Source organism: Ranitomeya variabilis, chromosome 5, assembly GCF_051348905.1.
Source record: "Ranitomeya variabilis isolate aRanVar5 chromosome 5, aRanVar5.hap1, whole genome shotgun sequence".
Classification (NCBI taxonomy): domain Eukaryota; kingdom Metazoa; phylum Chordata; class Amphibia; order Anura; family Dendrobatidae; genus Ranitomeya; species Ranitomeya variabilis.
In genome coordinates, this window is record NC_135236.1 from 551,463,045 (window position 1) to 551,716,234 (window position 253,190).

The following is a 253,190-nucleotide window of genomic DNA, read 5'->3' on the forward strand; positions in this document are numbered from 1 at the left end:
CCCCCTCGGAATCCGGTCAGCAGACTGCCAGGCACCATCCCATTGGTCCCTGCTATTCAGGCTGCAGCTGGAAGGTCAGCGGGTCCTGTGATGAATCCGGCGTTCAGGATCCGATGGGCGCCGCCATCTTGGATCGACTGCGCATGCGCAGCCACCCCGCGACCCGGAATCGCCCGCCGACTCCGCCCCCGACGTCACCACTGCCCGGAAACGCTCCAGCACACGCTGAGAGCGGTGCAGGACGCCAGGAACGGACAGCAGCGCTCCGGACGGCCTACAACTCCTGACGCCGGCACACCGCAAACTCGCTGTACCGCCGCCCAGACCTGAAGGGACGGGCATACATACCTGCGCTGGCACTGATGGAGGCAAGAAGATCCTCCGGACTCTGCTCCCTGCTGCCATACGCCACCGACGTGCAGTCCAGCCAGGACCACCGTGGCGTCTCCAGGGACTCCCGCGCCGGCCGAGGTAGGAGACCCCCTCGCTACCTGATTCGGCCGGCCGGCCTGGGTCCTATAGGATCTTTATCTGTAGGAATCTGTCCCTCCAGGAACAGGAAACCAACTGATGCATGGGGAGAGGTGCCGCCCTTTTGTATCTGTATGTTTCCTGTTCCTGAAGGGCGGATCCCCTCTCTCGTAGTGCTGTCATGAGAGTCCGAATAAAAGCTATTTAACTCCAAAACATCCTAACAGGCCAAGTTACATGTTTAACATAGGAATCCTTCTTTGATATCACCTTCACAATTCTTGCATCCATTGAACTTGTGAGTTTTTGGAGAGTTTCTGCTTGTATTTCTTTGCATGAAGTCAGAATAGCCTCCCAGAGTTGCTGTTTTGATGTGAACTGCCTCCCACCCTCATAGATCTTTCGCTTGATGATACTCCAAAGGTTCTCTATAGGGTTGAGGTGAGGGGAAGATGGTGGCCACACCATGAGTTTATCTCCTTTTATGCCCATAGCAGCCAATTACTCAGAGGTATTCATTGTCATGCATGAAGATGATTTTGTTCCTGAAGGCACGTTTCTGCTTTTTAGACCATGGAAGAAAGTTGTCAGTCAGAAACTCTATTTACTTTGCTGAGGTCATTTTCACACCTTCAGGAACCTTAAAGGGCCCTACCAGCTGTTTCCCTGTGATTCCGGCCCAAACATGGTTCCTCCACCTCGCTGACGTCGCAGCCTTGTTGGGACATGGTGGCCATCCACCAACCATCCACTACTCCATCTGGACCATCCAGAGTTGCTCGACACTCATCAGTAAACAAGACTGTTTGAAAATTAGTCTTCATGCATGTCTGGGCCCACTGCAAACGTTTCTGCTTGTGAACACTGTTTAGGAGTGGCCGAATAGTAGTTTTATGCACCACAGCAAGCCTTTGAAGGATCCTACACCTTGAGGTTCGAGGGACTCCACACACACCAACAGCTTCAAATAACTGTTTGCTGCTTTGTAATGGTATTTTGGCAGCTGCTCTCTTAATCCAATGAATTTGTCTGCCAGAAAACGTCCTCATTATGCCTTTATTTGCATGAACTCTGTGCTCTGTTTCAGTCACAAATCTCATCAAAGTATGATGATCACTCTTAAAGGGAACCTGTCACCACGTTTTTGGAAGATGGGATAAAAATAGCGTTAAATAGGGGCAGAGGTGGGCGTTACATTAGTGTGTTTGTTATGCGTTTATTACCCACCTAAGTTGCCGAAATAACTTTGCAAAGTCTCCGTTTTCGCCTGTCAATCAGGCTGGTCAGGTCACATGGGCGTGGTGTCTTCACCCAGATTTGGCGTAGTTTTCCGTTGGTGGCGTAGTGGTGTGCGCATGCCCAAAGTCCGGAATCCTCTTCCAGGGGATTTAAAATAGCGCGGTGTTCGTTATTGCATTGGTGATCGGTGGGCGCGGCCATCTTCCTTTGGCCGCGCGTGCGCAGAAGCGGCGCTCTGCTGGCCGCGGCTTCAGGAAAATGGCCGCGGGATGCCGCGCGTGCGCAGATGGATATCGCGGCGGCCATTTTCCTGAAGCCGCGGCCAGCAGAGCGCCGCTTCTGCGCACGCGCGGCCAAAGGAAGATGGCCGCGCCCACCGATCACCAATGCAATAACGAACACCGCGCTATTTTAAATCCCCTGGAAGAGGATTCCGGACTTTGGGCATGCGCACACCACTACGCCACCAACGGAAAACTACGCCAAATCTGGGGGAAGACAACGCCCATGCGACCTGACCAGCCTGATTGACAGGCGAAAACGGAGACTTTGCAAAGTTATTTCGGCAACTTAGGTGGGTAATAAACGCATAACACACACACTAATGTAACGCCCACCTCTGCCCCTATTTAACGCTATTTTTATCCCATCTTCCAAAAACGTGGTGACAGGTTCCCTTTAAGTTTTCGTGAAATATCTAATTTTTTCATACCTTGTCCAAGGCATTGCACTATTTAACGCTTTTCAGCAGCAGAGAGATCCTTTTTATTTCCCATATTGCTTGAAACCTGTGACCTGCATAATAATGTGGAACATCATTTGAGTAGTTTTCCTTTAATTAGAATCACCTGGAAAACTAATTATCCCTTGTGTTTAAGATTGATTTCAGTGATTCATTGAACCCCGAGACACAATACCATCCACGAGTTTATTTGAAAAACAAAACAATTAAATCTTTAAGACACTTAAATCCAATTTGCATAATAATTTGGAACACAGTATAGTATCCATCACACAAACACCCTTTGAGTAAAGCGTTAAACAATTTCACACTGAAAACAAAAATACGGTAATTTCCAAAATTCTGCCATGAGTTTTTATAAGAGCACCAAGTCATCTAGGCGTGGAATGAAATTTGCCGACATACTGCAACATTCAAGATCGACCTCTTCTAGAATCTGGATGCTCAACTTCTCTCTCCAGAGCTCCCCATGGGAAAAGTACCTGAATCACTTTCACCACGTTCTTCAATGGAACACATGTGCGTTTCAGCTCAGTCATGTTGGAAAACCGCACATCTACCAAGGCCACTGAGTGACAGCAGCATCTTAGTATAGAGCAGTACGTCTGAACTCATAGCCTTATTAGTAACTCCGATAAGTATGCAAGGTATGGTATGCCACAAGACCGCTCAGAGAAAAAAAAAAAAAAATTATATATATATATAGAAATCACACAAGCAACCAAATAGAAGCCTTATGACAATTTAATCAAAAAGTGGGCACAGGATACATAAGCGCAAGTTTTCTGCGTACTCACTCTAAATGCATACAAGATAAGTTAAATCCAACAGACTTTCGGTGTGTAATCCCTTTAAAATGGAATGCAAAACGGATTAAGTCTGTATGTGCCAACAATATAGAAAGACAAGAAACAAAAACACCCCAAGGTGCCAGCCGCATCCATTGCCGTTGGTTAAATAACTAACAGCAAGGCTTTTAACTGCAGTATTGTAGCATATAAATGCTAGATAACGCCAAGAATCCCAGACTTACTAGACGAGCTCATGCTCTTTTTACTGCAGCTGGTCAACCGAGAGAGATTTACAATTACACAAGAAAACAATATAGCCTTGCTATAAGGCAACCATTTAAAGACAGGTGGGAGCCCTCAGACACGTAGAGAAATAGAACAGCAGCTTTGTGAGGATACATAAAGGGAGACCTTGTGCCAATTTTCTCATGTTGAACTGATCACAAGATGGAAATTGTGGCTGCAGAGATTTTTTTGGTTATTTTCTTTGGTCGAGTTTTCAAAGTATTTGGCACCTAATGTGTTAACATCCATTGTATGGGGGGGGGGGGGGGCTCCAAGAGTGTACAGGGGCTGGAGGAGTGCAAGTCTTATGAGTGCAAGTCTTATGATGCTGACCAATTGTATAGCAGTCAGACCAGGGGAGAAATCTGATCGCCTGTTTTGGCCTCCTGCACGAGTCAATATGGGATAGTGCAATGGAGTACAGCTGTGTCACATTACAAACCCTTTTATCAGCCTTCTTCCTCTCACCTCTGTTGTACTGCCCTCAATATCCCGTCATTGTCAGAAGCTGAAAGCTCAAAAGTGTCAGTACTCATACTTATGTCTGTTGTGCTCAACTTTTTCTAGCTCTGTAGCGAGATCATAGCAGGGTGTAATTTATTACATCTCACAGGATTAGCCCAGAACAAGCAGATTACGCCTGTGTGAGACATAATGACAGCCCCAATGTCACTGCACAACGATTACATGTCGTCTGAGCACACACATAAAAGTGTGAGTACTGACATCTCTGGACAGGCAATGTGAGAGGAGGGCAAGTACAGCAAAGGTGAATGTTAGGCTACGTTCACATTTGCGTTGTGCGCCGCAGCATCGGCGACGCAACGCACAACGCTGCGTTTTGCGACGCATGCGTCCTTTTTTTGCTTGATTTTGGACGCACAAAAAAATGCAACTTGCTGCGTCCTCTGCGCCATGACGCGTGGGCCGCAGTGACGCATGCGTCGCAAAACGCAAGTGCAACGCATGTCCATGCGCCCCCATGTTAAATATAGGGGCGCATGAGGCGACGCTGCGGCGCAGAACGCTAATGTGAACGTAGCCTTAGTAGAAAAGAGGTGCTGTTTTTAATGTGACACAGCTAGACTAAAGGTACAGTCACACTAAGCGACGCTGCAGCGATAGCGACAACGATGCCGATCGCTGCAGCGTCGCTGTTTGATCGCTGGGGAGCTGTCACACAGACCGCTCTCCAGCGACCAACGATGCCGAGGTCCCCGGGTAACCAGGGTAAACATCGGGTTGCTAAGCGCAGGGCCGCGCTTAGTAACCCGATGTTTACCCTGGTTACCAGCGTAAAATGTAAAAAAAACAAACAGTACATACTTACATGCGTCCCCCGGCGTTCACTTCCCGCAATGACTGAGCGCCGGCAGTAGCAGGGCACAGCGGTGACGTCACCGCTGTGCTGTGCTTTCAATTTCACTTTGTGGCGCTCAGTCAGTGTGGGAAGCGGACGCCGGGGGACGCATGTGAGTATGTACGGTTTGTTTTTTTTACTTTTACGCTGGTAACCAGGGTAAACATCGGGTTACTAAGCGCGGCCCTGCGCTTAGTAACCCGATGTTTACCCTGGTTACCAGTGTAAAATATCGCTGGTATCGTTGCTTTTGCTGTCAAACACAACGATACACGGCGATCGGACGACCAAATAAAGTTCTGAACTTTATTCAGCGACATCACAGCAGGATCCTGATCGCTGCTGCGTGTCAAACTAAACGATATCGCTAGCGAGGACGCTGCAACGTCACGGATCGCTAGCGATGTCGTTTAGTGTGACGGTACCTTTAGTTGTGCTGCCCCTCCCCCACAACGATTAATGCAAGAAATTGAGACCAGATCTTACACAGAATTCTGTTTGTTTTGGAGTGTTTCTTTTTCTTCAGAGTATGCATGCTCATGATTGGTGAGCACCATTCAGGGGAATAAGTACATGACCCCAGTGAAAATGAACTAGAAACACCCAAATAGGACTGAATTGGAAAAAAAAAAAAAAAAAATCATTAGGTGATAAACAAAAATACATTTTATTCCATGTAGCAGCCACTATTACATCCTGTATCCAGTTCAACGTGAAATTTGGTGAAAAATCATCTTTAATAGGACTAAACGAGGTGCAACTATACACTTCTAACTCAGTTGCAAGTTAGGTCAGGCATATGAATGCATAGTGGTAAAGGTTTCTCTATAGATCAACCCTTTCTGTGAGGGATACATCAAAATGGATTAGTCTTAAACTGCAATAAGCTTAATGGAAAAAAATGACAACGTGAGTTAACAGTGATTTATAGAAACACCTTCCTCATAAGGAATCTGTCATGCATGAAATGAGAAGCCAACAGAATAACTGGAATTCTCCAAGTTCATGTTGGAATTGGAGACATCTACACTTAAAAGCCAGTGGGTGTGAGGATGTTCATATCTCGTGGCTTCAGGTTGTGGCCTCGATTGACCTTCCTATTTTCCGATGCCAATGGTGGCATTTCCATCTTAGGTGGTCTGAATGTAACAGGGTCGTCTCCTATTCTGTTAACCTGAGCTCGCATCAGTTCCATAGGGGTTGGCTTTTGAGCACCTTTGTATGGCTGGACAGTAAAACCACCTGTAAAGAAGGCATAAACATAATGGGTATCGATACCATCACGGCATTGCTAGTTTGGCCAGAATTTGACCTACCTGGATCTGTGGTTGATTTCTGCACAACACGAGGGCCAAACATGGTCCATCTCTCTGCATCAGAGTTCTGGACGTCACCAGGGAGAGATGTAGTGGAGCCTTGGCTGAACCATGACCTGTGCAGAACAAAAAAAAAGTCTGATACAAGTCGAGCACTGTCTGAACGCCCTCTCGAAAAATCCCAGTTTTCCCAATAAATGAAAAAATGATTTATTATGGGAAAAAGTTGCATACTGGCTGACACCAACTAAACCACCATAATTATATACATTCTGCATGTTAAATTGGAGGAAGGGGGAAAAAAAAACAAAAAAAAAAAAACAGGCCAACCAGTATTTGTTATTGTATCTCACTAATCCTATTTACCCCCAACTACAAACTACATGTTTTTCTTTCTTAACACACAGAAAAGTTAATGTCAGACAAATCTGAAAAAAGGTGCAAAGTTTATTAAGAGGTGCGTCCCACTGAATTCTGTGCCTCGCTGGAGCGGTGTGCGACATGCCCGAAATGCTACTTTAGTCAGCGACTGGGAACCTATGTAAAAGGGACACTTCCAAATGAACATAAATACCCAAATGAAGGGAACTGATTAAAACCCAAAATAGTAAGATTATAACAATCTTTATTGGAAAATGTATTCAAAACAGTAAAAAGGGGAGAGAAGAAGCAAGAAAAATCCCCAGAGCATATAAGACCAAGGAATAAATATGTACCGTAACAGTTTAAAGTATATTATCTGCAACTTCATAACAGAGCAACTACTAGATGAGAATAACACTCGAGTAAAATGCAGTTGCAATTCATAAGTGTGGTGTGGAAGAGAAAACGGGGATTCAGCTAAAAAAAAATAAAAAAAAAATCTATCTCTATCTAGAGATATCACATGGAACAATATTGACCTTTGGTGGTCAAAGTGTGACATAACAGTTGTACGATGAAACCTCAAAACTCCTAGTGGTTATGCAAGTAGTTACAATTCATCCTGTGATGAGGTGGATAGACTGCAGCCCAAAACACTAGATAATTGCTGAAGCACGGACAAGAATGAGAATATGCAAAGTGCATGTGAAGGTATAATAAGAGGGCTGTTCAGAGCACCCGTGAGCCAAGTATGTGATGCTACTGCATGGTGGAGATACAAGGTGATGGGAAAGATTAATGCATGTTACTTGTCTAAGGATGCTGAGGAGAGGAAACCCAGAAGTGTGACCAAGATTTCTGAAATCTCAGCTTTTGCTGGTACTGTAAAAAGCAGCTCTTCATTTGCAACAAAACTTCAGCAAAAAAGCAACATGTGAACAAAACCTTTACCACTTCCACCTGGACCGATTTTATGTACGCCCGAAATTGTGGACAACTTTTAGTTTATTGTGCAAAACATATAAATAAAACAACAGGAGCTATTTTAGTCAATTTGGCAAAAGAAAGTCATCATCCCGAAATAATGACTATAGCGCTCTAAGAGCCCAGCGGGTGCCCTCTCTATGGGGAGACAGCCTGCAGCAGGTTACCTTCGCGTCTGCTTGGGGGAGGAACTCGGGGTGCTGGACGGAGTGGACTGGGCAGAAGCGCTGCGCTTCTCTTCACTGGAGTCTCCGCTCTGCATCTTCAGCTTCTGGAAGAAAAACAAAGCAGACATAGAAATGGTCAGATTCCCTATAGTGTGGGTCTGATGGCAGAGAGGCAGCCAGGGTCATAGTGCAGGAAAGACGTGTCAGCCATGACCAGGCTAGCTGGCAAGCACAGCACTCTACCAGTGTACTGCTATGCACACAACAAATACATTGAATCACTATTACAATCAAGGAGAAGCAGGGCGACTAGTAATGGATTCTGTGTTCCATGATAAATAACTGGGTCTTGCTAGAGAACCACAAAGTATAGGGAGTGCGGGAAGTGCACGTTGATACACAACGCATTACACTATAAGCGTTAGGGTTGCTGTAATCTGACTATAAGGAAAAAAGAAAAAAAGTTGGCTCATCTGAAATCATGAAACCGTATCTGGAAGGAGCACTGTTTAGACAAAACATTAAAAAAGGGGTTTTTCCCCACAAAGTTAAGTTTAATCAATACATCTGGGAATAATTTCCACAATGGGAGGCGTAAAAGAAAAATAAATAAATAATATAAAAATTCCTGTGCTGAGAATCTTATAATGTGCCCTTCTGGCATACAGACATTACCGCACAGGATCACAGCAGATTCGGTCTGTGAGGTAAAACAGGTCACTGCCTGTTTAACAATGTTTTACCTCACAGAAAGAATCAGCTGTGATCCTGTGCTGTCTGTATACTATTTTCCTTCCTCCCCTTCCCAGGAGCTGTGATATGATCAGACCATGTTCCAGCACGGTCAGACACGGCCATTACACAGCAGGGGCACATTTAGAAATCTCTGCACAGGAACATTTTATTTTTAGTGAATTTATATTTTTTTAAACTCATCCAAATTGTAGAAGTTATTATTCCAAGATTGATTAAAATTAACTTTGCAATTAAAGGGGTTTTCCTACTAACAAACATTATTAAAAGGTTATGTGTCAGCGGAGAGAAGCAGTGCACCCTTGTGTGGCTCAGTGCACCTTCCCATCTACTGATCTCCCATTTCTCTGGAGGACAGAGATAAAAATGAAACAAGGAGGTGGGAAGGTGAATTGACCAGTTTGGCCACACTAAGGCTGCACAAAGCGCCTATGCTTGGTTTCTACAGTTATTTTGTGCAGACTACCTTAAAACCTATAGCAATGCTACAAATGAAAGGACAAGCTAGCAGAAACAGACCATGAAGGATGGGAACAGGTTGGGAGAGCGAGTGTGAAGCCATGTACTAATGTAGGTGTAGCAGCAACCTCCCAGAACAGTATTGCCTGGGACGGACATATATTTGGTGCAACCTGTGCAGCCTGCACCTACAGGGGCCCTACTTCCACCTTCAAAGCAGGTAGAATATATAATAAATATATATGTTCTTGCACAGGGGCCCTCTTCTGTCTGTGTCCGCCAATGGTTTGTACATACAGCAATAAGTAAACTATATTGACCAGTGCACCTGCAATAATATTGATAAAGGTTTTTTGTTTTTTCTAAATTAAAAAGGTAATTGTTAGTGATGAGCGAATATACTTGTTGCTCGAGTTTTCCCAAGCATGCTCAGGTGATCTCCGAGTATTTGTTAGTGTTCGGGGATTAAGTTTTCATCCCGGCAGCTGAATGGTTTACAGCTATTAGCCAGGCTGAGTACATGTGGGGGTTGCCTGCTTGCTAGGGAATCCCCACATGTACTCAGGTTGGCTAGTACAGTAGCTGTAAATCATTCAGCTGCGGCGATGAAAACTAAATCTCCGAACACTAACAAATACTCGGAGGACACCCGAGCAACGAGTACACTCGCTCATCACCATAGGATTACCCTCTTAATACATCCATATGGGCATGTAGGTCATAGGAAGCTGAACATCATGATACCTTGATAGCTGCATTGTGGTTTTCTCTGGAATAAGATGTGTTTCTTATGAGCTTTTCTTGGTTCTAGGGAGGATGCTGCCTGGAATATAAGCTCTGGAGGCAGAGTTGTCTTAGGCTACTTTCACATTAGCGTTTCCCTGATGTGCGGCAGGCTGCGGACTTCCTCCGTGAAGCCCCGCCCCCGGCTGCACCTCCGCCGCTAGCTCCGCCTACTTCTGCATGCGGCCCGCATGCGACCTCCGTACCTATCTTTAACATTAGGTACGCAGGTCGTGCTGCTGTATGCAGGTGCTGCCGCATGCGTCGTTTTGACGATGCGGCGACCAGCATAGGACGCAGCCTGTAGCATTTTATTTTTTTTCCCGCATCGTCAAAAAGATGCATGCGGCAGCATCTGCATACAGCCGCACGACCTGCGTACCTAATGTTAAAGATAGGTACGGAGGTCGCATGCGGGCCGCATGCAGAAGTAGGCGGAGCTAGCAGCGGAGGTGCGGCCAGGGGCGGGGCTTCACAGAGGAAGTCCGCAGCCTGCCGCACATCAGGGAAACGCTAATGTGAAAGTAGCCTTACATGAAGGGGAATTACCAGTGTGATGTCTAATGGCCGCTCTCCTGTGCGACCAGACACCTGCAGGTTCCTCTGCTTCCATCTCACAGGGAGACAGGGTTGCAATATAGCAGAACTGAGAGAGAAGCAAAAAGTGTGCTTGCAAGAAGCCAAATCTCAGTTTCCCTGTTTGGTGTAAAATGCCTCACGCTGGTAACTCCCCTTCATGTAAAATAATCTCTGGAGGCAGATACTCATGCAAATCAGTGTCCAGCCCATAGCCTGGGAGAGGTCATTGACAGAAGAAAAACATGGATGTCTCTAGAATAAGACATCAGATCACAGCTATCAGGGTGTCATGTTATTCTTATGACCTGCCTATATAGACGGTTTAGGAGGGTGATCCTACTTACAGATTCCCTTTAAAACAGCCCAATTACTACTTTCAATACATAAGCATTAGTGTTTGTCCAAGGATTCTCGGTGAGGTTTTGCTGGAAAGAACAGGGAAGACAATTTTTTTTGAATGTATAAGCAGCTTTCTATTAATGATATAATGGGTAGCAGCCAGTGTGAGTCACCCATTTGCCGTAAGGCAACGCTCTGCTTAACTGGCCCTTCTGACAGGCTGGCTGCTTGGTTTTAGGGATAGACAAACTGCATAACTGAAGCAAAGATCATGTGTTCAAATGGAAGCAGGGGAATAACTCTGGGGTCCATCTGAGTTCAGTTATTCAGAGCTTAAAAAGTTTTTCCATGCAGGACTTTTTAAATGAAGAAGAATAAAAAAAAAAAAACCAAAAAAAAAACCAAAACACTATATTAGTGGGCTCAGATGCAATAGATCACTTTCAGTTTGTCTATTCCTGAAGCAGAATGTGAATGAACAGAGCACTGAGGAAATTAGAGCACCACTCTGGCGCTGTAGAAAAAAAAAAGCTACTGGAGTGGTGCTTTAAGCGCAAGCCCCGGTCATCCTTACCCTCTGGAGACTTTACCGTTTTTTGGTGCCATCTTGTGAGTGCAGCATCTGACTGCAGTGCAAGTCTGAGAGCCAGAACGAGGCTTGTATTACCTGGATTGAAACCAGGGCTGTGGAGTCAGTTTCTTATTCCCGACCCCACAGCCCTGATTGAAATGTTACCTCCGGGCAGCTCCATGAAACACTGGAGCAGCCAGCAGGTCACTTTTTGCCAGAGACAGATGGGAGTGAAAAGACAAAAAAAAGCTTGAGTGGTGCTTAATCCACCCCCAAAAAGGAACACTGAATGCTAATGTGGAATCTTGCATGGCAAATGTACTCTGTAGTGCTTCTAGACACAAATACTAGAGGCACATTTATTGTTTTTATGCTCGTACAATGTATTGAGACTGAGTAACTTAACATAACCCCATCTGAGCAAGGTCACACTATGCAGATAAACACATGCAAGTACAGCACAACAACCATCACGGAGCAGAAATGGGAAAGAATCAGCTATGCAGAAGCACAGTACAGTAATTTCCCCATCATCAAGGATAGAACAGGCAAAAGGAGGGAGGACACAGAACAAGGTCCAAGTCTTACATGCAGGGCCTCCGCCACGCGATGGTATTTGGTCTCTTCAGCAGTAAGGCCCTTGTGCGGAGTATAGCCGGCATCCCTGAGACCGGCCTGCTGCTCGAACCGCTGAATGCTCTCCTGTGTATGCTCTGAAATGGGAGACATTTGCACACACAGCATTCAAGCAAGTGCCAAAGCCAGATCCTGACCGGAGCCTTAACCCTCCAGTGTAGCAATACAGTGCACAGGCATACTGGACAATGAAAACCAACAGGCACAAGCGTTAAATGGCATCAGGCTGGAGACTCTGCCTCTTGGACATTTCTTATGCATGTGATACAGGAAAAGTACTTTGTCATGGAGGAAACAGTATGTGACTAGAGCTGGTGGGAAAGGATTCGCAGAACCAGGTCCATCAGCCAGGTCTACTTCCTAGCATCCGCAGCCAAAGATTAGCGACATAGGCGGTAGCCAGTCTCCTGCAAATTGATTCCCACCAAGTTTACATGTAATTGTAAGGTTTCATCCTGTAGGGTGAAATGTGAGTAGTTGCTCATTTTCCAAAAACAAAATCCATAGAAATATTTGCTAGTGTGGCATTTCACATGGGAACGTACTCAACCTTGCCAACAGTTCCATGAGCAGCTTTATCGCCGCTGTCCTACACAGGGTCTCCGCTCCCATAATGTAGTCAGTAAGAAGTGCACGGACCGCCTAGAGGACCTGTCTGCTCTCCTAATACCGGACCATCTATTCTCAGAACTATGTACTGCTCCCATCAATCCTGCAGAAATGAGTGACTGACACTGGGGTGTTGTCAACAGGCTAAGTCTGTACACAACACGGATTGTTCAATATCACCAGTTAAGGCATTCCCTGCTGAAATAGTTACTCAAAATGTTAGGAGGAATAAGAGGAACAGCACAATGATAGGAAATATTTGCATTTTTCATCTACAGCATCTTTTCCTAAGACATGTCAGAAGAGCAGACGGTCCTCTAAGTGTTAGAGAAAATAACCACTAATATCAGGAGTGCAGAGTTTGTCAATTTGGTAGTTTGAGACATTATTTATGACCAATCCAACTGCTGCAAGTGGGGAAAAAAAGCAATGTAGCAGTGGAAAGTAAAACCTACAAGACTATTTCTCAGCTGGGTGTAATGAATGGTACAGGTAAAGCAGCGACAGATTGTATACTAGGTATTAAAACCAGTGTTCTTCCAAAAAGGAATAAAGTGACAAGTGCAGAGTCTTAAGGTACCTTCACATTAAGCAACGCTGCAGCGATATCGACAACGATGACGATCGCTGCAGCGTCGCTGTTTGGTCGCTGGAGAGCTGTCACACAGACCGCTCTCCAGCGACCAACGATGCCGAAGTCCCCGGGTAACCAGGGTAAACATCGGGTTGCTAAGCGCAGGGCCGCGCTTAGTAACCCGATGTTTACCCTGGTTACCAGTGTAAATGTGAAAAAACAAACAGTACATACTTACATTCGCGTCCCCCGGCGTCCGCTTCCCTGCACTGTGTGAGCGCCGGCAGTACAGAGCACAGCGGTGACGTCACCGCTGTGTTCTGCTTTTACTTTACGGCCGGCACTCACAGTCAGTGCGGGAAGCAGACGGCGAGGGACGTGTGACAGACAGCAGAAGGTGAGTATGTACTGTTTGTTTTTTTTTACTTTTACCATGGTAACCAGGGTAAATATCGGGTTACTAAGCGCGGCCCTGCGCTTAGTAACCCGATATTTACCCTGGTTACCATTGTAAAACATTGCTGGCATCGTTGCTTTTGGTGTCAAACACAACGATACACGGCGATCTGATGACCAAATAAAGTTCTGAACTTTAATCAACGACCAGCGATATCACAGCAGGATCCTGATCGCTGCTGCGTGTCAAACACAACGATATCGCTATCCAGGACGCTGCAACGTCACGGATCGCTATCGTTATCGCTGCAAAATCGTTTAATGTGAAGGTACCTTTACAGGAGTAGAGGCGGCACCGATGGATCTGCTGACATGAGCTTATCTGCTCACTCCAGCTTCAGCCCCTATCACTTTTTTTGCAGTGTAGGGTTGTTGTTTTTTTTTTGTAGAGTAAGCTTTTTCCTTTTAAACTAGGTTTCGGGTTATCAGTTTTATTATTAGAAATCACATACAGAAAACTAAATGATTCTCTACAATTAGCGATTTTTTTTTATTTTTTTAATTTATTTTTTTTTAAACACAATAAAAGCCAGAATTAAGACAGGCCAAAATTTCCAAAGTATTTGTATATTTAACATGATCAACTGGATCCTGTGTACAAAGAGCTGTACACCCCCTGACCTAAGTGCATAATCCATAATGACACTTCACAATGCATTAATGCTTCACATACCCAGAGGAGAGACCACCTTACTTGTTATGAGAGAGTTCATGATGACTGAGGTTGCTTTGGCTTTCACCACAGGGGCCTTCTCAACAGAAGTGGGCAAAGCAGGTGGGGGCATGCCATTGTCACCATCCTCAACCTGCTCAGAGAGGGTGGCAAATGTACGGGGTCACAGAAGGGGGATGGAATTATGATGGGAGGGAAAAAAGGGAAAAAACAGAATAAATAATTGATGGATCATCAGGGTCTCCTATATTGCAAGACTTACTCTACAAAGCCAGATTCCCATGTGCAAAAAAGCTGCTTCTCCCCAACCCTGTATTTTTTGCTGTATTGTAGATTTGATCCACAGATTCTGCACTGGAAATGCAGTTGCCTTATTACAATGTTTTGGAAAGGCTATGGGGAGTCACCCAAAAAAGTGTGACTCATTCGGAGGTCTGTAAGATCACAAGGCATGGATGTGGCTTTCCTGAGAGACGGCTTTGTATATGAAGCCATCATGCTCCAGTTGGTAGTCTGTGCTCAGACGTCTGAATGAGCCAAGTCTCAGACCATTTATGCTTATTTCTACAAAGTTTCAAACAATTTCTCATGCAAGAAAAATAATGTTAAGGGTTAATTCTAATCTGGATCATCTATTCCATGAACACAGAACATGCCACAATGTTCTGATAGATGTGGTCCAACTCTTGGGCTCACATTTCTCCCAAGAATGGATGCCGTGGGTGATCTGGCCACACATGCCATCCCAGAGAGTTTGGAAAAGTAGCAAGCAAGTCTGCTGTACCAGCCCCATCAGATATTTATGATATGTCCAATGATGGGGCTTTCTAAGCTGAGGCATTTACACCACATTAATAAAGAGATGCATAATCTTTGAAAATTTAAAAATAGGGGTAGTGGCACAAACCACCAGTGCATTATGTGGACTTTTACAACTACTTTTACTAATGCACTGTGTCTTGTGGCAGGATAGTGTGATAATTCACAGAACAAGAAGGCTGACCTCGGCATCACTGCAGTGACGTCTCCCTGCCATAATCACGGCTCCACATAGTAGCCAGAATAAAAAGCATTGCAGACACCTCACCGAATGCGTCCCCAACATACTGATATGCCAGAGAGGTCTGATCGGTGGGATGGACAAAGATGCCCACACACCTCTGTAGCAGGGGAAAAAACAGGAGCCCCCCCATCTTGTGTGCAGTCTGATTCCTGCTGACGCCAGCAGCAGAGATGGAGAAATTACTTTCTCCGTTTCCTCTGCAGCTGTGCTGCCATTCTCTGATGCAAGGGGATCGGAGTACAGAGCACTGACACTGAGATCCCGCTCACAGCAGAGGAGCCGCCGAGGGTCATTAGCATATCGCAACCGATGCTCTCACATTGGATTCCATTTCGCTAGTGGAACCCTGGCCTACCAACGCAATCGACAGTCCAAAATCAGACATGCCTGGTTGACTTGGGCCGCCATACGCATTAGTATCGGACAAACCCATCAGCAGGTGCGGCTAACATTAGGCCCGCGCACTCTGGTTCTTGTTGCACAAGGCCAATTTATACTCTACAAGAACACAACCTTCAAATTTGCATGTCAGAACACTGAGCTTGTGGATGGATTTAAGTAAAGGACGATGGAAGAGGGCGCTCTCCTCCCAGCATACCTTAGACAGCTTTTGGTATTTGCGTTCTGGGATTACAGGATCCCTCCACAGGGTGTTACTGCACATATCCGACGGAGGCGGCGACATCGGTGCTGTATCCTCCAGGACATCATCATAGCTGAAAGTACGACGGTGCATCCCAATCGGCAGGGACATTTTACCTAGAAGCCCACTTGAGCCGTGCTCAATGGCTGAAGACAAACAGCTACTTACTACACAAACCTCTTCATAGGCATATATAGAACAAGCACAATTATTCACTGACGGGAAACTCAAACAAGTCCACAATATTGTGACACCACTAAAGTAGAAATGAGATGGGGAAAACATACATACATACACCTCAGACCAAGACGTCAACAAAGACATGACAGCGGCATAAAAACTTCAGGGTTATTCAAGAGGTTGTGGACAGGAATCCACTGGACCGATGTAAAATATCCTGTTTCTCATCTTCCTATTGTGGTAAAAATAACAATAAAATGCCCTTGAGATGAAAGGACTAACAATGGCAGCCAGACATGTAGCCGCCGATGCCCAAGGCTTTGGGACACAGATTGATCACTTCCAGCAATACTGGTTGAACACAGCAGATCAATGGATACATGCGGCTTATCTGTTACATAAAGGGACAATAGGCCGAACACAAAAATGGCTATTTGTAAATAAAACAAGTAAAACTCACTGAGGAGTAGGTGAAGTCTCTAAAAGTAAGAGAAAGCTGTTGACAAAAAATAAACACAGGATTTATACAGTGGCAATTCTGCTTCAACAGTTTCTCAATGCACCAAACTCTGCTGATACACAACAATGGGATGTATTATATGGAGCGTGAATAACTCCAAAATGTGAGAAGTGCTGCTGCAGAACCTCAAGGCTGATGTCCTGTGTGCGCTACAGACAAGCTGGGAGAGGTGGGCTCCAGGAGGCACATAATGTGATAGGTACTAAGGCCAAGATCAATTGTGGCAGACGGCTCACCACTCAAGTGCCCGATATTCTGAACAGAGCCTGATCATGGCTTTCACAGAAACGATCCATACTCATGCACAGGAAGGGATGGTATGTTACCAGGCACATCAGGTTGTCTTGATGCCATTACTGAATACAGACGCTGCCTTTTCTATGCAATCCCAGAATATACTCGTTACCTGGGAAGAATAAAGGATCTGTTTATTACTCAAGATAACACTATATATGAAAACACATTATCTAGATCTACCCACAATGCCTAGTAAGCCATGTACTATGTTATTGAGGTGTCAGCAAAGTGAAGTGATCCATGTACATGATGCTTATCTGTAACGATGGTACACAAGAAGAGCCATTCTGTGTCTTACCAGGCCACGGGGAAATGAGGATTAAGGGGAATGAAAGGAGAAGTCACCCTGGAGCATCGGACAAGTAATGCCCTGAGAAGCCTTTGGAGGGGGTTCATACAGGGACCTGAAGGCCAGAAAGATGAACATGGAGAACAGTGAAAGTGTGTACTAAGAAAATCCAGCCAGATGCCAAGTCAATTGTTTAAGAAGCCAAGCCCACAACTTTCACAGACCCCATGGTCCAGAATTACTGGCCAGTAAATAACTGTGTGCTCCATAGAGGCGAGTGCTCCTCTACAAACATTAACCACTTAGTTTCACTACAGAAAGATGCCCATCACAACAGCTGTTCACAGGGTGAGGCTACACATGACGGCTGGCCGTACGGTTGGGAAACGATCATGTGACTGGTAATCGCAGTGGGAGGAGTTTTAAGTGTTCAAAATTCATGGCCTTGCTTCAGAATGGCGCCGTGCACACCAGTCTTAATGAGAGCGCCTGCTCACATAAGATGCACCCATTTAGTTACGGTGTGCACACATATTAGGCACATCTTACAAGTGCAGTGCATCGCTACTAAAGATATACCCCAGTCACTTCCAAAATGGCATTACTTTGTGGCTTAGATGTGCGGGCATAGCATAGCCACTCCTCTGCACTGCCCATATCGGCATAGCTGGCCAGGACTGGTGTAATCACATGCTTATCCAAGTAAAAACTGCTTCAAGAAAAGATTTTTTTTTTTCCCTCTCCTTTGGGAGAACGGAGGGTGGGTGTTCCCTGTAGAGGTTTCGGAAGAGGTTGTGCAGCCTGGCGGCTCAGTGGTTAGCACTCTAGCCTTGCAGCATAGCTTCAAATCCCATTAAGGACAACATTTGCAGGGAGTCTGTACATTCTCCTCACACCAGACATACTGGGAAGAAATTTAGATTGTGAGCCCCTAAGGGGAGAGTGATTATGTCTGCACAGAGCTGCTTTCAAAGATTGTTTTTCTGCAGCTTTTGGGTTTCCTTTAGGAAGCAACCTTCAGAACTAACATATCCTTTATTATATCAACAAAGATGAACAGTTGTTGGACAAAGGTTGAACTTTACGGACCAAAGTCTTTTTTCCAATATGTAACTTTGGCATTTCTCAAAACCTCTTAAGAGAAAAACCCTCAGCAGAGCGGATGTCCCATGCAAAGGGACAGGAAGCGTTTAGGAGGATTTTGGCTCGGAGCTACTTGAAAAACAAAAGAAAAACATACTCCCTCCAAACTGCGAGTACAGCCTAAAAAAGTCAAAAATGTTTTTCTTTCTAGTAAATTCCAGAGTTTGAGTCAGATATGCAGACTCAGTAGTATGAAATAGTTTTTGTTTATGCATGACCTGCATAATATTTACTTTAGTAGGAAGTTTAGAAACTTTAAATCAAAGATACATATATTATATAATTAGCATACAATATACCCACCACTATGGCGATTTTATTCAGGCCGTGTTCACATTGCACGTTTGTCAAAGAAGAAAAGCAAAAGCCAGAGAAGAGACAGGTATGGAGTAAGTAATGTAAATCTGGATTGAACTCTGCCCACGTCCTTCCCTAGTGCTGTAGGTGCCACGCTTCACTTACACAGAGAAATAAGGCAACATGACTAAGTATTTGTACCCGCGTCTGGTACCAGGCAGACTCACTGCCATTAACGGCTCTGTATAAGTGAGTAAAGACACAGTTACAGCCCTGTGGACACGCCGATAAATCCAGTAACAATCCAATGGCTCACAACTACCGGCCTCTGACAATCCCCGTCACATGAGCAAAACGCTTGTTAGGTGGGATAGGTTTTTAAAGGGATTGTCAGCACAGAATGACTAGGCAAACCAAGTGGCGAGCATCACTGCTGATTGTCAGAGCAAACCTGCATGTAGTAAAGTGTATATAACGGACTGGCGGAGCCATGGAGCGCCTGGATTTGGTTTTAACAGTCATTCTTGTGCTGACAGTCCCTTACGCAGACAACGCATGATACACTATTCTATGGGCATCAAACACTGGTCTCAGCGATCGTTCCACGCACATAGGATACTCGCCGGCCATTGTGACTGCGGATCCGCTCATGGAAACGGTCTGTTACACCGATCACGGATTGCTCCATAGTGTGGTATTTAATGAGAGCACAGGTGTGACCACCCCCATAGATAAACCATGGTGAGGACCCCTGGAAGACTGTCACACGCTAGCCAAGTCAGCCGAGATCACTCAGTCCAGCCAGGTTAACGGACCCTTAGAGAACATGGATTTTAAAAAAACATATTAGTAAAAACCTATATAAGTGTATTAACAAAAAAAAGGTGACATCCAGGAAATGTCGCCATAGGCCACGTGCCCATGATGCGATTTTTTGGTCAGCCGCTGTACTGTGGCTCCATACGCCCCATAGACCTGAGCGAGTGGACGGGGGATTTTTACATCTTCGCAAAACCTTTTTCCCCTCTCATTAGAAAAGCAGCAAAAGCCAAGACATTAAACACCACACACATTAATAATAGTGACCAAACCCCACAGAAAAAGCCTCAGTGTGAACATAACCTAATGGGTGGAACTAAAGAGGGCCACGAGGATGATGAGGGCCATGCATGTACGCTGCTGGGCCCAGATAGCCCCCCACACAGGCTGCCCAGCACTAGCACAAGGCCTCACCTGCAGCGCCGCACGACTACAGCCACTCGACTAGATGCCGTCTCTAGTCCTTCTCTCCGGTATTACACACCGAACGGAAACGAAGCTGAGGAACCGGACACCAGAACAAGCCATTATCTACCTCAGAATGGCGACCACAAATAAAAGGTACTGCGCATGCGTGTGCAAAATTTCAGGAGTGCGCATGCGTAGTAGTTGTAGTTGGCCTCGCCTACTGTTGTTCTCTGCCGAAGCACCGTCAGCCATGATTACTCAGGGAATAGAGCATTGCGCATGAGCGAAAGCTAATTAGCTTGTTTCCGTAGCCAATAGGACGCACTGTTTGGGTTTCTTAGCAACTGGTGTAAACTACCTTTTGACGCTAGTGTTGTGGGATCTTTAGGGAGCGCTGGGACGACCATGGAGCCCCCCAGCTTGTCTCTACAAGTCAGGTAATGAATGCAGCAGGAATGTCTGATGTTAGGCTTTATATTAGCTCAGTTGGTATTTTTATCAATTATCCCACAAAGGTAAAAAAAAAAAAACCTATAGAAGAACTGATTGGAGATTTGTTGCATCCCCCTAGAGTATTAAAAAGATATTATTAAGTATTAGATATTATTAGTATTATTATTTATTTATATAGCACCATTAATTCTATGGTGCTGTACATGTGAAAAAGGGGTTACATACAGGTTTATAGAAAAGGTTATTAGATGGTGGCCCGATTCTAACGCATCGGGTATTCTACAATGCACAGCCACATAGTATATAGCACAGCCCACATAGTATATAGCACAGCCCACATAGTATATAGCACAGCCACGTAGTATATAGCACAGCTCACATAGTATATAGCACAGCCACGTAGTATATAGCACAGCTCACATAGTATATAGCACAGCCACGTAGTATATAGCATAGCCCACATAGTTTATAGCACAGCCACGTAGTATATAGCACAGCTCACATAGTATATAGCACAGCCACGTAGTATATAGCATAGCCCACATAGCATACAGCCCAGCCCACGTAGTATATAACACAGCCACGTAGTATATAGCACAGCCCACGTAGTATATAGCACAGCCCACGTAGTATATAACACAGCCCACGTAGTATATAGCAGAGCCCACGTAGTCATACCTCCCAACCGTCCCGATTTCAGCGGGACAGTCCCGCTTTGGCACCGGGGTCCCGCTGTCCCGCTTCGGGCATTTAAAATCCCGAATTTGCGGCCGCCGGTGAAGCCCCGCCCACTTCCGGGACGTAGAGAGAGCCTGTTTTTTTTTTTTTTTATATAAAAGCTGCCTCCTGACCGCCCGCGCAACACCCCCCCCCCCTCCCGCCCCCTGTGCGGCGCTGCCACGCTGAAGGAGAGAGCCTGCAGCAATCAAGAAGAAAGGTCAGCGATTCACTACCTCTGGCTGTGTGTGCACGGAGCTCCGGCTTCTGCTCTTAGCTGCTATCCCGGCAGAGAAGGAGAGACGGGGGAGGTGCCGGGATAGTGCAGAGCTGTGAGCAGGAGACTGAAGACTTCAGCAGAGAGCTGCACATGGACATCAGCCGCCCCTGCATCACAGAGGAGATTGTGTGTGTGTGAATTGATGTGTGTGATGGCTGCGTGTGTGTGTGTGTGATGGCTGGGTGTGTGTGTGTGATGGCTGTGTGTGTGTGATGGCTGCGTGTGTGTGTGTGTGATGGCTGCGTGTGTGTGATGGCTGCGTGTGTGTGTGTGATGGCTGTGTGTGTGTGATGGCTGCGTGTGTGTGTGTGTGATGGCTGCGTGTGTGTGTGTGTGATGGCTGCGTGTGTGTGTGTGATGGCTGCGTGTGTGTGTGATGGCTGCGTGTGTGTGTGTGATGGCTGCGTGTGTGTGTGTGATGGCTGCGTGTGTGTGTGATGGCTGCATGTGTGATGGCTGCGCGTGTGTGTGTGTGTGTGTGATGGCTGCGTGTGTGTGTGTGATGGCTGTGTGTGTGATGGCTGCGTGTGTGTGTGATGGCTGCGTGTGTGTGTGTGATGGCTGCGTGTGTGTGATGGCTGCGTGTGTGTGATGGCTGCGTGTGTGTGATGGCTGCGTGTGTGTGATGGCTGCGTGTGTGTGTGATGGCTGTGTGTGTGTGATGGCTGCGTGTGTGTGATGGCTGTGTGTGTGTGATGGCTGTGTGTGTGTGATGGCTGTGTGTGTGTGATGGCTGTGTGTGTGTGATGGCTGTGTGTGTGTGATGGCTGCGTGTGTGTGATGGCTGCGTGTGTGTGTGATGGCTGCGTGTGTGTGTGTGTGTGTGATGGCTGCGTGTGTGATGTCTGCGTGTGTGTGTGATGGCTGCATGTGTGTGTGATGGCTGCGTGTGTGTGTGTGTGTGATGGCTGCGTGTGTGATGTCTGCGTGTGTGTGTGATGGCTGCATGTGTGTGTGATGTCTGCGTGTGTGTGTGATGGCTGCATGTGTGTGTGATGGCTGCGTGTGTGTGTGTGTGTGATGGCTGCGTGTGTGTGTGTGATGGCTGCGTGTGTGTGTGTGTGATGGCTGCGTGTGTGTGTGTGTGATGGCTGCGTGTGTGTGTGATGGCTGCGTGTGTGATGCATTTGTGTCAAAGCTGCATGTGTTTGTGAGCTGCGTGCGTGTGAGCTGCGTGCCTGTGTGTGAGCTGCGTGCCTGTATGTCATTATACAGTATGGAGCATCATGTGTGGTCATTATACAATATGGAGCATCATGTGCGGTCATTATACAGTATGGAGCATCATGTGCGGTCATTATACAGTATGGAGCATTATGTGTGGCCATTATACAGTATGGAGCATCATGTGCGGTCATTATACAGTATGGAGCATCATGTGCGGTCATTATACAATATGGAGCATCATGTGCGGTCATTGTACAGTATGGAGCATCATGTGCGGTCATTATACAGTATGGAGCATCATGTGCGGTCATTATACAGTATGGAGCATCATGTGTGGCCATTATACAGTATGGAGCATCATGTGCGGCCATTATACAGTATGGAGCATCATGTGTGGCCATTATACAGTATGGAGCATCATGTGCGGCCATTATACAGTATGGAGCATCATGTGCGGTCATTATACAGTCTGGAGCATCATGTGCGGCCATTATACAGTCTGGAGCATCATGTGCGGTCATTATACAGTCTGGAGCATCATGTGCGGTCATTATACAGTCTGGAGCATCATGTGCGGTCATTATACAGTCTGGAGCATCATGTGCGGTCATTATACAGTATGGAGCATCATTTGCGGTCATACAGTATGGAGCATCATGTGCGGTCATTATACAGTATGGAGCATCATGTGCGGTCATTATACAGTATGGAGCATCATGTGGGGTCATTATACAGTATGGAGCATCATGTGCGGTCATTATACAGTCTGGAGCATCATGTGCGGTCATTATACAGTATGGAGCATCATTTGCGGTCATACAGTATGGAGCATCATGTGCGGTCATTATACAGTATGGAGCATCATGTGCGGTCATTATACAGTATGGAGCATCATGTGGGGTCATTATACAGTATGGAGCATCATGTGCGGTCATTATACAGTCTGGAGCATCATGTGCGGTCATTATACAGTATGGAGCATCATTTGCGGTCATACAGTATGGAGCATCATGTGTGTTCATTATACAGTATGGAGCATCATGTGCGGCCATTATACAGTATGGAGCATCATGTGGGGTCATTATACAGTATGGAGCATCATGTGCGGTCATTATACAGTATGGAGCATCATGTGCGGTCATACAGTATGGAGCATCATGTGTGTTCATTATACAGTATGGAGCATCATGTGTGGCCATTATACAGTATGGAGCGTCATGTGTGTTCATTATACAGTATGGAGCATCATGTGTGGCCATTATACAGTATGGGGCACTGTGTGGCCATATTTTTTTGTTTATAATTATTGTATATGAAACAGTGTGATCGGCAGTGCTAAATGGGTGTGGTTGGGATGTGGATATGGGTGTGACTAATTATGAATGGGTGTGGTCAGAGGCGTGGCCTAAAATTTGCCGCGGCGCGCAAAGCGCGCCGCAAACTTTGTCCCTCTTTCCCATCTTCAAAAGTTGGGAGGTATGCGTAGTATATAACAGCCCACATAGTATATAGCACAGCCCACATAGTATATAGCACAGCCCACATAGTATATAGCACAGCCACGTAGTATATAGCACAGCCCACATAGTTTATAGCACAGCCCACGTAGTATATAACACAGCCCACGTAGTATATAGCAGAGCCCACGTAGTATATAACACAGCCCACATAGTATATAGCACAGCCCACATAGTATATAGCACAGCCCACATAGTATATAGCACAGCCACGTAGTATATAGCACAGCCCACATAGTTTATAGCACAGCCACGTAGTATATAGCACAGCTCACATAGTATATAGCACAGCCACGTAGTATATAGCATAGCCCACATAGCATACAGCCCAGCCCACGTAGTATATAACACAGCCACGTAGTATATAGCACAGCCCACGTAGTATATAGCACAGCCCACGTAGTATATAACACAGCCCACGTAGTATATAGCAGAGCCCACGTAGTATATAACACAGCCACATAGTATATAGCACAGCCCATGTAGTATATAGCACAGCCACATAGTATATAGCACAGCCCATATAGTATATAGCACAGCCACGTAGTATATAGCACAGCCCATGTTATATATAGCACAGCCACATAGTATATAGCCCAGCCAAGAAGTATATAGCACAGCCCACGTAGTATATAGCACAGCCACGTAGTACATAACACACCCCACGTAGTATATAGCACAGCCACGTAGTATATTGCACAGCCATGTAGTATATAACACAGCCCACGTAGTATATAGCACAGCCACACAGTATATAACACAGCCCACGTAGTCGTAGTATATAGCATAGCCACATAGTATATTGCACAGCCACGTAGTATATTGCACAGCCACGTAGTATATAACAGCCCACGTATATAGCACAGCCACGCAGTATATAACAGCCGACGTAGTATATAGCATAGCCACGTAGTATATAGCACAGCCACGCAGTATATAACACAGCCCACGTAGTATACAACAGCCACGTAGTATATTACACAGCCACGTAGTATATTGCACAGCCACATAGTATATAGCATAGCCACGTAGCATATTGCACAGCCACATAATATATAACACAGCCCACATAGTATATAGCACAGCCACGCAGTATATAACACAGCCCACGTAGTATATAGCACAGCCACGTAGTATATAACACAGCCCATGTAGTATATAGCACAGCCACATAGTATATAACACACCCCACATAGTTTATAGCATAACCACATAGTATATTGCACAGCTACGTAGTATATAACACAGCCACATAGTATATTGCCCAGCTACGTAGTATATAGCACAGCCCACGTAGTATATAGCACAGCCCACTTAGTATATAGCACAGGGCACGTAGTATATAACACAGCCACGTAGAATATAACACAGGCCACACAGTACATAACACAGCCACGTAGTATATAACTCAGGCACGTAGTATATAGCACAGCCCACGCAGTATATAACACAGCCACGTAGTATATTGCACAGGCACATAGTATATAGCACAGCCCACATAGTATATAACACAGGCCATGTAGTATATAGCACAGCCCACGAAGTATATAACACAGCCCACACAGTATATAACACAGCCCATGCAGTATATAACACAGGCCACGTAGTATATAGCACAGCGACGTATATAGCACAGTCCACGTAATATATAACACAGTCCACACAGTATATAACACAGCCCACACAGTATATAACACAGGCCACGTAGTACATAACACAGCCCACGTAGTATATAGCAATGTGGGCACCATATCCCTGTTAAAAAAAACAATTAAAATAAAAAATAGTTATATACTCACCTTCCGTCAGCCACCGGATCAAGCCCAGGCTTTTACCGATGCTCCTCGCCTTCCGGTCCCAAGAATGCATTGCAGCAATGAGTCGAGATCATGTAGCGGTGTCGCGAAACCGCTACATGATCTCGAGTCAGTGCAGTGCGGCAATGCATTCTTGGGACCGGAGCGCGAGGAGCGGCAAAAGCTGCGGCGGACTTCGGAAGGTGAGAATATAATGTTTTTTTTTTTTTTTTTTTTTAACATTCTATGTTTTTACTATTGATGCTGCATAGGCAGCATCAATAGTAGAAAGTAAAGCAGTGTTCAAATCCCGCCCCAATCTCGCTGATTGGTCGCGGCCGGCCGCGGCCAATCAGCGACTCAGGATTTCCGTTACGGAAGTTACAGACAGACAGACGGAAGTACCCCTTTGGCAATTATATATATAGATGTTCCCTATCATAGTGCGAGGCCGTGATTGTTTTTCATGGCTTTTATGTCCTCACCCCAGAAAAGCGCTGTGGTGCTCTATATATCTGAAGAATGTCCAGATCAGCCGTGTGATTGGCTGCAGCAGTCAGGTGACTAGAAGTGTGCAATGTTTCTCTGATGCCACCTGACCTCTGAAGCCAATCACAGGCCTTTGCTGCCCTGTGACGGAGCAAGAATGACATCCTTGCTTCCGTGGTTGGCACTGATCCACGTGTCGGTGACAGCAGCGGAATATGCCAGATTTTCTCATCCATGCCCTCAGTAACATTTTCGTTTAGGTCAGACAATCCCTTTAAATAATAACTGCTTTAAAGGGAGTTTATATTAATAAACTAGCTGAAGAGCCCGGCGTTGCCTGGGCATAGTAAATATCTGTGGTTAGTTATAGCACCTCACTTCTCTTATTTTCCCATCACGCCTGTCATTTTCCCCATCACATCTTTCATTTTCCCCCTCACATCTCTCATTTTCTCCCTCACACCTCTCATTTTCCCCCTCACTTCTCTTATTTCCCCCCCTCACTCCTCTCATTCCCCCCTAACACTTGTCATTTCGACCTCACATCTGTCATTTTCCGATCACTCCACTATTTTCCCTCACTCCTCTCATTTTGCACTCACACCTTTTCATTTTCACCTCACACCTCTCATTTTCACCTCAGTATATACATGTTTGTCATCTCCCTTATATATAGTATACACCTGTATGTCATCTCCTGTATATAGTATATACCTGTATGTCATCTCCCCTGTATATAGTATATACCTGCTGTGTGTCATCTCCCCTGTATATAGTATATACCTGTATGTCATCTCCTCCTATATATAGTATATACCTGTATGTAATCTCCTCCTGTATATAGTATATACCTGTGTGTCATCTCACCTATATATAGTATATATCTGTGTGTCATCTCCTCCTGTATATAGTATATACCTGTATGTCATCTCCTCCTATACATAGCATATACCTGTATGTCATCTCCTCCTGTATATACTATATACCTGTAGGTAATATGCTCCTGTATATAGTATATACCTGTATGTCATCTCCTCCTGTATGTAGTATGTACCTGTATGTCATCTCCTCCTCTATATAGTATATACCTGTGTGTCATCTCTCCTGTATATAGTATATATCTGTGTGTCATCTCCTCCTGTATATAGTATATACCTGTGTGTCATCTCCCCTGTAAATAGTATATACCTGTGTGTCATCTCCTCCTGTATATAGTATATATGTATGTCATCTCCTCCTGTATTAGACCTCATTCACATGTTATTTGGTCAGTATTTTTACCTCAGTATTTGTAAGCTAAATTGGCAGCCTGATAAATCAGCAGTATATATTATATATTAGCTCACACATACACATAATAGACTGGTCATGTGACTGACAGCTGCCGGATTCCTATATGGTACATTTGTTGCTCTTGTAGTTTGTCTGCTTATTAATCAGATTTTTATTTTTGAAGGATAATACCAGACTTGTGTGTGTTTTAGGGCGAGTTTCGTGTGTCAAGTTGTGTGTGTTGAGTTGCATGTGGCGACATGCATGTAGCGACTTTTGTGAGATGAGTTTTGTGTGGCGACATGCGTGTAGCAACTTTTTGTGTGTCGAGTTGCATGTGACAGGTTAGTGTAGCAAGTTGTGTGCAGCAAGTTTTGCGCATGGCGAGTTTTGCGCGTGGCGAGTTTTATGTGTGGTGCCTTTTGAGTATGTGCAAGTTTTGTGTGAGGCAACTTTTGCATGTGTTGCAACTTTTGTGCATGTGGCAATTTTTCCACGTGTGCAAGTTTTGCGTGTGGCGAGTTTTCCATGAGGTGAGTTTTGCACGTGAGCCTAGTTTTGCATGTGGAGAGTTTTGCGCGTGGCGAGTTTTGAGCGGCGACTTTTGTGTTTCGACTTTTATGTGGCGAGGTTGGTGTATGTGTGGTGAAATGTGCGCTGAGGGTGGTATATGTGTTCGAGCACGTGGTAGTGTGTGGCGCATTTTGTGTGTGTGTTCATATCCCCGTGGTGGTGTGGTGATTATCCCATTAACCCACCTTAGCAACTGTACAGTATATACTCTTTGGCGCCATCGCTGTCATTCTTTAAGTCCCCCTTGTTCACATCTGGCAGCTGTTAATTTGCCTCCAACACTTTTCCTTTCATTTTTTCCCCATTATGTAGATAGGGGCAAAATTGTTTGGTGAATTGGAAAGCGCGGGGTTAAAATTTCACCTCACAACATAGCTTTGACGCTCTCGGGGTCCAGACGTGTGACTGTGCAAAATTTTGTGCCTGTAGCTGCGACGGTTCAGATGCCAATCCCGGACATACACACACACATACATACATACACACATTCAGCTTTATATATTAGATATATGATAAGAGGGGCATACTCTTAAAGTGACGACGTCTCATACTTCAGTATTGTAACTGCTGGGGCTGTCAGTCGAATGGAATAGTACGTCAAAGGCACATACTATGACCAATCACAGATGATAAATAGCAATTGGATAAAACTTAACCTTTAATAGGTATATGGTAAAAAGTTATAACATGAAAAATATAATGATAACAAATGAAAAAAGAAAAAAAGGAAACCCTTTAGTGCAAGTGAACCCTACCAAACACATGCCTCAGCAGTCAGATGGCTCCAGTACCAGCGGAGACCACCGGAGTGGCCTGTGCTGGAGTGATGGGGTGCTATCTTGGTGAGGCTGCCTCATTTATCATTGTTATACCAATAGCTGAACTTTAGAGCAATTTGTAGTTAGGTCAGACAACCCCCTTAAGGGGTTAAATTATAGAAAGAAAACTGACAGTAGTCACCTGTAGAGGGAGCTCAGGAGCTTGCTATTATTGGGTCCTGTATTCAGGTCACCATGTATAAGAGGAAGATAAATGTGATGATTGTTGTGAATTTGGATTCTGGGCTCCCCCGGTGGCCGCTTGTGGAATTGGACTTGTCATCCTCTTTCCTGTTTCACCTGATTCCATCAGTAGTGGGTGTCGCTATTTAAGCTCATTTCTCTGGTGGTTTCTTGCCGGTCAACAATGTTATCTGATGCCTCTCAGTGCTTGTTCCTGCTTCTAGACAACTACTAGATAAGTTGGACTTTTGTCCATGTTTTGTTTTGCCTATTTGTTCCAGTTCACAGCTGAAGTTTTGTTACTGTGTCTGGAAAGCTCTCGTTGATCAGGGATTGCTACTCTGGCGTTATGAGTTAATGCCAGAGTTTAAGGTAATCTCTGGATGGTGTTTTGTTAGTGTTTTTCTGCTGACCATGAAAGTATACTATCTGTCTTCTGCTATCTAGTAAGCGGACCTCAAATTTGCTAAGACTATTTTCCTGCTGCGTTTGTTGTTTCATCTGAACTCACCGTCATTATATGTGGGGGGCTACTGTCTTCTTTGGAATATTTCTCTAGAGGTGAGCCAGGTCTTATATTTCCCTCTGCTAGCTATTTAGGTCTTAGGCCAGAGCTGGGCATCTAGCGATAAATAGGAAATGCTACCTGGCTATTTCTAGTTGCGCGGCAGGCTTAGTTCATGGTCAGTATAGTTCCATCTTCCGAGAGCTTGTCCCTCTATAGGCTTGCTATGATCTCTGCCTGCAGAGATCATGACAGTTTGACCGGCCAATAAAGTGTTAAAGACCCAGGTTGAGAAAGGAGAGTTATAAGAAGTCTGCTGGAATTTTTTTTTTTTTTTCCTCCAGTCTGCCTTGCTGCAGTCTTTTTTTCTCTCTCTCCTCCTAATCTCTGTATGCTCTGTGTGCACCTGACAATAATGGATCTCCAGAGTGTAACTGCGGGTTTGAATAATCTCATCACGAAAGTACAAAATTTACAAGATTTTGTGGTACATGCTCCGGTATCTGAGCCGAGAATTCCTTTGCCGGAGTTCTTCACAGGGAATAGAGCTAGCTTCCAGAATTTCCGAAATAATTGTAAGCTTTATTTGTCCCTGAAGTCTCGTTCAGCTGGAGACCCTGCTCAGCAGGTTAGGATTGTGATTTCCTTGCTCAGGGGTGACCCTCAAGATTGGGCCTTCTCATTGCCAGCAGGGGATCCTGCGTTACGCGATGTGGATGCGTTTTTTCTGGCCTTGGGCTTGCTTTATGAGGAACCTCATTTGGAACTTCAGGCAGAAAAAACTTTGATGGCACTATCTCAGGGGCAAGACGAAGCTGAAGTTTTCTGCCAAAAATTCCGTAAATGGTCTGTGCTTACTCAGTGGAATGAGTGCGCCTTGGCGGCAACTTTCAGAGAAGGTCTCTCTGATGCCGTTAAGGATGTTATGGTGGGGTTCCCTTTGCCTGCAGGTCTGAATGAGTCCATGACAATGGCTATTCAGATTGATAGGCGTCTGCGGGAGCGCAAACCGGTGCACCATCTGGCGGTGTCTATGGAAAAGACGCCAGAAAGTATGCAGTGTGATAGAATTCTGTCCAGGAGCGAGCGACAGAATTTTAGACGGAAGAATGGATTGTGTTTCTATTGTGGGGATTCTACTCATGTTATATCGGCATGCTCTAGGCGTACAAAGAAGCTTGATAAGTCTGTTTCCATTGGCACCATTCAGTCTAAGTTTATTTTGTCTGTAACCCTGATTTGCTCTTTGTCATCCATTGCCACGGACGCCTATGTTGACTCTGGCGCCGCTCTGAGTCTTATGGATTGGTCCTTTGCCAATCGTTGTGGTTTTGATTTAGAGCCTTTGGAGACTCTTATTCCTCTGAAGGGGATTGACTCCACCCCATTGGCTAATAATAAACCACAATACTGGACACAAGTAACCATGCGTATCAATCCGGATCACCAGGAGATTATTCGTTTCCTGGTGCTGTATAATTTACATGACGATTTGGTACTGGGATTGCCATGGTTGCAGTCTCACAACCCAGTCTTGGACTGGAGAGCAATGTCTGTGTTGAGCTGGGGATGTAAGGGTATTCATGGGGACGTACCTTTGGTTTCTATTTCGTCGTCCATTCCCTCTGAAGTCCCTGAGTTCCTCTCTGATTATCAAGACGTCTTTGACGAACCCAAGCTTGGGTCGTTACCTCCGCACCGTGAGTGCGATTGTGCCATAGATTTGATACCGGGTTGTAAATATCCAAGGGGTCGTTTGTTTAATTTGTCTGTGCCGGAACATGCTGCTATGCGGGAATATATAAAGGAGTCTTTGGAAAAGGGACATATTCGTCCATCTTCTTCTCCCTTGGGAGCTGGGTTTTTCTTTGTCTCAAAAAAAGACGGCTCTTTGAGACCATGTATTGATTATCGGCTTCTGAATAAGATCACTGTTAAGTATCAATACCCATTGCCATTGCTTACTGATTTGTTTGCTCGTATAGAGGGTGCTAAGTGGTTCTCTAAAATTGATCTTCGTGGGGCGTATAATTTGGTGCGGATCAGGCAGGGGGATGAGTGGAAGACCGCATTTAATACGCCCGAGGGCCACTTTGAGTATTTGGTCATGCCTTTTGGTCTTTCTAATGCCCCTTCAGTTTTCCAGTCTTTTATGCATGATATTTTCCGCGATTTTCTGGATAAATTTATGATAATATATCTGGATGATATTCTGATTTTTTCTGATGACTGGGACTCTCATGTCCAGCAGGTCAGGAGAGTTTTTCAGGTTCTGCGGTCTAATTCTTTATGTGTGAAGGGGTCTAAGTGCGTTTTTGGGGTCCAGAAAATTTCCTTTTTGGGGTATATTTTTTCTCCCTCTTCCATTGAGATGGATCCCGTCAAGGTGCAAGCTATTTGTGACTGGACTCAGCCCTCCTCTCTTAAGGGTCTTCAGAGATTTTTGGGCTTTGCCAACTTTTACCGCCGATTTATTGCTGGTTTTTCGGATGTCGTTAAACCACTGACTGATTTGACCAGACAAGGCGCTGATGTTGCTAATTGGTCCCCTCATGCTGTAGAGGCCTTTCAGGAGCTTAAGCGCCGTTTTGCCTCTGCCCCTGTGTTGCGTCAGCCTGATGTGAATCTGCCTTTTCAGGTTGAGGTTGACGCTTCGGAGATCGGAGCTGGGGCGGTGTTGTCGCAGAAAGGTTCCGACTGCTCCGTCATTAGGCCTTGTGCCTTCTTTTCTCGCAAATTTTCGCCCGCAGAGCGGAATTATGATGTTGGGAATCGGGAGCTTTTGGCCATGAAGTGGGCGTTTGAGGAGTGGCGCCATTGGCTCGAGGGGGCTAGGCATCAGGTGGTGGTATTGACTGACCACAAAAATTTGATTTATCTTGAGACTGCCAGACGCCTGAATCCTAGACAGGCGCGCTGGTCTTTATTTTTTTCTCGCTTTAATTTTGTGGTGTCATACCTACCGGGTTCTAAGAATGTTAAGGCAGATGCCCTTTCTAGGAGTTTTGACCCGGACTCTCCTGGTAATTCTGAACCCACAGGTATCCTTAGGGAGGGAGTAATTTTGTCGGCCGTTTCTCCTGATCTGCGGCGGTCCTTGCAAGAGTTTCAGGCGGATAGACCGGATCGTTGTCCGCCTGATAGACTGTTTGTTCCGGATGATTGGACCAGCAGAGTCATCTCTGAGGTACATTCTTCTGCATTGGCAGGTCATCCCGGAATTTTTGGTACCAGGGATTTGGTGGCAAGATCCTTCTGGTGGCCTTCTCTGTCACGAGATGTGCGAGTCTTTGTGCAGTCATGTGACGTTTGTGCTCGGGCCAAGTCTTGTAGTTCTCGGGCTAGCGGACTGCTGTTGCCCTTGCCTATTCCTAAGAGGCCTTGGACACACATCTCGATGGATTTTATTTCAGATCTGCCTGTTTCCCAGAAGATGTCTGTCATCTGGGTGGTCTGTGACCGTTTCTCTAAAATGGTCCATTTGGTTCCTCTGCCCAAGTTGCCTTCTTCTTCTGAGTTGGTTCCTCTGTTTTTTCAGAATGTTGTCCGATTGCACGGTATTCCTGAGAATATTGTTTCTGACAGAGGTACCCAATTTGTGTCTAGATTTTGGCGGGCATTCTGTGCTAGGATGGGCATAGATTTGTCTTTTTCATCTGCTTTTCACCCTCAGACTAATGGCCAGACCGAGCGGACTAATCAGACCCTTGAGACATATCTGAGGTGTTTTGTCTCTGCTGACCAGGATGATTGGGTTGCTTTTTTGCCATTGGCAGAGTTCGCCCTCAATAATCGGGCCAGTTCTTCCACCTTGGTGTCCCCGTTTTTCTGTAATTCGGGGTTTCACCCTCGATTTTCCTCCGGTCAGGTGGAATCCTCGGATTGTCCTGGAGTGGATGCGGTGGTGGAGAGATTGCATCACATCTGGGGGCAGGTTATGGACAATTTGAAGTTGTCCCAGGAGAAGACTCAGCGTTTTGCCAACCGTCATCGTCGTGTTGGTTCTCGGCTTTGTGTTGGAGATTTAGTGTGGTTGTCTTCTCGTTTTGTCCCTATGAGGGTCTCTTCTCCTAAGTTTAAACCTCGGTTCATCGGCCCTTATAGAATATTGGAGATTCTTAATCCTGTTTCTTTCCGTTTGGACCTCCCTGCGTCCTTTTCCATTCATAACGTTTTTCATCGGTCGTTATTGCGCAGGTATGAGGTACCTGTTGTACCTTCAGTTGAGCCTCCTGCTCCGGTGTTGGTTGAGGGTGAGTTGGAGTACGTTGTGGAGAAAATTTTGGACTCTCGTGTTTCCAGACGGAAACTCCAGTATCTGGTCAACTGGAAGGGTTACGGCCAGGAGGATAATTCTTGGGTCAATGCATCTGATGTTCATGCTTCTGATCTTGTTCGTGCCTTCCATAGGGCTCATCCTGGTCGCCCTGGTGGATCTGGTGAGGGTTCGGTGCCCCCTCCTTGAGGGGGGGGTACTGTTGTGAATTTGGATTCTGGGCTCCCCCGGTGGCCGCTTGTGGAATTGGACTTGTCATCCTCTTTCCTGTTTCACCTGATTCCATCAGTAGTGGGTGTCGCTATTTAAGCTCATTTCTCTGGTGGTTTCTTGCCGGTCAACAATGTTATCTGATGCCTCTCAGTGCTTGTTCCTGCTTCTAGACAACTACTAGATAAGTTGGACTTTTGTCCATGTTTTGTTTTGCCTATTTGTTCCAGTTCACAGCTGAAGTTTTGTTACTGTGTCTGGAAAGCTCTCGTTGATCAGGGATTGCTACTCTGGCGTTATGAGTTAATGCCAGAGTTTAAGGTAATCTCTGGATGGTGTTTTGTTAGTGTTTTTCTGCTGACCATGAAAGTATACTATCTGTCTTCTGCTATCTAGTAAGCGGACCTCAAATTTGCTAAGACTATTTTCCTGCTGCGTTTGTTGTTTCATCTGAACTCACCGTCATTATATGTGGGGGGCTACTGTCTTCTTTGGAATATTTCTCTAGAGGTGAGCCAGGTCTTATATTTCCCTCTGCTAGCTATTTAGGTCTTAGGCCAGAGCTGGGCATCTAGCGATAAATAGGAAATGCTACCTGGCTATTTCTAGTTGCGCGGCAGGCTTAGTTCATGGTCAGTATAGTTCCATCTTCCGAGAGCTTGTCCCTCTATAGGCTTGCTATGATCTCTGCCTGCAGAGATCATGACAGATGATTGTATGGAAATTTTACGTGGTTTTCAATACTGACTATAACACGATCATTTATTTTTTTTGCAGATGGGTGCAAGGAAGTAATCAGAAACATGTGACATTTATCAACCGTAGCACAGTGTGTCACCCGTGTGGGAACTTTATCGTTTTTACTGACATTGAATCAAAGCGTCAGTCTCTGCTCCAGTGTCCGTCTGGGAGGATCGGGGCGTTCGCCGCCAATCAGAGCAGTGACGTTGTGGCATTTAGTGACGAGAAACTGCCTCCAAATCTCCATGTGTTTACCTTCCCAGGACTGGTGAGGAGAGCAGAGCTGAACGGTACTGTATGACACGGACAGGGAGAAATCTCTACATCACTGCCAGAACACTCCTGGATCGGGAGGAACATTCCTTACTGTATTGCAAGTCTGAGATAGATATCATCTCTCAAATATCCAGCGATCTGTCTACGTATCTATTATCCTCAGATATCTGTTTTACCTCTAAGTTCGGAATATATCGAAGATCTACATATGTTTACCTATCTACCCAGGGGCATAGCTAGGGAAAAGGCATTTGTCACCCCTCGGAGGGATTTGGCCATTCTCAGTACCAGCTCTGAAACTGACAGCCGGGTCTGAGAAGTTGGAACATGCCGGCTCCCAGCTTTCAATTGTACTTGCGTCTTTCAGCCGCGAGTACAATTAAAGAACTGACTTCCAGATCAGGGTGACGTCGGCAGTTTGATCAAGTCATCTGATCATGCTGATGACGTAATTCCACTGCGCCGTTTAGGCGTGTTGAATGCCGGTCTGATATGCACTCCCATGGAGCTGAAGACACCAAAGATTTATTGTAATTGCGGGTGGATTTGAGAAGACAGTGTAGGGAGCGTGCAACGTGTGAGGAAGCAGTAGGGGGGAGGTTTGTGAGGAAACGGGGACCTGTGAGGAGACAGTATGGCAGTATGTGGTGTGAGAGCGACCTGTGAGCAGACAGTGTAGCAGTATGGAGAGCGAAGGAGACCTGTGAGGCAGCAGTATGGCAGTATGGAGAGCGAAGAAGACCTGTGAGGAGACAGTATGGCAGTATAGTGAGCGGGGGGAGATATGTGAGGAGACAGCACGGCAGTATGTGGTGTGAGGGCGACCTGTGAGCAGACAGTGTAGCAGTATGGAGAGTGAAGGAGACCTGTGAGGCGGCAGTATGGCAGTATGGAGAGCGAAGAAGACCTGTGAGGAGACAGTATGGCAGTATGGAGAGCGAAGAAGACCTGTGAGGAGACAGTATGGCAGTATAGTGAGCGGGGGGAGACCTGTGAGGAGACAGTATGGCAGTATGTGGTGTGAGGGCGACCTGTGAGCAGACAGTGTAGCAGCATGGAGAGCGAAGGAGACCCGTCAGGCGACAGTATGGCAGTATAGTGAGCGGGGGGAGACCTGTGAGGAGATAGTATGGCAGTATGGGGTGCTAGAGGGAGCTGTGAGGGGGCAGTCTGGCAGTATGGGGACACATGAGGAGGCAGTATGGGAAGCGAGGGGGACCTGTGAGGAAACAGTATCACAGTTTGGGCATTGAGGGAAACCTGTGAAGGGACTTTGTGGCAGTATGAGAAGTGACAGGGACCGGTGAGGAGGCAGATATTTACTAATGTATGAACTCTAAGATCTATATATATCCAAGATCTATATCCATCTAGTATTTCTCAGACATTTATCTTTATTTCTCAGATATATCTGTTTTTTTCCTCAGATATCTATCATCTCGTTTTGTCTATCCATCATCTTTAAAATATCTATCTTTTATCTATCTCTTAGCTCTCTCATATTTATTTATTGCAGCAAAGCCAGGTATGACTGTCTTAAATCCTAACACTGCAGGTCTTAATTAGATGTACCTGGCTAGCTTTGACTAATAACCAGGAAATAGGTTCACCTTGTGTCAGTCTGCTGGATGTTGAGCAGAGTGGAGTTTGTTGAAGCTGGTGAGTGACCAGCCAAAATGTGAGCTTTTAGCTGGGAGAGAGACAAGCCAGAGTCTGTCTCTGAATGGACAGCTGAGCAGTCTATATGTCTATATGTTGGAGCTGCCGAGTAATGTGTGGAACTTGCAGCCTGTTCAGTGTGAACTGCGCATGGAGATGAACACTTGTGTTTGGTTCTGGAATCAGGCTGAAGTTGATACTGAGACTGGTAGGATCGTACGTCTGCTCTGCATAAAGTTGCTTCAGGAGAAAGGCCTGTAATCTGTCCGGGTGAGCCCGCCCTGGCACATATGGGCCTGCTGAATGAATGGTTTATTGCTATGGTGAAGAGGCTGTTTTTGGTTTTGAATTCCGTGGAGTTTTATGGAAGCAATAAAACTGCACATGTGTGGACCAAGCTGCATTGTCTGTGTGAATGCTACCTAACGCCTCCCTGGGAGCGTGATCCCTACACTATTATACATCATCATTATACATCATCTAAGGCTGATCATACACATTAGATGGCTTTGCTGATGCTTTACTGTCCCATACACAGGAGATATTATTTATCATCTATCACACCTTTATCCATGAATTCTATCCAAGATCAGCCTGCGTACCGCTCTATCGCATCCTTTGTCTCACACTTTACTTTCTGTCTTAGGGCAGGTAGGTAACCTAGAGTTATGTTTTGTGACTCCTTATATTCCCCCTTCAGGTGGCGCACAACTGGAATATTCCCTACTGGCATTCAGTCTCTCAGGACACCACTTAGGTAGCTACTCCTCGGTCCCAGACCACCTACTTACTATCTGGTAAGGAAGCCCATGTTTATGTGGCCAGTTTTGTCGTCTGTGAACTCATGTTTTAATGCCATTATTGTAGATACATGTTGGTCAGTCATCCTGGATTTGGCAAAATACTGTAGTCTTTCATCGCCTTCATGATCCCTATATCCGGGGATGCAACTCTTCTGTCCCTTTTTTTATTGTCTTGGAGGCGTCTTTGCTACTGGTGTCCTCCAGATTTTTTTTTTATTCTATTCAACAATGTAGAAACCGCTAGTGTTTTTTTGAAGCAAGATGATGGAAAAACTCTCGAAAAGGACGCTTGGGCATCTTTTGAGCCTTCCCGTTGACTTTCATTATAAAATATACAGCGTCTTCAGGGATGAAAATGCCTGAAGAATGGTCAGATCACTTCTTTTAACCATTTGTTGTATTTGGAAACCTGAAGCAGTTAAAAGACGCTCAAAAGACTGAACATTTTCAGTATTTTTCACATGAAAATCAATATCTTAACGTTTAGTGCCTTTTCCGGTAGCTTTTGGAGTGGAACCCGAGTATACGCAAAGTAGGATGCTGCAGATCTTCTCATGCTTTGCACTGACGAGGGCCAACAGCCCGAAACACCGTGTCTCCGAATTGAGATATTGATTTGTCTTTTATCCTAAGTCATATTACATGACTCGTTAAAGGGTTGAGTGTGACTTGTAGGATCGCTACTTCCAACAGGTGGCGCTATAGAGTTGAAGTCCTCTTTTTCTCTGAAGAGGCAATTTGCATATTGATTTTCTGTGGTGGCATACAGCAGGTGCAGAGTGGATGGCATTTGGTATCTCAGCCACGTGCTGCATACATTTTCGCAGATTGACCGGTGGTGCAGAGGTTGGATGATCAAACATCTTGTTGTTTGCTGAGTGATCAGCTGACAGGTTGATAATTGTGAAACAAGCGTTCTTAGGAAAATGTAAAGTGTAAATTAGTGAAGAGGTGGACTCTCAGAAGCCTATGATACAATGTACCTGAGTAAACAGTAAAGTATCACTGTTGTTTTTCCATTAACTATATTAGTTGTATTGAAAAAATAGTCACAATTTCCTGTCGTTACATAAATGATCCATGTCATATATGTAATGATAAATTGGGCCTAAAAACTATGAAGCAATCTCTTGAGAAGGGACGTTTTACCCTCTTGTTGGAGATTGAAACACAGCTTATTTATCACTTTGGAAAAAACAAGAGCTAGCACTTCATCTGATCCCAATTGCTTTATGACCTCCTGCTGTGAACAGGTAATTGAAGTAGGTTATCTGCTGGAGAACAGCCATGAAGTCTTGGCTCAGTGTACACAAGAGGCTGAGATGCAAGAAATCTATCACCTCCGGAGAATACTTGTTTGGTCTTCAAAAGAATTATAGCAGACTTTTTTTTTCTTCCTTGGGACAGAGCAGTCACAGACCATTCTTGCCGCAGATTCAGTTGCCTCTGCTGATGTCAAGTTGACAGAGCGGCGGCTTCCTTTCCACCATTCTCTGTTGACGGGGTGTGACTTTCGACGTCATTCTGATTGACAGTCAGCTCCCTGAGTTAGACGGTAGGAATCATCTGTCAATCAAAATGACATCGGAAGTTCGGTCCTGTCAACAGGGCGGAGCAGAAAAGACTGAAGTCAGCAGAGGCGGCTGAATCGCTGGCATGAGCGTTCTGTGAATGATCTGTGCCGGCGAAGAATGGCGCCGGGTACAACAGGTGGATATGTAGCATCTAACTGCCTGTTACTGCTTAGGCACATTTTTGTTTTTCGCAAAGTCTCGTATATACCCTTTAATATCCCCGCCTGGGATATCCAGGTGGGCAGATACCCTGAAAATTAGGGATCTCATTATTTTTTAGGACCTAGCCACATCCCATTGACCAGCCTCTATCTGAGGTCACCCATTGGAGGCATGTGGGCATGACTTTTATCTGATAAATACAAATTTTGAATTATAATTGTCAGTCCTGGAAGACACAGTTCGCTGTAGTTCTGTACTGTTTTCAAAGGAGAGCGTCCCTCCGCTAAGATCTGCGCCATTTCCATAACACAGTTAGTACTTTTGTTTTCTCTTTGTATTTTATGTAGTTGTATATACTATATTGTTTTGTCCCTTTTGTAACATCTTTTGTATATTTTTATAAACACTGCTTACTTTGGGATTAAATATATAAAATGTAATAGCTTTGTTCCTCTTGCTCTATAAACCGCATCCTTGAAGCCATACGCTAACCGTAACGAGCGTCCAATCGGCCTGTATAAACAATTGGTGGTGGCAGCTAGTTTTCCATGTAACTGGATTCGAGTATATATATATACTGTGAGTTCCCCAAAACCAGCCTAGTTGCGAAATCAACCGTGGCCTTGTCCATCACTGGTAAGTCAGTTGCGTAACTGTCCTGATGACTGGAGGCAGCGGAGGGCTGGTTTGTGACAACTTGGTAACAGAGATGAGATATCTGTGGGATGCCCCGGCTGGGTTCCTGAACAATCCTGTAAAGAGTTATGCCGTTTACATAAATAGTATGACATCACCTTGTCTTTTATGTCTAAAGCACCTTATGAATCAAAACACTTAACTCAGTCACCTGATGAATCGACTCGATATCTGCTCTATAGAAACCTATTGGACCCTCTTTACTACAGAGCAGCCAATAAAATAGCTTTTCACCCTGTTTTCCTGGAAGGTCTTGAGCCTCCACAGCAACATGGCAGTATAGCTTGGAAGACTCCTGCACGTGGAGTAAGAATAAACTACAGTATATTGTCAGCTGCCAGAAGGGGAAGGAGACTGATTCTGTTTAGAGCAGTCCCAGCAGCACAGATACCTTGTATATTAAAATAGTTAAGACAGTATTGCTGGTCTTTTGGCATGAAAATTATTCCTGCAATAACCTCTTTAGTGATTCTACTATTTTATACATAACAGTGGGGTTTTTTTACGTTGTAGGAACTGGCAGGAAGGTATTGCCCTATGCAGTGTGTCAGATTCCCAATCCAACTTTACCAGTTTGACGTTCAACCCCATGGATTGGCGTCAGTTGTGTTTGTCTAGTGCGGATTGTCTTAGTCTCTGGAATGTTGAAGTATGTGACACAGTGTACAACCTGAAATCAATGTAAGTATTCACTTACTAACAACTTACTGACACTTCAATTTTGTCTTTTAACAGTAACCAGCTATAATACGCCATACTTGCTCCTATGTGTTTTAAGTCCAATGCTACATGTATATGCTTAAACGTTAGGACAGAGGAGGTCTCCTTGGAGCATGTTTTAGAGTAGGAAATGTTATCATTCTTGATTCTTTAAGTTTGAAGCAAAGAATAGCTCTACATGCTGATATAAAGTTCTTGTAAAGTATAGTAATGGGGACTCCTGACGAAGGCTCTGACGCAGGTATGAACAGAGCCTTAAGCTACATCTGTTACTGTGTTGGCCATTTTTTCACAATATAATGCCACATCATCGTTTAATCCACATCAGTACTGTAATGTTAAGTTTACATTCTTGTTAAAGTGAGTCTGAGAGCAGGTTTTTGCTAAATAATCTGAGAGCAGCATAATATAGGGGCTGAGACCCTGATTCCAGAGATGTATCACTTATTAGGATGTGTGTTATAGTTTCACTAGATGGTGGCCCGATTCTAACGCATCGGATATTCTAGAATATGCATGTCCACGTAGTATCTTGCCCAGTGACGTAGTATAGTGCCCAGTGACGTAGTATATTGCCCAGCCACGTAGTATATTGCCCAGTTAAGTAGTATATTGCCCAGTGACGTTGTATATTGCCCAGTCACGTAGTATATTGCCCAGTTACGTAGTATACAGCACAGAACCACGTAGTATATTGCCCAGTGACGTTGTATATTGCCCAGTCACGTAGTATATTGCCCAGTGACGTTGTATATTGCCCAGTTATGTAGTATATTGCCCAGCCACGTAGTATATTGCCCAGTTACATAGTATATTGCCCAGTGACGTAGTATATTGCCCAGTGACGTTGTATATTGCCCAGTTATGTAGTATATTGCCCAGCCACGTAGTATATTGCCCAGTTATAGTATATTGCCCAGTCACGTAGTATATTGCCCAGTGACGTTGTATATTGCCCAGTTATGTAGTATATTGCCCAGCCACGTAGTATATTGCCCAGTTACATAGTATATTGCCCAGTGACGTAGTATATTGCCCAGTTACGTAATATATTGCCCAATTACGTAGTATATTGCCCAGTTACGTAGTATATTGCCCAGTTACGTAGTATATTGCCCAGTTACGTAGTATATTGCCCAGTGATGTAGTATATTCCCCAGTGACGTAGTATATTGCCCAGTTACATAGTATATTGCCCAGTGACGTAGTATATTGCCCAGTTACGTAGTATATTGCCCAGTTACGTAGTATATTGCTCAGTGACGTAGTATATTGCCCAGTGACGTAGTATATTGCCCAGTTACGTAGTATATTGCCCAGCCACGTAGTATATTGCCCAGTTACGTATATTGCCCAGTTACGTAGTATATTGCCCAGGTACGTAGTATATTGCCCAGTGACGTAGTATATTGCCCAGTTAGGTAGTATATTGCCCAGTCACGTAGTATATTGCCCAGTCACGTAGTATATTGCCCAGCCACGTAGTATATTGCCCAGTTACGTAGTATATTGCCCAGTGACGTTGTATATTGCCCAGTCACGTAGTATATTGCCCAGTTACGTAGTATACAGCACAGAACCACGTAGTATATTGCCCAGTGACGTTGTATATTGCCCAGTCACGTAGTATATTGCCCAGTGACGTTGTATATTGCCCAGTTATGTAGTATATTGCCCAGCCACGTAGTATATTGCCCAGTTACATAGTATATTGCCCAGTGACGTAGTATATTGCCCAGTGACGTTGTATATTGCCCAGTTATGTAGTATATTGCCCAGCCACGTAGTATATTGCCCAGTTACATAGTATATTGCCCAGTCACGTAGTATATTGCCCAGTGACGTTGTATATTGCCCAGTTATGTAGTATATTGCCCAGCCACGTAGTATATTGCCCAGTTACATAGTATATTGCCCAGTGACGTAGTATATTGCCCAGTTACGTAATATATTGCCCAATTACGTAGTATATTGCCCAGTTACGTAGTATATTGCCCAGTTACGTAGTATATTGCCCAGTGATGTAGTATATTCCCCAGTGACGTAGTATATTGCCCAGTTACATAGTATATTGCCCAGTGACGTAGTATATTGCCCAGTGACGCAGTATATTGCCCAGTTACGTAGTATATTGCCCAGTTACGTATATTGCCCAGTTACGTAGTATATTGCCCAGTTACGTAGTATATTGCTCAGTGACGTAGTATATTGCCCAGTGACGTAGTATATTGCCCAGTTACGTAGTATATTGCCCAGCCACGTAGTATATTGCCCAGTTACGTATATTGCCCAGTTACGTAGTATATTGCCCAGTTACGTAGTATATTGCCCAGTGACGTAGTATATTGCCCAGTTAGGTAGTATATTGCCCAGTCACGTAGTATATTGCCCAGTCACGTAGTATATTGCCCAGCCACGTAGTATATTGCCCAGTGACGTAGTATATTGCCCAGTGACGTAGTATACAGCACAGAGCCACGTAGTATGTAGTATATTGCCCAGTTATGTAGTATATTGCCCAGTTACGTAGTATATTGCCCAGTTACGTAGTATATTGCCCAGTTATGTAGTATATTGCCCAGTGACGTAGTATATTGCCCAGCCACATAGTATATTGCCCAGCCACGTAGTATATTGCCCAGCGAAGTAGTATATTGCCCAGTGACGTAGTATACAGCACAGAGCCACGTAGTATTTTGCCCAGTGACGTAGTATACAGCACAGAGCCACGTAGTATATAGCACAGAGCCACGTAGTATATTGCCCAGCCACGTAGTATATTGCCCAGCCACGTATGTCACAGGTTAAAAAATAAAAAATAAACATATACTCACCTTCCGAGGGGCCCTGTGTTTGTTTCAGGCGGCAGCTTCCGGTCCGAGGGTGTGATGACGTCACGGCAGGTCCTTCTCGCGCAGGGCCTGTGGTGACGTCGCGGTCACATGACCGTGACGTCATGGCAGGTCCTTGTCGCACACCAACCTAGCACCGGAACCTGCCGCTTGCATGGACCGGTCACAGGAGCGTCGGAAAGGCGGCGGAAGGTGAGTATATAATGATTTGTTATTTTTTTTTATTATTTTTAACATTAGATGTTTTTACTATTGAGGCTGCATAGGCAGCATCAATAGTAAAAACTTGGTCACACAGGGTTAATAGCGGTGGTAACGGAGTTACCCGCAGCATAACGCGGTCCGTTACCACTGGCATTAACCCTGTGTGAGCCGTGACTGCGGGGAGTATGGAGCGGGCGCCGGGCAGTGACTGCAGGGGAGTAGGGAGGGACTAATCGGACTGTGCCCATCGCTGATTGGTCGCGGCAGCCATGACAGGCAGCTGGCGAGACCAATCAGCGAATGAATATCCGTGACGGAAGTTGCCGACAGAAAGACGGAAGTACCCCTTAGACAATTATATATATAGATTACAATCAGCGTTTTATCATAAGGTGATTATCACTGCAGGACTACATCTCAAGTGCAGAGCAGTCAGGCAAGTCTGTGTAAACCCATCCCCACTGTTGATTGGCTGATAATGAACAGTATCCACAGGAAGCTGCCAATCAGGGGTGGGAGCTGGTAATACACAGCCCATAATTCTTCACTCTGCTACATCTACATCAGACAAACAAGCAGCCAAGTAAGCCAGTAAATGATACATCCCTGGAATAAGGATCTCTGTCCCTACATCAAGCTGCTATCAGATTCCATAGCAAGTTTCAATCGCTAATAACATAAATGCATTTAATACATAATGATGGTGTTATTCATTCATAGACCAATCAAACTTCTCAACGAAGATGGTTTAATGGCTGAGGAGGACGGCCATCTCAGTCTCCTTTCCAACGTCGGACCTCAAGTACCCTTACATGCCATTGCTGGCTTAGTGGGTGATGAAGTGGAAGGGTTCATCGTAAGTTATCTAAATCAGAAAGGCTATTGAACATAATATATTATTATTCCTTTATGCCAGCTTCAAATAGTAATTTCAAGTTTTAGAAAGGGATTTCACAAGTTTTTGATTTCTTTTGTGTGTGGCGTCTGTACTGTCTATGGCCATTGGGTAGATATTATAGCAGAAAAAAAATATTTTGTTATCACAAACTCTACTCTTCTTTTTCTAAATTTGTTTTTTTATGCATTTAAGCCAAAAGAAGAAAGAAAACCAGTTGTGAAACCCAGTAGCCATTGCTGGAGCTCAACATCCCTATTGTTTGTTGGATGTAAAGGAGGACAATTACTGTCTGTTAACCCCGAGACACAGAAAATGACTGCTCTGAGCCTAACAGAGCCGCCTACAGCTGGTAATAAGTCCATTAGAACGGTATTATTCATGCTTTAATAGAGGGCTCAGGGTGGTTATGACCATGCTTCTGGTGATGTCAGGTCAACAGAGCAGCTCTTTCCCTTCCGGTCTTCTCCGTCAAAAGTGCGTCACTGTGGATGTAATTTTGATTAAGAGCCGGCTCCCCGCAGTTAGGCATCGGGGAGCTGCCTGCTATTCAGCATAAAATCGGCAGTGATGCACTGATGTCTCATCAACAGAACAAAATGGAAGAGAAGATGCTGCTCTGTCGATGTGATGTCACCGGAAGCAGGAGAATTGCCATGACCGCTCTCAGCCGGCAGAGATCATCGCCAGACAGGTAGTTAGCAACCGGCCAGTAAGTTCTTAGCCCTATACGACAAAATAGTAGATAAGAAAGGGCTGTCTCGTAGAGGACAACCCCATCTGGTAAAGGACAACCCCATCTGGTAGAGGACAGCCCCATCTGGTAGAGGGCAACCCTCATCTGGTAGAGGACAAAACCATCTAGTAGAGGACAGCCCCATCTGGTATAGGACAGCCCCATCTGGTAGAGGACCACCCCATCTGGTAGAGGGTAACCCTCATCTGGTAGAGGACATCCCTTCTGGTAGAGGGCAAACCCATCTAGTAAAGGACAGCCCCATCTGGTATAGGACAGCCCCATATGGTAGAGGACAATCTCATCTGGTAGAAGACAACCCCATATGATAGAGAACAATCCTATATGATAGAGGACAATCCCATCTGGTAGAGGACAGCCCCATATGGTAGACAGCTGTTGTGAATTTGGATTCTGGGCTCCCCCGGTGGCCGCTTGTGGAATTGGACTTGTCATCCTCTTTCCTGTTTCACCTGGTTCCATCAGTAGTGGGTGTCGCTATTTAAGCTCATTTCTCTGGTGGTTTCTTGCCGGTCAACAATGTTATCTGATGCCTCTCAGTGCTTGTTCCTGCTTCTAGACAACTTCTAGATAAGTTGGACTTTTGTCCATGTTTTGTTTTGCCTATTTGTTCCAGTTCACAGCTGAAGTTTTGTTACTGTGTCTGGAAAGCTCTCGTTGATCAGGGATTGCTACTCTGGCGTTATGAGTTAATGCCAGAGTTTAAGGTAATCTCTGGATGGTGTTTTGTTAGTGTTTTTCTGCTGACCATGAAAGTATACTATCTGTCTTCTGCTATCTAGTAAGCGGACCTCAAATTTGCTATGACTATTTTCCTGCTGCGTTTGTTGTTTCATCTGAACTCACCGTCATTATATGTGGGGGGCTACTGTCTTCTTTGGAATATTTCTCTAGAGGTGAGCCAGGTCTTATATTTCCCTCTGCTAGCTATTTAGGTCTTAGGCCAGAGCTGGGCATCTAGCTATAAATAGGAAATGCTACCTGGCTATTTCTAGTTGCGCGGCAGGCTTAGTTCATGGTCAGTATAGTTCCATCTTCCGAGAGCTTGTCCCTCTATAGGCTTGCTATGATCTCTGCCTGCAGAGATCATGACAGTTTGACCGGCCAATAAAGTGTTAAAGACCCAGGTTGAGAAAGGAGAGTTATAAGAAGTCTGCTGGAATTTTTTTTTTTTTTTTTCCTCCAGTCTGCCTTGCTGCAGTCTTTTTTCTCTCTCTCCTCCTAATCTCTGTATGCTCTGTGTGCACCTGACAATAATGGATCTCCAGAGTGTAACTGCGGGTTTGAATAATCTCATCACGAAAGTACAAAATTTACAAGATTTTGTGGTACATGCTCCGGTATCTGAGCCGAGAATTCCTTTGCCGGAGTTCTTCACAGGGAATAGAGCTAGCTTCCAGAATTTCCGAAATAATTGTAAGCTTTATTTGTCCCTGAAGTCTCGTTCAGCTGGAGACCCTGCTCAGCAGGTTAGGATTGTGATTTCCTTGCTCAGGGGTGACCCTCAAGATTGGGCCTTCTCATTGCCAGCAGGGGATCCTGCGTTACGCGATGTGGATGCGTTTTTTCTGGCCTTGGGCTTGCTTTATGAGGAACCTCATTTGGAACTTCAGGCAGAAAAAACTTTGATGGCACTATCTCAGGGGCAAGACGAAGCTGAAGTTTTCTGCCAAAAATTCCGTAAATGGTCTGTGCTTACTCAGTGGAATGAGTGCGCCTTGGCGGCAACTTTCAGAGAAGGTCTCTCTGATGCCGTTAAGGATGTTATGGTGGGGTTCCCTTTGCCTGCAGGTCTGAATGAGTCCATGACAATGGCTATTCAGATTGATAGGCGTCTGCAAGAGCGCAAACCGGTGCACCATCTGGCGGTGTCTATGGAAAAGACGCCAGAAAGTATGCAGTGTGATAGAATTCTGTCCAGGAGCGAGCGACAGAATTTTAGACGGAAGAATGGATTGTGTTTCTATTGTGGGGATTCTACTCATGTTATATCAGCATGCTCTAGGCGTACAAAGAAGCTTGATAAGTCTGTTTCCATTGGCACCATTCAGTCTAAGTTTATTTTGTCTGTAACCCTGATTTGTTCTTTGTCATCCATTGCCACGGACGCCTATGTTGACTCTGGCGCCGCTCTGAGTCTTATGGATTGGTCCTTTGCCAATCGTTGTGGTTTTGATTTAGAGCCTTTGGAGACTCTTATTCCTCTGAAGGGGATTGACTCCACCCCATTGGCTAATAATAAACCACAATACTGGACACAAGTAACCATGCGTATCGATCCGGATCACCAGGAGATTATTCGTTTCCTGGTGCTGTATAATTTACATGACGATTTGGTACTGGGATTGCCATGGTTGCAGTCTCACAACCCAGTCTTGGACTGGAGAGCAATGTCTGTGTTGAGCTGGGGATGTAAGGGTATTCATGGGGACGTACCTTTGGTTTCTATTTCGTCGTCCATTCCCTCTGAAGTCCCTGAGTTCCTCTCTGATTATCAAGACGTCTTTGACGAACCCAAGCTTGGGTCGTTACCTCCGCACCGTGAGTGCGATTGTGCCATAGATTTGATACCGGGTTGTAAATATCCAAAGGGTCGTTTGTTTAATTTGTCTGTGCCGGAACATGCTGCTATGCGGGAATATATAAAGGAGTCTTTGGAAAAGGGACATATTCGTCCATCTTCTTCTCCCTTGGGAGCTGGGTTTTTCTTTGTCTCAAAAAAAGACGGCTCTTTGAGACCATGTATTGATTATCGGCTTCTGAATAAGATCACTGTTAAGTATCAATACCCATTGCCATTGCTTACTGATTTGTTTGCTCGTATAGAGGGTGCTAAGTGGTTCTCTAAAATTGATCTTCGTGGGGCGTATAATTTGGTGCGGATCAGGCAGGGGGATGAGTGGAAGACCGCATTTAATACGCCCGAGGGCCACTTTGAGTATTTGGTCATGCCTTTTGGTCTTTCTAATGCCCCTTCAGTTTTCCAGTCTTTTATGCATGATATTTTCCGCGATTTTCTGGATAAATTTATGATAATATATCTGGATGATATTCTGATTTTTTCTGATGACTGGGACTCTCATGTCCAGCAGGTCAGGAGAGTTTTTCAGGTTCTGCGGTCTAATTCTTTATGTGTGAAGGGGTCTAAGTGCGTTTTTGGGGTCCAGAAAATTTCCTTTTTGGGGTATATTTTTTCTCCCTCTTCCATTGAGATGGATCCCGTCAAGGTGCAAGCTATTTGTGACTGGACTCAGCCCTCCTCTCTTAAGGGTCTTCAGAGATTTTTGGGCTTTGCCAACTTTTACCGCCGATTTATTGCTGGTTTTTCGGATGTCGTTAAACCACTGACTGATTTGACCAGACAAGGCGCTGATGTTGCTAATTGGTCCCCTCATGCTGTAGAGGCCTTTCAGGAGCTTAAGCGCCGTTTTGCCTCTGCCCCTGTGTTGCGTCAGCCTGATGTGAATCTGCCTTTTCAGGTTGAGGTTGACGCTTCGGAGATCGGAGCTGGGGCAGTGTTGTCGCAGAAAGGTTCCGACTGCTCCGTCATTAGGCCTTGTGCCTTCTTTTCTCGCAAATTTTCGCCCGCAGAGCGGAATTATGATGTTGGGAATCGGGAGCTTTTGGCCATGAAGTGGGCTTTTGAGGAGTGGCGCCATTGGCTCGAGGGGGCTAGGCATCAGGTGGTGGTATTGACTGACCACAAAAATTTGATTTATCTTGAGACTGCCAGACGCCTGAATCCTAGACAGGCGCGCTGGTCTTTATTTTTTTTCTCGCTTTAATTTTGTGGTGTCATACCTACCGGGTTCTAAGAATGTTAAGGCAGATGCCCTTTCTAGGAGTTTTGACCCGGACTCTCCTGGTAATTCTGAACCCACAGGTATCCTTAGGGAGGGAGTAATTTTGTCGGCCGTTTCTCCTGATCTGCGGCGGTCCTTGCAAGAGTTTCAGGCGGATAGACCGGATCGTTGTCCGCCTGATAGACTGTTTGTTCCGGATGATTGGACCAGCAGAGTCATCTCTGAGGTACATTCTTCTGCATTGGCAGGTCATCCCGGAATTTTTGGTACCAGGGATTTGGTGGCAAGATCCTTCTGGTGGCCTTCCCTGTCACGAGATGTGCGAGTCTTTGTGCAGTCATGTGACGTTTGTGCTCGGGCCAAGTCTTGTAGTTCTCGGGCTAGCGGACTGCTGTTGCCCTTGCCTATTCCTAAGAGGCCTTGGACACACATCTCGATGGATTTTATTTCAGATCTGCCTGTTTCCCAGAAGATGTCTGTCATCTGGGTGGTCTGTGACCGTTTCTCTAAAATGGTCCATTTGGTTCCTCTGCCCAAGTTGCCTTCTTCTTCTGAGTTGGTTCCTCTGTTTTTTCAGAATGTTGTCCGATTGCACGGTATTCCTGAGAATATTGTTTCTGACAGAGGTACCCAATTTGTGTCTAGATTTTGGCGGGCATTCTGTGCTAGGATGGGCATAGATTTGTCTTTTTCATCTGCTTTTCACCCTCAGACTAATGGCCAGACCGAGCGGACTAATCAGACCCTTGAGACATATCTGAGGTGTTTTGTCTCTGCTGACCAGGATGATTGGGTTGCTTTTTTGCCATTGGCAGAGTTCGCCCTCAATAATCGGGCCAGTTCTTCCACCTTGGTGTCCCCGTTTTTCTGTAATTCGGGGTTTCACCCTCGATTTTCCTCCGGTCAGGTGGAATCCTCGGATTGTCCTGGAGTGGATGCGGTGGTGGAGAGATTGCATCACATCTGGGGGCAGGTTATGGACAATTTGAAGTTGTCCCAGGAGAAGACTCAGCGTTTTGCCAACCGTCATCGTCGTGTTGGTTCTCGGCTTTGTGTTGGAGATTTGGTGTGGTTGTCTTCTCGTTTTGTCCCTATGAGGGTCTCTTCTCCTAAGTTTAAACCTCGGTTCATCGGCCCTTATAGAATATTGGAGATTCTTAATCCTGTTTCTTTCCGTTTGGACCTCCCTGCGTCCTTTTCCATTCATAACGTTTTTCATCGGTCGTTATTGCGCAGGTATGAGGTACCTGTTGTACCTTCAGTTGAGCCTCCTGCTCTGGTGTTGGTTGAGGGTGAGTTGGAGTACGTTGTGGAGAAAATTTTGGACTCTCGTGTTTCCAGACGGAAACTCCAGTATCTGGTCAACTGGAAGGGTTACGGCCAGGAGGATAATTCTTGGGTCAATGCATCTGATGTTCATGCTTCTGATCTTGTTCGTGCCTTCCATAGGGCTCATCCTGGTCGCCCTGGTGGATCTGGTGAGGGTTCGGTGCCCCCTCCTTGAGGGGGGGGTACTGTTGTGAATTTGGATTCTGGGCTCCCCCGGTGGCCGCTTGTGGAATTGGACTTGTCATCCTCTTTCCTGTTTCACCTGGTTCCATCAGTAGTGGGTGTCGCTATTTAAGCTCATTTCTCTGGTGGTTTCTTGCCGGTCAACAATGTTATCTGATGCCTCTCAGTGCTTGTTCCTGCTTCTAGACAACTTCTAGATAAGTTGGACTTTTGTCCATGTTTTGTTTTGCCTATTTGTTCCAGTTCACAGCTGAAGTTTTGTTACTGTGTCTGGAAAGCTCTCGTTGATCAGGGATTGCTACTCTGGCGTTATGAGTTAATGCCAGAGTTTAAGGTAATCTCTGGATGGTGTTTTGTTAGTGTTTTTCTGCTGACCATGAAAGTATACTATCTGTCTTCTGCTATCTAGTAAGCGGACCTCAAATTTGCTATGACTATTTTCCTGCTGCGTTTGTTGTTTCATCTGAACTCACCGTCATTATATGTGGGGGGCTACTGTCTTCTTTGGAATATTTCTCTAGAGGTGAGCCAGGTCTTATATTTCCCTCTGCTAGCTATTTAGGTCTTAGGCCAGAGCTGGGCATCTAGCTATAAATAGGAAATGCTACCTGGCTATTTCTAGTTGCGCGGCAGGCTTAGTTCATGGTCAGTATAGTTCCATCTTCCGAGAGCTTGTCCCTCTATAGGCTTGCTATGATCTCTGCCTGCAGAGATCATGACAGACAGCCCCATCTGGGAGAGGACAACCCCATATAATAGAGGACAATCCCATCCTGTAAAGTACAATCCCATCTAGTAGAGGACAGCCCCATATGGTAGAGGACAACCCCATCTGGTAGAGGACAACCCCATCTTGTAGAGGACAACCCCATCTTGTAGAGGACAACTCCACATGATAGAGGACAACCCCATATAATAGAGGACAATCCCATTCGGTAAAGTACAATCCCATCTAGTATAGGACAGCCCCATCTGGTAGAGGACAACCCCATCTGGTAGAGGACAACCCCATCTGGTAGAGGACAACCCTATCTGGTAGAGGACAGCCCCATATGGTAGAGGACAACCCCATATGATAGAGGACAACTCCATTTGGTAGAAGACAGCCCCAACTGGTAGAGGACAGCCCCATTTGGTAGAGCACAGCCCCATCTGGTAGAGGACAGCCCCATATGATAGAGGACAACCCCATCTGGTAGAGGACAACCCCATCTGGTAGAGGACAGCCCCATATGATAGAGGACAACCCCATATGATAGAGGACAACCCCATCTGGTAGAGGACAACCCCATATGATAGAGGACAACCCCATCTGGTAGACGACAGCCCCAAGATGTAATCGAAATACACTGCTTTCGCAGTAGACCATGCTTTGAATTCACTGTGGATTTCACGCCGCTCGCTGACTGGTAAAATCTGCAATAAAATTCGTTGACATATATATCGGATTTGAACAGTTCAGATTTTTTACGCAACATGTGGAGATTTACTAAATGCCATGCACTTTGCTACCTTTCATACACTGTAGAATATTCCCTAATAGAAAAGTTTTCTTTTTCCAGGAACATCACCAAGAGTGGCTTTATACAAGGGAACCATAGAAACGATGGCACTTCACAAGGAAGGACTATACATAGGAGGAAGTGTAAGATCTTTTTAATTTGTGTCTAATGAAATATTTAGTTACCACATCATTATTACTGTTGCCGAGCAGAAGTAAAGGCTTTGTACATGTGCAGCTCTAAAAATATTTCAGATTTTTAACCTAAATCAAGCTTTCTTTAGTATGAACTCTCATCTGTGATAGTATGAATGAGGAGGATAGCCGATCATTACTTATTGCGCTACATGGCACATTCCTGCTCTGTGTCTATTGTGACCAGCTAAGCGTCCTTCTCCGGAATTAACCATGATCTGTTATGGTTAATTTAGTGATAATGTACAATTGGTGAAGAAAGGTTGAACTTGATGGACCTAGGACTTTTTTCAACCTATGGAACAGGTTTCTCTCTTTGGTGTTGAATCCAGCATGAGAACTAACTCCATCTGTGGCCCCTGGACAGGAGCTTTAACAGCCACCTATCTGACACCATCTCTGGCTCTTTTGCTTACCTGACCTGGTGTCACATCACATGTATGTCACTCTACAACAATGACATTGCTCCAGGCCTACTAATCAAAACAAGAGCCAGGGAAGTCATCAGATAATGGCTCTCATCCAGCGGCCACAGATTACTAACATGGCCACTGGACCAGGTCCTGTGAATCAATTCACACCATCTCTAGAGCTAACTGAACATTGAGATCTACTGGTTCCTGCTGAGATCTACCAGTAGGTTGTGATCTCCTTTTTTTACTACCACTAATACACACCATGCTCCATTTGCAATGAATTCACCAATACAACATATTTCATTATACATCTTGTAGATTTACTATTTTTCTATTCTCTTTTTGCATATTTTCATATTTTAGTAGGTACACTAGGTGACTAGGTAAATATGATGGTTCTACATTTATTCTTATTTCTATGTAGGATGGCATCTTATGGTTATGCTCCATAAAAGGTTCCGAGTTTAACATGAAAGAATGTTGGAACGCGCAAGAACCTATTGAAAGCATCAGTTCTTCACCAGACTACAAGAGGCTTTCCATTGCTACGCTGACGGTATGATCACACATCTGAGACTTGGGTTTGGGCTACAGGCTCAGACAAGTAGTGCGACCAAAAACATCTGAGCAACTGTCTGTGACTTGCTGTCGTTCAACTATTTTAGAGCTGTGATTTTGCTGTAAAAGATGGCAAAATTGCAGATAAGTTACAGTCATATGTGACTTGCATTAAAGCCTATGGCAAGTAAGTCACATGCACTTGTGACCAGCAACAGGAAATCCATTTGGACCATCACAGTCGTATCAGGTTGCAGGTACATAGTGCGACCCCATATGAGGTCATTAGATCTGATGTTGAGGTCATTAGGTTTGATGTTTGAGTGTCACATATACAGTACAGACCAAAAGTTTGGACACACCTTCTCATTTAAAGATGTTTCTGTATTTTCATGACTATGAAAATAGTACATTCACACTGAAGGCATCAAAACTATGAATTAACACATGTGGAATTATATACTTAGCAAAAAAGTGTGAAACAGCTGAAAATATCTCTTATATTCTAGGTTCTTCAAAGTAGCCACCATTTGCTTTGATGACTACTTTGCACACTCTTGGCATTCTCTTGATGACCTTCAAGAGGTAGTCACCGGGAATGGTTTTCACTTCACAGGTGTGCCCTGTCAGGTTTAATAAGTGGGATTCTTGCCTTATAAATGGGGTTGGGACCATCAGTTGTGTTGAGCAGAAGTCTGGTGGATACACAGCTGATAGTCCTACTGAATAGACTATTAGAATTTGTATTATGGCAAGAAAAAAGCAGCTAAGTAAAGAAAAACAAGTGGTCATCATTACTTTAAAGGGACACTGTCACCTTAATTTGGAGGGAACAATCTTTAGACCTAGGGGCGGGGTTTTCGGGTGTTTGATGCACCCTTTCCTTACCCGCCGGCTGCATGCTGGCTGCAATATGGGATTGAAGTTCATTCTCTGCCCTCCGTAGTACATGCCTGCACAAGGCAATCTTGCCTTGTGCAGGCATGTACAACGGAGGACAGAGAATGAACTTCAATCCAATATTGCAGCCAGCATGCAGCCGGCGGGTAAGGAAAGGGTGCATCAAACACCCGAAAACCCCGCCCATAGGTCTAAAGATTGTTCCCTCCAAATTCAGGTGACAGTGTCCCTTTAACCCCTTAAGCCCGTATGACGTACTATCCCGTCGAGGTGGGGTGGGCCTTAATTCCCGGTGACGGGATAGTACGTCATACGCGATCGGCCGCGCTCACGGGGGGAGCGCGGCCGATCGCGGCCGGGTGTCGGCTGCATATCGCAGCTGACATCCAGCACTATGTGCCAGGAGCGGTCACGGACCGCCCCCGGCACATTAACCCCCGGCACACCGCGATCAAACATGATCGCGGTGTACCGGCGGTACAGGGAAGCATCGCGCAGGGAGGGGGCTCCCTGCGGGCTTCCCTGAGACGATCGGTACAAGGTGATGTACTCACCTCGTACCGAACGTCTTCTCCCTGCAGGCCCCGGATCCAAAATGGCCGAGGGGCTGTATCCGGGTCCTGCAGGGAGCACTTCCGGGTCGGAGCAGGCTGCAGATGAAAGCTGCAGCCTGCTCCGATGAAAGTATGATCGCGGATCTGATAGAGTGCTGTGCACACTATCAGATCTGCGATCTGTGATGTCCCCCCCTGGGACAAAGTAAAAAAGTAAAAAAAAAAATTTCCACATGTGTAAAAAAAAAAAAAAAAAAAAAAAAAAATTCCTAAATAAATAATAATAAAAAAAAAATATTATTCCCATAAATACATTTCTTTATCTAAAAAAAACAAACAAAAACAATAAAAGTACACATATTTAGTATCGCCGCGTCCGTAACGGCCCAACCTATAAAACTGGCCCACTAGTTAACCCCTTCAGTAAACAACGTAAGAAAAAAAAAAAAAAAACGAGGCAAAAAACAACGCTTTATTACCATACCGCCGAACAAAAAGTGGAATAACACGCGATCAAAAAGACGGATATAAATAACCATGGTACCACTGAAAACGTCATCTTGTCCCGCAAAAAACGAGCCGCCATACAGCATCATCAGCAAAAAAATTAAAAAGTTATAGTCCTCAGAATAAAGCGATGCCAAAATAATTATTTTTTCTATAAAATAGTTTTTATCGTATAAAAGCGTCAAAACATAAAAAAATGATATAAATGAGGTATCGCTGTAATCGTACTGACCCGAAGAATAAAACTGCTTTATCAATTTTACCAAACGCGGAACGGTATAAACGCCTCCCCCAAAAGAAATTCATGAATAGCTGGTTTTTGGTCTTTCTGCCTCACAAAAATCGGAATAAAAAGCGATCAAAAACTGTCACGTGTCCGAAAATGTTACCAATAAAAACGTCAACTCGTCCCGCAAAAAACAAGACCTCACATGACTCTGTGGACCAAAATGTGGAAAAATTATAGGTCTCAAAATGTGGAGACGCAAAAACTTTTTTGCTATAAAAAGCGTCTTTTAGTCTGGTTTCACACTTGCGTTTTTATCTGCATGCGTTTTTTAAAAAAACGCATGTGTGAAAAAATGCATGTAAACGCGGTAAAACGCATGCGTTTTTATAGAAAAACACAAGAAAACAAGAAAAAAACAAAAAACCCTAACCCTACCCCTAACCCTACCCCTAACCTGAAATACGTGGCACTGAAATACGTGGCACTGAAATATACGTTTATATACGTATATACGTATATAAGTGCCACGATATTTCAGTGGCCACGTATATAAGTGCCACGTATTTAAGTGCCACGTATTTAAGTGCCACGTATTTAAGTGCCACGTATTTCAGTGCCACGTATTTCAGTGCCACGTATTTCAGTGCCACGTATTTCAGTGCCACTTATTTCAGTGCCACGTATTTCAGTGCCACGTATTTCAGTGCCACGTATTTCAGTGCCACGTATTTCAGTGCCACGTATTTACGTGCCACGTATTTACGTGCCACGTATTTACGTGCCACGTATTTACGTGCCACGTATTTTTCAGTGCCTGAAATACGTGGCACTGAAATTCGTGGCACTGAAATTCGTGGCACTGAAATATCGTGGCACTGAAATATCGTGGCACTGAAGTATTTACGTGCCACGTATTTTTCAGTGCCTGAAATACGTGGCACTGAAATACGTGGCACTGAAATACGTGGCACTGAAATATCGTGGCACTGAAATACGTGGCACTGAAATACGTGGCACTGAAATACGTGGCACTTAAATACGTGGCTCTTAAATACGTGGCACTTATATACGTGGCACTTATGACTGTCAGAAAATGTTCAGTAAACGGTTAGGGGTGAGGTTAGGGGTAGGGTTTCAGGTAGAATTGGGGAGCTTCCACTGTTCAGGCACATCAGGGGCTCTCCAAACGCGACATGGCGTCCAATCTCAATTCCAGCCAATTCTGCGTTGAAAAAGTAAAACAGTGCTCCTTCCCTTCCGAGCTCTCCCGTGCGTCCAAAAAGGGGTTTACCCCAACATATGGGGTATCAGCGTACTAGGGACAAATTGAACAACCACTTCTGGGGTCCAAGTTCTCTTGTTATCCTTGGGAAAATAAAAATTTGGGGGGCTAAAAATCATTTTTGTGGGAAAAAAAATATGTTTTATTTTCACGGCTCTGCGTTGTAAACTGTAGTGAAACACTTGGGGGTTCAAAGTTCTCACAACACATCTAGATAAGTTCCTTGGGAGGTCTACTTTCCAATATGGGGTCACTTGTGGGGGGTTTGTACTGTTTGGGTACATCAGGGGCTCTGCAAATGCAACGTGACGCCTGCAGACCAATCCATTTAAGTCTGCATTCCAAATGGTGCTCCTTCCCTTCCGAGCTCTGTCATGCGCCCAAACAGTGGTTCCCCCCCACATAGGGGGTATCAGCGTACTCAGGACAAATTGGACAACAACTTTTAGGGTCCAATTTATCCTGATACCCTTGTGAAAATACAAAACTGGGGGCTAAATTTCATTTTTGTGAAAAAAAAAAAAAATAATATTTTCACGGCTCTGCGTTATAAACTGTAGTGAAACACTTGGGGGTTCAAAGTTCTCACAACACATCTAGATAAGTTCCTTGGGGGGTCTAGTTTCCAGTATGGGGTCACTTGTGGGGGGTTTGTACTGTTTGGGTACATCAGGGGCTCTGCAAATGCAACGTGATGCCTGCAGACCAATCCATTTAAGTCTGCATTCCAAATGGCGCTCCTTCCCTTCCGAGATCTGTCATGCGCCCAAACAGTGGTTCCCCCCCACATAGGGGGTATCAGCGTACTCAGGACAAATTGGACAACAACTTTTAGGGTCCAATTTATCCTGATACCCTTGTGAAAATACAAAACTGGGGGCTAAATTTCATTTTTGTGAAAAAAAAAAAATATTATTTTCACGGCTCTGCGTTATAAACTGTAGTGAAACACTTGGGGGTTCAAAGTTCTCACAACACATCTAGATAAGTTCCTTGGGGGGTCTAGTTTCCAATATGGGGTCACTTGTGGGGGGTTTGTACTGTTTGGGTACATCAGGGGCTCTGCAAATGCAACGTGACGCCTGCAGACCAATCCATTTAAGTCTGCATTCCAAATGGCGCTCCTTCACTTCCGAGCTCTGTCATGCGCCCAAACAGTGGTCCCCCCCCACAAATGGGGTATCAGCGTACTCCAGACAAATTGGACAACAACTTTTGGGGTCCAATTTATCCTGATACCCTTGTGAAAATACAAAACTTGGGGGCTAAAAAATCATTTTTGTGAAAAAAAAAAATATTTTTATTTTCACGGCTCTGCGTTATAAACTGTAGTGAAACACTTGGGGGTTCAAAGCTCTCAAAACACATCTAGATAAGTTCCTTAGGGGGTCTACTTTCCAAAATGGTGTCACTTGTGGGGGGGTTTAATGTTTAGGCACATCAGGGGCTCTCCAAACGCAACATGGCATCCCATCTTAATTCCAGTCAATTTTGCATTGAAAAGTAAAATAGCGCTTCTTCCCTTCTGAGCTCTGCTATGCACCCAAACAATGGTTTACACCCACATATTGGGTATCAGCGTACTCAGGACAAATTGTACAACAACTTTTGTGGTCTAATTTCTTCTCTTACCCTTGGGGAAATAAAAAAATGGGGGTGAAAAGATCATTTTTGTGAAAAAATATGATTTTTTATTTTTACGGCTCTGCATTATAAACTTCTGTGAAGCACTTGTTGGGTCAAAGTGCTCAACACACATCTAGATAAGTTCCTTAAGGGGTCTACTTTCCAAAATGGTGTCACTCGTGGGGGGTTTCAATGTTTAGGCACATTAGGGGCTCTCCAAACGCAACATGGCGTCCCATCTCAATTCCAGTCAATTTTGCATTGAAAAGTCAAATGGCGCTCCTTCCCTTCTGAGCTCTGCCCTGCGCCCAAACAATGGTTTACACCCACATATGGGGTATCAGTGTACTCAGGACAAATTGCACAACAATTTTTGGGGTCCAATTTCTTCTCTTACCCTTGGGAAAATAAAAAATTGGGGGTGAAAAGATCATTTTTGTGAAAAAATATGATTTTTTATTTTTACGGCTCTGCATTATAAACTTCTGTAAAGCACTTGTTGGGTCAAAGTGCTCACCACACATCTAGATAAGTTCCTTAGGGGGTCTACTTTCCAAAATGGTGTCACTTGTTAGGGGTTTCAATGTTTAGGCACATCAAGGGCTCTCTAAATGCAACATGGCGTCCCATCTCAATTCCAGTCAATTTTGCATTGAAAAGTCAAATGGCGCTCCTTCCCTTCCGAGCTCTGCCCTGCGCCCAAACAATGGTTTACACCCACATATGGGGTATCAGCGTACTCAGGACAAATTGCACAACAATTTTTGGGGTCCAATTTCTTCTCTCACCCTTGGGAAAATAAAAAATTGGGGGTGAAAAGATCATTTTTGTGAAAAAATATGATTTTTTATTTTTACGGCTTTGCATTATAAACTTCTGTAAAGCACTTGTTGGGTCAAAGTGCTCACCACACATCTAGATAAGTTCCTTAGGGGGTCTACTTTCCAAAATGGTGTCACTTGTTAGGGGTTTCAATGTTTAGGCACATCAGGGGCTCTCCAAATGCAACATGGCGTCCCATCTCAATTCCAGTCAATTTTGCATTGAAAAGTCAAATGGCGCTCCTTTGCTTCCAAGCTCTGCCATGCGCCCAAACTGTGGTTTACCCCCACATATGGGGTATCAGCGTACTCAGGACAAATTGTACAACAACTTTTGGGGTCTATTTTCTCCTGTTACCCTTGGTAAAATAAAACAAATTGGAGCTGAAATAAATTTTGTGTGAAAAAAAGTTAAATGTTCATTTTTATTTAAACATTCCAAAAATTCCTGTGAAACACCTGAAGGGTTAATAAACTTCTTGAAAGTGGTTTTGAGTACCTTGAGGGGTGCAGTTTTTAGAATGGTGTCACACTTGGGTATTTTCTATCATATAGACCCGTCAAAATGACTTCAAATGAGATGTGGTCCCTAAAAAAAAATGGTGTTGTAAAAATGAGAAATTGCTGGTCAACTTTTAACCCTTATAACTCCGTCACAAAAAAAAATTTTGGTTCCAAAATTGTGCTGATGTAAAGTAGACATGTGGAAAATGTTATTTATTAAGTATTTTGTGTGACATATGTCTGTGATTTAAGGGCATAAAAATTCAAAGTTGGAAAATTGCGAAATTTTCCAAATTTTCGCCAAATATTCGTTTTTTTCACAAATAAACGCAAGTTATATCGAACAAATTTTACCACTAACATGAAGTACAATATGTCACGAGAAAACAATGTCAGAATCGCCAAGATCCGTTGAAGCGTTCCAGAGTTATAACCTCATAAAGGGACAGTGGTCAGAATTGTAAAAATTGGCCTGGTCATTAACGTGCAAACCACCCTCGGGGCTTAAGGGGTTAAGAAATGAAGGTCAGTCAGTCTGAAAAATTGGGAACACTTTGAAAGTGTCCCCAAGTGCAGTGGCAAAAACCATAAAGCGCTACAAAGAAACTGGCTCACATGAGGACCGCCCCAGGAAAGGAAGACCAAGAATCACCTCTGCTTCTGAGGATAAGTTTATCTGAGTCACCAGCCTCAGAAATCGCAGGTTAACAGCAGCTCAGATTAGAGACCAGGTCAATGCCACACAGAGTTCTAGCAGCAGAGACATCTCTACAGCAACTGTTAAGAGGAGACTGTGTGCAGCAGGCCTTCATGGTAAAATAGCTGCTAGTAAACCACTGCTAAGGACAGGCAACAAGCAGAAGAGACTTGTTTGGGCTAAAGAACACAAGGAATGGACATTAAGGTACCGTCACATTAAGCGACGCTGCAGCGATAGCGACAACGATGGCGATCGCTGCAGCGTCGCTGTTTGATCGCTGGAGAGCTGTCACACAGACCGCTCTCCAGCGACCAACGATGCCGAGGCCCCCGGGTAACCAGGGTAAACATCGGGTTGCTAAGCGCAGGGCCGCGCTTAGTAACCCGATGTTTACCCTGGTTACCAGCGTAAAAGTAAAAAAAACAAACAGTACATGCTTACATGCGTCCCCCGGCGTCTGCTTCCTGACACTGACTGAGCTCCGGCCCTAACAGCAGAGCGGTGACGTCACCGCTCTGCTTTCACTTTCACTTTAGGGCCGGCGATCAGTCAGAGCAGGAAGCGGACGGCAGGGGACGCGCAGGTGAGCATGTACTGTTTGTTTTTTTTACTTTTACGCTGGTAACCAGGGTAAACATCGGGTTACTAAGCGCGGCCCTGCGCTTAGTAACCCGATGTTTACCCTGGTTACCAGTGTAAAACATCGCTGGTATCGTTGCTTTTGGTGTCAAACACAACGATACACGGCGATCGGACGACCAAATAAAGTTCTGGACTTTATTCAGCGACCAGCGACATCACAGCAGGATCCTGATCGCTGCTGCGTGTCAAACTAAACGATATCGCTAGCGAGGACGCTGCAACGTCACGGATCGCTAGCGATATCGTTTAGTGTGACGGTACCTTTAGACCAGTGGAAATCTGTGCTTTGGTCTGATGAGTCCAAATTTGAGATCTTTGGTTCCAACCACCGTGTCTTTGTGCGACGCAGAAAAGGTGAACGGATGGACTCTACATGCCTGGTTCCCACTTTGAAGCATGGAGGAGGAGGTATGATGGTGTGGGGGTGCTTTGCTGGTGACAGTGTTGGAAATGTATTGAAAACTGAAGGCATACTGAACCAGCATGGCTACCACAACATCTTGCAGCGGCATGCTATTCCATCCGGTTTGCGTTTAGTTGGACCATCATTTATTTTTCAACAGGACAATGACCCCAAACACACCTCCAGGCTGTGTAAGGGCTATTTGACCAAGAAGGAGAGTGATGGGGTGCTACGCCAGATGACCTGGCCTCCACAGTCATCAAACCTGAACCCAATCGAGATGGTTTGGGGTGAGCTGGACCGCAGAGTGAAGGGCAAAAGGGCCAACAAGTGCTAAGCACCTCTGGGAACCCTTCAAGATTGTTGGAAGACCATTCCCGGTGACTACCTCTTGAAGCTCATCAAGAGAATGCCAAGAGTGTGAAAAGCAGTCATCAAAGCAAAGGGTGGCTCCTTTGAAGAACCTAGAATATAGGACATAATATCAGTTGTTTCACACTTTTTTGTTAAGTATATAATTCCACGTGTGTTAATTCATAGTTTTGATGCCAGTGTGAATGTACAATTTTCATAGTCATGAAAATACAGAAAAATCTTTAAATGAGAAGGTGTGTCCAAACTTTTGGTCTGTACTGTACATGTCGCCATGTAGCCCTGGTCTTACGTGCCGTTCAATGCTCAAAGTTCTCTGTTCCACTGTCACCTACATGATAGGAAGCTTTTGTTTATCCTCAAATTTTCCCTAAGCTATGACTATTCTGAGGCTTATTTTCATGTTCTGCCACTAACGTGGTAGGCACCATATTGGTTTCTCAATGGCACAGCTATTGCGAAATGTGTAGATCTGTGCCCGGTAACGGGAGAGAATGTGGAGCTCCAGCGTACAGCAAATCGGTGGGAGTATTAGAAGTTGGACCCTTACCAGTCTGATACTGATGGGTATCCTAAGGACAGGACATCAATATTAAAGTCAAGGTTCTGCCATTCTACCTCCACATAAATGGGACTGAGCTGCAGTCACCGCTACCTTGTCTGTGTAAGCAAGAAATGAAATGCAGTCCCTTGATTCCAGGGATCAGGTATGAATTAGGGGGAATTAGGCCCTCTGATTGGATATGACCTAGTCTGTATCTACAGTACTTATATTGGTGGCTCTTCCCTCTTCTTATTTGTGCGATTGCTTTGTAATATCAGGTCAAATGCGCTGAAATATGAAGGCGATGAATAAATGAAGATTTGTGTGTGTTCATACAATACTACAATTTAATGATGGTAATAAGATGTCTTTTTGTATATTTTAGGGTTCTGTGTACATATACAATAAATCTGGAGACCCAGTTAAGATAATGAATACATGTAGTGATGAATTAACTGCGGCTGACTTTTTAACTAACGGGAACAAGTACGGCTTGGTGAGTTAGTATTCTCTGCTGTGGAAAACACTTTAAACGCATTAGTAAGAAGAATTCTAGTAATAATATGTTATAAGACTTCGGTGCACACACCATGTTAAAATGAATGCTCTGCTTTGGTACAGCACTATAAGCAGCATGTCTAGCAAATTTACTGGCATTTACCTGAATCCCTCCCGAGTGCCATCAGCAAAAGACCTAATTCAGACGTCCGTGTGGCACATACGTGTTGAATCCGTATTTTTCACGGATAGAACACGTACCTATTATAATCTACGATGCTATTCATTGGTGCCATTTTTTCTGGTATCACATGTGAAACGTGATAATACAAGTCTATTGGTCCATGAAAAACACACACAGCACATAGATAGCCTCTGTATGCCATCACACACAAAAAGGGCTAGGCAAAATGCAAGGTGAAAGGCAAATCCAAGGTCGAGCAACAAAGATCAGAATATAAGACTAGGAGCACAAAGCACACATACCTCTTGAGCAAAGCTACAATGGGCAGTAATCTAAGGCAGAAACATGGCACAATAGCCAGGTAATAACTGAGAACAGGAGACATGTGGATGAAGCTTTGGCACACTCAAGATACTGAGCTGTTGGACGGCTGAGCTGTCCATCACCTTACTGACAGCTCAGCACACCCCTGTCCTAGATTGGACTGCAGAACTGTCATTCACTGCGTCAAGACACACTGATAGGCGGATTCATGACAACTAATGTATCTTTCTTCAGTCATATCCAGTTATGGCCGAAGATGTTGACACACTTGAAATTGTTCCAAAAAATGAAGTGTTTCTACCAGAAAATGATTGCAAATATTTGTTTTGTTATACAGATGTTTATTTCCTTTATGTGTATTGGAACAACACAAAAACAAAACAGAAAAAAGGCAAATTGGACATGATTTCACACAAAACTCCAAAAATGGGCAGGGCAACATTGTTGGCACCTTTCCAAAATTGTGGGTAAACAACTTTGTTTCAAGAATGCTCGTTCAATCTCACTTGTGGCAAGTAACAATTGTGGGCAATATGAAAATCACACCTGAAACCACATAAAAACTGGAGAAGTTGATTTAATCTTTGTATTGTGTGTCTGTGGGTGCCACTCTAAGCATGGAGAACAGAAAGAGGAGAAGAGAACTGTCTGCGGACTTGAGAATCAAAATTGTTGAACATTCTCAAAGTTACAAGTCCATCTCCAGAGATTAGGATGTCATTTGTCCACGGTGCGCAACATAATCAAAAAGTTTACAACCCAAGGCACTGTAGCTAATCTCCCTGGTCATGGACGGCAGAGAAAAATTGATGAAAGTTTGTAACACAGGATAGTCCAGATGGTGGATAAGCAGCCCCAATCATGTTCCAAAGAAATTCAAGCTGTCCTGCATCAGTGCATCAGCATCATCGCAAACTATCCGCTGACATTTGAATGAAATTAAACACTGTTGCAGGAGACTTAGGAGGACCCCACTGCTGACTCACAGACTTAAAAAGCTAAACTGCAGTTTGCCAATTGTACGTGAGTAAGCCAAACTCCTTCTGGGAAAGCATCTTGTGGAAAGATGAGCCCAAGATAGAGCTTTTTGGTAAAACACATTATTCTACTGTTTACCGAAAACGGAATGAGGCCTACAAAGAAAAGAACACTGTACCTACAATCAAATATGGTAGAGGTTCAAAGATGTTTTGGGTTTGTTATGTGGCTTCAGGAACTGGGTGCTTCGACTGTGTGCAAGGCATAGTGAAACCTGAAGAATACCAAAGCATTTTAGTGCCTAGTGTCAGAAAGCTGGGTTTGCATCCTAAGTCATGGGTATTCCAGCTAGACAATGACCCCATACATATTTCAAGAAGCACTCTGAAATAGATGGAAACAAAGAACTGGAGAGTTATGAAATGGCCAGTAATGAGTCCGGATGTAAATCTCATTGAACAAATGTGGAGAGGTCTTAAAAGTGCTGTTGGGAGAAAGCACCCTTCAAATATGAGAGACCGGGAGCAGTCTGCAGAAGAAGAGTGGTCCAAAATTCCAGTTGAGAGCAATTGATTGTAGTTATTTATTCCAAAGTGTATTCCAAAATATATTAAGTTGAGGGTGTCAACAATTTTGTCCTGCCTCTTATGGGGGTTTTGTGTGAAATGAATTCCAATTTGCCTTTTCTCCTGTGTTTTTTTGTGTTGTTCCAATACACACAAAGGAAATAAACATGTATAACAAAACATGTGTAATTACAGTAATAGTCTGGGAGAAACGCTTCATTTCTGGTTCAATTTCAAGGGTATCAACACTTTCAGCCATGTCTGTATATTCATTCTTTTATTTAATAGATAAGGTGCTTAACAAATAAAAGTTGACCAAACTCACCAATTCTGGCCAGATAGGTGGACTATCCACTGTGTATGGGGGATGTGCTGTCTTTCCCTGCAGGCAGAAGTCAAGGGAAAGTAGCATTTAGTAATGTTAAAATCCATTCAATCCTTTGTTCTTTTTGGTGATAGGACCCCACCTGCTTATCCCAAGTGCCCTTTGAGGACACCTGTACACTCAGCTGAGCTAGCCCCCAGGATGGGTGGTCTGGAGGAATAGTTGCTGGTGAAATGTAAAATGTATAGCCACCGGGGCCTCATAGTCATGTTAAACAGCGTATACTTGTGACATTGGATGGGCCGGGGCATGGGAGATTAAGTACATAAGTTGCATGTTCTTTGATACAAATAATGCCATTTCATGTCATCTACTCAGAGTGTTGGACGGTCAGGACAAGTCGATTTCTGGTCCGTAGAGGACGGAGCCATCATCAGCTCACTGAGTATTGATACACAGGTATTTGTTCCTTCCTATTAAAATGCATTATAATTATCATATGCCTCTGGTGTAATGTCCCATCCCCAGATATTTATACAATACTTTACAACAACTTTTCTTTTTTTCAGGCAACTTGCTTGGCATGCTGTCCATCGTCCCACTATGCAGTGATTGGTAGCAGCACTGGACATATCTTTTTTGTTGATGCCGTGAAAGTAAAAGCTCCTCAAATAATTGCTCGGAAAAGACTGTATCATGTCCCTGTGCTACACCTGCAGTGAGTTACTATGACCATATAAATGGTCCTTCATTTTATTCCAATGTTTCAGGCCTAAGGCAGCTCCAGGCTTTGTCTCACTGATTTTCTTAACATCTGTCATGTAGACCACACAAAGCTCAGATCTTCCCTTAGACACCTGGAGTAAACCGGTCCAGGCCGTCATTAATTACTATAGTGGGGGTGGGTGTAAACTTCTTCATTCAATTCTTTGGAACATGATACTTAGTTGTAATAGCTGATAATAATGGTACATTGTACTGCACTCATGACTTCAATGGAAGGAGTTTGGATACCCATGCAGTGCTCCTCCTAGCCCTTACGGTTACCCTACCTGATCTGTGCCTATAGGTCCTGACAATACAGGTTAAGGCTCCCCATATACATTAGGCTAACATTGACCAAACCTACTGATATTAGCAGACTTGGCTAATGTGTATGGGGGCCCTTGACTCGCCACCAACAGATGATGTCAAATTTTGAACTTCCAATAACTTAGTTCTTGGTGAGATAAGCCACCGTCAGGAGTCTGCCAGTGGGTGTCATAGAGCTCAGAAGATCTGAGACTGTTTATTTCTGTGCATGGAGGTGTCGGCAGAGACAGATGAACCATCATTCAGCCTGACAGCTTATTAATCGTGTATTGGGGGCTTTAGGGTCTAGGTCCCAATCTGCATACTTTGTAACTCGCCATCCAATCTTTTTGAGTGGGCAGTTCCTTCTCATCAGCATTACACTGCCAATGTTCGTTGGCTTGCCTGTCCTGAGCCGCCTGCCTCCCCCACTTTCTGTAATCTGCACTAAATAGAAAGATGGAGTTCACAGTTTGGAGTGATTTGGGGGGATAAACTACGTAGCTTTTAAAAATTATAAAAACTTGATTCCAGCTCACCCAGTTGCTCTATGCTCATCTGCCTGGGACTCGGACCCGGCCTTGCCCTGGCCTCACATCAGGGATAACAGAAAAAAATGGAGTCTGGCTCAACAAGACTGGATTTTCCTTTTCTTTTTAAAAGAAAATATGATGCATACAAAAGAAAAATTTACATGGTCGACGCGTTTCGACTGCACTAAGCAAGTCTTACTCATGTCGACCATGTAAATTTTTCTTTTGTATGCACCATATTTTCTTTTGAAAAAGAAAAAGAAAAGGAAAATCCAGTCCTGTTGAGCGGGACTCCATTTTTTTCTGTTACGTAGCTTTTAAGTTGTGATTTGCAGATTGTATATTTAGTGATCATTTAAAGGGGTTATCCAGTTGAAAACAAGTTATCACCCACCAGATAGGTGACAATTTCTTGATCTTGGGGGTCCAAGCCATGGAACACGCACCGATCATCATCATAAGAATGGAGAGGCAATGTGCATTGCTGCCTGTGCTCCATTCATTCCCTAGGTTGCTGCCGAGCACTGCACTAGTCTTTTTCTGGCAGCCCCATAGGGAATGAATGAAGTGGTGGATGGCTATTGACCTGCTATGGCACTTCATGATACCGGGGCTGAGGTGGTAAATGCACTGACCAGCAACGAAAGGATAGGTAATTTTTATTATTATTATTATTATTATTATTATTATTATTTATTATTATAGCGCCATTTATTCCATGGCGCTTTACATAATAACTTGTTTTAACTGGACTACCTCTTTAGGAATTTTGTGTCCCCAATAAAAATATAATTGTTTTAACCATTTTGAATAAAAATAAGAGTTGTTTGTACTTTTTTATTTTCCTAGATTTGATCAAAAAGGCAACTTTCTTATGACCGGCGCTGCAGATGGACACATATTCATTCTGGATGCGAGGCCATCAAGTTCATTCCAGTTTCTAGGATACATAGGTAATGGCCTAAAATAGGAATTCCTGTAAAATGTGTGACATAATGCCTAGTGATGTATGCCCACACATTGTAAAATGAATTATTCATACCAGAATCAAGTCTGGTGTATGCTGATTGTTAGAGCAGAAGACCGTCAAATAGCGGACAGATCAGTCATGCAGCCGACCTGGGCATTATTTCACTCCACGTTACTCATATTCCATTGGATTACCGAGTGTGTAAAAAATGAAAACGGCTGAGCCAACTTCATGTACTGAGGGTCCTGATTGTGGGTGATCGGAAGTAATAATTATTGACCGTCCTTAGATTTTCTATGGATGAAAACATCTCTCGCTTTTGTTTTCCTTCAGTGGTTGGTGGAGATATTCTGTCATTGTCATTACTAAGCTCACTGGATTCACAGCAGATTAAAGCCCTGGCACTTGTCTGCCCCATGGCAGAGAAGGAAGAGGATGGAGGTGGCACTCAGCTGGAACTGTTTTCTCTGAATCCTAAAATCTTACAAAGTAAGAACTCATGGAAACTAACTATAACTGTTATCTCTCAGGTCATAATTTGGACCTTCACACCATTGTATTCATGGTTCAGGTTTGTGTAAAAGCAGTGGCTGAAGGGTAACATCTCCTCTTAGGAAATGTGACATGCCAGTGTAAGGAGACTTATAGGCCATGAAATGCTCCTCTGGGAAATTAAATATACAAATTGCCTCACAGTCTGTCAGTTAGAGTAACCATGTGCTCTCTTAGGGGTATATGGTTCCTCTAATAACTGTGTAACATACATCCAGTATAGCACAGTATTGACCTTAATACCCTGTGATGCCATATTTGTTTGCTTACATATAAACTAAATAACTGACATGATGTATTGCAAGTAGTGATGAGCGAATAGCATTGTTGCTCGGGTTTTCCCAACCAAGCTCGGGTGATCTCCGAGTATTTGTTATTGCTCTGAGATTTAGTTTTCATCGCCTCAGCTGCATGATTTATGGCTGCTGGACAGCCTGAATACATGTGGGAATTCCCTAACAAACAGGCAACCCCATATGTATTCAGCCTGTCTAGCAGCTGTAAATCATGCAGCTGAGGCGATGAAAACTAAATCTCAGAGCAATAACAAATACTCAGAGATCACCCGAGCTTGGGGAGACCTGAGCAACAATGCTATTCGCTCATCACTAATTACAAGATAACCTTGAGTGACATAATTTCTTCTCATGCTTTCTTTGTGTGAACCTCCAAACCATCCAGACACCAATAAATCAGAAGGACTGTTGAACGGCTTGTCATTATCTGACAGCTTCATTTTTTATTCTCTGTAGTAATCAGAGATATCAGAGCAAAGTCCATGTAGAAACCCCTGGTGGCTCCACACCCGTATATTCCATGTACACGAGAAGAGGAGCGTCCTGTAGCAGTGTAGGAACAGGGATAAAGCTCTAATGTTGGATACTGTGGATGGTATTGTTATGGGGGCACTGTGTGGCTCTACAGATATGGGTTTGACACTTCTACTTGGCTACTGTAAGGCTGGCATTGTCATGAATTTACTTTGGAGCTGCCATTAAACTAAGGCCGGGGTCACACTTGCGAGTGTAATTCGAGAAACTCGCGTGAGTTTCTTGCATCAATACCCAGCACTGCCGCCGGCATTCGGGACCGGAGCGTGCGGCTGCATGTATTTCTATGTAGCCGCAAGTTCCGGTCCCGAGTGCCGGAGGCAGTGCTTGGTATTGATGCGTGAGTTTCTCACAAGTGTGACCCCAGCCTTATATAGGGAGTATTATATGGCTGGTATCCCTTGGGGGACGGTGTGAGTGACATCCTTGTGGGTGGCATTGTCTTGGGGCTATTGTCTACTGATATTATGCTTCTTTTTATTAGGCCCTAATGAGTACATTGATCAGCGGGGGATGTTTAAGGACTCCATAATCCAAAAGCAGCAGTACAAGGTGGAGCAGCCTTTATCTTCAGCTGTTCTGGGAAGCAATGGCAAGTCAGTCTATGGTCACTGCACTGACTCTCCATTCATTCACAAGTTTGCGTTGCCTAAGGTACGTTTCATCTTGTACTAATTGCTATTGAAGACGAGCATTATATTACTTTATAATTAAGCATAACCTGTATGTTTCTCATTAGGAAACCTCTGGTGAAATGGTTAAAGTTCTACCTGCAGAAAAAAAAGTTAGTGGAAGTCAGCTGGGGCCTGGCTGTCTCCACTCATCTCCTCATCAGAAGTGGCTGTCAGTAGCAGCAGGAGATGGCACATTGTATCTGAAGGATTCTCTGAATTTGGTAAGTCTGGGTTCAGTACAATCTGTGCACTCCTACTGTCTTACAAAAATAAAGATAATAGGAACGCACATTTCTGACTATGAATTCCAGTAAATAATCCAACATCGTTATCAGTGAAGGCTAAGCAGTACAGGCTATTAAACTAGGCCATGTTGGTTACATTATTTAGCCATAATACCAAATCGAACACATATACATCCTGCAAACCTGGCGGTAGATATGACTGAAATGCCTGCTGACTCCTAAATAACTACTACTGCATCAGAAAAAGTAATTTGGGCTTAACCTCATGATGAGAAAATATATTTTCATGGTAAAGTTAGTCAATATTATTCCACAAGCAAAAAAAAAAGAACTTTATTTGAAAAAATAAAATGTTTTACCCCTGTAAAAATGCACTTGATGTTTCCCTCCTCTGTAAACTCTCTGTCCAATCTCTGTTGGTAGGTTAGATCAAAGAAACTGATCAAATGGAGAGAGGGCAGGACATTGCATCTGCTAGTTGTACACAGAGCAGTATTATTATTATTATTTATTATTATTTATTTATATAGCACCATTGATTCCATGGTGAAGTACATGAGAAGGGGTTACATACAAATTTCAGATATCACTTACAGTAAGCAACTAACAATTACAAACTGATACAGAGGGGTGAGGACCCTGCCTTTGCAGACTTAAGGTACCTTCACACGAAACGACTTTGTAACGATATCGCTAGCGATCCGTGACGTTGCAGCGTCCTCGCTAACGATATCGTTTAGTTTGACACGCAGCAGCGATCAGGATCCTGCTGTGATGTCGCTGGTCGCTGAATAAAGTTCAGAACTTTATTTGGTCGTCCGATCGCCGTGTATCGTTGTGTTTGACAGCAAAAGCAACGATACCAGCGATATTTTACACTGGTAACCAGGGTAAACATCGGGTTACTAAGCGCAGGGCCGCGCTTAGTAACCCGATGTTTACCCTGGTTACCAGTGTAAAATGTAAAAAAAAAAAACAGTACATACTTACATTCGCATCCCCCGCCGTCTGCTTCCCACACTGACTGAGCGCCGCAAAGTGAAAGTGAAAGCACAGCACAGCGGTGACGTCACCGCTGTGCCCTGCTACTGCCGGCGCTCAGTCAGTCAGTCAGTGCAGGAAGCGGACGCCGGGGGACGCGCAGGTGAGCATGTACTGTTTGTTTTTTTTACATTTTACGCTGGTAACCAGGGTAAACATTGGGTTACTAAGCGCGGCCCTGCGCTTAGCAACCCGATGTTTACCCTGGTTACCCGGGGACCTCGGCATCGTTGGTCGCTGGAGAGCGGTCTGTGTGACAGCTCTCCAGCGATCAAACAGCGACGCTGCAGCGATCGGCATCGTTGTTGCTATCGCTGCAGCGTCGTTTCGTGTGAAGGTACCTTTACATTCTGCAGGATTATGGGGAAGAAGACAATAGGTTGAGAGTTGTAGGAGCCCCGGTGTTGGTGAGGCGGTAGCTCCGGTAGTGGTGAGGAGGCAGCGGGGTCAGTGCAGGCTGTAAGCTTTCCTGAAGAGGTGGGTTTTCAGGTTCTGTCTGAAGGATCCGAATGTGGTTGATAGTCGGACGTGTTGGGGCAAAGAATTCCAGAGGATGGGGGATATTTGGGAGAAGTCTTGGAGGCGATTGGGTGAGGAGCTGATGAGTGTGGAGGAGAGAAGGAGGTCTTGGGAGGAGCGGAGATTACGTGAGGGAAGATATCGGGAGATTAGTTCAGAGATATATGGAGGAGACAGGTTATGGATGGCTTTGCAGGTCAGTATTAGTAACTTGAACTGGATACGCTGAGGGAATGGGAGCCAGTGAAGAGATTTGCAGAGGGGGGAAGCAGAGGAGTAGCGAGGAGAGAGATGAATTAGTTGGGCAGCAGAGTTAAGGATGGACTGGAGAGGTGCAAGAGTGTTAACAGGGAGGCCACAGAAAAGGATGTTGCAGTAGTCAAGGCGGGAGATGATGAGGGCATGCACAAGCATTTTAGTAGATTGACAGTTGAGGAAAAGACGGATTCTGGAGATATTTTTGAGCTGGAGGCGACAGGAGGTGGAAAGAGCTTGGATGTGCGGTTTGAAGGACAGGGCAGAGTCAAGGGTTAGATCACATATACCAGCCTCTGGGTCAAATACCATACAGAAGGACATTCATACACAAAGGGGAGTGTAACTGAGCAGGATTAAATAAGGGACAGTATCCTTAACCCCTTCATGACCCAGCCTATTTTGACCTTAATGACCTGGCCATTTTTTGCAATTCTGACCAGAATCCTTTTATGAGGTAATAACTCAGGAACGCTTCAATGGATCCTAGCGATTCTGAGATTGTTTTTTTTACGACATATTGTGCTTCATGTTAGTGGTAAATTTAGGTCGATAATTTTTGCGTTTATTTGTGAAAAAAAACAAAACTTTGGCAAAAATTTAGAAAATTTCGCAATTTTTAAAATGTGAATTTTTATTCTGTTAAACCAGAGTTATGTGACACAAAACAGTTAATAAATAACATTTCCCACATATCTACTTTACATCAGCACAATTTTGGGGACAATTTTGTTAGAAAGTTATAAGGGTTCAAAGTTTATCAGCAATTTTCTCATTTTTCCAGCAAAATTTACAAAACCATATTTTTAGTGACTACATCACATTTGAAGTCCCTTTGAGAGGCCTATATGACAAAAAAACACTCAAAAGTGACACCATTACAAAAACTGCACCCCTCAAGGTGCTCAAAACTACATTCAAGAAGATTATTAACCCTTCAGGTGCTTCACAGGAACTAAAGCAACGTGAAAGGAAAAAATGGACATTGTAAATTTTCCAACAAAAATGTTCTTTAAACCTCAATTTTTTCATTTTCACATGGGCAACAGGATAAAATGGATCCTAAAAATTTTTGGGCAATTTCTCCTGAGTATACAGATGCCTCATATGTGGTGTGGTCATAAACCACTATTTGGGAGCACGGCAAGGCTCGGAAGGGAAGGAGCGCCATTTGACTTTTTGAATGGAAAATCACCTCCAATCGTTAGTGGACACCATGTCGCGTTTGGAGAGCCCCTGTGTGCCTAAACATTGGAGCTCCCCCACAAGTGACCCCATTTTGGAAACTGGACCCCCCAAAGAACTTATGTAGATGCATAGTGAGCACTTTGAACCCCAGGTGCTTCACAAATTGATCCATAAAAATGAAAAGCACTTTTTTTTTACAAAAATTTTCTTTTAGCCTCAATTTTTTAATTTTCACATGGGCAACAGGATAAAATGGATCCTAAAATTTGTTGGGCAATTTCACCGATACCGCATATGTGGTCATAAACCACTGTTTGGGCACACGGGGCAGCGGGGCCATCGCCAGGGCAGGGTGTGATCAGGGGAGGCAGGGGGTGATCAGGGGGGCCAGCCATCAGCGGGGCAGGGAGCGATCGCTGGGGCAGGGGAGGGGTGGTCACCAGGGCAGGAGGGGGCTGTCAGGCGCGGGGGAACAGGAGCGGGCTGAGGAGATGCAGGAGATAGAGGCGGAGCCAGCAGCAGCATGGGGGCAGGGCGTGATCACCAGGGAGGGAGCTGAGGTCGAGGGGGTGGAATCGGATGACAGGGGAGCAGAGGTCAGCAGAGGGGAGCACCTGATAGTGGCGGCGGCGGCGGCAGCGGTGGTGATAGCAGTCAGTTGGTGGCAGGGCTCAAGTACAAGTCCCCCTGTTCCTGTGGGTCTGGTGAAATTTCAGTTAACCTGACCCTCAAGAACGCGATCCCACCATGATGCATACACTGCGTCACAGGTCGTATTGGCACCGACTTTCATGACGAATACGCTGTATCATAGGTCGGGAAAGGGTTAAATATTCAGGTTGCACAGCTAAGTCTCCCCTCATTCACTGTGCTGCTGTCTCCTTAACCCCTTCAAGACCTTGCCCTTTTCCGTTTTTTGTGTTCTCGTTTTTCGCTCCCCTCCTTCCCAGAGCCATAACTTTTTTAAAACGTCAATATGGCCGTGTGAGGGCTTGTTTTTTGCGGGACAAGTTGCACTTTTGAACGACATCATTGGTTTTAGTGTGTCGTGTACTAGAAAACAGGAAAAAAAATTCCAAGTGCGGGGAAATTGCAATCCCACACTTGTTTTTTGTTTGGCTCTTTTGCTAGGTTCACTAAATGTTACCTCAGTTTCCTTTCTGGCTCTCTCTGTACTTTTGTCATTTGTCAATCTTCTCCATAACTGTCAATGTGCTGATGTCACCTCAATCCCCTCCCTGGCTCTCACTGTGCTGCTCTAACCTCAATCCTTTTTCTGGCTTTCACTCTGATGCGGTCTCCTCCATCTCCTTTCTAGGGCTCTCTGTGCTGCTGTTACCTCGATCTCCCCCCTAGCATTCACTGTGCTGCTGTCACCTTAGTCTCTTCTCGGGCTCTCATTAGGTTGCTACCATCTCGAGCTCATCTCTGTCTATCACCTTTCTGCTGCCATCTCGATCTCCTCTGTATAGAGATGGGAGAATCAATTTGCAGGACTATGGTCCATCAGCCAGGCTAGCAATCTGTAACCGATGGGAGCCCTCCAAATCTCCTTGCCTCCCGGCATTATCGGGTCTTTTTTTTTAATTAGCCCGACTGGTGCAACATCCTCATTGCAGCGTGACATTGTAGCTAATCAAAAGAAGAACCTGGAATGCTGAGTGGTAAGTAGATGTGCAGGTCTACCATCGAGCGATCACAGATTACTGATCTGGCAGGACTAGAGGCCTTCTAATGGATTCTCCCATCTGTACCGCTCTAATTCTCACAGTGCTGCTACATATTAAGTCCAGCTCTCCCATATCACAGCCCATACAAGTGTATAGAAAGGAGGGCCTTCTATTTAGGCTGGCTTCTCATTAGTCACAGCAGTAATGGTGGATGTTGCAGCTTATAAATTTTTGGAATATTGTTCAGGCTAAGTAACTTCCTTCTGAAAAACAATGGACTACTGAGATCTGTGCAGAAACCTAGGGTCTCTGTATGAATGTAACACTGGTATGGGCTCGAAAACCAGACAGGACATAATCAGAAGCACCAGGATATCAAGTCTATGCATTCTTTCCATATTTTGTTGAAATGACTGGTGCACTTTACCATTTAAGTCTTAAGGCCAGATTGTAGGGACTGTAGGATACTGGATGGTAATGGAGATGCCACTTTACCCGAATTGTATTTTTTATGGTTTCAGAAATTCAAGTGTACAATGACTGTCTACAAGGAGAGGTGTACGTCCAGTCGCCATAATTTAGATGCAATCAATGCAAAAGGCATATAAAGTTCCCTAAACATAATATTTCCTGATTGCATTTCCTTATTGTGATTTCCACTTCTCCACAATATTTATTCTGTTTTCCAGGAAACCTTTGCTCGGGTTTGTTGTCATTCGTACCTCACAGGAGGCATTGGCTCAATGGGATTTTCTTTAGATGGACATACACTCATTACAACAGGGGTGGGCGATGGTACTGTTGTTTGTCTGACATGGAGGTGAGTCGAAAACAGTAAATGACTCCTTTGAATGCTGTTGAATTTAACTGATGAAAAGTGATTGTCCACTACCCTTAGGTGGAATAGGTCATCAATACCAGATCCACTGCTGTGCAACATCCGGCACCCCACCGATCAGCTGTCCCAATATCAGCTGGATATTACTATTTGTGGAACAGAACACCACAGCTATCAACTGTTTGTTGGCCTCGGCAGTATCCTGTAGACAATCGGATAAGGGCAGATGTGCATTAACCAGCTACGCACACTATGTATGTGACAATGCTTTGTAGCTCTACAACTGTTTGTTGGCCTGGACAGTGTCCTGTAGACAATCGGCTAGGGGCAGATGTGCATTACCCAGCTGCGCACACTATGTATGTGACAATGCTGTGTAGCTCTACAACTGATTGTTGGCCTGGACAGTGTCCTGTAGACAATCGGATAGTGGTGGATGTGCATTACCCAGCTGTGCACACTATATATGTGACAATGCTGAACTGTTTGTTGGCCTGGACATTGTCCTGTAGACAATTGGATAGTGGGGGATGTGCATTACCTAGCTGTGCACACTATGTATGTGACAATGCTGTGTAGCTCTACAACTGTTTGTTGGCCTGGACATTGTCCTGTAGACAATTGGATAGTGGGGGATGTGCATTACCTAGCTGTGCACACAATGTATGTGACAATGCTGTGTAGCTCTACAACTGTTTGTTGGCCTGGACATTGTCCTGTAGACAATTGGATAGTGGGGGATGTGCATTACCTAGCTGTGCACACTATGTATGTGACAATGCTGTGTAGCTCTACAACTGTTTGTTGGCCTGGACATTGTCCTGTAGACAATTGGATAGTGGGGGATGTGCATTACCTAGCTGTGCACACAATGTATGTGACAATGCTGTGTAGCTCTACAACTGTTTGTTGGCCTGGACATTGTCCTGTAGACAATTGGATAGTGGGGGATGTGCATTACCTAGCTGTGCACACTATGTATGTGACAATGCTGTGTAGCTCTACAACTGTTTGTTGGCCTGGACATTGTCCTGTAGACAATTGGATAGTGGGGGATGTGCATTACCTAGCTGTGCACACTATGTATGTGACAATGCTGTGTAGCTCTACAACTGTTTGTTGGCCTGGACATTGTCCTGTAGACAATTGGATAGTGGGGGATGTGCATTACCTAGCTGTGCACACAATGTATGTGACAATGCTGTGTAGCTCTACAACTGTTTGTTGGCCTGGACATTGTCCTGTAGACAATTGGATAGTGGGGGATGTGCATTACCTAGCTGTGCACACTATGTATGTGACAATGCTGTGTAGCTCTACAACTGTTTGTTGGCCTGGACATTGTCCTGTAGACAATTGGATAGTGGGGGATGTGCATTACCTAGCTGTGCACACTATGTATGTGACAATGCTGTGTAGCTCTACAACTGTTTGTTGGCCTGGACATTGTCCTGTAGACAATTGGATAGTGGGGGATGTGCATTACCTAGCTGTGCACACAATGTATGTGACAATGCTGTGTAGCTCTACAACTGTTTGTTGGCCTGGACATTGTCCTGTAGACAATTGGATAGTGGGGGATGTGCATTACCTAGCTGCACACACTATGTATGTGACAATGCTGTGTAGCTCTACAACTGTTTGTTGGCCTGGACATTGTCCTGTAGACAATCGGATAGTGGGGGATGTGCATTACCCAGCTGCACACACTATGTATGTGACAATGCTGTGTAGCTTGTGGCATAGCGACTGGTCATGTGATTGATGGATGGTATGTATCGCAGAGGTGGGGGGCCCTGTGATGGAAGCCTTGGTATGTTTTGCTCAAGCAGATCTACTGCTGAGGGATTTGTTTACGTTGGGAAGTCTTCCAGGTGATTGGACAGATGGGTGGGTTCAGTCACCTACAAACCCTCACAAAGAGGCGTGTCTGAACACGTAAGATGGTTTTGTGTGTAAGGACCTGTGGTGATGTCACGCTCATCTGACTAGCCATGTGACAGGTACCTGGGTGTGGTTACACCTATATAAGGAGGTGTGTGTAGCACATGGTGTGTGTGTGGGTGTGTGTCTGGGTGGACACACTTCCATGTGTCCTGGCTGGACACTGCAGAGTGGCCTGTGTGTTGGACGGTTCCACGTGGGGACAGACGTCCTGAACAACACATAGAGACCATTTTAGGCTGGAGAGCCTGCGTGCTGGACATAGCACGACCTGTGTGCCTACAGGTCTGAGAGAGAGCGGAGCTCTACTATGGACATTGAGGATTAACCTGTCTGACGTAACATTGTTTACCTGTTGTTCCCGTTGCAATGTGGTTTATGGAGCAATAAACCTGTGAACTTTTAAGGAAACATGTCTCCTGAGTGTCATCCACCGCACCTAAGCGATTGTCCCCTAGACCTGTAGCGGGTGAAATGCTACAAGCTCTACAACTGTTTGTTGGCCTGGACAGTGTCCTGTAGACAATCGGATAGTGGTGGATGTGCATTACCCAGCTGTGCACACAATGTATGTGACAATGCTGTGTACTGTAGCTTTACAACTGTTTGTTGGCCTGGTCATTGTCCTGTAGACAATCGGATAGTGGGGGATGTGCATTACCCAGGTGCACACACTATGTATGTGACAATGCTGGGTAGCTCTACAACTGTTTGTTGGCCTGGACAGTGTCCTGTAGACAATCGGATAGTGGTGGATGTGCATTACCCAGCTGTGCACACTATGTATGTGACAATGCTGTGTAGCTTTACAACTGATTGTTGGCCTGGACATTGTCCTGTAGATAATCGGATAGTGGTGGATGTGCATTACCCAGCTGCACACACTATGTATGTGACAATGCTGTGTAGCTCTACAACTGTTTGTTGGCCTGGACATTGTCCTGTAGACAATCGGATAGTGGTGGATGTGCATTACCCAGCTGCACACACTATGTGTATGTGACAATGCTGTGTAGCTCTACAACTGTTTGTTGGCCTGGACATTGTCCTGTAGACAATCGGATAGGGGCGGATGTGCATTACCCAGCTGCACACACTATGCAGGTGACAATGCTATGTAGCTCTACAACTGATTGCATCCAGCCACTTCTGACACTGGGAACAGCATATTGGTGGGAGTTTTGTGTGTCGCACCCACCACTGATCTGATATTGATGGCCTAACAACCCCTTCAAACTCTTTGTAGAAATGTAATTTTACAATTACACCTTGTAACTATCGAGTGTGTGTTACCGTACCATGTGATTGTGCACACTGTTCTGCTGTGTTTGCAGAAATACTGGAAACAATGTTGTGAAAGAAGCCATTGAATATGGTCGGACTCTGAGCATCTCGCTTCGAGATATTATTTGTATGGAAGATGAAGCTTTACGGAAAATGCCACTGTGGAGTCCTGATTCAGATATGTCACGTGTGAAAGACAAAGAGGTACATTTGTTAACCAGCTAAATATGTGTTCTTGAAAAGAATGAAGTACCCCAGTCCTTTAAGATAGAGCAATTACCTGTTCCCTAAGGAGACACACAGAGGCTTCTGCATCAATCAAGATCAAGTAGAGCTTAAGTTGGTCACATGCTTGAGACCGCTGCTGGTCAGCGGCTATTTCTCTCAAGTCCCCCTTAAACATTATGTTAGTAGATTATATTGCATAGGAACTAATGATTAGACATGTTGAAACTAAATATGCTTGGTCCCCATCTGCCCTACCTGCTACTTGGGTACAGGTGGAGAACTCACAATACACGTTAGTTAGCTTTTCACCTCAATCTTGCCAGCCCCCCGAAGAAGCCTACGCAAAACACGCGTAGGGGCTGGCAGTCCATTTCCACGCTACGACCACAATGGGTGAGGATCAATCTTGTATCTATTTATGTGATTAGGTGTCTTTTGGGACATACACTGATTGTTACTATATGGCTTATATAGCTTAAGAACTTGATACCTCGGGTCGGATTTATCTTATTAGTGTGGATTTTTGGATTTTGTTGCCCGTGTCCTTCATTTATGTAGTTACTTTGAGATGATTATACGTACTTAATGTACTGTTGTAAATGGTGACCATAATGTGTGATTTTGTTATTTAATAAATATTATCTTTTTATTCTAAAGACAGTAGTTTTGACTCCCACTGTCCGAATGTTGTATGTATTTGGGAGTTTCTGTCATGGCTTGCAGACTTTTCTAAATGATTGTGTTGCTCTGATCTATATAATTATAAATTCCCTGACATGTAGTCCTCCATATTTATGAGGGCTATATTACCTTGCCTCCACCACTGATTGGCAGCTTTCTGCCTATACACAGTGCACACAGAAATCTGCCAATCAGTGATGTGGGCGGAGTTATACAGAGCTCAGCATTCAGAGAACTGCTAGATTTGCAGTAGGAGTTTTATCAAACCTGCAGGAAACAGCCCAGTAAGTGACACATAGCTAGAATAAGGGCCTTTACTCCCAAATCATTATGCTCTCAGCTTTACTATGATTGTGACTCCATTGCTGCATGTTATACTGTTGGAAAAACTCTTTTTTCAGGTTCCTTTCTGGCACAGATCGTTAATGATGTAATGATTCTCATCTTCAGGCAGGGTTCACATGTTGTAACCACAGTTCATCTTTTGCCTAGACCTTCAGAAACTAAAAAAAGCAGCTTTTTCCACAATTTGGGTTTTGCAGCCTGTGAACTGACACCATCCTTCACAATATATAATAGTATATTAATGATAGTATAGTATTGATCCATTCTGTCATGGTTGTCATTGGGTTTAATACTGTCACCTTTCTTTAGGGAAGCCATCCTAGTGTTGAAGTGACTGAGCTGGATAGCAGTTACACCAGCCCCCCATTAGTGCAATCTCAGGATCCCACTTGGCTTGATCACAAATTCATTGAAGTAAGTGTAAAATTGGTCATTTTCTAGCGATTTTTAGATTTTATTTGTCAATTTTTTTGACGGCTTTTTGTTACATGAATGATTATGACACAGACAAAAACAGATATCTGTGAAAGCATCTGATCTGTGAAATTTCTTTAGCTTTTGTTGGGTTGGAAAAATCTGTAAAGCCTTATGCAATTATTCTTACGAGCCCCCCAAAGTGCTGCACTGATTCACCGGTGCTTTGCCAGATGTTCCGGCCAGTCAGAGGCAGCGGCTTGTGGCTTTTGCCATTTTACATTGAAAATATTGTAACTTATGACCATTATAAGTTAGAGGAGCGCTATACGATCATCTGGGTAATGTGTTATATGACTGTGAAGATGATTCCGGAACACATGTTATTAATGAATAATCTTTTCTATCATGCAAATTTAAAGGCTATTAAAGAGGAAGTGAAGAAATATGCAGACCAGAAGAAAAGTCTCAAGAATGGGATAAAAGAACTAAGAGAGAAAGTAAGGATATTTGATATTCATTTAGGTTTCACACATTGTTGGTATGTGTTGGTGTTATTAATACAGTACATACGGTATAACAGTTTATGTTTTGTGCTTACATTGGGTTATTCTAAAGAGCTTCTGAGTAGTGACGAGCGAACGTGCTGGGATAAGGTGTTATCCGTCATGCTCGAGTGTTAATAGAGCACCTCCGGCGTGCTCGAATAGTATGTTCAAGTTCTCGCGGTTGCATGTCCCATGGCTGTTAGACAGCCACAACACATGGGAGGATTGCCTAACACATTGCATGTGTTGTGGCTGTCGAGACATGCAACCGCGAGGACTTGAACATACTATTCGAGCACGCCGGAGGAGCTCTATTAACACTCGAGCATGCCTGGATAGCACCTTATCCCAGCACGTTCGCTCATCACTACTTTAGGCGCAGAGAGGCGGGAAGTGCTGGCCTCCCTACACTGGAGGAATAAACCATGTATCCTGGGTTTTCTTTCATTTTGTGGGTACATCAGTATTAGTGATAGGGTTAAAAACTTCCTCATTTCATGCATGTATTCCTAGTTATGATTGCTAACTATTGGATATAGGAAAAGCCATTGACAATGAGCATCTGTAAGAAAACTATGAGATGACTCTACGCGTACATTTGTGCTGTTACCAGCTAAGATGCTTATTGAATATGGCTTCCATTGTCTACTTAGCTTCTCACACTGTATGTTTTCAGATACAAGCTATGATGCGGGAGAATGAGTCTTTACCCGACATTGAAAAGTTGGACCAGCAAGAATTTAACTTGGACACGGAGGAGCAGGAAAGACTTCAGGTTGAAAGTGATCAGGAGGTGGAACGGGTAAGCGGCTCGGGCAGCATGTAGTTGTGGTAGAAGTAGCACATCTGCTATGGGGCAGGTTTCTATCTTGAGTGGTAATTCCTCAAATCTAATTAGATTTGAGACGTCAGAAAACACCAGTAGGTACATTTTATTAATTAACACCCTATCAAAAAGTGTGGAGATATTCAACTAAAGGCTCCCATAACTACTAGATTGACAACGGGTGAAGCAATGTGCATGGAGGCCTCCTTATTCTCCTCTGACAGATGATGTTAAGGGAGATAAGTCAGATTTTAGACTACTGGTCCTTTTGTTTTCGTCGAGCTAAGCTAGTACCATGAATCTAAAGCCTCCGTCACACTAAGCGAGGTCGCTAGCGAGATCGCTGCTGAGTCACAAGTTTTGTGACGCAACAGCAACCTCAGTAGCGATCTCGCTATGTTTGACACGTAGCAGCGACCAGGCCCCTGCTGTGACATCGCTGGTCGTGTCGGAATGGCCTGGACCTTTTTTTGATCGTTGAGATCCCGCTGCGTAGCACACATCGCTGTGTTTGACACCTTACCAACGACCTCCTTGACTACAACGTCACACAGGATGTCCCTCATCGAGGTCTGAATCGTCATAATAGCTGCCATGTGACAGGGTCACAACAACCAACGACATCGTTGTACAGGTCGCTACATCGCTGCTGCGTCGTTGGGAAGATCTCACTGTTTGACATCTCACCAGCGACCACATAGCGACGCAGCAACGATCCCTGACAGGTCGTATCGTTGTCGGGATCGCTTTTGCGTCGCTAAGTGTGACGGGGCCTTGACAGTGGATATCTCCTAGAGAACAAAGGAAGCTTGGCCAAGAGAGCCCTCCTATGTATAGAAGAGTCAGAGGAGATAGCTGCTGGCCAAATAATTAGCTGAACCATTGTTAAGCTGACAGTGTGTATGAGGGGCTCTACTGTATTTTGTGTTGCTCCCTGGGGTTTAGTCATCCTCAGCAGCAGAGCTGGTTCCTTGCTCATCACCAGGCTGGGCAATAATCAGTGGCTTCTACTCTTCGTGCCTTGGGAGACCAGCACGAACAGTTGCACCCTTAGCGTCTTTGACAAGAAGCAGCACCTGCACAATAGTATCATCTTGTCATAAAAGTGTTTTATCACCAGTAGGTGGGAGGGAGACAGGATAGAACAGCTTCAGCAAAGGTGCTCATCCACACGTTTCTGACCAAAGCCTCAGAAGTGAGGGTGCTGGAGGGAAGAGATGCTTGAATATGAAATGTAAATTATCAAGCAGCCAAGGACATAGGAGATGACATTGGGGAAGAGCAAAGACCAAACTAATTACTGTCTTATAATTTCCTGCAGATGGTGGTCATGGAGAATTTAGTCCCCAAACTTTCCCTATAGGGCCCCATAGTTACTTGTCATGCCCTTGGCTACTGATATCCAATCATCAAGTAACACGATTTTTGTTTTTAAAGGTTCAAAAAGAAATCGAGCAGGAAAATTTGTCCAAACAATATTTACGTGAAATCATTAAGAAGGAATGCTGGGATTCTATGTCAATTAAAGGATGTTCTGTCGTGGTGGGTATAGCTCATCGTCGTTATATTTCGGATAACACATTAGCGTAAGGTGACAATCAATATGGTTTATCATATAGCAAAAATGAATCTCAGAGGAAAAAACACACATTAAGTAATGAGATGTTAACCACCAATTAGAATATTAGGGATGAGAGTGGAGAAAATCACCACCACACGTGTGTATACAGGATAGATAAAGACCCATAGGTGAAGCTATAAATATATAAGGAGGACACAAACCAAATACAAGAGTCTATAGTATAAAAAGGTATAGCTTTATTAGTAACTTAGAAATTAAAATTTGGAAGGGTTGGGAATTAATAAGGTGGAAAGCGGACGTAATGACAAGGGACAATTACATATTACGATGTAAATAATTATGCATAGAATTAATAAACAATACAAAAATCAAAAGATAAAGTCAAAACCATATAATACAAAGTATGAACATAAAGTGCATAGGTGTATAATACTAACAAGTTGGTTTAAATGCCTGGATTGAAAGTAAAAAGGCAAGTGATGTTGCAAGGTTTGCAAGTTATGATACATGTAAGTAAAGAGAGAATAAAGTATAGTGCATGTTCATATAATAGATAATAAGACCTTAGTGTATGTCTATGCGGTGAATGAGTCTAATTATCACCAAGTGGTGTGGAGAAACCACATGTAGAACAATATATCAATCAATATGCTTGGATTAGCGTTCACATTACCTGGGTGTCAATGTGAGTATAGTGTCCCTGGAAATGACCCCTGACGAAGGCAGACGCTGAAACGCGCGTCGGGGTGGACATATTCTCGACACTATACTCACATTGACAACCACGTAAGGTGAACGCTAATGCAAGCATATTGATTGATATAATGTTCTACATGTGGTTGCTCCACACCACTTGGTGATAATTAGACTCATTCACCGCATAGACATACATGCGGTGCATGTGCACACAGTACCGACCGCCCTTTCATTATTGCCTCCTGTCACCTCTTACGCCACACCGAAGTGTACTGAGTGGCTTCATAGAGGAGGAGAGATCAGTTTTGTGCTCCTCCTGTGTTCAGTGCATGCAGTGGAGGAGCACAAGACTGATCTCTCCTACTTTCTGAAGCCCCTCAATACACGTCTGTGTGTGGCAAGTGGGATGCACTGAAAGAGGGTCCTGCCCCCACACTGTGCTCGCCGCTGACACCGTCATAGTCAGTGTGCACGTGCAGCACTGCGGATAGTGTTTGGCCAGTGGTAACTCTATCCAAGTGAGCGCTCTTAGAAAATCCAATGATACCTTATGAGGCCATGGCTAGTGGGGAAGTTACCGATTAGGGTCCTTCATGTGGCTGCAGACTTGTTTAGGTTCTGTTCACATTACTGATTTATGTGCTATTGTTTAAAGTCTTTTCACACAGAACATGAAGTGACAAACTATCCTTTAAAAGAGCGAACAGCTAAGGAATTGGAAGATATTGCCAGAGTGTTAAATGTCAAGAAGACGGAATCACTTGACCTCAAAGTAAAGTATAAAATAAGAATATTTGTCCTTTGGCAATGCAAAGTTCATTGTAAAAATCTGTAGATTAGGAAACATTCGCAGGTAATATTATCAGAAATATGTGAATCTGCTCCTTTCTGCAGCTCCGGTGGTCTCTGCTGGGACACAGGTAATGATGACCCAACCACCAATCTCCTCATCCTGCAGTGATCATGGGGCTGGTGACGACGTCCCTTGCAGTCAGGCAGAGACCGTCGGAGCAGCAGTTCTGGAGTAGGGAGCAGATGAGGTTATGGAGTCCTGTACTCCCGTGCTTTATCCCATACAGTCCACTGTAATATCAATTTGTCTTCTAACCCTGCACTAAAGCTTCATGCACAAATCTGTTCCATGTGCCACTTCTCAACAAGTCCATAATACAGACCATTGGCTAGTATATGTCTGTGATGCCAGTATATGTCTATGTGATGTCAGTGTATGCCTGTGTGATGCCAGCGTATGCCTGTGTGATGCCAGTGTATGCCTGTGTGATGACAGTGTATGCCTGTGTGATGCCAGTGTGATGCCAGTGTGATGCCTGTGTGATGCCAGTGTGATGCCTGTGTGATGCCAGTGTAAGCCTGTGTGATGCCAGTGTAAGCCTGTGTGATGCCAGTGTATGCCTACGTGATGCCAGTGTATGCCTATGTGATGCCTGTGTGTTGTGAAATTGGATTTTGGGCTCCCCCGGTGGCCACTGGTGGAATTGAACTGGTGTGCATCATCCTCTCTGTTCACCTGTTTCCATCAGGATGTGGGAGTCGCTATTTAACCTTGCTCCTCTGTCACTTCCATGCCGGTCAACATTGTAATCAGAAGCCTTTCTGTGCATGTTCCTGCTGCTAGACAACTCCCAGCTAAGTTGGACTTAGTCCTTGTTTGTTTTTGCATTTTGTTCCATTTCACAGCTGTAGTTTCGTTTCTGTGTCTGGAAAGCTCTTGTGATCTGAAATTGCCACTCTGATGTTATGAGTTAATACTAGAGTCTTAAAGTAATTTCAGGATGGTATTTCGATAGGGTTTTCAGCTGACCATGAAAGTGCCCTTTCTGTCTTCCTGCTATCTAGTAAGCGGACCTCAATTTTGCTAAACCTATTTTCATACTACGTTTGTCATTTCATCTAAAATCACCGCCAATATTTGTGGGGGCCTCTGTCTGCCTTTCGGGGAAATTTCTCTAGAGGTGAGCCAGGACTATATTTTCCTCTGCCAGGATTAGTTAGTCCTCCGGCCGGCGCTGGGCGTCTAGGGATAAAACGCAGGCTACGCTACCCGGCTACTGTTAGTTGTGCGGCAGGTTTAGTTCATGGTCAGTTTAGTTTCCATCCTTCCAAGAGCTAGTTCTTATGTTTGCTGGGCTATGTTCTCTTGCCATTGAGAACCATAACACCTGTGTGATGACAGTGTATGCCTGTGTGATGCCTGTGTGATGACAGTATATACCTGTGTGATGCCAGTGTAAGCCTGTGTGTTGCCAGTGTATGCCTATGTGATGCCAGTGTATGCCTGTGATGCCAGTCTGATGCCTGTGTGATGCCAGTGTATGTCTGTGTGATGCAAGTGTATGCCTACGTGATGCCAGTGTGATGCCTGTGTGATGCCAGTGTGATGCCTGTGTGATGCCAGTGTATGCCTATGTGATGCCAGTGTATGCCTGTGATGCCAGTGTGATGCCTGTGTGATGCCAGTGTATGTCTGTGTGATGGCAGTGTATGCCTACGTGATGCCAGTGTGATGCCTGTGTGATGCCAGTGTATGCCTATGTGATGCCAGTGTGATGCCTGTGTGATGAGTGTATACCTGTGTGATGCCAGTGTGATGCCAGTGTATGCCTATGTGATGCCTGTGTGATGACAGTATATACCTGTGTGATGCCAGTGTAAGCCTGTGTGATGCCAGTGTATGCCTATGTGATGCCAGTGTATGCCTATGTGATGCCTGTGTGATGCCAGTGTATGTCTGTGTGATGCCAGCGTATGCCTGTGTGGTGCCTGTGTGATGACAGTATATACCTGTGTGATGCCAGTGTATGCCTATGTGATGCCAGTGTATACCTGTGTGATGCCAGTGTATGTCTGTGTGATGACAGTGTATGCCTACGTGATGCCAGTGTGATGCCTGTGTGATGCCAGTGTGATGCCTGTGTGATGCCAGTGTATGCCTATGTGATGCCAGTGTATGCCTGTGATGCCAGTGTGATGCCTGTGTGATGCCAGTGTATGTCTGTGTGATGGCAGTGTATGCCTACGTGATGCCAGTGTGATGCCTGTGTGATGCCAGTGTATGCCTATGTGATGCCAGTGTGATGCTTGTGTGATGAGTGTATACCTGTGTGATGCCAGTGTGATGCCAGTGTATGCCTATGTGATGCCTGTGTGATGACAGTGTATGTCTGTGTGATGCCAGTGTAAGCCTGTGTGATGCCAGTGTATGCCTATGTGATGCCTGTGTGATGCCAGTGTATGTCTGTGTGATGCCAGCGTATGCCTACGTGATGCCAGTGTGATGCCTGTGTGATGCCAGTGTATGCCTATATGATGCCAGTGTGATGCCTGTGTGATGAGTGTATACCTGTGTGATGCCAGTGTGATGCAGGTGTATGCCTATGTGATGCCAGTGTGATGCCAGTGTATGTCTGTGTGATGCCAGCGTATGCCTACGTGATGCCAGTGTGATGCCTGTGTGATGCCAGTGTATGCCTATATGATGCCAGTGTGATGCCTGTGTGATGAGTGTATACCTGTGTGATGCCAGTGTATGCCTGTGTGATGCCAGTGTATGCCTATGTGATGCCAGTGTGGTGCCTGTGTGATGCCAGTGTATGCCTGTGTGGTGCCTGTGTGATGACAGTATATACCTGTGTGATGCCAGTGTATGCCTATGTGATGCCAGTGTATGCCTGTGTGATGACAGTGTATGCCTATGTGATGCCTGTGTGATGCCAGTGTATGCCTGTGTGATGCCTGTGTGGTGCCTGTGTGATGACAGTATATACCTGTGTGATGCCAGTGTGATTCCTATGTGAGGCATTGCATTATTCAAGCCACAGAGATACAGTATAGAGCCACTGATATATTTACATGGATCCCACCCATGGCCACGTGTATGCGATCTCACAAAACAGTTTGCCTACATTCTTTTGTTGATGGTTAAATAAACTTTCCATTTTAGATCAGAAAGGAAATTGTTGAGGTTCAGGCTCAAATTGGAGCGGAAGAAGAAGAAGAAGTGGAGGAAGAGACTGAGCAAAGCCAGGATACCACATCTCTGATCGGGAGTCTGAGTGACCAATATGGTGGAGATACTTCCAACCTGTACAGCCAACTGGAGATGCACAGCCGAGAGGAGAAAATTAACCAGATTATATTGCTGCAGGTCAGTGCATGTAATGGTGCTGTTTAAAGGGAACTGGACATCGCCAAAAATGCTATTAACCTGCAGATATTGGAATAACCTTCAGGTAAATAGCGTTCTAACCCTGTGTACACCATAAAAATGAAGTTTTAATCACAGTGTAATCTCCACTTAAAGGCCCTTTCTGGGTCAGCCCATAGGATTGTCCCACTATTTACCTGCAGATTAACTATTTATGCGGGTAAATAGAGTTTTTGATTATATCAGATTCTCTGTTATGCTATGTTCCCATGATGAGTTTTTGGCAAGGTTTTTTACGTTACATATTTTAAAAAAAATACAACTATGGTACCGAAAATCTGCAACATCAAAAGCTCATCGTGGGAATGTAGCCTAAGTGTTTCACTACTCCCATCAATCCCTTAAAGACCGCCGATACGTGACCGCCGATATGTCTTTTAACAGCGGCAGTTAAGGGTACTTATGCCTCAGCGCCGCTTTTTAGTCAGAATTTCTCCGGGGTCTTGGCTACCAAGTCAGATTTTCCACTTAATTTCTCTCTCCTCTGATGTGATCTCACATCAGAGGAGAGAGAAATAAGGTCCCTCGATCCCTCACTGATAACCTCTGGAGTCCCTGCATCCCCCCGTGAAGTCCCCCGGGCCGCCGGCATCTTCTTCCAGGAGAAAATGGCAGGCGCATGCGCAGTTCATTTTGATCACTGTGATAGACCCTATCACAGTGATCAAAATAAAAAATAGTAAATCAAATCCCCCTTAATCACCCCCTTAGTTAGGTAAAAATGATAAAAAAAAATGTATTTATTTCAATTTTTGCATTTGGGCTACAGTTGGGCTAAAGTGAGTTGGGATAAAGTTAGGGTTAGGGTTGGGCTAAAGTTAGGGTTATGGTTGGGCTAAAGTTAGGGTTAGGGTTGGGATGAAGTTAGAATTAGGGTTGGACTAATGTTAGGGTTGGGCTAGGGTTAAGATAGGGCTAGGGTTAGGGTTGGGCTGAAGTTGGGGATGGTCTAAAGTTAGGGTTGGGCTAAAGTTAGGGCTGTGGTTATGGTTGGAATTACGGTTATGGTTGGAATTAGGGTTAGGGGTGTGTTAGGTTTAGATTTGTGGTTAGGGTTATGGTTAGGGTTGGTATTAGGGTTAGGGGTGTGTTGGGGTTAGGGTTATGGTTAGGGTTGGGATTAGGGTTAGGGGTGTGTTGGGGTTAGGGTTGGAGTTAGAATTGGGGGGTTCCACTGTTTAGGTACATCAGGGGGTCTCCAAATGCGACATGGAGCCACCATTGATTCTAGCCAATTTTGCATTCAAAAAGTCAAATGGTGCTTCCTTCCTTCTGAGCTCTGCCATGCACCCAAACAGTGGCTTTCCCCCAGATACGTGGCATCGGCATACTCAGGAGAAATTGCACAACAAATTTTGTGGTCCATTTTCTCCTGATACCCCTGTGAAAATAACAAAATTGGTTCCAAAATAAATTTTTTGTGAAAAAAGTAAAATGTTCATTTTTTGCTTACATATTGCTTTAGTTCTCGTGAAGCACCTGAAGGGTTAATAAACTTCTTGAATGTGGTTTTGCGCACCTTGAGAGGTGCAGTTTTTAGAATGGTGTCACTTTTAGGTATTTTCTGTTATACCGACCCCTCAAACTCACTTCAAATGTGAGGTGGCCCCTAAAAAAAAGGTTTTGTAAATTTTGTTGGAAAAATTAGAAATTGCTGCTCAACTTTTAACGTCCTAACAAAAAAATTATGTTTCCAAAATTGTGCTGATGTAAAGCAGGCATGTGGAAAATGTTAATTATTAACTATTTAGTGTAACACGACTCTAATTTAAGGATACAAAAATTAAAATTTGAAAATTGCAAAATTTACAAAATTTTTGCCAAATTTCCATTTTTTTCATAAATAAATGCAAGTTATATCGAAGAAATTTTACCATTAACATGAAGTACAATATGTCACGAGAAAGCAATCTCAATGGGATCCAGAGTTATAACCTCATAAAGTGACAGTGGTCAGAATTGTAAATATTGGCTCATTGAGTATAAAATTGGCTCTGTCACTAAGGGGTTAAACTAAAGTGAAGAAAGCTCATGTATACCTGCCTCACTGAGACAGACTCCATTTCTTCTCAGAGATGGCCATACAGTGCACAATTAGAAGATACAAAATGCCCCCAGCTCTTCACACTATTTGATGTCTTCCTGCTATTTTGAGTTAAAGTTGAAAAGATGTTGCCACTTATACTTATTGTGTGCACAATTGTTAGGAAAGTGAGCATTTTGGCCCCATCATCATGTTTATGCAAGTTATCAGTGATCTGATTAATAGGTAAAAAAAACGGATTCAGCTGAGATCAGTTATTTAAAAACGGACTTGCGTCTGCGCAACTTATTTGCTGCTGGATCCGTTCTAACGGATCACTACTGGACATGTGAACAAAGCCCTACATGCCGAATGTCTATACTCGGACAGTAAAACATACACTGAACTTGACGCCAACTGTGTCATCCTTTATTTTGCAGGACATCATCTATAAGGTAAAAATAGGCTTTAACAAAGAGTTTGAATTAGTCCACAAACAGAAGGAGCAAGAGGTTTCTCGTGTGAAGGAAAGGAATCAGAGAATCCTGGCGATAATGTCTGAGCTAAATATACAGGAAAAACTAATGGAACCAAAATTTACTGATAATGAAAAGCCAGAAAGAGCCCTCACCGTGGACGACTCCGAGGTAATAGTTTGATTGAACATCATCACGCACTGCCATCATCTGCTTCAGTTTAATCTAGCCCAATATTGTTTAGACCAATGTGGAGATGAGCAAAACGATTTGTTGGACCCGATCCAGCTGCCAGACAGTAACTGGGCCTAAAGTAACAATATACTCTGTCCACTTTGATTGGTTTTAACACTTGCTGTCATTAGTATTTTGTGTTATTACACCTGCACTATGGCATGATAAAGTCATATTGACCACTGCAAGTTACATTGAAAAATGTTTTACATGAAAAGTGCCCTCCAAGGTTGTGACCGTATTACTAGAACAATTATGATACAGCAAGTGAAATAAGTATTGAACATGTTATCAATTTTCTAAGCAAATGTATTTCTAAAGATGCTATTGACATGAAGTTTTCACTAGATGTCGGTAACAACCCATCCAAACACAGGCAAATTAAACCATATATGTCCATAAGTTAAGTTATATGTAATAATGAGAGATGACACAGGAAAAAAGTATTGAACATCCTTACTGAAATTTAATTAATACTTCATACAAAGGAGAGCACGTGGCTGTGGTTGGTTTATGGTGAAATTATGTTCTTTCCGCTTCCAGATTGAAGCCCCAACATTACTTACTGGAAACTTCAGTAGTTTAGAAATTGTTCTATAAACAATGCCATCAGTATGTTTTGCAACAATAAGGTTGTGAAAGTCTTGACACAACTCACTGGTTTTACCCATCATGAGAAGTTTCTTGTGTGTCACCTTGGTAATGAGACACTTTTAATGCACTATCACTTGAACCAGATAATATTTTTCAATAAGTGCAGGATTGCTTTCTGATTACTGATAGATTTCAGCTGGTGTCATGACTTTCCATGGATTTTTGCACCTCTGTTTCTTCATTTGTTGAATACTTTTTTCCTGTGTCATTTCATATAATTACGCACTTCAAAATTCTGCAATTCCTCTTATGACCACTAGTGGTGATAAACAACCCCAGCATACTAATGCACACCAGTAAGACAACAATTATATGAAGACACACCATGATTGCCAGAGAAGAAACTTGGATGTATAAACATTTCAGCACAATATATCTATAAAATGTGATCTCTATAGGCAGAAAGCTATGCTGACATGCATTTTATGGTGTGATGCTATTGCTGGCTGTTCCATTAACTATGGTTCTTGTTTGTGACTAAAGATAAAAGTTGAAAAATATTTAACGCCTGAACAAAAAATAAAGGCAGAGCGGCAAGCGAAGCAGGAGGAGGAGAAGCGTTTGGCAGCGCAGGTAATGGAGATGGTAATATGATTGATGGGGAGAACTTTACTGTGAGGTGTAAGTAGATTTCAGGAGGAGCTACTGAGCCCCACATTTGTTAAGGTTTTTCTTGCTTTTATGTGGAGCATTTTAATCTAGGACATCTAACGAAAATGAACGGAAAAGGGCTTGCACCTTTCTGCTTGGCCTAAGATGTTGTAAAAATGCCACACAGGGCCTGACGTAAAAAAAATAATAGTAAATAAAGTACTTCCATCAATTTTTATCCTCTTAATTGCAATCATATAGCACTGTGTACTTACTGTACAATTGCTCATTTTGCCTTTCTACCCAGTTAATGCTTCTCTTTTCCATTAGGTCTATGACATCATGTGATTAATAACTGACCATCTGAAACCATCTAAGCTTTATGTAGAAACAGGAGGTCAGTTTTCTCTGCACAAGTCATCATTGCAAAAGTCCCTGGTGGGGGAAGAGGTAGCAGCTGGGTCAGGAGTTGAAAAGGGGAATGATAAATGCAGGGACAAGAGACTTCCTGTTTCTACATAGAGCAGAGAAAAGACAAGAACTAGCAGGGTAGAAAGGAAAAATGAGCAACTGTAAGTACACAGTGCTATATAATATGATTGCAATATATTAAGTGGATAAAAACTTTGGTGGAAGTGCTTCGCTAATAGGAATGACGTATGGTGTGATAGATTTACCATACAAGGTGACATTAGTCATACATTTGTTACAACAGAGATCTAAAAATTAGACTGGCTGGAATTACACCATGGTTTGTACATTTTTACAACCTCCCAACATTTGTTTCCCACTTTTCTGGACATTTTTTTAAGCTCAGTCCCAATCACCTAGGAAATGCAGAGTAAGGCTTACTTTTAGGCAAATTAGCAGAAGCCATAACTACTTTCTGACTGATTTTGTAGAAGAGTATTGCTAAAAACTTGACGGTGCATGGAGTCAATGCATTTTGTGTAATTTTTAGTTAATAATTTAGGTTTCAGGATGTAGAAGTGAAATGTTTAGTCTTTTTTTCAGCAGTTTGTGTATATAGGGAGAATAACAGTGTGTGAACACTTTACGGCAGCTGCAGTCACTTGACAGAGAAATCTATAGAGATTATGATTTAGACAGGCAACCATGGCCGTTAAGCAACCACCGATTGGCTGTTTGTAAACTGATCGGCAGGCATGTAGTAGCCAGTTTAGAGCTGCACTCAGGCACACAACCATGTTCTTTCCATGTGAGAAGATTGATCCATTTATGCTAACCAGACTCTCATCAAAGTTTGATCAGAGTGGGATCCCATTTTCTTGGAGGTGTAGTGAAAAAAAAAGTTTCCCCACCTTCTTCATGCAGTCAGTCCATGAAAATCAGACCCACCGGTCTTAATTACTCTCTAGTGACATATATGCTGATTTCAGGAGAGATAGTTAATCCTATAATACTATCTATTTCAGGAAGACAACGCCAAACAGCGAGCTCTCAATGATATGATGGGGGGCGTCTTGGAGGTGAAGAAGGAGGATATCTTGAGAATGGTGAGATTTCAATGAACAGAACAAATGACCAAGTATATTTTACAATTCCATCATACATTATATTTATGGGGAGTCTGCATCCTGTACAATGGGTCATATGCCCTAAACATTTGTCAACATTTCTGTCATTTATCTATACCATGATGGGGAAGAGGTGACTTTCTATGAAGCATGTGGTGCATGGCTGAGGGACCTTATTGGCAAAGGCAAAGCGACTGTCCCTCTCCACTCAGTAGTTGTACCTCATATTCTTATTAAGTCCATAATACCTCTAAAAGTCTTGGAAAATATGAAAAAGTTCATTACCTTATGTGGTGGAAGACAACTCCCTTGTACAGAGACGCCTGATGATCAAGTGGAGCTCAACTATTCCCAAAAATAACAAAGTTTGACTGTAGATGTCTTCAAAAGATCTCTCCAACCAGATGGTTATGTGAAACACACTGGTCCCACAAATAAGAACAGATGTGCCTCCAAAGATGTGTGTAGTATGTTCTTAAAGTCCTTTGGATGACCGGCCTATGGGCGGGTAGGGGTGTGCATAATAAACCAAGACAGAGAAAGGTAATGGTTGGAGAACCTCCTGCCCATACCCCACTGCCAATAGTCCTGTCTCTGGCCAGTCTAACAGGCTGTATATTCAATGAAGCCCCCTGCAGGGAACAACAATGGGACACAACCCCCTCACTAGGTGCATTAAAGGCAAATGTTAATGCAGTACCTGAATATGTTCATGAAGAAGACTGACAGGGAGGATAATGTGATACACTGTAAGGCTATGTTCACACGCAGCATTTTTGCAACATGATTTTTCTGCAGCCAAAAAAACCCGCAGGTTTTGCTATGTTTTTACTGGGGTTTTATGTTGTGTTACTGGTTAATTTTTTATGGGAATTACATTTAAATAAAGTTCATTTTATTCACCAAAAACACAGCAAAACCCTGTATTTTACATTTACTCATTGCTTTCTACGAGTGAAATAATGCTGCAAAAAACACTGAAAGAAGTGACCTGCTGCAGTTCTCAAAATCAGTCAGGAAAAAGGAGTGCATGAGATTTCTGAGATCTCATAGCCTTTGCTGGCACAAAAATGCTGCAAAAGGCTACGTGTGAACATATCCTAAAGAGAAAAATCTGGTAAAAAAATCCACATAAAACGCGTTAAATCCTTTTTATGTGGATTTTGCAGCAGTTCCACTTTCTAAGGGTATATACACACATTGCAGATTTCCTGCGGATCCGCAGCGTTTTTTTCCACGCAGAAACGCTGCAAATCCGCAAGTGATTTACAGTACAATGTAAATTAATGGCAAAAAAAATGCTGTGCTAATGGTGCAGAAAAATCTGTACGGAAAACGCAGCAGATTCAAAAAAGGACCATGTCAATTCTTTTTGCGGATCTGCTGCGTTTCTACACCCATTCCATTTCCATAATAAACATCCACAAGGGTAAAAAAAAGGAAGAAATCCGCACAATATCCGCAAAAAAAACCGCACAGAAACCTCAAAAAAACACACAGATTCTGACCTGCGTTTTCTGTCATGAAATGCAGAATCTGCACAGAAAATTCCAGTCAAATCCGCAACGTGTGCACATAGCCTAATTGTATTTAAAAAGGTCCCTTTATGTAGGGTCACAGAGTTTTTTTACTTTGATTTTTGTATGTTTTTTCAGCATGATTTTTTATGATTTTTTAATTATAACATGGGATATAGCTATATGTTGTGAGTTTTTTTGCGCTTTTCTAACACATGTTAGAAATGTGCACAAAAGAACCCCGCGGTATCTGCCCTACAGACGGGTTTTCACATCCACATGGATAAGAGGCTTGTCAAGCAGATTTTAAGCTTTTTGTGGATTGTGGGTTTTAATCGGAGAGCAAAAACTCAGTCATATACATAGAGGATAGAGGTGGGTGGTCTTGGATATTTTGGCCTACGATGCCGTGCTTATCACTTGCCCAACAAATGGAACATGCCTGATAGTTTGACAGATAACTAATGCTCATCAGATGAAAGAAACAATTGTTTATTCCTCCAAAATAACCGAAGGTTGATCGCAGTGGTTGAAAGCAGACATTTTTTTTTACCCAATACTTTATGTCTTTCAGGAAGTGACACAACCAGGTTTTTTGGCCAAAGCTGAGACCGAATGGTCTGAAGATGAAAAAAAGCAGTTCAAGGACTATGATAAAAAATGTAAGGAGCTCAACGAGGAGAAGGAGAAGTACAGGAAGGTGAGAGTTTACTTGTTAAATCTGTTCATGGCTACTAACAGTAAAAGGGTAAATGCCATACATTACAGATGCATAAAGCAATGGCGGTCTCCATGTATCAGGCCCTGTGTCTCATGCACAATAGATAAGCGCTGGTTGGACAATAGGCCGGCCATTGCCTTTACCCGACTCCTTTGTACATAAGAGGGATCATTCGGCTGAGTGGTCCTGTGTTCTCTGTGATGCTACCAGACCCCTCTGGCCTCATCTAGGGGAATTGGGGAAACTCCCATACATACTAGACTGTCAGCTGAGCCCACCAATATCAGCAGGTTCGGCTGATGGTTAAGCTTACCCATCTGTATGAGTGTCACCATCTGTGAGATATGTCAGGTGTCAGCTTAGTTGTGTCGGTGTTGCTTCAGTTTTTTCCATGAGTTTTTTTTTTTTCTCACTGAAGCAGGTAGACAGTCCGAAATTATTTTATCCATTGACTTGGTGCGTGTACATCGGACTGCACTCGGGTGTCGTCTGTGTGCAGTCCAATGTTTAACACACACCCATAGACGTGTATGGGTGCGAGTGACCCAAATATACAGAGACACTCACAGCATGCTGTGACTGTGTTCTCATGCCAGATCGACATGAGAAAATAATCTCTGATCTGCACTGCCTCATAGAATAACGCTGTGCCGAGTCCTGTCCGATAAAGCATCACATAACACTGGGCCATATTATCCGTCAGTGTGAGTGTACCCTAAAACTGATGTGTGTATGGATCAATGAAATTCTATAGGTCAGTGTGTTGTCCCAGAGAAAAAAAGTCTGCACAAGTACGTGTCACATGGCTGAGTGTATGTAACCTAATTTGTATGGGGGCCTAAGGCAGCTGTATAACATTTCCTAGAAATAGGCTGAGGCTTGTAGTGCCCCTTAGCTGACCTGGCTAAGAGCCTGATTTTTTTAGATTGTGCTCAGATGAGGCGTTATTAGTGACTTCGAAGTGCTCGAAAAATAGCCGCAACACATTCATGGATTGTCTGTTTGTTAGTCAACCCCTCCTTGCGTTGCGAACAGCAGTGAGACATGTGGCCGCAGGGACTCAAACATATTTTTCAAGCACGCCGAAGACACTCGGCTAGCACACGAGCATGCTGAGATAACACCTTATCCGAGCACATATAAGATAATGGTATTCCAAAGAAAATGGCTTTTTAAGTGGCATGAAACAAAAATTATCGCAGCACATAGGACACTACCTCGCATCTTGAACCCCAACTAACTAATATGCCAAATCTTTAATGAAGTCCTCCCTCAGTACTCTGGCTCTTACCTTCAAGTCCCGTCTGGGGGTCAGTTGACCTGTCTGTCTCCAGCAGATCTCTTCTCGGCTGGGAGCGCTCCTTCTAGAATGGGCCCTAGATGGGTGTGGGCCCAACAGATCTCTTCTCGGCTGGGAGCACTCCTTCTAGAATGGGCCCTAGATGGGTGTGGGCTCAACAGATCTCTTCTTGGCTGTGAGCGCTCCCTCTAGAATGGGCCCTAGATGGGTGTGGGCCCAACAGATCTCTTCTTGGCTGTGAGCACTCCCTCTAGAATGGGCCCTAGATGGGTGTGGGCCCAACAGATCTCTTCTTGGCTGTGAGCGCTCCCTCTAGAATGGGCCCTAGATGGGTGTGGGCCCAACAGATCTCTTCTCGGCTGGGAGTGCTCCTTCTAGAATAGGCTCTAGATGGGTGTGGGCCAAACAAATCTCTTCTTGGCTGTGAGCGATCCCTCTAGAATGGGCCCTAGATGGGTGTGGGCCCAACAGATCTCTTCTCGGCTGTGAGTGCTCCCTCTAGAATGGGCACTAGATGGGTGCGGGCACAACAAATCTCTTCTCGGCTGGGAGCACTCTCTCTAGAATGGGCCCTAGATGGGTGTAGGCACAACAGATCACTTCTCGGCTGGGAGCGCTCCTTCTAGAATAGGCCCTAGATGGGTGTGGGCCCAACAAATCTCTTCTTGGCTGTGAGCGCTCCCTCTAGAATGGGCCCTAGATGGGTGTGGGCCCAACAGATCTCTTCTCGGCTGGGAGCGCTCTCTCTAGAATGGGCCCTAGATGGGTGTAGGCACAACAGATCACTTCTCGGGTGGGAGTGCTCCCTCTAGAATGGGCCCTAGATGGGTGTGGGCCCAACAGATCTCTTCTCGGCTGGGAGTGCCCCTTCTAGAATAGGCTCTAGATGGGTGTGGGCCCAACAAATCTCTTCTTGGCTGTGAGCGATCCCTCTAGAATGGGCCCTAGATGGGTGTGGGCCCAACAGATCTCTTCTCGGCTGTGAGCGCTCCCTCTAGAATAGGCTCTAGATGGGTGTGGGCCCAACAAATCTCTTCTTGGCTGTGAGCGATCCCTGTAGAATGGGCCCTTGATGGGTGTGGGCCCAACAGATCTCTTCTCGGCTGTGAGCGCTCCCTCTAGAATGGGCCCTAGATGGGTGCGGGCACAACAAACCTCTTCTCGGCTGGGAGCACTCTCTCTAGAATGGGCCCTAGATGGGTGTAGGCACAACAGATCACTTCTCGGCTGGGAGCGCTCCTTCTAGAATAGGCCCTAGATGGGTGTGGGCCCAACAAATCTCTTCTTGGCTGTGAGCGCTCCCTCTAGAATGGGCCCTAGATGGGTGTGGGCCCAACAGATCTCTTCTCGGCTGGGAGCGCTCTCTCTAGAATGGGCCCTAGATGGGTGTAGGCACAACAGATCACTTCTCGGGTGGGAGTGCTCCCTCTAGAATGGGCCCTAGATGGGTGTGGGCCCAACAGATCTCTTCTCGGCTGGGAGTGCCCCTTCTAGAATAGGCTCTAGATGGGTGTGGGCCCAACAAATCTCTTCTTGGCTGTGAGCGATCCCTCTAGAATGGGCCCTAGATGGGTGTGGGCCCAACAGATCTCTTCTCGGCTGTGAGCGCTCCCTCTAGAATAGGCTCTAGATGGGTGTGGGCCCAACAAATCTCTTCTTGGCTGTGAGCGATCCCTCTAGAATGGGCCCTTGATGGGTGTGGGCCCAACAGATCTCTTCTCGGCTGTGAGCGCTCCCTCTAGAATGGGCCCTAGATGGGTGCGGGCACAACAAATCTCTTCTCGGCTGGGAGCGCTCTCTCTAGAATGGGCCCTAGATGGGTGTAGGCACAACAGATCACTTCTCGGCTGGGAGCGCTCCTTCTAGAATAGGCCCTAGATGGGTGTGGGCCCAACAAATCTCTTCTTGGCTGTGAGCGCTCCCTCTAGAATGGGCCCTAGATGGGTGTGGGCCCAACAGATCTCTTCTCGGCTGGGAGCGCTCTCTCTAGAATGGGCCCTAGATGGGTGTAGGCACAACAGATCACTTCTCGGGTGGGAGTGCTCCCTCTAGAATGGGCCCTAGATGGATGTGGGCCCAGGTCATTTTCAACCCTGTGTTTGGGTTGCTCTCTAGTCTTACCTTTCACCCTAAGGCCCCTTCACATGTCTGTGTTTCAGGTACAAGTGGCATCCGTTTTCACATGAACCAGAGACCCATAACCACATGTACCTATTAAAACCTATGCTGATCTTCACATATCCGTGTATTCACACAAACTATGTCTCTGTGTGGCCCACCTGTCTGTTTTTTACCAGCAGCACGGATGACCAGGGCCAATACAAGTCTATGGGTTCCTGTAAAACACGTACAGCACATGGATGGCATTCGTGTGCTGTACGTGTTTAACATTGCAACGTATAGGAGAAGCTTTGGAATTGATTTTTCTTAAGCCATACCAGAAAAAAACAGATGACACACTGATCCAAAACACTGAAGACACTGGTACTGTTTTTTCCAGTACTGGTATCATATGGACGTGTGAAGGGGCCTAAGGCTGGGTACAAAGGATCAAATTTCATACTTACATAGACCACAATAACTGGTCTAATGGTGGGTCTCCAGACCCAAACTTGCAATCTCATATGAGACTTGAAGTTCCGGTTGGGAGACTCATAGTTAGTTCAGGCATTGCAGTCTCTATATGGACCATGAAATACACCTGTGTGAACACGGCCTTAAGGCCCATTTAGACCGGCAATTACGGTATCTGATAAGTGAACAAAATGCTCTTTTTTCAAAATGCTTGACAAATGAACAATAAATGCGCTGCCAATAACATGGATACTCTATGCGCACAGAACGATCATATTAAAACTTGTTCTGTGCACATGGGAAGTGCAATTAATTAGTCTAAACACTCTATTAAAGATGTTTTCCACTACTAGGACAACCTGGTCTCAATCCGAGTGTTTGTCCCGATAAAATAAAAACAGTTATATTCACATCTGGTGCCAGCGCTATTCCAGCGGTGTCGGCACTCGCTCTCCCGTGGCTCGTGAGGTTATGAGCCCTAAGCCTGTTACCCCTCACATTACTGTCTTCGCCTTCAGACGTATAAGTAAATAACAGGAAGTGAGAGCTCTGGCTGGCCGATCACTTCCTGCTAATTACTTATACAGAAACAGTGATGCCAGCACTGACTGGGCTCAGGGCTCACATGACATAGCAATGTCACATGAGCCCCGGGAATGCTAGGGCCAACACCACTGGAATGGTGCCAGCACCGGAGTTGAGTATAAGATGTTTTATTTTAACGGGTCCAAACATCGGGAATGAGAAGAGGTTGTCCAAGTAATGGATAGCTCCTTTAAACGACGGCCAACTGTCTTGTATGTAACCGATCCGCTCACCTCTTATGGAGTGAATAACACTGGGACTAGGCATCTTATGGTGACATCTCTCTTCAATCCTATTAATAACTATCTTGGACAATGTCTATGCTTTTTCAGTTTCCTTGTTATCATTTATCAAGTTGTTTTCCAAGTTCCAATCACGTTACTTGATTCTTGACAACTTTCTTTGTAGAGACTGTCTAAGGTAACATTGCTGATGAAACCCAACTGTTTCACTGTTGTATGCATGTAATGGCTGCTCAATTTCAATGTCAGCTTTTTGCCACTGTTTTCTTTAGCTTTTGTTTTGGACACAGTATGGTATTTAAGCCCTTTCTTTCTGATAACCAAATCACCTTGTGAAGCAATTTCTGTCTTGTCTCCTCTTTTGTGTTGGTTATCTTTTTCTCTGACTGCACACATGGCAGACAAGTAGGGAGACATCTACAATTTGCATATCACACTTATGGCCAAAGCCAGGTATTTACCTAATAATTGGATTAGCATATCCAGTAGTTATCTCTGTTGTTAATTTTGTTTTGAGATAACAAAAACAGGAATAAAATGACTGAATGCAGATCCTAAAATGATTTAAAGGTCCTAAAAAGTCTTCTGTTTAACTTCAAATCAGCTGCGATCAGATTTTTCACTGGATTGAAAAAAAAGTCTGCATAACCTCTTTAGCAACTGGATCTGTGTTTTTTTCTAAAGGCCATGGTTAGTATTTGACATCAGTATTTGTAGGCCAAAACCAGGAATGGAACAATCAGAAGAAAAGTATACCAGAAACACGTCACCACTTCTGTGTTTATCACCCACTCCTGGTTTTGGCTTACAAATACTGATGGAAAATACTGACCAAATAGTGATCTTGTGAACGTGGCCTAATATTGAAGTCTGTGGGAAACTGATGATAATGGATGGTCATCTATTATGTCATCCATCAGCAGGCCTGTTATTTGGCACTCCGCATGGCATACTCACTTCACCAGATACCACTTCATCAAGTCATACTACCCCACGGATACCACGTCACCATGTCATACTCGCATCACCACGTCACCATGTCATACTCACTTCACCACGTTACCATGTCATACACACGTTACCACGTATGCGGGCGCACTCATATATACATCCCCACGTACATGGATGCACTCATACACACATATTCACCCACAGGGACACCATGTCCTACACACGTCACCACGTACAAGTCATCACATCATGGGACACACTCACACACGGCACCATGTACTCGGACACCACATCACCATGTTATACTTCACCATGGATACCACTTCACCATGTCATACTCACTTCACCATGGATACCACGTCACCATGGCATACTCACTTCACCACGTCACCATGTCATACTCACTTCACCATGGATACCACGTCACCATGTCATACTTCCCCACAGATATCACGTCGCCATGTCATACTCAGTTCACCACGGATACCATGTCACCATGTCATACTCACTTTACCATGGATACCATGTCACCATGTCATACTTCCCCAAGGATGTCACGTCACCATGTCATACTCACTTCACCACAGATACCACATCACCTTGTCATACTCACTTCACCATGGATACCACGTCATCATGTCATACTCACTTCACCACGGATACCACGTCACCATGTCATACTCACTTCACCACGGATACCACATCACCATGTCATACTCACTTCCCCACGGATACCACTTCACCATGTCATACTTCCCCACGGATACCACTTCACCATGTCATACTCACTTCACCACGGATACCACGTCACCATGTCATGCTTACTTCACCATGGATACCACATCACCATGTCATACTCACTTCACCACGTCACCATGTCATACTGTCTTCACCACGTCACCATGTCATACACGTTACCACATATGCGGACGCACTCATATATACATCACTACATTCACAAGTCATCACATTATGGGACACTCTCACACACGGCACCATGGGCACGGACACCACGTCACCATGTCATACTTCACCACGGATACCATGTCATACTCACTTCACCAAGGATACCATGTCACCATGTCGTACTCACCTTCCCCACGGATACCACTTCATCAAGTCATACTTCCCCACGGATACCACTTCACCATGTCATACTCACTTCACCACAGATACCACATCACCTTGTCATACTCACTTCACCATGGATACCACGTCACCATGTCATACTTCACCACGGTTAACACATCACCATGTCATACTCACTTCACCACGGATACAACGTCACCATGTCATACTCACTTCACCACGGATACCACGTCACCATGTCATGCTTACTTCACCATGGATACCACATCACCATGTCATACTCACTTCACCACGTCACCATGTCATACACGATACCACATATGCGGACGCACTCATATATACATCACCACATTCACAAGTCATCACATTATGGGACACACACACGGCACCATGGGCACGGACACCACGTCACCATGTCATACTTCACCAAGGATACCATGTCACCATGTCATACTCATCTTCCCCACGGATACCACTTCATCAAGTCATACTTCCCCACGGATACCACTTCACCATGTCATACTCACATCACCACAGATACCACGTCACCATGTCATACTCACTTTCCCATGGATACCACATCACCATGTCATACTTACGTCACCACGGATACCACACCACCAAGTCATACTCACTTCACCATGTCACCATGTCATACACACGTTACCACTTATGCGGACGCAATCATATATACATCACCACATTCACAAGTCATCACATTATGGGACACCCTCACACACGGCACCATGTGCATGGACACCACGTCACCATGTCATACTTCACCACGGATTACAAGCCATACTTCACCAAGGATACCATGTCATACGTCACCATGTCATACTCACTTCCCCACGGATACCATATAACCATGTCATACTCCACCACATCACCATGTCATACTCACTTCACCACGTCACCATGTCATACTCACTTCACCAGACATACCAAATCACCATGTCATACTCACTTCACCATATAAACATAAGGATGAATGACCTCGGGGAGGTCAAAACATCCAACACCGCGGAGACACCATCACGTGTTTCTCAACACAGTGATCCAGAACACTGCCCCCATCCCTAAAGAGAAATATGCAAATGCATGTAGAAAAGCCACGGAGACACCATCACGTGTTTCTCAACGCAAGCAATAAATAGCCAGGTCTTTCACCGGGAAGGAACAACCACGGGAAGGGCAGCATCCAATAAAGGAAAACCACCTATGCCAAAACATGGTATCCATCCACAGACAGCTGTTTCAGGGTATTTGCCCCTCATCAGTGTGGAGTAGGAAACTGGCTATTAGAAGCAGTGCCTAGTGAAAAGGCTATGAACATAAGGATGAATGACCTCGGGGAGATCAAAACATCCAACACCGCGGAGACACCATCATATGATTCTCAACACAGTGATCCAGAACACTGCCCCCATCCCTAAAGAGAAATATGCAAATGCATGTAGAAAAACCTTCCCGTGGTTGTTCCTTCCCGGTGAAAGACCTGGCTATTTATTGCTTACTCACTTGACCATGTCATACACATGTTACCATGTATGCGGACGCACTCATCTTATTAAATAATTACCTTGTAATGTCTTCACATCCTGTTCTGTCCATATGTGTCCGGATCCCAGAATTCCAAGTGGCAGAAATTCACTGACTGCCATATTGGGACACCCAAGTGATGGGTGTCTCAATGTGGAAACTGCTGGTGGTACCTTCCTCTTGCACGGTACCACCAGTGGAACACCGTTGCATCACACACACACGCTGTATATGCAGCGCCCCAGAGTCCTGGTCGTTGCAGTGATGTCATTCTTCCACCAGGGGGAGTGATATTACATCTGATGGCAATAAAGGAGATCTTCCTACCAGGTATCACAAACCATACACTACACTTCACACTCCAGACCACCAGGGGGAGCCTTGCTCCTATCTACTAGGGCACTCCTCACAGAAGGGTAAAACTGGTGGGATGGATAGAAAGTTAGAGAGAAGCTGGCTGGGCTTTGCCAAGGCAACATTTGTCAGGCAGACAGGGGGAAAGGAGGAACATCTGAGCTGCAGACAGAGGGTCCCTGTCAGGGGTGGGATCCTGACAGAGGCCTAGCAAGATAGAAAGCTACGGAGCTGCGCCTGCCCCACATGCGGCAGCATCCTAAGAAAGGACACAAAGAGAATTGTATTGTAGAGGGTGAGAAACGAAATCACAGCACAAGGAGAAATCATCAGGAGGAGTTTTGCCCTGAAATAGGCTGCCTCCTTCTGAGGCGCGTAGCCGGTGGCCGGAACACTGAGGGAGTAATTGTCTCTATGCTTTACTTCAGAGACCAGCAGGACAGTCAATTCCAAGTTGGCTGCCTGACCTTAATACCTAAGAAGACACAGTGACAACTTGTGGGGGTCGGGGCATCTCTAGGGTCCCTATAAACAAGCCTCAGGCCATCAGTCATACGGGTTTGTCCTATCCATACCATCTAGGGGACAGAGAGGAAGAAATAACATCTAGAACATCTACAAGAGTTGTGAGGACCTTACCGGGAAGCTCAGCAGGGAGGTACTACAACACACAGGCGCTAGTAGGAAGGCTACTGATTTCCACCTGGATAAGGGGACTCTGGATTTGCCTTCGGACCAGCCGGGCTCTACCTACCCTGTGGTCTGTACGCTGGACTGTGGATGCTGAAGCCCCCAGTAAAAGGTAAAGAGACTGCAACCTTGTGTCCTCGTTATTCACTGCGCCTTACAACATCCACCATCACCCCCTACACTTCTGTGAAGCCCTGGGGATACACTTTACCTGTGGGAAGGTATACCATCTAGCTGCCATAACATCACCCCAGCGGACCCTTAAGCAGCGTCGGTCACCCTGACCGAATACCACAGGTGGCGTCACAAACTTTATACAAATTCTCCCTTTCATTGGACGCCCCTCTAAGGGTCACGGTACCGGGTCAGGCCACCGTGACATCCACGCAGAACACTGAAGGACCCGGTGCCGAGTACCCCATTGCCCTTAACGTGGGGGCGATCCATAGATGCTGTACGCACCAGGACACACAGGGGGGAGCTCAAATGAGAGAACACATGAGGGAAGAAGACACAGTGGTAGAGAGAGAGCAGACAAGGGGGAGAGCACATGGGGTACACAGGTCAAAGAAGAGATGACATGAGAGGAGAAGACAGCAGATGGGGGAGAGAGAAAGCGCACAGGGGTGAGAGAGACAGAGCACAGGGGGGAGACAGCTCAAGCGGGACAGCACATGAGGGGGGAACACAGCACAGGAAGGTGAGAGACAGCAGACAAGGGGGATGGATAGCACATGGGGTAGACAGGTCAAAGAAGAGAGCACAGACTGGAGAAGTCAGCAAATGGGGAAAGAGAGAGTGGATAGGTGGGTGAGCACATGGGGGAGAGATTCTCAACGCTGAAAAGCCTGCCCCATCGTGACATTACCGCCCTCCCGATGAGATAGCATTGGGCCTCCATCTAGTATATACATCACCACATTCACGGATGCACTCATACACACGTATTCACCCACAAGGGCACCATGACATACATGTGACCACACAGAAGGACACACTCACTCCTATGTCACCATATACAGCGACGCACTCATATACTTTCCACACTGACACATGTATAACACACTCACTATGGCACTGATTCATGAAAGCGATTTCCCCAGAATTCTGGTGTGAATTGTTTTGAAAAGGCATAACATTTACAACATTTGTGGCATTTTCAATAGTCAGTTTCTCACAGCTCCGCCAAAATGGGCAGAGCTTTGGCGAGAAGGGAGCACAATCCCACAGCTTGTTCAATTCATGTTGAGTGGTGTTCCTGACATGATACGTATGCAAATCTGCCGTAATTTATGACAGAAATGTACTCCAGTCCTCAAAAATTAAAACAACAGTTACTGTTTAAGTGTTTTTGCCCTTCTCATCCAGGTATGTTTTTATGGTGTAAGCAAAATGAAATGATATTGTGGTCACTGATACCAAGGTTAGGCTGGGTTCATACTGTGTTCTGGCAGTCCGTTAGACGGACTGCGTTACACCGCGGCATAACGCGGTGTAATGCAGTCTGTTAACGCTGCCATTAATCTCTATTTCAGGCGCATCGCTAGCGCACGCCCAAAATTTATCGTCATTGAGTGACGGACCCTGGGACGTGGGCTGCAGCGTTTCCGGATCCGTCATCGCTAGCATCACTGATAGAGCATCTGCTAGCTCTGTCTGCGCTAGCGCGATGGCATGTCAGCACTTGCGTTAACGCAGCCTGTTTAACGCATGTGTTGAACGGGCTGCTGTTAACGCAGTGTGAACCTAGGCCCATTGTGAACAGCTACATTTACAACAAGGTCTGTATAGTTAGAAATGATGAGATGTGAAGAGCTGGCCTTGTTCTAAAGACTATTGGACCAATGAACGTAGAGCAGAATCCACAGCTCTAAGGGATGTAGATTTTTTCCAGCATTGAGCGCCAGTAATGTTGATATTGTTGTTTCATTAGAGATTTGCTTGATCGTCAGTTCAGCCTCAGGAATCAGTTTCCATTCAGTGACAGTAAGCAGAAGAAGATGTGCTGGTTGGATCTTATGTATACATAAGGCCAGACAGGAAATTGCTAAAGCAATAATTCTATTAATCTCATCAGCATCTCAGGGGCCTCAAGCCATTGGACTCCCAGCCAATAGGCTCATTTGATCAGAAAAATCACAACGTTTCAGCCATGCAGGGTCTTTGTCAAGACATAAAAAGTAAGATATGCATATCTCTCTTTTTTATGGCTTGATAAAGGCCCTGCGTGGCCCCAACATTGTGAGTTTTCTGTACCAAAAGGATTTTATCTGGTGCTCTGGTTCCTTAATTTCTCTGTATTGCTACAACCTTGTGGAGGGTGGCATGAAGTGTATATAGTAGAACTTTTTGCATGTATGTAGCAGAGCTATATATATGTATGTAGCAGAGCTTTGTGTGGTGTTTATGAAGCAGGACTGTGTGTGTGTGCATACAGAAGAGCTGTGTATGTAGCAATGCTGAGTGTGCATGTACAGCAGAGCTGAGTGTACATGTGTGCTGTAGAGAGTTTACCTTTGTAAAGCTGTATCTATAATGATGTACTTCAACATTATGTATCTATATCTGTATCTGTATGCTGCGGCTCTGCTCTTTGCTCTGCAACCTGCAGCTCTGCGCGCCGCAACCTGCGGTTCTGCTCTGCTGCACACCTTACGGTTCTGCTTTGCTGCGCACCTTGCGGTTCTGCTCTGCTGCGCACCTTGCGTTTCTGCTCTGCTTCGCATCCTGCGATTCTGCTTTGCACCACTTCCCGCGGTTCAGCTCTGCTCTGCATCCAGCGGTTCTGCCCTGCTCCGCATCTGCGGTTCTGCGCTGCACCACACCCTGCAGTTCTGCTTTGCTCCGCATCCTGCAGTTCTGCTTTACTCCCACTCTGCTCCCTGCGGTTCCTGTCCCTTTAGTCTGTACTAGCTCCTACCGGTTCCTGTCCCTCCAGTCTGAACTGGTTCCTACTTGCTCCCTTTTCCCACTCGTACCTGCCTATGTTCTTGTCCTACCCGAACCAGTTCTAGTCCTGCTAGCCGTGTCCGCCTGCCTGCCAATAGTGCCAGCCGTGTCCGCCTGCCTGCCAATAGTGCCAGCTGTGCCCGCCTGCCAATAGTGCCAGCAGTGCCTGCCAAGAGTGCCAGCCGTGCCTGCCTGCCAAGAGTGCCAGCCATGCCAACTTGCCTGCCAAGAGTGCCAGCCGTGTCTGCCTACTGGCCAAGAGTGTCATTCGTGCCCGCCTGTCTGCCAAGAGAGTCAGCCGTGCCCGCCAGAGTACCAGTCGTGCCCGTCTGTACTTGCCTGCACTTGTTATTAGTGTTCAGTCCCTCAGTGGGATCAGCTGCCACAGCTAGACACCGCCCTGGAGTGGTATCTGGCAGCTACCTGCCACACAAGCCTGACCTCACCATCAGAGGTTCCAGTGAACACCAAGGTAGCTGCTTAGTCACGCCCCTTCCTGTGTAGTCTGGTTTGTGGCACAGTGGGGCCACAATTCCTCGCTCGTGCCACCCAGTCAGGGCACGAGCATCACAGTTTGCTCAGGCCATGGTCCCCGCTGAGTCCCATGGTCCTTTGCTCTCACAGCAAGATGAATTTTTTTCCTGCCAGCATGAGTAACTGAATAATTTTTTTACCTGATCAGAAGTTCAGACTTTTGTTGCACCGCCACGTATCACAGTCCCTGCACATCTGATTTGCGCTCCAAGAGTTGAGTCCATCCCAGCGGATACACCTAGGTACGATGGGGGATCCAAAGCAGTGCCATATGTTCTTGGAGCAGTGCTTGCGATACTTCAAATGGCATACTCCCTATTTTTTCTCTGATCTGGTCAAGGTAGGATTTTTAATGTCCTATTTAACAGGAGATGCCTTGGAGTGGCTCAGCCCCCTCTGGAAAGCAGGGGATTCCATCACCTTGAACTTTCCATCCTTCCTGATGGTCTTCTGTAAGGTCTTCAATGAGCCTAGTTCAGCGTCTTCTGCAAAGTCTTCCACCCCAAGCTTCCAGATTCAGATCAGACGAAAGAAACCTGTGGGTAAACCGTCACGTCCGTCCACGATCGTCCAAAATCCACCAGTTCCTCAACCTGCAAAAGCAACCACCCGAACAAAATCCAAGAAGGCTGATAAAAATGGGCTGGCAGAGCAGCAGCCTGAATCCAGACTTGAAAATCAGAAGGGAATGCGGTATCGCTGCGGTTGTGTGGAACATCCGGAATGTCTCTGCTCTGAGAAGCCAATACTCCAGAACCTTAAGGTACCTTCACACTAAACGATATCGCTAGCGATCCGTGACGTTGCAGCGTCCTGGCTAGCGATATCGTTTAGTTTGACACGCAGCAGCGATCAGGATCCTGCTGTGATATCGCTGGTCGTTGAACAAAGTTCAGAACTTTATTTGGTCGTCAGACCGTCGTGTATCGTCGTGTTTGACACCAAAAGCAACGATACCAGCGATGTTTTACACTGGTAACCAGGGTAAACATCGGGTTACTAAGCGCAGGGCCGCGCTTAGTAACCCGATGTTTACCCTGGTTACCAGTGTAAAATGTAAAAAACCAAACAGTACATACTCACCTTCGCGTCCCCCGGCGTCCGCTTCCCACACTGACTGAGCGCCGTAAAGTGAAAGTGAAAGTACAGCACAGCGGTGACGTCACCGCTCTGCTGTTAGGGCCGGCGCTCAGTCAGTGCAGGAAGCGGACGCCGGGGGACGCGAATGTAAGTATGTACTGTTTGTTTTTTTTACATTTTACGCTGGTAACCAGGGTAAACATCAGGTTACTAAGCATGGCCCTGCGCTTAGCAACCCGATGTTTACCCTGGTTACCCGGGGGCCTCGGCATCGTTGGTCGCTGGAGAGCGGTCTGTGTGACAGCTCTCCAGCGATCAAACAGCGACGCTGCAGCGATCGGCATCGTTGTCGCTATCGCTGCAGCGTCGCTTAATGTGAAGGTACCTTTAGGCCAGTAGGAGAGGCTGCCCGTGGCGAGAGTACTTCCTCTCCACTAAAGTCAATGACTGACTCTTTGCCTTCTAGAAGTTTTGGTGTATTTAAGCCTCCAGCCATACAGAGTCGGTGTGTGATCTCTGATCTACAGCTCCAGAACCCAGTAAGGGTGTTGTCTGATGATGGCCGAGCCCTACTTAAGAGTAGTGTAGTCCTGCTGGGACAACTCCAGCACCAAGTCAGAGCATTATACTCAAAGAAGTTTGTCTTCCACATGCTGTCTGGTATGCCCATGGGCCATTCAGAGCCAAAGACTCAACAACTTGTTCTGGTCTGGAGACTCAGCAAGGTGCTTCATTTGGAACAACCAAGTCACGAGAGGTGTCTGGTTCCCATATGTCAAAGTCAGTCAGCAGTGTCGTCTTCTGCTTCATCTGGTCTGTTAGTGGTTTAGTCAAAGTGTGCTGACATCTCCAAAGAAGGGGAAGCGGTGGCGTTCTCTCCACACATCTCCAACGACTATACCTGTCACCAGTTCTCAGGACCATCCCTGCCTCTAGAATTTTTTCCTCTGAGCAACGGACAGACGATGGATCCTGTGAAGGTGCCTCCTATTTCTATGTGGCCGGCTGATAAAGTTGACAAAATGGAGGCTTTCGTGTCCCTGCTTTCCCCCAACCAGGAGGAGGTGGCGTTCTCTCCACTCATCTCCAATGACTTTCCCAGAAAACAGTACCCAGGAACATCCCTGCCACTTGGAATTTTTTCTCTGGATAACGGGCAGAAGATGGATCCTGTGAGAGTACCTTCAGCTTCCATGTGGCCAGTTGGTGAAGATACCAAAACGGAAGTTTTCCCATCTCTGTTTTCCACTGACCAGGAGGAGGAGGTTCAGATTGTTACATCTTCCATGGTGGGAGCTGACTTTGTCAGGCAGAGAGAGACTTGGTCTTCCGGGACTCCTGATATCACGCCTGCCTCATTCTACCCTAAGGATGTTGTGATGGGCTGGACTGTATGTGGTCCTATACTCCTTCTGCAGATCATCTTGGCAGGCTTGAAGAGGAGGGGACGTAAAGGGGAGGTACTGTAACATCCCTGCCGGCATTAATGCATGGCTTCCCATCTCCTATCTTACTCACCACTCCGGGCCATGCTGTGAGTTCTTGCTGTAGTTCTCGTTTCTGCCTCCCAGGGGGCTGCATACCCTGGTTCATACCTGTATCCTGTGTCTCTCATTTCTGCCTCCCAGGGGGCTGTATACCCTCATCCGAATCCTTGTTCCTGTACCTTATACAGTACCTGACCCTGTCTGAACTATGTCCTATACTTGTGTCCGTTTGTATCCCTGTTTGTAGCCTTCCCTATCCCGCTGTGTGTTTCCTTGTGTTCACTCCTTCTGCTCTTTGCTCCGCAAACTGCAGCTCCACTCTTTGCTCTGCAACCTGCGGCTCCGCAACCTGTGGCTCCGCTCTTTGCCTGCAACCTGCGGCTCCGCTCTTTGCTCCACAACATGTGGCTCTGCTATTTGCTCCGCAACCTGCGGCTCTGCTATTTTCTCCGCAACTTGCGGCTCTGCTCTTTGCTCCGCAACCTGCGGCTCTGCTCTTTGCTCCGCACCTTGCGGTTCTGCTCTGCTGCACACCTTGCGGTTCTGTGCCGTGCGCACCTTGCAGTTCTGCTCTGCTGCGCACCTTGCGGTTCTCCTCTGCTTCGCATCCTGCGGTTCTGCTCTGCTCCAAATCCCGCGGTTCCTCCCTGCTCCGCATCCCCTGGTTCTGCTCTGCACCGCAGCCTGTGGTTCTTCTTTGCTCTGCATCCTGCGGTTCTGCTCTACTCCCAATCCACTCCCTGCGGTTCCTGTCCCTTTAGTCGATGCTGGCTCCTACCGGTTCCTGTCCCTCCAGTCTGAACTGGTTCCTACTGGCTCCCTTTTCCCATTCGTACCTGCCTATGTTTCTGTCGTATTCAAACCAGTTCCAGTCCCGCTAGCCATGCCCGCCTGCCTGACAATAGTGCCAGCCGTGCCTGCCCGCCTGCCAATAGTGCCAGCCGTGCCTGCCCATAGTGCGAGCCGTGCCCGCCAATGGTGCCAGTCATGCCCGCCTGCTTGCCAATAGTGCCAGCCATGCCCGTCTGCCTGCCAATAGTGCCACCTGTGTCCGCCTGCCTGCCAAGAGTGCCAGCCATGCCCGCCTGCCTGCCAAGAGTGCCAGCCGTGCCCATCTGCCAAGAGTGCTAGCCGTGCCCGCCTGCCTGCCAAGAGTGTCAGCCATGCCGGCCTGTCTGCAAGAGTGTCAGCTGTGCACGCCAGAGTACCAGTCATGCCCGTCTGTACTTGTTATTAGTGTTCAGTCCCTCAGTGGGATCAGATGCTACAGCCAGACTCCACCCTGGAGTTGTACCTGGCAGCTACCTGCCGCACAACCCTGACCTCACCATCAGAGGCTCCAGTGAACACCAAGGTAGCTGCTTAGTCACGCCCCTCCAGGGTAGTCTGGTTTGTGGCACAGTGGGGCCACAATCCCTCGCTCACGCCACCCAGTCAGGGCGCGAGCGTTACAACTGTATTGTGTTCTTTGACAAGTACAGTAAATAAAATGATTGATGAAATTGCATTTCTATGTATGCTGCTGATAAAAATAGCTTACTTACCCAATTTTTCACATAAGGTAGAATAGTACAATCTATGTCAGGTATGGAGCAGGCTCAGGAGCTCATATAGAGCAGGCTCAGGAGTTGAGCCTGCACCATACTCCGCAGTTGGCAGCTGTGTTATACAGATGTCATTTGCCTGTTACAGCAGCGATTGGAGCGATTTCCAATCACTGCAGTTTAACCATTTAACCCCTTTCTGACATTGGACGTACTATCCCGTCGAGGTGGGGTGGGCCCGTATGACCACCGACGGGATAGTACATCCAGCGCGATCGGCGGCGCTCACGGGGGGAGTGCGGCCGATCGCAGCCGGGTGTCAGCTGATTATCACAGCTGACATCTGGCACTATGTCAAACATGATCGCGGTGTGCCGGCGGTACAGGGAAGCATCGCGCAGGGAGGGGGCTCCCTGCGTGCTTCCCTGAGACCCCCGGAGCAACGCGATGTGATCGCGTTGCTGCGAGGGTCTCTTACCTCCTCCTCGCTGCAGGTGCCCGGATCCAAGATGGCCGCGGCATCCGGGTCCTGCAGGGAGGGAGGTGGCTTACCGAGTGCCTGCTCAGAGCAGGCGCTTGGTAAGCCTGCAGTGCTGTACAAACTGTGTGCAAAGAGTGCTGTGCAAACTGTCAGATCACCGATCTGTGATGTCCCCCCCTGGGACAAAGTAAAAAAGTTAAAAAAAAAATTTCCACATAAGTAAAAAAAAAATAAAAAAAATAAAAAATTCCTAAATAAAGAAAAAATATATATATATTATTCCCATAAATACATTTCTTTATCTAAATTTAAAAAAAAAACAATAAAAGTACACATATTTAGTATCGCCGCGTCCGTAACGACCCCACCTATAAAACTATATCACTAGTTAACCCCTTCAGTGAACACCGTAGGGGGGGAAAAAAAAAAACGAGGCAAAAAACAACGCTTTATTATCATACCGCCGAACAAAAAGTGGAATAACACGCGATCAAAAAGACGGATATAAATAACCATGGTACCGCTGAAAACGTCATCTTGTTCCGCAAAAAAAGAGCCGCAATACAGCGTCATCAAAGAAAAAATAAAAAAGTTATAGTCCTCAGAATAAAGCGATGCCAAAATAATTATTTATTCTATAACATAGTTTTTATCGTATAAAAGCGCCAAAACATAAAAAAATGATATAAATGAGGTATCACTGTAATCGTACTGACCCGAAGAATAAAACTGCTTTATCAATTTTACCAAACATGGAACGGTATAAACGCCTCCCCCAAAAGAAATTCATGAATAGCTGGTTTTTGGTCATTCTGCCTCACAAAAATCAGAATAAAAAGCGATCAAAAACTGTCACATGTCCGAAAATGTTACCAATAAAAACGTCAACTCGTCCCGCAAAAAACAAGACCTCACATGACTCTGTGGACCAAAATATGGAAAAATTATAGGTCTCAAAATGTGGAGACGCAAAACCTTTTTTGCTATAAAAAGCGTCTTTTAGTGTGTGATGGCTGCCAATCATAAAAATCTGCTATAAAAAACGCTGTAAAAGTAAATCAAACCCCCCTTCATCACCCCGTTAGTTAGGGAAATTTAATAAAATTAAAAAAATGTATTTATTTCCATTTTCCCATTAGGGTTAGGGCTAGGGTTAGGGTTAGGGCTAGGGTTAGGGTTAGGGCTAGGGTTAGGGTTGGGGCTAGGGTTGGAGCTAAAGTTAGGGTTAGGGTTGGGGCTAAAGTTAGGGTTAGGGTTTGGATTACATTTACGGTTGGGATTAGGGTTGGGATTAGAGTTAGGGGTGTGTCAGGGTGAGGGGTGTGGTTAGGGTTACCGTTGGGATTAGGGTTAGGGGTGTGTTTGGATTAGGGTTTCAGTTAGAATTGGGGAGTTTCCACTGTTTAGGCACATCCGGGGCTCTCCAAACGCGACATGGCGTCCGATCTCAATTCCAGCCAATTCTGCATTGAAAAAGTAAAACAGTGCTCCTTCCCTTCCGTACTTTACCGTGCGCCCAAACAGGGGTTTACCCCAACATATGGGGCATCAGCGTACTCAGGACAAATTGGACAACAGCGTTTGGGGTCTAATTTCTTCTCTTACCCTTGGGAAAACAAAAAATTGGGGGCGAAAAGATAATTTTTGTGAAAAAATATGATTTTTTATTTTTACGGCTCTGCATTATAAACTTCTGTGAAGCACTTGGTGGGTCAAAGTGCTCACCACACATCTAGATAAGTTCCTTAGGGGGTCTACTTTCCAAAATGGTGTCACTTGTGGGGGGTTTAATGTTTAGGCACATCAGGGGCTCTCCAAACGCGACATGGCGTCCCATCTTAATTCCAGTCAATTTTGCATTGAAAAGTCAAATGGCGCTCCTTCCCTTCCAAGCTCTGCGGTGCGCCCAAACAGTGGTTTACCCCCACTGTTGTGAAATTGGATTCTGGGCTCCCCCGGTGGCCACTTGTGGAATTTAACTTGTGTGCATCATCCCCTCTGTTCACCTGCTCCTATCAGGATGTGGGAGTCGCTATATAACCTTGCTCCTCTGTCAGTTTCATGCCGGTCAACAATGTAATCAGTAGCCTTTCTGTGCATGTTCCTGCTACTAGACAACTCCCAGCTAAGTTGGACTTTTGTCCTTGTGTGTTTTTGCATTTTGTTCCTGTTCACAGCTGCTGTTTCGTTACTGTGTCTGGAAAGCTCTTGTGAGCGGAAATTGCCACTCTGGTGTTATGAGTTAATGCTAGAGTCTTAAAGTAATTTCTGGATGGTGTTTTGATAGGGTTTTCTGCTGACCATGAAAGTGCCCTTTCTGTCTTCATGCTATCTAGTAAGCGGACCTCGATTTTGCTAAACCTATTTTCATACTACGTTTGTCATTTCATCTTAAATCACCGCCAATATATGTGGGGGCCTCTGTCTGCCTTTTGGGAAAATTTCTCTAGAGGTGAGCCAGGACTGTCTTTTCCTCTGCTAGGATTAGGTAGTTCTCCGGCTGGCGCTGGGCATCTAGGGATAAAAAAACGTAGGCATGCTACCCGGCCACTTCTAGTTGTGCGGCAGGTTTAGTTCATGGTCAGTATAGTTTCCATCTTCCAAGAGCTAGTTCTCATATATGCTGGGCTATGTTCTCTCGCCATTGAGAATCATGACAGTTTGACCGGCCCAAAAAAGGGTTAAATTACTGGCTGAGAAAGGAGAGAAAAAAGAAGTCTGCTACAATTTTTTTTATTTTTTTTTTCCCTCTAGTTCTGAGTGTGCTCTTAATTGAATCACTTGCTAGTCTGCCTATACTGCAGCCTTCCTCTCTTCCTCTCCTTCTAATCCTTGAATGGCTCTGTGTTCACCTGTTTCAAATGGATCTTCAGAGTGTAGCTACAGGTTTGAATAATCTTGCCACAAAGGTACAAAATTTGCAAGATTTTGTTGTTCATGCACCTATGTCTGAGCCTAGAATTCCTTTGCCTGAATTCTTCTCGGGGAATAGATCTCACTTTCAAAATTTTAAAAATAATTGCAAATTGTTTTTGTCCCTGAAGTCTCGCTCTGCCGGAGACCCTGCACAGCAGGTCAGGATTGTAATTTCCTTGCTCCGGGGCGACCCTCAAGACTGGGCTTTTGCATTGGCACCAGGGGATCCTGCGTTGCTCAATGTGGATGCGTTTTTTCTGGCCTTGGGGTTGCTTTATGAGGAACCTCATTTAGAGCTTCAGGCGGAAAAGGCCTTGATGTCCTTGTCTCAGGGGCAAGATGAAGCTGAAATATACTGCCAAAAATTCCGCAAATGGTCTGTGCTTACTCAGTGGAATGAGTGCGCCCTGGCGGCGATTTTCAGAGAAGGTCTCTCTGATGCCATTAAGGATGTTATGGTGGGGTTCCCTGTGCCTGCGAGTCTGAATGAGTCCATGACGATGGCTATTCAGATCGATAGGCGTCTGCGGGAGCGCAAACCTGTGCACCATTTGGCGGTGTCTACTGAGAAAACGCCAGAAAATATGCAATGTGATAGAATTCTGTCCAGAAGCGAGCGGCAGAATTTTAGACGAAAAAATGGGTTGTGCTTCTATTGTGGTGATTCAACTCATGTTATATCAGCATGCTTTAAGCGTACTAAGAAGCCTGACAAGTCTGTTTCAATTAGCACTTTACAGTCTAAGTTTATTCTATCTGTGACCCTGATTTGTTCTTTGTCATCTATTACCGCGGACGCCTATGTCGACTCTGGCGCTGCTTTGAGTCTTATGGATTGGTCCTTTGCCAAACGCTGTGGGTATGATTTGGAGCCATTGGAGGCTCCGATACCTCTGAAAGGGATTGACTCCACCCCATTGGCTAGTAATAAACCACAATACTGGACACAAGTGACTATGCGTGTTAATCCGGATCACCAGGAGGTTATTCGCTTTCTGGTGCTGTATAATCTACATGATGTTTTGGTGCTGGGATTGCCATGGCTGCAATCTCATAACCCAGTCCTCGACTGGAGAGCTATGTCTGTGTTAAGCTGGGGATGTAAAGGAACTCATGGGGACGTACCTTTGGTTTCCATTTCATCATCTATTCCCTCTGAGATTCCTGAATTCTTGTCTGACTTTCGTGACGTTTTTGAAGAACCCAAGGTTGGTTCACTACCTCCGCACCGGGAGTGCGATTGTGCCATAGACTTGATCCCGGGTAGTAAATACCCTAAGGGTCGTTTATTTAATCTGTCTGTGCCTGAACACGCTGCTATGCGAGAATATATAAAGGAGTCCTTGGAAAAGGGACATATTCGTCCTTCGTCATCTCCCTTAGGAGCCGGTTTTTTCTTTGTGTCTAAGAAAGACGGCTCTTTGAGGCCGTGTATTGATTATCGACTTTTGAATAAAATCACGGTTAAATATCAATATCCGTTACCACTGCTTACTGATTTGTTTGCTCGTATAAAGGGGGCCAAGTGGTTCTCTAAGATTGATCTCCGTGGGGCGTATAATTTGGTGTGAATCAAGCAGGGGGATGAGTGGAAAACCGCATTTAATACGCCCGAGGGCCATTTTGAGTATTTGGTGATGCCTTTTGGTCTTTCAAATGCCCCTTCAGTCTTCCAGTCCTTTATGCATGACATTTTCCGCGATTATTTGGATAAATTTATGATTGTGTATCTGGATGATATTCTGATTTTTTCGGATGACTGGGACTCTCATGTCCAGCAGGTCAGGAGGGTTTTTCAGGTTTTGCGGTCTAATTCCTTGTGTGTGAAGGGTTCTAAGTGTGTTTTTGGGGTTCAGAAGATTTCCTTCTTGGGATACATTTTTTCCCCCTCTTCCATCGAGATGGATCCTGTCAAGGTTCAGGCTATTGGTGATTGGACGCAACCCTCTTCTCTTAAGAGTCTTCAGAAATTTTTGGGCTTTGCTAACTTTTATCGTCGATTTATTGCTGGTTTTTCTGATGTTGTAAAACCATTGACTGATTTGACTAAGAAGGGTGCTGATGTTGCTGATTGGTCCCCTGATGCTGTGGAGGCCTTTCGGGAGCTCAAGCGCCGCTTTTCTTCCGCCCCAGTGTTGCGTCAGCCTGATGTTGCTCTTCCTTTTCAGGTTGAGGTCGACGCTTCTGAAATCGGAGCTGGGGCGGTGTTGTCGCAGAGAAGTTCCGACTGCTCCGTGATGAGACCTTGTGCTTTTTTTCCCCGTAAATTTTCGCCCGCCGAGCGGAATTATGATATTGGGAATCGGGAGCTTTTGGCCATGAAGTGGGCTTTTGAGGAGTGGCGTCACTGGCTTGAGGGGGCCAGACATCAGGTGGTGGTATTGACTGACCACAAAAATTTAATTTACCTTGAGTCTGCCAGGCGCCTGAATCCTAGACAAGCGCGCTGGTCGTTGTTTTTCTCTCGGTTTAATTTTGTGGTGTCTTACCTACCGGGTTCTAAGAATGTTAAGGCGGATGCCCTTTCTAGGAGTTTTGAGCCTGACTCCCCTGGTAATTCTGAGCCCACAGGTATCCTTAAAGATGGAGTGATATTGTCTGCCGTTTCTCCAGACCTGCGGCGGGCCTTGCAGGAGTTTCAGGCGGATAGACCTGATCGTTGCCCACCTGGTAGACTGTTTGTTCCTGATGATTGGACCAGTAGAGTCATCTCTGAGGTTCATTCTTCTGCGTTGGCAGGTCATCCTGGAATCTTTGGTACCAGGGATTTGGTGGCAAGGTCCTTCTGGTGGCCTTCCCTGTCACGAGATGTGCGAGGCTTTGTGCAGTCTTGTGACGTTTGTGCTCGGGCCAAGCCTTGTTGTTCTCGGGCTAGTGGATTGTTGTTACCCTTGCCTATCCCGAAGAGGCCTTGGACGCACATCTCGATGGATTTTATTTCGGATCTGCCTGTTTCTCAGAAGATGTCTGTCATCTGGGTGGTGTGTGACCGTTTCTCTAAGATGGTCCATCTGGTTCCCTTGCCTAAGTTGCCTTCTTCTTCCGAGTTGGTTCCTCTGTTTTTTCAAAATGTTGTTCGTTTGCATGGTATTCCGGAGAATATCGTTTCTGACAGAGGGACCCAATTCGTGTCTAGATTTTGGCGGGCATTCTGTGCTAGGATGGGCATAGATTTGTCTTTTTCGTCTGCTTTCCATCCTCAGACTAATGGCCAGACCGAGCGGACTAATCAGACCTTGGAGACATATTTGAGGTGTTTTGTGTCTGCGGATCAGGATGATTGGGTTGCTTTTTTGCCTTTGGCGGAGTTCGCCCTCAATAATCGGGCCAGCTCTGCCACCTTGGTGTCCCCGTTTTTCTGTAATTCGGGGTTTCATCCTCGATTTTCCTCCGGTCAAGTGGAATCTTCGGATTGTCCTGGAGTGGATGCTGTGGTGGAGAGGTTGCATCAGATTTGGGGGCAGGTGGTGGACAATTTGAAGTTGTCCCAGGAGAAGACTCAGCTTTTTGCCAACCGCCGTCGTCGTGTTGGTCCTCGGCTTTGTGTTGGGGACTTGGTGTGGTTGTCTTCTCGTTTTGTCCCTATGAGGGTTTCTTCTCCTAAGTTTAAGCCTCGGTTCATCGGCCCGTACAAGATATTGGAGATTCTTAACCCTGTGTCCTTCCGTTTGGACCTCCCTGCATCCTTTTCGATTCATAATGTTTTTCATCGGTCATTGTTGCGCAGGTATGAGGTACCAGCTGTGCCTTCCGTTGAGCCTCCTGCTCCGGTGTTGGTTGAGGGTGAGTTGGAGTACGTTGTGGAAAAGATCTTGGACTCTCGTGTTTCCAGACGGAAACTCCAGTATCTGGTCAAATGGAAGGGATACGGTCAGGAGGATAATTCTTGGGTCACTGCCTCTGATGTTCATGCCTCCGATCTTGTCCGTGCCTTTCATAGGGCTCATCCTGATCGCCCTGGTGGTTCTGGTGAGGGTTCGGTGCCCCCTCCTTGAGGGGGGGGTACTGTTGTGAAATTGGATTCTGGGTTCCCCCGGTGGCCACTTGTGGAATTTAACTTGTGTGCATCATCCCCTCTGTTCACCTGCTCCTATCAGGATGTGGGAGTCGCTATATAACCTTGCTCCTCTGTCAGTTTCATGCCGGTCAACAATGTAATCAGTAGCCTTTCTGTGCATGTTCCTGCTACTAGACAACTCCCAGCTAAGTTGGACTTTTGTCCTTGTGTGTTTTTGCATTTTGTTCCTGTTCACAGCTGCTGTTTCGTTACTGTGTCTGGAAAGCTCTTGTGAGCGGAAATTGCCACTCTGGTGTTATGAGTTAATGCTAGAGTCTTAAAGTAATTTCTGGATGGTGTTTTGATAGGGTTTTCTGCTGACCATGAAAGTGCCCTTTCTGTCTTCATGCTATCTAGTAAGCGGACCTCGATTTTGCTAAACCTATTTTCATACTACGTTTGTCATTTCATCTTAAATCACCGCCAATATATGTGGGGGCCTCTGTCTGCCTTTTGGGAAAATTTCTCTAGAGGTGAGCCAGGACTGTCTTTTCCTCTGCTAGGATTAGGTAGTTCTCCGGCTGGCGCTGGGCATCTAGGGATAAAAAAACGTAGGCATGCTACCCGGCCACTTCTAGTTGTGCGGCAGGTTTAGTTCATGGTCAGTATAGTTTCCATCTTCCAAGAGCTAGTTCTCATATATGCTGGGCTATGTTCTCTCGCCATTGAGAATCATGACACCCCACATATGGGGTATCGGCGTACTCAGGACAAATTGTACAACTTTTGGGGTCCATTTTCTCCTGTTACCCTTGGTAAAATAAAACAAATTGGAGCTGAAATAAATTTTGTGTAAAAAAAAATTAAATGTTAATTTTTATTTAAACATTCCAAAAATTCCTGTGAAACACCTGAAGGGTTAATAAATTTCTTGAATGTGGTTTTGAGCACCTTGAGGGGTGCAGTTTTTAGAATGGTGTCACACTTGGGTATTTTCTATCATATAGACCCCTCAAAATGTCTTCAAATGAGATGTGGTCCCTAAAAAAAAAATGGTGTTGTAAAAATGAGAAATTGCTGGTCACCTTTTAACCCTTATAACTCCCTAACAAAAAAAAATTTTGCTTCCTAAATTGTGCTGATGTAAAGTAGACATGTGGGAAATGTTACCTATTAAGTATTTTGTGTGACATATCTCTGTGATTTAAGGGCATAAAAATTCAAAGTTGGAAAATTGCGAAATTTTCTAAATTTTCGCCAAATTTCCATTTTTTTCACAAATAAACGCAAGTTATATCGAAGAAATTTTAGCACTATCATGAAGTACAATATGTCACAAGAAAACAGTGTCAGAATCGCCAAGATCCGTTGAAGCGTTCCAGAGTTATAAACTCATAAAGGGACAGTGGTCAGATTTGTAAAAATTGGCCCGGTCATTAACGTGCAAACCACCCTTGGGGGTAAAGGGGTTAAATGCTGCTGCCAATCACGGCCTGTCACATTCAAATGCTGCAAGTGCTGGTGCTTGTGTGTGCCGTGTCCCATTCCCCATCTGCGATGCGAACATGGAGCCAAAGTGTTATCATGGCTTCTAGAGGCCAGCTGTAGAAAATTCAAGTCGCCCTCCTTTTCCCAGTTTAAAAGTAAAGAGAAAAGTACTTGTTTAGTATCATCACATTAGTGAAAGTTCGGTTTATCAAAATATGAAATTCCGGTAAGCCACCAGTACGATAAAATTCATAAAGAGAAGGAAAATCAAAACGTCAGAATTGTGTGTTTTTGGTCACCATTACCTAAAAAATGCTATACAAAAGAATAAAAACATTGCATGTGCCTGCAAATGGTTTCAATAAAAACATCAGCTCGCCACTCAAAGAACAAGCACTAACAGATCTATCCACAAAAAAATGAATAAAAAAGTTATGGCTCTTGGAAAACAAGGATCAAAAGAACAAACTACAAAAATGAAAATTGCAAAGGGTTAACTGAAAGGGAAACTATTAACAGAAAATTACCTGTTGATTAAATCAGGTTTTTAATTAAATGTATTTTCTAAAAAATAATTACAATTTATTTGCTATATTTAATAGCAAAATCTGTATTAAAACATTAAATGTAGAAATGTTGCAATTTTCACAGTGGCACTGGAGAAATTTTAAACTTGACCTTCATTTGTATCAGGAAATAACACATGTACACAACCATAATAGCTGGATCCCAACCGTATCAATTGGATGGAAGTGTCTAATAAGCCTTGTGCCAAGGTTATTGTGAAGGGAAGGGGAGCAGAATCAGCTGTGACAACATGTGTTGTGAATGGTGGATAGTGTTATCTGCTATGTACAGAGGTGTTACCTCTCATAGTAATCCTTCTTCCTCTGATGATAATGAGCCTGTTGAAAAATCTTCCTGAAAGGACAAGAAATAAGAATCTAAAAATATATTTTTAATAAAGATTGTAATATGAAGAAAAAACATCGCCAACATGTATTTAAAAATACATGTAACACAAAAACCCAATTTAAACAATAGGTAATTTTCTGATGGTAGCTTCCTTTATCATCACAAAATGGCTAGTCAAACCAAGCACAGCGCCTTGCAGGTGACATAGCCCTGAAAAAACAAAACTATCTTTAGTAGCCAAACATGTTGTTTCAATAGGCAATAGTGGCACAAAAAATCATCCTACGCTAGTGACGTAGACATAGAATAGAAGGTTTTAGGCTTTCAGAATGTGGTGAGACATAAAGAAAAAAAATGTAAAGTAAAATTGAAATAGGGCTGAGCACTTTGTATATCTGTGCAGGTATTTACTGATCAGATGGTGGAAGTTTCGGATGTGATCTGTTTGTAACATTTGCTCTTTTATTTCTAGATACTGGAAGCAGAAATGAAAAAGATTCAGGGATCTATAATGGAGACTACACTGACATTTTATGAGATTTTGACTAAATTGTTTGAAAAGAAGGTGAAATGTGAAATGGTGATCTATCAGGTAATGCGCTTTCTGTAACGAATCATATACTGTAGATTCTTTTTAAATGTGACATATCTATGTGGAGCATGTCATTTATGCTCTTGATGCCTCATATAGCCTAACTAAATCATAATTCGGTTGGGATCACACGAGTGGGTTTCGTTGTCCGTATACAGTCGCAGTTCCCGGACTGACCGTGGGGCTCCGGACCCAAACTTACACCCTCATAGACACATGAGGCCTTACGCTCTCAACTTTCCAAGCATCACAGGATATTCCATAATATGCATGAACCAATAATAACAGTGTACAGGACCGGGTTAGAAGTAAGGACTCATTTAGTGGCCAATCCAGCTGCTGCATTCAAGAGGTTGTGGAATACTAGCGTTGGTCATTATCATGTTTATTTCTAGTAGCAGGTATCTGCACATTTATATGTTGGGCTGTGTTCATACCCTGCAGGTTCTGCATGGGATTTGCGTTATATAAATGAACAGGAGGGGAATGTACATGGAGAATTGCAACTGAAGCTTTTTACTTTTCATTTTTTGGATACAATCCCAGTTTTGACCACTGTGGAATCAGTAAATCGTTTACACACATACTGTATGAAAGTCTACAAATGCTGGGTCTTCTCTATATTGAATTTCTAACCTTTCTATTGGACAGGAAGAACTTAAAATAAGCAATCTTCTGTTCTCAATTCTCATCGAAGAAGAGATCAATGTCAGAGCTGCACAACTTAACCAGATCATGGACAAGAAACGGAAACAGAAGGTGGGGTTTGTTATCTTGAAGGTATAGGAAAGATAAATATCTTGGTACCGTGTTAGCCAGTAGATAGAAAAATATTTAGGACTGAGAGTCCTCAGTGGTTGATACCTTTTAATGGCTAACTGAAAAGATGGTAACAAATTGCAAGCTTTCGAGACTACTCAGGTCTCTTCATCAGGCACAGACTAAAGCAAATTCTGAAGAATCACATATTATCTTGAAGGGGAACTCTAGAAATGGTGCGCTGGTGTCCTAATAATTTCCAGAACTCAACCTAGAATGAAATAAGAAATATAACTGCCCACACTGTTGGTTAGTCTGCACCGTCTTCTGCTTGATCCTGAAGTGCTCACTCTAGCAATTCCTCAGAGAATAAAGGGTTAATACATCTTTGTCTAATTCTATTTGCAGCTGATGAGTGAAGCCTTCACCCTGGTTAATCCAGTGGTGTCACTTAGGAACTTGTATCTAATTGGGAGGCCTCTGCTATAGCTAGTTGTCATCCAGCCAGACACAACAGTGGGAAGTAGGAGAGGGCTTGGCTGAGCTCCTGAGGACACGCAGAGGATGCGTGCTGTGCATTTATGTGTGTATATATTACATTTTAATATGCAACAAAATAGGATCATAGAAAATAAACAGTTTATGGGAATAAGTGCTAAAAATAGGACACCCTGTGATCATCTTAGGGGTAATTCTAACCTAAACATTTATTCTACTATCTTACCTAAAGGCCTTCAAGAGCCTCAGGCTAAAGTCAGCTGAACCCGGCAGGATCAGGTGACCGTCTAATGTGTATGGGAGCCTCACAACTTTCCCCTGACCGATGATGTTGGGGGAGAGAAGATTCCACCCTTCTGAATTTCAGTGGCTGATCTGTTTTTCCCACAGAGATAAGCTGCTCCTGGCAGAGTTTTGCAGCTGCTTTCTCATATAGAATACAGGAACACTTGAGCCGAGCAATCCTGTTTGTGGGGGCTTCGGGGAATAAAGCTGTCGGCCATACCATCATAATGTGTATAGGGGCAATAAGCCTCCAGCAGTACATTAGAGCCAGGGCCGGACTGGCCATCTGGCAATTCTGGCAAAAGCCAGAAGGGCCTGTCTGGTCGTGGACTGCCTTGTCTGCTATGTTGTTAACAGAATCAGTGTTCTCAAGACACCCATACTGTTAAGAGTTGTGATGGAACACAAAGTCACTGGCTCTGTCACTTATCCCAACAGGCCATGGGTATCATTAGAAATATTGGTCTTGTACTAAATCTTCCTTTCCTCCATCCAGGGTAATATTAATAATATATCCCATCTGGTTCTTGGGGACGGAGACAACATGGGCCTGTGTAATTTCAAATGCCAGGGCTGAATTTCATCCCCATTCCGTACCTGATTTGAGCAGTCTATAAATCCCTTGCCCACTGATGAGGACTCAACTCATGCTACTCCAGTCTACACAGCAAAGCTGACAAGTTAGCTACAGAACACAGGAAGCATCATCCTATTCCAAATGCTCTACTACAAAAACTAAAATATCTAACGGTAGTTGTTTTGGAAAGTAACAAAAATAAAGCACAAACAAGTTTATATTAAAAACTGATTTTAGTAAAAATATATTTTACGACACTACATTGCCTTTAAGTGGGTGTTGACTACTCTGACAAGCGCTAACTAAATACTGTTTTCACCATTGTGTAAAACAAAAAAACGAGACACAAGAAACGAGGCACTGGAGCCATGCCAGTGGTCGGCTCTTGGTCTTCTGGGGCTTGACTGACATTGTCATGCCATGTGAGTGCGACAGTACACGAATGGGATGCAGTTGTCACGCTTCCCTCGAACTCCCAAGTTTTGTCCAAAAGAAGTGTGAGAACTGCAGCTTATTACCAACTGCCGATTGTTATGCCACATAAGCATGGCAATCAATGTCACGAGAGCCTCTGGTGACCCAGCGCCATCATCACTGGAACTGCACCAGTGCACAGCGTATCTCTTATTTTTTTTTTTTACACAGTGTTTAAGAAGGGATTTTCTGAATAGTGGCCCAACTCCTTCAAATTTGCACGTGCAGTGCACAAATGGTAGGATGAAATAACTGTAAGAAAGTCTGTTTCTGTTACAGAATCAGACATCACATCTGGTTAAGACTTTCAAGACGGCAGTGGAGTCTTTCCGGGAGTCTTATGATGACCTGGTGGCAGAAGATAAGGTAAAGAAAAGTGGAGTAAGCATTAAAATTCAAGTGCGTAGTTCTTTTGAGATTATGGCATCTGTTCTGGTTTTAGTTGTTAGACCGTGGATTCAAGAAGGAATTTTCTGATGTTCCAGCTCACCACGTGGATCAGCTTTATAAACTGTACAGAAAAAGGCCACGGTATGGGTATTGATAGAAATGTTTCTCTTGGTTGATCTGTTACAAGGAATTTCTGGTACAATTCTGCTTTGTTTCCTGTAGAGTTCAGAGACTTAGGACTCAGACAGAGAGTGAGGCACCATTTGGTGATCGGCCAGGATCAGCCAAATCTTATAAGGATTCAGTTGTCCTGCTAATGAAAGCTATGGATGAATTTGATGATCCGGAGCATATGCCGGAAGGGCTTGATCTTCCAGTATGGGAACGTTTCTGTCTGGCAAGAAGGTCAAAAATGGAATATGAACAGCAAGTACGAAACAGAAAACAATAATCCGTTATGGGCAATTTAATGCATTTATAATAATTGCCTGTCTGTATTTTCCATTACATTCTCTTTGCTGTTGGATTACTATACACTCGAAGCATTGTACATTATGTTCATTATATGAGGCACTTTTTAATTCAGATTATGGGCCTGAAAAAGACACTCTAAGGACATACTCTAAATCTGTAATCACACTGACCCAGAAAATAAAGTTGTTACATCACTTTTCAATCAGGATATGACTGGGTTCACATTTATCCTGTGCTCTGCACTGAACACCAGATGTTGGGGTTTCAATCTAAATCAGCGAAAAACATGATTCAGGCAAAACCCCTGCTTGAACCATTTACTACAATTAGGCAGATTTAGTCATGTTCGACTATTAACTGGTCTCGTCTGGTGGCATCCATCATTTTAGGGATGCACAAAAGCCTGGTGGGCACTGAACATAGGACACTGTTAAAGCAAAGGCTATATGGAGTCCAAAGTGACTCCAAATGCCTCATTATAGTGAATGGTTCTGTCAGAGGTTCCTTTTAGATTCCATTTTGCAGGGATTTAGGTAGAAACACCAACCTAAGCCTTAGCATAGAGCACAGGATAAATGTGAACCTAGCCATAAAACTGATCAAAATATGTTATGTCCCCTAAAATGGTACCAATACAAATGTCAATTAAATCTGGCAAAAAATAAACCCCCACTTAGGTCTGTCACATATCAACAAAAAATGGGGGTTTCCATGCTACTGGTTGCATAAAGGCTCTGAAAAAGCTACATTGACCCCCCCCCCCAAAAGAAAAAAACAAACAAAAAAAAACAATCCAGCAATATCTGCGCTCTCAAACCTAAATGCACCCTATATTCTAAACCCAGTAGTATGCCCATACCACAGCTACAGTCCACATTCATGGCATTACTGTAGTGAAGAGAGTCACATTAATAATTTATGGGATGCGTCTCCAGATGCACAAGCTGGGCACAATATATTGGGCACTAAAATGGTGTATTTACTAAAAACAGTGGGATCAAAATAGTAATTACTTGTTTAATTCATTTAGGGGTGCTGTTTAAAAATTGGGTCACTTTGAAGCGTTTCTGCTTCTCTGGCACCTCAGGGACTCTGCCCCTAAGATTTGCTTTCCAAAAGCCAAAAGAATGGTTCTTCCCATCTGAGCACTGCTGTGTGCCCAAACAGCATTGTGGGATCTATTCATTGTGGGATCTATTTTCTCCTATTTCCTCCTGTGAAAATAAACATTTAGGGATGAAGCATCATTTTAGTGGAAAAACATAATTTTTCTATTTCATCGCACGTTGCAAAATGCAGTGAAGCACCTGTAGGTTTACAATTTTCGCTACGCCTGATACCCGAGTTCCATGAGGGTTGTAGTATCATAAATGGTCATTTTTGGGGGGCTTGCTGCTGTTTTGGATCCACAGGTGCTTTGCAAATGCAACATGGTTTTCCCAATTTATCTCAGCCAAATTTATGCTCCTTGCCTTTTGAACCCTGACCCTGAGGTATTGCATAACAAACTGTGGGGTTCATTTTCTTCTATTACCCCTTATCAAAATGAAAAAAATGTGGCTAAAGCAACATTTTAGTCAGGAAAATTATAGGTCATGATAAAACAATTTCTGAATCCCTCGGATCAAAAGAAGTTATTACCCTATGTGATGCAGCGGTATGACCATACACAGTGAAACAGCAGTGACCCAAACAAGTTCAAACAAAAAGTTCTTTTATTGTGTTACTTCACACAGTCAATATAGTATACGGCTTCTTCATACAGTCCATTAATAATGCATGGCTATATGACGCAGTCAATACACAGGCCGAACTGTCCTTTGTCCAGTTTCCCTGGGTGACCGCACGCCGGTAACAAGTCTCTGTACTCACTCAGCGCACTGCACTCTTTATCCTCCGGAGTGCAGCCGGGTACACATAAGACAGCCCAAGACGCAGGGTGTCAGTCTCACTGGTTCCATTAGCCTCTGTGCTGCTCCACACAGAGAGAGCTCTGCAGACAACTGCCCTGTCTGCTTCCAAGAACACACTGACACACCTCCCCCACTACTACACTGCTTTTAAATCAGTCACTGCTTCACTATGCTAATTACAGCCACACCTGTGTCTGTAGTACGTCCTCATGGCCTCACTACGCTTCCATGCACATTCTGCAGAGCACATACAGCGCCCCCTAGCTGTACCGGGGGTCACTGCCTCACATATCCTCCCCCCTGTTCATACCTGTGGGGTTGAACATTTGTTACCCCGTAAGGGCGAAAGACAGGGCATCGGTATGCCCCCCTGACATCCCCGCTCACTACATTAAGAAACCAAAGTAGGGACCGGAACCATCGATCAACGCACGCATCCCTCCCCTTTGCGTTTCTCCTTCATATTTCATTACGGGACCACCCACCCCGATCACCATTGCAGAAGCCAAACCCTCTTTTCTGATTAACCGCAGATTTGGGCCAGTTTTGGGTGGTCTTTACTTTGTTTACTTTAAGTTCACTAACCCCACGGGTCATTCTGTCACCTAAGTATCTGCACTCGGGCCCCTGTACCATTTCCTCTGTACCCTTACCCGTGCCTCAGAGACTATATCACGCTGAAACGCCGCGGACTGCGCTGGCAACTCTGAGCATATATCTGTACTACGCCGCACCCGAACCTGAGCCTCCCGATACCGCTGTCTAGCGAGCGCTCTATCTAATTTACCCTGACCCCCGGCCCCATCCTTGACCGATGCCAGAGGGTTCCTCGTGCGCACGTCCCCAGTCGCCTCTGCGATCATACACTCTCGGCTCTTCTCATACCTGCGTCTTTTATATCTGCGTCTCCGAAAGGGACCCTGGATCTGAGCTGTCCCAACCTTACCAGGGAACACCTCTAGCTCAGTGTTCAATGGGGTCCCCACAACTTCTACTGCCACAACCTCTAGAGGGAGCCTATCGGGATTACACACTAATCCTAAATTGGCGACCCCTGTGGCATACATCTTAGGATCTTTGGGTTCTATGCCCGAAACAACATCTTTAGCTTCTCCTGACACTACCTCTAGGGGGAGCCTATCGGGATTACACTCTGTCCCTAGGTTGGTGACCCCTATGGCAGGTATTTCAGTATCTTTGGGTTCTGCACCCGGTATAACTTTTTCCATGAGGGTTTACCCTGGTCTCCCACAGGGACCAAAACAGGGGAAAATCTCTTCTCTTCCCAACACAGTCCCATAGGGAAGTGTCTTTGCCACTCCCACCACATGTCTAGTGTCTCCGCATGGTGTAGAAACATTGACCTCCGCGGTCGGGTACTCCCGGATTTCCCCATGGATACCCATCTCCTCCACTTTCTGTCCGTTGGTGTTGTCCCCAGCAACAAGGGAACGATGGACCAGAGTTACTTTACTCCCCGTGTCCAGGAGAGCCTCTGTTCGGCACCCATTCACAAGTACCTGGCACAATTCTGGTTCGCCGCCAGCTGTGCCCGTAGTGGTGATACAGACAGGCTGGGCACACATAGACTCCTGACCAGTGTTCCCACAGTCCATGGGCTTAGATGTTACCGAACAGTTACTAGCCCCATGCCCGGGCTCTGGTGCAATGTCCTGAGTGGACTTATACCGCTCAATCAATTCTATCAGCAGTTCCAGGTGGCCTAGGTCCTCAGCCCGACCAAAAGCTGCATGGCGGCCGGCAGAGCCCTCACCATCCGATCAGCCATGATTCTCTCCATCATCTCATACGGAGAACAGAACTCAGGCTGGAGCCACTCCTTCACCAATTGCAACAAGTCACTTGCTTGAGACCTGGGAGACCGAGTCTCTACATAGGACCACTGGTACACCCAATGATTGCCCCTTACCTTTGGGGTCTCTTCAGGACTCTGCTGTTCACGCCTCACATTAGAGGTCTCCACTTTATATCGTTGAAGCTCTGCTAGCTCCCTCTGCAGCGTCTCCTGCTGCCACTGCTGCTGCTGCAAAATCTCTTGCTGGGAATGTTGAAACTGCAGCGTCTCTTGTTGAAGCCTTTGTTGACTGAGCACAACCTGCTCCAAAAGTTCCTCCATTTTTCCAGCAGACTCGCACAACAATCTGCAGCACTCTCTGGGGGTATGCCTTAGTTCACTCCCTGCATTCTCCACCATATGTGATGCAGCGGTATGACCATACACAGTGAAACGGCAGTGACCCAAACAAGTTCAAACAAAATGTTCTTTTATTGTGTTACTTCACACAGTCAATATAGTATACGGCTTCTTCATACAGTCCATTAATAATGCATGGCTATATGACGCAGTCAATACACAGGCCGAACTTCCCTTTGTCCAGTTTCCCTGGTTGACCGCACGCCGGTAACATGTCTCTGTACTCACTCAGCACATTGCACTCTTTATCCTCTGGAGTGCAGCCGGGTACACATAAGACAGCCCAAGACCTTGCACCCAACCAGTATCTATAAAGACATTGCATACATTTTGCATCTAAAGTCTAACTTTAGCTGGACCTTTTCCATGCAAAACAGATAAGATCCTAAATGGAGTCATATGCATGCACCCTTCTATCCATTGTGCAGTAAAATAATGATAAAAGTAGTTTTTGACGTCATACAGTATATTGCACCTATACACTCATTGATGGTTTATTTAGAAATGAATGTGTCCCTTTACATCTCTCCTGATGCAGGTAAAACGCAAGGCCCTGGTCCTAGCAGAGATGCAGGAATTCCTCCATAAAAGAACTGACGAAGATGAAAGGACACGGCAGGACATTGAGGACATCATTCAAGAACTCAATATGTAGCTAGCAGGTTTATTTAGTGTAATAAGTGGTGGATACTGGATTATCGGCATCCATTGTCCTTACAACCTGACACTTGTATAGAGGTACATTACTTCTCCACACTTAGGCTTTAGAGGTATACATCAGGAGGATCAGTGATTGTATATCTCCAACAAACTGTTATGACAAAGCCAGCTTTATAGATGACATCCAGTGGGACACATCGCTAATAGGCTCACATTGCAAAAAAACACATACATACTTTATACTGGATAACTACAGAGGATTACTGGGGCCTTTGGATAAGTTGGCTGTATAAGCCCATAGGTTCATATTGTAGGGCCAAATCCAAGGGCCTGATTCATGAAAGCAAAATTTTGGCATCAAAAGTCGCCAAATTTGTGACTTTTGTCATCTTCACAACAGTTTCTCCCAGCTCTACCAAAATGGACAGAGCTTGGGTGGTAGCAGGTGTAACACTACAGCTTGTCTAACTCATCTGAACTCCAGATGTAGCACACAGAGGTTCATGCTACTTGTCAGATGCTCCAGATTCATGAAAAAGCGTGCACCTCTTCATAAGTCAGGAGCATCTGACTCCAGCACACCCCCTCTTCAAGAACGGTGTGAACGCCAGTCTTGATGATTTGGGCTCCATCTGTTTAGTGTGGCAATTCGCACTGTACTTTCACCTTGTAATTATGCAGTCCTTAAGGCATGTCTCTTTCTCACTTCTCTTGGTTTCAGAATGCGAAATGAGAAAATGAAGTTTCAGCTGGATCTTACTGTCCAGTTCATACTAAAACAAGGTCAGGTGGAAGTGGAGACCTCTGACCTAATTCCCAGTTATACAGACGCCATACTTCTTCATAGGAGTGTGATAGAAGACCTAAACAGCAATATACGGGTATATAACACAACGGATACAAATTATATGTTATTCATTGAAATTTTGATAAAAATCTAGAAATATTAAGCCCAGATAATACAATGAAAATATTCATCCTAACTTTGGTGGAAGAGCTACCACTCATATATAGAACTCATTGAATAGAAACTGTTTTCTTGCACTAGTGGCCATTTCTGTCAATGTAAATGCTGGTACACTGTCCTATTAGAGAAGAATTCTTCTCTCAATTGATGGTTGGTACCAACTAGTTCTGAAGCCTTAAGACCCCTATAAATGTTACATGAAAATCGGGCAACTTGAATTTCGATCCTTTTGTTTTCTCTAGTTTTGAAAACTCATGAACGCTCTGCCTAGTCTAGTGTTTATATCTGATTGACATGAGAACCATTTTTGGACAACTCTATATTTGCCAGGTCTCCTATAAGTTCCTACAGCTCTAATTATGAATGTATGCAGGACTGATATGATCTAAGCCGACAGCATCCCATTTTCTGCAGCAATAATCAATTACTATATCTATTCTAAAGAAGATACATTACATGAGCCTATTTGGACTTTGATCTTTATTTCTCCACTTTCCTTGTATCCAGGGTTTAGGAGAGCAGAAAATAGCAAGCATGGTGGAAAGCAAAGATTTCCGGAAAGGAATCTTCCAGCTTGATTGGGAACATAAAAAGATACGAATGGAGATGGAAGACCTGAAGAAGAAGTCCAGAGATATTACAATGCTTCGTGTGACAAAAGATATTCAGACAGTATGATGGTTTCCTAGAATCCATAGATTTATAACTCACTAATAGAATTATGGCTGCAGGACTATATACACTGGCTAATATAAGACTAACAATATGGAAACCACATCTGGGGTATTCCTATATTTAGCAAGGGTCCTGAAAACCAGCTCACATACTAAGCTAATAACACTGTACAGCTACAATGGAACACAACAGACTGGGCACAATGTTACAAACCATGGTATGCTTTTTGTGGTTGTTCAGTGTGTAGGAAAGAAGTCTACAGAGTGGCTTCCTGTAAAGTTAAAAAAATGTATTAGCCCAACAGAGCCTACATAGATATTATTATTGCCTTTTCTAAGTGAATCAGGGCCTATAGATATGTTTGGTGTATGCACAAGACATATCACTTTCAGAAACATTTATAGTAGACCCTAAAGACCCCATACACAGAGTAAAATCGTCCGAGACTGTCAATACCGGTGGCTCAGCCGACCATGTAATCTGGTTCTCAAGATAGAAGAATCACGCATTTTGAATTCTAGCACTCAATCCTTTGATAAGCTGCTGCCAAAATTGTCTGGCAGTGGTTTTCTACTCTTGGAATATACATGAACTTCTGAGCTAAGCATCCAGGTGTTTTGGAAAGTTTGCTGACAGCTATCTAAGGCTACTTTCACACTAGCGTCGTACTCGCAGTGCGTCGGGCCGACGTACCGACGCTAGCAGTGAATGCGCCGCACAACGGGGGCAGCGGATGCTGTTTTTCCACGCATCCGCTGTCCCATTGTGAGGTGTGGGGAGGTGGGGGCGCGGTCGGAAATGGCGGTCCGTCGGCAGCAAAAAACGTTACATGTAACGTTTTTTGCAGCCAACGGTCTGCCACAACACGGCGCAACCGTCGATGTGTGGCAAAGTGTCGCAATGCGACGCTAATGCAAATCAATGGTGAAAAAACGCATCCTGCAAGCACTTTTGCAGGATGCGTTTTTGCAACCAAATGACGCATAGCGACGTGCAGTGCATGACGCTAGTGTGAAAGAGGCCTAAGGTGTGTGGTCATACTCTTTGTAGTGTACATTTGACATACAGTATATTGGTGCAAAACGACCACGTAGTGGCGTACAGAACACTCTGCCGCTATGGGACCGTGAGGTAGGGGGGCGGTGTCAGACCCCACCAGGCATCACATTTTCAACTATCTGCATCCTACTCCATCATTATTCTCAGACCAGAGAAGTAGGGGAACAGTGTGAGGTAAGTTATTTTCTTTTTTTGTAATCAATGAGTACATTGTACTCATTGGAGTGATCATACTGTGTGTGTGTGTGGGGGGGGGCATTATACTGTCTGGAGGACTGTGTGGATGTCATTATACTATTTGAAGAGCTATGTGGGGGCCATTATACTGTTTGGAGGACTATGTCGGGGTCCATTATACTTTGTGGGGACTATTATACAGTGTGGGTGGCCGTTATACAGAGTGGACAGCTCTTCGTGGTGCCATTATACTTTGTGGGGTGGGGGAAATTTTACTATGTAGAGTGTGGTGAGGGCCATTATACAGTTTGGAAGGCAGTGTGGAGGCCATTATACAGTGCAGAAGATTGTGCTGGGGCCATTATAATGTGTGAATGGATCTGTGGGGGCCAGAATACTGTATAGAGGGCTGTGTGGAGGAAATGATACTGTATGTAGAGCAATCATTGTATGGAGGACTGTGGAGGCTGCATACCGTGTGGGGCTCTCATTCTGTTGGGAACACAGTGGGGGTATCATAATGTATTGGGGGGGGCACATTAGTTGGTATCATACTTTATGGGCCATGTAAGGGGTATCGTAATGCGTGGGAACACAAAGAGGATTTAATAGGAGCATAATTACTTTATAAGCACTGTAAAGTTGCAAGCTATGCTCTTCTGTGACCCCGCCAAATATACATATATTTTTTTATTATTTTTATGGGGGTGGGCCCAAATAGGGCTTCTGCTATGGAGCCCCATGATTTCTATGTGTGCCCCTGGTCCCACACAAATTGTAAATATATTCATAGGAGTCTGTGAGCTGACGAAGGATAACAAGTGGCTGTTGTACATCAGTATACATTTTTTTGCTCTAGACTGCTGCGATACAAAATGACATTTTTATATTTCTTGACCTAACATCCCATGTAACCACTCGTATCCCTGTCTCAGGATTATCATGTATTATACACATATACACAGCTATGATAATCTATATACTGAGTTATAGACTCTTGAGCTTATAAACTGCTTTGAGTTGTCTGCTTTTAACTGAAATTTTCTTTGTCTAGTTCCTCAATGAAACAAACTATGACAGTCGCATATCTGGTCAGATACTGATACTGGAGGAGACCATTAAAGTTCAAGAAAAAGTAAGTTTTTTGAGATTAGAGAATGAAATTGTTTATTATCAGAAGAAACATGGAGAGCGCTTTTTTTTAGTATAAACGCTTGTGATGAGAATTGAATGGGATTTATTGACACTCTGGACAGTGATATATCTGCTTGTTAAGATGTACCGACCACTGAATCCTGATAGGAAATGTAGGGTAAGTAGAAGACACTTAAAATAAGTGGTAGCAGTGGTTGTCCATCCTGGAGGCAATGTAATCTTACCTGGGGGAGATGCCTACGTAACAAGCACCACTCTGTTTGGTCACCTTGTTGTATTATCATGATTTCAGCTGCTGATGTACGTCTATCAAAATGTTTGTAAGGTCACGGTCGTCAAGGTAGTGCAAGAAAGAAGTAAAAATCAGAACACCAGGGATTGCTCTCCACTCTTTCTATATTGTGCTGTCATGAGTTATATACTGGACCTATATATTACGGTACCTGTTTTATTTCAGCAACATGAGAAAAATGTGAAACAGTACAAGCAAGTTATGAAAGACTTGGAAAAACATATTACCAGAAAGGAGGAGACAAATACACAGCTAGAGACGGATCTACAGGACACACTCCTCTCTTTCTCTGAAAGGAAGCATATTTATGATGTGGTTGGTAAGTTACATAGTACAACGTGAAGACATCAGCAGGACAAAATCAGTATGTTTCATCACACATGGAGGAAAGCGTTGGGAGTTGTCCACATATAGACCCAATAAAGCTGATATTTGCTTCTTGGTGGTCCTGGGTAATGAAACCACTTTAATGATTACATATAAGAAGCCTTCTAGAAATATAGAAGCAATTCTTCAGCCAATCTTAGAAGTGTGTTTCTATAGTGGAGCAGAACTTTCCATAACTAGCAATAACCACCTGTTCAGTGATATGACAATAATTTACTGTATGTCTCTGTTATCGCATGTTTTCTCTGCGTAATGTTTCACGTTTTTGAGAAAAACTGCAAAAACATTATTTAAGACCAACACAACTGAGCATATTAGTATATAGAATATTTAATCTGAGACACACCTGATAAGGATAATTACCATCAAAGAAAAATATGGTGCAGTAAAGTCTCATAAAACATAGCTTTTATTGAAATAATGAATATAAAAAACACTTTAAAAGGAACCTGCCAAACTATGCTATTTCACCAGTTTAGACCCCCGGAGACACAACCCACAGGAGTTAAAGCAAAGATCGCTAAAAACATCCACATATTCTTATTTGGAGCCTTACATGGTTTATTTGGCGAATGGCTTAAACCAAACACCCCATCGATGGTGATGATAATAGCCCAGATGAAACACTTACTGGGAATTGAATTAATATAATCAAAATTTCCGCTGTGGAAAATGTTCATTGGTTTCCACTATAGCCCCCATGAAATATCGAGAATGATTAGTCCCTTCGGCCACACGGACTTGTACTGTCTGGAGGATCTGAGCGGGACGTTAGGGGTCTTGGGAACTATTCCAGATGTATAAGGCCTACTAAAGATACAACATATATTACCGTAGAACGACACTCTTGGCAATCCAAAATACAGTAAAAGAGAATCTCTTCCTTCCCCTACTACCCTTCTATGCAGTCAGTCTGTCCTTTCTTTCTCTTACTGTTTCCCCAAAACTTGTGTTACAAGGCATTGATGGAGATCCAACTATGTATCTATATACTATTTTAAAAAGTTATGCGGGCCTGTTGTCTGACAAGTAAGAGTTATATACGTACTTTTGGTAATTTACAGTGTCATTGCTGATGCTATATCCTATGCTACGTTATCCTATCCTACCGTATGTTATGTTCAAAAAAATCAATAAAAATGATGTTTAACCCCTTCCTGACATCGGACGTACTATCCCGTCGAGGTGGGGTGGGCCCGTATGACCACCGACGGGATAGTACGTCATCACCGATCAGCGGCGCTCACGGGGGGAGCGCGGCCGATCGCGGCCGGGTGTCAGCTGCATATCGCAGCTGACATCCGGCACTATGTGCCAGGAGCGGTCACGGACCGCCCCCGGCACATTAACCCCCGGCACACCGCGATCAAACATGATCGCAGTGTACCGGCTGTATAGGGAAGCATCGCGCAGGGAGGGGGCTCCCTGCGGGCTTCCCTGAGACCCCCGGAGCAACGCGATGTGAGCGCGTTGCTGCGAGGGTCTCCTACCTCCTTCCTGGCTGCAGGTCCCGGATCCAAGATGGCCGCGGCATCCGGGTCCTGCAGGGAAGGAGGTGGCTTACCGAGTGTCTGCTCAGAGCAGACACTGGTAAGCCTGCACCGATGTAAGTGAGATCGGTGATCTGATAGAGTGCTGTGCACACTATCAGATCATCGATCTGTGATGTCCCCCCCTGGGACAAAGTAAAAAAGTAAAAAAAAAATTTTTCCACATGTGTAAAAAAAATAAAAAAAAATTCCTAAATAAATAATAAAAAAAAAATATATATTATTCCCATAAATACATTTCTTTATCTAAATAAAAAAAACAAAACAATAAAGTACACATATTTAGTATCGCCGCGTCCGTAACGACCCAACCTATAAAACTGTCCCACTAGTTAACCCCTTCAGTAAACACCGTAAGAAAAAAAAAAAAAAACGAGGCAAAAAACAACGCTTTATTACCATACCACCGAACAAAAAGTGGAATAACACGCGATCAAAAAGACTGATATAAATATCCATGGTACCGCTGAAAACGTCATCTTGTCCCGCAAAAAACAAGCCGCCACACAGCATCATCAGCAAAAAAATAAAAAAGTTATAGTCCTGAGAATAAAGCGATACCGTTTTTATCGTATAAAAGCGCCAAAACATAAAAAAATGATATAAATGAGATATCGCTGTAATCGTACTGACCTGTCGAATAAAACTGCTTTATCAATTTTACCAAACGCGGAACGGTATAAACGCCTCTCCCAAAAGAAATTCATGAATAGCAGGTTTTTGGTCATTCTGCCTCACAAAAATCGGAATAAAAAGTGATCAAAAACGGTCACGTGTCCGAAAATGTTACCAATAAAAACGTCAACTCGTCCCGCAAAAAACAAGACCTCACATGACTCTGTAGACCAAAATGTGGAAAAATTCTAGGTCTCAAAATGTGGAGACGCAAAAACTTTTTTGCTATAAAAAGCGTCGCTGGTTTCACACTTGCGTTTTTGTCTGCAGCATTTTTTGCACAAAAAAACGCATGCGTTTTTTCCCTATATTTAACATTGAAAACGCATGCGTTTTTTTGTACGGGTTTGGTCGCGTTTTCAAACGCATGCGTTTTTTTTCTGCATGCGTTCATTTTCAGAAATACAACCTGCAGTATTTTCTTGCGTTTTTAAGCACATGCGTTTGCGTTAAAAACGCATGCGTTTTTATCGAAAAAAAAACAGAAAACACACTGAAAAGCCACCCACCACCATCAAGGTGATAAAGAGATCCAAACCCTAACCCTAACTCTACCCCTAACCTCACCCCTAACCGTTTAATGAACATTTTCTGACAGTCATAGTGCCACGTATTTCAGTGCCACGTATTTCAGTGCCACGTATTTCAGTGCCACGTATCACGTATTTCAGTGCCACGTATTTAAGTGCCACGTATCACGTATTTCAGTGCCACATATTTTAGTGCCACGTATTTCAGTTGCACGTATTTCAGTTGCACGTATTTCAGTTGCACGTATTTCAGTTGCACGTATTTTAGTTGCACGTATTTCAGTTGCACGTATTTCAGTGCCACGTATTTCAGTGCCACGTATCACGTATTTCAGTGCCACGTATTTCAGTGCCACGTATCACGTATTTCAGTGCCACGTATTTAAGTGCCACGTATCACGTATTTCAGTGCCACGTGTTTCAGTGCCACGTATTTAAGTGCCACGTATCACGTATTTCAGTGCCACGTATCACGTATTTCAGTGCCACGTATTTAAGTGCCACGTATTTAAGTGCCACGTATTTCAGTTGCACGTATTTCAGTTGCACGTATTTCAGTGCCACGTATTTCAGTGCCACGTATCACGTATTTCAGTGACACGTGTTTCAGTGCCACGTATTTAAATGCCACGTATCACGTATTTCAGTGCCACGTATTTCAGTGCCACGTATTTCAGTGCCACATATTTCAGTCACGTTTAGGGTTAGGGGTAGGGTTAGGGTTAGGGTTAGGGCTAGGGTTGGAGGTAAAGTTAGGGTTAGGGTTGGGGCTAAAGTTATGGTTGGGGCTAAAGTTAGGGTTTGGATTACATTTACGGTTTGGATTAGGGTTGGGATTAGAATTATGGGTGTGTCAGGGCTAGGGGTGTGGTTAGGGTTACCGTTGGGATTAGGGTTAGGGGTGTGTATGGGTTAGGGTTTCAGGTAGAATTGGGGAGTTTCCACTGTCCAGGCACATCAGGGGCTCTCCGAGCGCGACATGGCGTCCAATCTCAATTCCAGCCAATTCTGCGTTGAAAAAGTAAAACAGTGCTCCTTCCCTTCCGAGCTCTCCCGTGCGTCCAAAAAGGGGTTTACCCCAACATATGTGTTATCAGCGTACTCGGGACAAATTGAACAACAACTTCTGGGGTCCAAGTTCTCTTGTTATCCTTAGGAAAATAAAAATTTGGGGGGCTAAAAATCATTTTTGTGGGAAAAAAAAGATGTTTTATTTTCACGGCTCTGCGTTATAAACTCTAGTGAAACACTTGGGGGTTCAAAGTTCTCACAACACATCTAGATAAGTACCTTGGGAGGTCTAGTTTCCAATATGGGGTCACTTGTGGGGGGTTTGTACTGTTTGGGTACATCAGGGGCTCTGCAAATGCAACGTGACGCCTGCAGACCAATCCATTTAAGGCTGCATTCCAAATGGCGCTCCTTCCCTTCCGAGCTCTGTCATGCACCCAAACAGTGGTTCCCCCCCACATATGGGGTATCAGCGTACTCAGGACAAATTGGACAACAACTTTTGGGGTCTAATTTATCCTGTTACCCTTGTGAAAATACAAAACTGGGGGCTAAAAAATCATTTTTGTGAAAAAAAAAAAGAATTTTTATTTTCACGGCTTTGCGCTATAAACTTTAGTGAAACACTTGGGGGTTCAAAGTTCTCAAAACACATCTAGATAAGTTCCTTGGGAGGTCTAGTTTCCAATATGGGGTCACTTGTGGGGGGTTTGTACTGTTTGGGTACATCAGGGGCTCTGCAAATGCAACGTGACGGCTGCTGACCAATCCATTTAAGTCTGCATTCCAAATGGCGCTCCTTCCCTTCCGAGCTCTGTCATGCGCCCAAACAGTGGTTCCCCCCCACATATGGGGTATCAGCGTACTCAGGACAAATTGGAAAACAAATTTTGGGGTCCAATTTATTCTGTTACCGTTGTAAAAATACAAAGCTGGGGGCTAAAAAATCATTTTTGAGAAAAAAAAATATATATATTTTCACGGCTCTGCGTTATAATCTGTAGTGAAACACTTGGGGGTTCAAAGCTCTCAAAACACATCTAGATAAGTTCCTTAGGGGGTCTACTTTCCAAAATGGTGTCACTTGTGGGGGGTTTCAATGTTTAGGCACATCAGGGGCTCTCCAAACGCAACATGGCGTCCCATCTCAATTCCAGTCAATTTTGCATTGAAAAGTCAAATGGCGCTCCTTCCCTTCCAAGCTCTGCCATGCGCCCAAACAATGGTTTACACCCACATATGGGGTATCAGCGTACTCAGGACAAATTGCACAACATTTTTTGGGGTCCAATTTCTTCTCTTACCCTTGGGAAAATAAAAAATTGGGGGCGAAAAGATCATTTTTGTGAAAAAATATGATTTTTTATTTTTACGGCTCTGCATTATAAACTTCTGTGAAGCACTTGGTGGGTCAAAGTGCTCACCACACATCTAGATAAGTTCCTTAGGGGGTCTACTTTCCAAAATGGTGTCACTTGTAGGGAGTTTCAATGTTTAGGCATATCAGGGGCTCTCCAAACGCAACATGGCGTCCCATCTCAATTCCAGTCAATTTTGCATTGAAAAGTCAAATGGCGCTCCTTCCCTTCCAAGCTCTGCCATGCGCCCAAACAATGGTTTACACCCACATATGGGGTATCAGCGTACTCAGGACAAATTGCACAACATTTTTTGGGGTCCAATTTCTTCTCTTACCCTTGGGAAAATAAAAAATTGGGGGCGAAAAGATCATTTTTGTGAAAAAATATGATTTTTTATTTTTACGGCTCTGCATTATAAACTTCTGTGAAGCACTTGGTGGGTCAAAGTGCTCACCACACATCAAGATAAGTTCCTTAGGGGGTCTACTTTCCAAAATGGTGTCACTTGTAGGGGGTTTCAATGTTTAGGCACATCAGGGGCTCTCCAAACGCAACATGGCATCCCATCTCAATTCCAGTCAATTTTGCATTGAAAAGTCAAATGGCGCTCCTTCCCTTCCAAGCTCTGCCATGCGCCCAAACAATGGTTTACACCCACATATGGGGTATCAGCGTACTCAGGACAAATTGCACAACATTTTTTGGGGTCCAATTTCTTCTCTTACCCTTGGGAAAATAAAAAATTGGGGGCGAAAAGATCATTTTTGTGAAAAAATATGATTTTTTTTTTTACGGCTCTGCATTATAAACTTCTGTGAAGCACTTGGTGGGTCAAAGTGCTCACCACACATCAAGATAAGTTCCTTAGGGGGTCTACTTTCCAAAATGGGGTCACTTGTAGGGGGTTTCAGTGTTTAGGCACATCAGGGGCTCTCCAAACGCAACATGGCGTCCCATCTCAATTCCAGTCAATTTTGCATTGAAAAGTCAAATGGCGCTCCTTTCCTTCCGAGCTCTGCCATGCGCCCAAACAGTGGTTTACCCCCACATATGGGGTATCAGCGTACTCAGGACAAATTGTAAAACAACTTTGGGGGTCCATTTTCTCCTGTTACCCTTGGTAAAATAAAACAAATTGGAGCTGAAATAAATTTTGTGTGAAAAAAAGTTAAATGTTCATTTTTATTTAAACATTCCAAAAATTCCTGTGAAACACCTGAAGGGTTAATAAACTTCTTGAATGTGGTTTTGAGCACCTTGAGGGGTGCAGTTTTTAGAATGGTGTCACACTTGGGTATTTTCTATCATATAGACCCCTCAAAATGACTTCAAATGAGATGTGGTCCCTAAAAAAAAATGGTGTTGTAAAAATGAGAAATTGCTGGTCAACTTTTAACCCTTATAACTCCGTCACAAAAAAAAATTTTGGTTCCAAAATTGTACTGATGTAAAGTAGACATGTGGGAAATGTTACTTATTAAGTATTTTGCGTGACATATGTCTGTGATTTAAGGGCATAAAAATTCAAAGTTGGAAAATTGCGAAATTTTCAAAATTTTCGCCAAATTTCCATTTTTTTCACAAATAAACGCAAGTTATATCGAATAAATTTTACCACTAACATGAAGTACAATATGTCACGAGAAAACAGTGTCAGAATCGCCAAGATCCGTCAAAGCGTTCCAGAGTTATAGCCTCATAAAGGGACAGTGGTCAGAATTGTAAAAATTGGCCCGGTCATTAACGTGCAAACCACCCTTGGGGGTGAAGGGGTTAAAAAAAAAAGGAACCTGCCACCAGGTTTGTCCGATATAAGATGTGGCCACCGCCTTTCAGGGCTTATCTACAGCATTCTTTAATGCTCAGGACATCTTCTATTCTCATCCCTTTGCGGATCAGACTTTGCTATTAAAGTCTGTGGGTAGCCATTAAACACAGATGAAAACCTGAAGACATATATACTTCAGTATCTCATCCGTTTTACTGATCCATTGTTAAGAGGCAATAGATAGATAAAAGTTCAGATAGTCTACTCACTTCAGTTTTTAAAAATGGATGAGGAAAAAACGCATGAAACATGGATGCAAAAATGAGGTAATATGGATGACACAATAGGAAAACGGCCCATTTTACACGGCTGTTTGAGAGTAGCTTTACTTGAGAACTTAAAGAAACCCCAGTCTTATAGGAGAGTGCATATAAATAACACCCTTTTTTTCTGCTTACAGGATTAGAACAAAGTTCTGAGAAGAATGCCAGGGACAGATACAAGGACATAGTTCAGCGCAGGAAACTGGTTGATCTCGTAAAGGCTCAAGCACAAGAGATTGCTGTGCTCCGGACTGAATTAGATCGATTCAGGATGAAAACTTTCCCTGCACTTGTACAAATGGATTACTAGAGACCTCTGTCTCAGATCTGGCCTTTCTCATTAAAAGCAACAACGACTGAGTTGTTGTGTGTGATAACGTTTTGTTTATTTTTTTTATGCTTGTAAATCATGTATGTAAAAGAATATGTGATGACATTGATAAAATAATAGTTGAAAAAGTGCCTACAACACAGCACACAAAGTGGCTTATAACCCTGGAAGAAGAAAACCTAGATGTATGTAATATGGATTCACTGTGATATAGTAACATTTTTCTTTTATTTTTAGTATTCCAATCTTGGCATCCTCATCTCACAAAAAATGGTTTGGTTGTCAAGTTAAGAGAAGGGAGTGTACTATACCCACCAGAGGTGAATCCCTTGGCGGACCCAGTACAGGAGTAGGCCCCTGTCCACGCTCATGAGCTTAGTGCAGTACATCCAGTGTGACAAAGTACCTAGAAAAGTAGTGGAGGAGAGATATGTATCACTGAGGTTATTAGCTTCAGTGATATGAACCTAGAAAGTATTCCAGCACACTAAATGCTGAGAGAGGTTAATCTGCCATGTTTACGGCTAGGTTTATTGAACAGCTCAAGATTGGGGGGGAGCTGCTCACCATATCTCCACCCTAGGTGTAGTCCAGAGGACAATTGCACAGCTTTCTGGCTCATTTTCAAGAGATAGCATTCCTGTGTTTACCTCTATGTGCAGCAGAGTGAGCCGATCTACCAAAGCGCCATTTTCTGAGGCCCGTAGCATCTCCATTTTTTGGAATCTGGGGCTGGGTGGATGAGGGCTTATTTTTTTGCACGCAAAGCTAAAGTTTTTATTGATACCATTTTGGGGTAGATACGATATTTTGATCACCTGTGATTGCATTTTATTGCAATGTTTCGACAACCAAAAAAAATGTAAAAACTTAGTTTTTTTTACTTGTTACGCCGTTTACCGAACTGATTAATTGTTTTTATATTTTGATAGATTGGCTGTTTCTGAATACAGCGATGCACACATTTTTTGTATTTATTTTTTTTTGTATTGTTGCATTTTGAATGGGGCAAAAGGGGAGTGATTTGAACTTTTGTATTTTTTTAATAGGGAATTGTTTTCAAAACATTTTTTTCTACTTTTTACTTGCTTTAGAGACTTTAAGCTGCAATTTTTCAATGGTTTGTGCTACACATAGCAGGGCACCAGCCCTGCTATGTGTTACAAATATCATCATCTCCTATGAGCTCCAGCAACGGGCTGGTGTTCATAGGAGCTCTGCAATGACAAGCATGGGGGCTTTCTTCAGACCCCCAGTTGTCATGCCAACCCATTGGCACCCCATGATCATTTGACACAGGCGCCGATGGGTGGAGTTTGTGATGTGTTTCCTGTAAGCGCTAGTTAAATGCCGCTGTCAGAGATCTTCCCAGTCTATTAATATCAGCTCACAGCTGTATACTTAGCCTTTCCCCCCAAAAAAATTACATGGAGCCCCATATAATTAATAACTAGCAAAGGTTAAGCAGACAGCTGTGGGCTGATATTAATAGCCTAGGATGGGGCAATGGATACTGGCCCCTCCCAAACTAAAAAAATCAGCTCTCAGCCGCCCCAGAAATGGCGCATCCGTAAGATGCGCCAATTCTGACGCTTAGCCTCTGTTCTTTTCACTTGCCCTTGTGCAATGGCAAGTGGGATAATAGTATTGGGGTTGATGTCAGCTTTGTATTGCCAGCTGACATTAAGCACAGGGGTTAGTAATGGAGAGGCATCTATAAGATGCCCCCATTTCTAACGCCATAGTCATATTGTTAGAAAAAAAACACGCAGAATAAAGTCCTTTAATTGAAATAAAGACACTGACACCTTTATTTGAAATAAAAAATAAAAAAATAAATTATACTCCCCTTTATGCCTCATCCATTGAAGCCCATGTCCCCTGTAAAAGAAAAAAAATAATGAACAATCATATTCCTTACCTGCCCGACAAGATGATAATACATTTTGTCCCGCATTGAGTCTAGCTCTGCTACATCTAGATACCATGCTGAATACCGCGCTCTGAGGGGCCCACCCGGAGCTACGCTACTGTAACTGTAGCTACATTCTGTGGCAGAGCAGGGAGAATCGGTCTCCCTGCTCTGCCGCAAGGCCACTATGGGGCCCCCCAGCAGGTGGGGGGGCCCCAGTGCCAGCTGTGGGCCCCCCGCCAGTTATCGGAAGGTCAGCTGTACCGGCATTTAGCCGATACAGCTGATGGCATTGATGGGAGAAGGAGCGCTATGCTCCTCCCATCCCCCCTCTCAGAGTCTGACATCACCGATGCAGACATTGACAGGGGCGCAATGATGTCACTAGCCGGCGCCCGCTGTCAGGAGATGAGCGGGCACTCAGAACTGCGGAGGAAGAGAGGTGAGTATTTATTTTTTTACGGGTGCTGCCTTATACTACACAATCTGCCTATAGGGGTGCTGCCTTTTATTACAGGGTCTGCCTATGGAGGTGCTGTCAAATATTACAGGATCTGCCTATAGGGGTGCTGCCTTATATTACAGGGTCTGACTATAGGGGTGCTGCCTTATACTACAGGATCTGCCTATGGGGGGGCTGTCTTATACTACAGGATCTGCCTATGGGGGTGCTGCCTTATGTTACAGGGTATTCCTATAGGGGTGCTGCCTTATATTACAGGGTCTGCCTATGGGGTACTGCCTTATATTACAGGGTCTGCCTATAGAGGTACTGTCTTATACTACAGGATCTGCTATAGGGGTGCTGCCTTATAATACAGGGTCTCTCTAGAGGGGTGCTGCATTATACTACAGGGTCTGCCTACAGGGGTGCTGTCTTATACTACAGGGTCTGCCTATGGGGGTGATGCTTTATACTACAGGGTCAGCCTATAGGGGTGCTGCCTTATATTACAGGGTCTGCCTATAGGTGTGCTGCCTTATATTACAGGGTCTGCCTATAAGGGTACTGTCTTATACTACAGGATCTGCCTATAGGGATGCTGCCTTATACTACAGGGTCTGCCTATGGGGGGCTGTCTTATACTACAGGATCTGCCTATGGGGGTGCTGCCTTATGTTACACGGTATTCCTATAGGGGTGCTGCCTTATATTACAGGGTCTGCCTATGGTGTACTGCTTTATATTACAGGGTCTGCCTATAGAGGTACTGTCTTATACTACAGGATCTGCCTATAGGGGTGCTGCCTTATAATACAAGGTCTCCCTATAGGGGTGCTGCCTTATACTACAGGGTCTGCCTATGGGGGTGCTGCGTTATACTACAGGGTCTGTCTATGGGGGTGCTGCCTTATATTACAGGGTCTGCCTATAGGGGTGCTGCCTTTTACTACAGGGTCTGCCTATAGGGGTCTTATACTACAGGGTCTGCCTATGGTGTGCTGCTTGATACTACAGAGTCTGCCTATGGGTACTGCCTTGTGCTATAGAGTTTGCCTATGGGTGCTTTCTTGTGCAATAGAGTCTGCCTATGGGGGATGCATTATACAGTATAGAGTTTGCCTTTGGGGGCTGCCTTGTGCTATAGGGTCTGCCTATGGGGGGTGCATTATACAATATATATTAGGCCTATGGGGAATGCATTAAACTATATGGTGGCTTATGGGGAGTGCATTATACTAAATTTAGGACTGTGGTGCATTATACTATATGGAGGCTATCTAGGGGACCATCATACAGTGTGGAGATTACACTGAGGGGGCCATCGTACAGTGTGGGGATTACAGTGAAGGGGCCATCATAGAGTGTTGGAGCCATCAAACAGTTTGGAGGCTACTAAGGAGTCAATATACTGTGTGGGTGGTAATATACAGTGAGGGGGCTTTATCCTGTGTATAGGGGAGCTGTACAGGGGGGAGACTCAGGACTTTATTAAATGCAAAGTGGGCACTTATTGTTATAGGGGAACTCAGGTTACTGTTACTATCAAAGGGGCACACACAGGACATTATTACTTTCTAGGGGGCAAAATATGGGCACTGTGATCTAGGGCACTTGCATCTGGCATTACTATACTATAGAGGGGTGCTTTAGAATTAAGAGGGCACAGAGAACCACACAGCAGGTGCCTTAAAAGGGACACATATGGCAGCAGCGGCTCAGTATTGGGGTATCAGGTGCAGTAATAGGGACACATACGGCAGCAGCGGTCAGTATTGGGGTATCAGGTGGAGTAATAGGGACACATACGGCAGCAGCGGCTCAGTATTGGGGTATCAGGGGCAGTAATAGGGACACATACAGCAGCAGCAGCTCAGTATTTGGGGTATCAGCAGGATGAGGAATTTGTGCAGGTTGAGAATAGATGGTAATAGCTGGAATGTGAGAAGTGAAATGTATCTTTGTTGCATTCTCTGCAGACTAGTCGTGGCTGGAAGAAGTTGTGTCGGTCTGGGTCAGATGGAAAAGACGAGAAAAATGAAGGTTTCCATCAGAAAGGACGTCAGCGGTAAGTCACCATCTATAACTGTGCAGTGATCTCTTATATGTTCTGTAGGGCTGGTATCTACCACTGAGCATATGGCGGTAATATCCATGTTGGTCTTTATATAGAGATTATCTTCAGTAACAGCGCGGTCATCTGCTGAGGTTCTCCTCCACTATTAGGGTGTGTCACCGAGTTGTAATCAAGGTTACCTGGTTAGTGGCCCACTCAGAAGCTTGCCCCCCCCCCCGAACCAAAACCCTAGCTACACCTCTGACCCTGATCAAAAGTTCACATACCCTGGTGATTTTGGCCTGATAACATGCACAGAAGTTGACACAAATGGGTTTGAATGGCTACTAAAGGTAACATCCTCACCTGTGACCTGTTTGCTTGTAATCAGTGTGTGTGCATAAAAGCTGAGTGAGTTTCTGGGATCCAAAGAGACTCTTGCATCTTTCATCCAGCCACTGACGTTTCTGGATTGTGAGTCATGGGGAAAGCAAAAGAATTGTCAACAGATCTACGGGAAAAGTTAGTTGAAGTGTATAAAACAGGAAAGAGATACAAAAACATATGCAAGGAAATGATAAGGTCAGTCAGCAGCATTGAAACTGTGTTTAACAAATGGAATATCAGGAGTTCTGTAAAACCAAAACCACGGTCAGGTAGACCAACAAAAATGTCGTCCACAACTGCCAGGAAAATTGTTCGGGATGCAAAGAAAAACCCACAAATATCATAAGCTGAAATACCGGACTCTCTGAAAACTAGTGGTGTGGCTGTTTCAAGATGCACAATAAGGACGCACTTGAAGAAAAATGGGCTGCATGGTGGAGTTTTCAGAAGAAAGCCATTACTGCACAAATGTCACAAAGTATCTTGCCTGCAATGCGCAAAACAGCACACGGACAAGCCTCAAAACTTCTGGAACAAGGTAATTTGGAGTGATGAGACCAAAATTTAACTTTTTGGCCACAACCATAAACGTTACATTTGGAGAGAAGTCAACAAGGCCTATGATGAAAGGAACACCATTCCTACTGTGAAGCACGGAGGTGGATCGCTGATGTTTTGGGGATGTGTGAGCTACAAAGGCACAGGAAACATTGTCAAAGCTGAAGGAAAGATGTATGCAGCCCATTATCAGCAAATACTTGAGGCAAATTTGCACTCATCATCCTGGAAGCTGCGCATTGGACGTACTTGGACATTCCAACATGACAATGATCCAAAACACAAGGCCAAGTCGACCTGTCATTGGCTACAACAGAACAAAGTGAAGGTTCTGGAGTGGCCATCTCAGTCTCCTGACCCCAATATCATTGAGCCACTCTGAGGAGATCTCAAGCGCACAGTTCATGCTAGACAGCCCAGGAATTTACAGGAACTGGAGGCTTTTTGACAAGAAAAGTGGGCAGCTTTACCATCTGAGAAAATAAACAACCTCATCCACAACCACCAAAAAGACTTCAAGCTGTCACTGATGTTAGAGAGGGCAATACACGGCATTAAGAAATGGGGTATGTAAACTTTTGATCATATTAATTTGGATGTTTTGGGTTGTCATTATGATTTAAAAACAGAAAACACAGTAGTTTTACCATAAATTGCTTCACCCAAGCACTAACCATGAGTGGAGAAAAATTTTTGGTGTTATCATTCACATTCAAAGGCCAAGAAAGCAACAATTCTGCCGGGGTATGTAAACTTTTGAGCACAACTGTAATTACAGCGACATATAAGGCAGCTGAGATTGGACATGCCAGACCGCCTTATGTCGGGAAGAGATTAATTTAAGAGTAAATTCACATACATTATTAAACGGATTGTTAATTGACTCACAGATTAAAGAGCAAAATGGCTCTTTAACTGCAAAATTGTGCAGCCATTTAAAGGGTTTGGTTATCATCTATACACTTATTGATTGTTGAAGGTCCGACTGCTGTGACATGCAATTGGATCGCCCCCACATCAAGGGCAATGGGGTACTCGGCACCGGGTCCTTCAGTGTTCTGCGGGGATGTCACAGTGGCCCAACCCGGTCCGTGGCCCTTTGAGGGACGTCCAATAAAAGGAATAGTTTTTATGGTTTTGGGAAAGGCCTTTAAAGGGTAAGTTCGTGACGCCACCTGTGGGATTCGGTCAGGGTGACCGACGCTGCTTATGGGTCCGCTGGGGTGATGTGATGGCAGCTAGATGGTATACCTTCCCACAGGTGAAGTGTATCCCCAGGGCTTCCCAGAAGTGTAGATGGTGATGGTGGACGATGTAAGGCGCAGAGAATAACGAGGACACAAGGTTGCAGTCTCTTTACCTTTTACTGGAGGCTTCAGCATCCACAGTCCAGGGTACAGACCACAGGGTAGGCAGTCCGGCCGGTCCGAAGGCAAATCCTGAGTCCCCTTATCCAGGTGAAAATCAGTAGCCTTCCTACTAGCACCTGTGTGTTGTAGTACCTCCCTGCTGAGCTCCCGGTAAGGTCCTCACAACTCTTGTAGATGTTCTAGATGTTATTTCTTCCTCTCTGTCCCCCAGATGGTGTGGATAGGACAAACCCGTATGACTGATGGCCTGAGGCTTGTTTATAGGGACCCTAGAAATGCCCCGACCCCCACAAGTTGCCACTGTGTCTTCTTAGGTATTAAGGTCGGGCAGCCAACTTGGAATTGACTGTCCTGCCGGTCTCTGAAGTAAAGCGTAGAGTTAATTACTCCCTCGGTGTTCCGGCCACCGGCTACGTGCCTCAGAAGGAGGCAGCTTATTTCAGGGCAGAACTCCTCCTGGTGTTTTCTCCTTGTGCTGTGACTTCGTTTCTCACCCTCTACAACACAGTTCTCTTCGTGTCCTTTCTTAGGATGCTGCCGCACGTGGGGCAGGCGCAGCTCCGTGTCTTTCTGTCTAGCTAGGCCTCTGACAGGATCCCACCCGTCAGGAACCCTCTGTCTGCAGCTCCGATGTTCCTCCTTTCCCCCTGTCTGCCTGACAGGTGTTGCCTGGGCAAAGCCCAGCCAGCTTCTCCCTAACTTTCTATCCAGCCCACCAGTTTTACCCTTCTGTGAGGAGTGCCCTAGCAGATAGGAGCAAGGCTCCCCCTGGTGGTCTGGAGTGTGAAGGGTGGTGTATGGTTTGTGATACCTGGTAGGAAGATCTCCTTTATTGCCATCAGGCGTAATATCACTCCCCCTGGTGGAGGAACGACATTACTGCAACGACCAGGACTCTGGGGCGCTGCACTATGATTGGCAGAACAGGGAATTTTGATCCTCAAAGGGGCACTTATATTCCCGTTATGGAATGGTGTTGCTGGAAATAGATAATTGCACCTTAGGGAATGAATGAAGTCGCACAAGCATACCATTTTTTCAGTTTCCTAATAATTGAATGGGGGTACACCAATTTTCCCTGCCACCTTCTCCTTATACCATTCAAGTATATTGAGAATGGCTTAGCCTGGAAGTTGCAAGTGAGGGTCAGGTAATATTAGCATGTAGCTGTAGAGTATTCAGAATATGCTGAATATTAATAAGGCCAACGGCACTTATCTGACCAATCATCCAAAGTTATGTCAGTGTAACTTTTTACACATATATGGCATGGAAAACAGGAGTCCACGAGTATTTTTGTGGCCTCCGAAAGCACATGCATGTGAACTACATTTCTCATGAGTGACACTTCCCACCTCAGATGGCAGCAGAAGGAACACCTTCACCACCGAAGACTCCAGGCTCCCAGGTACTCTATGTTTTATTAAAGGCATGGATGGTTTTTGTGAGTAGGAGTTATAAATGTTTAAGATGCGGGATGCAATGCCAGAGTATTCCCATAAATAATGTTATTTATAGTACTGATATGTTGGACTTATTCTATTCACAAGAGAACCAGATGGCCCAATATTGTCAACGATGTCCCCCTTCATCGTTAGGATCCTGCTTCTCCCCAAGTACTTATACATGAAGAAGAGCTTATCTTTCTGTAGGTTTTTGGTATGTAAGTGGACAGAAGCATGAAGCAGGGAAAGAGACCCTAAGTCCAGCAGTGTGTCACTTAGTTTACTGGGTGCAGCAGTTGTGAGAAAATTAGTTTTCTCTGCTGAGATGTAGAGCTGTATACTGTATAATCCGCCCACACTACCGCTTGGCAGATTTCTGTGTACATTGTATAGGGACAGAAAGCTGCTAGTTAGTGATGATGGAGTGGCTGGACTAGGAGGTACAAGGCCAGTTGTCCTCGAGTGATAATCTCCTGCTAATAAAACACTGATTGTATTGAAACCCCAATATAGCACAGCAAGTGGAGCATTCTTGGAATCAGGGTCTCTGATCTTACATTAAGGTGCTCTCTGATTATATAGCAAAAATCTGCTGACAGTCCCCCTTTAAAGGGGTTGTCCAAGCTGAAAAGTAAAGTCACACTATGTGACTGCAGAATTGTGACAGTGTGCAATGTGAACACTGTCACAAGTTCCCTGTATGCACCATTATGTGACCGCATGTTTGCTTCTTGCATACTAACAGTCAAATACAGACTAAACTCCTGCACTTTTTTTCAGTTCATTTCCATTGAGACTCTCAATTTGAGAGAACCCAGATGAGACTAGCTGGCATGATGAAGTTCTACTGAATGGGCATTGTATTCAGAAATATGTCTTACCTATAGCATAGCTACAAACCGTCCCGGATTTGGCGGGACTGTCCCATCACACCACAGCTTTTCTCCCGAATTCTGTATTCACCTCTCCAATGCGTCTTCATTGCTCAGCTGTTCCTCATGGGTAGGGCCTCTTGCTGCATAAATTACATTCCTCACTTCTTCCTCCTGTGATCTGTGATTACCATTGCAGGGAATTGTCCCAGAAGTAGAAACACACATTGAGCTGGAGTTTGAGTCAGTACACATGCAACATAGAAAAACATGTTCACATTGGCCAAAAACCAGACAAAACCTACAAGAACAAAATGTTTATATTATGTGGTTTCCCACAAAGTGGCCATTTCTATGGGATACCAGATATATAGTGTGTTTTCATATAAATGCTGTGAATTTTTATGTGGACTGTTCATTTTATATGCATTGTGAGACCTGCTGACAGGCAGCACAAAAAGGGTTAATCTTCGCACAGGCTTGATCAAGTGACCCAGCTCTGTTTAATATGCAGAAGGTTCTGGAAAAACGCCTCAGGGCAGTCAGCCAATGACTGCAGCTCTACAGTCACATAGAAGGGGGAGGAGCCGAGTCCTGCGGATAGTTTTTCATTTGAAGGGGCAGTTAGTGGTCGGACATCTTGAGAAGAGGAAGCCATTTTGAAGGTGAAGGAATTACCTACCTTCTCCCTGCTTTGCTTAAAAAGGGGACTGACAGGACACAGGGAGTTACATAGTTACATAGTTATTAAGGTTGAAGGAAGACTGTAAGTCCATCTAGTTCAACCCATAGCCTAACCTAACATGCCCTAACAGGTTGATCCAGGGGAAGGCAAAAAAAACCCATGTGGCAAAGAGTAACTCCACCATGGGGAAAAAAATTCCTTCCCGACTCCACATACGGCAATCAGACTAGTTCCCTGGATCAACGCCTTATCAAGGAATCTAGTGTATATACCCTGTAACATTATACTTTTCCAGAAAGGTATCCAGTCCCCTCTTAAATTTAATTCATGAATCACTCATTACAACATCATACGGCAGAGAGTTCCATAGTCTCACTGCTCTTACAGTAAAGAATCCGCGTCAGTTATTATGCTTAAACCTTCTTTCCTCCAGACGTAGAGGATGCCCCCTTGTCCCTGTCTCAGGTCTATGATTAAAAAGATCATCAGAAAGGTCTTTGTACTGTCCCCTCATATATTTATACATTAAAATAAGATCACCCCTTAGTCTTCGTTTTTCCAAACTAAATAGCCCCAAGTGTAATAACCTATCTTGGTATTGCAGACCCCCCAGTCCTCTAATAACCTTGGTCGCTCTTCTCTGCACCTGCTCCAGTTCAGCTATGTCTTTCTTATACACCGGAGACCAGAACTGTGCACAGTATTCTAAGTGTGGTCGCACTAGTGACTTGTATAGAGGTAAAATTATGTTCTCCTCATGAGCATCTATGCCTCTTTTAATACATCCCATTATTTTATTTGCCTTTGTAGCAGCTGCCTGACACTGGCCACTGAATATGAGTTTGTCATCCACCCATATACCCAGGTCTTTTTCATTGACGGTTTTGCCCAGAGTTTTAGAATTAAGCACATAGTTATACATCTTATTACTTCTACCCAAGTGCATGACCTTACATTTATCCCCATTAAAGCTCATTTGCCATTTATCAGCCCAAGCTTCTAGTTTACATAAATCATCCTGTAATATAAAATTGTCCTCCCCTGTATTGATTACCCTGCAGAGTTTAGTGTCATCTGCAAATATTGAAATTCTACTCTGAATGCCCCCTACAAGGTCATTAATAAATATGTTAAAAAGAAGAGGGCCCAATACTGACCCCTGTGGTACCCCACTGCTAACCGCGACCCAGTCCGAGTGTGCTCCATTAATAACCACCCTTTGTTTCCTATCCCTGAGCCAGCTCTCAACCCACTTACACATATTTTCCCCTATCCCCATTACTCTCATTTTATGTAACAACCTTTTGTGTGGCACCGTATCAAAAGCTTTGGAAAAGTCCATATACACTACGTCCACTGGGTTCCCTTGGTCCAGTCCGGAACTTGCCTCTTCATAGAAGCTGATCAAATTAGTCTGACATGAACGGTCCCTAGTAAACCCGTGCTGATACTGGGTCATAAGGTTATTCCTCTTCAGATACTCCAGTATAGCATCCCTTAGAATGCCCTCCAGGATTTTACCCACAGTAGAGGTTAAGCTTACTGGCCTATAATTACCGAGTTCAGTTTTTGCCCCTTTTTTGAATATTGGCACCACATTTGCTATACGCCAGTCCTGTGGTACAGACCCTGTTATTATGGAGTCTTTAAAGATTAAAAATAATGGTCTATCAATGACTGTACTTAGTTCCTGCAGTACTCGGGGGTGTATCCCATCCGGGCCCGGAGATTTGTCAATTTTAGTTATTTTTAGACGCCGCTGTACTTCCTGCTGGGTTAAGCAGGTGACATTTAATGGGGAATTTTTATCACTAGTCATTTTGTCTGCCATGGGATTTTCTTTTGTAAATACTGATGAAAAAAAGTCATTTAGCATATTGGCTTTTTCCTCATCCTCATCCACTATATCCAGACTATTTTTAAGGGGGCCAACACTGTCATTTTTTAGTTTCTTACTATTTATATAGTTAAAGAATATTTTGGGATTATTTTTACTCTCTCTGGCAATGAGTCTCTCTGTCTCAATCTTTGCTGCCTTGATTTGCTTTTTACAGAATTTATTTAATTTTCTGTATTTATTTAATGCCTCCTCACTACCTACTTCCTTTAATTCTCTAAATGCTTTCTTTTTGTCCCTTATTGCGCCCCTTACAGCTCTATTTAGCCATATTGGTTTCCTCCTATTTCCAGTATGTTTATTCCCATACGGTATATACTGTGCACAGGTCCTATCCAGGATGCTAATAAACGTCTCCCATTTTCTTTGTGTATTTTTGTGTCTCAGGATATCGTCCCAGTTAATTGCACCAAGATCCTCTCTCATCCGTTGGAAATTTGCCCTCCTGAAGTTTAGTGTCCTTGTCACCCCCCTACTACCCATCTTATTAAAGGTTACATGAAAACTTATTATTTTGTGATCACTATTCCCCAAGTGACCCCCAACCCTTATATTTGATATGCGGTCTGGCCTGTTGGTTAATATTAGGTCTAGCAGTGCCCCCCTCCTTGTTGGGTCCTGAACCAGTTGTGAAAGGTAATTGTCTCTCATAGTTGTCAAAAACCGATTACCTTTGCTGGAACTGCAGGTTTCTGTTCCCCAATCTATTTCAGGGTAGTTGAAGTCCCCCATAATAATGACTTCTCCTTGAGTCGCAGCTTCATCTATTTGCTTTACGAGGCTATTCTCCATTGCTTCCATTATTTTTGGAGATTTATAACAAATCCCTATCAGTAATTTATTATTTTTTCCCCCTCCCCTTATCTCCACCCACAGGGACTCTACATTTTCATTAAATTCACCTATATTATCAAGCAGGATGGGTTTTAAGGAAGATTTTACATATAGACACACCCCACCCCCTCGCTTATCTGTACGGTCATTTCTGAACAGACTATAGCCCTGCAAGTTAACAGCCCAGTCATGGCTCTCATCCAGCCACGTCTCAGATATCCCCACCATGTCATAATTATGCTCCAACAACATTAGTTCTAATTCATCCATTTTGTTGGCGAGGCTTCTGGCATTAGTATACATGCACTTGATATTACTCTCTGTTAATAGTCTTCATATGAGAAAGACTACCATTGCACCTCTAGGAGGAAGAATTACCTCAGGGCAGAAGCAGAGCACAGTGCTGATGAAGAAATATTCAGACTTAATAAAACCAGAGGTTACTAAGATCTGCCTGTCTGCAGGTACACAGCAATCATCAACCATGAGTGTAATCCTGCACCTCAGTTTCCTGCTGTTTGTAAGTAATAATTTGCCCCATCACCTTCAGTAAAAAGACTTCTGTTTTAAATTCTTATGGCTGCTTCATGACTGAGGCTCAAATGCACCAACTACTACCACCATCATAATCTTCTGCCTAGAGGTAGATACTGTGCAAACACTGTATTGTGGAGTTTCCGGTGTGTGTGATTTGATAAGGAAAGACTCTTCTCCTGACAGAAAGCTTGGCCACTGTAAGATACATCATACCATGTTAGGAGTACAACCCTCAGCCATACAACACATGAGATCACCACATACACTCACCGGCCACTTTATTAGGTACACCTGTCCAACTTCTTGTTAACACTTAATTTCTAATCAGCCAATCACATGGCGGCAACTCAGTGCATTTAGGCATGTAGACATGGTCAAGACAATCTCATGCAGTTCAAACCGAGCATCAGTATGGGGAAGAAAGGTGATTTGAGTGCCTTTGAACGTGGCATGGTTGTTGGTGCCAGAAGGGCTGGTCTGAGTATTTCAGAAACTGCTGATCTACTGGGATTTTCACGCACAACCATCTCTAGGGTTTACAGAGAATGGTCCGAAAAAGAAAAAAAATCCAGTGAGCGGCAGTTCTGTGGGCGGAAATGCCTTGTTGATGCCAGAGGTCAGAGGAGAATTGGGCAGACTGGTTCGAGCTGATAGAAAGGCAACAGTGACTCAAATCGCCACCCGTTACAACCAAGGTAGGCCTAAGAGCATCTCTGAACGCACAGTGCGTCGAACTTTGAGGCAGATGGGCTACAGCAGCAGAAGACCACACCGGGTACCACTCCTTTCAGCTAAGAACAGGAAACTGAGGCTACAATTTGTACAAGCTCATCGAAATTGGACAGTAGAAGATTGGAAAAACGTTGCTTGGTCTGATGAGTCTCGATTCCTGCTGCGACATTCGGATGGTAGGGTCAGAATTTGGCGTAAACAACATGAAAGCATGGATCCATCCTGCCTTGTATGGAGCATCTTTGGGATGTGCAGCCGACAAATCTGCGGCAACTGTGTGATGCCATCATGTCAATATGGACCAAAATCTCTGAGGAATGCTTCCAGCACCTTGTTGAATCTATGCCACGAAGAATTGAGGCAGTTCTGAAGGCAAAAGGGGGTCCAACCCGTTACTAGCATGGTGTACCTAATAAAGTGGCCGGTGAGTGTATATACCCTGCTGTAACTAGATAAGCAAAAAGCAATAGAGCATTTAGACAACACAGAGTTCTTAGTAATACTGTTTTTGATCAAAAATAGCATAAAAGCCATCCCACCGTCGACAAGGTGACTCTGATCGGGAGGTCCTACACTGTCTAATATTACTAACCTTACCATGTGTCAGAAGTGACCTGTGTGATTAGGGCAGACAAAGGACTGGGTCCCGAACTCTGGACACCTCAGCCTTAAGGTACCGTCACATTAAGCGACGCTGCAGCGATATAGACGATGCCGATCGCTGCAGCGTCGCTGTTTCGTCGTTGTGTGGTCGCTGGAGAGCTGTCACACAGACAGCTCTCCAGCGACCAACGATGCCGAAGTCCCCGGGTAACCAGGGTAAACATCGGGTTACTAAGCGCAGGGCCGCGCTTAGTAACCCGATGTTTACCCTGGTTACCAGTGTAAATGTAAAAAAAACCAAACACTACATACTTACATTCCGGTGTCTGTCGCGTCCCCCGGCGTCTGCTTCCCTGCACTGTGTAAGCGCCGGCCCTAAAGCAGAGCGGTGACGTCACCGCTGTGCTCTGCTTTACGGCCGGCCGGCGCTGACACATTCAGTGCAGGGAAGCCACCGGCGGGGGACGTGACAGACATCAGAAGGTGAGTATGTACTGTTTTTTTTTTACTTTTACAATGGTAACCAGGGTAAATATCGGTTTACTAAGCGCGGCCCTTCGCTTAGTAACCCGATATTTACCCTGGTTACAAGTGAACACATCGCTGGATCGGTGTCACACACACCGATCCAGCGATGTCAGCGGGTGATCCAGCGACGAAATAAGGTGCTGGCCTTCTAGCTCCGACCAACGATGTCACAGCAGGATCCTGATCAAACCCACCACACAGTAAGAAAAAGTATTTTAATGAAACAATACACACAGTTTTTCCATCTTTATTCCTCTGCCATTCCAAGCGAAGCCCTCGATCTCCTGGAAAAAATGTCAAAATAATAAACCAACAATATACCATACCTGTCTGGCGTACAGTCAGTCTCACGCCGTAATCCATATCTAGGGGAATTTACAGTTTACAACCGGGAGCACTGCTAATGCGACTGCTCCCGGCTGTAAACTACTGGGGAATTAATGAAAATTAGGGAGTGGAGCTTCAGTGACTAGCGGTGACGTCACCGAAGCTGCGCTTCCTGCCAGCCTGAACTAAAATGAACTCTTCAGTGTGGGAAAATCAGCTGGCATTTTACCACGCTGAAGAGTTAATTTTAGTTCAGGCCGGCAGGGACCTCAGTTTCAGCTAGTCACTGAAGCTCCGCTCCCAGCATTTCATTCATTTCCCAATTGTTAACAGCCGGGCTGGTAGCATTATACCACTCCCGGTTGTAAACTATATATCCCCAGATATATATGGATTACTGCGTGGGACTGACTGTACGGCGGACAGGTACGATATATTGTTGGTTTATTATTTTGACATTTTTTCCAGGAGTATGAGGGCTTTGCTTGGAATGGCAGACTAATAAAGATGGAAAAAATGTGTATATTGCTTTATTTCATTAAAAGATTTTGTTCTTACTGTGTGGTGTGTTTGATTAACCCTTTAACAACTACAGGATTAGTAATAGATAGGTGTCTTATTGACCCCTCTCCATTACTTAGCCGGCTTAATGTCATCTTACAATAGGAAGGTGACATTAACCCCTCATTACCCCACTTGCCACCGCTACATGGCAAGTGGGAAGAACCGGGCAAAGCTCCAGAATTGGCGCATCTAATAGATGTGCCTTTTCTGGGCAGCTGCGGGCTGCAGTTTTTAGGCTGGGGGGACCATATCAATGGCCCCTTATCAGCCTGAGAATAGCTGGCCGCACCTGTTAGTTTTGCCGGGTTGGTTTATAAATATAGGGGGACCTGTCATGGTTCCCAATGGCAAGGGAACGTCAGAGAACATAAATAACAGAACAGCTCTTGGGTGATGGAATCTCGAGCTGACCGTGAGCTAAACCTACCACACAACTAACAGTGGCCGGGTGGCGTACCTACGTTTTATCCCTAGACGCCTAGCGCCAGCCGGAGGACTAACTAACCCTAATAGAGGAAAAGACAGACCTGGCTTACCTCTAGGGAAATTCCCCCAAAAAGGAGACAGAAGCCCCCCACATATATTGACGGTGAGTTCAGAGGAAAAGACATACGCAGTATGAAGGTAGGTTCAGCAAAGCGAGGTCCGCTTACTAGATAGCAAGAAGATACAATAGGGAACTTCACGGTCAGCTGAAAACCCTATTAAAGTACCATCCCGAAATTACTTTAAGACTCATGTGTCAACTCATGACACCGGAGTGGCAATTTCGGCCCACAAGAGCTTCCAGCTACAGAAAAATAACATAACTGTGAACTGGAACAAAAATGCAAAACAAACTTAGGACTAAGAGTCCAACTTAGCTGATAGTAGTCTAGAAGCAGGAACATGCAACAGAAAGGCTCTGGTTACATTGATGGCCGGCACTAGAATAACTGAGCAGCAAGGCTAAATAGGATACACCCATATCCTGATGGAAACAGGTGAACAGAGAAAGTGAAGCACACAAGTCCAGTACCACCAGTGACCACCGGGGGAGCCCAAAAACCAAACTCACAACAGTACCCCCCCCTCAAGGAGGGGGCACCGAACCCTCACAAGAACCACCAGGGCGATCAGGACGAGCCCTATGAAAGGCACGGACCAAATCAGAGGCATGAACATCAGAGGCTGTCACCCAAGAATTATCCTCTTGACCGTAGCCCTTCCACTTGACCAGATACTGAAGTTTCCGTCTGGAAACACGGGAGTCCAAGATCTTCTCCACAACGTACTCCAATTCACCCTCAACCAACACCGGAGCGGGAGGCTCAACGGAAGGCACAACCGGTACCTCATACCTGCGCAATAATGACCGATGGAAGACATTATGGATAGAAAAAGATGCTGGGAGGTCCAATCGAAAGGACACGGGGTTAAGAATCTCCAAAATCTTATACGGGCCGATGAACCGAGGCTTAAACTTAGGAGAAGAAACCCTCATAGGGACAAAACGAGAAGACAACCACACCAAGTCCCCTAACACGAAGACGAGGACCAACACGACGACGGCGGTTAGCAAAATGCCGAGTCTTCTCCTGGGACAACTCCAAATTGTCCACCACCTGTCCCCAAATCCGATGCAACCTATCCACCACAGTATCCACTCCAGGACAATCCGAAGACTCCACCTGGCCGGAAGAAAAACGAGGATGAAACCCCGAATTGCAAAAGAAAGGAGAAACCAAAGTGGCAGAACTAGCCTGATTATTGAGGGCAAACTCCGCCAACGGCAAAAAGGCAACCCAGTCATCCTGATCCGCAGACACAAAACACCTCAAATAAGTCTCCAAGGTCTGATTAGTTCGCTCAGTCTGGCCATTAGTCTGAGGATGGAACGCAGACGAAAAAGACAAATCAATGCCCATCCTAGCACAGAACGCCCGCCAAAATCTAGACACGAACTGGGTCCCCCTGTCAGAAACGATATTCTCCGGAATACCATGCAAGCGAACCACATTTTGAAAAAACAGAGGAACCAACTCGGATGAGGAAGGCAACTTAGGCAAGGGCACCAAATGAACCATCTTTGAAAAACGGTCACACACCACCCAGATGACAGACATTTTCTGAGAAACAGGGAGATCAGAAATAAAATCCATAGAGATGTGAGTCCAAGGCCTCTTCGGAATAGGCAAAGATAACAACAATCCGCTAGCCCGAGAACAACAAGGTTTGGCCCGAGCACAAACATCACAAGACTGCACAAAAACTCGTACATCTCGAGACAGGGAAGGCCACCAGAAGGACCTAGCCACCAAATCCCTGGTACCAAAGATCCCGGGATGACCTGCCAACACAGAAGAATGAACCTCCGAGATGACTCTACTGGTCCAATCATCAGGAACAAACAGTCTACCAGGCGGGCAACGATCAGGTCTATCCGCCTGAAACTCCTGCAAAGCCCGTCGCAGGTCTGGGGAAACAGCAGATAATATCACCCCATCCTTAAGGATACCTGTAGGTTCAGAATCACCAGGGGAATCAGGCTCAAAACTCCTAGAAAGGGCATCCGCCTTCACATTTTTAGAACCTGGTAAGTATGAGACCACAAAATTAAACCGAGAGAAAAACAACGACCAGCGCGCCTGTCTAGGATTCAGGCGCCTGGCAGACTCAAGATAAATCAAATTCTTGTGATCGGTCAATACCACCACCTGATGTCTAGCCCCCTCAAGCCAATGACGCCACTCCTCAAAAGCCCACTTCATAGCCAAAAGCTCCCGATTACCAATATCATAATTTCGCTCGGCGGGCGAAAATTTTCGAGAAAAGAACGCACAAGGTCTCATCACGGAGCGGTCGGAAATTTTCTGCGACAAGACCGCCCCAGCTCCGATCTCGGAAGCATCGACCTCAACCTGAAAAGGAAGAGTAACATCAGGCTGACGCAACACAGGGGCGGAAGAAAAGCGGCGCTTAAGCTCCCGAAAGGCCTCCACAGCAGCAGGGGACCAATCCGCAACATCAGCACCCTTTTTGGTCAAATCAGTCAAAGGTTTAGCAACATCAGAAAAACCAGTTATAAATCGACGATAAAAATTAGCAAAGCCCAAAAATTTCTGAAGGCTCTTAAGAGAAGAAGGTTGCGTCCAATCACAAATAGCCCGAACCTTGACAGGATCCATCTCAATGGAAGAGGGGGAAAAAATGTACCCCAAAAAAGAAATCTTTTGAACCCCAAAAATACACTTAGAACCCTTCACACACAAGGAATTAGCCCGCAAAACCTGAAAAACCCTCCTGACCTGTTGGACATGAGAATCCCAGTCATCCGAAAAAATCAAAATATCATCCAGATACACGATCATAAATTTATCCAAATATTCACGGAAAATGTCATGCATAAAGGACTGAAAGACTGAAGGGGCATTTGAAAGACCAAAAGGCACTACTAAATACTCAAAATGGCCCTCGGGCGTATTAAATGCGGTTTTCCACTCATCCCCCTGCTTAATTCGCACCAAATTATACGCCCCACGGAGATCAATCTTAGAGAACCACTTAGCCCCTTTTATTCGAGCAAACAAATCAGTCAGCAGTGGCAGAGGATACTGATATTTGACTGTAATTTTATTCAAGAGTCGATAATCAATACACGGCCTCAAAGAGCCATCTTTTTTAGATACAAAGAAAAAACCGGCTCCTAAGGGAGATGAAGAAGGACGAATATGTCCCTTTTCCAGGGACTCCTTAATATATTCTCGCATAGCAGCATGTTCAGGTACAGATAGATTAAATAAACGACCCTTTGGAAATTTACTGCCCGGAATCAGATCTATGGTACAATCGCAATCTCTGTGAGGAGGTAGTGAACCAAGCTTAGGCTCCTCAAAAACATCACGATAATCAGATAAAAATTCCGGAATCTCAGAGGGAATAAATGACGAAATGGAAACCAAAGGTACGTCCCCATGAGCCCCCTGACATCCCCAGCTTAACACAGACATTGCTTTCCAGTCAAGGACTGGGTTATGAGATTGTAACCATGGTAATCCGAGCACCAAAACGTCATGTAGATTGTACAACACAAGGAAGCGAATCATCTCCTGATGGTCTGGATTCATACGCATAGTCACTTGTGTCCAGTATTGTGGTTTATTACTAGCCAATGGTGTAGAGTCAATACCCTTCAGAGGTATAGGAACTTCCAGAGGCTCTAGATCAAACCCACAGCGCCTGGCAAAGGACCAATCCATTAGACTCAAAGCGGCGCCAGAGTCGACATAGGCATCCGCGGTAATTGACGATAATGAACAAATCAAGGTCACAGACAGAATAAACTTAGACTGTAAAGTGCCAATTGAAATAGACTTATCAACCTTTTTTGTACGTTTAGAGCATGCTGATATAACATGAGTTGAATCACCACAATAGAAGCACAACCCATTTTTTCGCCTAAAATTCTGCCGTTCTCTTCTGGACAGAATTCTATCACATTGCATATTTTCTGGAGCCTTCTCAGAAGACAGCGCCAAATGGTGCACAGGTTTGCGCTCCCGCAAACGCCGATCAATCTGAATAGCCATTGTCATGGACTCATTCAGACCTGTAGGTGCAGGGAACCCCACCATAACATCTTTAATGGCATCAGAGAGACCCTCTCTGAAATTCGCCGCCAGGGCGCACTCATTCCACTGAGTAAGCACAGACCATTTACGAAATTTTTGACAGTATATTTCAGCTTCATCTTGCCCTTGAGATAGGGCCATCAAGGCTTTTTCAGCCTGAATCTCTAAGTTAGGTTCCTCATAAAGCAACCCCAAAGCCAGAAAAAACGCATCCACATTGAGCAACGCAGGATCCCCGGGTGCCAATGCAAATGCCCAGTCTTGAGGGTCACCCCGCAGCAAGGAAATTACTATCCTAACCTGCTGTGCGGGATCTCCAGCGGAGCGAGATCTCAGGGAAAGAAATAATTTACAATTATTTTTGAAATTCAGGAAACGAGATCTATCCCCGGAGAAAAATTCTGGTATAGGAATTCTAGGTTCAGATATAGGAGCATGAATAACAAAATCCTGTAAATTTTGAACCTTCGTAGCAAGATTATTCAAACCTGTAGCCAAACTCTGAGGATCCATTTTAATCAGGTGAGATCAGAGCCATTCAAGGATTAGAAGGAGAGAGAGAGACAAAGGCTGCAATTAGAGCAGAAATGCAACTATAGAGCAAGCTCAGAGGAAAAAAAAAAAAAATCTGCAGACTTCTTTTTCTCTCCTTTCTTCTGCCAACGGTTTTAACACTAGGCCGGCCATACTGTCATGGTTCCCAATGGCAAGGGAACGTCAGAGAACATAAATAACAGAACAGCTCTTGGGTGATGGAATCTCGAGCTGACCGTGAGCTAAACCTACCACACAACTAACAGTGGCCGGGTGGCGTACCTACGTTTTATCCCTAGACGCCTAGTGCCAGCCGGAGGACTAACTAACCCTAATAGAGGAAAAGACAGACCTGGCTTGCCTCTAGGGAAATTCCCCCAAAAAGGAGACAGAAGCCCCCCACATATATTGACGGTGAGTTCAGAGGAAAAGACATACGCAGTATGAAGGTAGGTTCAGCAAAGCAAGGTCCGCTTACTAGATAGCAAGAAGATACAATAGGGAACTTCACGGTCAGCTGAAAACCCTATTAAAGTACCATCCCGAAATTACTTTAAGACTCATGTGTCAACTCATGACACCGGAGTGGCAATTTCGGCCCACAAGAGCTTCCAGCTACAGAAAAATAACATAACTGTGAACTGGAACAAAAATGCAAAACAAACTTAGGACTAAGAGTCCAACTTAGCTGATAGTAGTCTAGAAGCAGGAACATGCAACAGAAAGGCTCTGGTTACATTGATGGCCGGCACTAGAATAACTGAGCAGCAAGGCTAAATAGGATACACCCATATCCTGATGGAAACAGGTGAACAGAGAAAGTGAAGCACACAAGTCCAGTACCACCAGTGACCACCGGGGGAGCCCAAAAACCAAACTCACAACAGGGACCCCATGTTGTTTTTTCCTTTCATTCATTGGCCCCTGTTCGCGCTGCTGCCGGCAGAGCAGGGGACAATGGATGAAAGCCGCGTTCAGCATCACATTCAGGGGAACAGTGGCTTACAGTAGCACCGCTTCTCCAGTGGCTGTCCATGCGGTTCTCCGTGTGCATGTGTGTGGGACGTTTGGTGGGCCGTGTGTCCGGGTAAAAACGGACATGTCTGCGTGTTTTGGACACAGACGCATGGTCCATCAAAACACGCTGACATCTGTATAGACCCATTCATTTGAACGGGTCTACGTTTGTGTCTCCGGTACGTGAGAAAACTGTCACTACACGTACCGGAGGCACTGACGTGTGAAACCAGCCTCAGTGTGTTTTCTTTCTGCATTTTGTGTACCCTCATTTGAAAATGATGAATGGCGCCCTCATACAAGTGTAAGGAGAAAGGTTTATGGCTCTAGGAATAAGGCAACTGAAAAAAAAGGTTCTGCAAGGTTTTTTTTAAAAAATGTGTTAAATTAAAACCATATAAATTAACATTCACACGTATTTTTCGCATAAGGGTACAATCTGTGCAGGTAGGACCCTCTATGGGGCTGTTCACACCAACTATTTTGTCGTCTCGAGTGGTCTGTGCAAAATCTCGGAGACATGTGTCGCCACAGAGGAACTGCACCTCAGCTAAGAGGTGTGGTACTCCGCTCTCAGGTAAGGAGGGGACACTACCCAGTACCCACACAAGCACTCAACATTAGACCTCTGTTGTGAATTAGACTTTTTTGGCTCCCTCTTGTGGTCACTAGTGATATGACTCTGGGATTGTCTTTCCTCAGTTTGGCACCCACCTGGGTCGTTAGTCCAGGGGTGTTGCTACATAAACTTCCTGGTTTCTCAGTCCAGTGCCTGGCATCGTTGTTATCAGTTCCTTTCTGTTTGCTCCTGTCTGCTGGTCTTGGATCTTGCAAAATTAAGCTAAGTCCTACTTCCTTGTTTTTTGGTTATTTGCTTTGCTCTTATTTTTTGTCCAGCTTGTACTAAATGTGATTCCTGATTTTGTTGGAAGCTCTAGGGGGCTGGTGTTCTCCCCCGGGCCGTTAGACGGTTCGGGGGTTCTTGAATATCCAGCGTGGAAATTTTGATAGGGTTTTTGCTGACCATATAAGTCATCTTACTATATTCTGCTATTAGTCAGTGGGCCTCTCTTTGCTAAATATCTAGTTCATTCTTACGTTTGTCTTTTCTCCTTACCTCACCGTTATTACTTGTTGGGGGCTTGTATCCAACTTTTGGGGTCTTTTCTCTGGAGGCAAGAAAGGTCTATCTTTTCCCTTCTAGGGTTAGTTAGTTCTCCGGCTGGCGCGAGACGTCTAGAACCAACGTAGGCACGTTCCCCGGCTGCTGCTATTTGTGGTGCTAGGATTAGATATATGGTCAGCCCAGTTACCACTGCCCTATGAGCTGGTTTTTTGTGTTTGCAGACTTGGTATGTACTTTTGAGACCCTCTGCCATTGGGGTCATAACAGACCTCTATAGGCCTGGAGGGAACAAGGTAGAGTGTGTGGGTGGTGAGAGACCGTTCGAGGAGTTGTCATGGAAACAAAAGGGAGGAGTTAGTGAGTGAGTCAGTTGGAGCTGGGGACTTCAGCAGTGAGTAGCTCATCCCAGCATGAGAGAAAAGAGAGAGAACAAAGAAAATTGAGAGAAGCTCCTGAGAGAGAAAGAAAGGGTCCTAGGAGCACGGGTAATGACAAATTCACCTGTGGGGCCTGAATCCACGCTGACCGTAGTTGGGCGGAGGGACCAGGTCGCAGTAGGGGACGGCCTCAGACTAGTGGAGAACTACAAGGCTCAGTTAGCAAACCGGATGCTGTGGCATCTGTACGTGCCACAGCCACACACATTCGCTGAAAAGGCAGCCATACAGGATCAAGGGGACCAACAGAGTGAGTCGCCCGACAGGACCCGAGGTTGCTGGCTTGGGACACTTTGTGTGAAGGAGCAGGGCAGGAGAGGCGGGAGCCAGTGCAGTGAGACAGCCAGGGAAGGAACATAATAAGGGGGTTCTGGCAAAGTGTACCCCGAATTGCCTGAGAGCTGACAGGCCACAGGTCCTGGAGGATACAGCACCCGGCTGGGAGCGCATATAAGAACTGTGAGCAGTGTGGAAACTGCACCCTGCTGTGTCCTCTGAATTATTGCTGCGTCATCTGCCCTGCGCTGCAACATTCACCATCATTGACTTTACCACTTTCACTGCCCTGGGGCTTAGCTCTACCCGTGGAGAGCTATAAAACCTCTGCTGCGTCACCAACTGACCCAGTGGACCTGAACCGCAGCGTCGGCCATCTTCCTCACTGCTGCCGTGATCACCTCAAGAACCATTGGCCCCGGCCCGAGTACCCCACGGCCCTAGCGGGCGCTCCACATGTCCGGTAGCGACCCGATGTCTGGTCAGAATCGGCAATGCAAATCTATGGGTCAGTGGGGAATCTAATCGGACAGGGCTCGTTTGCCTCTGCGTGCCCCCGGCTCTCACTGATGGCTGTAGAGGGTCCACAGGAACTTTATTTTCCCTCTCACAGAAAAACGGATAAAACTTGAGACAATTTGATGAAGCCGACACTAGAATGGGTTCTCTGGCCCAATCATAGGGCCGCACACTGAGCCACCATGGGATTTTACCACAAAGCCAATGTTGTAAAGGCAAAACCCCAAAAACACCAGCAGTAGCTGCCTTCCCTCAGAGCACTATATTACACGGCCATGTTATGGGTCTTGGAAAGTGAGGGGTAGAGACACAGCAAAAGTTCCACCTCAGGACACTTGTGTTTGCCGCCCTTCCCCACTGACTGCAGCGCTGACTACAGGAAGACCTGGCAAGTTGGCAACTGTGGGCAGAGATTAGAACCCCGGACAGCCTGACACGCATGCGCACAGTAACCAAACAAGAGCCGCTGCCTCTTGTAGCCCCATCCTCTTTACCAGCGATGCACATCAGCCAATAAGGCGGGGCAGACCGCGGTGACGTCACGACCGGCCGGGGATCCCGCTGTAGACCGATGGCAGCGCTCAGGAATCTGTCAATGGTGATCGGGGCGGCGGTGGCGGCTCTCGGGTCCGTGCTGTTCATCGCTTGGTGCCGGTACGTGCCCGGCAAGAGAAAGTGGCGGAGGACGGGCTATGAGCTGGAGCACCGGCAGCTGAGTGATCAGGTGAGCGCTGCAGTCCCCGCCCTGATGCAGGTAGCCCGGAGGTGGCGGCTGCATAGGGACTGTCCTGCTGTGACCTCCCTCCACAGCATGCACAGTATATACGTATAGTGTGTGTGTATATATATATATATCTGTCTGGGCTGCTGTGAGTGCAGGGGACAGTATCTGATCCAGCATTCTATAGCGCTGACATATCCTGTAGCGCTGCACACAAATCCTCATCCCCAGTGTCTGACCCTATAGATCTCGCCCGTACGTCTCACCAGCCAGGGTGCATTTCCCAGGTGGTTACTTAACCTCTGTTTTGGGGGGAGGGTTAATCTGGGTGTGGAGGAAAAAAATAAATGGATTCAGCCATTCATATCTATGGGTGCGTGGAAAAACCGTGATGTCCCCATACGTCCTGTGCTCAGGGCTCCTACTGGTACTTTAACCTTAAAGCGCACACATTGTAAAGTGTGGAATGTGTACAGGGCCATAAACCTGGTGGCCGCCCAGGAAGCCCCCACAGTCCGGCCTCAGGCTGTGATCTCTGCCATCGCATGGCTTTACAGTGAAGCCGCCATGTTTTCATACACGGACATAAAAACCGGACACACGGATTTCTCATCTGCTCCGCTACAGCCGCCCTGAGGTGCAGACTAGTGGATTTTCAGTTTGAGACCAATCCAGCAAAACATCGGATCACACCGGGACCAATGATGGTCTGTGGAGCCTTGTACATGTCCGATTTTTATCTTTTTTTCCTCGGGCAGAGACTGTACAAAGAAAATCCCAATTGCATGTCGGTTTAATCCAATATTCAAATCGCACTCGGCCATCCATACCAATGAGTCTGTGGAAAACATCAGACTCTACTCAGATGACATCTGAGTGCAGTCCAATTTCCAAGCACTGACAGAGTGGAGAACATGGAGAGATTTTTATTTCCTCCATCTTTTACTCATCAGAGTGTGATTTGTATAATTGCTACAATTCTTTCTGATGAGAGAAATTGACCCCCTTCTCCTGCCCTTAGGCTGTCGAGGAGACCTGTGGCTGGTCCAGAAATCACAGGCCTTACACACTTGGTGAAATGCTGACAATTGAATACAGCCTAAAGATTCATTCACACATCATGATATTTCCGTTACTGGAAAAACCAGTATGGGAGATATAGGTGTCTGTGTTTCATACGTGTGACAAAAGTGTGCCGCCCTTGTGCCACATCAGTATCACACATTTTGGGGCCTGGGGTTCAGCGGTACTGTTTCCGCTGTTCCCCGGCGCCTGGTGATAAAGACAGCTAATATCATTGTCGTCTGCTCGTGCTGCAATCAGCACAAGTAGGGGACAATATTGAGAGTTGTATTCAACTGATAACAGCGAGGGCAGGCAGAGGCTGATGGGAATATTCATCAGTCTGTGCTATAAATAATAATTAAAAAAAAAAAAAAAAAAAAGCATGGGTTTCCTTGGATTTTTGGCAACCAGCCAGGAAAAACTGACAACTGCGGGCTTCAACCCTCAGCTGTCAGCTTTAGCAAGACTGGTTATCAAGAATAGAGGGGTCCTCATGCCATTTTTTCAAGTTATTTAAATAAGTATTCTCAGGCTGGTAAGGGGCCATGAATATTGCCCCTCCCAACCCCCCCTCCCCCCGGCCTAAATATAGCATCCTGGAGCCGCCTCAGAAAAGGTGCACCAATTCTGGCACTTTGCCCGGCTCTTCCCACTTACCCTGTATCGGTGGCAAGTGGGGTTTATATTTGTGGGGTTGATGTCACCTTTCTATTGTCTGGTGACATCAAGCCCACAGCTTAGTAATGGAACGGTCTGACATCAGAAATGCTATTATTGGCAATCTCCAAAGGCCTTGGTATCCCAGTTTCAACAGTGCACAATGTTATTAAGAAGGTTGCCAAGAATGGAACTGTAAAGAACCTCCCTGGATGTGGGGGAAAGAGGAAAATTGACAAGCGATGTCTTCAAAGGTTGGTGTGAGTGGAGGAATAAACACAACCTCAAACATCCAAAGACCTGACAGCCAACCTGGAACATCGGAGTCAAAACAAAAGAAAGTCAAAACCGCACCCTTTTATATATAGATTGAAGGTCTCAGCGGACACAAGGGCGCACGTCCAAAACCAGGGAGCCCATCCCGGCCAGTACCAGGACCACAAAAAACAAAGAGACAGGGCCACAATGGATGGTGAAAAAATAGGAGCTTACATTTATTCTGCCTTCTAGGAAGCAGAATAAATGTAAGCTCCTATTTTTTCACCATCCATTGTGGCGCTGTCTCTTTGTTTTTTGTAGCCAACCTGGAACAGTCTGGGGTCATGGTTTCAACAAGTACCATATGCCGCACACTAAACCAAGTATAGCTTTATAGTATAGCTTTATAGGTGAAGGCCAAGGAAGAAACCATTGCTGAAGAAAAGACATAAAAAAGAATGATTGATCTTTTCCAGAGTACCTTGATAAACCACAATCCATCTGGGGAAATGTTCTGTGGACAGATAAAAAAAAAAATAGAGCTTTTTGGCAATGCAAAGCAACAGTTTGTTTACTGACAGTGCAATGAAGCTTATAAGAAAACGAACACCCTACCAACAGATAAGCATGGTGAAGGATCCGTAAAGCTGGGTTTGCTTTGCTGCATTTGATACTGCAGGCCTTGACCATATCCAAGGAATTATGAAGAGATTTTAGAGAGAAATGTCCTACCCATTATAAAAAAACAACAATTTGATTTGAGTTGAAGATCATGGGTCCTCCAGCAAGACAATGACCCAAAGCACACATCCACAAGTAAACAGGAATGGTTGAAAAAGAAAAAATGGGACGGTTTTAAAATGGCCAGCAATGAGTCCTGACCTCAATACCATTGGAAATCTTTGAGTTGAGCTGAGATCTGCCATTGGGAAAAGAACCCTGCAAACATTCAAGAGCTTGTACAACCTGCAAAGGAAGAGTGGGAGAAAATACCAGCTGAGAAGTGCAAGAAGCTTATTGATGGCTACAAGAAATGTTTGGAGGCTGTCATCAATGCCGAAGGGTGTGCAACCAAGTATTAATTAGGGGAGTCTTTACTGCTGCACATGCTGTCTACTCTGTTTCTTCTAGGAAATTGCAACATGTAAGTTGAAAAACAATGTTTTATTGTTGTATTACTTTGGACGATTAATCAAAAAATCTTGAGGATATAACTATGGAACATTTCCATTTATTTCTGAAGATATTGTCTATGAAAAAAATGATGGGGTGCCAATAACAATGAGACACCTATCCATTACTAATCCTATAGTTATATGGTAAATACACAGCAAGAATACAGCCCTTTATCTGAAATAATAAGAAAACACACTTTATTTTTAAATAAAAAAGGAAAACTGTTATACTCGCCTAACGCCCATTCCAATTAATTCGAACCTGCCAGCAGGATTTTGCACAGTAACCTACAGACCTGCCCCTTATTTTCCCACAATGAATAATATATATTCCTCTTCTGCAGGCAGGCTGCAGCATGATCACATCTATAATATGTATTTACTTCTTTTCTTTGATGAACCAAAAAAATCAGTTTGAAAATGGCGCCGTCCGCACCTGTGCAGTAGCAGCTATCTGCACATAAATCTTAGCTTACCTCCAAGAGAAATTCACAAGTGGATGTGAAGTGCACACCGCTGGACAGATTACACGGAGTAAAAAGCACAGCTGGCATGAGATTGCTTTATATCCTATATTTCATTGGAACTGTAAGATGCTGCTTTTCTGATGCAACAAAAATCCGCAGCGTAAAATCGGCACCAAGAACTCATCGTGGGCACAGCCTAGAGCCTGCAGTTTATTGAAGGCCCCTGTTCACTAACTCTCAGCCTGTGCCATCAAACCAGGATCTACTTCTTGTCATAAAATAGTCTGGTGAATTATCATAATTATTTATTTTTTTGTAGTCGTAATAGTTTTACCTAACTTACTCGGGTGGCTAACCCCCTTTTATCGACAAGACACGCAGTTTGCTGATTCGCAATTGTGTGTAATAGACATACTGTTAGGATTTAGCTTTACTTGCCAATTTCAACGACTTGCATACTTGCAGTCACATGCTGACCAGAATCTGACTTCACTCAGTAGAACATTGAGCAAAGTGTCTGAGACAACTGCCTACAAGTGATTGCAAGTATGGAAATCAATATTTAAGGTTGCGTGAAGATCGCTAGACCTGGCAAGCGGTGCCAAATCCTAAAGGCCCCGTCACACACAGCGACGCTGCAGCGATACAGACAACGATGCTGATCGCTGCAGCGTCGCTGTTTTGTCGCTGTGTGGTCGCTGGGGAGCTGTCACACAGACCGCTCTCTCCAGCGACCAACGATCAGGGGAACGACTTCGGCATCGTTGAAACTGTCTTCAACGATGCCGAAGTCCCCCTGCAGCACCCGGGTAACCAGGGTAAACATCGGGTTACTAAGCGCAGGGCCGCGCTTAGTAACCCGATGTTTACCCTGGTTACCAAAAAAAACAAACCGTACATACTCACCATCTGATGTCCGTCAGGTCCCTTGCCGTCTGCTTCCTGCTCTGACTGAGTGCCGCCGTACAGTGAGAACACAGCACAGCAGTGATGTCACCGCTGTGCTGTGCTCTCACTGTACGGCCGGGCGTCAGTCAGAGCAGGAAGTGGACGGCAAGGGACCTGACGGACATCAGATGGTGAGTATGTACTGTTTGGTTTTTTTTACATTTACGCTGGTAACCAGGGTAAACATCGGGTTACTAAGCGCGGCCCTGCGCTTAGTAACCCGATGTTTACCCTGGTTACCAGTGAAGACATCGCTGGATCGGTGTCACACACACCAATTCAGCGATGTCAGCGGGACCTCAACGATCAAAAAACGGTCCAGGCCATTCCGACACGACCAGCGATCTCACAGCAGGGGCCTGATCGCTGGTACGTGTCACACATAGCGAGATCGCTACTGAGGTCGCTGTTGCGTCACAAAACTTGTGACTCAGCAGCGATCTCGCTATGTGTGACGGGGCCTTAACTGTGCGTATATTGCACATTGTTAGGATTCAGCAAGCTGCATGGCTTGCCAAAAATTTGCTCAGGAATGGACAACCCAAGCTATAGCTTCACTTAAAAGTTTGTCGTTCACTATTACTTAGTTGCATAGCAGCCATTGTAGAATTCCTGTCCTTTTATACAAGGCAGTCACTTCCGTGAAATAGGTGTTTGCTCTCTGCCTGGCAATGACCAAGCCTACTAGTAAAATACCGCTGTACAAGAGCCAGGGTTTATAACATTGACCTCTGTCTGTTCAGTCTACCTCAATGGCCCGAATCGGACCACCTCGTCAGAAGCATGGGATTTTCTTCCCTTTAATGTGCACCCTTTAACATGAAGAGTGGAGGGCTTTCTGCTTAGGAAATTCCAGGTAGATCTGTAGGGAGATCTCTGGTATAACCTTCATCCTGTCCTTTGTATTTCCGCAGAATGACTTCTTGGATCGGCAGATTTTGGTGTTGGGTTTAGATGGAGCCGGTAAAAGCAGTATAATCCATGCTATAAGCACCAACACCACCAGGTCCAGCTCGCCACCGACCCATGGGTTTAACACGGCCCAGATTGTAAGCCAGGGACTGAGGATTGAACTGTTAGAGGGTGAGTTTCCCAGTCGTACTGGATTGCTTCTACGTAAATGGATGTCTGTCACCACGACCATAGTCCGTCATTGTAAGAGCAGGATGTGTCCGTGGACTTGTTAATGGCCCGCTATCATTATTGTGCTTCATATCACTAGTACCGCAGAAGAAATAAAGATGAGCAGTTTTCCAGCCACGCTTTGTTACCGGCTGTTGCTGGACACTGAAGGAGTCCATGGCGATCATAGGCCCGCTGCCCAGTGGGGCCAGTCCTGTTGGGTTCAGTTTTAGGTAACCTAGGAGGGCTTGGTAAATTCATGCAATTTTAGTTTGCTACTTTTGTTGGATTTTGTGCCCATGGCTTTATATCCCTAGAATGAATGAGCTGCGTCCTCACTACTAATGGCCAGATATAATCCTGGATCACTACAACAGCGTGCCGGGGTTTATTTTTAAAATGAGAGAGTTCTCGATTCATTATTGCATTTGCGCCTTTTTAATGTCTAGTTTTTGGTGTTTGCCTTATACTTTATAATATGTGCCATCGTATGTTTTAAGTCTATTTTATTTTTTTTCCCCTTGTGTATGTTTTTCTTTTTTTTTTGCCATTGTCGGCAGGATTTTTAGCTGATTCATCATTTGCAACTTTTCGAAAAGAAAGTTGCAAAACTTGTCAAATGTACTGGTGTCTATGTACACCAGAACTATAATTTTTACAACATCTTGCAAAACATGCTTCTTGCTCTAAAACAGAAAATAGTTGTGCAAAATTAATGATTTGTGTGTGCCAATAATTCGGTACAAAAAACTACAATGATTACCATAAGAGAAAAATACAAGGGTCAAAGAGGTTGTTCACTACTTTAACACTGATGTTCTGTCCTTGGCATAGGTCATCAGTGTCTGATCGGTGGGTGTGAGACACCCGACACTCCTGCCAATCAGCTGGTCTAGGTGTTGGCAGTAGCCAGAAACGCTCAGTTACGGACCTGCTCAGTCTACGGATAATGGCCGCAGATGGGTACTGCACATCCACCACCTATTCAAATCAATAGGGGGCAGATGTGCAGTACCCATTTGCTGCCACTATCAGTAGACCAAGCAGGTCCGTAACTGAGCGTTTCTGGCTGAGTGCGGGGCCGCAGGGTGTCGGACCTTAGCCGATCAGACATTGATGACCTATCCTAATGTTAAAGTAGTGGACAACCTCTTTAAAGTCTGTCAATGATGACCTGGGGCCTTCAAGCTTTAAGATGAGACCAGAATCTGACCCAGCCTAATATAGACTGCTCAAAAAAATAAAGGTAACACTAAAATACCACATCCTAGATATCTCTGAATGAAATAATCCAGTTGCAAATTTTTATTCATTGCATATTGGAATGTGTTCATAACAATTATCAATGTAAATCATAATGAATATCCCATGGAGGTCTGGATTTGGAATAATACTCAAAATCAAAATGGAAAATCAAATTACAGGCTGATCCAACTTCAGTGGAAATGCCTCATGACAAGGAAAAGATGCTCAGTATTGTGTGTGGCCTCCATGTGCCTGTATGACCTCCCTATTGTACAACACCTGAGCATGCTCCTGATGAGGTGGGGGATGGTCTCCTGAGGGATCTCCTCCCAGACCTGGACTAAAGCATCCGCCAACTCCTGGACAGTCTTTGGTGCAACGTGACGTTGGTGGATGGAGTGAGACATGATGTCCCAGATGTGCTCAATCGGATTCCAATCTGGGGAATGGGCAGGCCAGTCCATAGCTTCAATGCCTTCATCTCGCAGGAACTGCTGACACACTCCAGCCACATGAGGTCTGGCATTGTCCTGCATTAGGATGAACCCCGTTCCAACCACACCAGCATACATTCTCACAAGGGGGTCTGAGGATCTCCTCTCGGTACATAATGGCAGTCAGGCTACCTCTGGCAAGCACATGGAGGGCTATGCGGCCCTCCAAAGAAATGCCACCCCACACCATTACTGACCCACTGCCTAACCGGTCATGCTGAAGGATGTTGTAGGGAGCCAGTCACTCTTCTCGGCATCTCCAGATTCTCTCATGTCTTTCACATGTGCTCAATGTGAACCTGCTTTCATCTGTGAAGAGCACAGGGTGCCAGTGGTGAATTTGCCAATCCTGGTGTTCTATGGCAAATGCCAAGCATCCTGCACGGTGTTGGTCTGTGAGCACAACCCCCATCTGTGGAAGCCAGGCACTTAGACCATCCTCATGGAGTCGGTTTCTAACCCTTTTGTGCAGACACATGCACATTTGTGGCCTGCTGGAGGTCATTTTGCAGTGCTCTGGCAGTACTCCTCCTGTTCCTCCTTGCGCAAAGGCTGAGGTAGCGGTCCTGCTGCTGGGTTGCTGCCCTACTACGGCCCCCTCCACGTCTCCTGGTGTACTGACCTGTCTCCTGGTAGCACCTCCAGCCTTTGGACACTACACTGACAGACACAGAAAACCTACTTGCCACAGCTCGCATTGATGTGCCATCCTGGATGAGCTGCACTACCTAAGCCACTTGTGTGACTTGTAGAGTCCGTCTCCTGCTACGAGTGTGAAAGCACAACAAACATTCAAAAGTGATTAAAACATCAGCCAGAAAGCATTGGTACTGAAATGTGGTCTGTGGTCCCCACCTGCAAAATCACTCCTTTATTGAGGGTGTCTTGGTAATGGCCAATAGTTTCCATTTGCACAACAGCATGGGAAATTGTCAATCAGTGTTGCTTCCTAAGTGGACAGTTTGATTTCACAGAAGTTTGATTTACTTGGAGATAAACAACAGAATATAAGTGTTCCCTTTATTTTTTTGAGCAGCGTATTATGGGTTAAAGTAGGAGCTTCATGTGTGTCTGCAACATTAACCCCAGATGGCTCAGGCTGTCAGGACTACAATTCTGGTCTCATTTAAAAGCTGCTGTTGCTGAGGCACAGCCTGGTAAATGCCCCTTCCCCCACCTGAGTGACATAAGAGAGGGGGAGCGACAGGCAGAGACAAGAGGGAGACCAAATATGTGCAGTGCTCATCCTGTCCCTGTGTTATGTACACAACACAGTGTTAAAAAAAACCCACACAGCTCTGTAAATGGAAAAATAAGTTATGGCTCTTACAATATGGCAGACGCGTAGAAGATAAACAAAAAATTAGTAATGGTAATTTCAAGTCAAAAATTAAAGATGCCGTTAACAAACACATCTGATTTATATATTGCACATAGTAAACACCATTAAAAAAGTGGTAGAATTACTGTCGTGTCTCTGAAAAGATGGTAGAAAGTCACATGTACGAAGAAACGCGATACCTCGCCCTGCAAAAAATTATTCCTCTGTCAACAGAAAAATAAAAAGTGATCTCTCTCAGAAGATGATGACCTACAAATATGCTTGTTTTTAATGACTACATATTTTTAATGTGCTGCCTTGGTGAAACAAATATAATTCTTATTTCTATAGCGGCAGCATATTCCACAACACTTTACAGGGCCACAGGAAACCATCCCAAGAGGCGCCTCTTCCTTCTGAGCCTCACCTTCTGCCCAAACAGTAGCGTAGAGCCATAGTTCCTGTAGTCATTAGAAAAGTTAACAAATTGCGAAAAATGGGTGCTAAACTTAAAGGGGTTGTCCAAAGTTTTGTTCCCCAGCATGCACTGGGGATTCTCAAACGAGATGTCAGTGGTCTTTGCCCCCACCCTGAAATGGATCATCAACATGAACGGCCCTGTCAGGCGCTGGGCTATCCTCTGCTATACAGAGCCTGTGCCTGGTGTAAATATTGATGTACGCTGTCAGTGCTCGCCAATGTGTTACTTTCATATCACACGGACTAAGCCCTCCTTTGCCATCTCTAAAGACAAGTGAATAGCCAGCAAGAGAACGCAGTGAGTAACAGTCACGATCAGTGACAGTATGCTGAGCGAGTTACAGATCATGATCCATTTCAGGGTGGGGGTTACGGTATTGACTGCAGTCCTGACCCCTTGATGACATCTCATTTGAAGAGCCCCAGTGCATGCTGGAAGACTTAAGTGGAATGTCATTGGAATACAGAAATAAAAAAAAAAAAACAGATGGGAAGAGTAGGGAATTTAATCGAAGTACACTAGCAAAGTTCTTAAGTTGTGTGTTTTTTTTTTTTTCTACACTAAATGATATTAAATTCACTTGGTTTCGGACAACCCCTTTTAAGCACTCTAATGCCCCCCCCCCCCCAAAAAAAAAATGGACACAAAATGGCAACGTAGAGTAAAGCAATAAGAAATGTCAATTAACTATTGTGTGAAAATACCATTTTAAAGAGGGCCTATTGCAAAGTCAAAAGTACAGTTTTTGCGCTTATTTTATTCCTGTGTGTTTTTTCCCTTTGTAAATCCACCATACAATTTCAGAGATATGAGCCTTTTTCACCAAGTGCAAATTTTAAATTTTGATGGTCTTTACTTGGGTTCATTGCTCACTGGATAATGCAGAGCAGCCCAAAGACACAGAGAGTCCTGTGAGCACTGACCACTCATACAGTCTATAAAAATTATAACTCAAAGGCAGGCAGATTTATAAAATAGAAAATTTTTTGGAGCAGCAGGGATAGAAAAAAACTGGTTACTTTTCACTTTGTGACAAGTCCTCTATGCAATAGCCATTGTGGGGGTTTTCTCCCAAGAGCCATAGCTTTTTTTATTTTTCTATTAATATACAGTAGTGTTCAAAATAATGGCAGTCCAATATGACTGACCAGATTAATCACTCTTTCCAGGTCGTCCCTTATGACAGCACCACAAGGAGGTTGCTCTTCATATCCTTGATAGGGACAGGAACACAGAAGAGGTTAAATAGCCCCTCCCCACCTCCACCCTTCAGTGTTTTTCCTGTCCCTATCAGGGACAGACGCAGGAGAGTGTTCTCCAGAAGATTAAGATGGAGAGTCAGATTACAAACAGAACCCCAAGAGAAGAGATCTTAAAATCTCTTTCAGTACTGAAAATGGCGACTGATTTTATGGCGGACGCTTCCGCGGAATCGGTGCGTTTTGCTGCCAGGAACAATGCACTGTCAAACGCAGCAAGAAGAGCCTTATGGCTGAGATCATGGTCGGGAGATACCCAATCCAAAAACAAGCTGTGTTCGATTCCATTTTCAGGATCTCATGTATTCGGTCCAGTTCTTGACGAGCTACTCGAGAAGGCGTCCGATAAGAAAAAAGGCTTCCCTGAAGAAAAGCCAAAGAAGACACAATTTTTTCGTAGAACTCGCTCTCACCCAAGACCCGGACTACAGAGGGAAAGGGAAGTCCGGCAGATGGAGCTACCCTAAAGGGGCAGAGGAAGAGGTTCCTTTCGAGACCAGTCATCAGGACCCAGCAAACAATGACGCCAACAATATAGGAGGAAGACTACAATACTTCCTGGAGGGATGGCAGAACATTACTCAAAATCAGTGGATTCTGCAGACAGTGGCACAGGGGTACAAGATAGAGTTTACTCAAGAGATTCTGTTTGACACAGACGGAGTCATCAGCAGTACATCAAAGACTGCTAACGGACATACAGGAACTCTTAGAGTTACACGTCATAATACCGGTACCCCATCATCAGCACTTCCAGGGGCATTACTCCAGTCTGTTCTCCATAAGAAAACCGAGCGGAGAATACCGCACAATAATAAACATAAAACCATTAAACAAATGGGTGGCGTACAAACGCTTCAAGATGGAATCTCTCAGGTCAATCGTACCGTTAATAAAAAAGAATTCGGTAATGTGCACGCTAGACCTCAAACATGCGTACTATCACGTTCCCATCCACCCATCACATCAAAAATCCCTCAGATTTGCAATAAGAAGTCGCAAGGGGATTCTGCATTTCCAGTTTCAATGTCTACCTTTCGGTCTCTCCTCTGCCCCAAGAATATTCACAAAGCTCATGACAGAGATCATGGCCCACTTGAGGGAAAAAGAAATTCTCATTACACCCTACCTGGACGATCTGTTGCTGGTAGCAAATTCATCCCAACAGATGGAAGAATCCTTAAGAGTTACCATGTCACTCCTGAAACATCTGGGGTGGGTAATAAATTTAAAAAAGTCGAGTCTCGAACCAGAGACACACAAAATATTCCTGGGTGTACTTCTAAATTCCGAGCTGGAATACTCCTTCCTACCAGACCAAAAACAACGGTCAATCAAAAAAGAATTTCAAACGATAAAACGGAAATACATTTCCATCAGGAAACCCATGAGGATCCTAGGACTGATGACCTCGTGCATTCCCAGCGTACAGTGGAGTCAGTTTCGCTCCAGAATGCTCCAAAAGGAAATTCGTTCGGTATAGAATGGAAAGGAAGACTCCTTAGACAACAGGATGCGGTTATCCAGCGAAGTAAAACAGTCCCTCTCATGGTGGATCGATATAAAAAACCTCAAAAGAGGAAAACCATGGAATATATCTCCATGCGTAAACATAACGACCGATGCAAGCTCAAAGGGCTGGGGAGCCCACATAGAAGGACGATACCTTCAGGGGACATGGCCACCATCGATACGCAACAGTTCCTCCAATTACAGGGAACTCAGAGCGGTCTGGGAAGCACTAAAGGGGTGCCAACACGAAGTGCAGGGACACCATATCCGAGTCTTCTCAGACAACTCGACCACGGTAGCCTTTCTCCTACATCAAGGAGGACCGAGGCACCGTCCAGTTCAAGCGCTAGCAGAGACAATATTCTCCTGGGCAGAGGATACTGTGAAGTCCATCACAGCAGTTCATCTAAAAGGCTCACAAAACCAAATAGCGGATTTTCTCAGCAGAGAGAAATTGCAACCGACAGAGTGGTCTCTAAACGGAGAAGTCTTTGCTCAGCTAATCCAACAATGGGGCACTCCGCAGGTAGATTTATTTGCCACAAAGGACAATACAAAAACAAAAGAATTTTTCTCATTAAATCCAGGAGACAATCCAACTGGCATAGATGCCTTGGCTCAACATTGGGACATGAAACTTGCATACGCGTTCCCTCCCCTAGCTCTAATTCCCAGAGTTCTGAGGAAAATTCAGGAAAGTCCAGTGGTAGTGATCCTAATAGTGCCATATTGGCCCAAGAGGAGCTGGTTTCCTCTGCTGAAGTGGATGGCGATAGAAGACCCAGTACTACTACCGCTGAGGCGGGATCTTCTGACGCAGGGACCGCTGGTCCATCAAAATCTAAAGATGCTACAACTCTCAGCATGGATCTTGAGAGGGAAATCTTGAGATCAAAAGGATTGTCGGACTCGGTTATCTCAACCATGAAGAAAAGCAGAAAGCCGGTAACCTCGGCTATATACCAAAAAATTTGGAAGAAATTTTGTATTCAAACCAATACTCCAATATCCGTTCTACGAGAACCAGATATCACTCAAATCTTAAATTTCCTCCAAACAGGTTTTGATATGGGCTTGAGGCCTAGTACGCTAAAAGTACAAATCTCAGCGTTAAGTGCCTTTTATGATTATCCATTAGCAAACCATCCCTGGATAATAAGATACATCAAAGCTACGCAACGTATCAGACCGACAATAAGAAGTTCAGTACCCTCATGGAACCTCACATTGGTACTTAATGAATTACGGAAGGCTCCTTACGAGCCGCTTGATCAATCAGACCTAAAATCCGTAACATTCAAGACTGTCTTTCTGGTCGCAATAACGACAGCAAGGCGAATAGGCGAAATTCAAGCCTTGTCCATAACAGATCCATATTTAAAGATACAGGAAGACTGCATCATTCTAAGATTGGATCCTTCGTTTCTTCCAAAAGTTGTGACGGACTTTCACAGAAGCCAGGAAATAATTTTGCCTACGTTCTGTCAGAACTTTAAGAACGAAAAAGAACGTTCTCTCCATTCCCTGGATGTTAAGAGAACAGTTTTGCAGTATTTGAAACTTACAGACGGCTGGAGCATTGATCCAAATCTCTTTATACAGATGTCGGGGAAAAATAGAGGCAAAAAAGGCTCAAAAGCGACTCTAGCTAGATGGATTAAATCTACTATTTGCGCTGTGTATACTTCAGCCGGTGAATCCCCTCCAGAACATCTAAAAGCCCACTCTCTGAGAGCAATATCTGCTTCATGGGCAGAGAGTGCGGGTGCATCCATGGACCAAATTTGCCGGGCGGCAACTTGGTCTAGTTCAAATACCTTTTGTAGACATTACAAACTAGACGTTCTGTCAAAACAACAGACTGGCTTTGGGAGGAAGGTCCTCCAAGCTGTAATCCCGCCCTAAGTAGGAGTTATTTGGTATTTCTCCTTGTGGTGCTGTCATAAGGGACGACCTGGAAACTAGGAGTTAGACATACCGGTAACGGTATTTCCAGGAGTCCATTATGACAGCACCCATTATTTACCCTCCCTTGAACTCCTGTCTGATGTGTGATATAAACATGTATAGAGAGGAAGTTCAATAAAATTGCGTTGTATCCACCCTGGTGTGGTACTTTGTAAAATCACTGAAGGGTGGAGGTGGGGAGGGGCTATTTAACCTCTTCTGTGTTCCTGTCCCTATCAAGGATATGAAGAGCAACCTCCTTGTGGTGCTGTCATAATGGACTCCTGGAAATACCGTTACCGGTATGTCTAACTCCTAGTTTTTGGTATAAATATTACCACAGTCAAACAATTATTATTATTATTATTATAGCGCCATTTATTCCTTGGCAATTTACCAGTTGGTGCAGTAGATTCTAAGAAAACCAACAGACTCCGCATTCATGATCTGCAGGTTTTTGAGTGTGTATTAGAATAATTAATTGAATAGGAGTGTGTTCAAAATAATAGCAGTGTGGAGTTCAGTTAGTGAAGTCAATTATCCTGGGAAGAAACAGGTGTGGCCCTTATTTAAAGGGAACCTGTCACCCCCAAAATCGATGGTGAGGTAAGCTCACCATCATCAGGGGCTTATCTACAGCATTCTGTAATGCTGTAGATAAGCCCCCGATGTTACCTGAAAGAGGAGAAAAAGAGATTATAATATACTCACCTGGGCAGTCCCGCTGTGGTCCGTGGTCAAATGGGCGTCTCAGGTCTCCTCCGGTGCCTCCCATCTTCATTCCATGACGTCCTCTTCTGGTCTCCGCGCCGCGGCTTCGGCACAGGCGTACTTTGTCTGCCCTGGTGAGGGCAGAGCAAAGTACTGCCGTGCGCAGGTGCTGGGCCTCTCTGACCTTACCGGCGCCTGCGCACTGCAGTACTTTGCTCTGCCCTCAACAGGGCAGACAAAGTACGCCTGCGCCGAAGCAGCGGCGCGGAGACCAGAAGAGGACGTCATGGAATGAAGATAGGAGGCGCCGGAGCAGACCTGAGACACCCATCGGAGCGGGACCGCCCCTGGGTGAGTATAATCTAACGTCTTTTTCTCCTCTTTCAGGTAACATCGGGGGCTTATCTACAGCATTACAGAATGCTGTAGATAAGCCCCTGATGACGGTGAGCTTACCTCACCATCGATTTTGGGGGTGACGCCAGGACATGTTGTACATTGATTTCTACTTGAAAGCCTGAGAAATATGGGTCATTTGAGACATCTATATATGTAAGAGGCATCGTGATTACTCGCTAATCCTGCCCCCTGCACAGTAGCTCCGCCCCCCACATCACCAAACACAATCCGCACCACATCACCACGCATAATCCTGCCCCTTCAACACATCACCATGCATAATCCCGCCCCATAACACATCACACATAATCCCGCCCCCCCACCACATCATCACACACAATCCCACCCCCCACCACCACATAATCCCGTCCCAACACATCACCACACTATTGCTATTAACTTCATTTAAGTTAATTTACCATCTGTGTAAAGGTACCTTCACACTAAGCGACTTTACAACGATATCGCTAGCGATCCGTGACGTTGCAGCGTCCTGGCTAGCGATATCGTTGTGTTTGACACTCAGCAGCGATCAGGATCCCGCTGTGAGATCGCTGGTCGTTGCTGAAAGTCCAGAACTTTATTTCGTCGCTGGATCTCCCGCTGACATCGCTGAATCGGTGTGTGTGACACCGATCCAGCGATGTCTTCACTGGTAACCAGGGTAAACATCAGGTTACTAAGCGCAGGGCCGCGCTTAGTAACCCGATGTTTACCCTGGTTACCATTGTAAAAGTAAAAAAACACTCACATTCCGGTGCCCGGCGTCCGCTTCCCTGCACTCCTGCATCCTGTGTAAGTGCCGGCCGTAAAGCAGAGCGGTGACGTCACCGCTCTGCTCTGTGGGAGATGTTCGGCGCTGACACAGGATGCAGGAGGAGTGCAGGGAAGCGGACGCCGGGCACCGGAATGTGAGTATGTGGTTTTTTTTTTTACTTTTACAATGGTAACCAGGGTAAACATCGGGTTACTAAGCGCGGCCCTGCGCTTAGTAACCCGATGTTTACCCTGGTTACCAGGGGATTTCGGCATCGTTGGTCGCTGGAGAGCCGTCTGTGTGACAGCTCTCCAGCGACCACACAACGACTAAACAGCGACGCTGCAGCGATCAGCATCGTTGTCTGTATCGCTGCAGCGTCGCTTAGTGTGAAGGTACCTTAACCCCTTAACGACTGCCGATACGCCTTTTAACGGCGGCCGCTAAAGTGAATAGCGCCCCCCAGAGTCGGATTTTCTCTGGGGTCTCTGTTGCCGAGGGTAGCCGAGACCCCAGAGAACATGATTCGGGGGGTTTTTACCGACCCCCGAGTTGCGATCGCCGGTAATTAACCGTTTACCGGTGGTCGCAACAACAAAAAAAAACGCGATTTGCCATTTAATTTCTCTGTCCTCCGATGTGATCGCACATCGGAGGACAGAGAAGTAGGGTCCCCGATGGCCCCCGATAGCCCCCCAATACTCACCTATCTCCCCCGGTGCTCCTCGTGGCTCCCGATGGGCGCCGCCATCTTTTTCCGGGGAAAAAATGGCGGGCGCAGTGCGCCCGCCGCCCGGGAAGATCTTTGGGGTCTCGGCTGCCGGGGGTAGCCGAGACCCCAAAGAACATGATCGGGGTCGGTTTTTACCGACCCCTGTTTTGCGATCGCCGGTAATTAACGGTTTACCGGCGACCGGAAAAAAAAAAAAAACGGTCTGTAATTCTCTGTCCTCTGATGTGATCGCACATCAGAGGACAGAGAAATAGGGGGATTCGGGGACCCTATCATACTTACCGGTGTCCCTGGGTCCTCCTGCGTCTCCTCCTGCCGGCCGGCTTCTTCCTCGGGAAAGAAAATGGCGGGCGCATGCGCAGTGCGCCCGCCATCTGCTGCCATCTGCCGGCCGGCAGGAGAGATGATTTGGGGCTAAAATTAGGGTTAGGGCTAGGGTTAGGGTTGGGGCTAAATTTAGGGTTAGGGCTAGGGTTAGGCTACTTTCACACTAGCGTTTTTTGGCTTCCGTCGCAATGCGCCGTTTTGGAGAAAAAACGCATCCTGCAAAAGTGCTTGCAGGATGCGTTTTCTCTCCATTGACTTGCATTAGCGACACATTGCGACGGATTGCCACACGTCGCATCCGTCATGCGACGGATACGTCGTGCTTTGGCGGACCGTCGGCACAAAAAAACGCTACATGTAACGTTTTTTTGTGCGACGTATATGAGTCTCAAATCACTGCACACTTTGCAACAAGATTTATGCTTCAAAATCATGCGTATTTTATTATAAATGAAGAGGCGACAAGTATAGACGTTTCGGCCACTCTGTGGCCTTGATCACTGTGTCGCTAGAAAAGATGGAAAACAAATATACATAAGACATATAATATAGACACAATATTTACAATATTTACAAAGATATGATATACAGTATATCAAGCATCGTAGGGAGTAGAGGTCATGTCAGAGTGGCCTCTGACGGGGTCCTTTAATAAGACTAGGACATCAATATGGGACATAAGAGAGAGATAGATGTACTAACGAAAAGACCTCCTAGATATATTTGAGGTCTAATAAGCTGTGGGTAAGAAGACAAGAGCTACAGATTCTAGAAAAGAAAAGAGACATACCGTAGTGTTTAATGTGTCACTGAACAATGCTCGAACGTCCTGGATCAGTCGGGGTCAAAATCTGGATAGCCTGGTGAGAGTTAGTCATAGTGAGTCCTACGTCATGTTGCAATCTTAAGGGGGCTACCCCATAATATTGTGGGGACCATGTATAAAGGGGTACTAGGATAGAGGTGTAATATGGCCAACCTTTGGCCATATTACACCTCTATCCTAGTACCCCTTTATACATGGTCCCCACAATATTATGGGGTAGCCCCCTTAAGATTGCAACATGACGTAGGACTCACTATGACTAACTCTCACCAGGCTATCCAGATTTTGACCCCGACTGATCCAGGACGTTCGAGCATTGTTCAGTGACACATTAAACACTACGGTATGTCTCTTTTCTTTTCTAGAATCTGTAGCTCTTGTCTTCTTACCCACAGCTTATTAGACCTCAAATATATCTAGGAGGTCTTTTCGTTAGTACATCTATCTCTCTCTTATGTCCCATATTGATGTCCTAGTCTTATTAAAGGACCCCGTCAGAGGCCACTCTGACATGACCTCTACTCCCTACGATGCTTGATATACTGTATATCATATCTTTGTAAATATTGTAAATATTGTGTCTATATTATATGTCTTATGTATATTTGTTTTCCATCTTTTCTAGCGACACAGTGATCAAGGCCACAGAGTGGCCGAAACGTCTATACTTGTCGCCTCTTCATTTATAATAAAATACGCATGATTTTGAAGCATAAATCTTGTTGCAAAGTGTGCAGTGATTTGAGACTCATATATGTTGTTGGGATTACTTCCCGTTCACTAGCACCTTACTTCCCGTGATCGTGTGCTAGCCATCTCTATACTTGTTTTTTGTGCGACGTGTCCGCCATTTCCGACCGCGCATGCGCGGCCGGAACGCCGCCCCCGCCTCCCCGCACCTCACAATGGGGCAGCGGATGCGTTGAAAAACAGCATCCGCTGCACCCGTTGTGCGGCGCTTACAACGCTAGCGTCGGTACGTCAGCCCGACACACTGCGACGGGCCGAGTACGACGCTAGTGTGAAAGTAGCCTTAGGCTTCTTTCACACTTGCGTCGGTATGGGGCGGTCGCAATGCGTCGGCCCGACGTACCGACGCACGTTGTGAAAATTGTGCACAACGTGGGCAGCGGATGCAGTTTTTCAACGCATCCGCTGCCCAGTCTATGTCCTGGGGAGGAGGGGGCAGAGTTACGGCCACGCATGCGCGGAAATGGCGGACGCGACCTACACAAAAAAGGTTACATTGAACTTTTTTTGTGACGACGGTCCGCCAAAACACAACGGATCCAGTGCATGATGGACGCGACGTGTGGCCATCCATCGGCAATACAAGTCTATGGGCAAAAAAGGCATCCTGTGGGCACATTTGCTGGATCCGTTTTTTGTCCAAAACAACGGATTGCGACGGATGCTACATGACGCAAGTGTGAAAGTAGCCTTAGGGTTGGGGCTAAAGTTAGGGCTAGGGTTAGGGTTAAATTTAGGGTTAGGGTTGGGGCTAAATTTAGGGTTAGGGCTAAAGTTAGGGTTAGGGCTAGGGTTGGGGCTAAAATTAGGGTTAGGGCTAAAGTTAGGGTTAGAGTTGGGGTTAGGGTTTGGATTAGGGTTGGTATTAGGGTTACGTTTGGGATTAGGGTTGGGATTAGGGTTAGGGTTGGGATTAGGGTTAAGGTTAGGGTTGGGGTTAGGGGTGTATTGGGATTAGAGTTAGGTTTGAGGTTAGGGTTGAGATTAGGATTAGGGGTGTGTTGGATTTAGGGTTTTGATTAGGGTTATGGTTAGGGTTGAGATTAGGGCTGTTTTGGGGTTAGGGTTGTGATTATCGTTAGGGTTGTGATTAGGATTATGGATCAGGTTGAGATTGGGGTTAGGGTTGGAGTTAGAATTGGGGGGTTTCCACTGTTTAGGTACATCAGGGGGTCTCCAAACACGACAGCCAATTTTGCGCTAAAAAAGTCAAATGGTGCTCCCTCCCTTCTGAGCTCTGCTGTGCGCCCAAACAGTGGTTTACCCCCACATATGGGGCATCAGCGTACTCGGGATAAATTGGACAACAACTTATGGGGTCCAATTTCTCCTGTTACCCTTGTGAAAATAAAAACTTGGGGGCTAAAAATCTTTTTTGTGGAAAAAAAAATATTTTTTATTTTCACTACTCTGCATTATAAACTTCTGTGAAGCACTTGAGCATTCAAAGTTCTCACCACATATCTAGATAAGTTCCTTAGGGGGTCTAGTTTCCAAAATTTGGTCACTTGTGGGGGGTTTCTACTGTTTAGGTACATCAGGGGCTCTGCAAACGCAACATAACACCCACAGACAATTCTATCAAAGTCTGCATTCCAAAATGGCGCTCCTTCTCTTCCGAGCTCTGCCGTGTGCCCAAACAGTGGTTTACCCCCACATATGGGGTACCAGCATACTCAGGACAAATTGGACAACAACTTTTGGGGTCCAATTTCTCTTGTTACCCTTGTGAAAATAAAAACTTGGGGGCTAAAAAATCTTTTTTGTGGAAAAACAAATATTTTTTATTTTCACGACTCTGCATTATAAACTTCTGTGAAGCACTTGGGCATTCAAAGTTCTCACCACACATCTAGATAAGTTCCTTAAGGGGTCTAGTTTCCAAAATGGGGTCACTTGTGGGGGGTTTCTACTGTTTAGGCACATCAGGGGCTCTCCAAACGCGACATGGCGTCCGATCTCAATTCCAGTCAATTTTGCATTGAAAAGTCAAATTGCGCTCCTTTGCTTCCGAGCTCAGCCATGCGCCCAAACAGTGGTTTACCCCCACATATGGGGTGTCGGCGTACTCAGGACAAATTGTACAACAACTTCTGGCATCCATTTTCTCCTGTTACCCTTGGTAAAATAAAAATTTGGAGGCAAAAAGATCATTTTTGTAGAAAAAAATGCGATTTTTTTATTTTTTATTTTCACGGCTCTACGTTATAAACTTTTGTGAAGCACCTGGGGGTTTAAAGTGCTCACCACACATCTAGATAAGTTCCTTAAGGGGTCTCGTTTCCAAAATGGTGTCACTTGTGGGGGGTTTCCACTGTTTAGGCACATCAGGGGCTCTCCAAACGTGACATGGAGTCCGATCTCAATTCCAGCCAATTCTACATTGAAAAAGTAAAACGACACTCCTTCTCTTCCAAGCTCTGCGGTGCGCCCAAACAGTGGTTTACCCCCACATATGGGGTATCGACATACTCAGGAGAAATTGCACAACAACTTTTGTGGTCTAATTTCTCCTGTTACCCTTGTGAAAATAAAAAATTTGTGGGCGAAAAGATCATTTTTGTGTAAACAAATGCGATTTTTTATTTTCACGGCTCTACGTTATAAACTTCTGTGAAGCACTTGGGGGTTCAAAGTGCTCACCACACATCTAGATAAGTTCCTTAAGGGGTCTAGTTTCCAAAATGGTGTTACTTGTGGGGGGTTTCCACTGTTTTAGGCACATCAGGGGCTCTCCAAACACGACATGGCGTCCGATCTCAATTTCAGCCAATTCTGCATTCAAAATGTCAAACGGTGCTCCTTCACTTCCAAGCTCTGCGGTGCGCCCAAACAGTGGTTTACCTCCACATATGGGGTATCGGCGTACTCAGGAGAAATTGCACAACAAAATTTGTGGTTAAATTTCTGTTTTTACACTTGTGAAAATTAAAAAAAATGGTTCTGAAGTAAAATGTTTGCAAAAAAAAGTTAAATGTTCATTTTTTTCTTCCACATTGTTTCAGTTCCTGTGAAGCATTTAAAGGGTTAACAAACTTCTTGAATGTGGTTTTGAGCAGCTTGAGGGGTGCAGTTTTTAGAATGGTGTCACACTTAGTTATTTTCTATCATATAGACCCCTCAAAATGACTTCAAAGGTGATGTGGTCCCTAAAAAAAAAAGATGGTGTTGTAAAAATGAGAAATTGCTGGTCAACTTTTAACCCTTAACTCCCTAACAAAAAAAAAATGTTGTTTCCAAAATTGTGCTGATGTAAAGTAGACATGTGGGAAATGTTATTTATTAATAGATATATAAATTTACAGTGGCGCTTAATGACCAGCTTCGGTGTAATGCTGCAGATTTAAACCACCACCACAATGTGGTTAGAAGACAAAGTCTTATATTAATACTAATAAATAAGTGAACCTGCGCAGAAAACCAAGTAGGAATAATAATATTATTTGTTTTTACTAAAAGAAGATGAGAAATTCTTTATACACAACAATGAATTGCACTCCGCCTGTATGAAAAATCAGTAAAATTGTGAACCAATATACATATGATATAAAAAATGGAACAATAACCATAATAGACTTATTCACTTAATCTAAATGTGATGTCCACATGTGTACTAATAGGTAAGGGTAACCATATACCCACTCTGTATGAGCCAATGGACTAACGCCTCACAAGTCATAGTAAATAAATATCCTTGTAGAACAGAGAGATCTCTCAAAAAACGGCAAATGACTGCAAAAATACAGGACAAAAAAAGGAAAAACAAAATGATAAAATGCTATGCGCACAAAAAGGGTTATGACACCCAAAATAGTCTAGGAAGCTGCCCCGGCCGGTAGCAAAGCTTCAGCAAATGAGGTGTAGCAGCGTATGACAGCTGGATTAACCGGGTCGGAAACCCGCTGTACGTGCCACCTATTACCTTAGATGGAGCTCGTGTGTTGCCGCTGTCCTTTCCTCGCTGTGTCCTCGGTAGAGGATTTCCTGGATCCTGAGTAGGTGGTGTGGTCACGGCTCCTGTGGCGTTCACTGCTTCCTGGCGGTATCGCTCTCCGGAGCAGGACCTGCCGTGACGTGTTTTTCCTTTTTTCTTCCTTTTTTTGTCCTGTATTTTTGCGGTCATTTGCCGTTTTTTGAGAGATCTCTCTGTTCTACAAGGATATTTATTTACTATGACTTGTGAGGCGTTAGTCCATTGGCTCATACAGAGTGGATATATGGTTACCCTTACCTATTAATCTAAATGTGATGTCCTCATGTGTACTAAGTGAATAAGTCTATTATGGTTATTGTTCATTTTTTATATCATATGTATATTGGTTCACAATTTTACTGATTTTTCATACGGGCGGAGTGCAATTCATTGTTGTGTATAAAGAATTTCTCATCTTTTAGTAAAAACAAATAATATTATTATTCCTACTTGGTTTTCTGCGCAGGTTCACTTAAATGTTATTTATTAACTATTTTTCGTGACATATCTCTCTGATTTAAGGGCATAAAAATTCAAAGTTTGAAAATTGCAAAATTTTAAAAATTTGCCATTTCCATTTTTTTCATAAATAATCGCAAGTAATATCGAAGAAATGTTACCACTAACTTGAAGTACAATGTGTCACGAAAAAACAAACTCAGAATCAGCGGGATCCGATAAAGCGTTCCAGAGTTATAACCTCTTAAAGTGACAGTAGTCAGAATTGTAAAAATTGGCTCGGTCATTAAGTACAAAATTGGCTCTGTCACTAAGGGGTTAAGCGCTATTGAATGTTGACATTATTTACTTTAGTTTAATCACCAGCAGCGTTAATTAGATAGCAATGAGCGTGCCGAGCGTTAGCTGGCTGGAAACACCTAGTTGTTCATAAGGAAGGAGTACTTTGATTAAAAAGTTGAGGGTAAAACTTATAAAGTGGAGACAACGATAGGCTGTTCAGCTATAATCTCCAATGCTTTAATATGGAAAGTCAAACCGGAGAGACATGGAAGGAAACAGAAGACTACCATTCAAATTGATGGAATAACAGCCAGAATGGCAAAAGCTCAGCTAATGATCAGCTCCAGGATGATCAAAGACAGTCTCAAGATACCTGTGAGTACTGTGACAGTATTATTTATTATTATAGTTCCATTTATTCCATGGCGCTTTACATGTGAGGAGGGTATACATAATGAAATCAAATTACAATATCTATTCAAGTCACGACTGGTACAGGAGGAGAGGGGACTCTGCCCACGAGGGCTCACAATGGAAGATGCCTCTGTGAAGATAATCTCTTAGGAAGAAGTCCCCACAAAGTCCCACTGTTAAAAAAACAAAACAAAAAAAACCAAAAAACAAACAAACATGTACTGAAGCTGATACAATATGCCACAGAACACATCAACTGACCTAAAGAGAAGTGGAGAAACATTTTGTGGACTGATGAAAATAAAAATTGTACTTTTTGGGTCCAAGGACTGCAGACAGTTCAGACAACCCCCAAATTCTGCATTGAAGCCACAGTACACTCTGCAGACAGTGAAGAATGGTGGTGCAAGCATCGTATGGGCATATTTCTCTTACTATGGTGCCAGACCTATCTTTCCCACATACCAGGTATCATGGCCCAGTTCACATACATTAAAATACTGGAAGAGGTCATGTTGCCTTACAAAAAAACCTACAAATTTTCCCACATATAATTGACCATAAAGCAATACAGTAGAACTCCAAACAAACATACAGGCCAGGTATCAATTAACAGTTAATCTTTATTTTCCACAACTTCATATAAAAACAAGAATGTAAGACAAAATATCATAGGTACAGAAAAAAGTCCTCACAGAGAGTCTGATTTTGTACATAAACATATTAGTACATTTGTTCATTATATGTATTCCATTATGCATACATCTTATTATGGTTACCATCCCATAAAGGAAACACCACAGTACATAAATCCCTGTCATACAACAGCCGAGTTGCAATAGTAACATAAGGTATGTATAGGTGTCCAGTAATGTGGCACAGTAAGGAAGCCTATTAGATAAGCCAAGGACAGAGGCGATATAATTACCTGAGGACAGAACCCGGGGACCCACCACACCCGACGCGCGTTTCGCTTTTGAAATGCTTCATCCAGGGTTGCTTTACACTGAAGAGGATATACCCTTGAAATGGGTGTTCCAACAAGACAACGACCCTAAACGGCAAAATGTTGGTTCTTTTCCAACAAAATTGAGGTTGTGGAGTGGCCAGCCCAATCCCCGGACCTTAATCGGATAGAACACTTGTGGGGTGACATTAAAAATGCCGTTTCTGAGGCAAGGCCAGCAAATACCCCAAAATTGTGGGATGTAGTCCAAGCATCCTGGGCTGGAATAACAAGTGACAGAAGTTAGTTGACTCCATGCAACGGAGATGTGAAGCAGTTCTAAAAAAAAAAAAAAAAAAAACCCTGTGGGTAACAACTAAATATTAGGTTAGTGATTCACAGGAATGCTAAATAGTCCTAAAAATAGTACATAGTGTGAGTTGACACAAGGCAGACACTATTATTAAAAAAAACAGTCCAAAGTTCATTTGTTTTCTGTGAAGTATTTAAAAATTATCTACATTTCTCTTCATGTTCTGAATTAGAAAACAGTGTGCAATGTTCCCAATGCTGGAAATAAAAACTAGTATAAAGACTGTGATTAACTCATGTTTTGGGACACACTGCTATTACTTTGAACACTAGTGTAGCCGTATGAGGGCTTGTTTTTGCTGGACAAGTTGTAGTTCTGAATGACACCATTTTATCATTTGATGTACTGGAAAGCAGGAAACCATTCTAAGTATGTTGAAATTGCGACAAAAAGTGCAATTTCCCAATTGTTCTTTTTTATTTACCATGTTCACTATACATGTACACTAGTCATTATATTGCCAAGTCTCCATAAAACTGACCTGGCAATATAATTCTCCAGGTCAGTACAAGTATGCAGATACTAAACCTGCATGGTCTTTAACCCCTTCATGACAGAGCTTTTTTTTGGTTTTGCGTTTTCGTGTTTCGCTCCCCTCCTTCCCAGTGCCATGACTTTTTTATTCTTCCAAATAAAAGAAAGTCTAGCACTCAACTTCAGCAAACGTGGATGAGATTTATTTGTAGCACTCGAAACGTTTCAGTCCATAAGGACTCATCAGTCACGTGCCAATATTAGCCAGTGGGGCTAGGTTCATGGGAAAGAAGAAGTACTAGCGGTGGATTCCGTGTCTGGAGGGTGAGCCCCTTACTCCTGGCACCATCCTCAGCCTGCGGGTACTTCAGCACAAACGGTGGTCATCGCCCCACCACAGCAGCACTCTCTCCAAGTTAGAGCTATCTTTACCTCTCATGCCCCAAGGTGTGGCGGCGCTTTTGTACATTGCGTGTGTACTACTTCTTTCCCATGAACCTAGCCCCACTTGCTGAAGTTCAGTGCTAGACTTTCTTTTATTTATATTGATGGTTTGGGAACCTAGTCTATGCACCACTGTGACTGTGCACACGGTGTTTTCATTCACTTTTTTTATTCTTCCGTCAGAATGGCCATGTGATGGCTTATTTTTTGCAAGACAAGTTGTACTTTTGAACGATACCATTGGTTTTACCATGTCATGTAACAACTGACTTGTGCCTCTATAACAGCCATGGGTGGAATCACAATCCACCTGCGGCTGTTAACCTGTTAAATGTCTGTCAACGGCATTTAACACGCGCTTCCGGAAAGTGCGCCGGAAATCCCGTCCATCGGTGACCCAGTCACGTGATCACAGGTACTGATGGGTTGGCATGACAACCAGAGGTCTCCAGCATAACTCTATGGTTGTCACTGCTGGATTGGTATGAGCAGTGGTCGGCGCTCATAGCAAGTGAGCATTTCTTACAAACAGGCAATCTGATCATCGCCTTTATGTAACAGAGCCGATCAGACAACTGCAGCTTCTAGTCTACTGTGGAGACTATTGAAGCATGCAAACAGTAAAAAAAAAAAAAAAAAAGTTTAAAAATATAGAAAGTTCAAATCACCCCCCTTTCGCCCCATTAAAAAATAAAAACATACACATATTTGGCATCGCTGTGTTTACAATCGCCCGATCTATCAATATAAAAAAGAATTAACCCAATCGGTAAACGGCATAACAAGAAATTAAACGCCAGAAGTTTTTTTTTTGGGACCCTGCTACATTGCAATGACGAGTGATCAAAAGATTGTATCTACACCATAAATCCATAAAAACCTCAGCTTGGCATGCAAAAAATAAGCCCTCACCCAGCCCCAGATCCCGAAAAATGGAGATGCTACAGGTCTCGGAATATGGCGCCTTTTTTTTTCCACCACTCAAAAAAAACCTAGCCATGTTTGATGTCTATGAACTCGTAACGACCTGGAGCAGAGGTGTCAAACTGCATTCCTCGAGGGCCGCCAACAGGTCATGTTTTCAGGATTTCCTTAGCATTCCACAAGGTGCTGGAATCATTCTGTGCAGGTGATTAAATTATCACCTGTGCAATACAAGGAAATCCTGAAAACATGACCTGTTGGCGGCCCTCGAGGAATGCAGTTTGACACCACTGACCTGGAGAATCATAATGTCAGGTCAGTTAACATTTATTGAACACGGTAAAAAAAACAAAAAAACTTTTTTTTGCAATTTCACCATTTTCCCCGTTTTCCAGTACACCGTATGTTAAAACCAATGGTGCCGTTCAAAAGTACAACTCGTACCCCAAAAAAAGCCCTCACATGGCCTATTGCCGGAAATATAAAAGTTATGGCTCTGGGAAGAAGGGGAGTAAAAAAACGAAAATACCTCCGGTCATGAAGGGGTTAAACATTGCTTGTTTAAAAACATGCTATCAATCGACCATTGATCGGTAAATATTAGCGATCAGCGGCCATTAATGCTGCAAGCTGGGTGTTGTAACCCCCCTTTACTTTGCACTTTGGCTGCTCAGTGGATTAAGGGTACCGTCACACAGTGCCATTTTCATCGCTACGACGGCACGATTCGTGACGTTGCAGCGTCGTATAAGTATCGATCCAGCGTCGTATACTGCGGTCACACGTTGCAATACACGGCGCTGGAGCGATAATTTCATGACGTATTTGCGATGTAGAAGCCGTTGGTTACTGTGCGCACATCGTATACAACCTGTGTCACACAATGCAATCATGCCGCCACAGCGGGACACTACACGACGAAAGAAAGTTTCAAACGATCTGCTACGACGTACGATTCTCAGCGGGGATCCGGATCGCAGTAGCGTGTCAGACACTGCGATATCGTAAATGCATCGCTGGAACGTCACGAATCGTGCCGTTGTAGCGATCAAAATTGCACTGTGTGACGGTACCCTAAGGACTTCTTGTGTTACTAATGATTATTACCAATTGACCCCTGCAGTCCACAGGGATGCATACAACAATTAGACATTCTGCAACAAATTTACATGTAGCCCAGGTATTGTGTTGATTACCAATTTTGAAAGCAGTAAGTGACTTTGTATATAATAAAGCCGTCCTTTTTATTGTAGTCGGAGGCAGCCAAAATCTTCGGACATACTGGAACCAGTATCTGAAGAAAACGCATTTTCTGGTCTTTGTTGTGGACTCCACAGATGACATACGCCTGCAGCTAGCGAGACATGAGCTGCATCGACTTCTGGAAGAAGCACCACAACTGCCCCTGATGGTGCTGGCAAATAAACAGGTAAACAAGAAGCAAATGGATTATGGTCTTATCCAGGGCCGTGGAGTCGGTAAGCCAAACCTCTGACTCCTCACTTTCTCTGACTCACTACTGAGCATGTGCATAAAGTGCAGCACAGATTCATCTCAACTATGACTCCACGGCACTGGTCTCTACTGACCATGTACATAAAGTGCAGCACAGATTCATCTCCACTAAAAGCCGAGAGCCTTAGATCAGAAACAGAACAGACATTTCATAACTTTCCCAAATGATAAAAATATTACAGCACATCCTGCACTGAACTACTGTACTCGATTTATTATATATTTTAGGAGTAGGTCCATTTTATACCGACACAGACTCCACCAAAATGGATATGGACTCCACAGCCCTGGTCTTATCACAACACTCTGCAACCTTATTTTGCTGGATATGACACAGACTAGTACAATCCATTACATGGCCCAAAGCAGGCTGGTGCCTGACCATCACGCCTATATGAGCTTGTTTTATATACCCGTCCATATTCCACATTCAGGAAAGTGGACCTCAAATTCTCTAAAATATCTGAGCAGGTCCTCTCCCTCTTGGGTCTGGCACTAGTTCTAAGCTGCCGCTACGGTCTTGGTGGTTTGGCTGCAGCGGTGACCTCGTGTTGACAGCATGCATTATCACTGTGGCTAATTAAGATCAGAGGCCCGTGACCGGCCACGACATTGATGTTCTCTGTCAGCATGTCACCACCGTAGCCAAGGCACCTAACTCCAAACAGCAGTAAGGAGTCAGTGTTGGACCCCGGTGATGAGAGTACCTGCTCAGTAGAGAATAAGTAAACCTGCTGCTATGTGGTTCTTCATATTCATGAGCTCTGTATAACCCCTCCCACACCGCAGTGACCACTTTCTGCCTATGCACAGTGTACACAGCTGCCAATCAGTGATGTGAGTGGTGTGACACAGAGCTCAGCATTTAGAACTGGTAAATCTGCAGAAATTAAAACTGACAGTGACAAAACTCCAGCAAGTAGTCCAATAATGACATTGCTGGAATTAGGTTCTCTCCCCCTACATCATGGTGCTCCCAGATGTGGAGCAATAATCTGGTGACAGATTCTTTTAATCTTGTGTCAATGGCTGTGTACAACATTTAGTGCCTCTCTTCAGGATTGTAGGTCTGCTCTTGGCATCTCTGACATTTCCTCGGAGCTATCACTGCACAGAATTGAAGGGCTAAGAGAAGTGACGCTGCTGGGGACCAGCGCAGTGTATGATGGCTATGGGAACAGCACCTCTATACAGACTGTACGGTCGATGCTGGAGGAAAAGCTGCACAAAACCCAGGAAGCTGAGGCAAACACAAATCACCATACGACCTCTCTGGCAAGAGAGAAGAGTGCCTAATGGACACAGCCTGGGATGTGCCCCTACTGCGGGATCTGGTAAGGATCTCCATCAGTCTGCCGGAGAGGAAGGATCTTGGTCCAGACTGACCGACGGGTGCCATAGGTGTAATATTTGGACATTGGCGGACACAAGTGGGGCAGGTCCTCACCTCCCGTGGGAAAGATTCCACTGATAAATTATTTCATAGACACGGTTTTTCTAAGAAAAAAAAAATTCTTATGGTTTGTGGTTATTTAATGTTATAGAAGCACATAAAGTGTATTTATTAGAAGATAACATGATTATGTCCTTTGTCAATTCCATGGTGTTTCTCATTTGTTATTTTTATTGTTCAGTTGGATCTTCTGAAAGTGCCCAGGATCCAGTGGGGCAGATGAATCATTAATGTCCAATTCTTAGAGCCAACATAGACTAGGCCGTGATAAAGGTTTCCTAAACCTGGTGTATTTTTAGACTGTATTCTTCAGCATGTGTTACTTCATATTCTGTGGGCCTGGAATTTACATCATGATGATTTGCACATAAGAATCACCCTTTTCTGGGACGCCATACCCACTCATTACATAAGGCCCACAAAGTGACGAAAGAGTTTTCTGCCACAGCTTGATAAGTCTCCTCTCTATTTTCCCCAAATCTTGGCTTTTCCTGTGGGCCATAGACGTCATGCGATCATTGTTTTGTTCTCGACGTGATCAGAGCTTGGTAGTCACTAGGGTGATGCCGCCTGTACAGGTTCACTTTACGCTGGATTTGTTTTGGGGTGTCCTGGTAGTAATTTTGCTCATCTCGTGCCATTGCCTGTAAGAAAAGTTCATTTTTAAAATTTTTTGTGACAAATATAGAAAAACGAAGCCCCAAACTAACAAATCATTTTACCGGAACGCATTCTTAGGCCAGATTCACATATTACACAGATTGAGGGAATGACATTAGTAGGAAAGAAGTCTCCAGCTTTCATACAGGCCTTTTTGACTAGGACCACAGGGTAACTGATGAATATGCACAGACAACTCTGATAATCAGCGTATTACAGTACTAGCATTAAGGAAGAGATTACAAGATCTCATCTACAACTTTTCCTTTGAACTTAAAAGTGGTCTTATAGTTTAAGTTCTCTTATACACGTGGTGCTCAAATACAGATAAGAGAAAATCCATTCTATAATTCCCATGCACTGTGTGCTAATAGCCGTGGTGTGGTGAGTGCCAATCCTTTCCCTGCGCAATAGCTGGCCTTCCTACTTGGATGTATATGGATAACGTCTCCTACATCATCCAAGTTCATCAAATTCCTCAAAGTGTTGTGAATCTCAGGCTATGTGCACACGTTGCGGATTTTGCTGCGAGTCCGCAGCAGTTTTCCATGCGTTTACAGTACCATGTAAATCTATGGAAAACGCAATCCACAGTGCCCATGCTGCGGAAAAAAAATGCGCGGAAACGCTGCGGTTTACATTCCGCAGCATGTCAATTCTTTGTTCGGATTCCGCAGCAGTTTACACCTGCTCCATAATAGGAATCCGCACAAAATCCGCAGGTAAAATGCAGTGCCTTATACCTGCGGATTTCTCAAATCCGCTGCGGAAAAATCCGCAGAGCTCAAAACTACGTGTGCACATACCCTCAAGCCTGTACAGGCAGACTTCCCTCTGCCCTGAGGAAGCCAATGACCCAGAAGACCAACCACATGATTACACAATATATAATCTCACTACAAACTTCAAAATCTTTTGTCGATACAACATAAAGATTACCCATGTGATCAGGTACTCCGTAGAAACCCATAGGGTCTCATGTGCGTGGTTCCACCAATGCAGGCATTCACACACAACCCTATACCACCATGCTGAAATTGGAGCTTTTATTAAGGCCCACTTAGATAAGCGGCAGTCCCATTGGCTACATACAATAACTGACTAAAGGTACCTTCACACTAAGCGACGCTGCAGCGATATCGACAACGATGTCGATCGCTGCAGCGTCGCTGTGTGGTCGCTGGAGAGCTGTCACACAGACCGCTCTCCAGCGACCAACGATGCCGAAGTCCCCAGGTAACCAGGGCCGCGCTTAGTAACCCGATGTTTACCCTGGTTACCAGTGTAAATGTAAAAAAACAAACACTACATACTTACATTGGCGTCCCCCGGCGTCCGCTTCCCTGCACTGTGTAAGCGCCGGCCCTAACAGCAGAGCGGTGACGTCACCGCTGTGCTCTGCTTTATGGCCGGCACTGACACATTCAGTGCAGGAAGCTCTGAGCAGCAGCGCGGACGCCGGGGGACGTGACAGACATCAGAGGGTGAGTATGTAGTGTTTTTTTTTTACTTTTACAATGGTAACCAGGGTAAATATTGGGTTACTAAGCGCGGCCCTGCGCTTAGTAACCCGATATTTACCCTGGTTACCATTGTAAAACATCGCTGGCATCGTTGCTTTTGCTGTCAAACACAACGATACACGCCGATCTGACGACCAAATAAAGTTCTGAACTTTCAGCAACGACCAGCGATATCACAGCAGGATCCAGATCGCTGCTGCGTGTCAAACACAACGAGATCGCTATCCAGGACGCTGCAACGTCACGGATCACTATCGTTATCGCTGCAAAGTCGTTTAGTGTGAAGGTACCTTAACTCTTCTCAATTATCAGCTTGTCTTACTGAGCCTTTTCGACTTAAAGGGCCACTGTCACCCCTTCCAGCCTTTATAAACTAAAAGAGCCACCTTGTGCAGCAGTAATGCTGCATTCTGACAAGGTGGCTCATTTAGTTTTTGGTTCAAGTATTCCCAAAATAAAGCGTTTTGAAACTTAGCCAAAATACCTGTCTTTAGCCAGGGAGGCGGGTCCTCTCTCCCCAGCTTCAACCGCTACTCTGCCGTCACTCAAATCTTCAGGGGCTTTCGGCGCCGCCCCCTCCGCGCTTTTTTCTCTTTAAAACCGGCGCCTGCGCTGTGTTTAAGCTCTGGCCGTCTGACGTCCCAGCCAGGCTTGCAGACTGCACCTGTGCGGGCATTGCAGCCACCCACCTTGGGAATCCCAGCCCCGCAGTGTGTTATGCACAGGAATCCTAGCCCCACACTGTGCATAATGCATAACACACTGCGGGGCAGGGATTCCCAAGGTGGGTGGCCGCAATGCCTGCACAGGCGCAGTCTCCAAGCCTGGCTGGGACGTCAGACGGCCAGAGCTTAAACACAGCGCAGGCGCCGGTTTTGAAGAGAAAAAAGCGCGGAGGGGGTGGCGCTGAAAGCCCCTGAAGATTTGAGTGACGGCAAAGTAGCGGTTGAAGCTGGGGAGTGAGGACCCGCCTCCCTTGCTAAAGACAGGTATTTTGGCTAAGTTTCAAAACGCTTTATTTTGGGAATACTTGAACCAAAAACTAAAAGAGCCACCTTGTTAGAATGCAGCATTACTGCTGCACAAGGTGGCTCTTTTAGTTTATAACGGCTGGAGGGGGTGACAGTGGCCCTTTAATCCAACTCTAAAGACTCTCCAGACTCTCCAGTAAAGATTAGTGATGAGCGAGTGTACTCGTTGCTCGGGTGACCTCCGAGTTATTTATGACTGCTTGGAGATTTCGTTTTCATCGCCGCAGCTGAATGAATTACAGCTACTAGCCTGCTTGATTACATGTGGGGATTCCCTAGCAACCAGGCAACCCTCACATATAATCAAGCAGATACTACCTGTAAATCATTCAGCAGCGGTGATGAAAACAACCTCCGAGCACTAAAAAATACTCGGTCACCCGAGCGTGCTCAGGAAAACCCGAGCAACGAGTACACCTGCTCCTCACTAGTAAAGATCACTCCTTGTTCTTTATCTAATTCCAACCAAATTGAGATAGTAAACTTAATTTCCAGATTCAAAAATGTACCCCCGTTACAGCTTTTCCCAGATTTCTCTATATTCTTAACTTTCAACTGATTTTTCATTAATTGTTTTATGTGTGAACTACCTTTCATTCTACTAAAGTCCCATCTGAAGAATGTACATTTTAAATCCCCCAAACACAGACTAACATTGGCTGAACCTGCCTTTATTGACAGTAGGCTGATGGTCTAGTGCATATGGGGGCACCGGGAATCTGTCAATTGCGCTTGTTGGATCTTGGACTGCTGGTCATTGTTCTCCCTGAGATAAGCTGCCGGCAGATGTCAGTCGATAGCTTTCTTATAGAGAACACCATAGTGCTCGGGCGAATACTCCTGTAGATGGGAATGTCGGCTGAGATGGCCATTTTAGTACATCAATCAGATTTCTACAGTTGTAGGTAAATTTCCCTTAAATCAAGTCACCATGCATACAAAGCCTGCTGTTAAGTTTACAATGGCTAGTGTTAGAAGAAACAGAGTTAATAGATAAGTTTGACTTTGTTTTTTTAACAAGGTACAGACTAATGTCAACTTAACCTGCAGATAGTGGGTTCGGCAGATGGTCAAGTGTGTTTGGGGTGTCAGCCTACTGCTGGCCAGAAGAGATGGTGATCACACATGTACAATTTCCTCCTGCCGACTGCATTGTTGTATGGTACAGCCAACAGTATTGCAGGATATAATGAACTTGTGGTTCTCCTATTAAGCTCAGCCCATGGCTATGCATCAAGAGCGACTAACATAAGTTACAGAGGCCTTCAGAAGTCCTCCGGCTGCCATAGTCACACATCAGTGTCCAGCGATCTGAGAAGTGTTTTGCCAGGCTGAATGGGCAAGCAATCCCAAAAGAAAAACAAAATGAATAAATACCCTGCACTAAATAAATCGCAACAGTGCATGAAAATAATATATGGTACTTTAACATTTTTGATTAAAAAACCCCCCAAAACATAAAAGCCATCCCACCATGTAACTGTGACCTTATTCAGGACAGTCCTAACCTCCAATATTAAAACCTTACCATGTGTCTAATGACAGGATGAAATAGGATGATGTGTCCAATTTACAGGATAAAAAGGGGTGAAGGGGTCAAAAATATTAACAAGGTCAAACTTTTAAATTCCTATTTTGCATCTGTGTTTTCTAAGAAAGTATATAAACCAATCAGAAAAATCGGAAGCACAACGCCAAATAAAATTCAAACATTTTATTAACAATAAACATTACTATTGTACATACAAAAAGTTAATTATTGAAAATACGAAGATACTGGTGCACAATACAACTGCCCCTTTGGGTGATATACCCCTAATAAATCCTAAACATCCCACTTTGTTACTGCCCACTTGGCTAAATACCAACTAGTTATAAAAAGCTGTTAATAATTAAGGAGTTTCATAAGAGTTGTCCATATATGCAGTGGCTTAAATAAGCCTACATTGCATGGAGGAGGCAGAAACAATCACCTCCAACCCTATGTATAAGAAATAGACAAAATACAATGCTATTTTTTAATGCTCAATTGTAAAGTGCCCAGTGCAAATGCTTAATCCAAAATGGATTTAGATACAATGCATAGTCTAATGATATGGGTACAAATTACCTCAGTAGTCTCACAAGCATAACAGACATGCGTTGATTAACACTGATTTGAATGCAATGTACAGGGCACAACTACAACAGTGCTCACTTAGTTAAAACAGGTCTATACAGCTTATAAACATTGCGCAGTGGCAGAAAAGTGAACGATGGGAGATCAACTAAATAAACATAAGGAAAGGGTATACGACCCAATGGAGCAGTCAGGATCCCCGACGCGCGTTTCGCGTTCTTGCTTCTTCCTGGGGGGTTCTCTAAGTGTGTGGGCTAATTTGGCGTGCTTTTATCTACCCATGAATCAGTGGTGGCAGTGGTTTGTGCGGCGCTTCCGCCCACGTGTCCGGCATGACGTAAGCCCTCGTCAGCGTCACATGACGCCGGCCGCGCACACCTCCGTCCGACGCGTCAGGACAGAGGGGCGGAGCCAGCGGCAATACAGACGCGTCTCCCGGGTTACCCATACCCGGAAGTCAGCCGAAGCGCTCACCGCTGCAGAGAACCTGACTACTCTCCAGCCTACATCATAAGTTAATCTATGTCCCTCAGCAACCTAAATTGCATCACAGTAATAAAAGGAGGACTACCTATGATTCCTCATATGTCTTCTTAATGTACCACAAACTAACAAGATCCGGCCCCACATATACTAAATAAATAAATATGACAATTATCAATAATGCAAAAGTGATAAGTGCAGTATATAAAAAATAATTATAAAACCTACAGATCCATATAGAAATTTACTATAAAATATTAAGTAAGTGAATAAATAAAGTGAAACTAATCTGGTATAATTAATATTAATATACATATATAAAGTGAGGGGGATGAGTATATCACTACCCGAGATTCTAATCAGATACTTATATTTACCTGATCTCCAAAAGTGCACAAAATAACACTGCCTATAATTAACAGCAAACATAGTGACAAAATACAGATAAAAACATGTTCATACAACAATAACTAAAAAAGTCAAAGGGCTAATATAAAAGTATTTAGCATACAACAAGAAGACCGATAAGATCATATAGGATTATAGCTAATCAAACATAACGCCAATTCAGACAGATATATAGTACTTCAGCCAATATGGCATCTTGATAGTTCATTCTTATATTAAGTCCATTCCAACCAGGGCCTCATTTGCACATGACTTTTTTCCGGGCCTGGTTGCTAGATGTTAATCAGGGTTACTGAAGGCACTGACGTCATCATGGATTAGAGAGAAGCACACCATAAATGACAGATACTAAAAAGAATATAAAATAATAAAAAACAGAGTTAAAAACAGATAAAAAACAGCAATGAAAAACCCAATCTATGAGAGGAATAAACATCAGAGGAAAGGGGCAAAACGTAGGACCTCATTTAGACCTCTAGGTTGTACTGAGTCTATTTTTGAAATCCATTTCGCCTCCAATTGGGCTAAATCTTTTCTCCAGTTCCCACCCCTCTGATCTATGCGCACCTTGTCAATCCCTATCACCTTTAGGAGTCCACCATCACAGTTATGGACCTGTTTGAAATGCCTAGGTACTGGTTTAAGGCTGGTTATGTTCTCAATCTCCTTAGCATTAATGATGTCCCTATAATGCTCCCTCACTCGAATCTTTAACTGTCTAGAGGTTAGTCCCACATAGATCTTTTTGCAAGGACAGCTAGCATAGTACACCACCCCTATACTATTACAAGTGATATTTTGGGTAATTGTAAATGTTTTAATTCCCTTACTGCATTCAAACGTAAACGCCTTCACCATATTGGGGCACGCTATACAGTTATTACATGGGAAGAATCCCCATTTCTGACCTTTAGAGCCAAAGAATTTTTCTGGTGTTGCCCCAGCATAATAGCTATGGACCAATTGGTCCTTCAGGTTGCCCGATCTCCTATAGGTGATTAAGGGTCGGTTGCTAATATGTTTCCCCAAAGTTCTGTCAGTTGATAGTAGCGGCCAATATTTTTCAAGGGCCGCTCTTACCTCTGACCATTTGTCATTATAAGTTGAAATAAACCTAACTTTGGGTTCAGTTGCTTCTTTCTTCCTTGAGGTGAGTAACTCCTTACGTTGCACCCTGTGGGCTCTTTTTAGGCCTTTCTTGATACTCCGTCTTGAATAGCCCCTTTCCTCAAATCTGGACGTTAGAATTTTAGCTTGCTCAGAGAAGTCATGATCATTCGAGCATATCCTCCTAGCTCTTAGGAACTGTCCCTTGGGGATTCCGTTAATCAATGGTTGTGGGTGAGAGGAGGCTGCATGGAGTATTGAATTAACAGCCGTGTCTTTACGGTAGACATTAGTTTCCAGTATTCCATGAGGACCCTTCAGAATTTTAATGTCCAAAAAATCAATAGATGTTTGACTATACTTGCATGTCAATTTAATGTTCATCCCATTGGTATTAAGGATATCCACAAACTTGAGAAGGTCCTGTTCCCCGCCCTGCCAAATCATAAGAATATCATCGATATAACGGACCCAGAACAGGACCCTCTCAATGTAGGCAATGGGACTAACAAAGAAAATCAATCTTTCCCATCTACCCAAAAACAGGTTTGCATATGAGGGGGCAAAGGCCGCCCCCATTGCAGTTCCCTGTTTTTGTAGGTAGAAGGTTTCCTTGAACATAAAATAATTATGTTTTAGAACAAATTCTAGAAGGATCAGCAAGAAATCAACAAACTCCACATCATATTCCGTCATCATCAGAAAGGTCTTGACAGCCAGTATTCCATCCTGATGGTAAATGGATGTATATAAAGATTCTACATCTAAACTCACTAACCACATGTCGTCCTCCATTGGGATACCTTCCACCTTCTTCAAGACATCCCCTGTATCCTTCACATGTGATGGTAAATCATATACCAGTGGTTTCAGGTAGAAGTCAAGATATTTCGAGATCGTTTCACATAGGCTACCATTGCCTGATACAATCGGGCGTCCCGGTGGTGTTGTTAAATTTTTATGAATTTTCGGAGTGAAATATATACAGGCAGCTTTAGGGTAGATTGGTACCAAGTTGTTCCTCAATTCCTTAGTTATTATGCCCTTAAGAAAGGCTACTTCTAAGATGTCGGTAATCTCTCCCTGATATGCTGATGTAGGGTTAAACGTTAATCTCTGATAACATTTACCATCTCTTAACTGCCTGAAGGCCTCTTTTTCATATGATTTCGTGGGCCATAGCACCACATTTCCCCCTTTATCAGCAGGTTTGATCACTGCTCCCTTCAGAGCTTTCAGTTCCTTCAATGCGTTTCTCTGAGCATAAGTAAGATTGCCTTGTGTGATTTTTTCAGAAATTTTTTCAAATTCACTAGAGACAAGTTTTACGAATGAATCAATATTCGGGTAGAGGTTAAGTGGAGGAAACTTCTTAGGGGTGGGCGGTATGAACTTACCCTTAATGTCTGGTTTCTCTTTTTCTTTCTCTTTTTCCCCATTAAGTTCCTCCAATATCGCTATAGCCTTCAGCTCATTTTCATTCCACTCTTCCCCAGTTTGAGGTTTCTCATGGAGCTTCTTCAGTACTAATTTTCGGGCAAATAGATGGAGGTCTTTTATAGCTAGAAAGGAATTAAATGGAGCAGTAGGTGAAAAGGACAATCCTTTTGGGATTGTCCTTTTCACCTACTGCTCCATTTAATTCCTTTCTAGCTATAAAAGACCTCCATCTATTTGCCCGAAAATTAGTACTGAAGAAGCTCCATGAGAAACCTCAAACTGGGGAAGAGTGGAATGAAAATGAGCTGAAGGCTATAGCGATATTGGAGGAACTTAATGGGGAAAAAGAGAAAGAAAAAGAGAAACCAGACATTAAGGGTAAGTTCATACCGCCCACCCCTAAGAAGTTTCCTCCACTTAACCTCTACCCGAATATTGATTCATTCGTAAAACTTGTCTCTAGTGAATTTGAAAAAATTTCTGAAAAAAATCACACAAGGCAATCTTACTTATGCTCAGAGAAACGCATTGAAGGAACTGAAAGCTCTGAAGGGAGCAGTGATCAAACCTGCTGATAAAGGGGGAAATGTGGTGCTATGGCCCACAAAATCATATGAAAAAGAGGCCTTCAGGCAGTTAAGAGATGGTAAATGTTATCAGAGATTAACGTTTAACCCTACATCAGCATATCAGGGAGAGATTACCGACATCTTAGAAGTAGCCTTTCTTAAGGGCATAATAACTAAGGAATTGAGGAACAACTTGGTACCAATCTACCCTAAAGCTGCCTGTATATATTTCACTCCGAAAATTCATAAAAATTTAACAACACCACCGGGACGCCCGATTGTATCAGGCAATGGTAGCCTATGTGAAACGATCTCGAAATATCTTGACTTCTACCTGAAACCACTGGTATATGATTTACCATCACATGTGAAGGATACAGGGGATGTCTTGAAGAAGGTGGAAGGTATCCCAATGGAGGACGACATGTGGTTAGTGAGTTTAGATGTAGAATCTTTATATACATCCATTTACCATCAGGATGGAATACTGGCTGTCAAGACCTTTCTGATGATGACGGAATATGATGTGGAGTTTGTTGATTTCTTGCTGATCCTTCTAGAATTTGTTCTAAAACATAATTATTTTATGTTCAAGGAAACCTTCTACCTACAAAAACAGGGAACTGCAATGGGGGCGGCCTTTGCCCCCTCATATGCAAACCTGTTTTTGGGTAGATGGGAAAGATTGATTTTCTTTGTTAGTCCCATTGCCTACATTGAGAGGGTCCTGTTCTGGGTCCGTTATATCGATGATATTCTTATGATTTGGCAGGGCGGGGAACAGGACCTTCTCAAGTTTGTGGATATCCTTAATACCAATGGGATGAACATTAAATTGACATGCAAGTATAGTCAAACATCTATTGATTTTTTGGACATTAAAATTCTGAAGGGTCCTCATGGAATACTGGAAACTAATGTCTACCGTAAAGACACGGCTGTTAATTCAATACTCCATGCAGCCTCCTCTCACCCACAACCATTGATTAACGGAATCCCCACGGGACAGTTCCTAAGAGCTAGGAGGATATGCTCGAATGATCATGACTTCTCTGAGCAAGCTAAAATTCTAACGTCCAGATTTGAGGAAAGGGGCTATTCAAGACGGAGTATCAAGAAAGGCCTAAAAAGAGCCCACAGGGTGCAACGTAAGGAGTTACTCACCTCAAGGAAGAAAGAAGCAACTGAACCCAAAGTTAGGTTTATTTCAACTTATAATGACAAATGGTCAGAGGTAAGAGCGGCCCTTGAAAAATATTGGCCGCTACTATCAACTGACAGAACTTTGGGGAAACATATTAGCAACCGACCCTTAATCACCTATAGGAGATCGGGCAACCTGAAGGACCAATTGGTCCATAGCTATTATGCTGGGGCAACACCAGAAAAATTCTTTGGCTCTAAAGGTCAGAAATGGGGATTCTTCCCATGTAATAACTGTATAGCGTGCCCCAATATGGTGAAGGCGTTTACGTTTGAATGCAGTAAGGGAATTAAAACATTTACAATTACCCAAAATATCACTTGTAATAGTATAGGGGTGGTGTACTATGCTAGCTGTCCTTGCAAAAAGATCTATGTGGGACTAACCTCTAGACAGTTAAAGATTCGAGTGAGGGAGCATTATAGGGACATCATTAATGCTAAGGAGATTGAGAACATAACCAGCCTTAAACCAGTACCTAGGCATTTCAAACAGGTCCATAACTGTGATGGTGGACTCCTAAAGGTGATAGGGATTGACAAGGTGCGCATAGATCAGAGGGGTGGGAACTGGAGAAAAGATTTAGCCCAATTGGAGGCGAAATGGATTTCAAAAATAGACTCAGTACAACCTAGAGGTCTAAATGAGGTCCTACGTTTTGCCCCTTTCCTCTGATGTTTATTCCTCTCATAGATTGGGTTTTTCATTGCTGTTTTTTATCTGTTTTTAACTCTGTTTTTTATTATTTTATATTCTTTTTAGTATCTGTCATTTATGGTGTGCTTCTCTCTAATCCATGATGACGTCAGTGCCTTCAGTAACCCTGATTAACATCTAGCAACCAGGCCCGGAAAAAAGTCATGTGCAAATGAGGCCCTGGTTGGAATGGACTTAATATAAGAATGAACTATCAAGATGCCATATTGGCTGAAGTACTATATATCTGTCTGAATTGGCGTTATGTTTGATTAGCTATAATCCTATATGATCTTATCGGTCTTCTTGTTGTATGCTAAATACTTTTATATTAGCCCTTTGACTTTTTTAGTTATTGTTGTATGAACATGTTTTTATCTGTATTTTGTCACTATGTTTGCTGTTAATTATAGGCAGTGTTATTTTGTGCACTTTTGGAGATCAGGTAAATATAAGTATCTGATTAGAATCTCGGGTAGTGATATACTCATCCCCCTCACTTTATATATGTATATTAATATTAATTATACCAGATTAGTTTCACTTTATTTATTCACTTAATATTTTATAGTAAATTTCTATATGGATCTGTAGGTTTTATAATTATTTTTTATATACTGCACTTATCACTTTTGCATTATTGATAATTGTCATATTTATTTATTTAGTATATGTGGGGCCGGATCTTGTTAGTTTGTGGTACATTAAGAAGACATATGAGGAATCATAGGTAGTCCTCCTTTTATTACTGTGATGCAATTTAGGTTGCTGAGGGACATAGATTAACTTATGATGTAGGCTGGAGAGTAGTCAGGTTCTCTGCAGCGGTGAGCGCTTCGGCTGACTTCCGGGTATGGGTAACCCGGGAGACGCATCTGTATTGCCGCTGGCTCCGCCCCTCTGTCCTGACGCGTCGGACGGAGGTGTGCGCGGCCGGCGTCATGTGACGCTGACGAGGGCTTACGTCATGCCGGACACGTGGGCGGAAGCGCCGCACAAACCACTGCCACCACTGATTCATGGGTAGATAAAAGCACGCCAAATTAGCCCACACACTTAGAGAACCCCCCAGGAAGAAGCAAGAACGCGAAACGCGCGTCGGGGATCCTGACTGCTCCATTGGGTCGTATACCCTTTCCTTATGTTTATTTAGTTGATCTCCCATCGTTCACTTTTCTGCCACTGCGCAATGTTTATAAGCTGTATAGACCTGTTTTAACTAAGTGAGCACTGTTGTAGTTGTGCCCTGTACATTGCATTCAAATCAGTGTTAATCAACGCATGTCTGTTATGCTTGTGAGACTACTGAGGTAATTTGTACCCATATCATTAGACTATGCATTGTATCTAAATCCATTTTGGATTAAGCATTTGCACTGGGCACTTTACAATTGAGCATTAAAAAATAGCATTGTATTTTGTCTATTTCTTATACATAGGGTTGGAGGTGATTGTTTCTGCCTCCTCCATGCAATGTAGGCTTATTTAAGCCACTGCATATATGGACAACTCTTATGAAACTCCTTAATTATTAACAGCTTTTTATAACTAGTTGGTATTTAGCCAAGTGGGCAGTAACAAAGTGGGATGTTTAGGATTTATTAGGGGTATATCACCCAAAGGGGCAGTTGTATTGTGCACCAGTATCTTCGTATTTTCAATAATTAACTTTTTGTATGTACAATAGTAATGTTTATTGTTAATAAAATGTTTGAATTTTATTTGGCGTTGTGCTTCCGATTTTTCTGATTGGTTTATATACTGTTGTGGGAAGTGCCACTGAGTAAGCCTTATTATATATAGGTGAATTTCTAAGAAAAGCCGGATTACTCACCGGTAATGCTCTTTTAATGAGTCCACGACAGCACCCCACATGAGAGAGAGGGATCCGCCCCATAGGAACAGGAAACCTACAGAATAAAAGGAGGCGGTCCCCTCTCCTCCTCAGTTTAGTTTACAGAGTAAAAAAGGGAACCGCCAAAGCTTTAGTATTAATTCTTATTCAGCAAAATATCTTAAACTCTATACAACCATTATTTGTGAATTTAAAAGGAAGAGCTGTGCATAACTTAGGGAGGGTAGTAAATGGGTGCTGTCGTGGACTCATTAAAAGAGCATTACCGGTGAGTAATCCGGCTTTTTACCCTTCGCCACGACAGCACCCCACATGAGAGATTTTCAGAGATTCATTAGTTGGGTGGGATTACTGTATTAAGAACAGCTCTACCAAAGGTCAGATCAGAAGATGTAGATAGATCAAGTCTATAATGGTTGTAAAAGGTAGAAGGTGTAGACCAAGTTGCGGCCTTACATATTAAATGGATCGGTACGTCCGCTTGTTCCGCCCAGGAGGAAGCCATGGCTCGTGTCGAGTGCGCTTTAATACCCGCTGGAGGAATCTCGCCTTTTGATGTATAGGCCAAGCAGATAGCATCTCTGATCCATCGAGATATGGTAGCTCTCGTGACCCCATGTCCTTTCTTGTGGCCCTGAAAGGAGATAAACAGTGCCCTACTCTCCCTCCATGTCTGACACCTTTCTATATAGGTCAGGATGGCTCTTCTGACATCTAAGGTGTGGAATTTATGCTCTTCTGGAGTTACAGGTGGATCAAAAAAGGAAGGGAGAAATATCTCTTGGGACCTGTGGTAGGTGGACGCTACCTTAGGGAGGTATGAGGGGTCTGGTTTTAGGACTATCCGATCCTGGAATATCAGTAAGAAGGGTGGGTCTACTGATAGGGCCTGGATGTCGCTAACCCGTCTAGCTGAGGTTAGGGCTACTTTATATGTCAGGATTTTTAAAGGTATTGAATCTAGTGGCTCAAATGGGGAGCTAGTTAAAGCCTCTAGCACTAGATTTAAATCCCACGGGGGTAGACGGGGGATATGAACCGGTTTACTACGTTCACAAGATTTTATGAATCTGGAGATCCACCTATTAGCTGCTATATTGCATCCATATAGGGCTCCTAATGCCGAGACCTGAACTCTCAAGGTATTTACAGATAATCCTAACTCTCGGCCTTTCTGCAAGAACTCTAAAATAGGTGTGATTGGAACTTGCTTAGTGAACGGTACTGCGTGAAAGTCTAAAAATTTATTCCATACCCTACTATATATTAGGGTGGTAGATCTTTTCCTGCTCAATAAGAGGGTGTTAACTAGTTCTGCTGAGAACCCTCTTGATCTTAGTAGTTGCCTCTCAAATTCCACGCCGTCAAGTGAAGACCTTTCACTTGCGGGTGGAAAAAGGGGCCTTGGGACAGCAGTTCCTTGTCTGATGGGAGGATCCATGGATCGCATAGGCACATGGTCTGGAGACAAGAGAACCATGGTCTTTTCGGCCAGAATGGTGCAATGAGGATCACTCTTGCTTGTTCTCTCCTGATTTTTCTGATCACTAGAGGAATCAGAGACATTGGAGGAAAGGCATATGCCAGCTGGAACCTCCAAGGATGGTGGAGAGAGTCCAACATATCTGGGTGATCCATGACGTTCAGGGAAGCGAACCTTTTTACTTGCCGGTTGTCTCTTGTGGCAAATAGGTCGATTTGTGGTATCCCCCATGACTCTGTTATCACACTGAATATGGATCTGTTTAAGGTCCATTCCCCTTGACGTAGCTCGTTTCGGCTGAGGTAGTCTGCCCTGATGTTTTCTACACCTCTGATATGCAGGGCTGTTAGGGATGTTAGATGAGTCTCTGCCAGCTGAAAGATGTCTGCAGCTATGGTCATTAGACTTCCTGATCTTGTGCCACCCTGACGATTCACATATGCCACTGTGGTGGAATTGTCCGAGTAAATTCTTACATCTGCTCCTTGAATCTGCGGAAGAAAGTGATTTAAGGCACATTCTACCGCTTTTAACTCCTTCCAATTGGAGGAACATGACAATTCTGCCTGGTCCCAAGTATCTTGGGCCAGACTGTTTTTCATATGTGCTCCCCACCCAATAGGGCTGGCGTCAGTGGTAATTATTTTAGACGGGTCTATTATCCATGGCACACCCTCTGAGAGGTGGTCCATGTCTAGCCACCAGGATAGTGATTCTAAGACATCTTTGGAAAGAGTTATTTTGCTTTCTAGATGTCCGTTTTTACCCTGAGCCGACAATACCTCATACTGTAATTGACGAGTATGAAATTGTGCCCATGGTACAGCTTCCTTTCTCCTCTGAGCACCCCATCGTGCTTCTGACCGATTTTATTAAATTGTCCACACTGCTGTTGGGAAGACAAAGTCCCCCTTCAGCCTCGGATGAGCTCGGCTGGGATTCCGCTTCGTCTGAGGATATACATACGTCCTCTGACTGTGAACTGCCCGGAGATTTGGACCTACTAGGCTGACGGGTACTGGTAGTACTAGTCTGCGCCAACCCCTGCATTTCTTCCCGGATTATAGCTCGGACATCTGACGGAGTCATTATGTTTTCCTGCCGTAAGGTTTGCATGATACACTCCGAACACAGCTTTTTCACATAATCATCCAGGAGGGGTTGCGTACATAAAGCACATTCCTTGTGCTTGGACTTGTGTGTCCTTTTCTTAGTCTAGAGGAAGGATACAGGAGGAACATATATCAGCATATAGGAAGAGACTCTTTCAAAAACTCACCCAGTGAAGCTGACAGGTACCGGTTCTGGAGGCGGATTTCGTTTGGTGGTAGAACCCTTCCCTGGAGGTCGATCACCACTCTTTGTGCTGCTCCTAGCGCTCCTCTCCTTGCTAGGAGAACGCTGTTGCACTGCGGGCAAGTGCGCATCGTCGGCCGGTGAAGCCATCTTACACACACCGGCCCGACGCTAGCGCTGCATTTTTAAAATTGCCGCCCATTCTCCTGCCTCCCCGGACCAACCCGGAAGTGCTCCAGCGACTTCCGGGTTAGACGCGCCGCTCTTACTCACCATGCGGCGGCTAGGGATATTAAGCCGGCCGCTGCAGCGCGCGCGTCCTCACGGTGCCGGGCGGACCCACGGTGACCGGACCCGGACCGTGGATGTTTGGCCAGACGAGGGGGGAGGCTGCAAGCAGGGGCTCCCCCGCCGCTGCTTCTGGAACCGCAGCCCCTGCCGTTCCCACAGACACCGACGCAGGCGGGTGCATGGCCCAGGGATCCTCTTCATCTGTAGGTAAGCCGGGTCCCTGTAGGAACAGGAAACCTAAACTGAGGAGGAGAGGGGACCGCCTCCTTTTATTCTGTAGGTTTCCTGTTCCTATGGGGCGGATCCCTCTCTCTCATGTGGGGTGCTGTCGTGGCGAAGGGTAAAAGTAATTGTAAAGTATCTCATATTGTCCTTATTGAAAAAATGACCAAGTATGAGTAACAAGGCTATGGTTAGGTGGATTCATAACTGGCTCAGTGATTGTACTAAAAAAGTTTTAATAAATGGTTGCACATCCAATTGAAAGTGTGTTTCAAGTGGGGTACCACAAGGCTCTGTCCTGGCTCCAGTATTGTTCAACATTTTTATAAATGATCTAGATAAGGAAACTGAAGGTAAACTAATCAAATTTGCAGACAATGCAAAGCTAGGAGGAATAACTACCACTAGAGAAGAATGGGAGGAATAGAACTAAGCAGACAATGCAAAGCTAGGAGGGATAACTACCACTAGAGAAGAATAGGAGGAATAGAACTAAGCAACAGCGCGTGTGAAAGAGACTTGGGTATACTAATAGATCACAGACTACACATGAGTCAACAGTGTGATACAGAGACAAAAGAGGCAAACACAGTTCTAGAATGTATTAGTAGAAGCATAGAGTCTAGATTACGTGAAGTAATTATCCCTTCCTAGGTCAGGCCTCGCCTGGAATACTGTGTTCAGTTCTCACCACATATTTAAAAAAAAGACATAAAAAAATGGAGACAAGAGGTACCAGGATGGTAAGCAGACTGCAAAGTATATCCTACAAGGAACGGTTGAAGGATATGGGAATATTTAGGCTATGTGCACACGTAGCAGATTTTTTGCGTTTTTTTTGCTATAAAAACGCTATAAAACCGGGAAATAAATGCTCACATTAAGCATTCTATTTAATAGCATGCAATCCGCATTTTTTGTGCACATGCTGCATTTTTTTCCTGAGCGGAATCGCATTCCAGAAAAAAACGCAGCATGTTCATTAAATTTGCGGAATCGCGGGGATTCCGCACACCTAGGAATGCATTGATCTGCTTACTTCCCGCAGGGGGCTATGCCCACCATACGGGAAGTAAGCAGATCATGTGCGGTTGGTACCCAGGGTGGAGGAGAGGAGATTCTCCTCCACGGACTGGGCACCATATAATTATAAAAAAAAAGAAAAAGAATTAAAATAAAAAATCTTGATATACTCACCCTCTGATGGCCCCGGAGCCTTCCCGCCTCTCAGCGCTGCACGTGGCCGCTTCCGTTCCTATAGATGGTGTGTGTGAAGGACCCGTGATGACGTCGCGGTCACGTGACCGCGACGTCATCGAAGGTCCTGCACACACACCATCTATAGGAACGGAAGCCGCTGAGGAGATCGGCTGTTTGCGGAAGGTGAGTATAACCATTTTTTTAAAATTATTTTTAACATTCTATCTTTTACTATTGATGCTGCATAGGCAGCATCAATAGTAAAAAGTTGGTCACACTTGTCAAACACTGTTTGGCAAGTGTGACCAACCTGTCAATCAGTTTTCCAAGCGATGCTACAGATCGCTTGGAAAACGCTTGCATTCTGCAAGCTAATTATGCTTGCAAAACGCTAGTTTTCTGCGGGAATATGCATGCCAATTCTGCATGCGATATTCCCGCGGCAGGAGCTGAATTGCCGCGGAAATTTTAGCGGCAATTCTGCAACGTGTGCACTTAGCCTTAGCTTGGGTAAAAAGAAGGCCAAGAGGAGACTTAATAGCCGTCTACAAATATCTGAAGGGATGTCACAGCGTAGAGGGATCATCATTCTCATTTGCACATGGAAACAAGAGAAGCAATGGAATGAAACTGAATGGGAGAAGATACAGATTAGATATTAGAAAAAACTTTTTGACAGTGAGGGTGATCAATGAGTGGAACAGGCTGCCACAAGAGGAGCAGAGTTCTCCTTCAATGGACGTCTTCAAACAGAGGCTGGACATATATCGATCTGAGATGGTTAAGTGAATCCTGCACTGCTTTAATCGGGGTAGGACACGATGACCCTCGAGGTCCCTTCCAACTAACATTCTATGACATATGTTTGAATAAGGACTGAGAAGGACCGAGGCCCCGACTAATGGACACGCAGTAGTGGAGAGCTTTTTAAGCGTGATGTCCAGCTCAATGAAAAGGGAAGCCATTCCTCTATCTGCACATGGTGCAGAGACAAACAGAAAGCCAAAGCAATGGATTAGAATGTAAGTTGGTATGCATGCAGCTTGTAGGCATTTGTTCACACTGGCCACTAAACAGGCTAAACCCAAGAGAAACACAAAATGAGCAAATACTCTGCAGTAAATAAATAGCAACAGTGCTCAAAAATAATATCGGGTACTTGGTTAACATATTTTTGATTTAAAAAAAAAGGCCATTCCGTCACGTCAATATATGATGCTGACAGCTACCTTGGCAATTGTTGACCAATGACTTCCCAGATGTGCTCGATTGGAGACGATTCCAGAGACGATGAAGGGTATGGTGGCATGTCTCAGTCACTCACAGTAGCACGAGCAGGATGTGGCCTAGCACTGTCATATTAAAAAAATGGCCATACCATTGGTTTGACAATTGACCTAGTCTGTAATGCAAGTAAAATTAGATGACACATACCAAGCCTAAGTGTCCACACAAACTACCGTAATCAGAAGCTGTTTGCTTGATAATTGACTACGAGCCAGACATCCAGCTACAGGTAATCCATTATTCTCATGCCAACGCTCTCAAAGGCCATTATGGAGCAGCCCAAGACAACAATGAAAAGCTATCCTCTTTATCAATGATTGCCACTTTTGTCTTGGATGCAGTGGTAGCTGGAGACCATGTGGGTATGGCCATGAAAATGCATTCCCGACAGAACGTCACATCGGTCCTACTCCTGGATTATGGTGTGGGGTGGCATGATGTATGGTATCCGGACCTCTCTAGTATTCATTCCTGGTACACTAACAGCTCGTGATTACGTTGCTTAAGTCATGGAACCAGTGGGCCAGTCATTTCTCCAAAGTGTCCCAGGAGCTCATTTTCAACATGACAACGCCAGACCATATGTTGCTTGTGCTACTGTGAGGAGCCTGCATGGCCTAAATGTAGTACGATGGCCTTCAGGGCCTCCACACTTGACTCGCACATCTAGGAGGACATGGATAATCAGTTGCAAACAAACAAAGCTGCCAGCAGATCTTAAGGTACCGTTACACTAAACGACTTACCAACGATCACGACCAGCGATACGACCTGGCCGTGATCGTTGGTAAGTCGTTGTGTGGTCGCTGGGGAGCTGTCACACAGACAGCTCTCTCCAGCGACCAACGATCAGGGGAACGACTTCGGCATCGTTGAAACGGTCTTCAACGATGCCGAAGTCCCCCTGCAGCACCCGGGTAAACATCGGGTTACTAAGCGCAGGGCCGCGCTTAGTAACCCGATATTTACCCTGGTTACCATTGTAAAAGTTAAAAAAACAAAACAAAAAACAGTACATACTCACATTCCGATGTCTGTCACGTCCCCCGCAGTCAGCTTCCCGCACTGACTGTCAGCGCCGGCCGTAAAGCAAAGCACAGCGGTGACGTCACCGCTGTGCTTTGCTTTACGGCCGGCGCTGACAGTCAGTGCGGGAAGCTGACTGCGGGGGACGTGACAGACATCGGAATGTGAGTATGTACTGTTTTTTGTTTTGTTTTTTTTAACTTTTACAATGGTAACCAGGGTAAATATCGGGTTACTAAGCACGGCCCTGCGCTTAGTAACCCGATATTTACCCTGGTTACAAGTGAACACATCGCTGGATCGGCGTCACACACGCCGATCCAGCGATGACAGCGGGTGATCAGCGACCAAATAAAGGTCCTGATCATTCCCTACGACCAACGATCTCCCAGCAGGGGCCTGATCGTTGGTCGCTGTCACACATAACGAGATCGTTAAGCGGGATCGTTGCTACGTCACCAAAAGCGTGACGTTGCAACAATATCGTTAATGAAATCGTTATGTGAGAAGGTACCTTTAATGATTTACCCAAGTGCATTCAGCGTGGCAGAGCATTCCTCGGATATCTATTAATCTCATTGATAGCAGTCAAGGTGTGAAAGTGCGGGTATTTCTGTGTGTGGCGCTCAAAGCGGATACTGAATAAATTGACATGTTATGCAAATTGTGAGAAAACTGGAAAAAAAAAATATTCAAAAACATTAATATGTCTATGCATTCTGTAGTTTCCATCATTACACAACTTTTCCTGCGGTTTCAATTTTGGATTTTATATAAACTATAACTAGAAATTCGGCCATAGCTCCAGTCCTTGTGATTTCAGTGATACTGTATATATAGTGCCTGCCAGTGACCAGGTACATCCATCACTGCTCATTAAGGCGTTAAAGGGAACCTGTCACCTGAATTTGGCGGGACCGGTTTTGGGTCATATGGGCGGGGTTTTCGGGTGTTTGATTCACCCTTTCCGTACCCACTGGCTGCATGCTGGCCGCAGTATTGGATTGAAGTTCATTCTCTGTCCTCCGGAGTACACGCCAGCGCAAGGCAATCTCTCTCCTCTGATGTGCAATCACAGAGGAGAGAGAATTTAAATGGGAAATCTGACTTTTTTTTTGCAGTTGCTGTTATTCCATTAATAATGGTGATCACAACACTAGGGTCGGTAAAAACTGACCCGAATCATGTTCTCTGGGGTCTCGACTCTTCACTGCCACCATTAAAAGGTGTATCGGCGGTCGTTAAGGGGTTAAAATCAGGTCACAAACAGGACAGTGTTCTGGTGTTGATGCGTTTCCACTTCAACAGATACGATTAAGACTTTACAAGTGGGAACGCGTCAACACCAGAACACTGTCCGGTTTGTGACCTGATTTTAATGAAAGTGTAGTAAAGCTGCCAAGATGTCGCCGGCTTTTTTGTCGTTGTATGGATTTATTTTCTAACACTGAGGGGCTTGCTGGACCTCCGAAACCTATGTGATGGTGCATGCCTACAACGGTGAGCTCATCTAGTTTTCTGTCATTGTGGTCTACAGTCACTGGATTAGGAGGTCATTTTACGTCACATCATGTGAGACTGAGCCATGCTGGCAGTGAGGGCAAAGGATGTACCTGGAAACCCAGTTCAATATAAATTCATACAGGTGTAATACCTTGTAGTCTTCACCATAGTTTTCTACCATGTGACGAACAAAAAAGACCATGTCAGAAGAAATGCCCATTGTTCGTTTGGATGGCAGACTGGCTGATGCCTTTAGTTCTGGAAGGTAAGAAGTACAAATAAGCTTTCATGGAAACACGACGTGCGGAGAGCCATACTCCACCTTCAGAGGAGATTCCCGTGCTGGGAGCGTCTTACCTTTTAGGACATACGGCTTTCGGACAAACTTTTCTCCAGTACTTGTGCCCTATGAAGAAACAAGCACAGTAGATACTAGACAGTAGGTACTAGCAGTATTACACTACCGGACGAGTTACTTTACTATTACATAAACTACTATCACAACATTTTACCACGGTAATTATTGAGTCACCGAGATGACAGATGATCAGAAATCACAAACTAAATATTTTTAATTTGGCATAAATGCTGGGCAAAGTGTCAGCTTATCACACACACCACCAGGAAGCCTCGATGTCATTGCAATCCTCCAGCCTTACACTCCGATGCAGCAGAATGGCCCGACCATCACATGCTGTAGCAGGTCACATTCTCATGACGAGTCTGAGGCCATGTAAAGGATCTAGAAAACTATTATGCCCACTGTGACTGATTTTTTTGTAAGTAGTGTATACTGACATATTTGAAGTCCGCAACATGTCGGGTATTGCCGGGTATTGATGCGCGAGTTTCTTGCATTCCGCTCGCAAGTGTGACCCCGGCCTTACACTAACACAGGGATGTCAGCAAAGTTTCCTGGAAGCATCAAGTACCGTCCTGTCCCCCGGAGAGGAGAGTGACCAAGGAGACGCATCCAGAACTGTGTGCCTAGTGTTACCAGCCTGCCTCCACCAGTACAGTAAGGCCGGGTGCCCACAAAACAGGAGCCAGCAGTGTATGTTCACTGCGTCCAAAGCGTTGCCTTCTATTGGATTGGGCATGCAGGAGTAATATGCCCCCAGTCATTAAGAGGACTGCACATCACTTGATACATTCGGAGCATCTTCTAAGCGGCATGTGTCTCAGTTTACCTCGCAGAAATATTACTCCAGTCAGGGGCTGGAGTAAGATTTCTGGCATAAGCAATGCTGACTCTTGATGAATTTGGTGGGTGGACGTTGTCACGCCGCTTACCGCCCATTGTGGCGTGAAAACACCAAGTGTCACAAAATCTTTGCACAATGGCATGTTGCACACAAATATTTCAATGTTTTTAAGTCCGACTTTGGATGAAAAAAGTTTGATGAATCAGTGCCTTTGAAAATAACACCGCTCCGCAGCGTGCTCCAGCTTCCTGACCAGCGCACATTAGACAAGAGTTCAGAGGGATCAATTGGGGTCTTAAAACCCCATAGTTAAAATGATAAAAATGTAGGTTCTCTTTAAAGGGAACTCGTCATGTCACCAAACTTCTATTAACCTGCGGTCACCACTCTGAAAGACCGGCTATAATTAATTTTTTCTTTCCCGGAAGCCTCTGTTCAGTCATGTAGGTGCGCAGACACGACTTAAAGGGGTGGTCCGAAGGCAAAAGTAAAATTTATCTATTTGATGACAAAGCTATTTTCTAATATACTCGCTTTAAAAATCCTCTAATGTTCCTTAACTACACTGTCTGTTAGTCTAGTTTCTGTCTGATGACGATTCGCTCGAGTGCTCCCAGTGCATTCTGGGATACTCAAAAGAAGCGTGATCAGAGCAGGGGGCAGAGGCCACTGTGACAGCCTCTGCATGAGAAATATAGTGGTGCACAAGTAGGATGACCAAATCCCTCAACTGTAACGTAGAGACACTTGGCATTCCATTCGTGTATTCAAAGGAAATTTATGAAGTGTAGTAAATCCAGAACAATAACATGTTTCGGTCAACACAAGACCTTCGTCAGTCATCTGGATAGAGTAAAACTGTGTAGTAGCGCTAGGTGAAGGTCTGCGGTGTCCACCGCTAAGACTAGAAGCGCTTCTAAGGACTGTCTAACAGCCGCGGGGGTCGCAGACATATTTTTCGAGCACACGAAAGTCACTCGGTTAGCACACGAGCATGCTCAGATAACACCTTATTCGAGCATGTTCGCTCATCACTAGCTGGCACAATACTGCAGATCTGAGCAGAAGCTGGCACTGTGCACATCGAATAATGCACAGCACAGGCACTAGCCCTGCTCCTGAAATGAGCGTCACTAATGAAGGGGGCAGAGGCTGTGACAATGACCCCTGCTCTGATGGTAGGGAATTTTTAAAGCATGCATAGTAGAAAATAGTTTACATTATAGCATCAAGTAGATAGGGAAATAGATCAAATTGACTTTTGCCTTCAGACCACCCCTTTAAGTAACCATTCCGTACAGTGCAGAGACAGCTGTCAGTCAGTGCCGAGGAGTGGTTACAGCCTCCGCTCACTGTATACCGAGCAGTTACTGGCGCCACACCCTCATAACTGAAAGCCGGAGAATTCTGGGAGAATTAAAGTTAGTGTCCTGCCGGCAGCTTTACAATGCTGTTAACCCTATATCTGCAGCTTATTAGTGTTTGGGACAATGACAAGTTCCCTTTAAGGTTGAATAAGACCTCCATTAACCTGACCCTAATAACTTACTTTATCAACAAATTGTTGCAATTTAGACATTTCCCTCTTATGGGCCACGTTCAGTATTTGGTCAGTATTTTACCTCAGTATCTGTAAGCCAAAACCAGGAGTGGGTGGTAAATCCAGAAGTGGTGCATATGTTTCTATTATACTTTTCCTCTAATGGTTCCACTCCTGGTTTTGGCTTACAAATACTGAGGTAAAATACTGACCAAATACTGAACGTGTGACTGTGGCCTAAACAGTCTGATTTCCACCTCCCATTTGATCCTTAGTTTCACACACAAATCAGTAACTGAACCTCCTGTCAGGCAGTAACCGGTGTCACATGCGAGGGTCGCTATGTGTCCCCCCAGGATGCGCACGGAGTACATTGCAGTCACAGGCATAGCTGTGATTGCCATGCAGAATAAAAGTAAGTGGTGATCTTGGGCAAGCTATTTGTCCACAGCAGATTTAAGAAAACCTGTTCTGGGCTTTTATTTTTTAAACGTACTACAGGATGGTAGTGGGGCGGGCCGCTTCGTTCCTGGCTGGGTTTTCTATGTGGCCTAAAGGTACCTTCACACGAAGCGACGCTGCAGCGATAGCGACAACGATGTCGATCGCTGCAGCGTCGCTGTTTGGTCGCTGGAGAGCTGTCACACAGACCGCTCTCCAGCGATCAACTATGCCGAGGTCCCCTGGTAACCAGGGTAAACATCGGGTAACTAAGCGCAGGGCCGCGCTTAGTAACCCGATGTTTACCCTGGTTACCAGCGTAAAATCTAAAAAAAACAAACAGCACATACTTACATTCACGTCCCCCTGCGTCCACTTCCTGACTGACTGAGCGCCGTACAGTGAGAGCAGAGCGGTGACGTCACCGCTGTGCTGCTTTCACTTTCACTTTGCGGCGCTGAGTCAGAGGAGGAAGCAGACTGCAGGGGACGCAATGTGAGTATGTGCTGTTTGTTTTTTTTACATTTTACGCTAGTAACCAGGGTAAACATCGGGTAACTAAGCGCGGCCCTGCGCTTAGTAACCCGATGTTTACCCTGGTTACCAGTGTAAAATATCGCTGGTATCGTTGCTTTTGCTTTCAAACACAACGATACACAGCGATCGGACGACCAAATAAAGTTCTGGACTTTATTCAGCGACCAGCGACATCACAGCAGGATCCTGATCGCTGCTGCGTGTCAAACGAAACGATATCGCTAGCGAGGACGCTGCAACGTCACGGATTGCTAGCGATATCGTTATAATGTCGTTTCGTGTGAAGGTACCTTAAGGCCACAGGTTCTTTGTAAAAAAAAAACCCTGAGGCAGAGGGTTGTGTGTGTCAGTTTGGTTTTGCAAGAGCAGAGCAGTAGGCTCTGCAGAGCTCCACTTGTGTGAGGTAACACAGACAAGCGGAGCCAAAAGGCCTGGCACCCACAGCAACCAGGTCTCAGATGTAGACTGTCTTGTTTCCCGGCTGCGATCCAGAGGATATCGGGTGTTGTGTATTTTCTGTGAGTTGGTCATTAAAACACATTTTGCTTTGAACTTTGCTGGGTCACTGCCTCATCACTGCACAGTGTGGATACCGCTGCACTACAATCCAGAGATTATACATTACAATTTTGGGAAAAAATAAAAACTTTACAAATTGTAGTTCAGTGAAATAAAATCGTGTGCTACACATCTTACAGACACGGATATAATACGTCATAAACCCAAGCACAACTTCATGGTTTTTACAGTGTTTGGGGGGAAAAAAAAAAGTTGTGACGATCCCAAAATACTGTGCAAAAAAGCAAAAGTATTTTACTGTAAATTCATTCAATATCTAGGTAACACTTACTGCGTCTTCGCGGATTGGGAGAGTCTTGTTGGGGTCCGCAGCGAGACCCATCTCGGCCAGATTAGTCGCTACAGACCTGCTGTCATCCCAAGCTTTTCGGATTTCCTCACTGAAATTCAGACATGATATCATCAATTCTCGCCTGTTCACATACTCTACACACAGCACAGGCCATTTACTGACTGAGATACTGAGAAATGTAGACGCCACACCAGACACTGATGTGTTCAGAGGGGCATTGTATTCTGAGCTAGCGGTCTATGAGACTACTGTGCACATTAGCCGGCGCTAGCGGGCAAATTAGCCGGTGCCAGCGGGCATATTAGCCGGCGCTATCGGGCAAATAGCCGACGCTAGCGGGCATATTAGCCGGCGCTAGCTTACATATTAGCCGGCGCTAGCGGGCATATTAGCCGGCGCTAGCGGGCATATTAGCCGGCGCTAGCGGGCATATTAGCCGGCGCTAGCGGGCATATTAGCCGGCGCTAGCGGGCATATTAGCCGGCGCTAGCGGGCATATTAGCCGGCGCTAGCGGGCATATTAGCCGGCGCTAGCGGGCATATTAGCCGGCGCTAGCGGGCATATTAGCCGGCGCTAGCGTACATATTAGCCAGTGCTTACGTACATATTACCCGGCCCTAGCGTGCATATTAGCCGGCCCTAGCGTGCATATTAGCCGGCGCTAGCGTACATATTAGCCGGCGCTAGCGTGCATATTAGCCGGCATATTAGCCGATGCTAGCGTACAGCAACCGAGATATATGTTAGAGGAGGGTTCTGGATCTACTGGAGTGGCAGTAAGTTTGGGTCTCCCTAAGCTTTGGCTATGGGAGGCCACTGTTCCCTGACCCTTGATGTAGCTTTTGGCTTGGGGGGGTCAGGGTGGTTTATTAGGGGTCCTTTTGTCGGAAATGACTGTGACACACCACATCCTATTTATAGTAACTTTTTTAAGAGCACATTTTTCAAGCTTTAGAAGAGGACACCATGTGGCTGGGGAACAGCACATTACTGAATAGAGTGGAAGAGAAAGCAGCTGGACATGGCTGGCTGTATGAACAATCACAAATGTGATGACCACTGAGACAGCACTAAGTACAATACACACTATTCCACAGATTAGACTCCCTGCCTAATGTTAGACCGGTTTTGGAAAACCCCTTTAAGTACTTGTTGAGCCCTGTGCCAACCATCTTCCCTATTTAGAGGTCTGGGCAGTAAAGCAAAATGATCCTCCAGCCACATACTGTTCATCTATAGCAGCTGTGAATGGAGGCATACAGTTTACCTCCGGTCACTGGTGTCGGCTGATGGCACTACTGCACCCATCATCTGACACCTGCTGCCGCTAATAACAGTGAGAGCACTGTCAGCAAGGCTGGTTATCAACAGCAGAGGGGTCCCCATGCTATTTTTTTTATTTTATTTTTTAAATAAATGATTAAAAATAAACTGGGGGTGGACCCCACCCCCATTTTTTTTTTTACAACCAGCCTTGCTAAAGCTGCATGCAGATGACAGTGTGGAAACACTTGATGTTTGAGCCCCCCCATTGAAATGAGTGCAGTATGGGATCAGGTCCAGGTACTGTTCTGGTACCTGAACTTTTTCTTTTCTTTTTTAACTGTTCAGCCGAACCTGAACATCCAGGGTTCTGCCCAGCTCTACTCATCATCCATATATTTGGGAGGAAACACTGAGCAATGAGCCGTCTCTGCATTTTATATTAGTCACTAATAACCACTAGGACCCTCTTGTTAGGGTGGTCCCCCATATGTACACACCCTTCGTACATGTGGATGAGGTATGATAGAGCCAAATTCACACTGTATGAAGCGTCTGCAGTACACACTGGGAAAGCTATAGGTGCAGGTCATACATGTCCATGCACCCCACGGTAGACCGAAAAGTGGAAAATTCGGCCTCCACTATTATGGTAAAGATGTTATCTAAAAATATACAGTGCAAAGTAGATCTGGTGAGTGGGGTCTATGGACGACGCTTTCCAGTGTATATCGGTGGCAGCCATCGCAGGAATATGCCCAATCCCTGACACAGCCCTGCAACAGTCACTTCCTTTGTCGGTTCCTTGCTTTCTTGACTTTTTACTTACCGGAAACATCCAGAAATGCAAAAAACCTGGCAGGAGTCTGCCTACAAGTGACTGCAATCACCAGACTCCAGCACGTCTAACCTGCCGGTGCAGCGAGGACATACAGCAGCCATTACTATTACTGCCAGGACCCCGGGATACTGAGAGCAGGCTACACACTGTGCGGACATACAGCAGCCATTACTATTACCGCCAGGACCCCGGGGATACTGAGAGCAGGCTACACACTGTGCGGACATACAGCAGACATTACTATTACCGCCAGGACCCCAGGATACTGAGAGCAGGCTACACATTGTGCGGACATACAGCAGCCATTACTATTACCGCCAGGACACCGGGATACTGAGAGCAGGCTACACATTGTGCGGACATACAGCAGCCATTACTATTACCGCCAGGACCCCGGGATACTGAGAGCAGGCTACACATTGTGCGGACATACAGCAGCCATTACTATTACCGCCAGGACCCCGGGATACTGAGAGCAGGCTATACATTGTGCGGACATACAGCAGACATTACTATTACCGCCAGGACCCCGGGGATACTGAGAGCAGGCTACACATTGTGCAGACATAGAGCAGCCATTACTATTACCGCCAGGACCCCGGGATACTGAGAGCAGGCTACACACTGTGCGGACATACAGCAGCCATTACTATTACCGCCAGGACCCCACGGACACTGAGAGCAGGCTATACATTGTGCGGACATACAGCAGCCATTACTATTACCGCCAGGACCCCACGGACACTGAGAGCAGGCTATACATTGTGCGGACATACAGCAGCCATTACTATTACCGCCAGGACCCCGGGATACTGAGAGCAGGCTACACACTGTGCGGACATACAGCAGCCATTACTATTACCGCCAGGACCCCAGGGATACTGAGAGCAGGCATACATTGTGCGGACATACAGCAGCCATTACTATTACCGCCAGGACCCCAGGATACTGAGAGCAGGCTACACATTGTGCGGACATACAGCAGCCATTACTATTACCGCCAGGACCCCAGGATACTGAGAGCAGGCTACACACTGTGCGGACATACAGCAGCCATTACTATTACCGCCAGGACCCCGGGGATACTGAGAGCAGGCTACACACTGTGCGGACATACAGCAGCCATTACTATTACCGCCAGGACCCCACGGACACTGAGAGCAGGCTACACACTGTGCGGACATACAGCAGACATTACTATTACCGCCAGGACCCCAGGGATACTGAGAGCAGGCTACACACTGTGCGGACATACAGCAGCCATTACTATTACCGCCAGGACCCCGGGGATACTGAGAGCAGGCTACACACTGTGCGGACATACAGCAGCCATTACTATTACCGCCAGGACCCCGGGGATACTGAGAGCAGGCTACACATTGTGCGGACATACAGAAAACATTACTATTACCACCAGGACCCCGGGGATACTGAGAGCAGGCTACACATTGTGCGGACATACAGCAGCCATTACTATTACCGCCAGGACCCCGGGATACTGAGAGCAGGCTACACATTGTGCGGACATACAGCAGCCATTACTATTACCGCCAGGACCCCGGGATACTGAGAGCAGGCTATACATTGTGCGGACATACAGCAGACATTACTATTACCGCCAGGACCCCGGGGATACTGAGAGCAGGCTATACATTGTGCGGACATACAGCAGACATTACTATTACCGCCAGGACCCCGGGGATACTGAGAGCAGGCTACACATTGTGCGGACATACAGCAGCCATTACTATTACCGCCAGGACCCCGGGATACTGAGAGCAGGCTATACATTGTGCGGACATACAGCAGCCATTACTATTACCGCCAGGACCCCGGGGATACTGAGAGCAGGCTACACATTGTGCGGACATACAGCAGACATTACTATTACCACCAGGACCCCGGGGATACTGAGAGCAGGCTACACACTGTGCGGACATACAGCAGACATTACTATTACCGCCAGGACCCCGGGATACTGAGAGCAGGCTATACATTGTGCGGACATACAGCAGCCATTACTATTACCGCCAGGACCCCGGGGATACTGAGACCAGGCTACACATTGTGCGGACATACAGCAGACATTACTATTACCGCCAGGACCCCGGGGATACTGAGACCAGGCTACACATTGTGCGGACATACAGCAGACATTACTATTACCACCAGGACCCCGGGGATACTGAGAGCAGGCTACACACTGTGCGGACATACAGCAGACATTACTATTACCGCCAGGACCCCGGGATACTGAGAGCAGGCTATACATTGTGCGGACATACAGCAGCCATTACTATTACCGCCAGGACCCCGGGGATACTGAGACCAGGCTACACATTGTGCGGACATACAGCAGACATTACTATTACCACCAGGACCCCGGGGATACTGAGAGCAGGCTACACATTGTGCGGACATACAGCAGACATTACTATTACCGCCAGGACCCCGGGATACTGAGAGCAGGCTATACATTGTGCGGACATACAGCAGACATTACTATTACCGCCAGGACCCCGGGATACTGAGAGCAGGCTATACATTGTGCGGACATACAGCAGCCATTACTATTACCACCAGGACCCCAGGGATACTGAGAGCAGGCTATACACTGTGCGGACATACAGCAGCCATTACTATTACCACCAGGACCCCGGGGATACTGAGAGCAGGCTACACATTGTGCGGACATACAGCAGACATTACTATTACCGCCAGGACCCCGGGATACTGAGAGCAGGCTATACATTGTGCGGACATACAGCAGCCATTACTATTACCGCCAGGAAACCAGGGATACTGAGAGCAGGCTACACACTGTGCGGACATACAGCAGACATTACTATTACCGCCAGGACCCCGGGATACTGAGAGCAGGCTACACATTGTGCGGACATACAGCAGCCATTACTATTACCGCCAGGACCCCGGGGATACTGAGAGCAGGCTACACATTGTGCGGACATACAGCAGCCATTACTATTACCGCCAGGACCCCGGGATACTGAGAGCAGGCTATACATTGTGCGGACATACAGCAGACATTACTATTACCGCCAGGACCCCGGGGATACTGAGAGCAGGCTACACATTGTGCAGACATATAGCAGCCATTACTATTACCGCCAGGACCCCGGGATACTGAGAGCAGGCTATACATTGTGCGGACATACAGCAGACATTACTATTACCGCCAGGACCCCACGGACACTGAGAGCAGGCTATACATTGTGCGGACATACAGCAGCCATTACTATTACCGCCAGGACCCCACGGACACTGAGAGCAGGCTACACACTGTGCGGACATACAGCAGCCATTACTATTACCGCCAGGACCCCACGGACACTGAGAGCAGGCTATACATTGTGCGGACATACAGCAGCCATTACTATTACCGCCAGGACCCCAGGGATACTGAGAGCAGGCATACATTGTGCGGACATACAGCAGCCATTACTATTACCGCCAGGACCCCAGGATACTGAGAGCAGGCTACACATTGTGCGGACATACAGCAGCCATTACTATTACCGCCAGGACCCCAGGATACTGAGAGCAGGCTACACACTGTGCGGACATACAGCAGCCATTACTATTACCGCCAGGACCCCGGGGATACTGAGAGCAGGCTACACACTGTGCGGACATACAGCAGCCATTACTATTACCGCCAGGACCCCACGGACACTGAGAGCAGGCTACACACTGTGCGGACATACAGCAGACATTACTATTACCGCCAGGACCCCAGGGATACTGAGAGCAGGCTACACACTGTGCGGACATACAGCAGCCATTACTATTACCGCCAGGACCCCGGGGATACTGAGAGCAGGCTACACACTGTGCGGACATACAGCAGCCATTACTATTACCGCCAGGACCCCACGGACACTGAGAGCAGGCTACACATTGTGCGGACATACAGCAGCCATTACTATTACCGCCAGGACCCCGGGGATACTGAGAGCAGGCTATACATTGTGCGGACATACAGCAGACATTACTATTACCGCCAGGACCCCAGGGATACTGAGAGCAGGCTACACATTGTGCGGACATACAGCAGCCATTACTATTACCGCCAGGACCCCGGGATACTGAGAGCAGGCTACACACTGTGCGGACATACAGCAGACATTACTATTACCGCCAGGACCCCGGGATACTGAGAGCAGGCTATACATTGTGCGGACATACAGCAGACATTACTATTACCGCCAGGACCCCAGGGATACTGAGAGCAGGCTACACATTGTGCGGACATACAGCAGCCATTACTATTACCGCCAGGACCCCGGGATACTGAGAGCAGGCTACACATTGTGCGGACATACAGCAGACATTACTATTACCGCCAGGACCCCGGGGATACTGAGAGCAGGCTACACACTGTGCGGACATACAGCAGCCATTACTATTACCGCCAGGACCCCGGAGATACTGAGAGCAGGCTATACATTGTGCGGTCTGTGGGACCGCGGTGCTTGGCACGTCCCATACAATGGGTGCACACAGGACACTGCACAGATCACTGTACCCTGGAGCGCCCCCGCCGGCAGCACTGAGTAAGGCTACTTTCACACTAGCGTCGTGCACTGCACGTCACTATGCGAAGTTGGAGAGCACCGACGCTAGCTGTAGAAGCGCTGCACAACGGGGGCAGCGGATGCTGTTTTTCCTTGCATCCGCTGCCCCATTGTGAGGTGCGGGGAGGAGGGGGCGGAGTTGCTGCACACAATGCACAAAAAAAGTTACATGTAACTTTTTTTGTGCCGACGGTACCGTTGCACGACGGTTGCGACGTGTGGCACTGCATCGCTAATGCTAGTCTATGGAGAAAAAACGCATCCTGCAAGCACTTTTGCAGGATGCGTTTTTTTCGGTAAAACGACGCATAGCGACGTGCAGTGCACGACGCTAGTGTGAAAGTAGCCTAAGGCTATGTGCACACTTTGCGGGGTCCTCTGCGGGTTCTCCCGCAGCGGATTTGATAAATCTGCAGGGCAAAACCGCTGCGGTTATCCCTGCAGATTTATCGCAGTTTGTTTTGCGGTTTCCTCCTATACTATTGATGCTGCATATGCAGCAATATGCAGCATCAATAGTAATGTTAAAAATAATAAAAAATGGTTATATACTCACCCTCTGACGTCCCGATCTCCTCGGCGCTGCACGCGGCGCTCCGGTTCCAAAGATGCTGTGCGAGAAGGACCTTCGTGACGTCACCGCAGGTCCTGCTCGCACAGCAACCCTGAGACCGGCCGGCCGTGTGCAGCGCTGAGAGGTGAGTATATCATTATTTTTTATTTTTATTCTTTTTTTTTTTTACACTAATATGGTTCCCAGGGCCTGGAGGAGAGTCTCCTCTCCTCCACCCCGGGTACCACCCGCACATTATCCGCTTACTTCCCGCATCGTGGGCACAGCCCCATGCGGGAAGTTAGCGGATCAATGCATTTCTATGGGTGCAGAATCGCAGCGATTCTGCACAAAGAAGTGACATGCTGCGGGTTGTAAAGCGCTGCGTTTCTGCGCGGTTTTTCCCGCAGCATGTGCACAGCGGATTGCGGTTTCCATAGGGTTTCCATGTAAATGTAAACGCTATGAAAACTGCTGCGGACACGCAGCATCAAAATCGCCGCGGTTCCACGGTAAAAACCGCAAAGTGTGAACATGGCCTAATACAGCTCAGCTCCATCCACTCTGCAGTACCAATCACAGCCTGTGGTCAGGGGCGGCGCTGCTTCTCCAGGAATGTCTTCCTACACAAGGATGTGACAGAACTTGGCTATGGCGGCAGGTGGGCGAGGATTACCCGGACAGACTAATCACAGGTCTGCGGCACGGAGAGAAGCCCGGCAGGCGGCTCCGGGGCTCGGTGCGGGAGCAGGCGGCTCCGGGGCTCGGTGCGGGAGCAGGCGGCTCCGGGGCTCGGTGTGGGAGCAGGCGGCTCCGGGGCTCGGTGCGGGAGCATGCCGCCCTACACCCTGTTCTCACCAGGCGATACGTGGCGCTTCCTTCTTCCTCGCCCTGCGCTTCAGCTTCTTTCTGTTCACGCTGTAGTTGAACGTGTTCTTTTTCGTCTTCCTTACTTTCCCCATCTTGCCTGAAGTGCAGCAAGACACGACACACGTGGTATGGGCGCAGGACGCACGAATCTGACGTCACCTCATGGAAGCGAAGCATTGTGGGGCATGTAGTTCTCAGAGCCAGAGATCTGAGTGCTGCAGGCGCGCCCCCTTGAGGCTGGACCTGCTATGGCATGGCGCAAGCCTCAGGTTTTGCTTCTCTCACATCTCCGTACGAGGGCTCTGGCTTCTGGAATAAATCATTTTACAATCTGGATCATTGAAGCTTTATTCCTGTATACATGGATAGTGGATAGAGTTTGTAAATATAAGCACTTTGTCATTTTACCTTTTATTAAAATTTGTATCCATTTTTTAAAGATATGAACACTTTTAGATGTCATCATGCTATTTGGAGCGCTATGTGAGGGGGTCAGCATAGGCATTTTCCTTTTAATGGGAGCAAACCTGGGGAATGAGAAGGGGTTGTCCAAATAGCAATATCAATTAACAACAAATAATAATATTAATATTCAACAAGAACTAGTCCAATTGTAAACTTTCTTTTTAACTTTGCTTATCTTCAAAAACGTGGTAAAAGGATCAAAATTAACAATAATATAGAACAATAACGACATATTACCACCACATAGTGACGGAATAATACCACATACAAGGAGCAAATATCTCCATAACGTAACCAGATCACATATTACCTTCACATAGTGACCAGATAATATCACATACAGGGATAAATACCGCCGCACCATAACCAGATCACATACTACCACCACACCGTTAATAAAAAACACACAACGCTAATGCTATTGCAGCGCCCCCACTGCCGCAGAGCCGAGGGGTACCCGGTACCGGGCCTCTGAGTCTCTGCTCTGGGGTCGTCACGGTGGCTAGGCCCCGGTCCGTGACCCTGCCGAGGGGCGCATAGGATAATGAAGTGGGTAGATATGATAAATGATGATAGTGAGGCTATAGTGGTGCGGTGCAGTAAATAACGAGGACACCAGGTTGCAGTCTCTTTACCTCTTTACTGAAGATCTCTGGGTCCTCAGTCCGGAATCCGGATAACCAGGCTGCGCAAGTCCGGCCGGTCCAATGGCACCTCCAGAGTTCTCTTAGCAGGTGGAAATCTGTGCCTTCCTGCTAGCGCTATGTGTTGTGGTCCTTCCCTGCTGTGCTTACAGAAAGTCCCCACAACTGTTGTGTCTGTTTCTTAAGTTCCCTCACAACTCGATTAGATGATGTTCTGCTAATCCTCCGTCCCTCCCTGGTGTTCTGGTTGGGACGGCACCCGTTTGACGGGTAGGCTCGGAGCTCTTCCGGGACCCTAGAGACGCCCCTCTCCACAAGTTGCCCCCCAAGACTGCATAGGTGATATAAGTTAGACAGCCCGCCTTAGACTGACTGTCCTGCCGCTGTTTGGAGTATTGCTTGAAGCTGAATGTTATGATACTCCCTCGGCGTTCCGGCCACCGGTAGTGCGCCTCAGTAGGATGTTGCTTCGGTCTTACAGCACGACTCCTACTGGTATTTCTCCTTTTGCGTGATCTCGTTTCTCACTCAGCACAATCTATCTCGCTTCTAATCCTTCCTTGGGCACCGCCGCTATCCTGAGCAGGCACGGTCCCGTTACGCTCGTTCAAGTTGCCAAGCCTCTGTCAGGATCCCACCCCTGACAGAGACCCTACTGTATCTTCCCCTACAACACCCTCTGCCACAAGGTGTTGCCTGGTTCCAACCCAGTCAGCTTTCTGATCTAACTTCCTGCCTGACCCCCAGTTTACCCACTATGGTGGGGAGTGGCCTAGTGAATAGAACCCTTAGCTCCCCCCGGAGGCCCGACTGTGAAATGTATTGGTGTCTGTGATACCTGATCCGATGAACTCCTTCAGTGCCATCAGACGCACCATAGCTCCCCATAGTGGCGGAGCCACAGTACTGCAACGACCAGGACTCTGGGGCGCTGCACTCCCCCCTGGTTAAACACAGTACTCCGGGACTGGGAAGAAAACAACAATACAAGTTAGCAAAAAGACATACAGTTTTGTTGAGTGCAATAACAATAAGCATATTTAAACAGAGCTTCCCTTTATGGGAGGTGAGGACACTTGAACGTTACAAACATGGTTAGATATCATAGCAACATGCTATAATTAACTTTCCTTTTACCCAACCGGGTATTCTACTAAGTGCAAAATTGTTGAACAATAATTTAACATTGCCTTTAAGGACATACACTCTGTATCCACTAAAGACCTTCTTATAATCACATTATAAGGCAATTTAACTTTTTCATTCCCCTTCTTTAAATCTGCAGGACCGCCTGTCCTAACGGCACCAGACCTACTGCCTCTCCCTTCTATGCAGGACCGCCCCATTCAGCCCGGGCCTACTGCCTTTTCAACTACTATACACAGTATAGAGCATAACATTACTTTCAGTTTAAGAGCACCGAGCCATTTTTACCTGACTCCTCTGAGGACTCAGGGTTCACCTTCTATCCCCACTATCTATCATCATTATCAAAAACAGTTTATTTTATCGAACATTAAACCTTCTCATTATCTTTCTCACTAACATGCATGCTGGACACCACGTCTACCCCTACGGGCCCAATGCATCCTTCTTCTATCTTTCACTTTTTCTTTTCAGAGAACATCATCAGCATTTCTTTACAATTAACTGGTTGGATACATAAAACTTTCTCATATAAACATTATCATCACTTTCTTTCATCAAACATTATTGCTATCTGTCTTAAAGCAATATCACCATTCAAGTGCAACAGATGAACATCCCCTTTAAGAGGGGATCGAGTCTCTATGAGGTAGCACGCCTTCTCAAGCTACCAGTCCATACTCAGCAAAGGTTCCAGTGTGGTATCTTCACAAAGAGTCCTTCTTTAAGTAAAACCAGTAGGGAGCACCTTTAATAAGGTGCAAACTATGTACAAAAAGTTTGTATCATGCACTGTTCATGATTGCGGCAGTTCTGGAAACTTTGTGCAAAACTTTAGAAAAATCAAACAAAACAATAGGGATCCCGGGTCAACAAGGAATCCCTTTAAAAGTTAACCCTGGACGGGTTCAGCAGCAAAATCAGGAAACAAACAAGCAGTTAAGAACTATGTACATATTCATGGTATCGAGGTTTATCCTTCTAAATCTCTAAATCTGGGGTTGATCTTCGTTCCCCGGCCTTCGCTGCACCTGTACTGGTAGTTGGTCTCTCAGATGCCATCAGATCAGCCGGGGTCTGGATTTGAAGGCTAATCCTGCTTGCAAGTTCGGTGGCCGCTACAAGGCGTACAGTGGTGATGGGGACAAGGTCTGGCAAATCGGGATCAGTCACGATCGGGGCAACAGGGGGCGCTCTCTCAGGTTCACACCGTCGAACGTTCCGAGCACACCATCCTCGTGCATTCCGATGACGGGTGTAGGTCACCTGATCCCCCCTTTGTAATGGGTCGCCATTTCGACTGCAGCAGGGGGTTTTCACGTTATAGCTAGTAACAAAGACATCAGTGGGTAGCCCCGGTTCCTGTATGGAGCCCCATCCCCTCTTCGGGTGATAGGCCAACACAGTTCCCCGCTTTACCACGTCTTTCCTGCCGGGAGCGGACTTCTTACGTCGTGTGTCAGGTTGTTCGGTCTCGTCTCGATCTTTCCAGTGTTGTATTAGACATTGCTTATACTGTTCCCAGGTAAGTACCGCAAGGGTGAGGCCATCCTCCCGGGTCCCATCCGGCCCGGTCCAGGGGGTGTCCCACCGGAGGATCACCCCGTCTAGGCCCACATCTAGGGGTTCTCCCATCTTGGTTGGTAGCGGAGGCACTAGCTTCCCCATCGCGTTAGAGGTGAGGATGACCCGCTCCACCAAGAAGGAACGATCATTGCTGGGGTGAGGAGCGGTCACAGGAGCGGGATCGGTCAGGGGAGCCGGATCGGTCGGGGGAGCAGAATCGGCCAGGGGAGTAGGGATGCTGTCCATACCTGCGCCTGATGTGATTCCACCGATGTCGCTCCGGTCCATTGACAAGGACACTGGAATCGGCTGCAGCCCGGACCGCGGCTCCTCCGGAGTCACCTCTTGATGTAACTCCGCCCTCCCTGGTTCCGTGGCTGGGATAGGTAGGTTCGGCTCCTCCACTGGCGGCTCCAAGGGGTTCAGGTCCCTCACCGGCGGTGGACGCGAGTCCGCCTCTGATGGGTGAGGGCAAGCCGGGATCACCTCGCCGTTGCTCGGGCACTTGTTGCTCATCGTCGCTGTCTGGCATTCGGCGGCAACGCATGCACCTGGCTCCGCCATTTCTCTGAGGTCGGGCTCCTCCTTCACCTCGTTCCCGCCGTTGCAAATCAGGGGGCGGTTCTCCTCTGCTGCTGGGCAGGTCGTCCTCTCGCAGCAGGAGTTGGAGGGGGCGGTCGCTACTTCTGGCGCCGCTTTGGTAGTCTCCTCCCATGGCACGCCCTCCTTCTTCCTCTGCGCTCCCTGTGACGCTGCAATGGCGGCGGTTTTGGCGCGAACTTTTGGCGGCAAGTGACAATCCACAGTCTTTGCAATAAAGTACAGTAAATCACAGTTCCAAGGCACACATGACCTGATTCTTCAGGCTTAAGTACATCCTGTTTGTGACGCCAAAATTGCAGCGCCCCCACTGCCGCAGGGCCGAGGGGTACCCGGTACCGGGCCTCTGAGTCTCTGCTCTGGGGTCGTCACGGTGGCTAGGCCCCGGTCCGTGACCCTGCCGAGGGGCGCATAGGATAATGAAGTGGGTAGATATGATAAATGATGATAGTGAGGCTATAGTGGTGCGGTGCAGTAAATAACGAGGACACCAGGTTGCAGTCTCTTTACCTCTTTACTGAAGATCTCTGGGTCCTCAGTCCGGAATCCGGATAACCAGGCTGCGCAAGTCCGGCCGGCCCAATGGCACCTCCAGAGTTCTCTTAGCAGGTGGAAATCGGTGCCTTCCTTCTAGCGCTATGTGTTGTGGTCCTTCCCTGCTGTGCTTACAGAAAGTCCCCACAACTGTTGTGTCTGTTTCTTAAGTTCCCTCACAACTTGATTAGATGATGTTCTGCTAATCCTCCGTCCCTCCCTGGTGTTCTGGTTGGGACGGCACCCGTTTGACGGGTAGGCTCGGAGCTCTTCCGGGACCCTAGAGTCGCCCCTCTCCACAAGTTGCCCCCCAAGACTGCATAGGTGATATAAGTTAGACAGCCCGCCTTAGACTGACTGTCCTGCCGCTGTTTGGAGTATTGCTTGAAGCTGAATGTTATGATACTCCCTCGGCGTTCCGGCCACTGGTAGTGCGCCTCAGTAGGATGTTGCTTCGGTCTTACAGCACGACTCCTACTGGTATTTCTCCTTTTGCGTGATCTCGTTTCTCACTCAGCACAATCTATCTCGCTTCTGGTCCTTCCTTGGGCACCGCCGCTATCCTGAGCAGGCACGGTCCCGTTACGCTCGTTCAAGTTGCCAAGCCTCTGTCAGGATCCCACCCCTGACAGAGACCCTACTGTATCTTCCCCCACAACACCCTCTGCCACAAGGTGTTGCCTGGTTCCAACCCAGTCAGCTTTCTGATCTAACTTCCTGCCTGACCCCCAGTTTACCCACTATGGTGGGGAGTGGCCTAGTGAATAGAACCCTTAGCTCCCCCCGGAGGCCCGACTGTGAAATGTATTGGTGTCTGTGATACCTGATCCGATGAACTCCTTCAGTGCCATTAGACGCACCATAGCTCCCCATAGTGGCGGAGCCACAGTACTGCAACGACCAGGACTCTGGGGCGCTGCACTATTATACACAGGAGCTCTGTATATAGTGTCTGTGTACAGGAAATACAGTGATCACTCTGTATATAGTGTCAGTGCACAGCTAATACAGTGATCACCAGTGACATTATACACAGGAGTTCTCTATATAGTGTCAGTGCACAGGTAATACAGTGATCACTGGTGACATTATACACAGGAGCTCTGTATATAATGTCAGTGTACAGGTAATACAGTGATCACTGGTGACATTATATACAGGAGCTCTGTATATAGTGTACAGGGAACAGGTAATAGAGTTGTCATGATCCAGACCGGGTTCTGAGTCCTGTTTTCCCTTTTTCGTGGTGTGGTCATGTCAAAAGTTAAACTTTTCCAGCCTCAATCTGGGCTCAAGTTGGCTGTTTATCGCCACTGCTTCCTGCAGGCGATGTCAGTTATAGATTTTGCCTAGGGCTGCTGTAGCTGACTCCGATTGCTCTGATTTGTCCTGCTGCGTTTTCTGTCTGAACCCGTATCTCTGTTTTCCCCTATTCCCGTTTTGACTCAATGTTTTCTTTTAGTGTGCTGACTCCCTGATTTTTACTTGGCTTGTACCCTGACCTGCTTCTGTCTTTTGTCTTCTGGCTTATCCGCTCCTTACCGTTACTGATCCCCTGGCTTGTCTCTGACCGTGAGTTTGCTTATTCCTTTGGTACTGCGCTACAGTCTAGGATCTGACCTGGCTTGTTTGACTATTCTGCTGCCTGCTCTGTTTAGGTGCAGTCCTGCTTCCACTCTACTGCCATCTAGTGGAGCCTGCACCTACCTGCATTGCAGCAGCGTGACATTATGGCTATGTGCACACGTTGCGGATTAGCCTTAGGAATTTCTGGTGCAGATTCTGCACGTCTTGGCAGAAAACACAGCTGCGGATTTGTCGCGGTTTTTGTGCGGATCCGCAGCTTTTTTTGTGCGGTTTTGCTGTAGATTTTTTGCGGATTTTCAGCATTTTTTACCCCTGCAGGTTTTCTATAATGGAATGGGTACAAAAACGCTGCAGATCCGCAAAAAAGAACATGCTACGTCTTTTAATCCGCAGCGTTTCCGCATGGAATTTTCCACACCATCTGCACAGCGTTTTTTTTTTTTTCTCATTGATTTACATTTCCACACCATCTGCACAGCGTTTTTTTTTTTCTCATTGATTTACATTGTACTGTAAATCAATTGCTGATCTGCAGTGTTTCTGCGCCGCAAAAAACGCTGCAGATCCGCAGCGGATCCGCAGAGAATCCGCAACGTGTGCACATACCCTATAACTGTCCGGAAACAGTTTTTTCATCTCTGCTTTGCTCTCTATGGATCTGCTCAGTACTTTGGTTGATCAAATGGCTAGTTTGACCCTAATGATGCAGGATCTGTCTGTGGAGCATAGGGCCTTGGCCACATCTCATAACCACCTGCAAAGAGAGCTTTCTGACATGGTAAAATCTTTGCAGAGATCTTCTTCCCAGTCTATCTGTAAGCACTCTGACACTGTTGATGTATCATTGCACTCTCCTGAACCTATGGTCAGGCTCCCAGATACCTTCTCCGAGGAAAAGGAGAGGTGCCGCACGTTCAAGGAGAGTTGCAAGATATTGTTTTTTCTTAGACCCCGATCTTCTGGAGATGAGAGTCAGCGGGTGGGGATAATAATTTCCTTACTTCGGGAGGGACCTCAATTGTGGGCTTTCTCTTTGTCTGCTTCTGCCCCTGAATGTTTGTTTGTGGATAAGTTCTTTGAGGCCTTAGGACTTATTCTTGATGAGTCTGACCAGGTCAGAGTGGCAGAGGACACTATCATGAGTCTTTTTCATGGTAAGCTCTCGGCCGAATGGTACTGCTCCAAGTTCCGTCGATGGTCCACAGAGGTGTCCTGGAATGACTCTGCGATGAGATGTCAGTTTAGGAGAGGACTGTTGGATCACCTGAAGGACGCTCTGGCTCTCCATCCACCACCCAGCTCATTGGAGGAGGCTATGACTCAGGCTATCCATATGGATTGGAGGCTGCGCGAGAGAGGTGTTACACAGCAAGAGGGTCCATTGCTCCCTGCTAATCCTGTTGTTTTGCCACCATCCGAACCTATGGAAGTGGTTGCCAACAACCTCAAGGAGAAGGAGAGGAGATGGCGATGTGAAGGAGAGCTGTGTTTTTACTGTGGACATCCAGGACTGTTCCTCCTGCTCACCGACTAACAAGCGGCTGAGTCTGGGTGATTGTCAAGGAGGTCACCCAGACTCTCAGGTACCTTTTTCCTCATTTTCTATACTGTTGTTTGAAGTGGAATTTAGTTGTGGGAGTTGTTTCACTCCCACTTCTTTCTTTCGTGGACTGTGGGTTGTCCATGAACTTTATTGACTCTAACTTGGTGACCAAGTGTAAGTTAGGGACAGTTAGGCTGGAGACTCCTATTCATATTGTTGCCTTTGACAAAACACCGCTGGCGAAGAATGTCATTAAATTTGTCTCGGAGGAGTTTCTCCTTAAAGTGGGTTGCTTGCACCAGGAACGTATTTCATGTTTTGTTCTGGACAATCTGCCTGTGGGACTGGTTACAGTTACATAATCCTGGGAATCTCGGGACATTGTTAAATGGGGTCCTAATGGTGTTAAAAGTTGCCTTACTTCTGTACTTGTGTCATCCGTTAATCTCGAAGGTATTCCGGAGTCCCTTAAGGATTTTGAGGATGTTTTTTCTGAAAAGGAGGCCGAGGTTTTACCACCACACCGCCCTTTTGACTGTGCTATTAATTTGGTTCCGGGTGCTAAATTGCCCAAGGCCTGTTTGTACAACCTCTCTGGCCCAGAGCGAACCACTATGAAGGAGTATATTTCTGTATTTCTGAAAGCCATCGTAAAAGCCACATCTGTCCCTCTGTCTCTCCTGTGGCAGCTGGATTCTTTTTTGTAAAAAAAAAGATGGCGGTTTGCACCTGTGCCTCGATTTTCGGGAATTAAATAAGATCACAGTGAGAAATACCTACCCCCCCCCCCCCCCCGCTCATCCCTGATGTTTTCATCTAACAAACAAGTCCACATGGATCATCTACGTGCAGTATTCCAGAGGTTACAGGAGAACTCTCTTTTTGAGAAACCTGAGAAATGCCATCTAGTGGAGCCTGTATCTACCTGCATTGCAGCAGCGTGACAAGAGTGTATAGTGTCAGTGTATAGGTAACACACTGACTCACCAGTGACATCTCTAGCTGAAGTCCTTCATCTTTGCTTTTCTTTTTCATGCAGCGCAGACTGCCATCATTTCTTCCAGCCAGGACTCTTCTCTGCATAAAATAACACATAGTTACCTAGAGCCAGGGCCGGACTGGCCATCGGGCAGTTCTGGCAAATGCCAGAACGGCCGGTCCCTGTAGTGGGCCGCTCGATCTTTTGCCCCCCTTCATACTGTCAGCTCCTGCAGTGAGAAGCGATCGAGCTGCTCTATTAAAATCACTGCCGCCACGCAGGATGAAGTTGGCGGCTGCCCTCTGATGTCCTGATCCCCAGCTGTGGTGTGCAGTGAGGTAACTGAGACAGGTGGGGGTGGGGGTGCGCGCTCTGCTCTTCTCTGCTGCTCTGACTCTGCCACTTGCACTTACTGCTGTTTGCTATCAGGACATCAGACCGCCCACTTCCTCCTGTCCAGCGCGTTGGCAGGGACCTGGGACAGAAAAGATTTAGGAGCTGCTGCCTGATAAACGAGTGTCCTGAGCAGAAGCACAGAAAGCCCCGGAGTTTTACCAAGGAGAAAAGAAGCTGTTTGAAAGGCAAGCATTAATAGAATTAAGAAGAAAAAAAAGCTGTGTCCACTCTGCTCCCACACCACTAAGGCTTCGTGCACACGCTGCGGTTTTTGCTGCGGATCCGCAGCGGATTGGACGCTGCGGATCCGCAGCAGTTTTCCATGCGGTGTACAGTACAATGTTACCGTATGGAAAACTAAAACCGCAGTGCCCACGATGCGGAAAAAGCCGTGCGGAATCGCTGCGGAAAAAAAGAAGGAGCATGTCACTTCTTTCTGCAGATTCCGCAGCGGTTTTCAACATGCACCAATAGGAAAGTGCTGTTGAAAACCCGCAGAGGAATCCGCAGAAGAAACCGCAGGAAAATCCGCAGTGAAAACCACAGTGGTTTAGCACTGCGGATTTTCCAATTCCACAGCGGAAAAATCCACAGCAGATTCCGCATCGTGTGCACATACCCTAAGGCTATGTTTCCACAGTCGGTATTAGCAGCGCTTTGGACGCAGCTCCATCCTAAGCGCTGCCAGCTTCTGTACGTGCGGTGATTCCGCATGTGTTCATAGAACCGTGCGGAATCACCGCATCCTATACATTGGACTGTGCTATTTATCTTGCAGAGACTGAGCGTCTCCGCAAGATAAATAGATATGCTGCGGTCTGGAAAGAAGCCCCGCATGTCCGTTTACACAGGGAAGCTGGAGGCGTCTTTGTACACATAGTGGAGACGGGATTTCATAAAATCCCCTCCACTATGCTGTAATATCTGGCCGCTGCGGGTTGGACACTGCGGCTGTACACAGCGTTTACTGACCGTAGAAAGGTACCTAAACTCAAAAGGAAATCACCACTCCTGTGGTGAGCTATAACTTCCAGCATGCCATAGGAGCTTCTGTACATGCTGGGAGTTATAGTTCTCCTCAAAAGGTTAAGGATAATAGTCAACCATCTAATATAATAATCGCCAGTTAGGACTTCTGGCCGCTGTCCCCAAATCTCATAAGGCATTGCGGCAGTGTCACTCTGGCCTGGGCCCAACACCCTACACTTCAGTCCCCACTCACCTCACAGCCTTCTCCGCCACCAGCTCGGATGCAGAGCCTGCGACACCTCTCGTCAGCCTCCTAGTGAAGCCACCTCGGCCTAGCGGGGGGAGGGGTACAAGCATCGCCTCTGCTGCCCCGACCCGGCAATCTCACCGCCACCTCCCCCACTCAGTCACACTGCAAAGTCCTCAAAATCAGTCCAGAATGTCCTGCGCTCCACCAGCGGAACCAAGCGCCTCTGATGTCACAGGTCCCGGTACGTAACAGTCCCTCCTTTAGCTGCAGTTCTGTCTATGACTCCTCTGCTTCCGGGCAGGAGACAAAACCAAAATACTAGCAGGGCAAAATATGGTGGACGAGGGCCCAGCGAGATCCCACGAGAGGATGCTGTGCTGAAGAGACTGTCTCAGTGCTGTGCTGCCGCCTGTGCAAGTGACATATACATCTCTGCTATTCCCACTGTGTCGTTACTACGCATGCTCGGGAATAGCGGTGACGTGTAGGTCACTTGCGCAGGTGCAGTTCATGGCCGCAAGGCCACAAACTGTGCCTGCACAAAAATGCAGAGGGATGATATAAAACAGATATGTTGGAAAGCGCAAACGGTGTGTGACATGCCCGCTGCTCCTGTCAGCACCACTAAGCATGCACAGATGTTAATTTCACTGCACTCCCAATGCCATAGCACCTATGGAATGTTAAAGGGAATCTGATGGCTGATATATGCTGCTGGTTCCACAGGCCGCATGTATAATACATTGGCTGTATGAGTCCAGAAAGGTATGGCTGACTCTGAAATGCTGCGGCGTTACAGGGAAAAACATACTTTAAAAGCCATCAAGGAGCAAGGCCACACGGGTGACTAGTCAGACAGGCGGGTCCCTGGTGGCTTCTCCCCATCCGCTCCCACTGAGGGACAAGTTTGTTCCTGCGTGCGAGTACAGAGACACACCAGTCATTGGCAGCCGGAGGGAAGAAGTCAGACATGTTTTTCTCTGTGATGCCGCAGCATTTCAGAGACAAACATACCTGACTTAGATCGTACAGTCAGTGCCGGACACATGCTGCCCATGGGTCACACAGCAGATATCAACGGTCAGGTTCACTTTAAGTGTACGTGTAAACATTCAGTATTAGGCAGCGCTTTGGACGCAGTGCATGTCCGCTGTGTCCAAAACGCTGCCGGCTTCTGAACGCAGGTGAATCCGCATGTGTTCACTGAACTGTGCGGAATCACCACGTCCAATACATGGTATGGGTGATATTTATCTTGTGGAGACTCACGTCTTGGCAAGAGAAATTAACATGCTGCGGTCTGGAGAGACGCGCCACATGTCCATCTCCGCAGGGAAGGCGCAGGCGCCGGTGCACACATAGTGGACATGGGATTTATTGAAATCCCATCCACTATGCTGTAACATCTGGACGCTGTGGGTTGGACGCTGCAGGTATACGCAGCGTCCAACCCGCAGCGTTTACTGACGATGGGAACATACCCTGAAGTGTTTGTTCAGCGCTGCTTACTTCTGCATTGGGAGGTGAGCAGCATTGAAGACATTCTACAGATACCTGACAGGACAGATGCATGAATGGCAGCTATCATGGCCGTGTCTTGTGGGTATGGTTTCACACAGGATATCAGCACCAATCAGTTCCCAATGTGGAAATAAACAGAGCTGGAGAAACCCTTTAACCCAACTGTATAACAATAGCAACTCTAAACAGAAAAATTACAGTTAGTGGTCAATGATTTTTTTTTTCATTTCTTTTTTGTAGAAACGAAAAATGTAAAGAAAAATATAAAATTTATTTTGATATCTTTGTAATCGTATGAAACACCAGAATTAAGTTAACTTGTCATTTATACTTCACAGTCAGCTTAAAAAACAAATATATATATATATATATATATATATATATATATATATATAATGCATATACATTATATTGCACATACATATATACCATTGAAGTCTTACCCCTCTACAGTTTATTGTAAAAGAATACAAACTTCTGCTGCGCTGGCGTCTATTATTGTCTGCATCTCTGACATCACGTCGGTAGTGCTACAAAGGATTAGCTGCTGAGCTCCCTGATTGGCTGCAGCACTATTGATGTGACATCAGAACTGTAGACACTGGATCTGCGGAGTGTGAATAAAGTGCAGTTTGTTTGGGGCATAGTGCTATGTGATATTTTATCGTATAGCACATGGCCCAGTGTTATTCTATGGGGCAGAGCAGTTCAGCGATTATTTTCTCATGCTGAATCGGCATGAGAGAACAATGGCAGCATACTACGATTGGTAGCGCACAAATATATATTCACCATGCGACAAGTGGGCCTGTGTAACTTCAAATGCCAGGGCTGAATTTTAGTCCCAGTCCGGCCCTGCCTAGAGCACCGCTTCCAGAGCACATTCCCCACTTTTCCCTTTCTTCTACACTACACATCTGAAGACAGACATGCACCCACCATTAATATATAACTAGTTATTATTAATCCACCAATGCGCCCCCACCAACTATAAATAGCCATTTTGCCACTTAATATATACATTAATTAGCTCCTGTACTCTTTCCCCCAATTCATTATCAGTCACTGCATCCTCAACGCCCTCACTATGTGCCTCCTGCTCTCCGATTCATTATGTTTACATGCCCCTTCTGCCCCAATTCATTGTCATGTCTCCTCTCTCTCCCACCCCCACCCTCTATTCATTATCAATGTGCTCTCCCCCCACATTCAATACATCATTTACTCCCACCACCCTCAAAATTCATTTGCTCTCCTCATCCCCTACCTTCAATTCAATTGCTGTCCCCGGTCATTTGCAGTCCCCCTCACTTCGTCATTTGTTGTCCTCCTCCCCCCTCACTTCATCATTTGCAGTCCCCCTTCCCCCCTCACTTCATCATTTGCAGGTCCCCTTCCGCCCTCACTTCATCATTTGCAGTCGCCCTTCTCCTCACCTCACCATTTGCAGTCCCCCTTCCCCCTCAATTCATCATGTGCAGTTCCCTTCCGTTTATGTGCAGTCCCCGTCCCCTCCCATTTTCAGCCCCCATCCATCATTTCCAGCCCCCACATCATCATTAACAAATACAGCCCCCTCCATCATTTGCAGCCCACTCCATCATCATTTGAAGCCTCCCTCCATCATTTTCAGCCCCCCTCCATCATTTGCAGATCCCCCTTTCATCATCTGCAGATCCCCCTCTCGTCATGTGCAGATCTCCCCTTTCATCATGTGCTGACCCCCCTTCATCATGTGCAGACCCCTTTTCATTATGTGCAGATCCCCCTTCTGTCATGGCCACTCCTTCCGCTCATTCTTACCCGCTGCGGCGTGTTCCTCCTGCAGGCGCGCGTCCTCTCCTTCATTCTCTGCTCTCTGGTCCTCATAGGGTGCACGTGCGCACCGCCCACTCCAGCACTTCCTCTTTCTGATTTTGCAGACGCTCTGTATCTCCTCTCTGTGATCCTGGAGGACCGTGACCCGGAAGTCCTCCAGCACTCCATGTATATAAGGTGATTCCTTCCTCTGCTCCTTGCCTGTCTGTCATTTGTGCTTCTGTGACTCAGGTCCACCATTGTCTTTGCACTGCCTGTTCTGAGTCTCCGCTCTGTCCAGCCAGTTCAGCTTCTCTGCCTTTCCCAGGCTTCCTTGTCTCCTCGTCCAGTCCAGTCCTCCCAGTGTCCTCTCCGTACTCTGTAGTCTGGTGTCTCTGTCCTGTCCTGCTTCCTTTGTGTCTTCCCCTTCGCAGTTCTCCTTTGGTCTCGCCGGTTCCCAGCCCTTACCTAACTGTACTTCATCTTGCCTCACTCTGTCCGTCCTGCGCCTAGCTTCTTTATCTTGTACTTCCTACTACCTGTCTCCGGGTTCCAGCTACTGCGGCAATAGTCTCCCTTGGGTCTGCCCCTAATGCTCCCTGTATAGGGGGTGGTCTACCTGGTCAGCTCACCCTTGGGAGGTTCGTTGTCGTGGATCTGCGGGTCCACCCCAGGTATTCCAATAGGACTGCACTCCGATGACATCTGAGTGCAGTCTGATTCTCACACCTTCATCATGTGCAGACCCTCCTTTCATCATGTGCAGACTTACCTTTCATCACGTGCAGACCCCCTTTCATCATGTGCAGAACCCCCTTTCATCATATGCAGACCCCCCTTTCATCATATGCAGATCCCCCTTCAATCATGTGCAGACCCCTTTCATCATGTGCAGACCCCCTTTCATCATGAGCAGATCCCCCTTTCATCATGTGCAGATCCCCTTTTCATCATGTGCAGAACCCCCTTTCATCATATGCAGATCCCCATTTCATCATGCAGAACCCCCCTTTCATCATGTGCAGACCCCCCTTTCATCATGTGCAGATCCCCCTTTCATCATGTGCAGATCCCCCTTTCATCATATGCAGATCCCCCTTTCATCATGTGCAGACCCCCTTTCATTATGTGCAGACTTCCCTTTCATCACATGCAGACCCCCTTTCATCATGTGCAGATTCCCCTTTTCATCATGTGCAGATTCCCCCTTTCATCATGTGCAGATTCCCCCTTTCATCATATGCAGATTCCCCCTTTCATCATGTGCAGACCCCCCTTTCATCATGTGCAGAACCCCCCTTTCATCATGTGCAGATCCCCTTTCATCATGTGCAGACCTCCCTTTCATCACGTGCAGACCCCCTTTCATGATGTGCAGATTCCCCCTTTCATCATATACAGATCCCTCCCATCATCATGTGCAGAGCCCCCCTTTCATCATATGCAGATCCCCTTTCATCATGTGCAGAACCCCCCTTCATCATGTGCAGAACCCCCCTTTCATCATATGCAGAACCCCCTTTCATCATGTGCAGAACCCCCCTTTTATCATGTGCAGATCCCCCTTTCATCATGTGCAGACCCCCTTTCATCATGTGCAGACTTCCCTTTAATCACCTGCAGACCCCCTTTCATCATGTGCAGATTCCCCCTTTCAGCATATACAGATCCCTCCCTTTCATCATGAGCAGATCCCCCTTTCATCATGTGCAGAACCCCCCTTTCATCATGCGCAGACCCCTTCATCATGTGCAGAACCCCTCTCCCTTTTATGATGTGCAGAACCCCCCCTTTCATCATGTGCAGACCCCTTTCATCATGTGAAGACTTCCCTTTCATCACGTGCAGACCCCCTTTCATCATGTGCAGATTCCCCCTTTCATCATATGCAGAACCGCCTTTCATCATGTGCAGATTCCCCCTTTCATCATATACAGATCCCTCTCTTTCATCATGAGCAGATCCCCCTTTCATCATGTGCAGAACCCCCCTTTCATCATGTGGTGCAGAACCCCCCTTCATCATGTGCAGAACCCCTCTCCCTTTTATGATGTGCAGAACCCCCCCTTTCATCATGTGCAGACCCCTTTCATCATGTGCAGACCCCTTTCATCATGTGAAGACTTCCCTTTCATCATGTGAAGACTTCCCTTTCATCACGTGCAGACCCCCTTTCATCATGTGCAGATTCCCCCTTTCATCATATGCAGAACCGCCTTTCATCATGTGCAGAATCCCCCTTTCATCATATACAGATCCCTCTCTTTCATCATGAGCAGATCCCCCTTTCATCATGTGCAGACCCCTTCATCATGTGCAGAATCCCCCTTTCATCATATACAGATCCCTCTCTTTCATCATGAGCAGATCCCCCTTTCATCATGAGCAGATCCCCCTTTCATCATGTGCAGAACCCCCCTTTCATCATGTGCAGACCCCTTTCATCATGTGAAGACTTCCCTTTCATCACGTGCAGACCCCCTTTCATCATGTGCAGAATCCCCCTTTAATCATGTGCAGATCCCCCTTTCATCATGTGCAGACCCCCTTTCATCATGTGCAGACTTCCCTTTCATCATGTGCAGACTTCCCTTTCATCACGTGCAGACCCCCTTTCATCATGTGCAGATTCCCCCTTTCATCATATACAGATCCGTCCCTTTATCATGTGCATGTGCAGAACCCCCCTTTCATCATGTGTAAACCCCCCTTTCATCATATGCAAATCCTCCTTTCATCGTGCAGAACCCCCTTTTCATTTTGTGCAGACCCCTTCATCATGTGCAGATCCCACTTTCATCATGAAGAGAGCACATGGCAGAGCTTGGAAGGGAAGGAGCGCCGTTTGGAATGCAGACTTAGATGGATTGGTCTGCAGGCGTCACGCTGCATTTGCAGAGCCCCTGATGTACCTAAACAGTAGAAATCCCCCACAAGTGACCCCTTATTGGAAACTAAACCCCCCAAGGAGCTTTTCTAGATGTGTTGTGAGAACTTTGAACCCCCAAGTGTTTCACTACAGTTTATAACGCAGAGCCGTGAAAATAAAAAATCCTTTTTTTTCCACAAAAATTATTTTTTAGCCCCCAGTTTTGTATTTTCCCAAGGGTAACAGGAGAAATTGGACCCCAAAAGTTGTTGTTCAATATATCCTGAGTATGCCGATACCCCATATGTTTGGGTTTGGGCGCACGGGAGAGCTCAGAAGGGAAGGAGCACTGTTTTACTTTTTCAACGCAGAATTGGCTGGAATTGAGATCGGATGCCATGTCGCGTTTAGAGAGCCCCTGATGTGCCTAAACAGTGGAACCCCCCCAATTCTAACTGAAACCCTAACCCAAAAACACCCCTAACCCTAATCCCAACCATAACCCTAACCACACCCCTAACCCGAACATGCCCCTAACCCGAACATGCCCATAACCCTAATCCCAACCACACCCCTAACCCCAACACACCCCTAACCATAATCCCAACCCTAACCACACCCCTAACTCCAACACACCCCTAATCCCAACCATAACCCTAACCACACCCCTAACCCTAATTCCAACCGTAAATGTAAACCAAACCCTAACTTTAGCCCCAACCCTAACCCTAACTTTAGCCCCAACACTAACTGTAGCCCCAACACTAACTTTAGCCCCAACCCTAACCCTAGCTTTAGACCCAACCCTAACCCTAACTGTAGCCCCAACCCTAACTGTAGCCCTAACCCTAACTTTAGCCCCAACCCTAACTTTAGCCCCAACCCTAACTTTAGCCCCAATCCTAACTGTAGCCCCAATCCTAACTGTAGCCCCAACCCTAACTGTAGCCCTAACCCTAACTTTAGCCCCAACCCTAACCCTAACTTTAGCCCAACCCTAACTTTAGCCCCAACCCTACCCCTAACTTTAGCCCCAACCCTAACTGTAGCCCCAACCCTAACTTTAGCCCCAACCCTAACCCTAACTTTAGCCCCAACCATAACCCTAACTTTAGCCCCAACCATAACCCTAACTTTAGCCCCAACCCTAACTGTAGCCCCAACACTAACTGTACCCCTAACCCTAACTTTAGCCCCAACCCTAACCCTAACTTTAGCCCCAACCCTACCCCTAACTTTAGCCCCAACCCTAACTGTAGCCCCAACCCTAACTGTAGCCCCAACCCTAACCCTAACTTTAGCCCCAACCCTAACCCTAACTTTAGCCCCAACGCTAACCCTAACTTTAGCCCCAACCCTAACGCTAACTTTAGCCCCAACCCTAACTGTAGCCCCAATCCTAACTGTAGCCCTAACCCTAACTTTAGCCCCAAACCTAACTTTAGCCCCAACCCGAACCCTAACTTTAGCCCCAACCCTAACTTTAGCCAAACCCTAACCCTAACTTTAGCCCAAACCCTAACTGTATCCCTAACCCTAACTTTAGCCCCAACCCTAACCCTAACTTTAGCCCCAACCCTAACTTTAGCCCAACCCTAACTTTAGCCCCAACCCTACCCCTAACTTTAGCCCCAACCCTAACTGTAGCCCCAACCCTATATTTAGCCCCAACCCTAGCCCTAACTTTAGGCCCAACCATAACCCTAACTTTAGCCCCAACCCTAACTGTAGCCCCAACCCTAACTGTAGCCCCAACCCTAACTGTAGCCCTTACCCTAACTGTAGCCCTTACCCTAACTTTAGCCCCAACCCTAAACCTAACTTTAGCCCCAACCCTAACCCTAACTTTAGCCCCAACCCTTACTGTAGCCCTAACTCTAACTTTAGCCCCAACTCTAACCCTAACCCTAATGGGAAAATGGAAATAAATACATTTTTTAAAAATTTTATTATTTTTACCTAACTAAGGGGGTGATGAAGGGGGTTTGATTCACTATTTATAGTGTTTTTTTTAGCGGATTTTTATGATTGGCAGCTGTCACACACTAAAAGACGCTTTTAATTGCAAAAAATAGTTTTTGCATCTCCACATTTTGAGAGCTATAATTTTTCCATATTTTAGTCCACAGAGTCATGTGAGGTCTTGTTTTTTGCGAGACGAGTTGACGTTTTTACTGGTGTCATTTTCGGGCACGTGACATTTTTTGTTCGCTTTTTATTCCTATTTTTGTGAGGCAGAATGACCAAAAACCAGCTATTCATGAATTTCTTTTTTTTTTGGGGGGGGGGGAGGCGTTTATACCGTTCCACGTTTGGTAAAATTGATAAAGCAGTTTTATTCTTTGGGTCAGTACGATTACGGTGATACCTCATTTATATCATTTTTTTTATGTTTTGGCGCTTTTATACGATAAAAACTATTTCATATAAAAAATAATTATTTTGCATCGCTTTATTCTGAGGACGATAACTTTTTTACCTTTTCGCTGATGATGCTGTATGGTGGCTCGTACTTTGTGGGACAAGATGGCGTTTTCAGCGGTACCATGGTTATTTATATCCGTCTTTTTGTTATTCCACTTTTTGTTCGGCAGTATGATAAGGCGTTGTTTTTTTGCCTCGTTTTTTTTTTTGGTGTTTACTGAAGGGGTTAACTAGTGGGACAGTTTTATAGGTCGAGTCATTACCGACGCGGCGATACTAAATATGTGTACTTTTAGTGTTTTTTTTTTTTTTTTAGATAAAGAAATGTATTTATTGGAACAATATTTTTTTTTTCTTTATTTAGGATTTTTTTTAATTTTTTTTACCACATGTAAATATTTTTTGTTTTACTTTATAACATTGCCCCAGGGGAGACATCATACTATAGTGTCAGATCGCTGATCTGACATTTTGCAGTGCACTGTGTCAGATCAGCTATCTGACAGGCACTGCAGGGAGGCCTGCTGGCGCCTGCTCTAAGCAGGCGCTTGCAAGCCACCTCCCTGCAGGACCCGGAAGGAGCCCCGCAGCCATTTTGGATCCAGGGCCTGCAGGGAGGAGACGATCGGTACAATGCGATCACATCGTGTTGTACCGAGGGTCTCAGGGAATCACGCAGGGAGCCCCCTACCTGTGCGATGCTTCCCTATGTTTGATCTCAGTGTTCCAGGGGTTAATGTGCCAGATGTAAGCTGTAATAATCAGCTGACACCCGGCGGTGATCGGCCGCGCTCCACCCGTGAGCACGGCCGATCGCCTATGACGTACCATCCCATCCCTTTGGAATTAAGTGCCAGGTCACCTTGATGGGATAGTACATCATATGGGATAAAGGGGTTAAAGAAGTTCCTTAACCTCTTTCTGCCATCTGACATACTATCCCGTCCATGTACCCTGGGCCCGTCTGACCATAGACGGGATAGTATGTCATGTGCGATCAGCC

General features: G+C 45.1%; 4 protein-coding genes across 8 annotated transcripts; 2 read left to right on the top strand and 2 right to left on the bottom strand.

Moving 5' to 3' along the window:
• Positions 1–3,178: 3,178 nt before the first annotated feature.
• Positions 3,179–19,978, bottom strand: KIAA1191 (KIAA1191 ortholog). 4 transcript variants are annotated; one of them, XM_077265899.1, is made up of 8 exons: positions 19,816–19,978; positions 16,883–16,962; positions 15,812–16,002; positions 14,172–14,283; positions 11,791–11,915; positions 7,719–7,822; positions 6,205–6,320; positions 3,179–6,130 (listed from the first exon to the last, which is right to left on the bottom strand). In XM_077265899.1, exons 2-8 carry the CDS (start codon positions 16,908–16,910, stop codon positions 5,919–5,921), a joined length of 888 nt encoding a protein of 295 aa, XP_077122014.1. In that variant the 5' UTR covers positions 16,911–16,962; positions 19,816–19,978; the 3' UTR covers positions 3,179–5,918. The 4 variants fall into 4 exon arrangements, with proteins under 4 accessions (XP_077122014.1, XP_077122015.1, XP_077122016.1 ...); XM_077265900.1 differs by having other exon boundaries at positions 16,793–16,962; XM_077265901.1 differs by lacking the exon at positions 19,816–19,978 and adding an exon at positions 16,497–16,532.
• Positions 19,979–20,133: 155 nt separating this feature from the next.
• On the top strand, positions 20,134–146,083 carry CFAP43 (cilia and flagella associated protein 43). 2 transcript variants are annotated; one of them, XM_077265903.1, is made up of 38 exons: positions 20,134–20,246; positions 34,843–35,096; positions 37,442–37,538; positions 40,490–40,657; positions 44,473–44,608; positions 44,843–44,999; positions 52,282–52,364; positions 53,256–53,387; positions 62,859–62,969; positions 65,727–65,807; positions 65,918–66,066; positions 67,802–67,905; positions 68,256–68,411; positions 69,789–69,958; positions 70,044–70,199; positions 75,586–75,716; positions 79,013–79,166; positions 80,526–80,630; positions 81,053–81,130; positions 81,855–81,980; positions 83,442–83,546; positions 84,938–85,054; positions 88,244–88,447; positions 90,971–91,177; positions 92,378–92,467; positions 93,922–94,002; positions 96,115–96,240; positions 123,452–123,571; positions 124,223–124,330; positions 126,444–126,530; positions 126,607–126,695; positions 126,777–126,984; positions 131,695–131,807; positions 132,538–132,697; positions 133,291–133,455; positions 135,749–135,829; positions 136,307–136,460; positions 143,884–146,083. In XM_077265903.1, the coding sequence occupies exons 1-38, from the start codon at positions 20,215–20,217 to the stop codon at positions 144,054–144,056; spliced, it is 4,968 nt and encodes a 1,655-aa protein (XP_077122018.1). In that variant the 5' UTR covers positions 20,134–20,214; the 3' UTR covers positions 144,057–146,083. The 2 variants fall into 2 exon arrangements, with proteins under 2 accessions (XP_077122018.1, XP_077122019.1); XM_077265904.1 differs by having other exon boundaries at positions 20,179–20,246; positions 34,843–35,074.
• A 22,728-nt stretch (positions 146,084–168,811) lies between these two features.
• On the top strand, positions 168,812–198,897 carry ARL10 (ARF like GTPase 10). The gene is made up of 4 exons (XM_077265905.1): positions 168,812–169,069; positions 174,551–174,719; positions 197,063–197,238; positions 198,384–198,897. Exons 1-4 carry the CDS (start codon positions 168,917–168,919, stop codon positions 198,618–198,620), a joined length of 735 nt encoding a protein of 244 aa, XP_077122020.1. The 5' UTR covers positions 168,812–168,916; the 3' UTR covers positions 198,621–198,897.
• On the bottom strand, positions 198,842–233,061 carry NOP16 (NOP16 nucleolar protein). Its single transcript, XM_077265906.1, has 5 exons — positions 232,886–233,061; positions 224,754–224,862; positions 220,538–220,586; positions 220,332–220,438; positions 198,842–199,421 (listed from the first exon to the last, which is right to left on the bottom strand). Exons 1-5 carry the CDS (start codon positions 232,987–232,989, stop codon positions 199,293–199,295), a joined length of 498 nt encoding a protein of 165 aa, XP_077122021.1. The 5' UTR covers positions 232,990–233,061; the 3' UTR covers positions 198,842–199,292.
• Positions 233,062–253,190: the final 20,129 nt, after the last annotated feature.

Bases quoted from the DNA above. Each gene is read 5' to 3' on its own strand.
- CFAP43 (XM_077265903.1), top strand. From the start codon at position 20,215: ATGGAGCCCCCCAGCTTGTCTCTACAAGTCAG. The intron at 91,178-92,377 runs GTAATAGTTTGA...TTGTGACTAAAG, and splicing joins TCACCGTGGACGACTCCGAG to ATAAAAGTTGAAAAATATTT. The intron at 135,830-136,306 runs GTAAGTTTTTTG...GTTTTATTTCAG, and splicing joins CCATTAAAGTTCAAGAAAAA to CAACATGAGAAAAATGTGAA.
- ARL10 (XM_077265905.1), top strand. From the start codon at position 168,917: ATGGCAGCGCTCAGGAATCTGTCAATGGTGATCGGGGCGGCGGTGGCG. The intron at 169,070-174,550 runs GTGAGCGCTGCA...GTATTTCCGCAG, and splicing joins ACCGGCAGCTGAGTGATCAG to AATGACTTCTTGGATCGGCA. The intron at 174,720-197,062 runs GTGAGTTTCCCA...TTTTTATTGTAG, and splicing joins GAGGATTGAACTGTTAGAGG to TCGGAGGCAGCCAAAATCTT.
- KIAA1191 (XM_077265899.1), bottom strand. From the start codon at position 16,910: ATGGCATCAAGACAACCTGATGTGCCTG. The intron at 16,003-16,882 runs GTAACATACCAT...GTTTGTCTTCAG, and splicing joins AAGACAACCTGATGTGCCTG to CCATTGAGCACGGCTCAAGT. The intron at 6,321-7,718 runs GTAACCTGCTGC...TGTTCTGCACAG, and splicing joins TCCCCCAAGCAGACGCGAAG to GTCATGGTTCAGCCAAGGCT.
- NOP16 (XM_077265906.1), bottom strand. From the start codon at position 232,989: ATGGGGAAAGTAAGGAAGACGAAAAAGAACACGTTCAACTACAGCGTG. The intron at 224,863-232,885 runs GTGAGAACAGGG...TCTGAATTTCAG, and splicing joins GAAGCGCCACGTATCGCCTG to TGAGGAAATCCGAAAAGCTT. The intron at 199,422-220,331 runs GTATTACACCTG...CTTTTCTTACAG, and splicing joins ACTATGGTGAAGACTACAAG to GCAATGGCACGAGATGAGCA.